The 223,002-nt window shown below is 50.0% G+C and overlaps 3 protein-coding genes, 2 long non-coding RNA genes and 2 pseudogenes across 6 annotated transcripts; 2 read left to right on the top strand and 5 right to left on the bottom strand.

Annotated features, from left to right (window-relative positions):
• The first annotated feature begins 21,325 nt into the window (after positions 1-21,325).
• On the top strand, positions 21,326-33,849 carry TBATA (thymus, brain and testes associated). Its single transcript, XM_047762361.1, has 9 exons — positions 21,326-21,512; positions 23,198-23,433; positions 25,372-25,527; positions 26,410-26,489; positions 27,593-27,766; positions 29,646-29,727; positions 30,487-30,631; positions 32,567-32,619; positions 33,612-33,849. Exons 1-9 carry the CDS (start codon positions 21,466-21,468, stop codon positions 33,695-33,697), a joined length of 1,059 nt encoding a protein of 352 aa, XP_047618317.1. The 5' UTR covers positions 21,326-21,465; the 3' UTR covers positions 33,698-33,849.
• LOC125116805 (uncharacterized) lies at positions 25,825-39,058 on the bottom strand. The gene is made up of 5 exons (XR_007132428.1): positions 39,030-39,058; positions 37,049-37,143; positions 31,217-31,359; positions 29,864-29,981; positions 25,825-26,100 (listed from the first exon to the last, which is right to left on the bottom strand). It is a non-coding gene; the product is annotated as an uncharacterized LOC125116805 (long non-coding RNA).
• An 87-nt stretch (positions 39,059-39,145) lies between these two features.
• On the bottom strand, positions 39,146-152,853 carry ADAMTS14 (ADAM metallopeptidase with thrombospondin type 1 motif 14). 2 transcript variants are annotated; one of them, XR_007132218.1, is made up of 24 exons: positions 152,498-152,842; positions 150,413-150,855; positions 123,600-123,756; positions 117,166-117,356; positions 95,306-95,389; positions 94,212-94,359; positions 91,943-92,048; positions 90,114-90,257; positions 89,339-89,471; positions 87,835-87,948; positions 84,902-85,050; positions 82,443-82,618; positions 78,920-79,053; positions 78,471-78,594; positions 76,928-77,008; positions 71,798-71,961; positions 70,192-70,360; positions 69,612-69,744; positions 67,013-67,220; positions 63,706-63,835; positions 63,475-63,585; positions 60,693-61,416; positions 48,823-48,939; positions 39,146-39,208 (listed from the first exon to the last, which is right to left on the bottom strand). XR_007132218.1 is itself a non-coding variant. In XM_047760819.1 (22 exons), the coding sequence occupies exons 1-22, from the start codon at positions 152,580-152,582 to the stop codon at positions 60,923-60,925; spliced, it is 3,678 nt and encodes a 1,225-aa protein (XP_047616775.1). In that variant the 5' UTR covers positions 152,583-152,853; the 3' UTR covers positions 59,498-60,922. The 2 variants fall into 2 exon arrangements, 1 of the variants encoding a protein (XP_047616775.1); XM_047760819.1 differs by lacking the exons at positions 39,146-39,208; positions 48,823-48,939 and having other exon boundaries at positions 59,498-61,416; positions 152,498-152,853.
• LOC125116968 (60 kDa heat shock protein, mitochondrial-like) lies at positions 54,826-55,829 on the bottom strand (annotated as a pseudogene).
• Positions 55,808-57,258, bottom strand: LOC125115983 (60 kDa heat shock protein, mitochondrial-like; annotated as a pseudogene).
• A 50,975-nt stretch (positions 152,854-203,828) lies between the features above and the next one.
• PRF1 (perforin 1) lies at positions 203,829-209,852 on the top strand. Its single transcript, XM_047761858.1, has 3 exons — positions 203,829-203,960; positions 205,360-205,902; positions 207,077-209,852. Exons 2-3 carry the CDS (start codon positions 205,364-205,366, stop codon positions 208,203-208,205), a joined length of 1,668 nt encoding a protein of 555 aa, XP_047617814.1. The 5' UTR covers positions 203,829-203,960; positions 205,360-205,363; the 3' UTR covers positions 208,206-209,852.
• A 1,505-nt stretch (positions 209,853-211,357) lies between these two features.
• Positions 211,358-222,496, bottom strand: LOC125116800 (uncharacterized). Its single transcript, XR_007132427.1, has 3 exons — positions 222,312-222,496; positions 221,884-222,036; positions 211,358-212,069 (listed from the first exon to the last, which is right to left on the bottom strand). It is a non-coding gene; the product is annotated as an uncharacterized LOC125116800 (long non-coding RNA).
• Positions 222,497-223,002: the final 506 nt, after the last annotated feature.

The following is a 223,002-nucleotide window of genomic DNA, read 5'->3' as shown; positions in this document are numbered from 1 at the left end:
GCAATGCCAGATCCGAGCCACGTCTGCAACCTACACCACAGCTCACAGCAACTCCAGATCCTTAACCTGGGATCGAACCCAAAACCTCATGGTTCCTAGTTGGATTCGTTTCCATGCGCCACGACAGGAACTCCTATAGTGTTCTAACTTTAAAAGTAAAAGCTAGGAGCTCCCATCGTGGCTCATTGGTTAATGAATCCGACTAGGAACCATGAGGTTGCAGGTTCGATCCCAGGTTAAGGATCTGGTGTTGCCATAAGCTGTGGTATATAGGTCGAAGACGCGGTTCGGATCCTGAGTTGCTGTGGCTCTGGCGTAGGCTGGTGGCTACAGCTGTGATTGGACCCCTGGCCTGGGAACCTCCATATGCTGTGTGTGCAGCCCTGGAAAAAGACCAAAAAAAAAAAAAAGTGAAAACCGTCGTAATAAAATAGTGCACAAAGTTAGCAGATGCATGAACTTACAGTGGATAAGCATCCATTTAAGACTATTTAACTAAATAGTAAATATTCAATTTTTTCCTTTTTCCTTTATATTTGCCATTTTGAAATAAAAGCTAAATTAGGATCTTTATCTAACTACATGCAGTTGTTGTGAACAGGAAAGCAACAAATGCAGACCAGTATAGAGGTGAGGCTATTACTTGATGAGCAGCATTGCCATGAGTGATGGGATTTTCCAAAATAATAGATTTAAGAGTTGATAAAGTTCCAAACAAAATGAAGGATAACTTATGTGCAACTTCCAACCTGATAGATGGAGGAGTGTATAACCATATTTCTATTTTTCTTTTTATGGCTGCACCCACAGCATATGGAGATTCCTGAGACAGAATCTGAGCCACAGCTGTGACATACACTACAGCTGCAGCAACACCGGATCCTTTAGCCCACTGTTCTAGGCTGGGGATCGAATCCATGCCTCCACAGTGACCCGAGCTGCTGCAGTCAGACTCTTAACCCACTGTGACACGTGGGGGAACTCCGAAGATGTTTTTAAAGAAATCCGCTTTTTCTTGTATGAAAATGAAATTCAGCTCTTCGCTCATGTGGCTATGAATTGGCTTTTCACCCACATGATTATCCTTGCAGCATGTTAAAAGATGTGTAGACTCAAGACAATTCTTTATTGTGAGGGGCTGCCTTTGCAGCATCTGCATTACAAGATATCTAGCATCCATCGCCATCACTCAAAGTCAGAACTACTCCCATCCTTGTAACAACCAAAACTTTCAAAATTTTTGGGATGTCCCCTAGGGAGCCAAACTGTCCCACTGAGACCTATTACTAAGGATTGATGAGAGGAATAGGCTCTAACAGAAGCCTCATTCTAATATCTACAGCTGAATACCTGTCAGGTTAAAAGGGACTCAAGCAGCATTCCAGCCCATCCATCCCACCTAACATTGCATGTCAGACTCTCCAAGGGGCCTCTCCAAGTCTCCATGTCAGAGCTTTCCTCCAGACCTGGTGAAGGATGGGGAGGGCCCAGACATCGGTATTTTGAACACCCCTCAGATAAAAGTTGCTAAATTCTATCCATTCTCATCCATTTCTATGCCTTGGTCCCACAGCTCATGGAAAGTGAACTTGAAATTCCTGACATTCCAGCTCTAGATGCCCAGGCCCAGAAAATGCAATGAAGCTTGGAGGACAGCACGCTGGCTTTGAGACTCACGTGCTGCATGGCTTGGGATGCACCATTCCCCACTACAAGTCTCAATTTTCTGAGCTCAAAATTGGATAGGGAGGAGAAGCTGCTTTCCAACACTGTCAGTCTAGAATGTTCTATGCCCACTTTGGGTTAAACTTTCCAGAAGCCTCTGTTTAAAAACTCCACGTTTCTGTGCTCAGGTTCCAGGAAGGGCCCTCGATCACACACTTCTTTGGTTGGAGAGAGTGTCCAACCTGGTCCTGAGCTGATGATGAGTGATATGGCCAGAATGCCCTGGGAAGCCAGCCCGCCCTCCCTCCCCCTCCCCCACAGTGTTGACACAGATGGCATTCAAAGCAGAGGCCCCCAGGGTTATAAAAGTCCTGTGTAAACAGAGGACCAAGGGGGTCAGTAGGAACCTTGGTCCATGGTCACTCCCTGCCTGGCCCTGCAAAACCTGTTTGCAGGGCTGAATCACCCAGAGGAGCGGGGCTTTTGACAGCTAGGTGGCAGCTGTAGCCTGAGCTCAGGGTCAAGACTGAAGGAGAGGGTGTCCAGCTCTGCACGCAGATGAAAAAGCTTTCAAGGCTTTAAAAATAGAATTGAAGAAATTTCCCCTAGTAGGTGTTTTGTTTTGTTTAATTAAGGGCAGTTATTCTAGATGCTCCATGATTGGGGGAATGGACCTTGGCAGAGTGACCAAGGACAGCACGAGCTGAGAGCACAGGGTGATCTGGAGTTAACCAGGCAGAGATGCAGGAAGAGTGTCCCAGCTGAGGGAACTATATATGCCAAGGCCAGGATGGCAAGAGTAAGGGGGAGGGGAAAGGGAGGCTGGTGTACAGATCAGTAGGGACAGATGTGTAGGGCAAATGCACATGCCTTCAGGGGCACAAGCAGGAAACGTGAGAGTTACCATTTGGGAATGTAGGTCTCAGGATTATTCATTTATCCATGTAACTATTTAATGTTGGTTGCAATAGCCTGGGTGGGGGATGTATCACTGAGTAAAACAAAGATCCCTGCCCTTATGCAATTTACAGTCTAGTGGAAGGAGAGAGACAAATAAACGGAATAAGTGAACTATATGGCAAGTTAGAAGGTGACAAGAGCTATAGAAAAAGAAGCAAAAACCTAGCATGGGAAATAGAAATTGTTGGGCATAGAGTTGGCAGTCATGGGTGCTGCTATTTTAAATAGAACAGGAGAGTAGGCTCAACATCCCAATTTTCCAAAGAAAGTCAGAAGTGCAGTCTCTTTGGTAAAAATGTCTCAATTTTAAAATCATGATGTCCTAGGAGCCTGCCGGAGTAGGGGGTCATTGTCATTCTCCTCGCTAGGACTACTTTAGTTCCTTATGTTGAACAGTGGGAACAGTTTCAGCACCCCAAGGGACCAGAGCCCAGGAGAAGGGTTTGTCATTGCCCTGTGGAAGCACCTTCAGATGTCACCAACCAAGCTTCCAGCCATGTGCAGAGAGCTCTTCCTTTCTTTTAGTTGCCCCAGCTCTTCAGATGTCCCATGTTCTTGGGGCAGACATGGAGCTGCCCACAGCCCCGCCCCTCTCCCCCCACCATTGCCCAAGCTCTGCTGGGAAGACCCGTGCTTTAGAGGGGAAAGATGACAGCCCTAGAGCAGAAAAATGCACAGTATGGACACCAATCATGTCTCCTGATCTCCTCTGGGCACTGGAGGCACATGCAACAGGCAATAGACTATTTATCCTTAGTTAGCAAGAGGAAAGAGCAAGCCAGCATAATTTCTGGACAAAAAGAGCTCAAAAAGAGTGTAGGACCATGATGTGTTCTTGGAATTTGCATAATATGTCTTGTGACCATGACATACTTGCTGAATCACCCCTATTTGTTTGGCTTTTTTTTTTTTTTAGGGTCACACCCTTGGCATGTGGAAGTTCCCAGGCTAGGGGTCAAATCAGAGCTACAGCTGCCAGCCTACACCACAGCCACAGCAATGCCAGATCCGAGCCACATCTGCAACCTACAGCACAGCTCACAGCAACGCCAGATCCCTGGCCCACTGAGCAAGACCAGGAATCATACCTGCATCCTCATCGATACTAATCAGACTTGTTTCCACTGCACCACAATGGGAACTCCCCCCCCCCAGTGTTTTGGGGTATTTTTGTCTTTTTGTCTTTTTAGGGCCATACCTCAACATATAGTTTTCCCAGGCTAGGGGTCCAATCAGGGCTACAGCTGCCGGACTACACCACAACCACAGCAACGCCAGATCTGAGCCACGTCTGCGACCTACACCACAGCTCACGGCAACACTGGATCCTTAACCCACTGAGCAAGGCCAGGGATCGAACCCACAACCTCGTGGTTCCTAGTCAGATTCGTTTCCACTGCGCCATGACGGGAACTCCATCCCACCTCCAATGTTAATTCCATTTTTCTCCTCCAAGGGAGAGAAAAAAATTGGAGATGCGTAGTGATTGTCAGGTGATCTAAAAGGTCATAAAGAAGATCATGACCAAGAGACTGTCAGAACTTTGGGCAACTTATTCAGTTTTTTGAAGTTTTGTTTTTTCATCAAAATATACTACATGTACTGACCAGTCCATGAATCAAGCAATAGAGCTTGATGAATATTCACAGAGTGAACATCAGTGCTCGGCACCCCTATTAAGAAATGGAATGTGGCCAATTCAATGGTTTTTAAATTAACGCACTAGAGGATGGGATACAGGTGGTATGTGTCCTGAGAACTCAGAGCGCTGTAGGATATGGTATTTTTAACTTCATCGAAAGAGCAGCAAGCAGCCGTTGAGGTTGTTTTAATCAAGGAGCTGACCGTATCACATTTGTATTGTGAAACAATTCCTCCACATAATATAAAGGCTGGGAACAAATCCAAGTGGGCAAACTGGTTACAAGGCTTTTGCATTCATCTCAGCAAAGAGTGAAGCTACTTGATCCTAGGCTAGAACAAGGCCATAAGCTCAGAAGATGGCAAAATGAGATAACAGAATAAAAAGAGCTTCCCAGAAGCACAGTCACACTGGAGCCCTGGCCAGCAGGCTCCCATGAGTGACTTCAGGCTAGTAGCCCCAAGGGAGAAGTCATATTCATTGCTCAAGACAAACTAACCCATATCTAGTGGGCTATACCTTGAACTTTTAGAGCCAGACTCGGGTATCTCCCCCTTAACACTAAGATTCTTTCTGGTCATTTTCCATGAAAAAAAAAAAAAAGAGTTGGTTGGAGTTCCCACTGCGGCACAACAGGATTGGCAGTGTCTCTGCAGCGCCAGGACACAGATTCACTTCCTGGTCCGGCACAGTGGGTTCAAGGATCCAGTGTAGCTACAGCTGCAGTGAGGTCACAACTGTGGCTCAGATCTGATCCCTGGCCGGGAAACTCCAAGTGCCGCAGGGCAGCCAAAAAAGAAAGAGGAAAAAACAAACCAAAACATTGGTTGCAACAATAACTAAAAGAATGATTACATTCACCCTGATGTTATTTCTATCCACCCTAGCGTTGCGTGTTCAACTGTCTCCCCCAACCACTCCTGTGTTTTAGCCCTAACTCTCAGTACTTCGGAATGTGACATTCATTGGAAGTGGGGTCATTGAGGGTGTGATTTGATAAGGTCACCCTGAAGTAGGGTAGGCCCCTAAAACCAATATAACTGGTGTCCTTATACAAAGGGGAAATTTGGACACAGACACGCACACAGAGAGAACGCCGTGCAGAGACGAGGGTGATGTTTTACAAGTCAACACCAAAGACTGCCGGCAAACTGCCAGGCTGGGGCAGAGGCACTGGCTGGATTCGTTCTCACAGCTCTCAGAAGGAACCGGCCCTGCCCACACCTGATTTCAGACTTTCAGTCTTCAGAACAGAGCGATGATAAACTTCTGCTGTTCAGACCCTGTTTATGGTCCTTGGTTACAGCAGTCCTAGCAAGCTAATACACCTAGAATCCCAAACTAGCCCCAAACGTCAGTGGGCTGACAAAGGAGGAATGGGAAGGGTAGGGTGACATGACCACTCCTAATAGACTCATGTCCCCTCTGAGTCTCGAAGTGTCTGAGTAGTGGTTGGGGTGAGGGAGCCTCTAGAAGCCCTGGGGTCCACTGACAGCTGGCTTCCAGTCTGGAACTGAAACTCATCCTTGTGGATCTGCTTGAGGGGACTGCTACGCTCAGTTTGGGGGTGCAGACTGACACCTGCCACTCAGGGGCAGATGTTTTAGAGGGCTCCGCAAAGGAAAGCACTCACTCAGACATTTTTCGAATACCCATTCTTTTTTTTTCTTTTTGCCTTTTTCTAGGGCTGCTCCCACGGCATATGGAAGTTCCCAGGCTAGGGGTCCAATCAGAGCTACAGCTGCCAGCCTATGCCACAGCCATGCCAGATCTGAGCCGTGTCTGTGACCTATACCATAGCTCATGGCAACCTCAGATCCTTAACCCACTGAGCTAGGCCAGGGATCAAACCTGTGTCCTTATGGATACTAGTCAGATTCATTTCCACTGAGCCACGATGGTAACTCCCAAACACACATTCTTATGAGTCACTTCTCATGTAATTCAAGTGTTCCACATGTTTAAACCATTTCCACCTGCTGCCCAGTCAAACATCTACCTCAATACTCTCTAGTTATTGCATCGTCTTAGATTCAATTAAAAAAAAAACCAAACCTCATTTCATTTTAATATTCTTACAAGTCTAATATACCTATCATTTCAGTCCTTTAAAGCAAGTTCTTTATAGCTATAGGCCTGCTTCTGACCCTGACTCTATCCCTTCAGGGAAACATTGAAAAATTTCCATTTGGGAACAGAAGACCCCAAGGGGATTGCCCAATATTGTCTCAGGAAACAACCTCACAACCATAAAAACAAGCTAAAACCAAGGCACACTGGCAAAGAATCAATTCTAGAACATGCATGAACAAGGTTTAGCAGAGATTGCCTGGGCCATGCACCAGGCTATCTGGAAAGCACTTACCTAATAAGTCTTCCATAAACGGTGAACCATAACAGCAATCCTCTCCCAGTAGATATACTGAGCTATTGGTGAATTAGATTATATCTAGACAGGATGAACTCCAAGGGAGAGTACCATAGGAAGCTCAATTAACTGAATATTCTTGAACTTGGCCACAAGTCCCCTTATGATCAGCCCCTCTCTCTCTTCACCTCCATCCCTCCCCCATTTCTTTTTCTTTTCTCTCCTTTTTTTTGGGCGGGTGGGAGGGGGTTCTGCACCCGCTGCATATGGAAATTCCCAGGCTAGGGGTCAAATTGGAGCTACAGCTGCCGGCCTACACCACAGCCACAGCAATGTAGGATCCGAGCCACATGTGCGACCTACACCACAGCTCTTGGCAATGCCAGATCCTTAACCCACTGAATGAGGCCAGAGATTGAGCCCGCATCCTCATGGATACTAGTCAGATTCATTTCTGCTGAGCCACAGTGGGAACTCTGATCTCTCCCATTTCTACCTCACCTGCAGATCTTGTAGCCCAGGCATAGTTACAGTGACCGTATAAGTAATCATCCAATCCAAGATACTTTTGAGACTGAGGACATATTAATAAGTTTTTGGGGACAACAAGCACAAATGGGACTGTGGTGTGCCGCCTGGGACTTCTGGTCTCCCTTGTCATTTGAAATTACTTAAAGTTGCCATAACATGCCACCAGCTCTTATGGCCCCAGTTTTTTTTTGTTTTGTTTTGTTTTTTGTTTTTTGTTTTTGGTCTTTTTTGCCATTTCTTGGGCCGCATATGGAGGTTCCCAGGCTAGGGGTCTAGTCGGAGCTGTAGCCGCCAGCCTACGTCACAGCCACAGCAACGCAGGATCCAAGCCACGTCTGCGACCTACACCACAGCTCACGGCAATGCTGGATCCTCAAGCCACTGAGCAAGGCCAGGGATTGAACCTACAACCTCATGGTTCCTAGTCGGATTCGCTAACCACTGAGCCACGACGGGAACTCCAGCCCCAGACTTTATATACGTGCTTATTTCTTCTTGGAACATCCTCTTCTTCCTGGTCCCCTGGGCACACATTCTATAGTCCACTCCTCTGTGGAACCTTCCCCAAGACTCAAAGATGGGCTTGGACTCTCCACTGTCTATATCACATTTTACCTTCATAAGGCTCCCCACAAGACCAGTAACCTCTTGAGAACAGGTATCATTTCTTTTCACCTTCATGCTCTCTAGCCTATACCACATTGTAGGTACTCAACCAATATGAGTCTAACCAATGATTTTGTGATTAGCTTGGAGAAGAGAGGGATGTGAAAACTAAGTTCAAATGTGTATAGGGTTGTTAACACAAAGAGAGCCTAGACATGATTTACGTGACCATAAGAATAAATCAAGAATACTGACTGAGGAGTTCCCTAGTGGCTCAGTGGGTTGGGGATCTGGTGTTTTCACTGCTGTGGCTCAGATCACTGCTGTGGTGCAGGTGTGATCCCTGACCCAGGAATTTCTGCATGCCACGGACACAGCCAAAAAAACTAAAAAAAAAAAAAAAAAAGTCTATTGACCAGAAGCTTCAAGGAGATATATTTCAGCTCAATATTAAGAACAACTTTATAGCCAACAAGATTATGTAGAAAATGAATAGGCAACCTTGGGCCATAGAGAATTTCCTGCCACTGGAGCTGTTTTATCGACAAATACCAGAATAGAGTGGATAGGAATATTGAGGCAAGGATTCAGGCATGTAGGGAGTGAACAGCCAGGATAACTACCTTAGACTCTGATTCACCTATTCATTCAATGAATATTTATTGGGCACCAGGCATTGCACCAGGAGTTTGATGAATGAGTACAAAACAAGCACACCCATATAAGCACCTTGTACAACAAGGTGTTATGCTAGATGATGAACAAGGCAGATGTGGTCTCTAACTTCTTGGTTACAAACTTGCAGGAGAGATATGTGTAACTGTATGAATTATTGGGTATTAAAAGATAATGTGAGGGGAGCACTTGGGGTGCAAGGCAGAGAAGGGACATATAAGATGAAAAGAGATGAAGCCTGGGATCTTGTTTGGTTCCATGATCTTAGATCTTTCTGGAGAGCTCAGGCTTATTCTGTCTTCTCTAAGGCTTGCTCCTTCAGCTGGGTAACCATGCTGAGAGCTGACTTAAAACTGTCTATACATGCCAACTCCAGAGCTGTGAGTCCTGCTCAGATGACAGGTTACCAGGTAACAGATCATCCAAGGGGAGACAGGTGGGGTGGATGAGCCATGTGGGGTCTTTAGTCACACCCCTTTCTTTCCTCCCCTCTTCTCTAAAGACCATCAGAAGGCTAGTCACACAGACTTCAGGACAATAGAGACACAGATGATCCCATGGTAGGTAAACCCCCAGAGACTGGCAGAGATTCAATTTTCAGAGCTGCCAACCCTCATCAAAGCACCCAATGATACTGGCCACAATCCAGAATTCCATATATGAAGAAGAAAAGACATGGCAGGTAAGATAAAGGGCATGTGATCACAGGATTTTTCTCCTAGACACTGATGGGAAAGAGCACCAAGGTAATACAGCAGCCATTCATGAAATGTTTGCTTGATTTTGGTAAACAATAAGAAAAAAATACCATGCATCAAGCCTTCCTTCACTATTGGCCAGGCACCGTGCTGGGTGATTAGGTGTGCACTATCTTATTTAGGGATCAAACAACTCCATAAAGATAGCAGAATTTTTTTTTCCCTTCTCGCTTATTTATTTGTTATTTCCCCAATACAATTTTTTTCCTACTGTACAGCATGGCGACCCAGTTACACAAACACGTACGCATTCTATTTTCTCACATTATCATGCTCCATCATAAGTGACTAGACATAGCTCCAGTGCTACGACAGCAGAATTTTTATCCTTATTTTACAAATGAGGAAACTGAGGCCTAAAAGGTGTCAAAACTTATCTAAGGCCACGTAGCTAGAGAATGGCAGGTTTGAATGTCATATGAGCCTGTGATTCTGGCCTCTGTTCTGAGGAATATTCGTGGGGATAAATGAAAGCCTAACAAAGCAGAAAGTGTTTCTGAACTCCACAAGCAGGTGAGTAAACCTCAGCAGAGTACCAATTTAGCAGGAGAGGAATCTAAAACCTGGAGTTCACAGCATAGGCAGGGTCAAAAGAAGATAAATGAAGTAGAAAAAAATGTTTTAATTACTCATATTGCAAAAGATAATCTAATATATAAATCCATATATCCATACAAGAAGGGCTAACAAAAAATAGAAAAATGGACAAAGCACATGAACAGAGATCACAGGAAACATGTACAAATAGTTCTTAAGCATGTAGAAAGATGCTCCACTCCCTTGATTGAAGAAGTGCAAATTAAAACTAAACTACAGTAGCATTTATCTCCTGTAAACTTGAAAAATTTGTGGGATGTAACTATCATGGCCTTAAATGTATAATTTACTTGAAAAGAAGGAAATTGAAAGCCAGCGACTTAAGTATCCATGTTAAGAAATTACAAAAACACAAATTAAACCCCAGGAAAGTGGAGGAAAGAAAATAAGAGAATCAAAAAAACTACAAGTTGGTTCTTTGCAAAGAAACTCATAAAACCCTATAGTACTGATCAAGGAGGGAAAGAGAGAGAGATGGAGGGAGAAAGGGAGAGGGAAAGAGAGAGAGAACAAATGCAGTGCAATATCAGAAATGAAAAAGAAGATATAACACTACAGTTCCTGGAGATAATACAAAGACATAACCTATGCTATAAACTTGAAAATGTAGACGCTTTGGAAAAATTCCTAGAAAACACAATAGATGCCAATAGCAAAATGACAGAGATCTTAGAATCATCAGATTTATAAACATGAAGATTTTACAGCAGATATAAAATGCCTCAAGGAGCACACTTGAAATAAGTTGGGGGGGGGGGGGGATAGAAAGGCTTAGCAAAGAAATGGAAGCTTTAAAGAACCAGACGGAAATTTTAGAACAGTAAAATACAATAACTGAACTAAATTCTCGGTGAATGGGCTCAACAGCATAATAGAAGTTAAAGAGGAAAGAATCAGTGAACTGGGAGATAGAAAAATAGAAATTACCAAGTCTGAAAAATAGAATCTAGGACACCCACCCACCCAAAAAAACTGAACAGGGCCTCAGGCATCTGTGGGACCATAACGAAGGATCTAACATTTGTGCCATCAAACACCCAGAAGAACAGGAGAAAGAAAGAGTGCAGAAAAAGAACTTTACACAACAGAGTACCCACTGTGGAGTAGTGGAAGTGAATCCAACTCACATCCATGAGGACGTAGGTTCAATCCCTACGTCAGTGGGCTAAGGATCCCACACTGCCATGAGCTGTGGTGTAGGTCGAAGATGCAGTTTGGATCTCATGTTGCTGTGGCTGTGGCATAGGCTGTAGTTCTGATTTGACTCCTAACCTGGGAATTTCCATATGCCATAGGTTCGACCCTAAAAAACAAAAAAGAAAGGAACTCAAAAAAATAATGGCTGAAAATAGGCCAAATGTGGCAAGACACATAAACCTAGAGATTCAAGAAGCTGAGTAAACTAAACAGAATAAAGGCAAAGAAATCCATATACAGGAGTTCCCGTTGTGGCACAGCAGAAACGATCTGACTAGGAACCATGAGGTGGCTGGTTTGATCCCTGGCCTCACTTAGTGGGTTAAGGATTCGGCATTGCTGTGAGCTGTGGTGTAGGTTGCAGATGTGGCTCAGATCCCGTGTTGCTGTGGCATAGGCCAGCGACTACAGCTCTGATTAGACCCCTAGCCTGGGAACTTCCATATGCTGCAGGTTCGGCCCTGAAAAGCCAAAAAAAAAAAAAAAAAAGAAAAAAGAAAAAAAAAGAAATCCACATAGAGACACATTATTATTAAACTTCTGAAAACTAAAGCCAAAAAAAAAAAAAAAAAAACTTGATAGCAGCCAGAGAAAAACATCTTATTTATAAGGGAAAAACAAACAAATTGACAGCAGGTTTCTCATCAGAAAATCATGGAGATCAGAATAAAGTGGCACATTTTCAAGTGAGGGAAAAAAAAAAGAACTGTCAACCGAACTGTCAACCCAGAAATCTATACCTAAGTAAAAATATCCTGCAGAAATCCAGTGGAAATCAAGACACATTCTCACGAGTTGTTGCTGTGGCTCGGCGGAAACGAATCAGATTTGTACCCATGAGGACGCAGGTTCCATCCCTGGCCTCACTCAGTGGGTTGGGGATCCGACATTGCTGTGAGCTATGGTGTAGGTCGAAGCTGTGGCCTGGATCCTGCATTGCTGTAGCTGTGGCATAGGCTGGCAGCTGCAGCTCCAATTCAACCCCTAGTCTGGGAATTTCCACATGCCGCACATGCAGCCCTAAAAAGCCAAAAAAAAAAAAAAAAAGACACATTCTCAGAAGAAGGAAAACTAAGATGTTCTGTCACCAGCAGACACGCCCTAAAATGGCTAAAGGATGTTCCTTAAAACAGAAAGGCAACAATAAGGAACACTGAGAAGGAAGAAAGATCACCGTAAAAAAAAAAAAATGTGAGTAAATAAACTTTCCTTCTCATGAGTTTTCTCAATAATGTTTGACAGTTGAAGGAAAAATTGTAACACTGCCTTATATGCTTCTAAATATATGTAGAGGAAATATTTAAGACAGTTATGTACAGATTGGGGAATACAGCCAATAACTATATGTTTGTACAGGGACATACCATCACTAGACTTACCGTGGTAATGATTCTGAAGTGTATAGAAATAGTTGTGTAACAGGCACTAACCCAGTATTATGGGTCAAGTACACTTCAAAAACAAACACGGTGAAAAATAGATCAGACTTGTGCTTGGGTGTGGGGGCAGGATGGGGGAAAGAAAGCAGTCAAAAGGTACAAACTTCCAATTAGAAGACACAGAAGTACTATGGATACAACATACAACATGATAAATATAATTAACACTGCTGTATGTTATCTACGAAAATTGTTAAGAGTGTAAATCTTAAGTGTTTTCATTCCAAGGAGAACATTTTTGTCTATTTCTTTAACTTTGTATCTATACGGCGATGATAGATATTATTGTGATAATCATTTCCGAAGTCCAATCATTGTGCTGTACACCTTAAATTTATATAATGCTGTATGTCAATTACACCTCAATGAAACTGGAAGGGAAACAAATCAGTTAAAAAAGGACTAAAATGCCAACCAAGTTTTTGTAGATATAGATAAGATTACTCTAAAATTTATGTGGAAAGGCAAAGGAACTAGAAAAGCGAAGACTATCTTAAAAGATAAAGCTGAAAATCTACTATCTTGTGGTTTATAATAAGAAATATACATGTAGTCTTCACCCTCAATCCTAGCTTCTGAAACTCGTGGACTTTCTAAGTGCTAAGAGAGATAAAAGTGTCTTTTGATGTTCATAACTGAGCCTTTCAATCACACACCTGAGTTTATGTTAATAATATAACTTTTGGGAGTTCCTGACATGGCTCAGGGGAAACAAGTCTGACGAGCATGTATGAGGACTCAGGTTGGATCCCTGGTCTCACTCAGTGGGTTAAGGATCCGGCATTGCCATGAGCTGTGGTGTAAGTTGCAGATGCACCTTGGATCCTGCGTGGCTGTGGTTGTGGTGTAGGCTGGCAGCTACGGCTCCAGTTCGACCCTTAGCCTAGGAACCTCCATGTGCAGCGGGTTCGGTCCTAAAAAAGACCAAAAAAAAAAAAAAAAAGGAACTTTTGTTTGCTGGGGAATCATTCAATACTACCTGATGACCTGGGACTGTGGTTGGACTCAATCACAAAAGGCCAAAGATTTAATCAATTGTGTCTACCTAATGAGGTCTCCGTTAAAACCCAAAAGGATGGGGTTGGGAGAGCTTCCAGGATGTTGAGCATGTCCACCTGTTGGACACACCCCAGTTCCACAGGGACAGACTCTCCTGCACTTGGAGGATCTTGCTCTAGGTACCACTCTGGCTGTTCCTCTGTATCCTTTATAAAATCCTTTATAATAAAGTGGCAAACATAGGTACTTACCTGAGCTTTGTAAGCCATTCTAGCAAACTTTCAAACCCAAGGAGTGGATCACGAGAGCCCCAAGTTAACACTGGTCAATCAGAAATACAGAGGACTACCTGGACATGTGATGGGTGTTGCTATGAGCCGGGGTTTGGGTGCCCTTGGCCACAGAAAGCCAAATTCTGACAGTGGGTGCTTGCATCACCGTAAAGGTTTTATTGCATCACACCCGGCAAAGGCAGGAGAGACACGTCTCAGATCACTCCCTTTGGTGTGTGAGTTAGGGACGTTCCCCCAGGAAGAACAAAGAGGCTGGGATTAATCATCCTCATATGACATTTCTGTGACTGTACGTTGGCAAATCAGGATGTCTCTGCTTTAGGATTCTCTGGCCAAGGGCTTCACGGCTTGGGGGCCCGTGAGCTCATCTTGCCCTGGAGAAACAACCCGAGTCTGTAGTTAACAATTTCCACAGGGGTAATTTTAGTACATTAACAATGTTATCTACAGTTAACAGTCACTTTAGTCATCTAATCCTGCCTGATTAGTGTTCATTTAGCACAGAATTGAGGTCAGAGGGGATAAGAAAGGGAATAAAGGTTTTTTGTGGGGTTTTTTTGTGTTTTTTTTTTTTTTTAGGGTCATGTCCTCGGCATATGGAGATTCCCAGGCTAGGGGTCAAATCAGAGCTATAGCCGCTGGCCTACATCACAGCCACAGCAATGTGGATCTGTGCCACGTCTGTGATCTACACCACAGCTCACGGCAACGCCAGATCCTTAATCCACTGAGTGAGGCCAGGGATGGAATCCATATCCACATGGATACTAGTGAGATTCGTTACCACTGAGCCACGACAGGAATTCCTGGGAATAAAGTTTTGAATAGAGAGATGAACCATCAACTTGGTATAGGACCTCGGTTTTAGGGGGACTCAGGTTCGTGTTGGAACCAGAGGGCAACCTTGTGGGGTCTGAGGCTATCTCCAGGGTAGTGTCAGAATTAAGTTACACTTGCAGGACACCCAGTTGGTGCCTGCTGAACTGGAGAAATGCTTGGTGTGGGAAAACCTCCCATACATCTGCTGTCAGAAGTATTGAGAGTGGATGAGAAAAATAGATGTAAGAATCCAAGTTGTCTCCAAAGAGGTAAAACTCAAAAAAAGCCTCCTGCCAAGAGAAGAACTGCCAGACCCTGGAGTTCCCATCGTGGCGCAGTGGTTAATGAATCCAACTAGGAACCATGAGGTTGTGGGTTCGATCCCTGGCCTTGCTCAGTGGGTTAAGGACCCGGTGTTGCCGTGAGCTGTGGTGTAGGTTGCAGACACGGCTCAGATCCTGCACTGCTGTGGCTCTGGCGTAGGCCAGTGGCTCCAGCTCCAATTAGACTCCTAGCCTGGGAACCTCCATATGCCATGGGAGCGGCCCTAGAAATGGCAAAAAGACAAAAAAAAAAAAATTTGCCAGACCCTTATCATCCCACCTGTCTCATTGTAATAATTACAATGTTCCTCAGGACCTCCCCATCCCAGAAACTTGGCCTACTCCTTCCCACCCCCACTAGAAAAGGTATGTAGCCCACTCCTTACCCCAGCCCTATAAGGACAACATACGCCCCCAGCCAACCAGCAAGGGTATCCAAAGACCCCATCCTTCACCAACCAACCAGCAAGTGTATCAGAAGGACCCCATCCTTCTCCAAACAATCAGCAGGTCAAGAGGGAGCACAGGGCTGGCAGGACCACTCCTCATACTCCTTTGTCTCTGGGCTATAAAACCAGACACCACCAGGTACCCAGAATCGGCTCTCCCTGATTATCAGGAAGTCAGCCCACTGTGTTAACAGTGTCTCTTGTCTCAATAAACTTGTCTTTTCTACACCTTGCTTTAAATCCAGAAAATTTTTTTCCTACCAGCATGCAGAGACCGCAACAATAGAGTTTTCCCCAAAGAAGTTTTATGCCACTAGATACCAAGATGTATCTGAAACTGCAGTTACGAAAAGAATGTAGGGTCGATGGAATGGTAGACCAGTAGAGCACTGGAGAAGAACAGAGACAGACCCACATGTATACAAACATTTGAATTTCTTTTTCTTAAGTTCATGGCTATACCCACAGCATATGGAAGTTCCTGGGCCAGGGATGGAATATGAGCCACAGCTGTGGCAATGCCAGATCCTTTAATCCATTGTGCCAGGCCAGGAATTGAACCAGCATGTCCGCAGTGATCCAAGTTGCTGCAGTCTGGTTCTTAATCCACTGCACCACAGTAGGAACTCCTGAACACTTGAGTTTTGATAAAGCTGACAGCACAGAGAAACAGGAAAAGGATAGAGTCTTTTTAAATTGTACTGGTTAGGAGTTCCCATTGTGGCGCAGCAAAAACGAATCCGACTAGGAACCATGAGGTTGCAGGTTCAACCCCTGGCCTCGCTCAGTGGGTTAAGGATCCAGTGTTGCTGTGAGCCGTGGTGTAGGTCAGAGACGCAGCTCAGATCCCGTGTTGCTATGGCTCTGGTGTGGGCTGGCAGCTGTAGCTCTGATTGGACTGCTAGCCTGGGAAACTCCATATGCCACAGGTGTGGCCCTAAAAATAAATAAATAAATAAATAAAATGGTACTGGTTAAATAGCTATTTGTATGGGGAAAAATATGGCTCTTGGCCCCCATTTTATACAATATACACAAAAACCAGTTCGAGATTGATCTCAATGTGAAAGGTAAAATAGTAAACCTTCTAGAAAATAACATGGGAAAATATCATCCTAACCTTAAGTAAAGCTCTCTTAAATAGGACATGAACACTGTTCATCATTAGGACAAAATTAATCAATTGGGCTACATTAAATTAGGAATTTCTCTCCATCAATATTGCACTTGGAAGAGTTCCCACTGTTGCATAGTGGGTTAAGAACCCAATGGCAGCAGCATGAGTCACTGAGGAAACTCAGGTTTGATCCCTGGCCTGACTCAGTGGGTTAAAGGATCTGGCATTACCACAGCTGTGGCGTAGGTAGCAGCTCCCTGGCTCAGGAACTTCCATATGCTGTGGGTGTGGCCATAAAAATAAATGTTTTAAATTAAAAAAAAAAGACTGCATTTGGAGACAAGCAAGCCATGAGGGGAAAAAAAATTTTTTTTGCCTTTTTGGGGCTGCACCTGTGGCACATGGAGGTTCCCAGGCTAGGGGTCTAATCAGAGCTACAGATGTCGGCCTCCAACACAGCCACAGCAAGGCCAGATCTGAGCCGAGTCTATGACCTACACCACAGCTCATGGCAACACCAGATCTTTAACCCACTGAGCAAGGTCAGGGATCGAACCCACAACCTATTGGTTACTAATTGGTTTCTGCTGCGCCACAACGGGAACTCCAGGGGGAAATAAATTTAAACACATGTAAGAAAGGCTTTCTCTGATTATCAATTTCCTCATCTATAGCGTTAAAAGAGATACTATGCTTAAAAGGGTGAGCACAGTGCCTGGCACATGAGAAGCATTCCATGGAATTTTACATTGCTTCTTTCATAACTGAGGCATCCAGCCCAGCAGGAGGACCATACTTCAAACCATTTCCCAGCAAACAGAATTACTCTCCGATTTGACACTATATAAAGCACAGCAGAAGGGTTTCCTCTCGATTTTCTCATAAACCTAAAGTTTCGCCTTCAGTTCCAAAGCTGCAATCCACACACAGACCTGCTGTTCAGTTCTCAACAATACAGAGGAAGGGGTAAGAGGTGCGATGTGGGAGGATGAGAGCGGGTTTTATTCTCAGCTGTCTTACATCCTGTTGAGGGAAATCCCCAAGGGAGCTGAAAGTGACAGGGAGGGGATGGTCAGAAGGAAAGACAAGCCCTCTCTTCTTTCAAATACAGTATTCTTTGGCACAGTAGCCCCCAGAATGCCCAGAAGCATGCAGGAGGGGGCTTTCAGAATGGTTTCAGAGGGTCACCTCATTCCTGCAAAGACAAGCCCAGCTGAAGCCAGAGCTTAAAGGGGGAATATTCTGACCTGTGTGGATGGAGAAGCACTGGGGGCAAAGCCAAATGCAGAGGTCACCCCCCCCCCCGCCCCCCACAAAGGGGCACCACAATGGTTTGAGGCCCCACCCCTCAGCAGGGGAGGGACAGAACTTTTGAAGGTCTTAGATTTGCCTCTAGCAATCCTCCTCCCTTCCCTTCCTCCCCAGAAGACATGGAGTCTAGAAGCCCCAGGTCACCGATAAGAAGTCAAGGATGCTGAGAAGGAAGACCCTCAAGGAGGCCCACCCCCATCAGTTTTGAGGACCAGCAGCCTCATTCCTAGAACAGCATCAAGAACAACCTGCAGGAGTTCCTGTCATGGCACAGTGGTTAACGAATCTGACTAGGAACCATGAGGTTGTGGGTTCGATCCCTGGCCTTGCTCAGTGGGTTAAGGATCCAGTGTTGCCGTGAGCTGTGGTGTAGGTTGCAGACAGCAGCGCTCGGATCCCTTGTTGCTGCGGCTCTGGTGTAGGCCGGTGCCTACAGCTCTGATTAGACCCCTAGCCTGGGAACCTCCAGTTGCTGCAGGAGAGGCCCCAGAAAAGGCAAAAAGACAAAAAAAAAAAAAAACAAAAAACACCTGCAAACCCTTCCATCATTTATGCAGCCTGCTTACACCCCTTGCGGCCCCGTGGGCGAAGGATTATCTTGACCCTTTTCACAGCTGTCCAAGTTGAGCCTCAGAGAAACAAAGTGAATTACCTATGATAGTTTTCATGCTCAGACCTCATCCCATCCACCTCCTCCCTCAATGCCAATAACAGCAATTATTATTATTACCTTTTTTTTTTTTTTTTTTTTTTTGCTTCACCCATAGAACTTCCAGGCCAGGGGCTGAACCCACACCACAGCAGCAACCTGAGCCACAGCAGTGACGACCTGGATCTTCAACCCACTCAGCCACCAGGGAACTCCTACTATTACCATTTATAGCATCTCTCATGCACCAGGCATTCAACTAGGTACTTTACTTCTATTAGCTCATTTGTCCTTCAGAACAACCCGAGAAGCAGGTTAAGGGTACCCCATTTTACAGGCTCAGAGAAGGTAATGACATGAGTGATCGCACTTGATGGCAGGTACTATACTACACACTTTCGAGTGCATTAAGTCACTCATATCTCAAAAAGCCTGCGAGAATAAGTGCAGGCATCATTTCCACTTCAGAGACACAGGAACGGAGTCTCAGAGACAAATAAATTGCCTGAGGCCGCATAGCTAGGAAGGAAAGCTGTGATTGGAACCTAGCCTCCTTACCACTGTTCCACATCTCTGGCAGTACAGGCGACTTACCCAAGGTGACACATCTAGAGAGTGTCAGAATTCTGTTGGAACCCCTGCCCAACTGAAAGTTCAGGGTCCTCCCACCCAGCTCTCCTGCCTAGAGAAGGGCTGCAAGAATGCTTTGGATCCTGTGAGCAGCCTCCTCCTCTCCATCCAAGAGCGCTCTGCAAATCAACCCTCAGAAATAGGATGCTCCCTCCATGGTGGCATCCAGCCTGGTGAGGCTGACAAAGCTGGGACACAGCCCAGCCAGACTTTTTTTTTTTTTTTTTTTTTGCCAGTCTTTCTTTGCCTGCTGCTTGCTGGCTGAAACCAGTCCCTGATTCTCATTCTCTCCCTTGGTCCCCATTGAACGCGCTGAATGAGAGGTAGAGAAAGAGTGTGGAGGAAGAGCCAGAGGGTCTTAGTGAGCCCTGTCTGCCCCTCCAGGAAGGGTAAGAGAAGCTGGGTAGGGGCAGGGAGAGGGGTGCTGGGGAATGGTTCTGGAGTTGTGGGCCAGGGGTAACCTAGCAACCACTGGCTCGCGCTGTCACAAAGCAACAGGCTTACCCCACAGAAGTGACAAGGCTTCCCGTTGACATGTCCTTTTGCTTGAAACTGCTCAGACAGCAAGGACGACTCACCCACATGCTATAGCGGCCACGTTCCTCGGTGAGTCCCAGGATCACCACAGGGGAGGAAACGGACATTCGAGCCAGGCCAGGGCCTTAGGGCAAAGCCCAGGGAGGCCGAGATGGAGGAAGGAAAGCTCTGTCTCTGAATTGGTGTGAGCCTTCAGGCCGCCTGTGCCTGGCCAGCTGGAGGCCCCAAGGGCGAGGGAAGGGAGGCCAGGCGCAGACTCAGTGGGGCGGCCTGGCCCATTCAAGCCCCCAGTGACCCCTTCACAGCAGCTGAGGGATATGACCCATTCGTGGCTAATAAAATCAATTTAATGGTTTGCACCTAACGCTGACAAAATGAAAACAAAAAGTAGGATGAAACTATTAGCCTTTCAAGGGTAAGTATTGCTTCAGTTTCACATATACACGTGTGTGGGTGTGTGTGTGAGAATTGGGTTATGATATAAAATGAGTTTCTTACTGTGGTCACAGTCAAAAGTATTTAAATTCTCTGTTCTAAAGAGTCCTTTTCCTGCAGGCAGGTGCTTCCAAATGCCGAGCCCTCAACCCTGCAGCATCTAAGTGCTCTAGAGCCTAGGCCTCCACTATCAAGGGCACCTGAAGCTTCCTGCCAAGAAAGTCCTGCCAACTGGTTTTCCCTTTAGAGGAAAGACCAGGAGACTTTGAGTCAGGATGCCTGGTTCCTTGCTCTTTGATCTTAAAGCCGCTCCTTTTCCCCGACCTCAGACAGTGCTACCCACTCCCCTCCACCCCGACCTGATGGAAGGCTGGCCCTGGGGGATGTCTTGCAGATTCTGTGACTCAGAGGGTTATTTCTCAGAATGCATTGATTTCCTGCCTCAACCCCATCCTTGGCAATTGCAATATATATATTCAGATCCATAGATTTAGATCCACAATTCTTGGCTTTAACATCTATTTTCCTTCACTCCTGTCATTTAGTTTGTTTAGTAATATAACGAATACCAGTAAACACACCTCCTAAACCAAGAACTAGAAAATCAGAGTTCCCGTTGTGATGCAGTGGTTAACGAATCCGACTAGGAACCATGAGGTTGCGGGTTTGATCCCTGGCCTTGCTCAGTGGGTTAAGGATCTGGCATGGCTGTGGCTGTGGTGTAGGCGGTGGCTACAGCTCTGATTAGACCCTAGCCTGAGAACCTCCATATGCCGTGCGTGCGGCCCTAGAAAACACACACACACACACACACACATACACACACACACAAACAAAACAAGCAAACAAAAAAAACTAGAAAATCACCAACACATCACATGTACGCCTTTTCCTCCCCTTTCCCCTCCCCACATGCCCTCAGAAATAGCCAGTATCTGAATTTTGTGTTTAGCAGTTCCTTGCTTTATCACATTCAAGATAATTTTGCTAGCTTTTGAACTTTATTTTTAAAAAGGATCTCAGGCTGGAAGATCTCCTGCAACTGACTTTCCTTGACTTAGCACTACATTGGCAAGTTTCATTTTGTTGTCACATGTCATGGTGTCACATGAATGTGGTTCATTCATTTTCATTGCAATATGTTCAATTGTCTGAATGGACCACAACGTATTTGTCCTTTTTGTGCCTCTGGACATTTGGATTGTCACCAGGTTTTTTGAAATGTGGATTTGAATAATCCTACACTTTCGCACATCTGCAAGAGTTTCTCTTGGGTATATTTCTGGGAGAGAAATTGCTGGGAGATAGGGCATGCAAATGTTCACTTTTATACAATATTGCCAATTTTTCCGCCTCAAGTATCTGTTCTGGTTTACACTCCCACCACCAGTAGATAAGAGCTCCTGTTACCATCTTCAATGCTCACACTAAGTACACCAGTCTTTACTCCAATAGAGGCCCTACGATGGCTACGGAAGTGAGAACCCAAGTGGCGGAACATCCTCTGATGAGGTAAGTCCCAGATGTCTCCCCTGCTGACCCATGAGGTGGAGGGGTGGGTGGAGGACCGAGGAACTCAACAGACGGAGGGGCCAAGTGGAGGTCACCTTCTACTGCCGTCAGCTAGGCCCCTAGTGGGTTCCCGGACCCAGGCCCATAGTGGGTTCCCGGACCTGAGTTGGCACAGGTGACAGGCTGGGCCTCTCCTGGGGAGGGAGAGGGTGTGGTGGCAGGGGGCGGGAGCACAGAAATTCCAGGGGTTTTTTGGGGGTGACTTCCTCTGTTAGTTGGGGGTAGGGAAGGCCAGCTAACAGCAGCTTTCAGAGAAGGTTTGTTTTCTGTCTTTAAGTCCCAGATCCCTTAGAGGCGAATTGAGGATGGAACAGGAAACTCAGGGGCCTGGTCAGCGAAATCCTCAGAAGGTCCCAGGGCAAAACACCTTGCTTAGCATATCCAGAGTCCATCTGTCCTCCTCCAGAGGGACTCCCTTCAGCCAGGGCCATGGGAAAAGAAAGCAGACAGCAAGCAGGCAGGTGGTCCCACCAGGCCCCTGGCGGAGAGCAGCCCACCTCTTCTGCTGGACCAACTCCACCTCTGCCTCCAGGGGCAGAGGCACAGGAAAGGGAAGCAGTGTGGGTGGAGGATGGAGAACCTGAGAAGGCTTGTCTCCAGCGAAGCGGAGCGAGCTTGAAGCGTCCCCTGCAGAGACGCGGCCAGTAGCCGCCCATCCACTCTGCATCTCCCAGGGGGGCCCCAAGGGAGAAGGACTTGCTGGTCTTGTCTGGCCTTGGCGCCAGATTGGGCCCCTGGATGCTGAGTCTGGGCCAAAACTGCCTCCGGGGTATGGGGGAAGGGTGACAGCCTATAGCTGGCTTCTCCTGGGCTGCCAGCAGTTTGGCTTCAGCAGAGGCCCTGGCTGGGGTCAGCCTTTGGGCCCTGGAGCTGTATATAACGCGCCTTTGCTCCAACCAGGTATTTGGATGGGAAGGTGGGTGCTCCAACCAGGTATTTGGATGGGAAGGTGGGTGCTCCAACCAGGTATTTGGATGGGAAAGTGGGTGCTCCAACCAGGTATTTGGATGGGAAGGTGGGTCTATAGCTTCTCTTTCTGGCCTTTTTTTTTTTTTTTCCTCCTCTTTTTGCCATTTCTTGGGCCGCTCCCACGGCACATGGAGGTTCCCAGGCTAGGGGTTGAATCGGAACCATAGCTGCCGGCCTACCCCACAGCCACGGCAATGCAGGATCTGAGCTGTGTCTGCCACCTACACCACAGCTCATGGCAACGCTGGGTCCTTAACCCACTGAGCAAGGCCAGGGATCGAACCCACAACCTCATGGTTTCTAGTCAGATTCGTTAACCACTGCGCCATGATGGGAACTCCTCTTTCTGGCTTTAGAAATGGTTTCTGAGAGGAAACTGGGGTCCTGGGAGAGTCCTCCTGAGTTCTCTCAGATGTATCCTAGCTCCCTGGTAAGGCATTTTAGGGGGACAGAAGGGGGTTCCCTGGGGCCAGACTGCACTAGCTGCAAAGGGACCCTGGGGGAGGCCCCGTTTTGGGTGCCATGGGGGTGGTGGTGAAGTCTTGGAAACCAGATTTCAGAGGATCTCTCAGGAATGGACTCTGTGTGAGGCACCAAGTTGGGTGGGCACTGCTGCCCGGTGGCTCCATTTGCTTCCCCTCGACCCTCTCCTTCAGTCCAGGCGCTGAGCTGAAACCTGAGAAGAAGTCAGGGTGCAGGCCAAGGAGCCACGGGGACAGCGGTCCACGGAAAGAACTGCTGATCCCAGGGATCGCGGATATCGAGCTGATCCGAGAGGCACTGAGGACCCCCAAGGCGCAAACCCCTGGTGCCTACCGCTTCGGCCGGCTCAGCCACCACTCCTTCTTCTCCCGACACCACCCCCACCCCCAGCACGTGACCCACATCCAAGGTAGGGGGGAGGGTAGGCCAGGGCCTGGCCAGTGGTGGGGGAGGGTGCATGGTCTTCAAAACTGGAAAGGAGGGGACCCAGCCCCTGTTTCCAGGCTGAGCCCCAGGGAGGATGGGCACTTGGCCAGGATTCCAGGGCTACATGGCTACTTGCAAGCTCTTGGCCAAGACACGACTCAAGCTGGGGCGGAGGTGGGGCAGTTTCAAGGGCCGCCTGCATAGCCCTGCAGGATTTACATCATCCCTGATTCTCCCCTCTTACAGATCAGAGAAAGGGAAGAATGGTGTGCTCCAGAGCTGTGTTCTCTTCTCTAACTCAAGCCATTCCATCCACTTAGCCATTCATCCATCAAATATCTATTGAGTATGAACTAGGGGTCAAGCACTTTTTTAGGCCCCAGGGTGTGACAGTGAACAAATCAAGAGTCCCTGCCCTCACAGAGCCAGCTCTCTGGTGGGAAAGGATAGAAAATAGATAACAGAAAATAGAAAATAGATAGAAAATAATAAGTGTCAAGACTATCAAGGGGAAGACTTAACCAATAGCATGATCTTGGAGCAAAGAACTAAAGGAAGGGGGGCATAAACAATGTGGATATCAGGGAAGGGTGTCCCAGGCAGAGGGAACAGCAAGTCCAGAGGCCCTGAGGCAAAAGCATCCTGGCTTTGTTGGAGGGAAAGGAAGTCGGTGTGGCTGGAGCACAGTAAGGAGAGGGAGAAAGGAGATGCTGGAGTGAGGCAGTGGGAGCCCAGATGGGGTGGGCCCTGGAGCTCCCCGTGGTTGCCATTAAGACTTCTTACTGAGTCACTGGAAGGTTGAGAACAGAAAAGTGATCTACTGGCTTCTGAATGGATGGTGGCTTGGACCAGGGAGGTAGCAATGGAAGTTAGTGACTCTGCTCTAGAAGTACCCAGAAGCTAAGGCCAGTGGGCTCTGCCAGCCTGTCTCCCAGGGGTTTGGTCTGTGAAAACTAGGGCTGCATTGACTGAGACAGAAGAGCCCACAGAAGGGGCCAGGGGAAGGTGACGAGGGTCAGGGGTTTGGTCCAGGACACTGGTGATGCGCCATGTGAGATGCCTCTTAGATGTCCAAGAGGCAGGGCCGAGTAAGAAGCTGAGTGGATTGGGGCAGAGCTGCAGATGTGAGAGCCACTCAAGTGGGGGTGGTGTCTGAAGGGGTGTGCTGGGCGGGGTCATCAGGGGGGAGGAGCGCCTGGCCTGAGCCCGGGGCCCCAGGGCTCCTAAGGGGTTGAGGAGATGCAGAAGAGGCAGCAGAGGACCGGCCAGTGAGCTGGGAGGACCCTGGAGAGTGAGGGGTCCTGGCAGCAAAGGAGCGTTTGGGGAAGGAGAGAGGGGGCAACCACAGTAAGTCCTAATCAGGCTCTTCCCGAAGCTTAACTGTCTAATGATGCTATAATATCACACAGACCTTATGCCGGAGGGTCCTCACGTGTAAACAGTCTCTTACCACCTCCAGGCTCCCGGGCACTCAGCCCCGCCAGGCTGACGGACAGATGGCAGGGAGTTTTATCCAGAGGGTCGCACTCCCTGTGATTTGAGCCCTGGCCCCTCTGGTCACAGACTGTGGCTTAATGTCCCCACCCCCACGTCCTCTTCTTTCGGCTGCCTGCCTCTGTGTGTTCACACCTGCGGTTCACTGCTCTGTCATGGAGAACCAAAAGGACCCCAGGACTAGGGTCCCAGGAAGCCCAGGTTCTTGTCTCCCCATGACCGACTCACTACAGGACCCTGAGCACATCCCTTCGCCACTTTCTCTGTGTCCCCAGGGGTGAGGCCTCAGTGACTGCAGGGGCCCTCCCAGTTCTAGCAACCTCTGGGCTTGTGGTGACTGGAAGAAGTGGGACCACGAGCCCACCAGCCTCCCAGAGTTCTTGGGGTCCACTCAGGCCCCCGTCCCACAGCCTCTAACCCTTCACAGATCTCACCGGGAAGCCGGTCTGCATCGTCCGGGACGGGTTCCCTCTGGGTGCCTCACCTCAAGCCACACCCTTATCCCGCTATCTGATGGGGATGCCCACCATCTCTGTCCCCATTGGAGACCCGCAGTCCAATCGGGATCCCCGGCTTTCTTCTGGTGGGTATTTGGGCCACAGCACCCACCCCCCAACCTTGGGGTTATCCCTGTTCCCGAGGGCAGCCTGGCTTGGGCGGGTGCCTGAGAAGAAAAGGGCCTTTGCTAGCATGTCAGCAGGGTCTGGTGGGTACCCCATTCTTTTCCTCATTTTCTCAGGCAGCTACCTTTGCATGATTCCCCCTCCCCAGGTCCTCGGAAATGCACCCCTGTTGGGCTCTGAGGTATCTGAGGTGTCATCCGCACAGAGGACAAGCAGAGAAGGGCAATAGTCATGTGACTCACAACTCCAGACAGGAACAATATGGGAAAGATTGTATTTCATAACCTGTATGCTCTGCCACCAGCCAATCAGAACCTCGGCCATAGGTAGCTGCTGGGGCAGCATTTCAGAGGCCTCAGCCTTCCCAAGCCTCATGCTTTCCCTTAAGGGCAGGGGGAGGATCCGGGGGAAGAGGCAGAAGGGTTTGGAAGGCCTGCCTGCCGCAGAGCTCTTTACCAACCTCGCCAGGAGTCACTCAATATTTTAGTAGCTGGCACTGCGTATCACTGAATCCCAGTGCTGGCTTCCAGTTCCTAAAAGAGGCAACGCTCAGTTAAATCACAGACCCTTTGGCGCATGCAGCCAAACATTCTCCAGCATTTCTCAGAAAAGCCACAGGCTAGGACAGCAACATCAGCAGCAACCACACCCACCCACCCACCAATGGTGCAGTTCCTACTCCTTCCCTCGTAGGAAGCCACCCTTCCCCGTGAGATGCGGGGCGGAAAGTGGGGAGGAGAGGAGGCTCTTCCACCACAGCCCTCCCCACACCCAGTGCTGTGGGGGCGGTGGGGGGGAAGGGGGCAGGTATCAGTTGGCCCGATGGTGTCCCCTCCTCCCAGAGACCTGGAAGAAGGAGTTGAAAGACCTGGCTTCCCGTGTGGCTATCTTCACCAAGGAGAATGAGCTGAAGAGCAAGGAGGTGGGTGCAGCACAAAGGCGCGGTCCGGAAAGGGATGAAATGCATCCGCCCCTTTGTAACGAAATCCCACCCACGCTCAGGTTCAACCTCAACAGCAGTGGCACAAAAGCAAGAGTGCTGCTATAGGCACAGGGAAGGAGCCCACAAATGCAACCAAAGGGAGGGGATACAGAACAGACCTTGATGGAGAAATCCACCAAGGGTTCAGAGTTTAGAAGTGGAAGAGGGGAGGCATTCCTAGTGGAGGCACATGTCACGAACACTCAGAAGCTGGAGAATGCAGGGCATCTTTAGAGACCAGAGGGCTACAGTCCAGGATATAAGTGGGCAGCAGTCAGGGAGAAGGCAGGAGGGGGTCGCCTTGGATGTGGGCAAGATCAGCTTGTTGCTCATTTCTGAACTTAGTTCCTAATCTGAGAAGGGGGTGGCGGGTCACTGATGGTTTTCAGACAACATGGGGGCGGCCTCCTATGTGCTATTTGCTGATAAACCAGTAAAGACAAGTGGGAGGCTGCTTGAAGGTAGTTGGAACTGGTCCTAGGACAGGCCCAGCCCTGGTTCTCATCCCTGTTTGCAGCTAACTCAGCTAAGCTGTTTGGGTCTCAGTTTTCTGATCTTTAAAATGGGGACAAGGATACTACCAGTCTTAACTGGAGTTGCCCGGGCAGGAGGTCCTAAGCCTTGTGCCCACAGACCTGGCTCAGGAAAGTGTCCCAGGGCAGAGAAAGGGTGCCAAATGTGGGGGACCGACCTGGGGACAAGTGAGCTAAGAGTTAAGGTGGGTAGTGGGGGCCTTGGTGCAGGAGACTGTTTTCAAATCTTAGATGGGCTGGGTGGAGGGGTCTGAGCGAGGGCTTGCCCAGGAGGAGGTACAAGGACCACCCAAGGACCATGGGGGGTAGCCAGCATTCAGTGAAGTTCCAGGAGGAAGAGCAATGGCTACAATGGAAGGGCACCCCCTGCTGGCGAGGGGAGTCTAGGACAGGGTGGGCATGTCCCTGGTGGACATACAAATCCTGATCAGCTTCTCCCCTCTGCTTTCTCCTCTTTCTCCCCCTCTCTCTCTTGCTGCTTGGAGTCTCTGGCTGCTTTTTTCCCAGCAGAAGGAGGAGCCTCAGCGGGAGCAGGGGGCAAAGTACTCAGCAGAGACCGGTAGGCTCATTCCTGCTTCCACCCGGGCCATGACCCGCCGCCACTCCCGCCAGGGCCTGCGAAGCCAGCCCAAGAGCAGAGATGGAGGAATCCAGGCCTTCATCCTACAGGATCAGGAGTTGCTGGTGAGGCCCTGGGAAGGCTGGAGGCTGTGGACCCTACAGAGGCACTAGTCTGAGGGCAGAGAACACAGCAGGACCTGCCCCCAGTCTCAGAGCAATCCCTCTAGGACCCTTACAAACTGCTTCAAGTGTGACTCCTCCCAGGCAGCCTTGCACCTGAGACTAAAAGACTATAAAATCCCAAACCTGGGAGTCAGGAGCCTGGATTCTGATTCCCTGCTGCCTCCAGGGTTTGGCATGAGCCAGCTTTTCCCTCTCTAAGTCCTTTCCCCCCTAGGGACCTGAGTTCCACAATTTAGCCAAACTGGGAGCACCACACATTGTCACGAGGGCTGGTCCAGCAGTGGCACTTGATGAGTTGAGGAAGGGAACAGTGAGGTGGGGTCCTGCCTGGCGCATCCTCATCACGCCTGGCCTACCGCACCCACAGCCTGCAGGGCTGGTGCCAGCCACCTCCCCACACTCTAGAGGGGTCTGGTCTGTGCTGCGGCAAAGCATAGAGTCCCGTTCTCTGTGTTTGATTCCTCATTGAGGCCTAAGAGGTGTGCAGAACTTGTGCTGGTAGGCGAGGCGGTAAGCATTCCTGCCCTCAGGCCCACATGTTCTCTGAGAGAGGCCAGACTGTGAGAGCATCTTGACACCTGCTCTGCGGTCAGTGCTTTAAAGCACACAGTCCCCTTGGACAGCTCAGGAAATGGATAGAGCAGAGGGGGTCAGGATCCCCATCCCACAGATGGGGACACTGAGGCCCTTCCAGGTGACAGCCCATGGCTCAGGTCCCCAAAGGGGGGTGGGCAGCATAGCAGGGGCTAGAACACAGTACTTTCTCCACCATAGGGCGGCCTCACCTTGCCTGGAAGTAGGTTCTCGGGTCCTGTGGGGAGGGGGCACAGGGCAGGTAAGTGGGATGCGGAGAATGGAGGAGGGCCCTGGGCAGATGGAGGTACGGGGGTCCCCTCAGTGAGCGGGTATCTGGGGGTGAGGGTGGGCAGCTCAGCAGGCACAGGCCTGGGGAGAGACCCGGTCCAGTTCCCACTCTGCCCAGGGAGAGGCAGACCTGCTGGGCACTGACAGCCCCTGGGGGTCCTGGGGAGACTGATCACCCCACTTTCCTAGGACTCCGGAGGCTCCAACTCCCACTGCGAGCCCCAACTCCACATAGCCACAGCCAGCATCAGCATCTCGGCCTAGGGATCCCCCATAGCCCTTCCAAGACAGAGCCGGATCTTGTGGCCTTGATCCTTGACTGGAGGATGCAGTGGGGAAAGGGCCCTGAAGTGACAAAGATGCTGGAGGCTGAGAAGGATGAGGAGGCAGCTGGGAGCGAGGAGAGCGTGGTGCTGGGTGGGGAGGAGCCCCCAGCTGAGCAGAGCGCAGAACCAGCCAGCCCCCACCCTCAGGCTGCCCACAGGGATCACCCCACCTCTTTGCTAACCTCTCAAGACTCGGAACTTGGGAACTTCAGGGAGGGTAGGCCCTTGGGATCCCTGAAATCCCCATACCAAGGACCCAGGCGCATCTTTGAGGAGCTGATGGGTCAGCTCTGACCTCGCCTTCTCAGTGAAGGACCTTGGGTACCACCGGCCCAAGGACGGCTCAGGGACGAGGGGCCCATGTCTGACCCTGGGGCCTCCTTATGCTACCTCTCTGCGAGCTGTCCTCCTCTCTTGAGACCTGATTCCTTATCTGTCCAGTGAGGAGGTTAAGAACCTTCTTCTAGGGCTGTTGGGGCAGGAAGCTTTCTACAGAGTGTGAAGTCCCATGCGGAGGGCTGGGACTATGGTGCGGACGGGTCTAGGCAAGCACGTGGCTCTGGGACACCACTTCCAGGCTGAACTTGCCATCCAGCCACACTGACCCAGGCCTGTCCTCCTGCTCACAGATCCTGGAGCTCCTCTCTCAAATCCTGCAGACAGACTCCCTGCATGCTATCCAGTTTTGGCTCCTCTACGCTCCCCCCAAAGGTGAAGACACAGTCCCGGGCCCAGGACTTCGTCTGAGTGGAGGCTGCTGAGGGCCACGTGCTCCGGTTCTGCAGGACTCAGCTCCAACCCCAGGGCCTCACACTGGGACCCCTCCTTTCCAGAGCCCCAAACTCACCTTTTCAACTTAGACAAAAGTCCACTGCTCCCTCCGCCTCCTCGTTCCTCAGCAGGATTTCCACGACTTTGTTCCTTAGAAGGGACACCTCCTCCATGCTGACTGCAGGCCTTGGGCCCTGCAAGGGTGACATTCAAAGACCATATTTGGCAGACACAGCCCCTAACACACATGCACAAGCACATGAGAACACATGTGTGTGTGTATGAACACAGGAATGGACACACACACAGGGATGGTGGGTGGAGGGTGCATCTAAGTGGGCGGGTGAGGAGTGATGAGAGCCAGAGAGCTGACTAGATGGCAGAGGGGAGGAGGAGGGGAGGAGAGCAGGTCTCTGACAGGTTTCCAGGAGGGCCAGGGGGTGTGGTGGCGGATGGACCAAGAATAAAGTATAAGACAAGAGAGGGGTGACAGGCTGAGGCGCATTGCATACACAGGGCCAGGGAGAAGGGCGGACCTCCCCATGGGGCCCTGCAGACAGAACGTTAGATAGTTAGAGGCAGCCTCCTGGCCTGTTGGGCAGAAGAGCTGGGGGCCCTGCCTCCCACCTGTCCCCTCTAGGTCCAGGATAGGGGCCAGGGCCTTGCCCCTGAGGATTCTACCCCTGACTGTGCTTACAGAGAAAGACATGGCGCTGGTGCTCCTGCAGACAGCGGTGGCTCAGCTCCTACCCCAGCCTCTGGTCTCCATCCCAGCAGAAAAACTCCTGAACCAGCTCCAGAAAATTCAAGAACCATCTCAAGAGAGGCAACAGCTACCTTACAGGTGGGCTTCACACCCCTCACCTGCCCCTCTGTGCCCAGAACTGATCTCTCATAGTCAGCCAGTGTCCTGCCAGTGGAGACTATAAGAGGGAGCCAGGTGCTGGCCAGGGCCTGGGCTGCCTGAGCCTATCCTGGAAGAAGAGGCCCAGGCTCTCCCCAGGGGCCCCCAGTCCTATCTGTGCAACTTGAAGCCTCACTCTACCTGAACAGATTCTGGGGACCGGCTGTGGGGGATGCCAAGGGGGTGACCTGTGTCAGGTGCAGCAAGGCAGGGTGGGGAAGCCACAAGCATCTAGCTCTCTTGAAGCTCTTGGCCTTTGGGAAGACACAAGGAGAGAGGGAATGGTAACACTAGGCAGGCAGAATTCCCTTTAGGCAGGTATTATTAAGTCCTCCGCATGGCTGCAGAGAAGGCCTAGTTCCAAGCTGGGGAAAGGGCAGATGAGGGAATGCCACTCACAGCAGGTGAGTGGGGCCTGAATATCAGCCGCTGAACCAGCAATCTTGAGTGCCCACTGTGTTCGCCTGACCACTGGGTGTTTAGCCCATTTCTAGTCCATACAGCCACCCACAGAGGCAGTGGTACCTCCATATCACAGATGACAAAACTGAGGCTCAGGAACAGTTGAATAGCAGCCAACGTCACCAGGCTGGGCAGCAGAAGAGCTGGGATTCAGACTCAGGCTATGTGACTTCTAGTCCCAGCTTTGCTCAGCTTCACTGAGGATCCTGTTGAAAAAGCAGATGCCTAGAGATTGTCACAAAGTAGGGCGATGGTGAACACAGAAGAAGTGTTTTTTTGTTTGTTTGTTTATTTGTTTGTTTTGCGGGGGGGGGGGCTTGCCCACAGCATGCATCCCTGGGCCAGGGATAGAACCTATGCTACAGCAGTGACCATGTCAGAACTTTAATGAGCTGGGCCACCAGGGAACTCCAGAAGATGTGGTTTCTTGTTTGTTTGTTTTGGTCTTTTTAGGGCTGCGCCTGCAGCATATGGAGGTTCCCAGGTTAGGAGTCAAATCAGAGCAGTAGCCGCTGGCCTACACCACAGCCACAGCAACGCAGGATCCGAGCTGTGTCTGTAAGCTACACCACGGCTCACAGCAACGCCGGATCCTTAACCCACTGAGCGAGGCCAGGGATCGAACCTGTGTCCTCATGGATACTAGTCAGATTCATTTCCACTGAGCCACAACGGGAACTCCCAGAAGATGTGTATTTTTAACAGTCACCTGAGTATTTCTGCTGGCACTTGAGGGACACTGCAGGGGTGGATAGGAGTCGAACAAGGCCGAGAGGGTGGAGGAGATCAGGTGTGAAGTCAGGAACATGCAGCATTAGGGAATGTTAAGGTTGAGAGTGGCTGGAAGTCGGTGAGGAGGGGCAGGTGCTGGGCTGGCGTGGGGATGTTAAAGGGGCAGGTGCTCGCTCTGGCCCTGGACTTGGGTTTCTTTTCCACTTTGAGACCAGGGAAGGCACGGTAGTAACGCAGCTTCACTGTGAACTTGGGCAAGCCACCTCCCTTCTAGGAGCCTCCGTTTCACCTCAAAAGCCCTTCTCCCTGAATCACAGGGAAGAAAAATCACATTGGGTACATAAAAAGGCTCGCTCAAGTGCAAAGCCAGTATAAGATCTGGGTGTTATCCATGGTCACCGGTGATTCCTTAGGGGTCCTGTCTTCTCCACTTACACAGGAAGGCTTCCTGTCTGCAGGGAAGCAGCAGGCCAAGGAGAGCCAGGACAGGGACAGGGGCCTCCTCTACTTCCTTTACCCTGTGGCTGCAGCGGGTGATGGAGTCAAAGTTGTTGGGTCTGGCTTGGGGTGGGGCCAGCCCTGGACAGATGCCTGCTGGCTCTTGCCTCTCCTGGGGGCACTTTCCTTACCTTCCCACCAGCCCTGCCTGACCTACCCACCCTCTCCTCCTGTTGGTTTTAGCCAATCCCCGAAGAAGACGAAGACACCACCTCTAACAAAAAGCGAAAAACCAGGTAAGAGTCTGCACAGCAGGACTCTCTGGGGGCTCGCTGAGGCCCACCGTGGGGGACTCAAGGATGCCTGGAGTTGGATCCCTGCCCAAAGAAGTTGCTCACTTCATTCATATGTTCATCCTTCATCCATCCATCCATCCATCATTCATTCCTCCATTCATTCACCAGATCCTTAATGAATGCCTAGGTGCCAGCCTCTGGGGGTCACTGGAGAATTTGGGGACAAGTTTCTGCTGCCGTGGGACTTATAGCCTAGGGAGAGGGGTGCAGACCACAAAGACATCTGAGGAAGTAACAGAGCGATGTGAGTCAGGAAGACTGGCAGGGTTGGGGGAGAGCTCCTTGAGCCGAAAGACTGGAGGACCCAGCCCTCTGTGGGTCAAGGGAGAACCTGCAAGCAAGCAGTGCTTCCACCTGCCAGGTGTGTTGGTGAAAGGACAGACAGGCCAGGGTGGCCGGGGCCTTGTGGGTTGGGGACAGCGGTAAGAAATGAGACAGGCCAGGCATCAGGCTTCATGCAGAGGGCATGGGGCTCATGGGAGGGTTATAAGCAGGGCGTGATGGGACCCCTCTGGCTGCTGTGTGGAGAATGGATTGTGGGGGTCTAGGGGGTGGTGATGGAGACCAGGGGGAAGCGTGAGCCTTAGGCCAGGGCAGTAGGGAAGGGGAGGAAGGTTGGAGGGGAGAGGACAGATATTCTCAATGTACAGTTTTCCCCACTAGACTGCAAAGGGTGCTATGTGCTGGGCGCAGTGTCTGATAGAGAGTAGGTACTGCATAGACGTTTGCTACCTGGATGTAGAAGAGGGCTGGGGTGAGGCTCAGGGAAGGAAGTCGACCCCACCCAGGCAGCAGGAGAGCCCAGTGCACAAGCCAGGCTTGACCCAGGTGCTCACTCACACATCCGCATCCCCTCCCCGCCCCCCCCGGGCAGCTCCCAGGCAGGGCCCAGCCCCTCACACTCTCCTCTCTGCTGTGTCTTCCCCTCCCAGAGAACATTGGGAAAGCACAAGTTCTTCGCCTGCACTCGAGCCCGAACCCAGCAGAGAAGGGGTCAAAGGCAAAGGCAGAGGGCTGAGGAGTTCGCGCCACTTTGCCCACCTTTCTCAGGAGAAGCCCCTGAGTTCGAAGAGTCAGCCCCCACCTCCTCAACAGCCCTATCGGTTTTCCTACCACGTGGAGCCTATTAAAAGACTGTCTTCCCCTTAAGAGGACAGTTCTGCTCTCCTAGCAGTGGGAGCTCTGCGTTTGCGTAGTTTGTTCCTGGAAAAAGGATGCGCTATACCAAACCACCCCAGGTCCCTCAGAGAAAGCACCCCCCCACACACACCACCACCGCACCGACATGGGGCTTCCTGGCTCTTTTAGGTTCCAGAAAACTGAAAGGCAGAGGTCAGGAACACACAGGTCACTTTGGAACACTCATCCACACCAACCACTGAGTTCCTAGCAGACCCTGAGCCAGGACGGGGGTACTAGCTATTGAAGAGCACTGAGTGAGCAGTTATACATACTTTATATGTGGTTCCGTATTTGATGCTCCCCAAAGCTTTATGAGATACAGAATCCTTCCCATTTTATAGGTGAATCTACTGAGTGAGGCCCAGAAAGGTGAACTAGCTTGTCCAAGGCCCCACAATAAGTGAGAACCAGGATCTAAACCCCAGCTGAGTTCTAGAATCTTTGCTCTTATCTGCTGTATGCAGCGGCCTTACAGATGGCAACCTTCACCAAAAGTCGTGATTACATTCCTGAAGGGCACAGGGGTAGCAAAGTGGTGGCTGGCAAGTCCAAGAAGGAAAAGGACTTTATATAAATGTGACCCAGATGCAGCTGGGGCATCCCTGTCCTTTAAGATGTAGAGAAGATGGTCTTGACCCTCTGGGAAGTCCAATGTCAATTTCTGCAAATTGCTTGGGTAGGGGGCTGGCACTGAGGCTTTACATTGTCATGGTCACTTGTGACTCTGAGCTCCTACTTCTACGAACTTAGTTCAGTCCATGGATGGTGGCTCCATACTTAGGGCACTGTCTCCCTACATTAATCCAGATGACCCCATTCATACAGAACTTTCCTGTGCAGCAGGCTTCAGTCAAGACCAGGGGCTAGGAATTCCCATTGTGGCTCAGGGGGTTAAGAACCTGACAGAGCATCCGTGAGGATGCAGGTTCCATCCCTGGCCTCACTCAGTGGGCTAAAGATCTGGAATCGCCAGGGTAGGTTGTGGATGCGGCTCAGATCCAGTGTTGCTGTGGCTGTGTCATAGGCCTCAGCTGCAGCTCTGATTGACTCCTAGCCCGGGAACTTCCATATGCTGCAGGCATGGACATGTTAAAAAAGAAAAAAAAAAAAAGAAAGAAAAAAGATCATGGGCTAGATGGAGATTTGCTGTGAATCCAGCAAAAGCTTCATGATCAACATTAAATCACTACTAAATCGCCTTGTTTTAAATGTTGTGGCCACTCGCCCACTTTTCTGTTCCTCTGGTGACAGCATCTTGTATAACAACTAAGCCCCTTGCCACCTTGCTGACTCCCCTTTGCAGGAGATGTGGATCCTGCCTTGGATCTGATATAGGATCTTGCAGGATCTGTTATAGGATCTCGTGGGAGTTGTGGATCCTGTCCTGACTCGGGGTCTCTTATAGGAGCAGGTGCCCGTTCTTGCAGGATTTTGTGGATCCCAAGCTGGCTCTGGGTCTCCTGTAGGAGCAGGTTTAGTTGCTTCTTATAGTTGTGGTCTGCTCTCAACCCTAACGACCAGCTTGCCCTGAAAATGCCCTATTTTTTAATTTTTCCAACTTTTTGCTTGTACAATATGCCTAACACAAAATGAACTAACCACCTTCAAGTGTACAGTTCAGTGTCATCAAGAACATTCACAGTGTTGGGCAACCATCACCAGCGTCCATCTCCAGGACTCTCTTCATTTTGCAAAACAGAAATTCTGAAACCCATTAATAACTCCCCACTCCCCGTCTTTCCAGTCCCTGGCAATCACCCACTGCCCTTCTGTCTCTCTGAATCTGATCACTGCAGATACACCTTCTTAGTGGAATCATATAATCTTACCCATTTGTCCTTCTGTGTCTGGCTTAACATCACTGAGTGTGATGTCCTCAAGGCTCATCTATGCTGCAGCATGTGTCAGAATTCCACCCCCCAACATGTCTGAGTTTAATCAATGCAGCCGTTCAGCTCCTTCAGCCTCTGTTCCCAAACCCTCCAGCCCCACCTTGGCCTGTCCAACCTCATCTTGGGGTTGGGCTGAACAGGAGAACTGCATGGAATAGGGTCCTTGCCCCTTAGCAAGTTGTGGTCACACAAATACATCCCTCCTCTGTTACGGACAACTTAAAAATTCACACAGTGAGAGTTCCTGTTGTGGCACAGTGGTTAACGAATCCAACTAGGAACCATGAGGTTGCGGGTTCGATCCCTGCCCTTGCTCAGTGGGTTAAAGATCCAGTGTTGCCGTGAGCTGTGGTGTAGGTCACAGACACAGCTCAGATCTGGTGTTGCTGTGGCTGTGGTATAGGCCAGCAGCTGTAGCTCCAATTAGATCCTTAGCCTGGGAACCTCCATATGCCGCGGGTTCGGCCCATAAATAAATAAATAAACAAAATCCACACAGTGAAAAATTCACAAAATGATCTGCTTCCAAAATAAATCCTACTTGTTGACACAAAAGCCCTGGGTCTTAAAGTAATCCTTCTACCTCACCTTTAATTTTTCAGGAAATATTGCTATGACATTAATATTTGCCCCCACAGATTCTCATACTTTTCTCATTCCCTAGCATGTACCTCTTAAGTTTCTTAGCACCTCCTTCAAATCTATTTATTTTGCTTTCTCCAGTTCAAGCTTGCTTTTGCATCTCCCTGCAAAATGCTCATGTCACTGCCTAGGCTTCTGCACCCACTGTCACTGCATTTAAAGATAAGATGTTCTGGGCCTGGCTTCTTTTTTTTTTTTTTTTCGTCTTTTTGCCTTTTCTAGGGCCGCACCCTCGGCATATGGAGGTTTCCAGGCTAGGGGTCCAATCAGAGCTACAGCCGCCGGCCTACGCCAGAGCCAGAGCCACAGCAACGTGGGATCCGAGCTGTGTCTGCAACCTACACCACAGCTCACGGCAACGCCAGATCCTTAACCCACTGAGCAACGTCAGGGACCGAACCTGCAACCTCATGGTTCCTAGTTGGATTCGTTAACCACTGCGCCACAGCGGGAACTCCTGGGCCTGGTTTCTTACCCATGTCTTTTGAGGGTAGATTGTGAAACAGAAGCAATCCATCTCAGCTGCTCTGTAATCTTTTAAGAGAAATATAAGGGGATTGAGCTGAACCATGTACACGTTAAAAACACTGTGGAAATAAACATGTGATAAGCAAATGGGAAATTGCTATATGGCAAAAACAGAGATGGCTGACCTGTGGTTTCTCAGGATGACTTGACTTCATTTAATGCACACAGCAACCCCTAAGGCAGGCATGACTATCCACGTTCACAGGTGGAAAATCCAAGGCTTGGAGGAAAAGAAACGTTAACATTCACACAGTCAATAAGCAGTGGGTTCAAACTCAGGGCTCCTCAGTCAGTGCCCTGTACTCTCTGCCAGCTGCCAGCTCAGGCTCACCCCCAAGGCCCACTCATCTCCAGACAGAGAAGCAGTCCCTTCTCTCACTTCCAGCCACTTCCCCCTCTCTTCCTCCTAGTTCCTCTTCCCCTGTCTCTTAGATATGGAGCTAGACAGGGTTTTTTGTGACTCCCCGACCCTCTTTAAAGTCTGACAACAGGGAGTTTCCATCGTGGCTCAGCGGAAATGCATCTGATTAGCATCCATGAGGACACAGGTTTGATCCCTAGCCTTGCTCAGTGGGTTAAGGATCCGGCATTGCCATGAGCTGTGGTGTAGGTTGCAGACGCAGCTCGGATCTGACATTGCTGTGGCTGTGGTGTAGGCCAGGGGCTACAGCTCTGAGTTGACCCCTAGCCTTAATAAATAAATGAATAAACTAAGTCTCCCCACAGGCCTGCATCCTCTCTCCGTGTTTTAAGTGAGAGGGGGGCAGGCACTGGAGGAACTGGAAGCCTCCAGACATCTCACGAAGTACCTGTCAGAATCATTGCTGGCCTTCGTGGAAATGGAAGTGGTGACAGGCTTGCCTCCCTCGTCACCTACATGGAGCCACCTTGACCTCAGATCCTGTGCAGGTGGGGGGCCAGGCTGCTTGGGGGGCTGTGGCTCATAAGGTTTGCTTGGTTGTGGCCTCTGTATTCTGCTTAGCAGGGCTCCCTGTCTGTAGCGGCTTAGCCCCCATTTGGGCATCAGGGTAACATCTTCTGGGTATCAGGACACCATGGCCACCCGGGGTCTCTCCTAAGTTTCCCCTTGGCATCAGGCCCTGGAATCTCTCCTCTCCCTAGCCTCTGCTTCTCTGCTAGAAGCATGAAGACAGATTTTCCTTTCTAATTGTCTCTCCTACGGCTCCCTGTCTTCCTTGGGATCCAGTCTTCTTAGCCCTGTGGAAGTCACTGCTGGGTCTGCCCAGATGTTCCCTACCCCCTTCCAGATGGGCCTGAAACTTCGCTCCATCCAACCAGAATGCCCTGGGCATAGTGACTGGTTCAAGGTTTGGGTAAGCATGTGACCCAGTTGAGCTAATCACAGTCTTCCCTTGGGATTTTTCTTTTGCAAGGCAAAGCAATGTTGTTGGTGGTGGTGGTGGATTTTTTTTGCTTTTCGCTTTTTAGGGCCATACCATATGGAAGTTCGCAGGCTAGGGGGTCCAATCAGAGCTGCAGCTGCCGGCCTACACCACAGCCACAGCAGCAATGCCAGATCCAAGCCACATCTGTGACCCACACTGCAGCTTGCAGCAATGCTGGATCCTTAACCCACTGAGTGGGGCCAGGGATCGAACCCACATCCTCATGGACACTTGAGGTTCTTAACTTGCTGAGTCACACAGAAACTCCCACAATGTTGGCTTTTGAGTTGATGCCATCATTGGTCATCACTGCTCCAAAGCCACGGATTCAGTCACACCTGATGCCCCCAAGTCTCCCCATCCTTCCCCCATTACATGAGACAGTAAAGTTACTTCTTAATCAAATTGTTGATTTTATGCACCTTTAACATAAAACTTACCATTTTAACCATTGTTAAGTGTACAGTTCAGTAGTATTAAATATATGCTTATTTGGGGGCTACCATCACCACCATCTGTTCCCAGAACCTTTTTCATCTTGCAAAACTGTAACTCTATACTCTATGCAATATCTCCCCATTCCCTCTTCCCCCAGCCCCTGGCGCCCACCCTTCTACTTTCTGCCTCTATGGATTTGACTCTTCTAGGTATCTCATATAAGCAGAATCATACAATATTTGTCACTTCGTGACTAGCTTACCTCACTTACCAATGTCCACAAGTTTCATCTATGGTGCAGCAAAAAAAAAAAAAAGAATTTCCTTCTTTTTTTAGTCCGAATAATATTCCATTGTATGGATACACTTCACTTTGTTTATCCATTCATCCATCCATCTGGGTTGTTTTTCTTTTTGACTGTTGTGGGTATTGTGGAAAATGCTGTAAGAACATAAGTGTAGAAAAGCAGTTGATTTTTTTTTTTTTTGGCCATGCTTGCAGCATATGGAAGTTCCTGAGCCAGGGATCGAACCTGTGCCACAGCAGCAACAATACTGGATCAAAAACCCACTGTGCCACGATGGAGCTCTGAAAAGTAATTGATTTTTATATCACATGTGATCCAAGGGATCTTGGATAATCTAAGATCCTATGGTTAGTAAGTAGAGCCTCTGGAATTAGAATCCAGCTCATCAGACTCCAGATTCATGATAAGAGCCCTAGGTTTCCACACTTGAAGCATTTTAATATCCCCATCAGGAATTTGCTACAACTGTTTTTTTGTTGTTGTTGTTTTGTTTTTTGTCTTTTTGCCATTTCTAGAGCCACACACATGGCATATGGAGGTTCCCAGGCTAGGGGTCTAATCAGAGCTGTAGCTGCCACGGGCCTTCACCAGAGCCACAGCTACATGGGATCCAAGCCACGTCTTCTATCTACACCACAGCTCATGGCAATGCTGGATCCTTAACCCACTGAGCAAGGCCAGGGATCGAACCAGCAACCTCATGGTTCCTAGTCAGATTTGTTAACCACTGAGCCACGACGGGAACTCTTTGATGTGTTCCTTATAAAAGTTTCTCATACACAAGAAAATACATGGAAATGTTTAAAATGATAATGTTCCTTCAAGTGCCACCTAAGTTCATCTTGTACTGCCAGAGTACATTTACCATACTTGGGTAAACACTGACTGGAACAGACTGCAGTTTGAAGATGAAAGAAGCACACTTGGGACTCTTGGCTTAAGGATACACGTGGGGGCCAGTTTCTCCCTGCCCAGTTTTCTGGTTCAACAATTGGCCCCCTGACCCCACTCCACTTAATCAGATGAGAATAGGCTGGAGATCCATTTTCAGCAAAGGCAGGGGAAAGCTGTGCCCTCCTGGCTAGAACCTTAGGATCCCACTGTTGGAATGTCCCTCAGAAGCTCTGCAGCACCCTTACCAGTGCATGGGAGACTGCCACTGGAGCACCCATGGCATGATGTCCAACTTCAGCTTGGACAAATGACAGCAACAGAAATCTCATCACGTTTCCTGCTCAAACATCAGTCAGCTCTGTCCCTAGAGCCACAAAGATCAAGTCTTTCCCTCTTCCTCTGGCCATCTAATGCTGCCCTTGTCAGAACCCTTTTACGACTCAAACCACACTTCCTTTCATGTATTTATAACCTTTAAAAAAATTTTGGATCTGATTGCATTATCTAGTACTCCCAGAGAATAATGCTAATTAATAATGATGATAGAGAGCATTTTAATTATTTAATGGGAATGCCTTTCACTTTAAGCATAGCATGAGTTGAAATATTCACATATTCATAAAGTTAGGTCAAGAAGTATTTTTTCCAGAGTTCCCGTCGTGGCTCAGCGGTTAACGAAACTGACTAGGAACCAGGGGGTTGCCGGTTTGATCCCCGGCCTTGCTCAGTCGGTTAAGGACCTGGTGTTGCCGTGAGCTGTGGTGGGTAGGTCACAGACACGGCTCAGATCATGTGTTGCTACGACTGTGGTGTAGGCCAGTGGCTACAGCTCTGATTAGACCCCTAGCCTGGGAACCTCCATATGCTGTGGGAGTGGCCCTAGCAAAGGCAAAAAAAAAAAAAAAAAGTATCCTTTCCTGCTATATAGCACAGGGAACTATATCCAACCACTTGTGATAGAAAAAATAATATGAGAAAAAGAATGTATATATTTGCATGACTGGTACACATTGCTGTATAGCAGAAATTGACAGAACATTGCAAATCAACTATAATTCTTTTTATAAAAGGCAATATCCTTTAACTCTTAAGTGTGTAATCCTTACCTAAACTTTATGAGGTAGATACTATTGTTATGACAATAGATAAGGAGCTGAAAAAAAGAAGTAACATGTTCAAGGTCATATGAACAATTAACAGTCAGGATTCAAATCTGGCAGCTTGAATGCGCAGAGCCCATCCTCTTAACCCCATAGTAACTCGCCATAATAAATTCCACGTGGTAGATGTTATTAGCACAATTTTATAGATGATGAGAATTCAGAAGAGAGGTTAACTGATTTGTCCAAGGTCAAACAGCTCCCAAGTACATCCTTCTCATGGGTTGATAGGGTTTCTTAGCATTTACCTCCCCTGCACGCTGGGTTAATTTCTTCTGCATGCTGTGTGGTTTTTCTCAAATCTGTCTTCCATGTCACTGCCTTGGTTTTCTATCATGTCAGCTCTACCCTTGACATCCCTTTACTCATTAACTCTGCAGTGGTATTATTTTTGTCCTTGTTTCTTTTCTTAGTCTCCACTACCTCCTTTTCAATTTATTCTGTTGCTTTGTCTCAACTTCAGTCTCTTGTTTCAGAATTCAAGTTGTCTTTAATTTCTTAGGAATGCAAAACATTTCCTATTTCGTATTTTCTTCTGTTCCTGGCTGTGTTCTGCCAGATCGTACACGTCATTTTCCCTTTGCATTCTCTCCTCCTCTGTCTCCTTCCTTCTTTGATTCCTTCCTCCTTCCCTCCTTTCCCAGAGAATTTTTGCATAAGGTACCCTGTCAGTTTGTTTTTGATTAATCTGGATCCGGAGAGCCTCTAGCCAAGCCCCTCATTCACACAATAATGTGTTTTGTTGATTCTCCTCTTTGTTTAACTGGACCCTGTGTGCAGCCTCCTCTCTGAATATTAGCTTGAGGGTCCTAGTGTCACCAGTTTATATTCTCCCCATTTCCTTCTTCAGCTGCCTGGGACAGTAGGGTCGCAGAAGACTGGATCCTGGGAAGCCAGTAAATCAACTGTGTCTCCGTTCTCTTCATCCGTAATTTTTCTTTGTTCTTTTTCTTTCTTCCTTCCTTACTTCCTTTCTTTCTTTCTTTCTTTTTTTTTTTTTTGCTTTTTTGTGATTTTGTTTGAGACCCTTCTTTGTAACCCATTTCTTGCAATTCTTATTTCCTTTGGGCCATTTGAAGATGCAAAAGGAATTAAAAATAGCAACTGAGATGCTGTCCTGGTAATTGTGTTTCCATTTTTGCCGACTTGGCTGTGAGCGAATTAAAAACCTGGATAAGACTAAACATGTGGAAATCAACTGGGACTGAAAAAAACAAAAGCAGCCCTGCCATCATCAGGTTGGGGACAGACACGGACAAAGCCTGCTGCCAAGTAAACAGAAAATGCTGTCTTTCCCAAAGTCATGCCACAATTATAAAATGCCATAATCATCCCCTCTCTGTGGGACTGCTGTGTGTTCCTATACGAGCCCCTCCACAGCGCTGTTGCCATTGTGAGCTGAAGTTTGGACTTGCCATCAGCCTCTGCATGAAGTAGAGCATGAGTCACGGCAGCTGCCGACCCGCAGCCCCGCTGCGTGGAGCTCAGGGTGGAGACCAGGAGTGAGGCCCTCTGTGCTCTGGGAAAACTGGAAGAACAGGTCTCCAGGTAGATATTTTCAGGAGAAGATTTTTATGAGCCCCGTTCTCGCATCTCCTCGTATCTAGAAAAACACTAGAAGTCCTTCAATGATGACTGATGACTGACTAGTAGTAACTGTCAGGGGACCAGCAGCAACTTCTGTAAGATGAGTGCGTGACTGCCTGCAACTCCCCCTTCACCTTTATGACTTAATCTTAATATTCCCCCTTTGCTCTTGGGGGCAGTATTTCAGAGCGATATGAAACACTGCCTCCCGGGCTGCAGTTAGGTGGACAAAAGAAAAGGTGCCTGTGCGAACAGCCACTGCCGAGGGTGGGCCAGTGAGCCCTGAGGGAACACAGGAAAGCAGATCAAAGGAGTGATTCCAGTTAGCCCACGTCTTCCCATAGAAACGGTTTTCTGTACTTTCTCTGTAAATCTGGTTATCTGTAAATCTTTTGTTCCTACTATCTCCCCATTGTTGCAAAAACTCATTCTTGTTGTTGTTGTTGTTTTTTGTCTTTTCTAGGGCCACTCCCGCAGCATATGGAGGTTCCCAGGCTAGGGGTTTGATCAGAGCTGTAGCTGCCGGCCTACACCACAGTCACAGCTACGTGAGATCTGAGCCGTGTCTGTCACCTGCACCACAGCTCACGGCAACGCCGGATCCTTAACCCACTGAGCGAGGCCAGGGATCAAAGGAGTGATTCCAGTTAGCCCACCTCATGGTTCCTAGTCAGATTCGTTAACCACTGAGCCATGACAGGAACTCCCAAAAAGTCTTATATCCTTGCTTCCCCCTCTGAGCCATTTCTCAGGGCTCCCTGAGATGCTGTCTCCTGGGCTTAAGTCCTAATTTCATTCCCCAAAAAACTTAACTCTCAACTTTGGAGGTTGTATTTTTTTAGTCGACACTATCTTCCTTTATTCCTGGGCTGCCAGACTGCTAACCTGCCCTCACCCCAGGACAGCCCCCATCCCTGGTCAATCTCTACAAAAAGTCTCCTCCTACTGCCTGGGAAACAGTCACTAATCCCGATCTGACCCCTGCTTTCCTGCGGCCCTTCCCAAACCCATCAGGGGGAGCCCAGCCCTTAGAAAAGACACTCCCGCTTCCTTTCATCCTTGGCATCCACACTCCCTCACTGGCCGGAGTTAGTACATTTGATTTGGTCGGACCACAGGCTCATCCTCTGCATCTGGGGCTGTGAAGGGTGTGAGATGGGTGTAGCCCTGCTGTTCTTCCCATTCAGCTCAGCTTTGTTTTGCCATCAGAGGCACAGTGACTGCTTAGGTTCTTTCTTCCTGCCATTGGGAAAGGAGAAAAACAGTACCTACTAGAAGCTGTTCCAGGTCCGTCCCCCTCCTCTAGGATAGGGGGTGGGCCCTGAATCCCATTCTCCATGCAGGAAGGTGGACAATCGTCCAGCCCCAACCACAGACAGCACTTGGATGAAGGGCCCATGATCAGTGTGCCCATCCCAGGGTCTCTCCTGAAGCCAAGGAGCAGCCTTGGTGGCACTGATCCTGCCGCCCACAGGCTATCTGTCCCCAGGCAGTCCCTCCTCTCTTTGGGCCCCCTGGTCATCCCTCGGCTCACTCAGGCCTCTTCTTCCTGCTTGAATGTCTATGATTCTCAGTTCAAACAATAGAATTCAGTGGGATTCCCGGTAATAAACATCACCATCCCTGCCCTCAGTCACACAGCCCAAAGCCCGGTCCCCTGGCTCCCAGGCCTCTCTCTCGAACTGCTAGCAGCATCCACTCCAGACTGGTGTAGCCAGAGCAAAGGGCAGGGGTCTTGGGGGGGTTGGGGCTCTGCTTGCAGTGTCCTGGCCCTTCAAGGTCACCAGACCTGCAGCCGCACACCTTGCAGTTGGAGAACAAGGTAAAGGAGAGGAAGGCTCCAAGGCATGATGCTTACATGGTGGGCCGGGATGGTCCAGCCCACCTTGGCCCGGCTTAGCAGACCAGACTCAACCCTCAGGTTTTAGGGTTTCCCTTAAAACACTGGAAGCTGCGGAAACACTAGATCCTTGTTCCGCCATAGCACAAGCTCTCATTCCTGAGTCCACAGCCTCATGTACAAGATTTGCTTCACATCTGAGAGCCCTGCCCTAGCCCCGCAGGCTGTGCCTTTGTGGCTGCCTCGCTCACTTGCTCGCTCAGCTCCTGAGCTCCCCACCCCCTTATGATCTGCATCCACATAACAGTGGCCTCAGGGCCCTGAGACTAGGGCGCAAGCTCTTGGCTGGAACAGTTGCCCAAGGAGCATTTAGCGCAATCACGGAGCCCTAGAGAGAAGGTTTCGCCCACAGTCACGGATCAGGGAGCGTTTCTGAGTGAAGTATATGTTACCACATGCTAAATTACACACAATTCTCAGGGGGCGATCCAGTTCCACTCACTGCACTAGGTGTTGATTGGCCCCTTGGTTTTATGCAGTGGTCAGATTGTCACCTGACCATGTTCCAGCTCTGCAGTTACTTGGTGAAGTGGAAGGGTTAGCTTGGTGGCTTTAGAGCCAGCTTGAATTCTCATTGTGTGACCTTCTGTGGTTACCTCATTGCTCTGAGTCTTGGCTTCTACAATTGTGTGAGAACTTTAACTAGCTATAACATTTGATTAATTAGCAAGTGGACTTTAATCCTAGGAGCCTGAGTCGTTTTCTTTTTGCAAATATCGCTTACTGGATAACTGATGCTGTCCTGCATACGAATTCCAGATGTGTTTTGTTAATTGTGCCATCTCCCTTCGGCTGCCTACATAGAGATGGTTTCTACCCTTTGCTAGCTGTGTGACTTTAGGCCAGTGACTCAACCTCTCTGAGTCCCCATTTCTTCATCAGTGACATGGGAATAATAATAGCACCAGATTACAGCTGCATGTAAATCAATGAAGTTAGAACACACCCTCACACCATGCACAAAAATAAACCCAAAATGGCTTAAAGATAAATATAAGACATGACACCATAAAACTTCTAGAAGAGACTACAGGCAAAACATTCTCTGGCATCAACCATACCTGTGTTTTCCTGGGTCAGCCTCCCAAGGCAACAGAAATACAAATAAAAAAAAAATGGTACCTAATCAAACTCAAAAGCTTTTGTACAGCAAAGGAAACCAAAAACAAAACAAAAAGACAGCCTACAGAATGGGAGAAAATGTTTGCAAATGATGCGACCAACACAGGCTCAATTTCCATAACATACAAACAGTTCATACAACTCAACAGCAAAACAATAAACAGCCTAACTGAAAAATGGGAAGAAGACCTAAAGAGACATTTCTCCAAAGAAGACATCCAGATGGCCAACAGGCACATGGAAAGATGCTCACACCACGTGCATAGGTCACAGCTGCAGCTAAAAAAAAAAAAATCTTATGTTTCAATTATTTCTAGAATCCCAATATCAAGTATTTGTAGGATTCTATGATTCAGTAATTCTGAGATTTCATTATCCTAAGATTCTCTGGCTGCAGGAAGGGAGACCAAAGTCCCCCTTTCATTACCTTGTGAGTTGCCACCCGGGCAGAAGGGAGAGAGAACGGGTCAGTCCAGCCTCTGAGCACCCAAGAGCTGGGGTAGGCTGGGCAACCATCTCATCCACGCCCATACCAGCCCTCCAAGGACCACCCCCAACCCCTGCCAGCCTCTGCACCCTTCCTGCACTGAGACAGCCCCAGGGCAGGCTTTGGTGTTTGCTTCCCAGAAGGTGTTTGGGGGGTGCTGGCAGCCCTGGAGCCTTGGCCATGATGGCCTTGGTGGGCTCTGACTCATGAGGGGCTGGCCCAGGAGGCCCACACCCTCTCCCTCTCCCTCCACTTGCCTGTGGGGGCCAGAGACACCTCCAGGTGGGTGCTGCCCCACCATAATGTCACCCAAAGGTTCCAGGCCTAAAATAAGCTGGCGGGGGCAGGGGGCCTGAGGAGAATGGGAGGCCTCACCAAGGAACTTGGCATCTGGGCATCGCCGATGGTGGGGCCAGAGTGGAGGTGGTGGTGGAGGTGGCTCTGCAGGCTGAGACCCACCTCCCCATGGAAGGACTTCATCCTCTGCTCATGGCGGTATGATAGAGGTGGGGCTGGGGACTGTGGGTGTCCGATGGATGCCTTCTCTCTGCCCTTCTCCCTCCAGGCAATAGCCAGAGCTGGTTTCTTCCTCTCTGCCCAGCTCCCCCGGGCAGAGTCTGCAGGAAGCCCTGGCAGCAGCTGGGCAGTTCCCCCCACCCCACCCCTAGCCAGGCCCTGTGGCCTCCCCGATCCCCCAACCCTGTGTGTCTCTCCTGCCCCTGCCATTCCAGCCTCTCCCTCACTTTGGGCTTGCGACCCCTCTGACGAAAGGAGCCACCCAGCTCTGCCCTAAGCCTGCCATGTGTCCCTGAGAAGGTACATGCTTCCTCTCTGGGCTGGTGTCCCCATCTGTAAAGCTGAGGGTCCAGGAAATACTTAGGCTCCTTCCAACTCCACAAAGGCTCTGACTCTGGGAACAAGGTGGAGTGTCTTGCAGGTACCCCCGTTCAACTTCTCAACACAAACACTTGCCATGTCAACAAAGATGCTAAAGCGGAAGTGATTTCTCTGCTGAAACCCCCATATCAGGGTGGGGTTTCAATGGGCTAGGATCTCTGTGGAGAGTCTGGTGTCTTCCCCAGTGTTTCTGTGAATTCCTGGAGTGAGTGAGTGAGTGAGTGAGCGAGTGAGAGTGTGTGTGTGTGTGTGTGTGTGTTGTGGGGTGCTGCCTGCTCAGCTCCTTATTTTCTGCTCCCCCACCCCCACCCCTCCAGGGCTGTGCTCACTCTTATCTTCACCCATGCATCCTTTCGTTTTTCTCAATTTCCACCAACATAAACGAAAATCCTGACTTCTGCAAGCAAAGCCCTTAATTAGGGTGGGTGGAGGGGGGTGGACATTCCCAAAGGATTGCAGGGAAACCACTGCCAAAAAATTAATGAAGAATTGGTCACATCAGGCAAAGTGCCTCCGAAAAGCCCCCAGCCATTCTCCCCAGCTCCCGCTGCCATCTGTCTTTGCTGTTCCCCCCACCCCATCTCCACAACCATTTTCTCTCTGCATGAAGGGTGCTCTCTGTGGCTGCAAAGGGCCTCATCTTTTTTCAGTGCCCCCAGCAGAGCAGACCTGCTTAACTCAGTGATACAAATTCTGCCAATCGACTAGAAGGCAGAAGTATTTGCAGTCACTGTTTTTGGTTTCTTTTTTTCTTTCTTTTTTTTTTTTTTTTTTTTTTTTTTGGTCAATAGTGATAACTGATAGGTTCCCAGGAGGATGGAGACAGAGCCCCCACCACCACCACCCCCCTGAGGACATGGGTAGGGCCCAGCACAAGATCTACACCCTTTCCCGGAATGTGAAGCATAGATTAACCACCTACAAGGATTATCTGCTCTCTGTCCCAGGACTCGACCACCTACCCCTTCTCAGACCTCCCCTCCTCCTTCTTCGTCTTCCTGCCACACGTTTCCGCCAAGAACTCCAGGCACAGAGCCTTTATAATCTCAGCAGCTCCTCAGAGTCAGGGCTGGCTCCATCTTGAGCCCAGCCCGTGCCCCTCGGATGCCTTAATAAACCTCTTTTGCTTCACCAACTAGGCCTGGCGCGTTGCTCCCTCGGCAAACCTAACAATTACTTGATTAAAGCCTCCTGAGCTTTCTTTCGTGAGCTCCCCTAGTTCCATTTAGAACGGGATGAGATTTTCATACATTTGAATCCCAGAGATTTTTTTCTTTCATGCAGCACCACGCGGAAATAAAGCACAGCCCTGCAGTTTGGGCCCCAGGGAAGCGGGAGATTCATTAGCCCACGACTTGGTGGGAGTCTCGTGCCAGACTGGCAATATTCAGCGTGGGTGGAAAGGTCAAGGAGGGACTGCCCTTCCCCAGGCCAGCGGGTTGGGACCCACTCATCCTGGAGTCCCAGCCCTCAACACCCCCTCCCCTGCTTGCTGACTCCCGTACCCCCAGCAGAGGTCACCCTAGTGGCTCCTGGCTTTGGGTCCCCTGGGAGCTCCTGGGAAGATCTCTAAGTGCAGAGAAGGCTCCAGGTGGGGAGCTGGAGATGCTGCAGGTAGGAGGCTCCCCACTGCCGACCCAGCAAATATCCCTCGCCTGCCCCCACCTGGTCCAGGGGACTTGGCCAAGTCCCTTCACTCACCAGCCTCCTAGGCGTAGGGCCCAGATGCTCTGGGGCCAAACCCTCACTTGGGCTCACCTTCCAGCTCTGGATGCTTTCTTTGGGCAGTTTCCTTTCTCAGGGTGTCAGTGATCACGTCTGTAAAGTGGAAGAATAAACAGAGAATGAGGGAGTTCCCTGATGGCCTAGTGTGTTGGGGATCTGGTGTGGTCACTTCTCTGTCATGGGTTCGATCCCTGGCCTGGGGATTTCTGCATGCCGCAGATATGGGCAAAAAAAGAGAGAGAGAGAGAGAAAATGCGATTATTTAGTGAAAGCTCCTTGCAAACTGGCCCACTGCTGCTGTCAGACCTAAATAGAGTATCAGCAAAAAATATCATCCCAGGCTTCTGGGTCAGGGGTCCTGCCAGGATTTCCCTGTGGCTCTGATCCTCTGCTCCCCTGCCCATGGCATTCCAGGTAAGAAATCCATGAATCCTCCCAGTTCCCATAGTCTAAAGATTTCTGGGGCTCCTATAGACATAGAGACTTGGGGACCCACTGCCTCCAGCCTTAGGACCACCCCTCATATCAGCCCAGAGGCAGAATTTGGTTCCAGCACAGATCGCTAGGAGGAATCCAGTCCTAATGAGCGTTTGGGATTTCTGAAGATTTTGTAGTTGTGTGGGTCCCAGGGAGGGGCTCTGTTGTTAAACCTCCCGACTCCCTACCATCAGGCTCCCTGCCATCTCTCTCCTCCCATGGCTACCTCCTTTCAGCTCTCACAAAAGCCGCTGGTATTACCCTCACTCATAGCCACTCCCAGCCTCGGGCAGTCTTTGTCCTAGGGCACCCCTGCCTTAAAACAGCATCCCCCCAAGTGGCATGACCAAGGGTCCTAAGAGGTAGCTCTATTTGTCGGGGATGGACACCCCCCAGCATCCCCATGTAGCTGAAAGCCTCTTGCCTATGCCTTCCTTCTTCCCTCTCAGCCCCGACACTGTGACCTTGCCCAAGTCCACTGCCATGGCTTCTTGGTGGACACAGCCACCTCTGCTCAGAGTCTCCCTGGCCGTGTTCCTGGACTTCAGCAGCCCGGAGCAGGACAGCCTGCTAGAGATATTCTTGGCCATCCCCAGATCCGCTGCATCTGCTGCATGGGACCCCCATCAACACTCTCCTGGTGGGAGGCTGTGTGGGAAGGGCTGGGGGAGGGAGGAATGAGGATGGTAATGGCAGCTGACCATGTGCACACACTGTCCTAAGGGCTTTGCAGGTATCAAAAGTAGGTATGCGATACATGCAGAAATAAACCATTTATGCCTCACACTAACCCAGTGAAACGGGTTATTATTACCCTTCCCATTTTGTAGATGAAGCAACTGAGGCTCAGAGAGGTTAAATAACTTGCCAAAAAATCACACAGCGGGTGATGAGTCAGAGCTGGAACCCAGGCGGTCTGGTCTCTGCTCTTTTCCCCTCAAGGCTCCTGAGGCCACGCCCCCATCATCCCCCTCACCAGGGCCTACGCTCCTCCCACCTGCATGGATAACACCTGGAGCTTAGGTGGGACAGAGGGTGGGAAGCCACGGGCCTGAGAGGAGACCTGAGACCTGCCAGGAACTGCATAACCATCGGCAAATCTTGACTCCTGACCTGTCCCCTGCCACCACTGGTTTGGGCATAGTCATTTACTGTCTCTCTGGGCCTCAGTCTCTCCATTTGCATAAGGGGATCAGACATTTCTACACATTCTCCTGCTGCTCATCTTCTCTGCACTAAAGGCCTAAGTAGCTGAAGGCCTGTTATTGATCCTACAGTGACAGGCTCCTCCAAGGGGACACTGCTTCCAGCTGTAAGACCCAATGGGTCCCCGCCCTCTTCCCTGGCTTCTTGGTTACCAGGGCCCAGTCCCCACGGAGAATCTAGGGAGCCCTCTAGGACCTTGACAGGAGGCAGAGAACCCACCACCTCTGTGTATGCCTGTTTATCCTGCAAATGTTGCATTTTTTTTTAAACTTTTTCCTTTTTTTTTCTTTTTAGGGCCACACCTGCAGCATATGGAGGTTCCCAAGCTGGGGGTCGAATCGAAGCTGCAGCTGCTGGCCTACGCCACAGCCATGCCAGATCCGAGCCGCACCTGCAATCTATACCACAGCTCACAGCAACGCCAGGTCCCCGACCCACTGAATGCGGCCAGGGATCAAACCTGCATCCTCATGGATACTAGCTGGAATCGTTTCTGCTGCGCCACAACAGGAACACCAACTTTTTCTTTTTTTGGCCATGCACGTGGCATGCAGAAGTTCCCAAGCCCGGGATCAAACCCATCCCACAGCAGTGACCCAGGCCACAACAGAGACAATGCTGAGTCCTTAACTTCTAGGCCACCAGAGAATTCCAAATGCTGCATTTATGGAGAGCAAGTCCTACCTTCATGGAACTCATGGTTATGGGGGACAGACAGGCCTTATTCAGTCACCACTGAGATCAAGTCACAAGTGCACCAAGTTCTCTGAAGCAGAGGTTGGGGCATCCCCTGAGGATGACCAGCAGGGCCTTGGCAGCCACGGGAAGGGTTTTCGTCTTCTCCTTAAGTGCAATGGAAGCCCCCAAATGGCTTTTAGCAGGGCCCTGTGAGGCAGAACTGGACCAGCCCTCAGCCCCCAGCCCCCTTCCCCAACCCCCCTGTAGGTCTCTTTAATGTTATTCATCATTAGATTTTGAGAAACAGTAATAACCCCTCATTTGCTAAGCACTTTCACAGACACTGTCTCCTTTGCTCTGAGTCAATCTTGTGAGTTGTTCCATATTCTTCCCATTTTGCAAATGGGGAGCTGAGGCTGGGAGGGAGGTGGTAGCTGGGCAGGCTGCACATAGGGCCAGAGCTGGTGTGGGGCCCGGCCTCCCTCCTGCCTCCCTGAGCTTGTCCCAGGTCGCTGAGCATGGGCAGGCGCCCTCTTGCCCCCATTGCTCTGGGGAGGGCGAGGCACTGCCAGCCCTGGGTGGTCCCCCTGCCCAGGGAGCCCTGGCAGCGGGAACAGATCCTTGGCCTAGGAGAGGAGAGCTTGGCCTGGGTGCCTCTGGCTGTCCTTACAAGTTCCTTTCAGCATCATGCAGCCAGGACTCCCAGAGGCCTCTGGGAGGCAGGGGGTGAAGGCAAAAAGATACAAATATGGATCATGCCGCTGCTCCAGCGGCCTGCAGCTGAGGTATGTACACAGAGACACAGCTCTCAGCACCTCAGGGAGTGATCAGCAATTCTACAGATGAGAGTCCGAGGCTCAGAGATGTAAAATAACTTCCCCGATTCCACCCAGGTGGCAAATGGTGGTGCTGGGAATCAAAAGAATCCCTGTCCAAGTGGGGGAAGATGTTTTCCCCAGAAAAACAGTGCAGCATGTTGAGACACTGGGTGACAGAGGTCTCCCATTACCTTGGTTATGTGATTAAAATTATGTGTATATGGGGGTTCCTGTTGTGGCGCAGTGGTTAACGAATCCGACTGGGAACCATAACGTTGTGGGTTCGATCCCTGGCCTTGCTCAGTGGGTTAAGGATCTGGCATTGCCGTGAGCTGTGGTGTAGGTCACAGACACGGCTTGGATCCCGCATTGCTGTGCCTGTGGCGTAGGCCAGCGGCTACAGCTCCGATTTGACCCCTAGTCTGGGAACCTCCATATGCTGTGGGAGCAGCCCAAGAAATAGCAAAAAGACCAAAAAAAAAAAAAATTATGTGTATATGTATATATATGTGTGTGTGCGTGTACATATATATATATATATCCTGAGATATACTTTGCATATAAGAAAATTCACTTTAAAATGTATGTGACCAAAGTGTGTAACCACCACCACAATCAAGACACAGCACCTCCATCCCTCTACCAGTTCCCTCACAACCACTCCCAGCCAACCCCCGATCCCACCCCCGGCCCTGGCAACTATGATTTGTTTTCTGTCCTCACGTTTCCTCTTCTCCAAGATCTCCTACTAAGGGACTCGCCCGGTGTGTCGTCTTCTGGGCCCGGCTCTTTCACTTAGCAGAACAATATGCAGATCTGTGCGCGCTGATGCTGCCCATGAGCCTGAGCGTTTCATGCCTTTTCATTGCTAACATTCTGTCCGATGGATACACCACCGTGTATTTATCCATTCACCATTTGGCACGTTATTTGTGTTGTTTCCAGTTGAGGGCTCTTTTGAAGATAGTTCCTGTGGATATTTGCCTATAGGTTGTTTTGTGGATAAATGTTTTCATTTCCCTCATGTGAATACACAGGGCAGCCGCTGCTGATCTGTAGGTAAGTGTATGTTCAACTTTATAACAAACAGTTCAGATGCTTTCCTAAGTGGCTGTACCACTTTGCATTCCCACCCAAATGTATGAAGGCTCTAGTTGTCCAGCATCCTCCCGACCCTTGATGTAGTCAATCACATTAATTATAGCTGTTCTAGTGGGTGTGACGTAGGATCTCTTTGCAGGTTTAATTGGCCTTTCCCTAGTGACTATTGATATTGAGCATCTTTTCCTGTACCTATTTGTCATTGTATAGCTTCAATAAAGTGTACAACTCTCTTGCCCATTTTTTATTGACTTGTTTGAGAATACTTTATGTATTTTATTACAAGTCCAATATCTGATTATGATGTGAAAAGATCTCCCAGTTTGTGGTTTTTTTGTTTTTGTTTTTTTGGTTATCTTTTCATTTTCCTACCACTTTTTGGGGGGAGAGGTGCACCCGTGGCATGTGGGAGTTCCCGGGCCAGGGATCAAACCCACACCACAGCAGTGACAACATCAAGTCCCCAACTGTTAGGCCACTAGGAAACTCCTTACCACTGTCTTTGGAAGAGTGGAAGTTTTTAGTTTTGGCCAAGTCCAATTTGTCAATCTTTTCTTCTATGGCTTGAGCATTTAGTGCCATCTTTGCCTAACCCAAGGCCACAAGGATTTTTTTAGGTTTAATGGGTTTAGCACTTACCTTTAAGTTGATTATCCATTTTTTCTGAGTCAATTTTTGCCTATGATATGAGGTGGAAGTTGAGGTTTATTTTTTCCCCATATGGACCATAATTTTCCCAGCACCATTTTATTGAAAAGACTATCCTATGCTGATTGAATCACCTGGGTACCTTGTTGGGAACGGACCATGGTTGTGTGGGTCTATCTCTGGATGTTTGATTCTGTTCCATTGTTCTATGCATCTTTTCTTATCCCAATACCATACCGTCTGGACTACTGTAGCTTCGCAGTAAATCTAAAATCAACTGGTGTAAGTCATTCCATTTTGCTCTTTTTCATAATTGTTTTGGCTATTCTAAATCCTCTTTATTTGCACAAAAAGTTTATAATCAATTTGCCAAAGTCACTTTTTAAATTTTACATAATTTTTGTCACACAAAGGTTGTCACATAATGAGATATTTCTCTACTCCGTACAGTTATTTATTCTTCCTCTCCACAGAAAGGTGCTTTCTTAACTTCTCATCTGGTGATGGCAAGTATTGAAATCCTGGTTTTAACAGAAGAGTAGTAAAAAGGCCTCAGAGATTTAAGTTGAAAGCAGTACATTGGTACATGGCTCCTGTACTTATTTATCAGGAATGTGCAAATGTCTTTATTCAAAAATACCATAAACATTATCTACAGGCAGAGACGATGACAGCAGTAAATCATCTGATGTTGTCACCTGAAACTAGTAACTGATGGCTACAAGTGATTTTCTTTTTTTTTTTTTTTTTTGGTCTTTTTGCTATTTCTTGAGCCGCTCCTGCGGCATATGGAGGTTCCCGGGCTAGGGGTCGAATTGGAGCTGTAGCCACCGGCCTACGCCAGAGCCACAGCAACGCGGGATCTGAGCCGCGACTGCAACCTACACCATGGCTCATGGCAACGCCGGATCCTTAACCCACAGAGCAAGGCCAGGGACCGAACCCGCAACCTCATGGTTCCTAGTTTGGATTCGTTAACCACCGTGCCACGCGGGAACTCCTACAAGTGATTTTCTTAAACGTCAGCCAGACTTTTCTCCAGTCACCTCCTTCAGTGGACCTCTCTTGAAGTTATGGGTGAGGAATACAGCCTTGGCTTCCTCTCACGGTTCGTCAACGTCAACGGCGGTAGAGCACCGTTCTGGGAATTAGAACATGCCCCCCACCCCCCGCCACCACCTCCCATTACACCCATGCCACCCATTCCAGGATCCTTCTCTCCTTTGAGAATTTCTGTGACACTACCTCCACTGTAGTTAACAGAGAGGCCACTCCAGAAGCCTCCAGTAACACAGTTCTTACACCCTTAGTTGGATCAGTGATTCCTTTTTCCACCATATTCGCAGCACCTCCAAGCAGAGCATCATAACCCACTTCTGAAGGACTTTGCAAAAGGTCCTCAACTTTCAATGATCCTTCACTACCTGCACTCTTAGCAATGGTCGCTGCAGGAATTTTGAGTGCTTTTAAAAATAATTTCTATACCAACATTTTGATCTTCAGTGGCCTGAGTTATTGAATCCAAAGCTGGAATGTGCCAAAGCAGAGCATAGCCCCTCCCAGAACAATGCCTTCTTCAGCAGCATCTCGCATAAACTTCTTCTGCAATTCTTTCTTTTCATCTACTTCAATACCACCTGTCCCACGAACCTTCAGCAAAGCTATACACCATCTGAGAGTTTTACCAGAGGGTCGTTCAGTTTTTCCTTTCCGCATTCACTAGTTGGGATATCTAACTGCTCCATGATTTCTTGAATGTGCTTTTCAATTTGAGCCCTGTCACATTTTCCTTTTAAGAGCATAGCATCATCATTGGTCACAATGACCTCTCTGACTTTTCCTAAGTCATGAGGATTTAAAGCTTCAAGATTTAAGTCCTTCTCCAAATACTGTGCCACCAGTAGCAATAGCCAGGTCTTTAAGCTGGTTCCTCCTATTGTCGCCAAAACCTGAAGCTTCCCCAAGCCCATGGTATGGGGAATTCCCAAGACCAGGGATCAAACCTGGGCCACAGTTGCAGCCTGAGCCACAGCTATGACAATGCTGGATCCTTAACCTGCTGCACCATATGGGAACTTCTCAAAACCCGAAGCTTTGACTGCTAAGACCAACTTTCAGCCTATTCAAAACAAGTGTCCTTGGAGCTTTTCCATCCACATCTTTAGCAATTAGGACCAAGGGCTTACAGTGAACTTTGGTAACAATGGACCAGACACTAGCAATTTTCTTTTCCCACAATAGAACACAGGCATCTTGGAAATCACGTTTCTGGACTTTTGATATATTAATAAAATCTGAAGAAATATAACTTCTATCAAATTTCATGCCTTCGATAATTACTAATTCATCATTCAGTGTTTCTCCATCCTTTACTGTGATAACACCACCATTTTCACTGCTTCAGAAATGATGGCGCCAATTTCTTTGTCCCCATTTGCAGAAACTGTAGCAACCTGTGCGATTTCTTCAGGGGCTGTCACAGGTTTAGACTTCTTCAGTTCAGCAATTACAGCATCACCAGCTAATCCCGCACCTTTCCTGATTTCCACTGGATTGGCCCCTTTGCCAATCTTCCCAAAGCTTTCCTTGGCAATAGAACAGAATAGCAGTATGATGCCACTCCCATTTGTGTCACTGGTAACATCTTGAACAAGTTTAGCACCAGTATGTTTATATTTGTCTTTTTAAGTCAATAGATTTGGCAACAGTCACACCATCCTTTGTCTCTCTGGAACTCCCCCAGCTCTGTTCAATAATCACTGTCCTTCCCTTCAGCCCCATAGTAATGGCTACAGCCTGGGCTAAAAGGTCTATACCTTGAAGCATTAAGACTCAGGCATCTGCACCAAATTTCATATTTTTGGTGTAAGCCCGAGTGAGATGAGGAGCCAGTGCCTTGGATACTGGCCTAATCTGGTAAAGGACTGAGAATGGTCAAAACATTTCTGCGGGGCCAGTAGCACGGCGTGCAGGCAGCGAGACAGGCAGCAGTGGTGAGTGAGAAAGTTTGCCAATGCAAAAAAAAAAAAATAATAATAACCCTCTGCTGGAATTCTGAGTGGAATACATTAAATTTACAGGTCATTATGGGGAGAATTTGATTTCTTAATAGTATTGAGGCTTTTGATTCATAAACACAGTCCATCTTTAATTAGAAACTCTTACACTTCTCTCAGCAAGGCTTTCTAGTTTTCCATGTGCAAGTATTTTGTGCCAGATGCACTGTAAATAGGCCCTGCTTCCTTAATTTGCCCTCTCAAACTTGGTCAGAGCCCCAAGGGATGCTCTCAAGGGTCTGCTGTCCTGCCCCAGCTCTTTCCCATGTGTGTCCAGTGGAGGTCCATGGACGAGAGCTGGTGAGTAGGCGATGGCTGCCCTTGTGCATGGGGCTGCCCACAACTCCGAAGTCCCACACCAACCTTTAAAAATGTGCTACAATTTCAGGAGTTCTCCTGTGGTGCAGCAAGTTAAGGATCCAGCTTTGCCACTGCAGCGGCTTGGGTCACGGCTGCAGCACGGGTTTGATCCCTGGCTTGGGAAATTTTGTGTGTGGTGGGTGCAGCCAAAAAAAAAATAATAATAATTTTTACGATTTCAGTTGTATTTTCTGCCTCTCTGTATGACACCTTGTCCCATGCTCCACCAAAGGAGGGAGAACATGTGTGCCCTCTTTCTTCTTGGAGGGACCTGTCATCCTGTGCAATTTAGTTTGCTTGCTTTGCAACCTCAGTCCCCGATGGGCTAAAAGAAGTTTGACTCGGTAGATTATTGGCTTTTTCTTATTGTTACCATAGGACTGATATTCTCTTGTAGTTTCCTACATCCTAAGTGAGGTATTGGTAACTCAGGGCTGTGGCCTGGGCTTCCAAGGCCAACAGTCCCCACAGGGGTGGAAGGGCCACAGAGACAGTGGAAATAACTCAATGACCAATGTCACCGCTGGGAGATACTCTCATTTATCACCATTGTGCCTTGCGATTTCTGGCCACCCTGTTTTCACAGGTGGGCAAGGCGAATGCTTTCACCAACACTTTTCAGATGAGCAGAAGGGCTCAGGGGCCCTCAGACTCTTAAAGCCCAAAGGCTCCATAGCACTGTCTCGCCCCCGCACTGGACTCTGCAGAGGGCCCTAGAGCTCAGTGGAGGTTCCTTGGGTCTGGCTGCTTGGTCCCTCTGCCTCAACTGGAGCGCTGCAGTGCTGCTTTGAGATGTTAAGCTTCTGCCAATGTTGACTGAACAAAGGTTCCAATGGTGTACATTTTTTTTTTTTTTTGTCTTTTTGCTATTTCTAGGGCCACTCCCGCGCGGCATATGGAGGTTCCCAGGCTAGGGGTCAAATCAGAGCTGTAGCCGCCGGCCTACGCCAGAGCCACAGCAACGCGGGATCCGAGCCGCGTCTGCAACCTACACCACAGCTCACGGCAACGCCGGATCGTTAACCCACTGAGCAAGGGCAGGGACCGAACCCGCAACCTCATGGTTCCTAGTTGGATTCGTTAACCACTGCGCCACGACGGGAACTCCTGATGGTGTAGAATTTTTAATTCCTGATCCTAACACTGCTGCTCCTTGTCCTGATGATGGCAGCTGATCGAGGTCAGTTCCTGGAGTACTAGGTGAAGGACTCTCAGGGGGAGAATGCAGGGATGGATTGGCCATGTCTGCTGTGGGCAAGATTGGGGGAAGCCTTCACATGTTCCCATGAAATGTGCAAGGACTGCTATTAGAAACAGGGCGCTGGGGCTCTTAGAGGCCCCCACTCTGCCCATACGACCCACCACGGTAAGGACTACACTGCACTCGGAGGCCCATGATCCCCCTCTCCCCCCGGCCTTGTAGGCTACGCTCTGGGTACCCTGGCCCACAGAAGCCCCTGCCCAAACAGTCCAGAGTGCAATTCTAGGGCTTGTGCTAGCATCTCCCTAGGTCAGCCCCCCTAAGGTGTGACAAGTATGCACCCCTAGGCCCATGTGAGTAGAAAGGGTAGTTTCCAAGGGAAAGCTATTTGCATGGAGATGTATACGGAGCTTGGACTTGAAGGCTAGACACACGCAGGTACGTGGGGTCCTGGAGGGGGTCTCTGTGCCCTTGTCTTGGGTCCCAAAAATGTCACGGAGGGGCCTATGATACACTCATTGAAAGAGTATGGTAATGGATTAGGGATGTCTGACAATGGGCAAGGGGTGAGGCGTGGATTGGTGGTTTTAAGTCACCTGGCACCTTTCACGTCAGCCCTCCTGCGCAATAACATGCATCATATTCCCTCCGCCTCCTTTCCAGCATCTGTGTCCTCCATAGATTTGTCCAGGGAACAAGCACTCACTGCCTTCCAAGGAAGCCACACCCTGCATGTTTGAACAGCTCTGCTCATACTATAACACCCTTCCCTATGCAGACCCCCAAACTGCCTCCCAGGGGCTTCCACCCCTTAGACCAAATTCTGGATGGTGACTTGCCCAAGGCCACCCAGCACTTGTCAGAGGAGCCTAACTGAGCCCCCAGGCCCCCAGCCCCATTCTTGCCTCTCCGCCCTGAGCTGATGCTCAGAAGAGTGGGGCTGGTGTGGAAGTGGGGGAGGCTGAGAGCCAAGGCTTCTTGTGGCTCCAGGCCCTCCTGGTCCACCCCCAACCCCAATCATCTTACCAGCCCAGCACATAGAGCTCTGGCTTCGCTGTCCCTTTCCTCTAAAACAGAGAGAAAAAGAAAAATGCGGCACAACATTCTGGGGTCCAAAACAGAACACCAAGGACAATGTTAATAAATACATAAAAGTGTAAAGATCTGGATCGCAAAGGCACTTAACACAGGCCGGCCAGGTGGCACAGGAATGGTTCAGTGTGTGCCCGAACATCCTAGGGCGGGGGGCAGTAGGGGTGGAGAGGGCACCTGGGGAGCCCCCTGGGGCCCCCATTCTCCAGGGCATTGCAGGCCAAGGCCCACTGCTTCCATTCCTTTCGCCTGGCTCAGAATGGCCTGATGGATGAACTGGTAAGCACCTCTATGGCCTGCTAAGGCATCTGGGGACCCCCTGCAGGACTCGGAGTGAGGACCCCTGGGAGAGATCCCGGGAAACAGGCAGCTTCCTGAGAACCAGGGGGTCTAGGGAAGGTACCTGCCCTTGAAAGTCATGTGGGGGTGGCTAAAGCCACAGCACTGCTGGCCTGTGTCTCCTCCCCACCCCTGCATGGGGCAGAGGCTCAGGTCCTGCTCTGGAGCACTTGCCATGAGTGGACTCTGGTCCTCAGCCTTAAGAGACTGGTCACCCCTGAACCCCACCCCAGCACCCCAAGCCTCTGGCCCAGCTTGAGCCAGGTGGGAGGAGAAGACCCCCGACTCCAGCAGGGGTGGCCCTTGGTAGAGGGCCGTGATTGACGGGGCAGAGCCTGAGAATGCAAACCTCCTCTGTGCCCCACAGCTGCCTTCCAGGCTGCGCTCCTTTCATGCCCCAGAGTGATGACAAGAGTTGCCATTCCTGGTCCAGCCGGGGGTCTAGCACCAGTTGGGAAACCCCTGGATAATAAGGACACCTGCTCCAGAGTGTCCAGAGCCCCCTTCTTGGATGGGCAGGGGTGAGGTGGGAGGTCTGCCTGTAACCCGGAGGCAACAAAAGTAATAGGAAGTGCCATCGGCAGCAGCAGAGGTAGCCACCGACACTGCCCTCCAGCCTGCAAAGGCAGGCTGGGCTCTGCTTCTTGGCTTTGGCTGGAGGAGTTATCTGGAGCTCCCATGATGAAGGGCTGGGCCTGAGGGGAACTTGCCTCCCACCCACCGCAGCCCTGCAGCGGGAGCCTCAAGAGCACATGCACCCCCGGTGGCTGTGAGGGGCATGGTGTTACCTGGTCCCCAGTGCTGGCAGGAGAGACAGACAGGGGCACCATCCCTCCCCAGCCCCACCCCACCAAGGTCCGAGTCAGTCACCTGGGCTGCTTGCTGAGGTATTTCCGGTTAGGGATTCCCTGATCTTTTTCTTCCTCACACACCCACTTCATGGAGTGAAAAGGGTCACAGCCTCAACTAGAACAATAAGAAGACAAATAATTTAAAAGGCAGTCTGTGCTCGTCCCTGCCCCACTGTGCGTCCTCCAGCGGGGGGTCTCCGGGGGCAGCACAGAGTGTAAACTTGACTGGCGGGATGGGCGAGGCCGGGCTCATGTCACCGGGGCGGTGGCAGGCAGGCTGGTGCCTGGATGCTTGGGGTCTTCCCTGAGCTGCCCTTTGTTTTCGGAGGCTGGTGTAGGTGCCCCGGTCCAGCCCCAAGATGGTCCCTGGGGGGTGCTAGGGGAAGTGCCCCCGAATACTGTAGGACTCAGTTTCTGGAGAGCAAAGCTGCGCTGGGTCACCGGGGAGCTTGTGCTCAGAGGTCCTGGGAGCTGCGTGGGTCGGCCACGCTGATGTTCGTCTGATTCCGTTGGCCCCAGAGTGGGCTCCGCAGCATCTGGAGGGGCCTTGGGTCCTGGGAAGGGGCTCCCAGGAGCGGAGAAGGGTGGCGGTGAGACCAGGCCAGGGTGTGGGCTTGCGTCAGGGTCTGAGGCCGTCTTGGTACAGGACTCACAGCACAGCCGGGGGTGGCTGGGGACGGAGCAGTAGCGATGGAGCAGTTCCGGCTGGCAGAAGATGGACCTGTCCCCCACGCAGGGCTCCGCTGCACACACAGCACAAGGACCGGTGCATGAGGACACCCATCCACTGGGTGACATCTCCCGCTCAGCCCTCCACCCTGTCTGGACTTACTAGAGAGCTTTTTCCCAGAGGGGATCACAGGGCTGCCTGACGGGAGAGACTGGCCTGAGTAAGAGCCCTTATATATGGTAGAGGAACAAACATCTTCGGGGGTGTGGTTCTCTAAGTGGGGTCCCCACACATGCAGCATCAGCCTCACCTGGAAGCTTGCTGGAAATGCCAATTCTCAGCCCTCATCCAGACCTACTGAATCAGCAGCTCTGGGGGTGAGGCCTGGATCTGTGTTGTAACAAAACCTCCCAGGCGATTCCACACAGGGAACACTGAGGACCACAGCCCCACACCATTAGTCATCAGACTTGGCTGCAAACTGGAATCACCTGGGAGTTTTACCAATGGCAGCTGCCCACTTCCCACGCCCAGGGAGACTGGGCGGTCTGGGTGTGGCCGGGATGTTGGGTGATTCTCAAGGGCAGCGATGCTTGGGAACCCTGCTCTAAATGAAATGCGAATGCTTGCCTCCTCCCAGTCGACCCAAAGGAATCGTATCTATTCTGGCCAGGGCCAGGCAAATGCAGATTAAACATCCTGCCACCAGTCAGCACACATTTTGGAGCATTAAGCCCTCTGCCAACAAATTTGGGATCAAGCAGACGTAGGTACCAATCAAGGCTCTGAGAGGCCTTGGGTAAGTCACTTAAATTCTCCAACCCTCAGTGCCTTCTCCTGTAAAATGGGGATAATGCTGACATTTACCAGTGAATAACAATATTATAATTGTAGATAGCATTTGTAAAGTTCCTGGCATAGAGGAGGCGCTCACTGTACTGGTTCTGCTCGCTTTAGTTCAAATGTCATCTAAGAATGTTTTTGAATTTCTGTGATAACTTCAGGTAGGTCTCTCCAGACAATGTGAAGGCAGGAGCTTTGCTTTCTATTAATTTTTGCTAGGGAAAGAGAGCAGGAGGAGGAGAAGGAGAGGGAGTCGGTGGGGGAGAGGGAGAAAAAGAGAAAAGAAAAGCTGAGCAGGAGAGGAGAGGAGAGAAAATGGAAAGGCAGTGGCCTCCAGGTGGCGCCAGAATTCTAGGACCAGAGTCCGAGCTCCCCTCAGCTCCCAGGAGGAAAGGAAACTGATGCTTAAAGAGCAGGAGCCTCAGCACAGGGGCAGAGCAGCAAGAGTGGAGCCAGAAGACCCTCCAAGGACATCTAGTCAGACACTTTTATTTTACAGATGAGCTCTGGGAGGTTCAGGGATTTGTACAAGGTCACACAGCCAATGGGTCCTCTAACTAGGAATTAGGGTCTGCTACTCACCTACTCACCTGGTCAGACCTGGTCCTTGGGAAGGGAAAGAAAGAAGGAACATAGGGAGGAAGCACGGAACATAGAGCCTGGCACATAGCAGGTGCTCAGTTAATATTTACTAATGGATGGATGGATGGATGGGTGAATAGATGGAAAGATGAGGGGGTCAAGTGAGGCAGAGAAATCATTGCTACAATTTTGTTGTTGTTCGCTGACAACTAGGCAGGAGTGCATAAGTATTCTCATCTAACTGGTGGCCCTCTAAAGACAGCTCAGAACTACAATGGCGTATCCAAAAATCTTGGAACCAGATGAGATTAATAATTCAGAACTTTTGAAGTTAGATAGTCAGTGTCTGCATAGTGTGTAATGTCCCCAGTGTAGACTGGGAGGTCACCTTGTAACCAAATGGCAATGGTTCTGGAGCAAAAGAAAAACTCATCTCTTGTGAGTTCTGGGCAGATTTTGCTGCCCAACACGTTTGCACCAAATTTAGGGAAGCACTCGCAGCCTTCGATATTTTGGAACCATAGATAAGGTATCATGGACCAATACAAGCATCATCCCCACCTCACAGCTGAGGGATCCCAAGCTCCAGGAGGCCGAGGTCACATGGATGGGCTGGAAGCTGGGTCTGTTCCACCGCGTGGCCCATGCTGGTGATGCCACGAACGCTGAAGGTTGGGGACGGGGTGGGGTCCAGAGATACACTTACTTGATGATATCCTGTTAATGGGATCTAGGGGCTCAGATGGTGGCACCCATTGCTCCTCTGGGGTCACGAGTTCTGGGTCGTCAGCCCTCACTGTGGAGTTCTGGAGCTGTCCTGTGAGGGAGAGAAGCAGCTCTAGTATTTGGGATTTCTAGGGGGCCAGGAAGCAAGCCAGGCTGGGTCTCAGGTCTAAGCCAGAGGAGCTGGGCCGGATCCCCATCCTATTCTACTCACCTTCGCAGGCGGGCAGGCTGCAGACCTGGACGGTGTCTGGCTTGTCCCCCTCACACTGCCCCAGGCTGTTGGCGCTGGTCCGGCATACCACCTGCCGCTGCTGGATGCCCTCTCCGCAGGTGACAGAGCACTGCCGTGGGAAGGCCAGGGCCAGGCCAGGCACAGCGGCCAGCAAGGGGTAGGGGGAGAGACAGAGGAAGAGGCAGTGAGCTCAAAGCCCAGCTAGTGCCCTGGATGGAAAGGGCACAGAGGAGGGTGCCACGTCTCTGCCTGACCAGAGGGACATGCAAGGACTGCTCCAAACAGCCTCTCCAGGACAGCACAGCAATTGTCAAATTCCCTTGTGCCTGGTGGGGAATAGTCATTGCCCTCATCTTAGAACCCCTTGAACCTTCCCACCATCTGCAGAGAGCCTGTGGGACGAAATATTTTATGTATTTGCCGAGCTCCCTCTTACCATCCACCAGCCCGAGGGACCTGGAGCAGATCCATGACCTCGATGGTACCTTGTTAATGAGAGGTGGGCACCCAGATTGCGACACCTGCTAAACTGAGAGAGCAGGATGGCCAGGTCACCGTGCAACCCTTTAGCTTTGACATTCACTGACCTGGTGACGTTCGGCTTGCAGAGGCATGCTCAAAAGTGTCCTCTCCCCCACGAGGGACAGGTGTGGCTGCCACACCCTGGCCTTCCATACTCTGACAAACAGGGGTGGGCTTTGGGGAGAGCAAAGCTGCCTGCGTGCCCAGGTCACTGGGTTTTGTAGGCACTGACCATGGATGGGCAGAACGTGCCGAGGTCTACTGCTCATACTGGGGTGGGCGACAACCCAGGGAGATGCAAGGGCCACAGGCCACACAGAACCATGGGACAACGATGGCTCATCTTCCCAGGAGGAATAATTACCAACAAGAGCTCCTGAGTGCTTGGCCAGCTTTACGGGGACAACTCTCTTCCACTAGGTGTCACCTCTGTTTTATGGAAGGGGCCCTTTGTGGCCCAGCAATCTTTCCGTTGTATATTCAAACAGATAAAGCTATATATTTTGGAGAAGAAGCTAAAATGGGCATGGCTTGTGTGGGGATTTTTAGTTATTTAAGTCTGTGTTATGCAATACTTCAAGCCCACAGAAAAATATGACGAAGTTGGTCGTGAACACCTATTCAAATACCGGCACTGGCAATTTTAATAAGTCAGCATCCTGGCATATTTTCAAATATTGTGGCGTGCCTTTTAAAACTTAAGTAAATGGTAGTCCCCTTTGGAAATGATCTTTTTCTTCATACTTCAATGCTTTTTCTCACCTATTTTTCTGAGGTTTATCTATATTAAGTACAGTTCAAGCTTATTCATTTTTCTCGCTGTATAACGTTTCATTACATGAACAGACCATGGCGCGGGAGGTGGGGAGGTGTTTGTTGGTCCAATTTCCTACAGATGGATAATTATTTCCTGGTATTTTTCTATTCCAACAAGTATCATTGTGCTTATCTCCATGATGAAACGAAATTTTAAAAATTGTGATAGAAGTTCCCGTCGTGACACAGTGGTTAACAAATCCGACTAGGAACCATGAGGTTGCGGGTTCGGTCCCTGGCCTCGCTCAGTGGGTTAGGGATCCGGCATTGCCGTGAGCTGTGGTGTAGGTTGCAGACACGGCTCGGATCCCACGTTGTTGCTGTGGCTCTGGCGTCGGCCGGCGGCTACAGCTCCGATTCGACCCCTAGCCTGGGAACCTCCATATACCGCAGGTGCAGCCCTAGAAAAAGGCAAAAAGACAAAAAAAAATTGTGATAAAATACATAGATCATAAAATTGACCACTGGAACCATTTTTAAGTGTCCAGTTCAGTGGCATTAAACACAGTCCTATTATTGTGCAGCCATTGCTACCGTCCACCTCCAGAACTGTTTTTTCTCCCCAAACTGAAATTCTGTGCCCATTACTTTTTTATTTACTAATTTTTTTTATTTTTTGCCTTTTGTCTTTTTAGAGCCACATCCATGGCATATGGAAGTTCCCAGGCTAGAGGTCCAACCAGAGCTGTAGCGGCCGGCCTACACCACAGCCACAGCCACGTCAGGTCTGAGCCCCATCTGCGATCTACACCACAGATCACGGTAACGCCGATTCTTAACCCACTCAGTGAGGCCAAGGATGGAACCCACAACCTCATGGTTTCTAGTCAGATTCATTTCCGCTGCGCCACGACGAGAACAACTCTGTGCCCATTAAATACTAACCCTCCACCCCCTGGCAACCACCCTTCTACTTTCTGTCTCTATGAATTTGACTTTTCTAGGTTCCTCACATAAGTGGAAACATACAGTAGTTGTCATTTTGCATCTGGCTTATTTTACCTACATGATATCCTCACGGTTCAAATTCACTGAATTTTTAAAAGAAAACCCAAGACATGAAAAAACTTCCCTGTGGCCCCTGAGCTATTCCACAGCCTTTGCACTGTTTCCCCCTTTCTCCCCTGGCCTCCTAACAATGAACTTTCTGCAGAGCTGCCAGAGTGATCTTTAAAACTGAAACTTTTTTAAGCTTCCCACCGCTCTTAGAATAACTCTAACCTCTCAAAAAGCCCTGCAGGATTTGGCTTATGCCCGCCTCTCCAAAGGCAGCCAGTAGCCCCTGTACCTCTCATTAAGCTTGAGTCCCACTGTCTTTTCAGTTTCTGGAACATGGTAAGGTTGGCCCTGCCTCAGGCTCTTCCTATGGCTCACACCCTCGGGTCTCAGCACAAATGTCACCTCCTCAGAGAGGCCCTCCCTGATATGTTACCCTGTTTACTTCTGCTCAGCTCCAAGTGCAAGCTGGAAATGCTACTGTCATTTGTACTTGTCTCTTACGTTCCCCTCACGGGACTATAAGCACCCCGAGGATAAGAATCAGGTCAGTCTGGTTGGTGATGGGTTCCAGACATTCTTAGTACAGTGTGCCTGGAATGCAGCTGGCACTCAGTAAATATTTCTTGAATGCAAGAATGTACTTCAGTTTGCTCGTCTGTAACACGGGGCTGTTAGCCCATGTCTCCTAGCTCTGAGTGAAGGTCAAAGCAGAAAGTGAATGAATATAAAGGCTGAGCCCAGAGCCATGGCCAGCATACACAGGAGCTGCTGGACTTGGTTTTGAGAAAAATCAGATCAGATGTGGGGAGAGAAATTAAGCCAGAAATTCTCCACTTGCAAGGAGCACCAGATCTCTCCACAGCTCCCCGACCCAGACCCACCTCGTCCTTGACTTTCCAGAGGAGGTGACTGTTGGGCCAGTCCCTCCCATCCTCTGATGACAACTCACCTGGGACCAGGCTCCTGTCCGCCACTGGACTGGACAAGGCACACGGAAGCAGGGCCGACGGGCCTCAGGCCGGTCCCCAGGGCAGGCCTTGGCTGGCATGGCCTTGTGGGTACCGTTGGAGAGGGGCAGCAGGCACTGCACGCCCCGGGTCTGCACTCCCAGCTTCCCACAGCTCCGGCTGCAGGTGCCCCACTCCTCCGTCACCCACCTGGAGACAGATAGGGCAAAAGATGGGGCCAGGTGGGGGGACTATGGGGACACCTCTTCCCAGGGCCACTTCCACCCCCTGAGCCACCGAAGGCAGGAGCCGAGAGAGGGTTTGGGCTTCAGAATGCTTGCGGAGTGAGCCAACCATCCACCTGACTCTGCAGCTGTCAGGCTGTGTGACCTTAGGGAGGTCACTTATTCTCTCCTCCATTTCCTCATCTGAAAAATAGGTCTAATGCATATTTATTTATTTTTATTTTTTATTTTTATTTTTTGTCTTTTCTGCCTTTTTAGGGCCTCACTGGTGGCATATGGAGGTTCCCAGGCTAGGGGTCCAATCAGAGCTGTAGCCGCCGGCTTAGCCAGGGCCACAGCAACTCGGGATCTGAGCTGTGTCTATGACCTGAACCACAACTCACAGCAACGCTGGATCCTTAACCCACTGAGCGAGGCCAGGGATCGAACCCGGAACCTCATGGTTCCTAGTCGGATTTGTTTCTGCTGCACCACAACGGGAACTCCTCTAATGAATATTTAAATCCAGGCACCCTATACGTCCTTGGGTAAGCTATCAACCCCTCGAAGCTTCAGTTACCTCATCTTTACGGCAGGATTTTTCAATACTTCATAAATATTTGAGTGTCTACCATGTCCTAGGTACTGAGATTCAGCAGAGCACAAAACCTGAAAATCAGGGCTTGCAGAGTAGAAGCTACTCCGTGGGGCTCTTGGGACAGTTAAGGGACTTGTATATGTACCGCACATGGCAGAGTGCATGACATGCAGTAGGCATGTCATAAAAGCAGGCACCATTAGTATCACTGGTGCCTATGGAGCTTCATTGCTGATCAGCTAAGCTGCTGGTCTCCAAGCATCTTTTATTTTTTTGTCTTTCATCTTTTTTAGAGCCACACATGGGGCATATGGAGGTTCCCAGGCTAGGGGTCGAATCAGAGCTGTAGCTGCCAGTGTACACCACAGCCACAGGAACTCAGGATCTGAGCCGTGTCTGCGACCTACACCACAGCCTCACAGCAACACTAGATCCTTAACCCACTGAGCGAGGGCAGGGATTGAACCCACGTCTTCATGGATGCTAGTCAGGTTCGTTAACCACTGAGCCACAATGGGAATTCCTAAGCATCTTTTAACCATGAGCAACTTCCAGCTGCTCAAACCCACTGGATGAGTTGGACAAAAGCAAAACTGCTCTGGTGGGGAGGGGGGGAGGGGCAGCCCTCAACTCCCACTCCCATCTGTTTCCTGAGGCATCATTTAGTAAGCCAGGGCTTTCAGCCAAGCTCTTCCTTTAAAAAAATAAAACAAAAAGCCCCCAAACTTCATTTGGCATTTTACAGATGAGGAGACAAGTGGGGTGGGGTGATCTGCTGGGGGGCACGGCGGAGTTAGCCTCACAGGCTCTGTGACTACAGATGTTTGTGGGGAAAGTGGCCTGAATCAGTGCAAAGTGAGACGTAAAAGAGAAGCATGGAGGGCCAGGGGGCTGGGGATTGTGGCCTGAGCCAGGCACAGGGAGGCCACATCAGGCTCTGGCCCTGGTCACCAGCTCCCGCCCTGGCCTTGAGGTCCCCCCAGCCTGAGGGAGCAGAGCTGCTGTGGGTCAGCCAGGGAGAGTTGGAATCCGCCCTCGGAATCCACCTCTACCTCCACAATCCTGGGAGGACAGCTGGGGAGGCAGAAGGAGGGACTTGGCTCTCTGCGGTTTCTTATTGGCCAGCTACCCTCGGCCCTGCCTGGGGCCACTGGGGAAGCCTGCTGGGGCTGAGGAGGTGCTGGGTCAGCTCTGCCACAGGCTTAGAGTCCAGACCTCGATCCTCCACAAGCCACAGCTCTTTCCTCTCCCTGAAGCCCCATCCAGAGAACCCATGAACACGACCTTGTGCTCAGGAGAGCCTGTGTCCTCTGGCCAGGAAATCCCAATCATCAGGAGCTAGACCAGGTTGGGGGCTGGCAGGCCAGTCTGTGGCCCTGAGCTCAAGAAGTCTGGGCCGAGAGGAGCTGGTGGACAGTGTCCTGGTCTGGGGCCTGGAAGCACTGAAATTCCTGGCTCATTAAGGGAAATCTGTGTCCCCAAATTAGGCTTCAGTTTCCCCATCTGTAGAAGAATGCTGGGAGGTCAGCACAAAGGGAGCCTCTTCGTCCTTTTGGGAGTGGAAATGATTCCAGAAACCCCATAGGGGGTGGATGGGCAGGGAGGACAGGTGGGCTGCAGGGCAGAGTCAGGCAGGTGGGCTGCTCTCAGCTCAGGGTCCTACTGCAGGGGCCATGGGTCTCCAGCTCCAGTGCTGGAGGAACTGCAGCCCCATTCTGAGGTCAAGATTGAGGGAGGGTCTGTGGTCAGCCCCCCTGGTCCCTCCCGTGAAGTACTCACACAGGCTGGGCACACGGCTGCTGGTTGCAGCGCCGACGGATGGGCTTGGGCCTCTTCCTGTGATCGCAGAGGTGCCGCTGGACCATGTGGTGGTCTCGCCGGCGCCGGCAGCCATACTTGGTGAACTGGATGCCTGAAGGGAGGGCAGCCTGCTGTAGGGGCTCGGTCCCATCAGCCGCCCCCACCCTGCCCAGAGCCTCAAAGACACTGGTGAGCTCTGGGGAGCCCGGAGCCAATCCCACTCCTTCTGAGCCTCTGCACTTCCTCCGGCCCAAGTGACCTACTGAAGAAGCCTTTCTCAACCAGCCTGTCTCAAGGTCCCCGGTATATGGTGCTGCCTCTCTGCACAGCTGGGGAGCTTCCAGGGCAGAGGCCCTGCCCCATACGGCTCGCACCCCCCGCCCCTCCCCAAGGCCCTGCCCAGGCTGCCACACCCCCAGAGACCTTCGAGGAGAAACTGAGGCACAAGCTGGGGACGTGTCAAGAGGAGACAATGTCAGGCCCCTGACCCCTGCTGCTCCCTTTCCAAGAGGCCCTGGGCTGCCCCCACAAGGCGGCCACGTGGTCGGGCGGGCACTACCTCCTCCGCAGGCCTTGGTGCAGGGCGCCCAGCTCTTGAGCGCCCACTCGTAGGTGTCCGTCTCCTCCAGGAGCACGTTGTTGCTCCCGATAAGGGGCAGCAAGTCCTCATGGATGATGTATTTGTAGGCCAGGCTGCTGCGGGGGCCACCCTCGGCTGGGGGGAGCACCTGAGGGCAGACGGAGGAGGTGGCACAGGACGGGAGGGCAGAGAAGCAAAGCCAGCTAGGGGGATGGGGAGGAGGGGTCAAAGGGGAGGAGGTGGGGTCAGAAGCAGAACCAGTGAAAGCCAGGAGGGGGACAGCATGAGTGTGGCCCGGGGAGGCCATACAGCCCAGTAGCCACACGGCAAACTCAGGCTAAGCACCTCCTGTGTTCCAGGCCTGGGAACAGCCTGTGTGCTCATTGGTGATTCTCCCTTCCACAGACCTAAGCTCCAGCAAGGGCAGGACCCATGTCTGTTGGTCTGTCCTGCTCACCAGCGCATTCGCACTGCCTGACTCTAGAAGATGGTCTGCAATAGAGATTCTTATCACATATATGATTGCAAGTATTTTCTCCCATTCCATTCAGGTGATCTCACTTTCTTGAAAATCTTTTGATAGATAAGAGCTTTCAATTGCCATGAAGACCAATTTATCTCTCTCTCTCTTTTTTTTTTTCATTTGTTGCTCATGCTTTTGGTATCATATCTATGAATCCAAGGTCATGGTCATGAGCTGTATCCCTCTATTTTCCCCAAGAGTTCTAGGGTTTTAGCTCTTCTTGTTACTTGAGGCTTTGATCTATTTTTGAGCTGATTTTTGCATATGGTGTGAGGCAGGGGTTCAACTTCATTCTTTCACAGGTGGATATCCAGTTGCCCCAGCACCATTAGTTGAAGAGATTTTTTTTTCTTTTCTCATCAAATAGTCTTGGCACCCTGGTTGAAAATTAACTGGTATGGGTATATGGGTGGGCAATAAATACAAGGTGAACAGAAAGCACATGTTGACTTGAATTAATAGGCCAACAGCAACAGGCTTCACATGCTGCCCTCCAGGAGCTCCCTGACTAGTGAGGGTAGCACCACAACCTGTCCCAGGTCTCCCTGCCACCAGCCAAGGCCAACAGAGCCCCTGCTGGTCTGGGGTCCTGGGTTACCAACCCCTGTCTATGGTCTAAGAAGAAGGGGTGTGGGCATAGGTGGGCCCCGGCTAGGACAGTGGCCCCATCCCCCTCTCAGGCGGCTGTAGTGCCAAACAGCACCCCTGGGCCACAGGAAGCTGCTCCTGGACACACCTGCTGGTAATGCCATAATGCACATGGACACTGGATGATGGTAGAACCAGAGCGGTAAACAAGCCAGGTCCCTCCAGCTCCTCCTGGGCCCCATTTCTGACCTCGAATTAGGGAGAAGAGACTCCCTGTGTGTGGCGTCTCTGATGGGACAGTGAGACAACCATTTATTTTTCCCTCCTCACTTGTCATCCTGCCAGCCTTGAAGCATGGGGGCCAGAAGGATTTCCACCAGCCTGTGCTGGCTGGGCAGCAGAGACAGTAAGCTGTAGCACCGGGCTGGGGTAGCAGTGGCTGGGCAGGAGCCACCGTGCAGGGTCGGGACTCACCAGGACGGCAATGGCTTCGGGCAGGGGCCCGCTGGTCTTGAGACTCTCCTTGGCGTCCTCCACCGCGTACTCCCATTCCAGGCCCATTGCAGTGAAGGTCCGGCTCGTGGCTTCCTTGCCCTTGGGGTTGAGGATGAAGCTGCCTGTGACCTGGTTCTTCACCGCTGGCCATGGGAAGAGGGTCGCACAGATTTCTATTCCTCTCCACAGGAGCACGAGCCACACCTTGGGGGCTTCAAGGCCGTCCCAGTGGGCCCCTCGGGGCTCCCTGCCCACCTGTCGCTCCTTCCCACCTGAGCCTTTGCCCAGAAGGGTGGATCATCCCCCTCCTCCCTGCAGCCTGGCTCCATTCCTGGACCATTCCTCTCCCCATCTTCCTGCCTGACTCATCTCCAACCATATTTATGGCTCGGCACAATTCTCCCCTCCTCCAGGAAGCCTTCTTTGATTGTCCGGTCCTCAGGGATTGGTCTCCCTACAACTTTTATAGCAGAACATAGAGGCTAAGACTACAGTCTCTAGAGTCAGATTGGTCTGGCAAAGCTATTTAGCCTACCTGTGCTGCCTCAGTTTCACCATCTGTAAAATGGGAATGATAATTATACCTAGCTCATGGGGCTACTGCCCCATGAGGATAATCGCAGTACCCTATGCCCACCTACCCTGCCATGCGGCTCTTGGGAGAATTAAAGGGGTTCATATATGTAAGGAACCAGACAGTGCATGGCATGCAGGTGGCACTTTTACTGTCATCAAAACACTGCCTGCCTTTTAGCACTGTTGTGATTATAGACACCCTGTCTCTCCCACAGCCTGTCAGTGTAGCTCCTCCATCTCGGTGTCTTTGGCCCAGCACAAGGCCTGGCACAGAGTGGGAGTATAAGAAATATCTGTGAATTTTTAGCCCTTAAACCCTCCATCAGTGAGTAATTCATAGTGTCACTGAAAGGCGCCGGTTGCCAGTGGGCAGGAGTGTGTACCTGCAGACCCCCCAGCAAAGGCCTCAGAGTCACAGCCTTATTCGCCCTGGAAGCATCAGGGATCCGGGAGGGGCTGCTCCCTGGGGCCTGGGCCCCCAACCAGGGTGGGAGGGCAAAGTTCCAGAGCCCGGGCGTGTCCCCACCGGGTGTAACACAAGAGCTAAGGATGGAGGGCAAGAGCCACATGACCTACTGGTCACTCTGCTGACTGCCTTGGTGGGACCCTTACACGCATCCTGGGGTTGGTGATTATTAATCTAGATGGGGGATCAGAGGCTCCTCAGTTTCCTCAAAGGCAAAATGGGATAACAAGAGTCTCTGTGGGCTGCCGTGAGGCTTCAGCAAGATGGCAAATGAAGAGTGATGGCTCAAGGCCCTGCACACAGGGGATGTTAACAGCATGGCTTCTCTCCCCTTCACTTCCTTTCAGAGTCCATGTCCCCAAATTCCAGGATTGCCTAACATGTTTGGACAGGGCTTTGGCTTTCACTGCCAAGACCACCTCCTGTCCTGGACTTGTCCAGAGGGCACAGACCCTATGTCAGGCAGATACACACACACACACACACACACACAGTACATTTACACCAGGGCCGCTGTGGATCTTACATGCATGTCACCAGACACCCTGTGCCAACAATAGGTCTCAGTTCTGCTTCCCTCCCCACCCAAGATCCTGGAGAGCTCTAACACAGCGAGTGTGCCCGCCCTGAGCCTGTCGCCAGGGCCAGCAGCCTCTTCCCCAACCTCCATGGAGGCCCATCTGCAGCCTCCAAGGGGTGCTCCCCAGGAGCTAGTCTTCTGGAGATGGGGGACAGGAAGGCGCGGGCCCAGGCGGCCTTAGGGTGCAGCAGGAGGAGGGTCTGTAAGCACCACCCTCTTCCAGAGTAAATGACCTTCTCTCCTTGAGCCCCTGTCTCTCCCGGCCCCTGAGCTCAGTTCCCCAGAGCCAGTCAGGCAAAGTGGGCAGTGGGGTGCCAAGCTCACACTCCTGGTGCCGATGGGTGAGGCTGGCAGGGGCCTGAGGCCGGGAGATGGGAGATCCAGCCCCAGACCAGCTCAACCCAGGTGTGAATGAGGCTGCACACAGGGCCCGCCCACAACCCACGTGGGGCCTCAGTTTCCTCTTGTGCCTTGTGCCTATTGGGTTTGCACTCAGGTGCCCTCCAGAGAGTGCTGGGGATTTTTCTAGCTGTGCTAATGTAGGTGTACTTCCCAGAGAGTCCAAGTTCTCCAGTGTTTTGTATTGTTTTCATAATAATCTAATGCTTGTCAGCATTTCAGTAATATATGAACTTGCCCAGCGATGTTATATTTTGTGTTCATTTTTATGACAAGCCAGTGACAAGCAGTGTGACTTGGTAGGCATAGTAGGTAAGAGGGGCCTCTAGGACGTGCCAGTGACATCTCAGCCCACACGCCCTCTGTAAAGGATCTGAACACATACAAGTACCAGAGAACCGGCCACTGCCCAGCATGTGGGCGGCAGCCTTCTGCCCATCTGCTCACCAGGAGCTTGATCCAAGCCATGCCTGTGTGTTTTTAATTGACATATAATTCATATACCATACAGTGCCACCTTTCAAAGTGTGCAATTCAGTGATTATGCAATCATCACAATTATCTAACTTCAGAACACTTTCATCAGCCCCCAAAAGAAATCTGAGACCCATTTGCACTCACCATATCCCCTCCCACCAGCCCTCAACAACCATTAAGCTACTTTCTGTCTCCATGGATTTGCCTATTCCTTTTTTTTTTTTTTTTTTTGGCCTTTTCTAGGGCCGCACCCACGGCATATGGAGGTTCCCAGGTTAGGGGTCTAATCAGCTGTAGCCGCCAGCCTACACCACAGCCACAGCAATGCAGGATCCTAACCCACTGAGCAAGGCCAGGGATCGAACCCGCAAGCTCATGGTTCCTAGTCGGATTCATTAACCACTGCGCCACGATGGGACTCCATGGACATGTCCATTTTTTGACAGCCAATTTAGTTTCAGCAAAAGCAGTACAAAGCAAACAAACACACAAAAATCTCCATTACATTTATGTTCTTAATTTGAATTTTGTTAACTAACAGCAATTCAAATCACTGGGGAAAGGATGGGCTCTAATAAATAATATTACGAAAAATTAGTTATACATTTTGAAGGAACTATAAAAATACTGAGAACCTAGAGTTCCTGTGTGTGGCTCAGCAGGTTAAGTATTCTGCATTGTTGCTGCTGTGGCATGGGTTTGATACCTGGCCTGAGAACCTTATTCCTGCCATGCATGCACCCCAAAAGATTACTGAGAAATAATACAAGGAATCATTTTTAGGACATTGATTTGGGAGCATTTAACTTAGGCATGACATGCCAAAGTTCACAAAGGAAAAGGTTGATACAATTGTGGGTTTTTTTTGTTTTTTGTTTTTTGTTTTCAGCCTTTTTAGGGCCACACCCATGGCACATGGAGGTTCTCAGGCTAGGGGTCGAATCAGCTGTAGCTGCCAGCCTACACCACAGCTCATGGCAACGCCAGATCCTTAACCCACTGAGCAAGGCCAGGGATGGAACCTTCGTCCTCATGGATACTAGTCAGGTTCATTTCCACTGAGCCACAACAGGAACTTGACACAACGGTGTTATATACACACACACAGACCCACTTAGAAGAAAAATGACAGTTTGGAAGTAATATTTCCAACATACCAAAAAACCTTACTATTTAATTGTAGAAGTCAATAAAGGAAGCAAAACAACCTAGTAGAAACAGGGACAAAATATTTATATAAGAAAAAGATAAATATGAATATCTGAAGATATGCTCAATACCATACAAATTCAAATATCTCACTACATGTTAAAAAAGAATTTTGTTGATTGATTTGGGGGCTCTAATTTTTCACATCTTAGCTTTTTTTTTTTGGTCTTTTTTCCTTTTTCTAGGGCCGCTCCTGTGGCATATGGAGGTTCCCAGGCTAGGGGTCTAATCGGAACTGTAGCCGCCAGCCTATGCCAGAGCCACAGCAACGCGGGATCTGAGATGCATCTGCAACCTACACCACAGCTTACAGCAACGCCGGATCCTTAACCCACTGAGCAAGGCCAGGGATCGAACCCACAACCTCATGGTTCCTAGTCGGGTTCATTAACCACTGTGCCACGATGGGAACTCCACATCTTAGATTTCTAGCTGTACAACTGCTATGCTATAAAGGGTAGGAGGCTGGCTTAGAGATGCTACTAAGCATCATTATAAAAACAATGACTGGAGGGTCCATGTGGCCAACCACAAAAATGGCTGGGGTTTCCTCCTATTCCTGTGGGTTCACCTCTCTGTGCTGCAATCTACCACATTTCCCATCAAGACTCTGTTTTGAGGGAGTTCCCTCCATAGCGCAGTGGTTAATAAATCCAACTGGGAACCATGAGGATGCAGGCTCAATCCCTAGCCTCGCTCAGTGGGTTAAGGATGAAGCGTTACCATGAGCTGTAGTGTGGGTTGCTGATGCAGCTTGGATCGCCTGCTACTGTGGCTGTGGCTGTGGCATAGGCCAGCAGCTGAGCTCCAATTCGATCCCTGGGAACTTCCAGCTGGGGACAGGACCCTGTCATTCCCATGACCCCAGCTGACAGCCAGTACTAAGCAGGTCCCCAGAGATCCACGAGCTGACTGTATTTGCACGAGTGAGCCAGGCAGATGGGAACAAGAGGCACCTAGCTGAGCCCAGCCCAGACTGATGGCCCACAGAGCCGTGAACTAACAGACACTTGTTATGTGAAAAGGCTAAGTCTGGGGGTGGTATGTCAGACAGCAAACATGAACTAACGCATTATCTGAAAACAGTTTACCTTTAAAAGGTACCTAGGTGGACAAGATATTAACAGTGGTTGCCCCTGGGAAGGAAACTGCTCCTGGAGGCTGGAGGTGTGTGGGGGGGGTGGGGGGAGTGCTTCACTGGATCCCCTTTCATAGCTTCTGAAATTTGAACCATGAATCAGCTTGCCATTTCAACATAAGTAAAAATCAATCAGTAAAAAAGGGTTCTCTCCTATTAGTCAAATTTGTGAACTGTCTCCTGCATTCAAATCCGGTCTCTGCCTCCCAGGTCCCCCACACCTGAGGGCAGGCTGCCCCTCACTGAGCACCCTGGCACACTCACCAATGTGGTGGGGAACCTTCTCCAGCTCCTCGATCTGGATGTGCCTGGCACCTGCTGGGATCTGCACCAGCTTGAGAGCTCCTGCCACAGAGGAGAATCCAGAAAAACCATGAGCACCCTGAGCTGGTGGCCCCACTGCCCAGCATCCCCCATCACCACCCCTTCCCCACAGGTACCCAGGAACCTCAGTCTCTTTATCTGTAAAATAGGGATGGGCCCTTCTCTACAAAGTACTGAGAGGATCAGAGTTTGTACCGTTTAAAATGCTCTATAAATACCATAGGGCTCTGTGTGTGTGTTAGTTGCTATTATTTCCCACTTCCTTTTCTTTTTCTTTTTAAAACAAATTTTATGGCCACACCTGCAACATATGGAAGTTCCTGGGCCAGGGATTCAATCTGAGCTGCAGTGACCTACATCAGATCCTTTAATCCACTGCTCTGGGCCAGGGAGTGAACCTTCACCTTCACAGTGACCCAAGCCACTGCAGTTGGATTCTTAACCCACTGTGCCACAGCAAGAACTTCTATTTCCTGCTTTCTTTTCTTTTTTCTTTTTATGTCTTTTTGGGGCCACACCCACAGCATATGGAAGTTCCCAGGGTAGGGGTCAAATTAGAGCTGTAGCCGCCAGTCTACACCACAGCCATAGCAATGCCAGATCCGAGCCACATCTGTGACCTACACCACAGCTCACGGCAATGCCAGATCTTTAACCCACTGAGCGAGGCCAAGGATCGAACATGCAACCTCATGGATATTAGTTGGTTTCGTAACAGCAGGAACTCCCTATTTCCCACTTTCTTGACCTTCTTTTCTCCCGACTTTCCCTACCCACCCCCTTCCTCCTACACTTTAAGCCACTACAGGGATTTAAAAGAAATAGGCCATGAAGATCCAGCATGGGGGGTCCCATGGTCCTCTCAGTCTAAGGCCTAAAGACACCTTTCTCAGAGCTACGAACTTCCCCCCAACAAGAGGGAAAGGCGAGATGAGGCAAAACTGAAACATTCCCAAAAGGGAAATGAATCTAGTTCATACTAAAGTATAAAGGACTAAAATGTGGTCCTTTTCAACAGCAAGTGTGGCCAGTTTGGAGGTGAGGAAGGAAGTCAAGGAACTCAAAAGTACCAGGAATTCAAAGGAGGAAGCACCATAGTTTTTTAAAAAGTGAGAGAAGAGAGTGGAAAGGAAGACCAGTCCAGTTTGGGCCACATCTTCAGACCTCTCTGACTTCTCACTCCCACTAAGAGCCCCCGGGCAGAGAGACGGCTGAGCTCCTGTGACAACACAGTGCTGGGTAGGAAGGGCTTCTGAGTGCCTGGGCCCAAGCGCAGGTGCAGCATACCTGGAAGATGAGGGGACCACAGCCAGGGGCAGCCTGGGAAGGTCTGAGACAGGCTCCAGGGCCCCCCTCCCCACCCTGGACTGTAACTGGCTCAAGGAGGGAGGGCTCATCAAAGGGCTGGCTCAGGCTCTAGGGACCCTGGCTGGGCCAGAACCCCAGCGCCCCCTGCTTATTCCCCCAGCCCGAGTCTGCTCACCTGCCTGCTTGGAGGCCTTGCCCAGGGTCCCCTTCACAGTCCTGCAGTGGGAGTTGTCACCACCACAGACCCCACACTTGTCATCTGTCTTCATGGACCCCACCTCCTTGTCACAGCCGACGGGCTGAAGGCAGAGATGGGATCATTGGGAGGAGGCTTCCATGCCACCCCACCCCCCTGCCAGGCCAGCAGCCCCGGGCTCCCTCCCTGGTCCCCAGGCCCCAGATATGAGAGAACCCTAGCCCAAGAGGCATTCCTGGACAGGGCTGTTACAAATTCGCTGTGTGACATGGCAAGGTCTTAAACCCGGCCATGCCTCTCCCTCTGAATGGGCCTGGGCCATAACCCCTTTCCAGCAGCCCAGGGTCACACGGAGGGCCAAGGGGGGTCATGGTGGGGAAGGTGAGACGATGCTTATCTTCCTAGGGAGCAGACAAAGGGGCACCTACCACACACTCGCCACGGGCGCAGACACTGTACGGGTCCCGGTAGCTGCAGCGTGTCCCGTCGTGGACCACCTGGTTCATGAAGACCACCTCCCCTGTGTCCTCTGACTGGCAGATCAGCTCACACTTCTGAGCATCTGTGGAGAAAGGGACCAGCTGGGCTTGGAGAAAGTGGGCCGGCTTAGGGCGACATTAGCACATGGCCCAAGCAGGAAGCTCGGGGCGCCAGCCCTGGGAAACGGGGGGGAAGGGTGGTGGTGGTACCAGGTGTGGAGCTAGGCTCAAAATCCCTGCCAGGTCTCTTAGGAGCCATGAGACCCTTGGGCTCTGACCCCTCTGAGCTTCAGTTCCTTATTTATTACCCTTGATCCGGTGAAACACCAAGCTATGTTGTTAAGAAACATCAAATGATAAAACAATAATAACAACGGTAATAAGAAGCCAACACTTAAGGAACGTTTCCTATGCACCAGATACTTTCGAAACCTTATATACTCTTTTTTATTTTTTCTTAATTTTTGGCTGTGCATGCAGCAGGTTGGCACGGGATCTCAGTTTCTAGACTAGGGATTGAACCCGGGCTATGGCAGTGAACGCTCTGAGTCCTAACCACTAGACCACCCGAGAACTCCCCCTTTATACACTCTTTTTTAAAAAAAATATTCTAAAAAGACTTTATTTTTCTAATAAATGATTATTTTAAATGATATTTATACAATTATTTGTGGGTGACAGGTAATACAAGGAGGTATTTTAGAGTTAAACCATTAATAAGGTAAAATCAACAAGACCCTGATTTTATGCAATAATGAAGGGAAATTTTCTCAAGGATGTTACAAAAGAGAAGTGATGAAAATTATAACATCTTTGATCTTAGAATAAGACATAATACTTACTTTTGAATATTGAGTTCTCTCATAATCTTTCCCAAAAAGTAACTACCCTAATTATATCACAGGAAATATCTGAATAATCACCAATATATGCACAAAACAGAGATAATTAATTTCTCTCCCCTTTATATACTCTTGAGGTACAACTTTAAATGCTTCTTTTGTGACTTCACTAATTTAAACCTCTCAATATCCCCAAGGAAACAGATTCTAGCATTACAGAGGAAGAAACCAAGGACCAGAGAGGTCAAGGAATTTGCTCAAGGCCCCACAGCCACACAGCAAGTGGCAGAGCCAGGATTCTAACTCAGGCAGTCAGGCTTGAGTCCTGCCCTGACCGCTACATACACATCACCCATCACACGTGCACGGTGTATCTTCACACGTTTGCAAAGTTTACAAGACTGTGTGTAAGGAAGGCAGAGCAGTAATCTGTGTTTGGGTTTGCAAACGGAGCAGCAGTGAGGGAAGGAAGGAGGTCCTTTCTAGTTCTAACAATTAAATGTTCTCTATCTGGGCTACTGACGTCATGCAAAAATAGGTTCCGGAGAACATATAAACACTTGCTGTGTTTCTTGGAAAAAAGGAGGTTGGGGCTCAGTTAACTTCCTGGAATTTGTCTAAAAGTCCTGGGAAAACCCCAAGTCCAGATGCCCCATTGGCTTTGCAGCTCCTTTCCACCCCATGCTGCTGAAGCTGGTGTGGATTCTGGTGGGATCTGCCAGGCTTTGAAAGTAAAATTTCTTTTCTTTCTTTTTTTTTTTTTTCTTGTTTTTTTGCTCTTTAGGGCTGCACTCATGACATATGTAAGTTCCCAGGCTAGGGGTCGAATAGGAGCTACAGCTGCTGGCCTGCACCACAGCCACAGCAACGCAGGATCCAAGCCGTGTCTGCGACCTACACCACAGTTCACAGCAACGCTGGATCCTTCACCCATTGAGTGAGGCCAGGGATTGAACCCGCAACCTCATGGTTCCTAGTTGGATTCATTTCCCCTGCGCCACGACAGGAACTCCTGAAAGTAAAATTTCTAAGGAACCATCTGGCTCCCAGCTCCTCATCCCTGAGCTCCCAGGATACCTGGTGACGTTTCACCCCAGCCCTCAGGATTCAAGTTCAGAGCCACAGCATCTAATATCACTTTGGATTTCATGCACAGGGAGCTGGATTCCTGATGGACCTGGGCCAGGGGCTGAGGAGTGAGGGGCTGACACCCTTCAGAAAACAGACAGGACCCTGGCCAGTACACCCCACGCAGGTGGGTTTCTGGAAAGTCCTGGGAGCCAGCTGACAGTGGCAAGGGAGTGGTGAGCCCCCCAGACTGGGAGGAATCCAAGCAGGGGGACGACACCCCTACAAGCATGTTCCAGAAGGGTCTGTGTACTGGCAGGCAATACACAGGCCTCTGGCGTCCCCTCCAACTTGAAGACTGTCATTCTAAACGTGAGCTGAAGAACTGAGGGTCTTGCAACTGACACTTCGGAACCATGCTTACCAAGAAAGAAGTGGCCCTGGGCTCGGAAGAGGAAAGGTCATTGTAATCACACCATCTGAGGCCAAGGGCTGGATGGTGGGGAGGGGGAGCACCAGTCCATAGAGGGACCGTGGAGAGGCTGGCCCCGGGAGGTAGGCTCAGAGGGCTGGTAAGGGCCCTTCCAGTCCAAAGGCTCTCAGATGGTGTGACGCCTAGTCTGTACTGGCTTCTCCTTGCCCCTTCCAGAGCTATCACTAGACATGCTCCAAGACAGATCAGCACTGGTGTGGCCCCCAAATTTAGACCCTCTATGTGGGTCCCAAGGCCTGTGTCTCTCCCAGGATAGCCCAGAGGGGGTCAGTGGAAGACTCCACAGGCTCCCATGGGTCTGCCTTTCAAATCATTTTCATTAACTGCTAAAATGGAAGCCCAATCATTACAGCCTAAAGATGGGGTGAGTAAGAGGACCGAGCATCTCAGGACACTGGTTATGCAAAGCACAGGGCACCTATCCAGGCCTTTTCCACACAGGTAAGGACAGGTCTGAAAGGCACCAACCCCGACAGCCAGCACTGCGGCCAGCCTCAGGGGCACCTCTGGGCCAAGCAACCCATACTCAAGATATGTCCCTCCTTCTGCCAGGAAAGAGCAAGAGTACACAAATCAAGGATGCGGTTTTTGTTGTTGTTGTTGTTGTTGATTTTCCTTTTAGGGTCCTACCTGCAGCGTATGGAGGTTCCCAGGCTAGGGGTCGAATCGGAGCTGCAGCTGCCGGCCTACACCACAACCATAGTCACTGCAACACCAGATCTGAGCCTCATCTGCAACCCACAGCTCACAGCAATGATGGATCCTTAACCCACTGAGCAAAGGCCAGGGATTGAACCCCACATCCTCATGGATACTAGTTGGGTTCTTACAGCTGAGCCATGACAGAGACTCCCAAGGATGGTTTTGATAAGGACAGCAGCCCCAAGGTGCACAGTGCAGAGGCCTGCACCAAGGCCTGTGGCAAACCCACCACTGGAATGTCCCTTTTGGTGCCACCACTGTCCCTCCACCTCCACTGGGTGGAAGGCCCTGCTTGGGAAGACATGGACCCAGCAGATGCTGAAGGACATGGCAGGGGTTGGGAGGGTGGGGAGCAGGGCAGGCTCACCGTCGTCAGGCTCGAAGGGGACCCAGCTGTGCTTGGCGTTCTGGTGGACATAGTAGGAGTTGCGCTTGGCACACTGCTGGGCCCGGAAGTCTTCGTAGGGCCCCGGACACTCCTCGCTGTTGCAGACCTGATACTGGAATGTGGGCCCTGAGCACAGGCGGCCTCCGTAGGCTGGGCTGGGGGTGGACACAGAGAGACCGTGCTGGCTGGGGAGGGCCAGGCTTCCCACCTGGCCACCCCAGGGAGCCCGGCCTTTCACAGTAGCTTAAAAAGGGGCTCCACTAGCTAGAGAGGGACCCCCACTGTGAGGGCTGCTGTGCTCAGAGCCTTTTGGTCCCTTCAGGCATAAGCTACCTATTCCTCGGGGAGGGGGGAGGGTGTTTGTGTACGTGGTGTGTGTGTGTGTGTGTGTGTGTGTGTGTGTACACGGTGTGTGATGGGGGCAGGGAGGGAATGGGTAAAAGAAAAGGGGGAGGAGATGGGGGAGGGAGGGGGGCAGCCGGGAGGGTGTGACTAACCCGCTCCAACTGGGCTGGAAGAGAAATCAGCCTTATTCATCTTTGTATATTCTTTCAACCATTGCCCAGGGCCTGACATAGAGTAGCCCTCAACACATGAGTCAGCTCTTCCCATCAGCATCCACTTCCATTTAATAGCACAACAAACGGAGGGGTGGTAAGAGAGACTTGGATTTGGAATCAGGAGATCTGGCTAAATCTAAGCCCAAGTCCTGACTAAGCCACCTTGGGTAGGTCACTCAGTCTTGATGTGCCTTCACTTCCCCCTTTAAAGGAAGGACCATAACACCCCTCATTCCACCTACCTCCTGGTGTGTCTGCAGAGAATAAATAAGAAAAGGTATTTTAAAGCAATCTGTACTCTCTTCCCCATTAAATTAGGAGGATTCAGTGAAGATTATGGCTGCAGGAGTTCCCGTCCTGGCGCAGCAGAAATGAATCCGACAAGGAATCATGAGATTGCAGGTTTGATCCCTGGCTTTGCTCAATGGGTTAAGGATCCGGCGTTGCTGTGAGCTGTGGTATAGGTCACAGATGCGGCTTGGATTTGGCATTGCTGTGGCTGTGGTGTAGGCCAGCAGTTACAGCTCGGATTAGACCCCTAGCTTGGGAACCTCCATATGCCACAGGTATGGCCCTAAAAAGACAAAAGACAAAAAAAAAAAAAAGATTATGGCTGCAAAGGAGCCAAGTGCACGAGGTGATTGGATCTCTGCTCAGAGACACTGGGAGGATGACATGGGTTTATGCACAGAAATGCTCACTCCCTACCTGGCACAGAGAAGGTGCTCCATACACTGGAGTGATTATAGCAGCAGCTGTCCTTTATTAGCGCTTACACTGCTGTGCGCCTGGGGCTGAGAGTACATAGATTATTTCCTCTAAGCCTCATAAGATAAAAACAGTTATTATTACAGAGGAGGTCAATAAACAGGAGCTTTGATCAAGGTGTTGAGCATGACCGGAAGGTGGTTTTTTTCAGAGCGGACACCACTGGGTCTTCCTCTAACTCAGCTTTCAGACCCCCAACAGGTCAAAGTGACAAGGCAGTTCATTTCAGCTCATATTTGCAAAAGGTCAGTACATCCATCTGACACAGGAGCAGGCGGCTCTAGAAGGCAAACAGCCGACCAAGAAGGACCACTCCTCAGGATGCTGGGTGGACCACAACCACCACCGGGCCTCTGCGATCCTAGGACCCTGCCATTCCGCAGCCCCCATCACATCCCTCAGCGCTGCGAGGGGCGGGGCCAGGCCCTGCCCCAGGGGTTCAGAAGCCCTGGTTCCTGGAGCCCTGTGCCCCACACGGCCAGCCCCGGCCAGCTCCCATCTCTCAGGAAGCTGTTCTAAGCACGTTGCTTCAGCCCAGGAGATGGAGGCATGCAGAGCTGGTGTTCAGAGGTTCCAAAACCATGGGAGGGGATGCCCATTGAGGGGATAAAAAGGAGAAATAGACTGATCCCCTAGAATGCGGAAATATGGGTGAGGGGTGCTGAGAGGGGGAATTTGACATGAGAAAGAGGTAATTTAAGAAAAACTGAAGGGAGTTTTGCTTCATGAGGTAGGAAACAGACTAGGGAAGTTTATCCTCCCAAGACATGGCCAGTGAACATTTAGATCAGCGTTTTCTGAAAGTTTAGTTGGAGGGTGAGGGTCACAGGAGGGCTTGGTAAACTGGCCAAGACATGGGCCAAGCCAGACCCTCTGTGGAATCTTCTGCATACAGAAGAGAGTTTGAGAGTGCCTACTTTGGACCCAACGGGAGATGTCAGGCCCAGTGGGAAGTGATTTGCCTCCCCCCCAAAAAAAATCTGGGGTCCTCATCCATTGGGATACACAGCCACCTGCAGGAGACCTTCTTCCTTGTACCCTGTACCCCAGTGCCTTTCCCTCCAAGCCCCTTAGGCCCCTGCCCTGCCCACCTCAGACAAGTGCACTCACGGGGGATTGTCACAGCTCCGGCTACGGGATCGAACTCCACCTCCACATGACCGTGAACATGACCCGAAATGGGTCCAGGAGCTCCAGCCTCCATCTTGGCCATACATCTGCTCTGGCGACTTCCAGATGCAATGACCTTTGAAGCACCACTGGGAAAGAGCAGAGGGTGTGAGATTACCCTGGGGCCACTGCTGCCTAGCCTTCCACAGAGAGTGCCCAACAGAGCACACAGCACAGCCGGTGGGTACTGTGGGTGAGCCCAGAGAAGGGGCATTAAGAGCATAAGCCTTGGGAGTTCCCATTGTGGCACAGCGGGTTAAGAACCCAACTAGTGTCCATAAGGATGCAGGTTCGATCCTTGGCCTCTCTCAGTGGGTTAAGGATCTGGAAATGCCACAAACGGCAGCACAGGCCTCAGCAGCAGCTCCGATATGAACCCTAGCCTGGGAACTTCCATATGCCGCAGGTGTGGATGTTTAAAAAAAAAAAAAAAAAAGGCATAAACTTCAGGGTTACACAGAATCTCACCTCTACCCTGAGCTGAGTGACCTTCAGCAAAGGGCTCCCCTTTCTGAGCCTATTCCTCAACCGTACCATGTCGCTAACAGCATCTACCCACAGGGCTGCCATGAGCATTCAATGAGATAACGTCTGGCACACGCAGCCCTTCAGAAATGGCAGACAGTATTACTCATGATGCTAATCACTGTGCAGTTATCTGGTTTTCCACCCCAAGAGAACCAAAGGGCTGATAAGGGAGAGAAGACACAATCTTCCCACATTATCCAGAGTTGATCTTGGCTCAGTACCTCAAAATCACTATCTAGGGGGCCCCACACAGGTATGTACAAGGGAGGGAAGCCAGCTACATGGGAGGTCTGTCCATGCAGTGGAGGGAGTATATGCCTCGAGTCCCAGAGGCCTGGGTTTGAATCCCAGCTCTGCCATTACTAGCTGTTTGTGGCTTTGGCATAGTTTTACCCGGTGGAGCCTCAGTGTACTTGCCTGTTAAATGGGACTGTTCTAAGAACTGAAAGCAACAACACTGGGCACAGAGTCAGGCACAAGGGTGGGCTCAACCAAAGTTAACTCCCTTCCTTTTCCCATAGGGCCACAGATAAGAAGTATAGCGGAGACTCTCAGTGGTTCCCAGCCTTAGAGTTACTTGGGGAACTTTTAAAATTCCCAGTGCCTTGGCTTCACCCCAGACCAACTGAGTCAGACTCTCTAGGGGTAGGGACTTTTTAAAAAGTGGTATTTTTTTTTTTTTTTTAAAGCAGTATGAAGTTGACCACTGAACGACTCAGGGGTTAGGGGCGCAATCAAAAATCTTCATGTAACTTATAGTCAGCCCCCTGTATCTGAGGTTCCACATGTGCAGATTCAACCAAGTACAAGTTGGTAGTATGGTGGTATTTACTACTGAAAAAAAAAAAAAAAAAAAAGAATCGGCATATAAAAGTAGGCCCACTCAGCTTAAACCTGTGTTGTTCAAGGGTCAACTGAACTTTGTAGGCCATATCTCATTTCAAGTGTACAACTCATTGATTGTTCATAAATGTACAGCATTTGGCAACCACCACGATCCAGTTTCGGAACAATTCCATCACACGGAAGAGCTATCTTGTGCTCATTTGCTGTCACTTCCTGTTCCGGGCGGGGGAGGGACTTTGAAAGCTCCCCAGGTGGTTCTAATATGCAGACAAAACCCAGAGCCACTGATGGACTCTTATGTTTCATTGTGACAGGAGAGGGCCTGAGGCTCTGAAAACACTTGGAGCAGGTATACCCCCAGCTCCAGGATAACAGCCTGCCAGGTTTGGAGCCCACAGGGCCTGTATGAGGCCATAGGAAGCCCCATCCATCTGTGAAGGGCCAGATGTGAGTGGGAGGAATCTGGTGAAGTCAGAGCGGGAAGAGCAGAGACAGGCTGGTGGGGTAGGTCTGTGCCTGAGCTCCCAGCTGCTGCTCTTCTTTGCTTTTTTTTTTTTTTTTTTTGGATCTTTTTAGGGGTGCACCTGTGGCATATGGAAATTCCCAGACTAGGGGTCAAATTGGAGCTATAGCCCCTGGCCTACGCCACAGCCATAGCAACACAGGATGGGAGCTGTGGTGTGACCTACACCACAGCTCATGACAATGGCAGGATCCTTAACCCACTGAGTGAGGCCAGGGATTGAACCTGCGTCTTCATGGACACTGGTCAGATTCGTTTCCACTGAGCCTTGATGGGAACTCCTCTCCTTTGCTTTGACGTGACTCATAATTTCACAACAACCCAAGAAGCGGGAGGGACACTTGGTCAGGGGTCAGCTGGGGTTGATGAATGTCCCAAGGTCACTACACAGAGATGGGGGCAGGGCCAGCAATAGAGCAGAGGTGGGTTTAAGACCCCAGCTCAGGGGTCTCAGATCCTGCCACATGTCCCCCACCCGCCTACACAAGAGGGTGCAAACACACACCTGGAAGTACACGAGAGGGCGTGTTTAGGGCGAAGGGGCGAGAACACGTGTGTGGGAGAGATAGCAGGGTAGACAGTGTAGAAGGAGGAGGCGGGACACCCAGAGTCTTCCCTCCTTCCCTTGTCTGCTAATCACCCTCTGTCTGACCTCCACGAGTTCCTTAACCGGCCTGGGCCTCAATCTCCCCATCTGTAAGATGGGAGCAAACATTATCAATGATGGGCTATGAGACGAGGCCGAACTCTGCTCGCTGTAGAAGCTGAGGTGCAGGGTGGGAGAGAAGGTGTGGGTGTGAGTGTGAGTTGGCGTGAGGACTCCACGCGTAGCTGCCTGCACGGGAGGCTTCCTCCTGTCCTCTGGCACCGCCCCCCACCCCATGCATTCAAATCCACACTTGGCAGGGAGGTGAGGGCTCCCCAGGGTTTGTACCCCAAGAGGGCACTCCTGCTGCAGCTTGGGGCCCGCAGGTACCTTGCCTGGTGCACACTCAGTCCCGTCCAGCGGGGGCCCCTTCTTGGTCTTGCAGAAGTACGGGTTGTCAGGGTGGCTGCACCAGAGCTGCTTGCATGCCTCAAAGGTCCTGAGCTATGTAACAAGGGGAATGGGGTCACTGGGCTGGACTGGCTCTCTAGCTCTGACAAGTCATCCAGGAGACAAAGGGTGGTGCCAGAGAGAGGGAAGGGTGTAGGGGTGCTGGGGCCAGAACACTGCAAGGGAGGCAGGAGGGGCCCGTCCACCCAAAGCCCCACATGCCCATAAGCTCAAGCCCACCCAAGTGCCAGTGACCTCCAGCATCCCCTGACTCCCAACAGAGCACCACGAGGAAGGGACCAGCCACAGCCCGCATTCCTCTGTCTCCCTCCCCAGGCCTCCCTCCCTGCCTTGGCAAAGGCCACTCTGTCACTGGGCAGAGCCTAGGGTTTGGGTCCACTGATGCCCCCTGAGTCCTGTGCATATGGGAGGCTTTGAGGGCGGTGCCCAGTCTAGCCAAACCCTGCAGCCCCCAGACAAGGTCAGGATTCCCACCTCCCTCTGATGTCACCCAGCCATGCCAGAGGGTAGTTAACCTTGCTTCAGATTGTCCAGGAAAGTTCCATCCCCCTTTCTCTCCTAACAGCCCCTGCCCACCAGGCGAGTGTCCTACAAATGCAGCATTTGGGCACTGAAGGCCCAAACTCCAGCTGTTTCTCCATCCCCAAGGCAGCAACCAGACGTTCTGCTGTGGCTAGGCAGAGGGCAAGGTGGCCACACAGGGCTTTCTGGTCCTGCAGAGCTGAGTAGGGGGCTGCATTCCTGGATGGGGGTTTGAGATACTCAAGGCACCCAGGCCTGACCCCTCAGAGAGCCCCCCCTGCCCTGGGATGTCCCCTTCTCTGAGCCTTGGCCTGGGCACTGATTAGCCCCTGTTCAGTTCTCTCCTGGGTGGCTCTAGCCGATCACTGGGCTCCAGGCTCTCTCTTGCCCTGTCCTGCAGAGACTGGGCTCTGCTCCCTTGTATCTGTCTCTTCGGGAGGCGGGGTGAGGCATGCAGTCGGGCCCCCTGGAGAGAGGGCATTTAGGGCCCTGGAGAACTTCACCAGGGTGAGAAGTCTATTCCAAACATCCTGCTAAACACCCCAACAGCAGAGTGTGGCAGTTCTTTCTCCCCCAGGCTAGCACCTGATCTGACACAAGGACTGGCTGGCAGACAAGTTCCCCTGGTGACCAGCCCACCCAGGATCCCATCAGCAGCCCACCCTCTCTATTCTCCATTGCCATCTTTCCCAGGGCCCAAGCCTTCTGCGGCCACCACACACAGTGCCCCTGCAGGTGGGACTGGGTCGGGGAGGGGATGCTACCCCCTCCATGGTGGCTGACACAGAGCCTGCAGGCCCACGGTCAGGCTGCCTGGGTGAAGGTGCTCTATGAAGGACCAGTTTGGGTCCCAGGAGGACCTGGCCCGGTGTCCTGGCTGGCAGAGGCAGTGGGAACTCACCGCCGAGCAGGTGTGGTACCCAGTGCCAAAGTCGAAGCGGCACTGCTCATCCATGGAGTAGTCAATGCCGGGCAGCTCCGGGGGCTGGGGCCAGGCGGGTGCGAAGGGGTCGTCAAGGAGGCAGTCGTAGGAGCTGGTGGCAGAGGCGGGGAGGTGAGCCAGGCAGGGGCAGGAACCTCCCGCTCTCTCTTCCTTCCCAGGGCAGGGGTGGAGGGGTTACCAAGCAAGGTAGGCCTGTAGGAATCTGCCCCCACTGCCCTGTGCCAGGAGCTGCATTTCCCAGGGAGGATGGGCTGTCCCGAGCGCCACCCGGCTTTCACTCCACGTCTGAGAGCTCTAGAGCCATAGTGCCCAGGACTGGGGTTAGGCACTCAGCTTGTGGCTTTCTCACAGGCCCCAATGCTCATGTTAGATGGACACACCATGGTCTGGATTCAGGGTCAGCTCAACTGAGGGGAAGCAGACACGTCCGCTCACCATGCAGGACGTACGCTGGGCCTGGCCAGCTGCCGCGGGAGGTTAGTGACAGTATCTCTGCAGGCACCAGCCCCACCCAAACCCACGCTGTGCCCCTTCTCAGCCAGGAGCTACCAAGTCTAACACTCGTCCTGGGCCTCCACGTCCCTGGAGTCCCGGGAGCTGACCCACAGACCCGAAATCAAATCAAGCGTGTGTCAGGGGCGGAATGGTGTCGGGAAGGGAGAGGACTTGGGCGGAAAGGAGTGGCAGCCCGCACACGCTCCCCTGTCCGGCCCAGAGGGTGGAGGTGACCTACGGGAGGTAGCGGCTGAGCTCCAGCTTGCTGCAGCGGGACCAGTGGAAGCGGTGGAAGGCGGCCTGCACCAGGGGTGCCATGACGCTGCCCAGGCTGGTCTCGTCTGCACAGCCATTCCCCTGACCGTCGTGCTCCATGCCGAGCCTGGTGGGTGGGAGAAGAAGGACAGAGGGGAGCCCTGAGTCACACCTGGGAAGCCCTCCCACCTCCCCTCCCCAGGGATGATGGGCAGGTGGGCCAGAGACCCTGCCCTGACCAGGCTGCAGACTTCCAAACATCATGCTAAAACACCCCAACCAGCAGGGTGTGGCAGCTCTTTCTCTCCCAGCCTAGCATGCAGGGGAGAGGGCCACCCCTCTGGATGGAAGCTGAGGCCCCGCCCTGTCCCCCAGTGGGGCTGGGCTCATGCTGCCCTCCTGTCGCTCACAGCTTCTGAGGTCAGCTGCCGCCCCACTCCTGGCCCAGGGCACCCTTCCTGGCCACCCTGCCCATGGGCTGACATCCCACAGCAGGGGCTGCCTGTACCCCCTTAACAACTCTCACGCCATGCGCTGGCTTCCCTCCAGACCCAAGGAGGAGCGTCATTCTGTTCATTCTGACCTCGCTTACTGCGCCCCCCCCTTGGGCACCAGCCTCTTTAGCCTCTCCTAGACCCCACGGTACCGAGCACAGAGCTTTGCGTGTGGTACACACCTGCCGTGATGAGCGTTTAAATGTAAAAGTTGCTCTTTATAGTTAGTATTTAACAGCAAAGCCCAAATTCTTAAACACTTCCAGGTGGCTGCATCTGGCCTTGACCACTAGACAGACACATGGGCCTCTAGGCTTGACCTTGTCACTGCACAGGGAGGGCCTCTGTCAGGGAAGAGTGGACACCCCCTGCCCCCCCACAACACACATATAGGGAGAGACACTCCTGGCTCCAGAATATGTGAAACCATTGGCTTCCAGGGTGGGAAGGGATCTCAGCAGTTTCCCTGTGTCAGCCACCTCTGTGTTGAAGGCGGGGGATCCCCAAGAGGAGGCACTGCCCGCCAGTGAGGGGCAGGGTTGGGATGAAATCCATGGGGGGGCAGATGCAGAGAGGGGCAGACTGAGGGAGGGAGGCCCACTCCTCTCCCTTCCAGCTACAGAAAACAGCCCTCACTCTGCGTGAAGGCTGAGGATGGGGCGAGCTGGGAGGCATGTCCTTGCTCTGCCCTTATGGATGAGCAAAGCCAGGAAGTGGGACTGTGATATAGGCAGGTCACCATCGGAATCAGAAACTTTGGGTGGAGGCTTGTGTTCTCGCAGCACGTAGCATCTCACATGATTCTCTGTCCCGCTCTCTGCTGCAGCCCCATTTCTAGAGTAGGGCCTGGCACAGGGAAGATGCTCAAGAAAATACTGGTTGCATGAATGAATGAATATGCTCGAAGCCAAACCCAGGCCTGAGGATCATGCAAGCCAGCTGCCAGCCTGGCCCGAGGCCTGGGTCCAAGCGTGCCTGTTTATGATGGACAGAGGCCAGCGCTCCAGGGCACTGAGCACCAGTGAGGGCCCCGAGGTATTTCTGCTACAGAGGGATAGAGACCCCCCAGGGAGCAGGGCATTCCCTAGGAGGGGATGCTGCCACTAACCTGCCAAAGGCAGGGCCACATCTAGTCCCCCATGGCCCTGAGATTTGGGGGCTGGGCTCAAGGCAGGCCCAGAATTGCTTTCTGGGCCCTGGGGCCCCTTCCCCCTCAGGGCAGCTCCTCTGGCATCTCCTGGGAACTTGGGCAAAGCCTCCCACACCCACAGACCTCCTTGGAGCTCAAGGCAAAGCCCGCCTTCTCAGTGTCACTTACACGTGGCCGGTCTCGTGGGCCACCACGAAGGCCGAGGAGAAGCCGTCCTCGTGGTTGAGGGCACAGCTTCTCAAGGGGTGGCACATGCCAGTGACAGGTGCATACCCTGCCGGGGGGAGGGAAGAGAAGCCAGACAGAGGTCATGCACAGGTGAGGTAGGACTTGACCTGTCTGGACCCGGTCACTGCTGGGGGGTAGCATCCTTGTGATATAACCCCCACGGTATAGCACCCGGGCCATGCTGCCCCCACATCCTAAGGCTGAACCCCTTCCCGCTTGGCCTGTAGCTTCCCTGCACCTGTCAGTCCCTCCTCTAAACTGGGCAGTGGGCCCTCCGCCTGTACCCTCTGCCCCCAGCCAGTCAGCCAGCCAGTGGGTCAGTCAACAAACAAGCTCCAAACACAACTATGTGGGTAGCAGGTGGCATTGTGTGAGATACAGTGGGGACAACAGAGGCATCAGGAATAAGCCTACATGCCCATCCTGTCACACATCCACATGCTGGGGCAGGTGGCTTAGCAGGGAGACTAGGGGTTAAGGAGGTCAGCTGGGTGTGGGCCCACAGGGCCAGGGTTCAAGGAGCACAGAAGGGGGTGTGGGGGTGACGGGAAGGAAGGGGTTGAGGGGGACCAGGAATGACTTATACGGGCCTAGAGCTGGGCCTGGAGGACAGGTGAGCCACCCCAGGGGGCAGGGAGAAAACAGTAAGGTGCCAACGGCTGTGTTGGCCTCAGGCAGTGCAGGGTGCAGCACGTGGCAGCCACAGCAAAGTCAGTATTGACTATGCAGCTTCTAAGGGGGCTGCCTCCCAGCCTCCCCAGGGCCCAGTGATCGGCTGGGAGGGCAGCTGGGCTGGGGAAGACCTCCAAGGAAGTGGCGAGCGTAGAGAGTGCTCCCTGCCCCAGACTTGGGGCCGACCAGATAGCTAGTCCCTGTCCTCAGAACTGTGGAAATGCCCTCTAACTGGAGATGGTTTGGGAGGTTGTCCTGGAGGTCTGAGATGTGCTCCAGACAGCCATCAAGTACACACGTGTATGTGTGATGTGTGTGTTTGTGTGTACATGTGTTTTGTGTGCAGTGCCTCTGTGAGCATGTGTGTGTACATATATGTCTGTGCATGAGTATGCATATGTCTAGACATGTGTGTGTCTGTACCTGTGTGTGTGCAAATCTGCCCACACTTGGGATTCAGACAAGCAGCTCTTTTGGAACAGGTATAGCTGGCTGACTCACATCCAGCACCAAACCAGAAAATACTAGATGGAGTTCCCGTCGTGGCTCAGCAGTTAACAAACCCGATAAGTATCCATGAGGATACGGGTTTGATCCCTGGTCTCGCTCAGTGCGTTAAGGATCTGGTGTTGCCATGAGCTGTGGTGTAGGTTGCAGATGCGGCTCGGATCTTGCGTTGCTGCGGCTGTGGCTGTGGCTGTGGCCAGCAGCCGCAGCTCTGATTTGACCCCTAGCCTGGGAACTTCCATATGCCATGGGTGAGTTTGCAAAAAGACAAAAAAATGAAAAAGAAAAAAGAAAAGAAAGAAAAAGAGAAATACTAGAAAGCCCTCGACTTGGAGCCTGGAGACCCAGCCTGAGTTTCAGTTCTATCTCCTCTCCTCTGTGGGGTCTGGGCAAGCCTCTCCACTCTGGGCAATGGTTTCCCTAAACAGAAAACTGGGGTGGATCAAACTTCCGGTGTTTGCAGAGCACTTTTAGCATATTCCATCACAGACGCTGCATGCATCGCCCGGCCCTTTTAGCAGCCCGGGGATGGAGGAAGGCAAGTGCTATTTCCCTCCTTCCACAGCTGGGAGAATCCTGGGGATGAGCAAGCTTGGCTCACTGGGCTGGAGAGGTGAGGATCCTCTTGGCCTTTTCCAAGTTCATGCCAGCCCCGCCCTAGGTGGCCCATGGCCTGCGATGAGGACAGAAGGGTACCTACCATGTGGGCAGATGCATCCTAAAGATCACTGAGGTTTTTGAGCGGCCAGGCTCTGGGATGGGAGGCACAGGGCCCAGGGCCTGAGTCACAGGCTCAACTAAGGCAGCAGGGACCAGACTGGGGACCCCTTCACTTCCCCTGGTCCCTGAGAAATCATTCCAAAGCTTGTCCACCTGTCTGGCAACCGGTTCTGTCTCCAAAGCCCCATAGATCTCTTTGCTGACAGAAAACTGGCCCCTCAAATCCTCCTGCAGTAGCCACAGAGATAGCCTTGGCCTCTGCCCTGCAGCTACACACAGCTGGCCCCAGCAAATATAGCACCTTGCCTACCTGAGGGCCCAAAGTCCTGCCGGGTGAGGAAGATGACGTGGTCGTGGTGCTCCGCATGGCCAGGGTCCTGGCGCTGCTGAGAGTGCGCCCAGCGACACACCTGCTCCAGGCTGCGAGAGGGGTTCCCGCGCTCGATCAGGTTCAGGGACTGTGGGGCCAGAGGATGGAGTGGCTGGTCAGAGCACCCGGTGCTCCGCTCCTACTGACAGGGGACACCGAGGCCCTCGGGACGGCTGTGTCACCACTGTCGTGACCCCAGCTGCTGGTGGAACACAGCCTCATCCTGCTTTAGGGGAATGTTCCTGTGCCAAGCTCTGTGCTGGGACACCTGTCTGCTGAGAACGCAGCACACATCTCTAATCCCTCAACTAACCCATGAGGCAGGTACCGTTCTGAGCATCTCCTCTCTCTGTTTATTGTCACACTTCATCTTCATGGTAGCCCCCGAGGAAAGTCCTGTTTTTACTGCCTTTTACAGGAGAATGAGTAACAAAGCCCAGGACCCCAGGGCCAACCTAGAAGGACTTGTCTCAGTTGCTGCTGCCTTCAAAGCCCTACTTTCCTCATCAATTCAGGGAGAGGGACTTCCAACTATACGGATTGAAGATTGTCTGTTTATCTGACTGGGGGGGGATTCACGATCCCCACTTACCAACTCCAGATGCCTCTGACACTGAAGCCTCAATTCTTGTTTTTTTTTTTTTTGTCTTTTTAGGGCCGCATCTAGCATATGCAAGTTCCCAGGCTAGGGGTCCAATCAGAGCTGCAGTTGCAGGCCTACACCACGGACGTAGCAACGCCAGATCCAAGAGTCAGCAGTTGCCTACACCACAGCTCATGGCAACACCAGATCCATAACCCACAGAGCGAGGCCAGGGATCAAACTTGCATCCTCAGAGATACTAGTTGGGATTGTAACCCACTGAGCCACAAGAGGAAGTCCCAAAGTCTCAATTCTAATGGTCTCCTGATTCTGGTTCTGTAGATAAAATGTTTCCTAGACGCTGTCCCCTCCCCAACACTCTAACTGGTCTGAGGTGCTGGCCCCACACCCCTTCTCGCCCCAAACTCTGCCTGCTGACAAGGGGATTTACCTGTCGGTAGCCAACCATGATTAAGCGGACGAGAGCGATGTTGATGTGGACACCCAGGGACTCATCGTGGTAAATCTCATTCACCTGCAAGAAGAGAGACGTGTGCCGTGTCGGGAGAAGTGCCTGCCAGGCACCTGACCCGCAATCCTCCTTCATCCTTCCCGTGGCCTCATCTGGCAGGCATTCCTATCCTACCCACTTGACAGATGAAGAAACTGAGGCCGATGGAGGCAGGATGACCTGCCCAAGGACACTGAGCTGACATGCTGCAGAGCTGGGATGCAAGTCTTGGCTCGCAGAATTCCAACTCTGAGCTCTCACCACAAAGCCAAAGCGAGAGGGGGCCTGGTCTCAAACCCAGCAACTTGGACAGTGTCCTGTCTTTCCACATCTCTGAAGTGTCCTTCCAGAAATGTCACCCAGCTTGGGCCACTCGCCCTCACAGCCCTGTGTGCCTTTCCACTTGCCCCTGGAATCATTTGTCTGCCCTGTAGTGCTCCGGCACGCCCCCGGAGCAAGTCCGGGGGTGGGGTGGAGGGGGAAGTGCTCTAAGGCCTTGGACCAGCAGCATCAGCACCACTTAGAGCTCATGAAAAAATGCAGAGTCTTGGGCCCATCCCCTGAGTCAGGAGCCAAGTTTAAACAAGATCCCTGGTGATTCTCGGGCACGGTCAAGTTCGAGGAGAGGAGCACCGCATTGGATAGTTCCTTCTCCCACAGGCCCAGGGACCTGTGGACCAGCCCTGGCACAGTTCATCAAAGAATGCAGCCCCACCCACCCCCCTGTATAGGAAGTCCCGGAACAGTGTCCATGACAGATGGACACTGCCTTCTGCCTGTCCACCCCCAAGGACACCCCACTGGATTTCGACTTTTTTTTGTTTGTTTTAAATGTTTTTATTCCTGAATATAAAACAGTTTTACTATAACAGCTTTGAAAAGTCTTTTCTAAAAGTAAAAGAGAAAAATCAAGTCACCTATGATATATCTGCCATATATATAATAAACACATTTAATATGGCTTCCTACTGAGTGTGTGTATATGATTTTGCAAAATTGAAATCACACTGAATATACTGTTTGCAGTTTTCTTCATTCATAAAACGTCATTCTGTGGATTTAAGAGCATCACCTCTAATGTGTACTTGTGATGGGCTATCACTTAGGTAACTACCCACCTTGTTGGCTAAAACCCCAGGGAGAAGTGACTTGTCTGAAGGAGAAATGACATGCTCAGCGAGAGAGTGTCAGGACTCAGCAATGCAGCTGTCAGGAGCCAGAGTCCTATGTTCAAATCCCAGCGCTGCCCCTTAGGAGGACATCGGGTAACTCCTTCGAACCCCTTTTTCTATAGAAGGGAGATCCTAATGGCTGCGGTAGGGCCAACACGTGGAAGTTTCATGCCAACTCAACATCTGGGAACCATAAGAGAGGACCACGGGCACCATCAGTAATGGAGGCAGAAGGGGAACCCAGCCTCTGACTCCTGCCCACAGGGCTTCCCGGGAGCTGGGATGGAGACCTATGCGTGACCCTGTTCGCCCCACATCACCTCTCCACGCCCTTCCGCTCATAAGCCAAGGAACTAGCCTACAACCTGCAAAAGGACGGCTGTCAACCAGATGTGGAGGAACCGTGTAGCCAGCCCTATATAGGAGAGTCCCATGGGGAGGGGAAGGCCAGGAGGTGCTGATGGCCAGGACAGAGCCAGGTTGTGGGTGCAGAGCTACGACAATAGAAGCCACGTGAAGCATGGAGCCCCAGCCCATTCTCCCAGAACTGGCAGCTGTCCCCGACTCATGAGCGCGCAGGCTTTAGAGCAGCCACATCAGGCTTTCCCTGAGGGCCTGCCTGGCACCCATGTGTGGACCCAGTTGAGACCAGAGATCAGTGATTGCTGTGGGACAGCAAGGCCTCCATTCCCGACCGCGTGTAACAATGGAAAGTCCAATGAGTGGGGGCACCTCCCTTTTCCCTCCTCCATGGGAGCAAAGATGTGGGAACAACGTGCTCAAGTGCATAAAAAGACGATTTCCTTTTCCACCGGCCCTCCCCTGACTCGTCCTAGAAGAGCACACACAATTCGAACCAAAAGACTCTGTGCTGACCCACTGAAATGATGCTCAATCTGCAGTTGACTCAAACAACCCAACGTCTCAGCCCCTCCAACACGGGTACCTTCTGCACAAGGGTGCATCCAGTGTTTCAGAGCTCACTGCTGTGCCTTCTAAATGCAGACCAAGGAGGGGGGCCACAAGAGACGCATGCTCCACACAGCCTCGTCTGTGCACATGTAAACCCACCAGGGACCGCAGGGCAGGGGAAGGGGGCGGTCCCCGGGATACACAGGTGGGGCAAGGGCAGAGCCTCTGGGCATCTGGAGGACCCAGGGCCATCGCCTTCCTGCCCTCATCTCTCTCCGCAGTGGACCAGGCAGATTGCTGCCAGAATCCTGCCACATTGCTCATTTCTGTCCCACACTCAGCCGGCCAAACCCACTCATCAAGGCCTGTGGTGACACCTGCCCTGACATTACATCTCCAGTCTGGGACACTGGGAGGTCCTCACGGTGGGGTTGGGGAGGGGGCTGCTGCACTCTGAACAAGGGTCCTCTACAGGGAGGGGGTGGAGGGAGGCCTTCTGACACCAACTCCCAGGTAACCGGCCTGAATGCAAATACTGAGCAAGCAGAAAGGGGCAGGCCGTCTGGGGGACCACTCGGTGCTCTGAAAGAACCCAGAGACCAAAGGCTTCTGGTGACTAGTGTGCCAGGCTCTGCAGCACAGACCCTGCATGCCCCAGCAGAGGGGCTGGGGGCAAAGAGGATGGTGCGTGAGGGAAGGAGGGCTCAGGCAGGTCTCGCTGGAGGAGGCGGAATGACCCTTGACTGAGAAGCTTGCTGACACTTCAGAGGAAATGGGCAGAGGCGTGATGCGGAGGAAAGGAAGGCAGACGTCGTGTGGAGCCACCGAGAGAGCTCCAGGGTCACAGGCCATCAAGGGAACTGAGGCCACGCCCTCATGTAATAACGAGTTTCTCGCCAGCCTATGCCAGCACCCCTCCAGCACCAGGGTGCTCTCGGCTGCAAGAAAGTTCTCTGTGCCCTGAGCCCCATTCAGCCTTTCTGTCCACTGCCCCCTCACCCCCACTGGCCTCAAGTCTCCCTCTTGAAGCCTCATGGAGCACATCGGCTCCGTTTCTGGGGACAGAGGGTGACCACCATCTCCCAGGGACTTCTCTCCAGGCTCAGGTCAGTCAAAGACAAGGTGTTACAGGCAGCAGGAGAGAAGACAGAGCGCTCACCAAGGAAGGGCCGCTGGGCTGGGAGGAAGTCTTCAGTCATAATAAGGAGACACCGAAGTAACGGCAGCAAAGCACCAAGACAAAGAAACTCTCATCAACGGCGAATCCTGGGCTTGGCAAACCATCTTTTAAGAACCAGGATGAGGGAGATCCTGCTGTGGCCCAGCAGGTTAAGAACCCACCATAGGGTCCAGGAGGACTTGGGTTTAGTCCCTAGTCCTGCTGACCAGGTTAAGGGTCCGGCGTTGCTGTGAGCTGTGGTGTGGGTTGCAGACGAGGCTCGGATCCGGTGTTGCTGTGGCTGTGGCATAGGCTGGAGGCTACAGCTCCAATTTGACCCCTAGCCTGGGAACCTCCATGTGCCATGGGTGCAGCCCTAAAAAGAGAAAAAAAAAGAACCATGATGAAATGAAGACATTATCAAGTAAAAGAAACTGAGCTAGTCACACAGACCACATGAAAGGCTCTGCAGGAAAGGAAGATGAAAAATGATCCTCCAAAGACCGCCTAAGGGCAAAAATGAATGAATAGTTTTGAGGCTGTGATAGGAGCCAGGTTCAGTAACAAAAGAGTCTTGGTCTTATATTAAATAAGGATAATGAAAATAAAGTCGTTAAATTTTCTCCCTTATTCCTCTACCCTCCAAATTGGGGCTTGCCCTGCCATTCCAGGTTCCCTGGGCCCTGGTGTGTTCAGCTGCATACACCCCATGGTCCCTTGAGTAGGGACTTCAGCAGCTTTGGTGCAGCTGGAGCCCCCCTGATGCTCTGCACAGGCCGAGGAGGTGGCTGGACAGGGCTGCCATGTCCAGCAGGCTCTGAGGGCACATGGGTTGACCCACAACCCTGAGCTGGTGCTGGAACCCCAGCAAGGAGGTGCGACTGCCCGGGAGGCCCAGGACCGCAGCCCTCTGGAACACACACGGGTGGCTCCCTGATGGGCTCTGGCCGGGCTCTGTCAGCCTCTGCCCTCCACAGCTGCCTCCCAAAGGCCAGCGGTGAGGCCAGCGAGCCCGCTCAGGGGAGATCAGGAATTGCTTCCTGTGGTTGAGGGCACAAGTGGGACTGTTGCAAGACACACCTCTGAGTGGGCTTCCCAACCTCAGCCAAGTTCAAGGTCATCTGCCAAGACCCCAGGATAGGGTTCCACTTAACATACTGCCCTGGGATGGCCACTGGCTGTGGACCCACCAGAAAAACAGGTGAAGGTCAGGACTCTGGCCAAGGGGAGACACAACAGCAGAAGGGAGAGGATGGCTAGAGGGGCCTGGGGCTGGAGGGTGAGCAGCTAGTCCCTGAACACCTATGTGAGTCAGGCACTGTGCTCAGGGCTTGGATACAACCTCATGAAATCCTATGGAAAGAGGAATTATCCCTGCTTCATGTGTGAGAAACCCGAGGCTCAGAGAGGTTAAGTAACTTGCCCAAGGCCACCCAGCTAGAAAGTGGGCAAGCTTGAATTTGAACTCAGATCTCTGTGACTCTAAGGCACCGCACACAGCTACTCCCCAGAACCAGCTTCTGTGGCAGGCTGGCGGGGGTGGGCTTCCTCTGGCCCAGAAGAGAAGATGAGGGGAGTGGTCTTCCACATCCAGTAAACAGCAGCACGGGGAGTTCCCATCGTGGCTCAGCGGAAATGAATCTGACTAGTATCCATGAGGATGCAGGTTCAATCCCTGGCCTTGATCAGTGGGTAAGGATCTGGCGTTGCTGTGGCTGTGGTGTAGGCCAGTGGCTACAGCTCTGACCCGACCCCCAGCCTGGGAACCTCCATATGCCGTGGGTGTGGCCCTAAAAAGACAAAAACCAAACAAACAAAAAAAAACCCCAGCAGCATAGCCAGCTAAAGAATTGTGGAAAGGACTTTTTCCCTATTCTTCTGTAACCCTGCATGGCCAGGCCTCCCAGGGGCCTTGTGGTCAAGTCCAGGGGGCAGGAAGAATGAGGTGGGAGCTCTGAATCTGCTTGCCTGCCCAAAGGGAAGGTCAGACTCGGGGCACCTTTGGCAGAAATGCTCAGGCTTCTGGACAAGCTGGGATGGGCTTCTCCTTGGCAGGGCAGGGACAAGGTTGGGGGCAGCAGAGAGTGGTCTTCAGCCAACCCCAAGTTCCCTCACTGCTAGGGAGCTGTGCTTCCGAGGGACTGCATAGCAGAATGTCCACCCACTGCCTGGCAGCCAGGATCAGTAGGGCTCCAGGGGGAGCATCAGTGCTGAGAAAGCTAGACCCTGGGGTCTTAAGCCTACCCCATGCTCAAACAGGACAGGGCACTAACCACCACCGAAGATGGCATAGCCCTCACCTCCCAGCATCACCTCACCAAACCCTCCTAGTAACCTGCCTGAGAGGGAGTCATAGCCCTTCTTTCCTTTTCAATCAATATACTTTCTTTTTTTTTTTTGGTTTTTTGGACACCCCCATGGCAGATGGAAGTTCCCAGGCCAGGGATCGAATCCAAGCCACAGCTGCAACCTACGCCACAGCTGCGGCAACACTTGATCCTTAACCTGCTGTGCCAGGCTGGGGATCAAACCCACGCAACCACAGAGATAACAATGGATCTTAACCTGCTGCACCACAGTGGGAACTCCAATGTACTATTAATTTTAGAATAGCTTTAGATTTTCAGAAAAGCTGCAAGGATGGTACAGAGCTCCCTGATATTAGCAGCTCCCATTAGTGTTTGTCACAGCACATGAACCAATAGTGACACATTATTTACTTACAAAAGCCCACGTTTTTTCAGATTTCCCTAGTTTAGGGATAATATCCTTTTTTTGCTTCCAGGATCCCATCTGGGCCACATGTCACATTTTGTCATCTTATGTCCTTCCACTGCCCCAAGCTATATCTCCTCTCTGATGTCTCTCAGACTTTCCTGGTTTTTAATGACCTAAGTGGTTTCAAGGAAAATGGGTCAAGTATTCTGCAGATTGCCCTTCAATTTGGGTGTGCCTGATGTTTTTCCCATGGTTATAATGAGGTTATGGCTTTAGGGAGGAAGACACAGAGGTGAGCTCCCTTCTCAGCACATCGTGTCAAGGGGGCGTGCTACCAACATGACATCACGGGTGATGTTGACTTGATCCCCTGCAGAGAGGCCACCTTCCAGGTCTCTCCACGGTAAAGTTCTCCCCCTACCCCCTTCCATGCTCTGCCTTTTTTTTTTTTTTTTTTTTGTCTTTTCAGTGCCGCGCCTATGGAATATGGAGGTTCCCAGGCTAGGGGTCTAATCAGAGCTACAGCTGCCGACCTACACCAGAGCCACAGCAACGCAGGATCCAAGCCACGTCTGCAACCTACACCACAGCTCACAGAAATGCCGGATCGTTAACCCACTGAGCAAGGCCAGGGATCGAACCCGCAACCTCATGGTTCCCAGTCAGATTTGTTTCTGTTGCGCCATTATGGGAACTCCATGCTCTAATCTTTAGAAGGAAGTCACTATGCAAGCCACACTTCAGGAGTGGGAGTCAAAATCCACCTCCTTGAGGGCGGGGGATCCATACTGGTTATCTGAAAATCTTCTGCACTGATTGGTTTCTTCCCCATTTATTTATTTATTCAATCGTTCATTTATCAGTATGGACTTACGAATATTTATTTTATACTTTGGGTTAAAATTCAATACCTCATTATTTATTTTATTGCTCAAGTTGTCCCAGCTTTGGCCATTGGGAGCTTTGGGTTGGCTCCTGCATCCCTTTAACACACTCCCACATCATTTGGGGCTTGGGGTTTTTTTAAGGGGGCCGGAGGGAGCCCTTCCTTACTTTCTGGCACTACGAGACACTGCCCCAGCTCTAGACTCAGCCATCCCTCCAAGGGGCACAGTAACTTATCCCTCTTCTCATGGCCAGAAAAACAGGCTCAAAGTGATGCAGGCACTTGCCTGGGGATGGCAGCCACCATTGGAGCTCAAGTCCAGCCTCTCCTTGTGTGCCTCTCCCGGTCACTCAGTGCCTCGGAACCTGAACAGAAGGGGGACAGCACTGCTTGAAAGCAGGGGAATGGCTAATGATGTCTCCGCCTATCTCTCATTCCTGGGCCCTAGTGCCGGCCCTACTGTCCCCAAAGCCTTGACCCTCCTAGCAACAGGGTGTTCGATGACCCTGCCAACTGGGTGCTCCAATGTGCCCTGCATCTCATGAGACCAGGATGCTTTTCCTTCCCCCCAGCTATGGTCGCAGGCAGCCAGGTGGCCCTTCAGGTGTGCCGCCACTGCCTGTGCAGGCCAGAACCTTGTGTTATTGCTGGTGGCTGCAGAGGACACTGCGACCCCTTGACATTCCGGGCACTGAACTGTTTAGAGATTGAGGAAGGCATGTGAGGCGTGGTTGTCTGAAAACCTCCCTTGGCACCTTTCTGTAGGATCAAGAAGGCACCGCATGGAAGCCTGCAGAATGGGTGTCTGTGGCTTGGGTGACATCCCTGAGGAAGAGTGGAGCATTCCTGCATTGTCACCCATGGTCCTGGTGGCACAGGGGACAATCCTGTGTGGAAAAGCAGACTTTGATGGCTCTATGTGGAAACCAACTTGGATAAGGAACATTCTGAATGTGGGGAAGTTATAGAAATAACTCACTTCCCCATGCTGTCACATCTGTGTACACAAAAAGCAACATATGTTCAAAATCCAAGACCAAATAAGCTAAAGAGCTCTTCCAATAAATACAAAAACAAACGTCAAATGGTTAAAAAAAAAAAATCAGGAGTTCCCATCGTGGCTCAGCGGTTCACAAACCCAATTAGTATCCATGAGGATGCAAGTCTGATCCCTGGCCTTGCTCAGTGGGTTAAGGATCCAGGATTGCCATGAACTGCAGTGTAGGTCTCAGATGTGGCTCGGATTCCACGTTGCTGTGGCTCTGGCGTAAGTTGGTAGCTACAGCTCCGATTCAACCCCTAGCCTGGGAACCTCCGTATGCCTCAGGTGTGGCCCTAAAAAGACAAAACAAAAAAACAAAAAAAAACCCTCATATCAGAGTTTAACTGGTAACATTTTTTTTCTTTCCCAATTACATAAAATAATGCACCATCTAACATTTGATGGGGTCTTAGATTTCATGAAATATGCAAAGTATGAGATTACTCACATGTGTGAACTGATCTGTGTGTGTACGTGTGCAGGTATCCATGTGACACACATCGGGGACTAGATGCATGCCTATGGTCATGCTCATGTGTGGACACGTGTACTATGCACACGCATGTGGATGTATGTCAGAAATAAATGCTGCCTGCAGCCTGGGGTCCCTGCTCTCCCCTCCGCTGGGACACTGAGGCCTCACCAGGGCACCATGCTGACTCATACGCCACATTGGCAGGCCCTGCCTATGGGGTCACCAGTGAGTCTGAGGCCGAGGCTGCTCTCTGGGCAGTGGCAGGAGGGCACTGGATCTCCTGGTTTCTTCCTCAGTTGCCACAAGCTCAGATGCTCCATCTTGTCCCTGCAGGTTCATGATCATGGGCTATGCGGGCTCCAGGCTGGCACTTTAAGCTGCATTCTAACAGGTCACCTCTTCAGGTGTGGCTGTCTCCGGGGTGCCCAGAGCTTGCAGGCTGGACTGCACAGTCCTCCTGGGAACCCCTCATGCTCAGATGGTTTATGTAGGCTGGTTCCAAAATGCACGGGGCCAGACCTCCCAGCCCAACAGAGTCCTTTTCATGAGTCCACAATGCTCAGCATTTATCTCCCACAACATGTTTCCAAAATGCAGGAGCCATTATGGCCCAGGACGGCCTGCCTGTGTGTGAAGAGAGGCTGGGAGGAGGGCCAGAAACCTGAGCTCAGCACGTGCTCTTGCCTTGGGCCAGACTTCCTCTGAGCACGTGGAGCCTGAGGACAGAAGGGGAGGCTGATGCCCTGTTCCAGGGTCTGGAACTCAGCCTGGGCTCAATCAAGAGCATCTGTTAGTTTTGAACTGCCATTTCCCACTTTGGGGGCTGAGGAATGGCCTATCAGATCACCCCAGAAACTTGAGAAGTCTGACTTTCAGCATGTTCCATACCTGTGGAGTGAGAAGCTGGATGCAAGAGTCCTCTGTGAACCTGAAGGCTCTCTGGACACCTGTGGGAGGCTCCTCTTTCTCATGTCTCTCCTGCCAGGAGCCCTAGCCCTGGGCCTTTGTGGGAAGCGCTGTTCTCTACCCAGTGGGCTCACTTGCATGTGGCAACTGAGCTAACATCTTAGGGCGGAGCTCAAACCTGGCAGCGAGTGGTACCCTGACACTGCTGGTTCTCTCTTGTGGGGGCATCCCGTGCACTAGAGGATGTTTGGCAGCATCCCTGGCCTCCTCCCATTGGATGCCAGTAGCACCCCATCCCCTCCAGCTGTGACCACCAAAATACAATCTCCAACCCCTCCCCAAATGCCCCCTGGGGAGCAAAACTGCCCCCAGTTAAGAACCATGATCTTCAGTCTCCCCAAAACAAAAATAAACAAATGGGACCTAATCAAATTTAAAAGCTTTTGCACAGCAAAGGAAACCATAAGAAAAAACAAAAAGACAACCTACAGAATGGGAGAAAATATTGCAAATGATGCAACCAACAAGGGTTTAATCTCCAAAATACACAAACAACTCATATAACTAACAGCAAAAAAACAAATCACCCAATCAAAAAATGGGAGAAATAGACATTTCTCCAAAGAAGACATATGAATGGACAGTTGGCACACGACACATGCTCAACATCACTAATTATTAGAGAAATGCAAATCAAAATTACAATGAGGTACAACCTCACACCTGTCAGAATAGCCATCATTAATAAGTCCATACATAACAAATGCTGAAGAGGGTGTGGCGAAAAGGGAACTTTCCTACACTGTTGGTGGGAATGCAAAGTAGTACAAACACTATGGAAAACTAAAAATAGAATTGATCCAGCAATCCCACCCCTGGGCATATATCAGGATAAAACTACAATTCAAAGACACATGCACCCGTACGTTCACTGCAGCACTACTCACATAGCCAAGACATGGAAACAACCTAAATCTCCATCGAGTGACGAATGGATTAAGAAGATGTGGTACATATACACTCAGCCATAGGAAAAGAATGCAATAATGCCATTTGCAGCAACATGGATGCAACTAGAGATTCTCATGCTAAGTGAAGTCAGTCAGAAAGAGAAAGACAAACACCATATGATATCACTTAGATGTGGAATCTAAAATATGGCACAAATAAACCTAACTACAAAAGAGAAACACACTCACAGACAGAGAACAGACTTGTGGTTGCCAAGAGGGAGAGGATGGAGTGGGATGGACTGGGAGTTTGGGGTTAGTAGATGCAAACCATTAGCAATGAAGTCCTACTGTACAGCACAGGGAACTATATCTAATCTCTTGGGACAGCACATGATGGAAGATAAGATGAGAAAAAGAATGTATATGTATGTATGACGGGGTTACTTTGCTGTACCACAGAAACTGGCACAACACTGTAAATCAATTACACTTTCATTTTTTTTTTAATGAAAGCAAAAAAAAAAAAAGAACAATAACCTTACATTAGATGAATTTTTGCTTTTCCTTTCTGGAGGATTGGTGTCTCAGTGCTATAAAAGCAGTGGAAAGTTTCTGGATGGGGAGACAAAATAAGAGAAAGGACCAAAAAGAGCGGAGGGATGGGGCTTTGCATCTTTTTGGGGAGCCGGGAGATTGAGCTGCTCACTTACTCCCAGAAGGAAGAGATCTGTCAGAGCAACACGCTCTGTTAGCAGGAAAGCAGCTTTTGCAGTGTTCCAAACCTGCCATTAGGATCGATATCTAACATGTGTTTAGTGTCAACAGAATGTCACTGTCCCAGGCTGAGGCCACCAAGGTCCTGGTCTGAGAGCTGTCCACACCCAAACCTCCTATGTCAAGAAGGGGCACCAAGCAGGGCAAGCAGGGCATCTGAGTGGCCGTGGTGCTCAGAAAGGGGCCCTGAGGTGGGTCTGAGCTGGCAGGACCCTTGCAGAGACGCCAGCCAAGGTCTCCATGGCAACCATACCCAACACCTTTGTAGCATCAGCCAGGTGGGGCAGGCTAAGGGGCAGCATGACCAAGGGGCCTATTGCTCAGACAGGCAGGATGCCCAGAGGGGTCTGGCTGCAGACGGGCTTGGAGAGGACCTGTGCCAGGGCCCCTTCTGCTCTCCTCCACTCCCTCTGCTCTGGTGTCAAGCCCGAGAAGGATCCACGAACTCTCACATCCAAGGGAGTCTTCTCCCCAGAGAGGATTTGAGTGTCACCCTGGGCAAGGAGACGGCCCCTGACAGCACCATAGGCAGGACCCCCAACTGCCAGGAGCCAAGAGCAGGACACACACCCAGAGGAAACGCTTCAGGATCCTGACTGTGGAGGGAGCTACATCTCAGGAAGAGGCTCCTTCTGTGAAGGGGCAGAGTTTTTCCCAGCTGCCAGGCTGGGAGCTTGGGGACCTTCCTTCTCTAGCCTCAAGCTCTGCAACAGTAGCAGTGGAAGGAAAGCGGAAGCTTTGCAATCAGACAGATAGGAGTTCAAATCCCAGCTCTGCCACTTGTTAGTGATTAAGATTCTGAGCAAGTCACCTAGCTTCTCATAGCCGCAGAACATAGCCCACATAAGGCAGCAAAAAGGATTCAAGGAGCCTGTCGGTAAAGCGTTCGGGTCTGTGCCTGACACATGGTAAGTACAGGAACGACAATGTGATATTTGAGATACCCAAGAGGGCTTGGAGTCCCCCTGTCTTGGGTGTTTCTGCTGCCCCATCACGGCCTCAGCTGGCCTCTGGCATCCATCTTCTCCTGCCCTAAATCCACCTTGGTGCCACCATCAGGCACTGTTCTTCTTGCATTCTCTCTATTCCAGAGGCCACGCTACTTCAGGCTGGACCATCCTGCCACAGCTAAACTCCTGGGAGTTCTCTACAGGCCTCCATCACCCACCCCAACCCCTGCACACCCTGCTCTGCTGCCTCTCAGCCACCATGCTTGGTCTGCACCACGTCAGGCCCCTCCCTGCAACAAAAGTCTGTCTGTCATACTAGGTACACACTAGGGACTCACTCAGTGCAGAAAACTGCCTCGTATGTTCCAAATGGTCCCCCAGCCATGAGATCTAAAGGAGCCTTAAGGAAAGGGACCCAGTACAGATGGGAAAATGGAGGCACAAGGGAAAGCCAAGCCCCTCCAGGGCCGTGCAGCCTGTGAGTAAGGGGGGAGGGGAGGGGAGGGTTGCTGAGGGGCAGTCCTGGCCTGCCATCTGGAGCTGCATGAATATTTAGAGCATGTCCCTAGGTTCATGCAAAAGGAAAGGGAGAGGCACGAAGCCCCTGAGTCATTCTCACAGCTGCCTGACAGCTGCAGCAACGGCACCATCCACAGACATTCCGCCCCCTCCTCCTTGGGCGAGCACAATGCAACCATCCATCCTGGGAACCAGATCTCTCTCCAGATCTCTTTCTGATCCTGCCAGGTCAGCCCTGGCCCCGGAAATCAGGATAAGAAAGGGTGGCAGGCAGGGAGGCGCTGCAAGGGGAGAGCAAAGGGACACTCTTTTCACCGGCTTCGTGAAATCCCTAAGGGAATGAGTGCTTCAAGCATCCTTGCCAAATAAAAGCTCCCATACCACGGGCAGGATGAGCTGTTGGTCCCCTGGGAGGAAGAGGCTGTCTTCGGTCCATCCGCTCACCACCCCAGGTGGCACTCTGGCTGGTGTCCTCTGCACTCAGAACCCCGCAGCTCCCCTTCCCCCTGTGGCAGCTGCAGGCTTGCAAGGCAGCAGCTCCTTAGGCACGGCCCATCTCAGTGCCGTGAGCCCCTCTCCCCCCCCGAAGAAAGAGCCCCCATGGGAACCCTCATACACCCCCAGCCCCGCTGTCCTCACACCCACAAGAGTAAGGCCACGACGAGCAAGGAACCAGCCTCACACGGCCCTCTGGAACCTCTGAGAAGACAGTAATTCTCCTCCTCACCTCCCTGCTGATGGGTCGTCCAAAGGAAGATGAAACCAAGACAATGGAAATGAGCCTCCTAAGCAGGGCTCCCGGCCCACTCCTCAGAAGACAGACACTGAAGGAGTTCCCGTTGTGGCGCAGTGGTTAACAAATCTGACTAGGAACCATGAGGTGGTGGGTTCAATCCCTGGCCTTGATCAGTGGGTTAGGGATTCAGCGTTGCCATAAGCTGTGGTGTAGGTTGCAGACGCGGCTCGGATCCCGCGTTGCTGTGGCTCTGGCGTAGGCCGGCGGCTACAGCTCCAATTCGACCCCTAGCCTGGGAACCTCCATATGCCACAGGAGCGGCCCTAGAAAAAGACAAAAGACTGAAAAAAAAAAAAAGAAGAAGAAGAAGACAGACACTAAAGAGCTCCCTGGCCAAGGCCATGAGGTGTGGCTCAGAGGTCCAGAGAGCTGGAACACGTCACTGGTTTACCCTCCTCCTATAGTGAAGTACAGGGCCAGGAGCGGGGGCAGCTTCTGCACTGTGAACCGTAGAACTCAGTGGAACTTCCTTCCCCACCACCAGCCACAGTCCCTTACAGCTCCAGAGCTGAGGGATTGAATTACCTCCTCTGAGCTAGTCACCCTTCAGCCTGGGCAAGCCTGTGCAACACCAAGGTTCCAAGGTATATTTTGCTCGATGGAAAGAAATATCTCCTCATATGATCCATCCAAAGACCTCTTCCAGTTCCTAAGGGAAGCCCCCAAATCCTGTACGGGGATCGAATTCCTGTGGACTCTCCCCATCGCCATCCTAACTTCGCTGCTTCAAACCTACACCTCGCAAGTGGGTTTCACCTTCGCCATGGCCCCAAAGAGCCCCCTCAACCCTCCAGGTCACTCAAGCCGACCTTCTCAGAATCCTCTCTAGAGGAGCTCAGACTAGACCAGACTGTGGGTTTGGTGGGGGCCTTGCCAAGGACACTCAGCGGCCCAGAACCCACAACATGTGGGTTCCCACCCCAAAAGGAGACCTCAGGGACTGGCACAGGGTCGTTGTCCATCCAGGACACACACATATACAACCACTCACTTCCTGGGGTCACTCCTGAGTTCCCATTTCCGGACTGTGTGGGGACCCACTCAGAACTGCAGAGTTGGTGTAAATATTATTTTAAGCTGAAGACATTTGAGATTCAACAGATGCAGAAAGAAACTGTCTCAGAAATTTCCGCATCTGACAAAGTATCAACTTCTAGGAAATGAATAAATCCCCTCCCCAGGGCAATCTCATGGCCATCAAAAAAAAAAAGACAGAAAGTCCATTTGCACCTGCATAAACATATATTATCACAAACTTTCTAATTTCCCACTTATTCTCCTAAGACCCATTAACTTTCCTAAATAAACCTATTTGCCCTTCCCATAGAGCCCCTTCTCCCTGCTTTCCTTTATTAAGTTAGGTATATAGGCCCCAATTTCTTTTTTTTTCTTTTTTTCTTTTTGCTTTATAGGGTCACACTCGAGGCACATGGAGGTTCCCAGGCTAGGGGTCCAATCGGAGCCGTAGCTGCCAGCCTACGCCAGGGCCACAGCAATGTGGGATCCGAGCAGCGTCTGCGACCTACACCACAGCTCATGGCAACGCCAGATCCTTAAACCACTGAGCGAGGCCAGGGATCGAACCTACAACCTCATGGTTCCTAGTCAGATTCATTAACCACTGAGCCATGACAGGAACTCCTATAGGCCCCAATTTCTAACTACCCCTTTGAGTTACTCATCACTGAGCATTTGCACAAATAGGGACGTTGCACATGCAAATAAACTTCTTTTCTCTCTTGTTACTCTTTTTTGTCAGCTTAAACCTCACCTCCCGAGACACCCAACCCAAGAGGGTGGAGGAAAAGTGATTTTTCTTTCCTGACTCCTAACTCACCAGTCATGGACGGCACCACCTGGATGAAGCTACAGACCACGGGAGGCCGTGGGAAGAGGGTGGCTCTGAAGTCAACAGAGTAGCACTCGGATCTCAGCCTCATACCCGAGCAGATGGGAGACCAACGAGCACTCGGATCTCAGCCTCATACCCGAGCAGATGGGAGACCAACGAGTTGCAGCCGGCTCTCTGCAGCCCTGTCTCTGTGTGAGGACATCGGGGAGACTCAGACTTCTCACAGGGTGATGGGGAGACTTCAGCAAATGAGGTCTCATTTATTTATAAAGAGTCTGGCTTCTGGTAGTTGCTCAAAAATGATTCTAATGATTTAAAAAATGATGAAATTTGCAATCCTTTATGGACACACCACAGCATAAGTGCTCTGCAGGTAGGGACTGCATACATGTTCCACTCCTTCTGAGCCCTCCACCTTGGAAGCTAACCTTTCGTCTGCATGCGTCACCGCTTGACTTCTAGGAACAGATACCATCCCACCTGGCTGCACACGCAGCAGGGGAAGCCACCTGGGGGGCCCAAGCCAACTTGCCAGTCACAGCAATTAGCGCAGCATGACCATGTGGCTCAATCCAAGCCACTCCTCCCTAGGAGGGCAGAGAGGATCTCTTTGCCTTTGGGTCCTAGGAGCAGGAAGTGTGGGAATCTGGGGTTGCCAGTGGTCCTCCTTCCTGCCATGGAAAGAAAGAGAGAAAGTCTGGCTTCTGTTGGTGTATAGTACCAGGCAGACAAGCATGGAGGAGAAAGAGAGGAGAGAGAGCATCCCAACGGACATACAGCTCTAGTCCCTGTAGGTACCCTAGTCCACAGCCTCCTTCCAATAAATCCCTTCTTCGCCTCAGGCTAGCGTGAGTCAGGTCTCTGTTACTCGCCACCAGAAGAGCCCTAACTCACATCCTCCCCCATCCTGTCAAATGCCTAGCACAGGGGAGGGCCCGCTGAGGTGGTGTGGTACCTGGCATTGAACAAATGAATGAGAACTAAGACTAGGGGTGAGGCCAGCTGGGGAGTGGGGCTCCAGGAAGTCTGTTCCACCCTTCTAGAACCGGATGATACCTTACTCACATTTCAGTCCAACCAAGAGACATTTAAGGAGAAGCTGAGCAACACAAGCCTCAGTGAAGGTTCCCAGATGGGAGGCTTTCTCTGAAAGATCCGAGAAAGATGGAGCATATGGCCCAAGAAAGAGTTCCATGGTCTTCCTCAGACTACCCACGCTCAAGGACTCGCATCCCTAGGCCTTTTCTCCACATCCCACCCCCACCCCCTAAGCCAGAATCCAGAAGGAAAGAGGTGAGTGGCAGGTCAGCTCCTGGGAAGGGATGGGGGTGGGGGGCAGGGCAGGGAGGGTCCCCCGCCCTTTCGTTGCTTAGTCCTGTCACACAGTCAGAATCCAGGATGTGTCCTTGTGTCCCAGGTGAAGCTGTCACCCCTCTAGCTCCAGGAGCAAGGATGCAGTCTATAAGCCAGATGGGCCACCAGACTCCCTGCCACCCTTGGAAAGGGCTCTCTACCTGGGACCCAGCACAGGCCCCAAACTCAGGGAATAAAAATGTGTACTTCCACGGAAACGATGCATTGTCCACAGCGCACCTGTTGGCCTTATCTGAATCTGATGCTACGGAAGCTGCTTTACAATGGAGAGCATTGCTAGGTAACTGATAGCAATGCAAAGCTCTGTCTACAGATGATTCTGTTTCCCCTTCCATCTTGTGAAAAAGCCAATTTTGTCTCTATGTGCACATTCATTTCAATATTCCTGATCCTGGAGTTCGCGTCGTGGCGCAGTGGTTGGCGAATCCGACTAGGAACCATGAGGCTGCAGGTTCGGTTCCTGCCCTTGCTCAGTGGGTTAACGATCCGGCGTTGCCGTGAGCTGTGGTGTAGGTTGTGTACGGCTCCGATTGGACCACTAGCCTGGGAACCTCCATATGCTGCGGGAGCAGCCCAAGAAATGACAAAAAGACAAAAAAAAAAAAAATTCCTGATCTACGAACGTTTCTGTTCTTTGAGGGGTGCTCTCTTGAATGGGTTCTAACATCCGGCTGCTTCCCTCCCTGATTAATGAGTAGAATAAAATCTTTAACACAACGCCCATTTTTATTTCTGTATGAGAGTCATGGTTTTATCTTTTTCTAAAAATTACCTTTTAGCAAACTGAAGGATTCTGGGGATGTGACTAGAGCCTGGCTCACACGCCTGGGGTCTTCAGGATCCAGGACCCTCCAAAGGTCTCCCCTGCCCCCTGTTCCCTTCTAGATCCCCCTCCTGTTCTCCACCTGCTGGCTCTCCCACTAATGGGATTGGTACTCAGCTGTGTGGTCTTAGGTGGGGCTAGCACTTTACAGAGTCTGGGTGGGTGGTCAAGTGCTCCACTGAGGTGGGCGTGTTCATGTTCAAAGTCATCCTCCTTCCCCCCATCTCTTGCTCAGACAGCCTCTCTTGGTAGCCTTTGCTCTTTGAGTCACAAACCACAAGCTACCTCAGGGATAGAGGAATTAGTATCCAAACAAAGAGGTGGCAAAGGGCAGTCTTCCTGGCACCCCTCCCCTCCCTGGGGCTCCTATAATCGGAGGCAATTTCTACCCCTGCCCTTTTCTATTTTTTAATTTTTTTCTGTCTTTTTAGGGCTTCACGCAAGGCATATGGAAATGTCTAGGCTAGGGGTTGAATTAGAGCTACAGCTACCGGCCTACACCATAGCCACAGCAATACCAGATGCCAGCCCCGTCTGCGACCTACACCACAGCTCACAGCAACACTGGATCCTTCATCCACTGAACAAGGCCAGGAATCGAACTGGCATCCTCATGGATACTAGTCGGGTTTGTTACTGCTGAGCCATGAGGGGAACTGCCCCCTGCCCTTTTCTTTTCTTTCTTTTTTTTTTTTTTTGTCTTTTTGCCATTTCTTGGGCCACTCCCTCGGCATATGGAGGTTCCCAGGCTAGGGGTCAAATCAGAGCTGTAGCTGCCAGCCTGTGCCAGAGCCACAGCAACACGGGGTCTGAGCCACGTCTGCAACCTACACCACAGCTCATGGAAACGCCAGATCCTTAACCCACTGAGTAAGGCCAGGTATCGAACCTGCAACCTCATGGTTCCTAGTCGGATTTGTTAACCACTGAGCCACAACGGGAACTGCCTCCCCCCCCTTTCTTAATGCTGGCCTTGCAGACAGAAATCTGCATTCTTCCCCTTTTCCATGCTGCTCCCTTCTTCTCCCATTGACATCATTTGCTTCCACATTTAACAATCACCTATCAGGCACTGGACTAGATGCCGATGCTGTATGCTGTTGGGGTTCAAAAAAGTCTAAGACGAAGTCTTCCCTCTCAAGGAGACTTGGATAAAGAACCACTTAAACACACATACAAAGACACTATAGCTCTAAGATGGCGGAACACACTGCTTGAGAATTCCCTATGTGCCAGACATGTGCTAAATACTTTACACATATTCAGTCTTCACAACAAACCTAAGAATAGATACTATTATTAAAAACAATGGGAGTTCTCATCATGGCTCCACAAAACTAATCTGACTAGTATCCATGAGGATGTAGGTTTGACCCCTGGCCTCACTCAGTGGGTTAAGGATCTGGCATTGCTGTGAGCTGTGGTGTAGGTCAAAGATGCAGCTCAGATCTGGCATTGCTGTGGCTGTGGTGTAGGCAAGCAGCCACAGCTCCAATTAGACCTCTAGCCTGGGAACCTCCCAATGCTGCAGGTGTGGCCCTAAAAAGACAAAAGAAAAAAAAATGGAGGCTTTTGGGGATTAAATGTTATAATAGACACAAACTGGGGTGTCTGGTGAGCTCGGGACAACTTCTCCAATGGTCATGCCTGCATCAAGTCCCTCTCCTCCTTTGGGAAACCCTAATAGTGATTGCCTAAAGGGTGACCATGTGACCCAAACTTAGACCAATCAGAGTCCTGCCCTGGGACTTTTTGCCTCAGAACTGGAAGGGAGACTTCTTTTGTCTTTGGCCATGGAGCTACAGGGATAAGAGTCAGTTTCATGATGCTAATGGCCAGAATCTATTTTGTAGAGAAGTTGCCTAGAGAGAATTAGGATGTCACACAGAAAGAAGGGAGACCAAACATGGAGTCCCTGTAAGCCTATAATACCAGTGACACTTACAACCAGCTCCATATTGTCCTTCTCACAGTCTGGCACAGCTTTCTAGCCCTTTTTTAAAATTAATCTAGTTTGAGTTGGATTTCCATCATTTGCAAGCTGCAGAGTCCAAAGAATGCTGGTCCCCTGCCTGAGGTCACACAGCCAACAAGGAGCTGGCTGCATGCCCTCTTAGCAGCCACCTCACCTCCCATGTGGCTGGATCATGGACCCCAGAAAGCACAGGCAGCATCATGCTATTTTATTTTCCTACAAATGTTTCCAGGGGGATCACCATGACTATGAAGTTGACACTTCGGCTCATCAACTGTTTAGTTTCCAGAAATGTGTTAGCGCTGCACTCATGAAAGTCATATTATCATCAACTACCACTTATTGAGGGCTTATGTTATGCAAGGTAACCTGTTATGTGCTGAATGCCTTATTTAATCTCCTGGAATCCTTGCATGGTAAGTATTAGTAATGCTGGGGTTTTTTGTTGTTGTTGTTGTTGTTTTGTTTTGGTCTTTTCTATGACTGCACCTGTGGCATATGGAGGTTCCCAGGCTAGGAGTCTAATCGGAGCTGTAGCCACAGGCCTATGCCAGAGCCACAACAACTTGGGATCCGAGCCGTGTCTGCGACCCACACCGTAGCTCACGGCAATGCAGAATCCCTAACCCACTGAGCGATGCCAGGGGACAAACCCACAACCTCATGGTTCCTAGTCGGATTTGTTAACCACTGCACCACCAAGGGAACTCCAGTAATGCTGTTTTAAGAGTGGAGAAAGGGACATCCAAGAAAGTTAGTAGCTTGTCTTGTTAGTAAAAGACAGGAAGGGGGGCAGAGCCAGATTGTGTGATTTCAAAGCCCATGCACTTGGCCAATCCACTAACATTTCTCTCCATGCAGTACTGTGATCACTGTGATTGGTTGCATGTCCAATACAGCCTCCAAGAAGCTTCTATGTTAGACTGAGTGTAAGCTGATCCTATCCCAGTCTGGCCCACCTGCAGTCATCTTTTGGTCTTCAAGAGAATGCAGCCAGACAACCTTATTACAGGCCTCAGGTCAGAGGGCCCTAAGCTTAAGGCCAGGCCCGTACAGGGCTGGAAACCTTGGCTTTCTAAAGTGGCCCTGTCGGGCATATGTGTGTGTGAGTGTGTGCGTTTTCCTTCTCAGTTCTGATGTTCCGGATGAATGTTTATGATGAGCTGTTGAGCTGGATCACCTGCAGACTCAAAGGTGAAGGCCCTGCCCTGTTATGATGTGGCATTTGCTGACCCATTTTGTGGCTTGCCTCCTCTTGCCTGGACCCCAAAGCACCTCGGTATGCTGAGCTGGAGCCTGGCCCCCATGTCCCACCTCTACCCGGCTTAGTAGAGGAGCCCCTGGGGTCCTGCCCCATTTCCCCAGCATTCAGGCGTGGCCCAAGCAAATTCCACCATGTGCCCCACTTGCACCCAGATGGGTCCCTACCCCCCCAGAGCCACAGCCACAGACACCTCTGACAAAGTCCTCTTGACAGAAGAGAAACAGGGCAGAGCCTTACCTCTGATGCTTTTACCCTCCTCTCTTTTCTCCCTCGTTTCTGCCCCTTTAGCTCAGAGGTGCCCATCTGTAGCTCAGAGACCAGTGTGGTGTGTACATAGGTTTTATTCAGCATCACACTTAGGGAGGTGGGGGGTTGTTTCTTTTGGCCGTGCCTTCAACATGCAGTTCTCGGGCCAGGGATGGGACCCGCACCACAGCTGTACCCAGAGCCACAGCAGTGACAATGCTGGATCCTTAACCTGCTGAGCCACGAATGAATCTCCACAGTGTTTTGTTTTGTTGTTTTCTGGGTTTTTTTTTTTTTTTAGCATTTTTAAAAATTGGGAGTTTTACTTAGATACATCCATTTAAATTTATCACATAGAAGTTTTTTTTTTTTAAATAAAAACATCAGCATTTCTGACTTTTCTTGAAAAACTTGCATCTCTGCACTAGACCCTCCAGTAGCAGCTGAGTAGCAGCCACCCACTTTGGATAGGTCACGGCCTCTATGCTTCACCAGTCTCTAAATTTGCCCGTGACTCTCATTTTTCCCTGCCTGTCTGATTCCTGTGAATACCCAAGGCCCACCCTGAGGGCCTCTGATCTCCTCCTAGCAGACTGCCAGCTCACAGGCCAGTCTCCCCATGCTGGGATTGGGCATTTTCCCCAGGTGACGAATCTGAGAGTAGTCCCTTCAACTTTAAGGCAAGTGAGACCCCGGCCATGCCTAATCCAGGCTCTGAATGTGTCCAAACCCAGAACTCACTGTCTGTGGGCCCCAGTTTGCCTGTAGGCACCTGAGCACAGGCAGGCCCAGCAGAGACAAGGCGAGGCCAGGGACCAATGTCAGGTCAGCTCAGGCCCATCTCACAATGAAACCCACTGTCCAGCTGGACCAGGGGCAAGCAGTGGCTTCCCTGAGTCCCCCAGGAACGCACCAGGCCCAGGAGAAATCTTCCATCGGCCCAGTGCTGGTGGCCCCACCCTAGCCCCAGCCCCACCCCCAGCCCAGGCCTTGGGGACACTCACGATGTTCATGAGCGTGAGGACGTAGTTCTGCACATGCTCCCTGCCGTGGAAGCGGACCACCGAGTCATCCACCACCAGCAGCACCTCGATGCTGTAGCTGCCCGGCTTGGCGTGTCGCCGCTTCCGCTCGGCTTCTCCCAGCCGATCCCCCACCAGGCCCAGCAGGTTGGAAAGGTCGCCCAGGCCAAAGGCTGGAACCAGGAAGGGAAGAGACCAACGTCAAAGCCACATAAGGGACGGCGGCCCTGACACTGCCACCGACTCACTTGCCCCATCACGTGTGCCCCTCTCCCTGCAGCATGAGGGTGGGGACCAGACCAGGCAATGCGTGGGCACGAGCCCCTTCCCTGGTGTGAGGCCGTGGCTGAGTCTCAGAGGCAGTGAGGAGCAGAGAGGCGCAACATGGCCCTGGTTCCAGGTCCCACCTGGTCCTGTCTCCCCGGGGTTCCCAGCCCAAGCCCCTCTGCTGCTCCAGGCTCTGCTCCCCTCCTGTGACGAAGGGAGGAATACCCCTTGATCTCCTGCCCCACAAGAGCGCCATAAAAATCAAAGGCGGCAGTGGGTGGGAAGATCTTTTTTTTTTTTTTTTTTTTTGCTATTTCTTTGGGCCGCTTCTGTGGCATATGGAGGTTCCCAGGCTAGGGGTCGAATTGGAGCTGTAGCCACCGGCCTACGCCAGAGCCACAGCAACGCGGGATCTGAGCCGCGACTGCAACCTACACCACAGCTCACGGCAACGCCGGATCGTTAACCCACTGAGCAAGGGCAGGGACCAAACCCGCAACCTCATGGTTCCTAGTCGGATTCGTTAACCACTGCGCCACGACGGGAACTCCGGGAAGATCTTAACAAAGGAAACAAACAGTGGTGTTGCCGTGGCCCAGGCAGAGCCTTTTAGGGGCCCCTGGAGTATGCCTCACGTCCCCACAGCCCTCCCGATCACTGCCAGCAACTCCAAATTTCACCATCACAGATTCGGCCTTTTGGCTGAAAGCAAAATATTTATTTAACCAGCATTTATTAGCTTGTATGATGTAATCTAGGAGTTGTCAAACTTTTCTGTAAAGAACAAGATAATAACTAGTTTAAGGCTTGTGGGTCATCTGGTCTCTGTCTGAGCTCTTCAATTCAAGCGCTGGAGCCTAAAAGCAGCTACAGACAGTACATGAACCAGTGGGTTTGTCTGGGTCCCAATAAAGCTTTATTTACAAAAACAAGAGGTAGCCCATATTTGGTCCCTGGACCTTAGTTTGCTGACCCCTAATCTAATCCAATCCAGTCTAATCCACTCCTTACAACAACTCTATCAGGTTATTGTCCCAAGGTACAGGCAGACAAACTAAGATTCAAAGTAATGAGTCCATGGAGTTCCCATCATGACTCAGCGGAAACAAATCTGACTGGTAACCGTGAGGACACAGGTTCAATTCCTGGCCTCACTCATGGGTTAAGGATATCTGGTGTTGCCATGAGCTGTGGTGTAGGTTGAAGGTGCAGCTCGGATCTGGCTCTGCTGTGGCATAGGCTGGGAGCTGTAGCTTGGATTGGACCCCTAGTCTGGGAACATCCATACACTGCAGGTACGGCCCTAAAAAGCCCAAAAAAAAGAAAGTAGTGTGTCCAGATCTATCTGAATCAAAAAGCCATGCTTTGAAACATGACAGTCTAAACTGCTCAGGTGTTACCTTTCTGAGTAACAGTAATCAGTCATTTACACCATAGCCTGAATAAGGATGGGGGCAAGTTTTTAGGGCAGTGAATGAGGGTGCGGGAGAACACTATAGGGGGAGCTAAGAAAGCAGGATAGTAGGCTGGGATCTCTCAAGAAAGCTTCAAATATCACTCAATGGCTTTTCTGCCCATCCCACCCTGAAGCTCTGATACTGCACTGATTTCTAAGAATTCACTTATCCATAGTTATCCAGAACCACCATCACCACCCACAGAGAGCGGGCTGGGGTTGAGGTTCTAAAGACGCCACCACTACAGTCCCAGCATGTATCCAGAGGTGCGGCTGTAGGAAGGGCCCCACATTTACTAGAAGGGTGGATAGTGGGCAGGTGATGAAGGCAGGGCCCCATCCTTGAACCCCTCCTCCCTTGTGCATTAAGAAACCAGATGGTAACACCAGACTAATGTCAAGGGCTACAGTAGGGCTGACTTGGGCAGGCTTCCATGCCGAGACCCAAACCAGGACTAGGGGAGGCTCCTGGAGGAGGGGACATCTGAGCTGCCTGAAGGGAGATCGGAACACAGCTCCTGGAGCATGGGGTCAGAGCATAGCGAGCTCCCCCTGCAGAATCCATTGTGAGTGAAGGTGAGGCAACACCATCCACAATGTGGGGGGCCCTGGGGATGAATCCACAGGCACCCAAGTTCTGCCTCTAAGGCTCCATGCACGTGGGTACTTTGGGGCGTGAAGTCTGAGCACCAGGCCACACAGAACCACCGGGCTCAAGTGCTACTGTTTCTATCTTCCTTTTGTGCTATAAAGAAAGCAAAGGAAGGAAAGTGGTAGGTATAAGGGCTGGGAAATGTGTGGCCACTGGTCTATTGGAGAAACCAGTAATGGGCAGCCAGGCCTCTGAGCAATGCATAGCCCAGTGAGCAGGGCTCAGGCCGGTGTCCACCTCACCACCCCTGGGGCCGGTGCCTCCTCCATCTCCACAGGTGACACTGCGCCAGAGCTCCTGGTGACTCTGCTGTCAACAGGGGGTTTAGCAGCCCAGTGACAGTGTCCTGGGAGAGGAGTTCCCATTGTGGCTCAGCAGTAGCAGACCCGACTAGTATCCATGAGGATGCGAGGTCAATCCCTGGCCCCACTCAGAGCGTTAACCATCTGGCATTGGCATGAGCTGCAGTGTAGGTTGCAGACGCGGCTCAGATCTGGTGTTGCTGTGGTTGTGGTGTAGTCTAGCAGCTGCAGCTCTGATTTGACCTGGGAACTTTCATATGCCGTGGGTATGGCCCTAAAAAGCAAAAAAAAAAAAAAAAAAAAAATTCCTGGGAGAGACAGGAGAAGACTCCCAGGAAGGGGGAGGGGGGAGGGACTCTCTCCATGGAGTGAGTAGAATGACAACAGCCATTTCTCACAATAGAGCAGTGCTCAGAGGTGTCAGCACTGCAGCAGTGCTCAGAGGTGTCAGCACTGCAAGTGAAACAAGGAGCTTGACCCCTCGCAGCGCTCCCTGCCAGGCCTGTCAAAGGGAGGCTCAGAGAGGTTACCCGACTCATCTCAGGTTGCATAGCAAGTCCATGGCCAAAGGCCAGCATGCAAAGCCAGGTCTGCCCCTCCCCGTTATCAAACCCTAACAGGGCCCACCCAGATTTCTCTCTCAACAAAAACAGTGAGGGGCTCTGGGGAGGGCCTGCTGACATCAGCCATAGACTTTGGAGACGTTCCCCATCCTTCGGGCCAGACAGAGGGGATCCTCCAAGCGGGGAGGGTGGGGGCAGTAGGCCACCAGGAGGCTTTCAATGAGCCCACCCAAGAGGCCCCAAGAGAATATAAGATGGTGCAGCTGCTTCGAAAAACACAGTGTTACCATAGGATCCAGCAATTCCACTCCTAGGTATGCATGGGAAAGAATCAAAAACACATGTTCACACAAAAACTTGTGCGTGGATGTTCACAGCAGCATTATCACAACAGCCAAAGAATGGAAACAACCCCAGTGTTCATCAACAGATGAGTAAACAAAATGTGGTGGAATGGAACAGAATATCACCCTGCCACAGAAAGGAGGGAACTGGAGTTCCCGTCATGTGTAGCAGAAACGAATCTGACTAGGAACCCTGAGGTTGTGGGTTCAATCCCTGGCCTTGCTCAGTGAGTTAAGGATCCAGTGTTGCCGTGAGCTGTGGTGTAGGTTGCAGATGCGGCTCAGACCTGGTATCGCTGTGGCTGTGGCATAGGCCCCTAGCCTGGGAACCTCCATATGCTGTGGGTGTGGCCCTAAAAAAAAAAAAAAAAAAAGACAGAAAGGAGGGAACTACTGATACAGGCTTGGCATGGATGTGTCACATGGGCTAAGTGGAAGTAAGCCAGTCACAAGAGCCCAGAGACATGATTCCACCTACAGGGGATGTCCAGAAGAGACAACGCTCTAGAGAGAGGAGGAATGTTAGTGATTGCAAGGGGCTGAGGAAGGGAAATGGGAGTGACAGCTAAGTAATGGGTACGAGGTCTTTTATGGGAATGACAAAAATGTTCCCAAATTAGATAACTGGGAGTTCCCGTTGTGGCCCAGCGGAAACAAGTCCGACTAGTATCTATGAGGATACGGGTTCAATCCCTGACCTCGCTCAGTGGGTCAGGGATCCAGCATTGCTGTGAGCCGTGGTGTAGGTTGCAGATGCGGCTTGGATCCCGCGTGGCTGTGGCTGTGGCTGTGGCCAGCTGTGGTAGCTCTAATTCGACCCCTAGCCTGGGAAACTCCATATGCCGTGGGTGAGGCCCTAAAAGGCAAAAAAAAAAAAGAATTAGCTAACTGTTGATGGCCACATGAAATTGTAAAAATAGTAAAACAAAAAACTGAATTGTAATTGTACATGCTAAAATGGTAGATTTTCTCTCAATTAAAAAAAAATACCCAAAAAAATCAGTTCCCACTGGGACTCAACAGGACCAGATCGTCTCTGCAGCACCAGGATGCAGGTTCAATCCCCAGCCTGGTGCAGTGGGTTAAAGGAGCCAATGTGGCTGCAGTTGCAGCAGCCTGAAGCCCCCGCCTGGCCAGCTGCCCCGGAGGAATGAGCTGCCCTGGTATCTGGCAGCCCCAGCCCCTAGCTGAGGAGCCAGAATGCTGGCCATGGGCACACATGGCCCATTGATATCCAGGTCCTGGGTAGTGGGAAAGGGGCTACAGAGCAGGACCATGGGTTGAAGAAGGACAGGACAGCACTAGGAGTTTGGGAGCATTCAGGGCGCAGCCTCCAAGGCCAAGGTCCGTGAGGTATAACTTTTCATCTCAACCAAGAACGGTAAAGGGAGTCAGACACACCCAGAAATACTCCACAGACTGGGCTCAGACCCACTTCCAGCCTTAAAGTAACACAGCAAGTGAGTTGCAGGTTTTCACCTTCATCTTCCTGTTGAGGGGGAGTCATAGCAGCGTCCAGGCCTGAGCTCCACCCGAGCTCAGGGCTCTCTGCCTCCCTTGCCCCCCAAAGTCAGGCCAGTAGACTCTGAGGTTGGTCCCAGACTCACAGGCCCAGCGTGCGCCTTCCTCAAGGTCTGTCCCCAAAAGGGGGGATTTATGGTCTTTTGATTCATGATTGGCTTCAGATAAAATGGAGCCCAAGGGAGGCTTGTTGTTCTTTACAGGCATGGTGGAGGGATGGGTGCGGGGCCTCACCCTGCTCCCCAAAGCCTCCCCAGCCGGCAAGGCCCTGCCTGGCCCCTCACCACCCCCCTCACCACAGGCCATCGGAGCTCTCCACCATCATAACACAAGTGCAGCCTCACTTATGCGCAACCAGGGAAGAGCAGCTGGGGCTTTAAAGGCGGCATTTCAGTGTGGGGACAACTGGTTTCCAGGCATTCCTTCACGCTAGGCTCTACCCCGCCAAGGCCCTGGCATGAGGGTGGGATCACTCACAGCCAGATTCCACCCAGGACTGTCTCACGTCCTCCTGGCCAAAGGGGCTTTGGGACAAAGCTCAGTCGGACTATGAAGTTGGCACAGGCTCAGGAGAGCACGTGTCCTCCACCGCTTCCTTTGCTCAACCAGGGGTCCTAAGTACTGCTGGGGTACAGGAATGCCCCCCACAAGGGCTCTCCCCCGAACGTGGCAGTAGTCACCTTAATAAGACCATAATAAGAGCATCTATTCATCAAACACCTACTACGTGCCCAGCCCCATGCTGGATTGCTCGATACACTATAACTAATACACACAGCCTCAAAGGTAACAATCATTACCCCTACTTTACAACTACAAAATAAGGCTCAGAGATGTTAAGTAACTTGCTTAGGGACACACAGTAGACAGAGTTAGAGGTACGATTTTAAAATGGTCTGTTGGACACAGAGCTGACCCTGGCGCCCCGATCCCAGGCAGCTCCCCTACAAGTGCCCTAAGAACCTTCTTCCTGTGGTTCCCAGGGGTTAAAATGATTTTATAGGGGGAAAAGCTAACTGCAGCCATTCCACCATCTGCCTTGATGGAGAAATAGCCTTGCACAGCAATGTTGAGCCCCACAGAGATTCGGGAGTCCTAAGGACCACAGCTCAGGGGGCTCAAGTTGCTCCTCTGGCCCCCAACTCCAGCCTGCAACAATAGGCCCTAAAACCCAGCGGGCTTTCTCTGCTGGAACATGGGCTACACAGCCCAGGCCCATTATACAGATGGGAAGACCGAGGCCAGGAGTTACCTAAAAACACCCTGGAGGTGTGGATGGAGGTAGAGCTGGAGGCCCCGCCCTCAGCCTACCTTCATTGTGAAGGTCCCCGAGGGGCTCTGTCCATGCTGGCTGGATGACGTCCCGGCGGTACACCACATGTGTCCTCCCGCTGGCCTCCATCTCCTGCTGCCCCCATTCCAGGGGCTCAATGAAGTAGTCGGTGCTGTCTGTGCGGATGAGGCCCGCCTGTACCGCAGACACGGCGAGCGGGAGCAAAGAGGGGAGAGAGAAGAGGCGTGAACACACGGCAGTGCGGGTGAGAGTGACCCCGTGAGCACAGGCTCTTCCTGGAGGGGCCCGGAGAGCCCTGGGGTGCCAGCAGGGGAAGGGGTATCCGAAGAGGGAGGTTCATGTAACATTTCATTTAAACAAAGGCTCCCAGTGCTTACAGGGGGCGGGGGCGGTCACTGCCATAATGACTATGCACACACATCACAGCACCACCTCCCACCCCAAAGCCAGACCGCTGTCCCGTAGACTTGCCTTTCCCTACATGCAGACGGGAGGGGAAAATCCTATCAGTAAAGGTTAATTACCCCTAAGCTGGGCACCGGTCCCCCAGCTCAGTACAAAGCGCTATTATGTCAGATTCAAAGCACATGTGTACACACGCCAGGAAGGGCAGCCCTCATTTGCTGACAATAAATGAGCCAGGACAGTGCCCCAGGAGTATATGCTCTGTTTTTAATCAAAGAATTTACCTGCATCAAAATGGTCCCTTAAAAAAAAAAAATCAAATGTTGGCCTTGGGGAAAAAAAAACATATAACCTTGGCCAAACCCAGCCAATGTGTCATTAGGCCCCGATGAAGGCAATAGTCACCAGGACCAATGAAACACACAAGGAGATGTGTGTGAATATCCCCGTCGCTGCTCGGGCCCCCACCCCACCAGGGCCCCACGCTCACGTCAGCTCTATAAGCCATAAGGGACACCCACCACGGGCCTGGAAAATAGTAGGCAATGCTTCATAAATATATACTTGTTGAATTCCTTCACTCATTTGGCAAAGACTGATGGAGTGCCTGCTACCTACCACTGCTGGGCCAGACACTGGGAATATAGCCGTGAACACAAAGCAGGGGATGCAGGAACAACTTTGATAAACCTAGTGGACCTTCCTACTTGAATAGGAGCTACCTCTTTTGAAAGCAGCCACTACTCTGCACAGCTAAATTCCTCCGGTTTTCCCACCCCAGCCTGTTTTGCGATTGCTCCTTAGGGAACCCCTCCAAGGCTTCCTCAGCACACGCCACCCAGCCTCCCAGCGGGGGGCCCCCCTTCTTCCCGTCCCTTCCAGCTATGTCTGTTCATCAAACTGCAAACACCATTTTGGATCAACACTGAGACAGCCAACATCTGCGCCCATCAGGAGGCCAAAAAAAAAAAGTGTCCTGGGGGACATAGAGGCATTACCAGAATAAGTTTGGGGCTTCCCAAGGTAACCATTTTATCATGATATCTAATTGCCTGCGAAAGCTCTAGACTGCCTATGAAATGTCAACGTCAAACTCTATTAGCACAGATTCTTTCATTTAAAGCACGTTCCCTTTTGCACCTGCCATGCTCCCAATGCAGGGAGAGACAGATAAATAAGACCCAGCCTTTGGCTGCAAGCAGCTCAGTCTCTAGAGGGAGAGGCCCATGGAGAAGCAGAGGGTGGCCAAATTGCTGTCCTTGGCAGGTGTACTTGACGGACAGGTTCCCATCAGGCTCTTGGTTGCAAAGGGCAGAAATTCAACTTGAACCCTCTGGGACCCAAGGAGAGTATGTTGGCCTTCTGATAAGACATGGCAGGTGCAGGCACTGGCAGTGAGGGGCCTCATGCCCTGTCTGCCTCAGCTTCATTCTCCAGACAAGGCTATGTTCTTGCAGGCACATCTCTGCCCTGACGCCAGAGACAAAGGAGACTTTCCTCCCACAGGTCCGTGGGGAACAGCCCAAGGGAGACAGCGGTCAGTCCATTCTGAGTCACACGTCACCCTGAGGCTGGCAGTGCCCACTAGACCCCATGGCCAGTGGAAGGGTTATCCCTGCATCAGAAGGAAGGAGAAACAGTTGGGGTGGCAAAAGACACTCACCTGAGCTGGAAAGGGCACACGGGGCAGGGGACCTGGGCACAGGTGTGGAAGCGGGAGGGCAGCGTGGGGCTGGGGAGGCGTTCAGGCTCATAGGCAGAGGCTAAGCCAAACCTGCGTGAGTGATGCCAACTCAAGGCCCCTCCCCAGGTAGGCTTCCAGGTATACAGGGCTCACAGATGGGAGCACCCAGGGCATCTCCCGCAAAGCTACTGCAGCTCGGCTGCCACAGGGGCTCATGAGGAGATTCTCAGCCAAGCCCCACACCCATCCATCCCACCCCACCTTTGGTACCCCCGTCTGATACCCGAAGGTGTTCTTCCCACCCCGGTGCTTCTATGCTGGACCAAGCAAAGCAAGAGACCCTCATGGCGCAAATCAGACAACCCGTGCTTCATCCAGACTGAACTCATGCCACCCGGGCTCACTGAGGGCTGTGGCCACACTGTCTCTGCCCATCACACCTCTGGAAGCAGCCCGTCAGAGGAGACTTCTCCAGGCCAGCCAGTGGGAAGCTGGGGAGGGTGCTCCATTCAACTACACCCACACACTAGGTCACTTCACCACGGCCTCCCCATTCTGGAACAAGGAGGATTCCTCAAAATCTGGCATTCTCTGCCTCATCGCCCACTGAGGCACTGTAGCTGCCAGACCTCAGAGCCTCAGATGAGGGATGCAGATTCCAGAAGGATGCACACAGCACAGACTGGGCAGCACTGCCTTCCAGCTTGCCCCTCCCTTTCAAGATTGTTATGCTGCCCCCGTCTGAGGCTTCAATTCTCTGATAACATCCCCAGCTAGGGGCCCTCTGATATTTGATTGAATGCCTCTAGTGACAGAGAGCTCCCTATTCTGTGTAGGGCCACTGCTAATGCTTTACTGAGCTGAAACACACTTCCCTACACACTGCCCTCTAGGAAGAGTCTTACTATCACTGATATTAATAACAGTATCTGCAGAGTTCCCATCATGGCACAGCGGAAACGAATCCAACTAGTATCCATGAGGATGCGGGTTCGATCCCTGGCCTCACTCAACGGGTTAAGGATCTGGTGTTGTTGCAAGCTATGGTGTAGGTCACAGATGTGGCTCAGATCCGGGATTGCTGTGACTCTGGCATAGGCTGGCAGCTGTAACTTCAATCAGACCCCTAGCCTAGGAATCTCCATATTCTATGGGCGCAGCCCTAAAAAGCAAAATAATCATAACAGTATCTGCCACTTACATTTACTTATCTTACTTTATCTTTACAACCCTATGAGGTAGACACTGATGTTAGACCCATCTTAGAGAGGCGCAAACAGAGGTTCAGAATGGTTAAGTAACCTGTCCAAAGTCACCCAGCAAGTAAGCCACAGCACTAGAATAAGATTCCAGTTCTGTGTTCGGGTTAAACCACCAGGCTATATCACCTCAGGCCCTCCGTGGGCCCTGCTCCTGGCCTAGGGGCCCATGTGGAGCAAGGAAACGCTCTCACAGTCCCTGCTGCAAATCCTTGGGCCTCTGGTCTGGTCTGACTTTGAAGAGCAAGCAGAATGTTCACTTCCCACCTCTGGGCAAGACGCTTCCATGGAAGCCAGGCCACCAGCCATCTCTGCTGTGAGGATGGGGAGAAACTTCAGCACGAGACCCTAAGAGGAGCAGACCCCTCCCACTGCCCAGGTGACCCCACCCCCAGCCTGAAAGAATTCCTACACCATCCTTGTCACACCCTCAGCTTTCCTGGGCCAGACTGGAAGCCTAAGGCATCTCCCCAGGGAAGAGTTAAAAGAACCCCTACTTCCCCATCCCAGTTAACTGTTTAGGGCAAAGAGCCGAGCCCCATCCATAGCAACCTGAGAAACAAATGTCAAATGTCTTTGGACGGATCTCACCATCCCCCCATCCCTGGCCCCGGGATCAGGGCAGAACCCGCCCCCCTGCCAAGTGATCATCTTCATCCACTTTGGGCATCATGCCAGGGCCTTGACAGGCAGTTGTGGTCCAGGTCTGGGCTCCCTCGTGGCCTCTGAGGCCCTCCTCAGAGGTGGGAAGGCAGGCCCAGGCACCAGATCAGGATGCAGCCCTCGGTTTCCCTGTCTGCACCAGGAGAGGTCTGGCCCATGCTCCCATCCAGCGCTGCCCTGGCCAGGAAACGAGGCACCGCTCAGGGCAGACAGACTGGCTCTCCGCCTCCTCGCCAAATTACACTCGTCTCTCAATTTACGAGATGTTTATGTTTCTAAAAAGTGGTGGCTAATTTTAAAGCACTAAAAATCAAATTTCTGTAAGAAATCAAGAAAGTGGGAGAAACGAAGTTCTGCTAGAATGGAAAATATATGTCAGCCATATCTGTTTTCGCCCAAACTTAATCTTCTGGAAACAGTAAATAAGTAGAAAATATACACTAGAAAGATTGGTCATGCGATAAAAACAACAAACAATCCTGATTATATCCAGTTGAGCCGTATACTATACAGGGTCTCACGCAAGCCTGGCCCCCTTGGCCCTGCTCTAGACTCTTTAATTCCGCTGCTTCTAAAGACCCTTTCCTGGAAGGTGTGTGGCTGATGGGGGTGGGGGGCTGTTTGAATTTTCCAATATGGCTGTGACATTGTTTTGGTTGCAAAAGTGACATCTTCTGCTGCATCTTCCTCCAGAGGCCTCCAGGCCATGCTAACTGTTTTCCAGTCCAGCTTCCCCTCAGGAGAAACTTCCAAGTCCAGAGTGTAATTCCAGGGCACCTGAAGGAGACCAGGTGATGACCGGCTAGGTGGGTACTGGCGTAGAAGTCACCTGTATCCTGCCATGGGTCAGAGCTGAGGAGTTCAGTTGGTCACTAGCAGCTGTCTATCATCAAGATGAAGTTCCACATATTTAGCAGGTAATTGAAGCCATATTATTTTGAAATTAGTATGTATGTGTGCATGTGTACGTATAAACACATTTATTCTAAAACTGCAGGTACTTGCATGTAAACTGGGAGGCAGCGAGGGCCTAATGAGCCAACAAACAGATCTGCAGGCTTGGCATGGGAAGAGACCCCCAAGGACTGGAACATGTCCTTGGATGGCACAGAAGTCCAGACTTGGGCAAGGGCAGTGGTCCATCTGTGCTGAGTCAGGTACAGAGACAATACACAAGGACCCAGCCGGGGTCCAGGCAGGGCAGGTGGCTTAGCTCTGAGAGGACAGCTGCAGGCCCTCTGGGAAAGGGGCATTCTGAGCCCCCTTGCTGAGCCCTCAGATTGGCCGACCTTTGTCAAATGCCCAGAAGGAGCACCCATCTCAAGAGGAAGGCTCCAGTGGAGCCAGCTGAGGTGTAGACCAGGTCTCTCCTTCCTTCTTCATCCAAGGCGGGCCAAGGTGGGACCACCCCAGACAGAAAAGTAGAGCAGACCATCCATCCATCCCACCACCTCCCAAGGAGAGTGCATTCTGGGGCCGGAACTTGTTCTAGAAATTCCATTATGAGGGTTTTTACTGCCTTTTTTGCTGTCTCAGGTTCTAGGCTTCCAGCAAATTCAGCTTGAAACTGTTCCACTGGAGGAAACAAAAGAAAACCCAGCAAGTGGAGGCTGGGCCAATGGCATAGGCCTGGGAGTGGCATGAGCATCAGAAACAGCTTCCACCAGGTGCACCCCGACCCCACCACCTGCTTCCGTCCCCAGCCACTCCCAGCCACGCCCCCTCCCAAGACCGAATCCCTGCTACAAGTACCTCAGAAAACCTCGACTGCAGGCATCTCTCTCTCTCCTATCACCATCTGCTCACCTGACTCGAGCACACTAGCTCCAGCTGCTACTAAACATCATCCAGTCCTCCAACATGTGACCCCACCATTCTATCATGGTCAATCTCTCCTCCAAGGCCTCACCTCCCTTCTCACCACCTTGGACTTCTTTATCCAGATGCACAATAATCCTTTAACTCTCTCCTGCCTTTTCCTCCATCCCACTGTCCCTGAGAAGCTTCTGCACTGGTTCAACCCCAGCAGCCTCCCACTCCATGTCTGCCACCGATGGAGAAAACACACACGGTGCCCACTGGTCTCACGTGAGGTCCATGGTCACAGCTCTCACGACACTGGCGGGGGATTCTGCAGCACTGCCCTGTTACATCTGTGACCCGGTTTTCCCAGGGGCTTAGATGTCTAACACGGCCCCCACCCCTACCCTCTCCTGTTTTCAAGGAGAAAACAGACACCAACAGGCAGGCTCTCCCCGCCACCATATGAACTCCCACAGCTGTACCCTGTGCTCAAGACCACCTTCCTCTCCCCTCCTCCAGACTTAACTCCTGCAACGAGCATCCCTCTTTCCACTGGCACCAGCACCACCCCGGTCCTGGACCATTCTCATAGTGCATCTGAGGATCCCCCATCTGTGAAAGGCCCTCCAGGCCCTGGCCAGCTAATCCCTCCACAATGGAAAGAGCTGTCCACACTCACTGCCTGCACCTCCATGGCTTGTGTCTCTCCTCTATCCACCCCACAGGGGCTTCTAGAACCACTTCTTGGAAACTGCTCTCATCACGGTCACCCGCGATCTCATGTGGCCAGAGCCAGGAGGCACTTCTTTGTCCTGATCTCATTCAGCTCCTCCAGCCACACACATGCTCCCTGGGGACTGCCCCTGATCTCATGGCTTTAAAAACCATGTATTGCAGATAACTCTCCTCATCTCAGCCAATGACACGATTTTTTCCCAGTTGCTTAAGCCAAAAATCGAGTAGAGCAGTGGGCCGACAGATTAGGTTTTTCCAAGCTCTCCCATCTCCCCAAGTCAGTTCAACTGAAAGATGCACCCAGCATAACCTCCAGCCCCTCCAAGGGATCATCCCGAGCCACTGTCTCTGATTCACAAATGTGAGGGGGGCCAGCCCCACTCCACACACTCCCTATACCTCGGGACCATCTTTTCCTCCCTCAATATGTCCTTATGTCTTTATGAACCATCTCGTATATGCCCAGCTTGATGGTGGGGCTGGGGATGTAAAAAAGATGTGAGGAGTTCCCTTCGCAGTGCAGTGGCTAACGAATCTGACTAGGAACCATGAGGTTGCGGGTTCGATCCCTGGCCTTGCTCAATGGGTTAACGATCCGGCATTGCCCTGAGCTGTGGTGTAGGTTGCAGACGCGGCTCGGATCCCACATTGCTGTGGCTCTGGTGTAGGCTGGTGGCTACAGCTCCGATTAGACCCCTGGCCTGGGAACCTCCATATGCTTCAGGAGCAGCCCTAGAAAAGGCAAAAAGATGAGAAAAAAAAAATATATATATATGACCAGCCTCTGCTCTCCTGATGGGTGACTTGTATCCGGTATATATAAAGAACTCTTACTGCTCAACCACAAAAAAAGACAACCCAACTTAAAAACAGGGAAAGGATCTGAGTAAACATTTCTCCAAGGAAGATATACAAATGGCCAATACACACATGAAAGGATGCCCAACATCATTAGTCATTAGGTAAATGCAAATCAAAACCACAATGTGATACCCCTCGCACCCACGAGGATGGCTAGAGTCAAAAAGTCAGATACTAACAAGTGTTGACAAGGATGTGGAGAAACTAGAACCCTCATGCACGGCTGGTGGGAATGTAAAACGATCCAGCCACTTTGGAAAACCATCCGGCAGTTCCACAAAATATGAAACAGTTTCCCTGTGACCCGGCAATTCCATTTGCTGGTATATACTCAAGAGAAAGGAAAACAAATGTCAACACAAAAACCTTTACACAAATGTTCACTGCAGTCCGACTCCCAGTACCCACGTGGAGACAACCCAAACACCCATCAGCAGATGAACAGATAAACAAAACATGTAGTATCCGTATAATGGGATGTTATTAAGCCATTAAAAAAAGAATGAAACTCTGAAAAAAACTGACAACATAGATGTATCTTGAAAACATTATGCTAAGTAAAGACAGTCACAAAAGCCCACATGTTACACGATTCTAGTCATATGAAAGTCTAGAATAGGGGAATCTCTAGAGACAGAAAATAGATTAGTGGTTGCCAGGGGCTGGGGTCATGGATGGGGGAATGGACACAATAGCTAAAGGACACAGAGCTGCTGCTTTGTTTGTTTGTTTTTACTTTTTTGACTGTATATGGCAGTTCCCGGGTCAGGAGCAACACAGGTGGAGCAACACAGGATCCTTAGCCTACTGTGCCAGGCCAGGGAGAGAACCCCCGCTACTGCAGAGACAACGCCAGATCCTTAACCTGCTGTGCCACAGCAAGAACTCCTTTTTGAGATAGTGAAAATGTTATAAAATTGAACATGGCGATAATCACACAACTCTGCAGATAATAAAAATCCATTGAACTGGATACTCTTTTTTTTTGTTTTTTGTTTTTTAGGGCCACACCTGCAACATATGGAAGTTCCCAGGCTAGGGGTCAAATTAGAGCTGCAGCTGCCGGCCTATAGCACAGCCACAGCAATGCCAGATCCTTAACCCCTAAGCGAGCCCAGGGATCGAACCTGTATCCTCATGGATACTAGTTGGGTTCTTAACCCCATGAGCCACAACAGGAACTCCTAATAGTACACTTTAAATGGGTGACTTGCACGGTATATGAATTATCTCTCAATAAAGCTCTTAAAAAGATGACACACATACAGGGAGGTAAGAAACAGGCACAGAGGTGACACATGCACGGAAACAAGAGACACACAGGCACCCAGATAACACACAAAGGGCTGACCCACACACAGAGCCTCACGCACACAGGCAGAAACACACATGCCCGAGGCGCACAGGCTGCCGGCTACCACAGAAGCGTGAGTCAGCACGGCCAGGATGAAAGCCTGTGGACGCCGAGATTCCACTTAATTCAAACCTGATGTGGAAGCCACAAGCCACAGGAGCTCTGCTGGAGGCGGGGCTGCCAGGGCCTGGGCCCAAGCCAAGGCGAGTCTGAAAGCTGATTCATGCCCAGCTGCATCTTTGGGGACAGGCGGGAGGAAGGAGCCTCGGAAGATGGAGCTGAGAACGGCCAGGCTTGTCCTCAAAGGGTAACACACACACACACACATCCCCCCCCACACAGGGAGCATCACAACTCCCAGAACAGCCTGAGGCTCGGGGGGGGGAAAAAAAGACCAGGGAGTAGAGAGCCTCTGCCAGCTGGAGGCAGTTATCTGATGACCCACTCCCTCACTCGGCCTACTTCCCAGGGTCGTGACCTCTGCAGGCCCCACACCCTGGGAGGTGCTGGGTGAAAGGTTACTGAGATCTTGCTGGGCCCAGTTCATCTGCAGCAAGGGCTCCCCTCAGGAGAGAAGCAACGCGGCGGGGGTGCTGGGTAAATGCACAGACCCTAGAGGCAGAATCCCTGAGTCCTGCCACTCTCAAACCATGTCATCTTGGGCGAGTTACCTAACATGCCTGTGCTTCTGCATTTTAAGAGTACTGACCTGATGGGTTGCGCTGAGAAACATACACAGAGTTCCTAGAGTCTGAGCTGTTAGCATGGACCATCTGTGTTCGTCTTTGCTGCCATGATTACCACAACCATCATTCAAAGTGTCCTGGGGGTCCCAGTGGCTCATGAAAGGAATCCACAGGTTCAGGGCCGGAAGCAACATGCTGAAACCATGGGATGGTTCGTCCCTAACTCGTGGCTCCACTGCAGCCTGGTTTGGATGTGCTCAGATCCCCTATCGTTACACAGGAAGAAATCTCTGAGAAAAAAAATACCAGTGGTTGAGCATCCTTAAAGGGAACCTACCAAGAAGAAGAGTCTGGTTCTCAGTAATTGTAATGGTGAGAAGGAAGACGGACAGATAAAAGGTTGGTGGAAATGCACCACCTGGGTGCAAAAGTATAGGCAATTTCCTTCTCTTTAGTGTTTTTTAACTTTTATCTTTTTTTTTAGGCCCGCACCTGTGGCATATGGAAGTTCTCAGGCTAGGGGATCAAATTGGAGCTGCAGCCACTGGCCTACACCACAGCAATGCCAGATCCAAGCCGTGTCTGCAACCTACACCACAGCTCACAGCAATGCGGAATCCTGGACCCACTGAGCAAGGCCAGGGATCGAACCCGTAGCCTTAGAGATACTAGTTGGATTCATTTCCGCTGTGCCACAATGGGGACGCCCTAACTTTTGTGATTCCCCTATCTGAAAGGGAAAGTGGATTCTGCAGCCAATGTCTGCCTGCTACAATGAGCAAGTAAAAACTATGTAACAATTATTTAAAAACAAAGTTTAGGAGTTCCCACTGTGGTGCAGCTGGTTAAGGACCCAGCATTGCCCTAGCTGTGGCATAGGTCACAGATGCAGTTTGGATTCAATCTCTGGCCCAGGAACTTCCATATGCCAACGGTGCAGCCAATACATACACACATACATACCTAGTTTAAGAAAAGAAAACAAACCCCACAGAACTCTCCAGTTGTCCAACCTCCCTGCAAAGTGATGCAGAGGCTACACCTGGGAGTGAAACACCAGCCAAGCCCTAGGCCCTCCCAGCGGGGGGACGCTCTCCAAGCCTTCATTTCCACGTCTGAAACCAAAGGGTTACTGGAGGAATGAATGACGCCCCAAAGGGGAAATGCCCCCTCCTGAGGCCCAGGCCATAACAGGCAGGTGGCCTTTTCCTTTCCTTCCTTCTACTTGGCTCTCCTGGTCCCCTCACTTTCCCATCAAACACAAAGTGGACCTCTCCAGGAGGCTAGTCATGGGTCTTACCCCAGATGCCCATTAGAATCACATGGGGAATTTGTACAAAGACTGCCCCCCCCCACACACACACCCTAAGCTAATGAATAACATCGGGGGTGGAGGCACTTGGAGAGGAGGGCAGGGTGAGCATCAGCAGGGTCTTGAAGTTGCCCAGGTGATTCTAATGTGCAGCCAGGGCTGGGAAATCCCTGGTCTCAACTCTGGAATCTTCCAGATGGTGGCAGGGTACTAAATAAGATGTTTAAGTGATCACCTATGCTTCCCATAGAGAGAGGGAGCCGCATGGGGTGTGCCCCAGGGTTAGTTCATCCAAATGCAGGAAATGGGCAAGAAATTCACAGAGGGGGTGGGAGGACAAGGAGTGCCCACCCTGACTGAGGGGGGACGGGGAAAGGGAGTCCAGACAGCCAGGTAACTGCACATTTCTCACACCGTGAGCATCCCTCGGGGGCTCAGCATGACCAAGGATCACCTGGACCAAGTGCGGTTTGTGCCTTAGGTGCTGTCTTAGAACCTAACCAACACCGCCCCTCCCCACCTCAAGGTGCCAGTGCGTGAACAGTAATTCCCCAAAATTCCCCTGAGCTGGGTGGGTCCAGGAGGAGGGGAGGGAGGCTGTGATCTACTGGGCAGCCAGTCAGTGATGTCCCAGCCCCTCCCAGTGGGGAGCCCACAATGCCAAGTGAGGACAATTAGTAACGGTACCTCTGTGATGATGTGACAGTGATGAAGGTGGTGACTGATTCTGTCCTCTGGCCCAGTGGAGAACAGAGTTGCTTAGATCTTCTTGCAATTCTTCTTCCAGCTTGGCAGATGTTCTTAAAGGAAGGTCGCTTGCTTTCAGTGACACCCCTTCCCCCTCCCCCAGGGGCAGGGGTCCTGGCCCAGGGGCGGGGCAGGCAGGGCAGGGCCTCACATTGCAGGTGCTCAGAGACTCCCTCACTGCTGCAAACCCCCACCCCAGAGCCCAGCCAGAGTCAAGGGCAGACCTTGCCAGGCTGACAGCCATCACCATTTTCCATTCCCCCTGCCCAGGAGCTACGTGGCTCTAAGGCTTCCCCCTCTATCACCACCACAGCCCACCAAGCTTGGGCCAGGAGTTCAGCCTGGCCCCCTGCTTGGCCCACAGTCCTGGCAGCAGTGGAAGCTTCAAGACAAGGAGACAGGAAGCAGCCCTCAAAAGCCAGGAGGCAGTGTGGCTGCCAGGCCTTGAGCTGGGGAGCAGATCCCATCAAGGGCCTGCAGGTCAGAAGCAAGGGGGGAGGGGTTAGCTCCAGGCAAAAGGGGCAGCCAGTCTTACCTACAGCTGAGGGCTGGCCCCCAGCAGGTCACTTGTCCCAGCCAGGCCTCCTGTCTGATCCACCTTTACATCAGCCTGCCCCAGAGGGCCCCACAGAAGGCAGTTCAGGGAGTTCCTGTTGTGGCTTCAGTGGGTTAAGAACCCAGCTAGTATCCATGAGGACATGGGTCGATCCCCGGCCTCACTCAGTGGGTTAAGGATCTGGCGTTGAGGCAAACCGCGGCATAGGTTGCATGTGCAGCTCAAATCTGGCATTGCTGTGGCTGTGGCTGTGGCATAGGCCGGCAGCTGGAGTCCAATTTGACTCCTAGCCTGGGAACTTCCATATCTTGCAGGTGTGGCCCTAAAAAGCAAAAAAAAAAAAAAAAGAAGAAGAAGAAGAAGACGGCAGGTCAGCACAGGAGAATGGAAAGACGAGTGGACCTAGATGCCTAAACTCCTGTGCCAGCCCATGTCTAACCCCAGGGGCTCCTGACAACACTGACCCCTCCAGGCATCACGGCCTTCCTCTGCCTAATGGGGACAAATGGACAAGACCATGTTATCTGGAAAGCACCATCAAATGAGGCACATTACTGTCCTTGATCCTGTCTGAGGCCCAGCTCCATTAGCATGTTTTCAGGATTTATTAGAACTGACGTTTCACCGACACTTGTCTTGCTAACCCCTGTCCGTTACTAGTGGCTCAAATGCCCACATCCCAGCCACTCACCAGGCTCCCCACTCACTCTACATGTCCACATCCATCCCTGCGATTGACCTGTCCTAAACCTCAGTCTGTATACTACTCAGCAGTTCATTCATTCATCAGATAATTACTGAGCAGACCCTGGTCTGGGTGCAGGGGATGCAGCCAGAAATCCCTCCTCATCTGGAGCCAACCTCCCCCCGAGGAGTAAGACAGGTGATCCGTACAGAAGACTATGGCATACCAGATGGAGAAAAATGAAGCAAGGCGAGAACTAGAGGTCAAAGTTTTAGCTAAGGAGTCAGGGAAGGTGTCAACAAGAAGGTGACACTGGTGCACAAGCCTGAGAGAGATGAGGGGCAGGCCTGTACAGCGTCTGGGGTGGAGGACAGGCAGAAGGGATGGGGGGGGCTGTGGAGGGAGGACAGGGGAGTCACGGTGGCCCCCGAGGAGGAAGATGACTGCCCAGGGTCTGCTTGGCTTCCCCGGAGGATGATCACAGGAAGCCTTGGCTCGAGCAAGGCTGCTCTGGCCGCTGTTGGTGAAGAGAGGCAGGAAGGAGGGAAGCAGAGAGGTAAGGAGGGAGGCCACTACCACCACCCCCTGACCACCTGCCACCTGTTATTCTTGTCAAGCCCTGTGTGTCTCCCTTTCAGGATTATTAGCAACAAAAATCCCTCCACCACAGCTACATGGGGACTGTTCTGTACCTGGAGCCACACCTGTCCATGGGGGTCTCCGTGCCTTTCTGTCTCTGCAGGATGCCCTCTGGCCTAGCTCGAATGTCACCCTATTGTCACCCCTTCTCCACATGCCCAGTGGCTCCCTGTGGCACTCTATCCCCACCCGATCTGTCTCTCTTCCAGACATGAGCTGCAGGTGGACGAGGACTGATCCACAACATAGGACAGATTCCAGAACAAAACCACCCTCAGCAAACATCCTTGGGGCCAAGTCTCCAAAATGCACTCCCTCGGGCCCGCCACCCTCAACGAGAGCCCTTGCCCACAAGATACGGCAGTGGCTCAGGGGACAGCCTCAGGCCTGTGAATTACGAGGTGACAAAATAGCAAGCATCCGGTGCACCCAGGCCAGCAGCCTGCGGAGCGCAAGACCTCTTTGGGCGGCAGGAGCTAATTCAGAGCGGGGCTCCTGCCAGCTTCAAGGGGAGGAAAGGAACCTCTGCTGGGGGGTGGGAGTGGCCTGGTGGGGGGACAGGTGTTTTCCGGACAGATCAAAGGGATAAATGATTGGCGGGCTTAGCAGCAAAAAACCGACAAAGGGCTTCAAGTAACCTCTTGGGAACTGGCTTTATATTCAGACCAGCGATGTCCTGGCAAAGGCTCCCATCTTCAGGCATTTCTCTCAGAGGACCTGTTCTGTTGCCACCCCCCTCTGCCCCTCTGCCCCTTAGCCGACTCAGGGAACGCAGAAGAAGAGGAGGCTGCAGGGTTTTAATGTCCCATGACAAACAGGGTGTGCATAACAGCAGCCCCGCGGCCCTCCCAAATTTTGAAAATGGATAAAACAGTGGCGATGGTGACTTAGAGCTGAGCCACACCAGAAGGTTCCATTTGGGCCTCCAATCCCACTAACTGGGAGGTTGGCATTTGTTTGGTTCTTCACTGGCTTCCCAGTCTCAGCACAACAACATGCAGAAGTCGAGCCGCCTACCCTCACAGTGGGAGCCTTGGAAACACCTCCACGTGGGCCCCAAGCCCAAGGCCGCCCAGGACGCCACTCCCAGGGCAGCCGTTGGACCAATCAATCCCTTCAGCATTTGTGCTCTGAAGCCATTGCCATGGCCACGGAGGCCCTGGCTGTTATATGCTTTATGACCTCGAGGAACGATTCCTGTTTACCAACTCAGGAGAGGCTGCACGGGATCACAGGGGGAGCACTGGGCTGGGAGTCGGGGGGCCTGGACTCCCTTGGCCCTGACAGTCACCTACTGTGTGACCCTGGGCGAGTCTCTTCCTTTCCCTGAGCCTCAGCTCCCTTGTCTAGAAAGAAAGGAGGGGACTGAGAAGTCCCCAAAGCCGCTTCCAGTGACAGCTGCCCATACTCAGACCATTGCCAGAGGCGTTCAAGCCATGAAGGGTATTTTGCTGGCCGGCAGCTCCCGGAGCTGCCAGAGGATGAAGGAGCCTGCAAATATTGCTGCTGTTGTTCTTGTTCTTATTGTTGTTCGTGTGATTTCTAAGGCTGTGAAGGCAGGGCAAGGGCTGCAGGCTGAAAACAGAAGGCCAGGCCTGGCAAGATGGTTTGGGAACTTTCCACTGCAGGGTCCAGGGACGGCGGAAAGTCCCCAGGTCCTCAGCAAAAGCCCACCCCTGGGCCTGGACCACAGTGAGGCTGGGAGGCAGATGGAAGGCAAGCACAGCCCCCACCACACTCACCAGCCCACAGAGTGGCCCAGAGGCCACCCTCTCTCCAGCCAGCCTGAAGATGCCAGGGGAGAAAAATAAAACCAGCCCCCAGACCAGCCCCCACTGGAAAGGGAGGCCAGCTCTGCTCGGAAGGAGCAGCAGTGAGGTGATGTCTGGCTTCTATTCCATATCATAAATAAGTTATTAACCCAGGGCAGACAGTAAGGCACAGCCATGAGGAAACTAGGGAGGTGAGACTGCAAGATCAGACTGCCTTGAGGACTGGAAAACCAGCCAGGGCCTTGACCCTGGGCCACTCAGACAGAGGCCCCAATGGGATGGGGCCTTTCGGAAGCAAGAGCACTAGAATGGGTGTCCAGGGGTCTGGAAACGAACCCACTGTGGATCTTGCCTGAGTTTCTATATTTATGCCAAAAGATAAATAATAATAATAACAGCAAATGCTACCATTTACTGTTCTGGGCACCATAGCAGCACTTTTAAATGCTTGATTTCTAATTAACAAACTGTGGTAAGGGGGTTCCTGCTGTGGCTCAGCAGGTTAAGAACCTGACATAGTGTCCATGAGAATGCAGTTCCCATCCCTGGCCTCCCTCAGTAGGCTAAGGATCCAGTGTTGCCACAAGCTGTGACAGAGATCACAGATGCCGCTCAGATCCAGTATTGCTGTGGCTGTGGCATAGGCTGGCAGCCTGGGAACTTCCATTTGCCATGGGTGCAGCCTTTAAAAAAAAAAAAAAAAGAACTACAGTAGGGATGCCTACTTCACAGACACAGGAAAAAAATAACCCAATTGCAAATGGGCAGAAGATCTAAACAGACATTTCTCCAAAGATGACATACAGATGACAAGTAGGCACATAAAAAAGATACTCAATATCACTAATTATTAGAGAAAGGAAAATAAAAACTACAATGAGGTACCACCTCACACTGGGCAGGATGGCCATCATTAATAAGTCTACAAATAACAAACGCTGAAGAGGTTGTGGAGAAAAGGGAACCCTCCTACATGGTTAGTGGGAATGTAATTTGATACAACATTATGGAAAATAGTATGGCGGTTCTTCAGAAAACTAGATATAGAATTACTATATGATCCAGCAATGCCACTCCTAAGCATATATTGTGACAAAACCATAATTCAAAGAAATACACGCACTCCTATGTCCACAGCAACACTATTCACAATAACCAAGACATGGAAACAACCTAAATATCCATTGACAGATGAATGGATACAGAAGATGTAGTACACATACACAATGGAATACTATTCAGCCATAAAAAAGAACAATGTCATTCGCAGCAACATGGATGCAACTAGAGACACTCGTACTAAGTGAAGTAGGTCAGTAAGAGAAAGACAAATATCATATGATACCACTTATATGTGGAATCTAAAATATGACACAAATAAACCTATCTACAAAACAGAAACAGACTCTGTTTTGTAGATAGAGTCTAGAGAACAGACTTGTAGTTGCCAAGGGGGAGAGGGGAAGAAGAGGGATGGACTGGGAGTATGGGGTTAGTAGATGTAAATTATTTCATTTAGAATGGATAAACAACAAGGTCCTACTTAGCACAGGGAACTATATCCAATCTCCTGGGATGGACAATGATAGGAAAGAATATAAAAAAGAATGTATATCTGTATATCTACATCTATCTACATATGTGCATGTATGTATAACTGAGTACTTTGCTGTATAGCAGAAATTGGCACAACACGGTAAATCAATTATACTTTTTAAAAAAGTAAAGTATGCTGATTAAGGCAGAGTTGATAAATATTTGAAACGACTAAAACAAATCAGAGACTGATCATTAATTAAAAAAGAAAAAAAAAGAAGCAGCTGAGTCTCAGAGAGGTCAAGCCACTTGCCCAGGGTCAGTACGAGAGAATGACTGCAAAGATGGCTAAAATAATTCCTCCCGTCCCTGCCCACATGACTCTTTGAAGTAAGACTTTGTCACCCTTCTCGAGAGTCCATTTCCCCACTCTTGGAACACCCAGTCTGGCCTGCAGCTCCCTCCGACCAAGAGAATGCATAGAAGCAACATCATGCAACGTCCAAGACTAAACTTGTAGAGGTCTTGCAGCTTTGGTCTTCACCCTCTTGGTATGCTACGGCAGTGAAAGAAGCTGGTCTTGCCTCCTGGAGGAGGTGAGGCCAGAGAGAGGAGAACTGAGGCCACCCAACCCATAGCCAGCACCAACACTGGACATGTGAATGAGGCCAGCCTGGACCTTCCAGTCTCCAGGGAGCAACCAGCAGAGGAAGCCCCCAGACAACCTACAGACCTGGAGAAAGAAAATGTTATTTTAAGCTCAGCAGTTTTAGGCTGGTCTGTTTCACAGCTGTGGATAACTGATCAGTCACTCACTTTCCCCCCACTGCCTATCTCCCCAGGAAAACCTGGGCTGCCTGCCACCCAGGATTTGGCTGGGGTGAAGGTGCCTCATGCTGACCGCTGCCCCTGCCTGCAGTCCCCACACCACAGCCCCGCAAGAAGGAAGTGGCCACGGGGGACACATGCTACGAAGAACAAGGAGGGCTGCAGGCCACTTTATACCTGAAGACCCACAGTCACCCTGGTGGGGCAGGTCACCCGTTCCCTTTTCTCTCCCAAGAGACAATTTCTTGTTTTCACTGTACAAATATAAACTCTAAAAAGCAGACTGAGAGCTTCTCAGGGAACCAGGTTACCTGACAGCAAACGAGATGAACCAGGTTGCACCTCGCAGAGGACATGAGCTCTGGACGCAGAAGTCACCAGTAAAGGACACCCTGAGGGTCTCACCTTGCTGGCCTGCTCGGGCCCACATGGCATGGCTGCCGGGAGCACACGCTGGGACACACACGCCGGGACACACACACTGGGGCAGTGTGCACAGCTGACCTACAGCGCCTGCCGGGCGGGCAGGAGACCAAATGGTGCTACAAGTGCCACATGTGTCATCGTCAGTCTAGGAGCAGATGGATAGTCGGCCACAGAGAGAAGGACAGGTGCGCTGCCCCTCCCCATCTAACAGGGGTGAGAGGATGCCAACGTGAGCTCTATGCCCCCTCTGAAAGCGAGCCCCTGTGTCCCCTCCCTCTGCAGGCTCACCTCGCATCCGCTGAGGGCCTGCCCTGTGACAGGTACCGGGGTAATAGGGATGCACAGGTGACTAAGCTCAGACTGCCCTTTGGGAGACCAGTGGGAATGTTCCAGGGAAGAATGCCAACTGGGCCAAGAAGCAAGATGCAACCTGAGAAAAAAAACATACAGGCCTAGGTGGAGTTGGGACCAATGGGTTCTGCCTGCCCAGCTCAAGGGCCGGAGACCGCTCTGGGGGTGTCAAGCAGAAAAATGGGGTGCTCCTGACTTCCTCTCCGCTTCTCTCCTGCACCCATGCCTCAGACCCAGCAGACTCAACCAATCTATCCACACCATTTAACAGCAACGGCTGAAGCCTAGCAGGTACTGTGCTAATAAAGCCCTTTGCACACATGACAACTCTTATGCAGTGACAAATATTATCCCCACTTTACAGATGAGGCAAGGGAGGCACAGAGAGATGCAGTCATCACTCAAAGACACACAGCATGTAAAAAACAAGGCTGGGATGTCAACTCAGGCGGTCTGGTTGCAGGGGCCACGCTATCATCCTCTGCACATACTGCTCACTGGCGATCTGAGGTCTCTGGCTCACAGCCCTGCTGCATTGGCTCCACACGCTGTCCTCAAAAATAGAACACTTTGGGAGTTCCCATTGTGGCCCAGGGAGTTAGGGATCCAACTGCAGCACCTTGGGTCCCTGCAGAGGCAAGGGTTCAACACCCGGCCCAGTGCAGTGGGTAGAGGATCTGGTGTTGGCTGCAGACGAGGCAGTGGGTGCAGCTATGGCTTATAGTCTATCCTGGCCTGGGAATTTCCATGTGGCGTGGGTGCCGCTGGAAAAGGGAAAAAAAAAATTGAACACTTGGCTTAAAGATTCTTATTTCTGGAGTTCCCGCTGTGGCGCAGCTGAAACAAACCCGGCTAGAAACCATGAGGTCGTGGGTTCGATCCCTGGCCTTGTTCAGTGGGTTAAGGATCCAGCGTTGCCATGAGCTGTGGTGTAGGTGGCAGACGGGGCTCGGATCTGGGGTTGCTGTGGCCGTGGCTGGCCTCCGATTCGACCCCTAGCCTAGAAACCTCCATATGCCCCGAGTGTGGCCCTAAAAAGCAAAAAAAAAACTTATTTCTGATTTTTCCTTAAAATATTCAAATATGATACCAGGTTGGCACCTCCTTTACATAGGTCATGTCCCCTCCAGAGTGCCACAGTCCCACCTCTCCCATAGCACCTGGCCCTCTTCTCTCTCTTGTGTTACTCCCTGCTCCTGGAGGCAGCTGATGTCACAACCTCCTCTGCCCCATAAGCCCAGCCCTGTGCTCCACTCACAGAGAAATGCCAAACTTTAAGACAGCTTCTGATTTCTGGGAACCAGGTCGCCAAGATGGGGGGATGCCTCAAGCAGAGGGAAGGGGAAGGTACTGTGGGAGGTGTGAATAGCACGAGCAAAGGCAGGGGGCTGCAAAGTGAGGTATGAACACACCAGCCAGGCTGGGGAGGTGGGGAGGGGCCGCAGAACAGGAGCCACCATAGAGGCTGGAGAGGCAGGCAGAGCAAGGAAGCAGGCTCTGCACCAACTCGGCGCCGGATATCCCCAGCCCCTCTCGGGGTGTGAGGGCTGCCAGGCCAAGATGCATGGGGACAGGCCTGCTGGTTGGTTGCGTGAGGGCATCTCTGAAACTCCAGGCCTCCCATTCTATATCCCAGGGCAGGCACAGACGGCAAGGCAAGAGCCGGGAATTCTCGAGGAGCTTCAGGGAAAGCCCACTCACTCCCCAGCCCACAAAGAGCAACCCCAGGGCAAGGACAGACACTGGCACAAAGACATCAGTGAGCCACAGGCAAATCTGCTACAACAGCACTGAGCCAGCATACAACCGGAAAGATTAGCATCTTCCCCCAATACTAATGTGATTCCTGCTTACACACCTCCCATGGCTCCCTATGGCCACAGAGGCAAGTCTAAGCTCCACGGTGAGGCAGAGCTTCTCCAAACATTTTCCTTGCTCCCCTCTCCCATGGAGAGCTGGGAAGACTTGCCATTTCCTGAATCCTGCAAAGACACAGGATTTCTTTCCCTGCAGGTGCCCGTAATTCCTACCTCTTGACTTTAAAAGCTCCTATTGATGCTTTAAAACCCAGTCTAAATGTCCCCTCCCCTGGGAAGCCTTTCCTGAGCACCTCTCCTTCTCAGTACCCACCTCCAGGCCACCTACCAAACACTGGGGTTTAGTGTGGTCTGTCTTGTTCCACGCTGTCTACTGTGCGTGTCAGCCTTCTCTTAACCCGTGGGTTCTGGAGCACAGGGAGAGAGGGAGAGTTTCACCCCTGCATCCCCAGGACCTGGTCAAGGGCCTGATCAGGGAAGGGGCCCACAGATTGTTAATAGAATGCTCCCCTTGGTACCTCTCAGTATGTCCGTCCCCTGGAAGGCATCTAGGGCTACTACGGGCCAGTCGTACGTAATACAGTCCCAGGCACTGAGCAAGCAGGACTTGGCCCATTCTACAGAGAAAGCAGCCCTACAGAGGGGAACCAGAGGCGGCCCAGGTTCACATCAGAGAGCACTGATAAGCTACCTACTATTGCAGTACAAGGGATTCCAACCACATTTATGGTATTTCTCACATTTATGGTATTTAATAATAACTGTTATTACTATAAAAAAGTAATAAATATTACTTTTAATAATCCCTATTTTTAAGGACACACCATAGCTCAGAACCTTCACTTTTTTACATTATTTTTTTTAATCCTCTGAACAACCATATAGACCATTGCTCTCCTTCCCTCCTCACAGATGAGGACTCCTAAGCGCAGAGAGGCTTAGACACTCATTCAAGGTCACTGGTCTGCACCAGAGTGAAGAGACCCCACAATTTCTGCCCCCCTAGACTATCTCCTCCTAACGAGGACTAACAATGCCAGTCACAGGGTTTTCTGTGGGCCTGGAACATTTGTAGCACAAAGGGTAATTCATGTGCAATTCACCCATTTCAAGTGAAGAATTTGGAGTTCCCATCATGGCTCAACGGAAACAAATCTAACTAGTATCCATGAGGACATGGGTTCGATCCCTGGCCTCGCTCAGTGGGTTAAGGAGATGGTGTTGCCGTGAGCTGTGGTCATGGACACAGCTCGGATCCTGCATGGCTGTGGCTGTGGTGTAGACCGGCAGCGACAGCCCCGATTCGACCCCTAGCCTGGGAACCTCCATGTGTTGCAGGTGCGGCCCTAAAAAGACAAAAAATACAAATAAAAAAATGAAGTGAAGAATTTATCGTTTTTAGTATCTGCACAGAGTTGTGCAACCACTACCACAATCAATTTAGGACGTTTCATCAGCCCATAAAGAAAGCCTGGCATATGTAAACTGTCAATCCCCAATACTCTCCCTCCCCAACTTGGCAGGCATTAAAATCCCATTTTAAAGACAAAAGGACTGAGCCTCAGGAAGCTTCTGGGACTTGCATGACAGGCAGGGTGTAGGAAGCAGGGCTGGGACTCTGCCTCCCCTGCCCTCTCCCCTTATCGCCTGCCAGGGGTCTACTCTGTAACCAGTTAAAAATGCACGTTCTGCAGAGGGTGGAAAACAGAACCAGATGGTGACAAATCTTACACGTGCAGCAGCTTCCGTGCCAGGCTCATGACTCACAGAGGCACTGAAGGCAAAGCGGGGAACGCGAGGCAGCCCAGCCCCCATCACCCCAGTGGAGGGGCAGCGACAGCAGTGGGGCAAGTGGCCTCCAGGAGGCTGGCAGTCTGGGTTCCAGATGGTATGGGGGCCTCACGTTGCTGACCCATTCCTGCACCCACAACCCCGCCAGGACCCACAAAGTACTGGCCCTCACCCCACGTCTCCATGTGCCTCCCGGGTATTCAGAGCCACAATTGCAAGCAGAGGATCTGTTCTGCACCTGGCCTCCAGCTGGGGGTCCTGAGATGACCCAGGCCTGCATGCCCTGAGGTTGGGGGGGTGGTCACAGGAGCACTGGGGGGAACTCTGCATGGACTGGCCAAGCTCCCTAAGAGAGCAGACTGCCCCCCACTGCCTGGGCACATTCCCAAGTTGGGACCCCAGCATCTGAAAGCTGCCCCCAACCCCAGAGGGAACACTCTGCAGGTATAGCTAGGCCTCCCCACACCCTGTATTTTCCTCCCTAACACTCTCAGGCCTGCCCTGGCTCAGTAGTTCTCTCTGCTGGCCAAGGGCCCGGCACTTTCTTTCATGTTTATTATGTCTGAAGTTTTGAGCCAACACCACCTCCTCCAGGAGCTTTCCCTGATGCCCTAACCAAATAACCGGGTCCTCCCGCTGCTGCCTCACATAGGACTGGAACTGTCTGCTTTGATGTCTGGGACCCCATTACCTTCCAGGCTCATCCAGGGCAGGTGTCCCAGCTTCATTCCTGGGTCCCTTCCCCAACCCCCTCTCCCCGCTATGATACACCAGGCCCTCCAACAGCGCAGGTGGGAAGTGAGTTAAGGGCCCCTTCCTCAGTTTCAGGCATGATTTAATCTTAGCACAAAGACCCTGCCCAGCGTCTATCCCAGGGGCTGTGACTACGGGATGGCAGGAGAAGTGGAAGGGGTCACGGTCATTGACTCCTGCTGCAAGTTCCAGCTGGAAATGAGGATCATTGAGTCACCCGTTGAGACATAGTGCTTCTCACCAGAGCAGCTGAAGTCCAAACGGCTGGAAGTCTGTCCACACAGAGGAAGGTTTGTTCACACCATCTTACAACTGGAAGGTCTGCTTGGCCTGAGGGCCGAGCTCAGGATTGGCATCTTTCCTCGCTGCACCTGCAGCCCCACCAGCCTGGCATGGAGCAGATCCCAGGCACGGCCAGGGAGGGAGGTGTCAACGATTTACAGCAGCCTGGTTTCAAATCCTCCAGCGAGGCCTGCCCCATGTCACAAAGCAGCAAGGCCAGAACAAAAGGGGCTCTGAGCTCATCCATTCCCAGCTCCATAATACACCCAGGAGGCAAGTGAGGCCTAGAGAAGGACGGCAGCTTGCTCAAGGACACACAGTCGTGTCTCCCAACTCCCGGCTCAGACTCTCCTCAGGTAACAGGCTGATGCATCCCCACCATGGGCCTGCTCTCCTAGCCTGCCCTTCCTTCAAGGTCAGAAGACCCACCTGCCCAGTGTGTCTTCTAGGATCCCCTTCCTGGCCCCTCTCCAGCATGGTGCTATCTCACTGGCAAGCTCTTTCCTCTGCCCAGAATGCCCTCCCGACACTCTGGCCCCAGAAAACTTCTCTTCATCCCTCAAAGCCCAATTCAAACATTACCTTCTGTAAGACAAAGATAATAATCACTCCCATTTACCAAATACCCACCCCCACTGTGTTATGGGAAACCAAAAAAAAAAACTGTTTTTTTTTGTCTTTTTGTCTTTTCTAGGGCCACTCCTGCGGCATATGGAGGTACCCAGGCTAGGGGTCAATTTGGAGCTGTAGCCACCGGCCTACACCACAGCCACAGCAATGTGGGATCCAAGCCACATCTGCAACCTACACCACAGCTCATGGCAAATCCTCAACCCACTGAGTGAGGCCAGGGATCGAACCCGCAACCTCATGGTTCCTAGTCGGATTCGTTAACCATGGAGCCATGACAGGAACTCCGAAAACCAAAATTTAATGTTAAAACAACTTGGGGGGTGCTTCTAGCTTAGTGCCCAAGTCGTTGAGGGTAGGGAACTGACTCCCTGCAAAGCAGGGTAACAGCAATAACTGTGGACACACCTTACACAACTGAAATGCTTTACAAACTATAAAGTCCTGTGCCAACAGAAGCTTTCTCTATTACCTTCACATTTCCTCCCCATGACTCAGCTTCCCCATCTACACCTTGGATGAAGCTAAAGGATACACATTAACGGTATGTGTGCTGTACCCAGGCTATGGCAAAGCGTCATGATTGTCAGTGTAATAAATAACAAATTTATGTCACTTTCGTTTTCTTACATTTCCCCGTGGACCATGCTAAGTCCTTTTTTTTTTTTTTTTTTTTTTTAGAACAAATGACTTCAGCATTGGAGATGTGGAAGGAGATGGGGTTAAGATCCAGAGACCATGTAAAGATACAGAGTTAAATCTCATCAGAAAGGCAGCACTGTGGCCTTTGAGTCCAAAGGGGCTCAGTTGGGTCACTCCGAATAGCCCTTGCTCTCACGGGACACAAGGCAGTTTTCCGGAGTGGGCTGGAAGTGAGGAACTCCCTGCCTTGGGCCAGGGGGACCCTGTGCTGGGCTGGGGTCCCTGTCAGGGACCTAGCTGGGGAGACCCCTGGGAGCTAGATTTAGGGAGCAGCCTCTGGAGACAGCCGAGGGCACAAGCAGGGGCCCAGCCTGAGGCTCAGCTCGTGAGGTCCACCCTGGCCTCTCAACAAAAGCTAGGGGACCAGGTGAGCCACTCCCTGAGCCTCAGTTCCACTACAGAACAGGCTTCCAGAAGCCACAACCATGGACAGCCTCCAAGGCCCAACCCAGCTTCTGCAAAGGTCACACAGAGCCAAGGGGCAGTGAGCACTGCCCCTCTTTGGACGAATGAGAAGAGTAAAGCCCAGAGAGGGGGAGTGACAGGCGCAGATCACACAGCCGATGAGGCCACCAAAAGTCAGCCACGTTGGCTGAGCACCCAGCACGCAGTGACCACGTGTCAAGGGCTGCTGAGCTGGTTCAATGACAAGAAAGTTTCAAGGGTGCAAAAGGGATGGGCAGTTCCTTAGTAATGATGATAGTCATCCACTCATGCTTTTAGGTTCCCATGGACGTTTCTGGAGATAGTCAAGGAAACAGCAGAGCAGCTCTGTCACTGAACAGCTTACAGCGCCCACGGCTGATGACTGCAGGAGGTCAGCCTGTCATTCAGCCAAGCCACCAGCGAGCACTGGCGCTTGCCGTCTCTCCACCTGCACGGACCCCGCACCTCTGGGTGATTGCTCACATCACTCGGGATTGTCAACCAGAACTTGTGGCCGCAGCACAGCGCTAGCCACAGGCTGACCAAGGGCTCTTGCTGAGGAGCGTCCTGGGTCTGCTGAGCCAGGGCGGGCTGGCAGCCAAGGCTCACCCTGGCATCAGGACAAGGTCTCAGCCTTCTCCAGCTGTCCTTACAACCTGCGTTCCTCCACAGAACCCTTGCATTCCAAGTGATTTCAGAGCAAACCCAGGTCTGAAAACCAACCACTGCCTAGACCATGTTTCTCCATGGGGGGAGGAGGGGCTCTAGTGCCCCCAATGGGGCAAAAATTCATTCTTCAGAAGGCAAAAAAATTACTCCTTTCCAAATACAAAGCACAGCTATACACAGAATTCATAAACAAATATCCAGTATATCTGTGGTATTAAAATTTCATTGAAGAGTGATTAGGAAAAAAATGTCTAAAAAGGTTTCTCGTGGAAAGGATGATGAAAAAAAAGAGGGAGAAACCCTGGTCCAGACCAAGGTAGCCGGGGCATTCAGCGGGAAGACACCTCTTAAAGTTGGGAAAACTGTACAAAGGGCTCCCAGCCCTGCCCCTCAGGAAAGACCCCCACCCCCACCTCCTTACCACCCCCTCCTGGCTCCTCCCCTTTCAAGCGGAAAGGCAGAGGGGCAAGCAGGTCCTTTCCAGGACATCGGCTCGTCCCTGGCAAAGTAGAGACCAGGGAAACAGCAGCCATCAAGGCTCTGGGGCTGCCGCACAGGCTCACGAGGGCCTGACACATCAAGGATGGAGCTGCAAGGAATGGGATCCAGCCTGAGTTGAGTGTGAGAAGGAGAGCTGTTTGGTTTACAGCATGGAGCCAACTAGCAGGGGCTTCCCTGTGCCTGGGAGGAGGAAGCAGATCCTGAGAAAAGGAACTCAGAGCAGAGAGTCACAGACGAGCAGGCTGGCTTCAGGACTAGAGATGGTGGGGCATGAGGAAGAATAGAGAAGTAAAAACAATAATAGCAGCTGATGCCGACACTCTTGACCATGTGCCAAGCAGGTGCCAACCACCGGCCGCGCTGCCTGGCAAGGGAGGTCATATTTTCATCACCAGCATGTCAGCTCCAGGAGGCCAGGGGCTGTGTCTATCTCAGGCACAGCACCCGGACAGTGCTGGGCACGTGGAGCACACACAGGAAGTATGCGCCGAATGAATAATCCCCGCTTCACACAGAAGGGAAAAGACCATGGGAAGGCAAGTGACTTATCAAAATCTCTTGGCTTGTGAGTGACACAGACAGGATTCAACCCCAGCAGAGCCCGCCCTCCGCAGGTCTGCAGGTGTCTACACTCAGAGACCCCTCACAGGTAAGCGTTGGTCCCGGTGGGTCAGCACACAGTAAGGGGATGAACAGGATAAGGTGCCATCCAATCTCAGCCACTTCACAGCTGGTAGGGTGTGAACCTGGAGTCAGGGGGGGGCATGGGGCATGCAGGGTTCTCTCTGGAAGGCAGCGCGGTCCCCAGCTTGGCCCAGACTGCAGGCCGTGCCCACAGGAATCCCAAACACATGGGAGCCAAGGAGGAAACCATAATGATCTGGTTTGGGAGGGGGATGGAGTGGGGCAGGAGGATGAGGGATGGGGGTGCAGCTTGATGAAAGGCTTGTCCCTTACCAATCCGTCGCAGTTGCTGATGGCGACAGCCGCCCCTGGCATGCCCGTGACACCCCCGGTGTAGACACACTCCCTCCGCAAGGGCTGTCGGAACAGCTCCCGGAAATCCTCATGCCACTCCACCGAGGCTCCAGGTACCACCAGCCGCCGGTTGGGCCGCAGGTGTAAGTGCAGTTCCTCCCCAAAAACAGTGACATTGAAGTAGAGGGAGGAGCGGCCCACCCTGCCCGGCTGCAAGGTCACTCCTTTGGGGCGCAGTGGGCTTCGAGCCACCCGCAGGTGACCAGAGTGTGACAGAGGTGCAGGTGGCCGGTCCGCCTCTGTACTCCCTGCAGAGGCTGCTGCTGGCCCAGATACCACGTGGGAGAGGAAACGTCCCCGAAAATCTGTGCTGCAGGGCACTGTCACACCATAGTCACTGAGCTTTCTTGAGAGGCGCAGCTCTGTTGGACACAAAGAAAGAGTTATTTCAGTGCCATCTGTGCAGAGAGAGGGAGGGAGGTGTAAATCCCATGGGGGCAGATCGGCAACCTTGAGCATCACCTTGGAGAGACCCCTTAGCCCAAGAGCATCCATTTCTCATCTAGTACTTCCTGAGCGTCTGGATCTCTGCACATGGATGACCGGTGTTCAAGTTCATAAATTGCTGGATGTAAATTGCTCTCTATAGTTCCCAGGTCCTTGTTACACTTAGCAGAGGAAAACAATCGATGCCAAACAGAGTCCTGTCACTCTAGCAACAAGCCTTCCAACCTTGGGCACTACGGAGGAAATTCCCCGAGAGCCCCTCGGGCAGAGAGGGATGGCTGAGTGTTGCCAAACTCCCCCGCCCCCCATGCATTGAAGTCACCAGCCCAGTCTGGGGTAGGGCCCTCCTCGCCTGGAACACAGCTGGCAAAACAAACACACCTAGAAACCCAGGGGATCCTGGGCACGTGTCAAGGAGAGAGGAGGAGCCAGAGAGGGAAGGGATGGAATACAGGTTCTACATTTTTCCAAGTTTAGAAAGAAAACTTTTTTAAGCAGCACAGTGGCTGCGGAGATTTCTACATGGCCCAGCCCCAAGCCGGGTAAATATAGATCTTCAAAAATAAAAGGAGACTTGCAGGGGTGACCTGCCCACTCGGACTGAATTAAGTGTGAGGTCATGGCCCCATGCTCCAGGCTGCATGCCAGCGGCCCGTCCTCACACAGCTCTAGCTGAGCCCAGCCAGGCCGGGCAGGAATGACAGCTCCCTGGCTTCCAGGCCTAGTGATTCATGGAAAGGAGTTTAGGAGGAATTTTCATTTCCACACACGGCTCTATCTCTTGTCTCCCCAGCCAGCCCTTCACCGCACAGATAAAACCTAGAAAATGATGTGTCCTGAAAATCCCTTATGGCCAAGGCTGTTATTGGTGGGGGAGGATTAACTCTCTTCTGGTTTGACCCATCATGGCAGAAGACCCCCAAGACGTCAGCAAGAGGGATCTGGCTGAGTACATGAACAGAGCTCAAAGACAAGGAGGCACTCTGCCTGGAAATGACCAGAGGGCCCCCCGCCCCCCCGGCCCCTGCCCATGCTCAGAGCCATCAGGAGGGCACCCCACACTGCAAGGTGAGGGTGGAGTGTGTGTGAGAGGGAGTCTGCATAGCACAGTGTGAGAATGCTGGGGAGGAGGGAGGTACGTGTGTTTCTGTGCAGGAATACGGGTGCCCGTGTTCGCTGGCGTGTGGGGCAACCACCTGCTAGCCTGATTCTGTGTGAGGGACAAACACACGCACATACGTGTACACATGCGTACAAACTGGAGATAGAGAACACACTGAAAGAGAAAAACACACAGGAGAGAGGGCGAGGGAAACAGAGAAATTAACAGAGAGACAAAGAGACAGACACACGGCCCTTAAGAAAAAACTATCTCCAAATCCTCTCCTGGGCTCTCTCGTGCCAGAAAGGGACAGAAATCACCGGACAGCGTCGGTGGCACCGGGGTAAGGAAAAAAAGAGCTCAGCCCCGGTGTGCGCACCGCCTCCCATCCTGGCACTCTGAGGCCGCCCTGACCCTCGCGCACCCTGGACCCCGCGCGCCCTACCCGCACGCACCTGGGGTCCGGCTACCCGCGGCAGCGGCGCAGAGCGCACAGTGCAAGAGCAGCAAGCAGGACAGCAGCGCGCAGAGAGGAGCCATGTGGCCGCTTGGGCGCGCCAGCCGGGCAGGCGCCGAGCCCCGGGCTCCGGGCTGCGGGCGAAATGGGGCGCACTCAGGGCTCGGGCTGGCCTCCGCCTCCTCTGCCGCCGCCTCCTGCCTCGCAGCCTCTCGCCGCCCGCTCCTGGCCCCCTGTGCGGCGCCGCAGCCTAGACCGCTGGCTCCGGGCGCCCGAGGCTGCCGGCGGGAGAGCGGAGCGGTCGACGCGCCAGCGCCCCCAGTGCCAACTGCCGGCGGGTCTGTCCGCCAGCGCCTTGACGCTCCAGTACGCTGCAGGAGCCCGGCTAGGGGACTACGGGGCGGGCCGGGGGTGGGCACACTGGAGGGGCGGGGCCGGGCGCGGGTTGGAGCTGGGGGCGCAGCGCGCCCGGGGGCGGGGCGCGGGCCTGGGGAGCGCGGCCCCAAGGATCGGAAGTGTCGCGCGGAGCCAGAGCTGGGGCTCGGGGAGCCCTGGGCGAGTGTCCCCCTCAGCCACATGGGCTCCCGCGGGACGAGGGGCCTTACTTGCTTTCCCAGGCTCCTCTGTCCCCCTTGCTTGACTGCGGGGGGACCCCTCTCCAGAGCCACTGGGCTGATGGGATGTCCCACTCCTTTTGGATGGGGAGACAGTGAACGCCCCCACTCCCAGACCCCCACCCTCCGCTCCAAAAGAGCATCTCCTTTCTCTCTTAGTGGTCTTGATGCCCCCAGCCACCTTCCACACCTTGGGTCTACTCAGTTTGCAGACTACAGCTTCCTGGGCCCCCAAGTGCAGTGACTGGCCTGTATTCCAGTCAAGAGCAGGGCGAGACGAAGTGAGAAGAGAGTCCTGGCTTTACAGTCAAACAGCTCAGATTGAAATCCTAACTCTGAGCCTCGGTTTCTTCAGTCTGTGACATGTGTGTTAATGATAACACATAGTATGTGTTCAATAAATAATAACTGTCTTCCAATTCCACCCCTGGCACCGCTGCACCACACACACAGCCTAAGGTGGGAAAAACTGAGTCTGAGAGATGACAGTGGGTGCTGGTTTTGCAATGTTGCTGAGACCCATTTAACAGTCAGGGCAAACAGCCCAACTCCCGCTTTACTCTATAAATGGGTTCCTAACAATCTGTAAATGCACTGTAAATCTAGAAGTGGGAATTGGAGAAAGGAGTTTTGTATTTTGTTTTTGAGACCAGTGGAATAAAAGAATCTTTCTGTAAAGTGTAAGAAGACCCTTAATCTTTCAGCTTCTGAGTTCAGAGATTTTGTTGCAGGACCTTCATAAAGGGAGGCCAACTTACAGATGCAAATTCTCTGACCAGACTTCTCTTGGGAGCCTGAAAGAACTTCTGGGTCCCCTGAAAGAAGACTTGGGTTCTTGCCCTCTTTTCCCCACATGAGGTCTCCCAGTCTGTACCCTCCCTGGGCTCTGGATGGGTTCCCACTTTGTGGGCAGGAAGCTGGAATCTTCATTCTCATGGCCCCTGGACCTGACTCAGGGCCTCTGGAGAGGCAGCACTCGTGGAATGAGTGAAATGATGTCAGGGTTTGGGAGGGCCAGTACACTTAGGAAGAGGGTTCAGAGAGCAGAAGTGACGTGTCCCAGGTCACACAGCTCATTCGCAGCAGAGCTGGCATCAGAACCCAGCATCTAGTGCCAAACAGGAGGAGAAGACCAGAAGAGGGGCCAGGCAACTATTCTAAGCTAGACTCTGCCAAGTACGGCCTAAGTGACCAAGGATAAGTCATTTCCCTCCATGGGGTATCAGAGCTCATCTGTCAAAGTGGAAATGCTGAGGATCACGGGAGTCACAGATGGAAACTTTCAAGTCCCTTGGAAAGGCAGAGTGAGTCCCATCCCAAGCAACATCAGAGCATCCAGTGATTTGAAATGGCAACTCCAAACTATATATTAAGTTGGGGAAGAATAGAGTTCTGGTTCTTTAAGATCCGTGAAGTCAAGGGCCAGACTGTGGGTTTGTTTGGGTTTTTGTTGTTGTTATTGATTTTTTTTGGGGGGTTGGGTTTTTTTGTTTGTTTTGGGGGGTTTTGTTTTGTTTTGTTGGTTTTTAGGGCCACACCTGCAGCATATAGAGGTTCCCAGGCTAGAGATCGAATCAGAGCTGCCTGCCACAGCCACAGCCACAGCCACAGCCACAGCCGCAGCAACATGGGATCCAAGCTGCATCTGTGACCTACACCACAGCTCATGGCAATGCCAGATCCTTAACCTTCTGAGTGAGGCCAAGGATCGAACCCACATCCCCATGGATACTAGCCAGATTCGTTTCTGCTGAGCCACGATGGGAACTTCCCAGATTGTGGTTTTGTGTGTGAGAGCTGATGAAGCAAGGATGTGAGGGGTACACACATGTGTGTCAGTGGGAACTTGCATGAGAGGCTGTGAACCGTCGCCACGCTGGCCCTCCACAAACCCATTAAATGAACTCAGAAAAAAACGGCCTGCCTGCCTTCTCAGGGGCTCAGTTTTCCCAGCTGCAGAGTGGGGGCCCTGGGCAGCAGATGGGAAAAGCCATGGCATGTAATTGCTAATTTTCTCTCTCTGCAGGGCCAACCCAGAGAAGCTTGCCTAGAAAATTCAGGGGCCTGAGCCCCCTCCCTGGACTCCACCCCATACTTCCTGCCTTAGACTCAGTAAGTCAAGAGGGAGCGACTACAGCTGGGACCCCAGAGCTTGACTCACAAACTGTGGGCCGGGGCCTTCCCCGGAGCCAGTCTTGGCAAGCAGTGAGCAAAACCTCACGCTGGCTCTCCATCCCCACCCCCTTCCCTGGGGCTACAATGGTTGCTTTTGTTGGCAAATGTTGTGTGTCCAGGCTCTTTTCTACTGAGGAAGCCTTTGTTAGGAAGAGGGGACATGGGAGCATAGCTCAGAGCCGGGGCCAGAAGATGGGGGAGATGGCTGGGTGGCCGGCCCCATTTCTGGAGATGGTCAGAACCAAAGCAAAGCAATCTATGGGCATCTGCTGAGACCCTCGGGAGGAAGGCAAGTTCTGGGTTCCCAGTCTCTCACCTGAGATTCTGCACAGGGGAAAATGGCTTGGATGTGTCTCTTGCTTACAGCCCTCTGACATTTGTCCAACATCCCACCCATCAGAGGCCCTGGCAGGGGAGGGGAGTCGCAAATAGCTTGCACTGTACCTAGTCAGCAACAAATTGGAAGATGTGACAGGTGCATGAGGAAGCCTGCCAAGCACAGGAGACAAGTGTGCTCTGGATGAAGGAGCAGGGTCAACCACGAGCACCCCCTGAGGAGGAAGGCAGCCCCGGCCACTGGCCCAATCTCCTTTGAGCATAGACAAAACCCCCGAGACGTGAGCGGGAGGTGCCCTGGGACAGGTTCCAAGGCAGAGCCCCACCCCTAACTTGACAGGTTGCCCTGGAGAGGGAAGGGACTTGCCTCTGGTCACACAGCTGGTTTAGAGTAGGACCAGCTTCCCCAGCTTCAGACCCCAGGCACCTGCCCTCTCATCTGCAGGGGCACAGCCTCTCCCCAGACACCAGCTCTTCCCCTGCCTTGGTTTACCTTCCAAGAGGAGGTGGTTTGAGGTTTTGACCACAAAATCCGCCCTCCTCAGGGGCATTCAGAGCCACGCCCCCAAGGGTCTTTTTGTAGGAAAGGCCAGCAATCCCCTGGGGGATGGCAAGGGCGAGGCGTAGTGGTAGCACAGGCTCGTCACAGCTCAGGGGCCCTGGCAGGTGGCTGTCATCTATTGAATGTCAGCTACTGTGCTTTACATGGTACCCTGAAACACACACAGAGTGTCCCTTTCTTACAACTCCTGCTGTGACCAGAGACCCCCGGGCTCTGACATACTCAGGCGAGGAGAAAGGAGATTCTGCGCTAGCTCAGTGAGAGCTACCACCGTCCACCCAGTTTGGTAGCCAGACAGCCAGGGCCACCAAAGTCACCAGCGCATCCCCAAACCCTGTGGGGTCTGCTGCAAAGCTACTTCCACCTCAAACGTGCCCCCACTCCCTCCCCACCAGGTCACCAGCATCCCTTCATTAGACACTGACATTAAGTCTGTCTTAACAGATCCTCCCACTAACTCTGGCCCCTGGACTTCTCCAGCAGGATCCGAGGACATACTTAAAACACACCTTAGGAAGTTCCCATTGTGGCTCAGCGGGTTAAGAGCCTGACTAGTATCCATGAGGATGCCAGTTCGATCCCTGGCCTTACTCGACGGGTTAAGGATCAGGCCATGAACTGTGGTGTGGGTCATAGACACGGCTCAGATCCCAAGTTGCTGTGGCTGTGGTGTAGGCCCTCAGGTGCAGCTCTGATTCAGCCCCCCACCTGGGAACTTCTATAAGCTGCAGTTGCAGCCCTAAAAAGCAAAACATAAAAATATAAATTAATAAAATACACCTTAGATCATATAGTTGCTTCTGCTGTAAAACCTCCAAAGGCTCTGTTACTCTTTGGATAAATACCAGACTCCCTAACTCAGAGTAGGAGGCTCCACGCAGGGTGGTCCCACTGACCCACTTGCCTCCATATCCCCTCACTCCCAGCCCTCCAGGTAAGTTCCTTGTATGCCCCAGGCTCATCTTGCCTCAGGGCCTTTGCACAGGCTGTCCCCTCCCCTCTGCCCTCAATGGTCTATCCTGCCTCTTTGCCCAGTCAATCCCTGCTCATCGTTTGTATACCTGTCTAATTGTCACTGCCTAAAGCCTGTCCTGCCGTCCCAGCTAGGCCACATCCCCCTGTTGTGGCACCCTCTCCATCTCCTTTACAGCACTTCTCACTACTGAATTCCACCTGATTCTCTGTGATCCACGGATTAACATCTGCTTCCCCGCTAGATCATGAGTTCCACAGGGAGCAGGGCCCTTGTCTGGATTTTCTTCCAAATTATATCCTCAGTTCCTGTCCTGTATGTGGCATTTAATGGGCCCTCAATAAATATGCGTTAAATTAGTAATCAAATGAATGGGAGCTGGAGAAGGAGCATGGACAATTTGGGGAGTTAACCAATTACAAAAACTGTCTAGGGAGTTCCCATTGTGGCTTAGCAGGTTACAAATCTGACTGGTATCCATGAGGATGCAGGTTCGATCCCTGGCCTTGTTCAGTGGGTTAAGGATCTGGCGTTGCTGTGAGCTGTGGTGTAGGTCGCAGACCCAGCTTGGATCCTGCATTGCTGTGACTGTGGTGTAGACCAGCAGCTGTAGCTCCAATTCGACCCCTAGCCTGAGAACTTCCATATGCCAAAGGCGCAGTCCTAAAAAGCAAAAAACAAAAACTGTCTAAAATAGGTAAATCTATGGAGATACTGAGTAGGTTACCAGCTGCCAGGGGTTGGGGAAGAAAGGATTGGGACTGACTGTTAACGGATATGGGGCTTCCATCTAAATTCATACAGTAGTGATGGCTGCACAATTCTGTGAATATACTAAAAACACTGCGTTCTTCACTTTGGAAGAATGAATTTTACCTTATGTGGACATTTATCTCAATTAAGCTGTTGAATGAAAAGAAAAGAAAATTGGGGGAGTTAAGCATTTTCCAGAATAACCAATCCAGGGGAAAACCTGAGATATACACTTGCAAGGTCTGATTCTACCATCAACGGGAAGGTCATGAGACTCCATGGCCGTGCAGGGGTGGGAGAGAAGAGTCGGCTTTCTGTTCCCCCGGCCAGCCTTGAAAAGATATTCAAGATAGCAAAGCAATCATCACAGCTGCCCCTCGCTGACCAGGTGCTTTGCATGGTCTCCTCAGACCTCACAACAGCCCTGTGAGTGGTATCATCACAGGTATCCTTCCAGGCAGGATGCCCCGGTCAGTACCGGCAGCTACTTAATTGCAGTCTTTTTTTTCTCTTCTTTGGCTGCCTGCAGCATATGGAAGTTCCAGGACCAGGGATCAGATCTAAGCTGAAGTTGCAATCCACACTGCAGCTGCAGCACCACCAGATCCTTAACCCACTGTGCCGGAGCCTAGGATCGAACCTGCATCCATCCCAGTGCTTCAGAGATGCAGCTGATCCCCTTACACCAGAGCAGAAACTCCGGTATCAGTCATATTTATTCCCAAGTTGGAGTCCAACCCACAGGCTTCTGAGTGCACCATGGTGCCTCATGAAATCCGCCCACCCTCCTCCCCTTGGAGGTTGCCTAGTCCATTTTGTCTTTTTTCTTTTTAAGAAACTTTTTGTTGTGAAAACAACATTCAGAAAAGTGCCATCTGCTCACTTTACAGAGGGCTGAACTGAGGCCCAGAGAGCAGAGGTGAGTTTTTCAGGCAACACGGTGAGATGGCTCAGAGACAAAAGAACACCCCAGACTCCTAGTTCCTGGTCACATGATCTCTTGCTTCTGACCCAGGACCACAATCCTTCTGGCTATTCACCATTGATTCCCACCTCAGCCCAAAGGGAAGATGAAAAAAAGTCTGGATGTCTTCTTCCTGACACCCGAGAGCCGCCGTCCTGCCAAGAAGTTCTAGGCCTGTGGTTCTCAAATCGGGGTTCCCTGGAGCAGCAGAGTCAGCATCACTTCAGCATTTGTCATAAACGCAGATTCTCAGGCCCCACCCCAGACCTGCTCAATCAGAAACGCAGGGGGTAGAGCCTGGCAATTTGGGTTTTAACAGGCCCTCCAGGGGATTCTGCTGAATATTCCTATTCGAGAATCGCTGTTATAAGCAAAGACTTGAAAATCGGGGCCAAATTAGGACCGGAACAAACTCACTGAGGACCTGTGACCTTCTCCTTATTGAAGGCTGCCACCCTCACCTCCCATTCTGTCTCCAGAGTCTGGGCTGGAGTTTACCTGAGCCCCAAGTCCTGGGCAGCGCTCCGGGGCATCGGAGGACGCAGAGACCCTACCTAGTGGCCCCTCTTCGTGTCACCCTTCTCCTTCTCTTCTCCCTGCATTCCCTCTGCACATTTTTTGGCAAATGTCTGAGGACCGTATCTAGGAGACCCGGATGGGCTAAGTTAACCACAGTGATTTGTCATGCATTACAGAACAGCTGATACCCCCGAGACCGGCTGAACCATGAGATCAGTTAGAAACAATGCTGTTTGTGCCCTGTGTGTAGATGCTGTGGGCTTGTGGTTGCTGTGTGCTGAGGAGTTCAGGGAGAAGAGGTCTCCTTGTCCCCGTGAGGAGGGCTGCCAGAAAGGCCAGCTGTCCTTTGGGAGCGCTGCTCCTGCCATTTCCTCTCCTGAAAGGGTAGGTCTATGACTGCACCATCAGCATCTCTCTAGCCAAAGTCCAGTGCAGTCCCTGACATTGGCCCTTTGGAGGTCGAGAGAGTGGGCAGAAAGCAGAGACCAGTCCCAATTCTTGGGGCCCCTTGGGTGTGAGAGAAGGACACAGAGGGATTTGGCAAGGATCCATTACAAGCATGTCTTTCAATCCTGGTGTCCCCTGAGATGCCATGGGTGGCATCCTGCAGAAGAAGGCATCCGACTTCCATTCTGTCCTTTCTCTAGATCAGCTGAATTACATGTAATAACAACAACAACAAAATGGTATATGGCTTAATGTATTACCCATATAATAGGGAACATGGAAGCAGGCCCACTCCGGTCTGGTTAACTGGGTGACCCAACAGAATCCTCCAGCACCCCCATTCCTTCCTTCCTCTTTCCACTCTGCCATGTTTGGCGGTTAGTCTCATCCTCAGGCTTGTCCCCTTTTAGTCGCTAGATGGCTACATTAGCGCCAGGCAACATATGTTCACCAGATGCCGTGATCACCAGAGGCAAAGGGAGAGGACGTTCTTTCTCGTCCCTGCTTTTGAAAAATTTTACGACGCAAATTTTCAAACACACACAAAAGAAGACGGACTAATACAAAGACATCCCCCCACCCATATTTACCCAGAATGCAGCTTCAGTCCTTATCAGCACATGGCCAGCCTCGTCTGTCTTCTTTACTCCCTCCCCTCCACACCTTCGGATATTTTAAAGCTAGTTTCAGGCATCATCTCCCATTTGGTATCAGGAGCTAATAGATAAAAGACTCTCTTCTTTTGTTGTTGTTGTTGTTTTTGTTTGTTTGTTTGTTTGAGGTTCCCAGGCGAGGGCTCCAATTGGAGCTACAGCTGCCAGCCTACACCGCAGCCACAGCAGTGTGGGATCTGAGCCGCGTCTGCGACCTACACCACGGCTCATGGCACTGAAGGATCCTTAACCCAGTGAAGGAGGCCAGGGATCAAACCTGCAACCTCATGGTTCCTAGTTGTATTTGTTTCCACTGCGCCATGACATGGGAACTCCAAAGACTCTCTTCTATAAAAATAAGAAACAATAGAAGAGCAACAACAAAAACCATAGCGTCTTTGTCACACCTAATGAAATTAACCATAATTCCTTAAAATCATAATATATCCATTCATTGCTAAAATCTCCCCAACTGTCATGCAAATTTTTTGTTTACTTTTGTCTTCAAGACTTGGTTTGTTCAAATCAGGGTCTAAACAAAATCCACACATTGCATTTGGCTGATGTGTCACAGAAGAGTCTTTTAATCTAAACCATGGGCGGGCAAATACACCTAAGGGCCAAATCCAGCCACCGCCTGTTTTGTAAATACTCCCAGCCACCTCCATTTGTTTACATGTTCTTTGGTTCATTTCATGCTACAAAAGCAGAGTGGAGTAGTTTTTCCAGAGCCAGCATGGCCCACAAAAACTGAAATATTTATTATTTGGTCTTTACAGAGGTTTGCCAACCCCTAATCTAAGCAATTTCCTCCTCTTTTTTTTTTTTCATCTACCTTTTTTTGGACTGAAGAAGCCAGGACATTTGTCCCACAGAATTGTGCATTTTCTTGGGCCCCTTTTCTAAGGACCCCTTTGCAGCAATTTGCCTTCAGGGTCCAGAATTACCCCCAGCCCTTTCTTTTGCCAATCCCCTGACACGAGTAGAGGGGCAGGGGCCCTCCTCCACACCACGGCTGCTCTCAAGTTCCTATGAGAAAGGAGGGAGGAGAGTGAAACCGAGGATGACTCCAACCTTCCAAAATGGGCCAGCTCAGCAAAATGCCAGAGCTGGTCTCATCTTTAAACCTCAGGGCGCCCCCTCCTCACTCCCAGGACATGGATCCTCCCCACTCCAGCTTCCAACTCATGGTCAACATCTAACAAACTCCTGGCATGCCCCCCTCCCAGCTCTACGCTGGATACGAGGGTCCCAGAGGTGTCCGTAGCAGACCAATCTGTGTGTTCTATGCTCACTGCCTGCCAAGAGTCACAGACAAGGGCTCGGGTCTTCCAGGTGGGAGTGACCTGGTGGGAGGAGGGGGGAGGCACAGGCACTTGAGGGCAGAGAGCAGGGACCCCAAACCCTTGTGTGAGTCACTGGAAGACGCTTCCTGGAGGAAGTGCCCAGTGGCTGGTGCAGAGAGGTGGGCAGGGGTCAGCCTTCAAGGGGAGCCTGAAAGGCTGTGTCTTGGGGTCCAGCCCATCCAGAGGGCTCTCAGCAGCCACTGGAAGCTTCTTTGAGGTGCAGAAGCTGTGTTAGGGTTTAGAAAGCTAGTGAGATGTAAAACCTGCTCTGAAATGCCTCACTCACACTGTGGCACCATGTACTTGAGGGTTTAGAACCCAAAGGGTTGAAAGCATTAAGATGTGTGGGAGGGGGTGCTTATCATTGCCATTCTCTATCTTTCTGAAATATAGCAAATATATATATATTAAGATGTAGATCTTTGCCAGACAAAACTATAATTCAAAAAGGTACATGCACCCCTATGTTCACAGCAGTACAATTCACAATAGCCAAGACATGGATATAATCTAAATATCTATCAACAAAACCCACAACTAACATTCTTTTTTTTTTTTTGTCTTTTTGCTATTTCTTGGGCCGCTCCCGCGGCATATGGAGGTTCCCAGGCTAGGGGTCGAATCGGAGCTGTAGCCACCAGCCTACGCCAGACCCACAGCAACGAGGGATCCAAGCCGCGTCTGCAACCTACACCACAGCTCACGGCAATGCCGGACCCTTAACCCACTGAGCAAGGGCAGGGACCGAACCCGCAACCTCATGGTTCCTAGTCGGATTCGTTAACCACTGCGCCACGACGGGAACTCCAACATCATTCTCAATGGTGAAAAACTGAAAGCATTTCGGCTAAGATCAGGAACAAGACAAGGACGTCCACTTTCACCAATGTTATTCAACATAGTTTTGGAAGTCCTAGCCATAGCAATCAGAGAAGAAAAAGAAATAAAGGGAATCTAAATTGGAAAAGAAGAAATAAAACTATCACTGTTTGCAGATGATGTGATTCTAAACCTAGAAAATCCTAGACACTATCAGAAAACTGTTAGAGCTCATCAATGACTCTGGTAAAGTTGCAGGATACAAAATTAATACACAGAAACTGACTGCATTTCTATATACTAAAAATGAAAGGTGAGAAAGAGAAATTAGGGAAACCATCCCATACCAAAGAATCAAATATCTAGGAATACACCTACCTAAAGAGACAAAAGACCTGTGCTCTGAAAACTATAAGATGCTGATGAAAGAAATCAAAGACACAAATAGATGGAAAGATATACCATGCTCTTGGATTGAAAGATCAATATAGTCAAAACTACGATACTACCTAAGGCAATCGACAGATTCAATGCAATCCATATCAAATTACCAAGGACATTCTTTATAGAAATAGAGCAGGAGTTCCCGTCGTGGCGCAGTGGTTAACGAATCCGACTAGGAACCATGAGGTTGTGGGTTCGGTCCCTGCCCTTGCTCAGTGGATTAACGATCCAGCGTTGCCGTGAGCTGTGGTGTAGGTCACAGACGCGGCTTGGATCCCTCGTTGCTGTGGGTCTGGCGTAGGCCGGCGGCTACAGCTCCGATTAGACCCCTAGCCTGGGAACCTCCATATGCTGTGGAAGCGGCCCAAAGAAATAGCAAAAAGACAAAAAAAGAAAAAAAGAAATAGAACAAAATATTTTAAAATTTGTATGGAAACACAAAAGAGCTCCAATAGCCAAAGCAATATTGAAAAGAAAAAATGGAAAAGGAGGAATCAGGCTCCCTGACTTCAGACTATACTACAAAGCTACAGTATGGCACTGGATCAAAAACAGAAATATAGATCAGTGGGACAGGATAGAAAGCCCAGAAATAAACCATTAGTTGATCCTATGATCAACTAATCCATGACAAAAGAGGCAAGAACATACAGTGAAGGATGATAGTCTCTTCAACAAGTGGTGCTGGGAAAAGTGGACATGTAAAAGAATGAAATTAGAATACTTCGTAACACCATACACAAAAATAAACTCAAAATGATTAAAGACCTAAATGTAAGGCCAGATACTATAAAACTCCTGGAGGAAAACATAGGCAGAACACTCTTTGACATAAATCACAGCAATATCTTGTTTGATTAACCTCCTAGAATAATGGCAATAAAGACAAAAATAAACCAATGGGACCTAGTTAAACTCAAAAGCTTTTTGCACAGCAAAGGAAACCACTGAAAAAGTGAAAAGACAACCCATAGAATGAGAGAAAATCTTTACAAATGATGCAACCAACAAAGGCTTAATCTCCAAAATATATAAACAACTCATACAACTTAACGACAAAAAAAAAAAAAAAAATTGAGGCATTCCGGTTGTGGCTCAGTGGTTAGCAAATCTAACTAGGAACCATAAGGTTGTGGGTTCAACCCCTGGCCTTGCTCAGTGCATTAAGGACCCGGCATTGCTGTGAGCTGTGGTGTAGGCCACAGACACAGCTCGGATCCTGAGTTCCTGTGGCTCTGGCATAGGCCGGTGGTGGCAGCTCTGATTAGACCCCTAGCCTGGGAACCTCCATATGCCTCGGGTACAGCCCTAGACAAGACCAAAAAAAAAAAAAAAGAAAAGAAAAATGGCAGAAGACCTAAATAGACATTTCTCCAAAGAAGACATACAAATGGCCAACAGGCACATGGAAAAATGCTCAACATCACTAATTATCAGAGAAATGCAAATCAAAACTACAGTGAGGTACCACCTCACATCCATCAGAATGGCCATCATTAACAAGTCAATAAACAATAAATGCTGGAGAGGATGTAGAGAAAAGGGAATCCTCCTTCACAGTTGGTGGGAATGTAATTTGGTGCAACTACTAAGGAAAACAGTATGGCGGTTCCTCAAAAAACTAAATATAGACCTACCATATGATCCAGCAATCCCTCTCCTGGACATATAACCAGACAAAACTTTCACTGGAAAAGATACATGCATTCCTACATTCATTGCAGCACTATTAATGATAGCTAAGACATGGAAGCAACCTAAATGTCCTTCAACAGATGAATGGATTAAGATGTGGTGTGTATATGCAATGGAATACTATTTAGCCATTAAAAAGGATAAAACAGCAACATGGATGGAACTAGAGATTCTCATACTAAGTGAAGTAAGTCAGAGAAAGACAAACACCATATGATATCACTTATATGTGGAGTTTAAAATATGGCACAAATGATCTATCTACAAAGCAGAAATAGATCATGGACATGGAGGGTAGACTTGTGTTTGTTGGGAAGAAGGGGGAAAGAGGGGGATATGTGGGGAGTTTGGGGTTGGTAGATGCAGACTGTTACATTTAGAACGGATGGGTGATGGGGTCCTGCTGTTTAGCACATGGAACTGTGTTCAGTCTCTTGGGTTAGAACATCATGGAAAATGAAAAGAAAAAAGAAAAAAAAGAAAGAAAGAAATGTCCATCAAGAGATGAATGGGGAGTTCCCATCATGGCGCAGTGGTTAACATATCCGACTAGGAACCATAAGGTTGTGGGTTCGGTCCCTGCCCTTGCTCAGTGGGTTAACGATCCGGCGTTGCCGTGAGCTGTGGTGTGGGTTGCAGACACGGCTCAAATCCCACGTTGCTGTGGCTCTGGCGTAGGCCAGTGGCTACAATTTGACCCCTAGCCTGGGAACCTCCATATGCCGTGGCAGTGGCCCAAGAAATAGCAAAAAAGACCAAAAAAAAAAAGAGATGAATGGACATAGAAGATGTGGTACATATATACAGTGAATATTACTCAGCCATAAAAATGAACAAAATAATGCCATTCACAGCCACATGGATGCAACTAGAGATTATTATACTAAGTAAAACAAGTCAGAAAAAGACAGACAAATACCACATGATATCACTTATATGTGGAATCTAAAATATGACACAAATGAGCCTAGCTGTAAAACAGAAACAGACTCACACACATGGGGAACAAACTTATGGTTGCCAACGGGGAGGAGTTTGGGGAGAAATGGAGTAGAAGGTGGGGGTTAGAAGATGGAAGCTATTATACCTGGAGGGTAGGATGATTAATAAGATCCTACTGTATAGCATAGAGAACTGCATTCAATGTCCTATGATAAACCATAATGGAAAAAACATATATATAATTGAATCACTTTTCAGCAGAAATTAACACAAAATTAAGTCAACAACACTTCAGTGTGTGTACAAGTATAACTAAATCACTTCATTGCACAGCAGAAATTATTACACTGTAAACCAACTATACATCAGTAAAACTTAAAAAAAAAAAAGAATACTTCAATTTAAAAAAAAGATGTAGGAATTCCCATCACAGCTCAGTGGTTAACAAATCCGACTAGGAACCATGAGGTTGTGGGTTCAAGCCCTGGTCTTACTCAGTGGGTTAAGGATCCGGCGTTGCCGTGAGCTGTGGTGTAGGTTGCAGATGCAGCTCAGATCTGGTGTTGCTGTGGCGTAGGCCGATGTTTGCAGCTCCAATTAGATCCCTAGCCTGGGAACCTCCATATGCCATGGATGCAGCCCTAGAAAAAGACAAAAGGAACAAAAAAAAAAAGATGTAGATCTGTGTTATAGTATATGTAGTTTTTTTTTTCTTTTTTTGTCTTTTTAGGGTCATACCCATGGCATGTGGAAGTTCCCAGCATAGGGGTTGAATCAGAGCTGCAGCTGCTGGCCTACACCACAGACACGGCAATGCCCTATCCGAGCTGTGCCTATGACCTACACTGCGGCTCACAGCAACACTGGATCTTTTAACCCACTGAGTGAGGCCAGGAATCGAACCTGAGCCTCATGGATACTAGTTGGGTTCATAAACCATTATAAGCCACAATGGGAACTCCATATAGTTTATATTTAAACATATAATTTATATAATATATACTATAAAATATATATTATAAATATTATATAAAATTAGACAAGTAAATGTATGTTTTATGGCATGTAAAATGTATAACTTCTGAATATTTAATATGTAATATAATATATAACTTTATATGTTAATCATGTATAAGTAAAGTTATATATCAATATACACTATAATATAAACATATATACCTTTACATATATATATATATGAGATATACCTGAGAAAGAGAATACTGACAAGAGAATTGTCAACACGGTGGAGCAGCAGTCTGGCGGTGGAACTGAATCTCTGAAATGCAATTCAGGAGGGGTGATTTCTCTCTCTTCACCCAAGGACCATTTGGCTCCAATAGGTTACCCTGAGCTATAGCCCCTCTCAGAGCCTCAGTTTTCTAAATCTGGACAAGGAGGACAAAGATTTATCTCCCATCGAGAACGGACACATGCCACACCAGCCATGCCTGAAAGCTCTTTAAGAACCAGGACAGAGAAAGCATAATAGTATTGGCTCTTCTGCTTCCTTCTTAGCCCTAAACCTGAAAGCCCTGAGTGACTGATAAGGCCTCTCTCTCTGCACCACTCAAAGCGCAGACTGGTTGGAGGTAAATCTAACATTTGCTCATTTCCACGAGGACCTGCCCAACTTCAAATGGAGGGGCCCCAGGTGCTCACACCTTGCCTGTGAAATTCTTGCCTTCTAGTGCCCTGAGCTTTCACAAGCCCTAGCTTCAAGTCTGCATGGGTTGAAAGCGCTCATCCATGCATCCTGCAAAAGAAAGAGAGGCCATCATCCACCATCCAGCCACGGAGAAGGCTGCAGACATTTAATGAGCATCATTTCTGTACCTGGCACCGTGATGAGCACTGCACAGACCCCTTTAAACATCAGCCTCTCTAGCTGTGCTCTCCATTTACAGACTTTGAACTAAATTCAGATGACCTGAATGTACTTGTGATTTAAGTGAGGAAGATAATGTTTTGTATGATATCTAGCATTTGTCCAGCAAGAAAAAAATCTTATCATTGTACAACTACAAATGTAATAAATTCAATTAAAAAAAGAAAGAAAGAAAAAAATCTTGGCTGGGAAGTTGAGAGGCTGGAATTCCAGTTAGAACTCTGCTGCTGACTGACTGGGTAGCCCCAGGCAGCCCCTGCTGCCCTCTGCATTAGCAGTGGGTAGATGAGATCATTTTCGTGGTGCCTCTGAGCCCCAGCCGTCCATGACTCAGAGCCCAGGCCGTTTCCTCCACCCAGGTGCCTTTGCCTCATGCCTCCATCGGGCAGACCAAGACTCTGCTTTCACATCCTTTGTCAGTGGTCACCTCCTCTATGAAACACTCCCAGACAGACCTATTCCCACTCTCCCACCAGCCAATCATCTGCTCACTTCCTCTTCTGCACCATGTCTGTATCTTGGACAAGTCCGTGGGACTCCCTGTGCCGAGATCATGCATCGGTTTAATAACTGTGAACTAAAGGTCTCATGCTACTTTTACTTACTGCCTGCCATATAATCTGGAACATAGTAAATGCTTTGTAAATGTTTAATGAATCAATGAATGAATGCATCAGTTAGTCATTTGTGGTTTCTTAGGCTTGCTGCAGTGTTAGGAGCTTCCTATCATGGTCTGGGAAAAGGCACATGCTACTTATTGAAGCACTTCTTACAAACGTCTTAAGAATAGGGGCCATTCTTGGCTCAGGTTTTGTCTCACCCAAGTTCGATGGATGCTTGTTTCATGGCCCAGCATCAAGGTGCCCTCCCCTCAGCCCTTCACACCCAGGTGAGCCACTCTCTCCAGAGGGCTCAAAGTTTCCTCTAAGAGTCTGAACTCATTACCATGTAGAACATGTGGATTAGGGATCAGACTAGAATAGGAAATATCTATCCTGGCACCAAAGTGGGGAGCTACAGGCCAGGCTCCCATTGGCACGGTGATGCTTGCAAAGAACAGCCCGCTGGTTCCTACGGCTTGCCCAAGAGGGCCATCACCGCCATGGTCTATGCACCTGGGTTTAACTAAAAAGCCACCCTAGGAGAGAACTCCTATCTCCCGTTACTATAATAACAGTGATCGTGCTATGTTTGTAGAGCAAAGTGAGGGGACTGCAGGCTACTGTTAAGCCCTGGGCTTGATCCACTCAGCCTTCAGCTACTGGGCTGCATATTGTAAGTTGACCCAGCCAAGGATAATGTCTCCTTCCCTTAGGACCCAATGTTGGGTTAAAATTGATTTTACTCTCTTGCCTTGGGGCAACCAAAAATGAAAAAACAAAAAAAACTGATCTTACTCTCTTGATTCATGTAACTCCTGTGCGGCTAGGTCTTATCCCCACTTACAGATGAGATTTAAACAGAGGTCCAGAGAAGTTCATAAACAGCCCAAGGTCACACAGCCAGGAAGCAGAAGGGTTAGGATTGGAGTTGGCCCATCAGACTCCATAATCCATGCTCTCCATGCTCCTGCAGGGTCTGCATCACATCATCTCTCACCAAATTGTTAGCTTCTTCATGATGGGTCCTCAGGGTGCACGCCTCCCCACGATGCCTAGAACTGGGCTGGACCTACAGCCAGCTCTCTGGAGCCTGCAGGCCACTGATTAAGTTCTGTGCTCTGATCAAGCTCAGGTCCCTGCAGCCCTGCCCAGAAGTTGAGAAAGGCTACCAGCCTCTAGGGATACTCAGGCCTTGGGAACCGAGTGAGGCAGGATACACATCATCTCACCCAACAGCTGATGGCAACACCCCCACTGGTCACCATTAGTCACCCAGCGCTACCAGCACTTATGTTCTTTTAATAACTCCAAGCAGCTGAGGCCAGCCAAGCCCCACAGCCGGCTGCGCACATTTAGGCTCCACAGGCCTCCAGGATATGCTTTTTGGCAAGACCTCCAGATCAATTAGCCAAGTCAGCCTGGGAAACTGGGAGGCTTGTGGGGGTGGAAACCGGGTCAGGAATCCCTCCCAGGGCCCCTGACTCGGTCACCGAATGGTCACTTGGGGGTCAGCGGAGCTGAGCCTCGGGCGGAGGGGTACAGAGAGCCGCAGAAGGCGAGGTCAGGAAGACAGCAATGTGCAGGGAAAACTGAAGTACAGAGTGAAGACCCAAATCCGGAACAAGCTCAAAAAAGGATTCGCGATTACACAGTACAATCTGCAAAACCCGGGCTCCCGAGCCGCGCGTGCTTTCCCCAGTCCACTCCAGCTGGCCCGGAGGAAGCTCCCTCCCACTCGGAAGTGGCGGACCTTCTCTGAGTGTTCAAAATAGGTCCACGTTCCCCTGCAGCCCCACGGGCCGGAGAGCTGCTGAGAGAGGAGCCCTTTCTGGAGGTGGCCACGCCCGGTGACCTAACTGCCTTACAGAGCGGAGAGCCCTCCCTCCGTCCCCTGGGAGCGGCTTTTGGAAGACGCATCGCTGTCAAAGCGCAAAAGTTCCTGAAAGCAGGTGGCTTTAGCTGTCACCGGAAGAAATGCCCGCAGCTGTGGTCTACCCTGTGCTTTGGGTTTCCATCAAAACTGCAGCAGCCTGGGCTCAGATGGGATCCACCCAGAGATGTCTGATTTGAGGACTCCTTGCCCTTCCTTCTCCTGGCTGCCGGATGTGAAACACAGCCAAAGTGACAGGCGGTCTGCACGCTTCCCTCTTCTGCTGACCCCAGGGCCTCACTAACAGGAAGAACAGCGAGGGACATTGACTCCCTCACCATCTGCTGCCACTTGAGGGAGAGTCTTTGCTACCGATTCTTTGGGGTACCTCCCCATGGGCTCTTACCCTCTCCTCTTCCAGAAGGACCTGTCTCCATCAGCACCCATCCTTGTCACCAAACCTGTGTAGAGCTATGAAGGGGCTGAGAGTCACTCTACCTGTAGGCTAGTCCCCAGTTTCCAGGCAGAAGACACTAAACTCTCATGTCGGAAGGGCCTTATTGCTCACGGCACTCTTGGCAGCATGAACTTCACCTTCCCTTGTCCCCAAGTCCCATGGGGCTGAGTTGGAGGCGGGTCTGAGTGAATGCCATGGCCACAGTGGGTTTGTGTCACAGCTGAGGAACCCAGAGTTTAGGAAATTATAATCTTATAAGGGGCTACTAGCAAACCTGCCCAATCATTGCCCTGGAGAAACAGCAAACAAATCTGCCCTCTGCCCTGGGGAGAGATAAGATCATCTTGCAGGGCCATTTGCGATGAAAAATTTTCAAGAAGATGATTCTATACAGACACCCATAGGAACTGTCTCCCAACAATTATTGCAGGGGTGATGCAAGCCCACGAGCTGAGTGCCTCCCTAAGTACCAGGGAAAGTAATGAGCCACATTCTTCCCTTCCCTCAGCTGAGCTCCCCCTTGGACTAGAGCACCTGGAAGCACACTCCAAGACAAGCCAGGGGAGGGCTGATGGTGGAGCCACATAACTGGAGTCCAGGAGAGGGAAGAAAGCTGGGGATAGGGTGGGCACTTCCAGGGCCACATCAAACTGATGCCTCTGATTTAGATGTGACTTAGATGTGACTGCCACTGAGGACCCCTAGCCTTGGGATGGCCTTCCTGCTTGATCTGCATGACGTCTCTGACCCTAGCAAAAGAGAAGGCCCCAGAGGAACCCAATCTCATCCAGCTGTAAGGACCTAAGGGCGCCACGAATTTAGCCCAGAGGTTAAAGCTTTGGGCTCTGGAATCAGACTGGTCTAGGTTCAAGCCCAGGACGCCCCTAACCAACTACCTTGAATGTCTTGGTACAAGTCACTTCACCTCCCAAGTGTCTCGCTTTCCTTCTCTGTAAAATGGAAAGAAACAAAGTATCCACTCAGGAGGGATCTTGTAAGAATGAATCTGATAACCCACGGGAAATGCTAAGGTATCACAAAGCAGCTGTGCTGTGAATAATGACCAACAATTTCTCTGATGGGAAAACTGAAGGCAGAAAGTGCAGGTGAGTTGGCCAAAGTCACACCAAAGGGGAACATAAGCTCTGAGAGTCCAACCCCAGGCTCCCCAATATCCTGTTTAGGGCACCCACACCAACCGAGGGCATCCTGTCCACCAACTCCACCTCCTTCTTTCCATCTTCTGTCCAAACTCAGCAGCCTGGCACCCTTGACTCAGGCAGAAGTGGGGAGTCCATGTGCTGCTCCTGGTTTGTCCCTGTCAGATGCGAGATCCAGAAAGGCTCACGGAAAATAAGCAATGCTGGCTCATCACTTACCAGCTCTGTAACTTTAGGAAATGTTTCTTAAACACCCCCGAAGTCTGAGTTTCCCCATCTGTAAAAATGGGAAAATCACAGAGCTGGTTTCCTGGGCTGTTAACTGTATGCCAAGTACTTAGCAAAGTGCCTGGCACATTGTAAGGACTCAACAAATGTCAGCTATTGTTCTGACTCCATTTAGTATTCTTTTTTTTTTTTTTTTTTCGGCCACCCACATGGCATGTGGAAGTTCCCAGACCAGGGATGAAACCTGCGCCATAGCAGCCAACCGAGCTGCTGCAGTGAAAATGCCAGATCTTTAACCCACTATGCCATGAGGGAAATCCTGTATTTAGTATTCTTGCTCTAAATGAGGATGACAAAAAAGACATGCAGGTCTCGAGGTTTTGGTACAATCTGTGCTTTGTAAATGAGAAATAAGATCGTGCATGGATATGAAAGAACTTCTAAACTGTACTAAACTGTGCAGGTGAGGGAGACAGTGATTAAATGGACACGCTTCTATCAGAAAAGCCTGCAATCAAAGCAAGTAAATAGAGCAGGGTAAGGTCATGGTGACCGCAGGCTGGTCTCAGTTTTCTAAACTCCCCTCACTGGAATGAGAGCAGGGTGAAGAGGACCAAATATCAGCAGCCACCTATCAAAAGTCCTCAACAGGTCTTTTCATATCCCCAACCATCCAATATGATTTGTTGGGCATGTGGGTATCAATACTCCTCTTCATTGATAAACGGAGTAAATGGAGGTCCTGGCCCATGGTCACAGAGCCAGAACTGGAACCCATGCAGCAAAGCACCCAAGGTCCCAAAAATACAGGAACCACAGTAGGGCCAGAGTCAAGTGGGTCTGCAGCATCGAGAGGGCCTCTGTCCTATTTCTCACAGATCAGGTTAAGTATTAGATGAGTGCAGGACAAGTGTGACCAACTCTTCCTGGTTTGGCCAGGACTTTTCCTGTTCTAGCATTCAAAAATCCCTATTGGGTAAACTGGCAGGGCCTTTCTGGGACAGACTTCCCATGTCCCCCACTTCTTATTTATAGGAAAACTTTAGCCTCCAAGACATTCCCAGAGTTCCAAAGAGCACATTCAATCAGTTAATAATTAGAGAAAAATTAAGGAAAGCAGTTAAACAAAACAAAATAATAATAGCTTAGCCATAAAACAAAGTCAAGGATACCTCGTTCCTTCTCAAGGGCTATAAATCATATCCTGACACATATCCTTGAGTTGTTTTGCAGAAACTAAGCCCTCCCCATCTCCCATCCCCGCAACCCCCATACCATGTAGAAGACATTAACTGGACGATGATCACTAGAACAAGTGGACTCCAGACAGGCTGGAACCAGAAAATTGATGATTGAGATTCATGAAATACCGCCCTGTTACTTTTCCACCAGCCAATCAGAAGAATGTCCATGAGCTGATCACATGCCCTGCAACCATCACCCCTAATGTGTCTTTAGAAACCCCTGTCTGAAAGCCATCAGGTAGTTCAGGTCTTTTGAGCATTAGCTGCCTGCTCTTCTTGCTTGGTATCATGCAATAAATGCTGTACTTTCCTTCACCACAACCAGGTGTCAGTAGATTGACTTTGCTGCATATTGAGCAAGCAGACCAAAGTTCCATTCACCAGCAGTGCCCGAGACCCGCTGGCTTCAGAATGGGGCCTATTCCCTTCCACAGGGTCCCTGAGTACCCTCAGCAGAGCTCTTCTCAGCTCCTGTTTTGCACTTTACACTCACTCTACTGTTGCCAAGGAGACCTGCCCAGGCTGGAGGTGGAGGTGCTAAAAAGAGGTGTGGCTGAGTCAGCAGTGTATGGAGAGCCTGAGGAGGGAAGGAGGTGAGAAGCTACAGAGAATTGCCCTTACACTTCCCTCTCAGGCTCACCTCTATGTGAGCCAGTGCCCCCATCTCTCAGACCTTCCCAGGCATCCTCCTCCTGCTGTTGCTCTTATGGCCTGCTCGTGGCTGCTAGTTTGTGCCAGTTTATGCCCTGCTTATGGCTGGCAGGGAGCCCATGCATGTACCAGCCTCTGGCACTTGGGCCCCTTCCTAGAGAACACATAGCACCTCCTGTGGCCCAATAGCATTTGCACCCTCTGCTGCAATGCCCTACAGCAGGGCACCCTCCAGCACCTGCCCTTGGCCCCCACCAACTGGCCTACCCAGGGCTCCAGCTTCCAGCATAACCTGACCAGGGCCAAATCCATCTTCCCACTCTCCCAAGGAAGTGACCCAGGATTTGGCTGATGTTCCAGGACTAGGAGAGTTCCAGCACAAATGTGGCAGAGTGTTGCTAATTGCAGGGGTGAGGCCTGCTGGGTGGGGGAAAGGGCAAGGAGAATGCAATGCTGGGAAGGAAAAAGCTGTGGTAATGTTCTTTTTTTGTTTGTTTGTTTGTTTTGTTTTTTTGTTTGTTTTTTATTTGTTTGTTTGTTTTGCTTTTGCTTTTTAGAGCCACAGGTATAGCATATGGAAGTTCCCAGGCTAGGGGTCAAGTCAGAGTTACAGCTGCCAGCCTGTGCCACAGCCACAGCAATGCAGGATCCATGCTGCATCTATGACCCACATCACAGCCCATGGCAATGCCAGATCCTTAACCCACTGAGCGAGGCCAGGGATCAAAGCCACAGCCTCACGGACACTAGTCAGGTTTGTTACTGCTGAGCCGCAATGGGAACTCCCAGCAATGATCTATTTGCAATGAGCAGCACAAGGATGGAGATAGGCAGAGGCCACTTGGGATGCCCTGCAGGAGGCTTCCTGGGATAGGATTGGTCCAGCAGTTTACTAAGAGGGGGTCAATGATGTTGGTGGTGATACTGATGGAGAATTCTGCCAGGAGAGCATTTGCTGTGTTGTTAAATTGATTTTTCTATACTTTCCAAACTTTCAGAGTGAGTAAGTATTGCTTTCATAACCAGTAGGAAACATTAAACAAAATCAAAGCTATAGGCTCATCCATATCCATCTTCTAAGTTGCTTCTTCCACAGTTTTTTCTGGCTCCAGGAGGGACAGCAGAAAAGCACCCCCCACCCCTGCCTCAAGCTGTGCCAGTGTGTGTGCCATGGCTCAGCAGCCACCAGCCAGGACTGCTTGTCCCCAGCAGAGAGGTCTGGCCGGGCTGGAGGTCATGAACTTCCTGGCAATGGGTCTGTGGGGAGACTGGACCACTGGCGCAGACACCTATCTGAAGGTCTGCTTGGGTGGCTAGGAGCTGCGGGACCAGCACCTTGTGGAACAATGACCAGCTCCGGTGGATGACACGTCTGGGACGTGCTCCTGGCCATGGGGTGGGAGGGAGCGGCACCTGAGAGTGTAGACTCTGGCCGGGATGGTGACTGTCTTCGCTCCTGTGACCCCAAACTCACTGTCCAGAAGTCAAGGTCAAAGACACCTGTTACATAGGAGCCCCCTGGTGGCTCAGCAGGTTAAGGATCCAGTGTGGTCACTGCTGTGGCTTGGGTTCCATCCCTGGCTGGGGAATTTCCACATACTGCGGGTGGGACAAAAATAAAACAATTTAGAAAAAGAAAAAAAAAAAAAAGCCAAAGACACCTGTTCTGTCAGTGAAGGGAATCTGAAGTTCATGCACAAGGTAACTGGCGCCCACGCCTGAGGGGAGCTGAGTGCTTGTCCTACAGCCACAGGAAGTCTGGGGAGCTCCCAGGAAACACAGAGGGGCTTGTGCTGAGGGTTCGTCCCACTGGCCCAAAGGCTGGACCTGCTGCCTACACCATAAGCAGCCCAGGCCTCCTGGGTTCCCAGATGCTTAAATGCAAAGGACAAAACTCCTCTGAGGCCCTTCATCCCGGGAAAGAGAAGGATAGGAGGTGGCTGACAGGGCAGATGAAGCCACGGGGAGGAGGTAGGATGGGGATGGGACCTCCCCAGCTTTTTATTTCACCAGCTGCTCTGCAAAGTGCTTTCCTGAGACACCCTGGCCATGCAATTGTTCGTGAATGGTTCATGAATGCAACTTCTAACTGGACCCTGCAAATGCTGGGCCAGGTGCTAACATCCAAGGGGCTCATTCCCAGAGCTGCTGGGCTCTGAGAATGGGGACAGCCTGTTGCTAACCATGCAGACCCTGTTATGTGGGCTTTGGGCAGCTCTCAGGCCCTGACCATCGTGCTCAGAGTCCCTCATTGCCCAGGAAGGGAAGAGGCTGCAACGAACTTGACTTTACTCTAATCCCAAATCGCCTTAGACCATTAATCTTTCTCCCCCTGATTAGGAACCAAACAGGGGCATCCTAGCCTCTCAGTACCTCCCCCCCACTCCCCACCCCAGTTCTGATAACCCTCTCCAGGTGGGTCTATTCATAGAAAACATTTAAGTCCCTCTGAAGTGAGTAGGGGTTCCAAGAACAACAGACATGGAAGTCTTTCCTAGGAAAAGAAAGAGGTGTACAAGCCTTCCTGCAACATAGACAGTTCTAGAGCCCTGTTGTTAGAGGCACAGAATCCCTGTGTCCTCCAGATGGTTGTAACTCTCCCAACCCAGAAGAGCCCTCTCCCCTCTAAGAACCACTAGCATTCATCGCAGCCATCACTGAATGGACCAAAGGAAACCCAGCCTTCATTTGGGGCCCCCCTCGCCTCCCAGATAAATTCTGCCAGCCCCTGAGAAGAGGTGACCTCAGCTCCACAAATCTGTCCCGGGGCTCCCTGACCCCCAGCCGATGCTCCACGGTAGACAGTGTCTGCCCCTCTCCACTCCCCCGTGGGCCCTGACCGGAGGGTGCCTGGCTCAGCCACTGGATGGAAACACTCAACAGAACATTCTGAAAGTCCTCAAGAGGCCCTCAGGCCACACAAAGGACACTTTCAACAGGCCCCTGGATTTAAAACCCATGGAATCGGAGTTCCCGTCATGGCACTGTGGTTAACGAATCCGACTGGGAACCATGAGGTTGCGGGTTCGATCCCTGGCCTTGTTGCTCAGTGGGTTAACCATCCGGTGTTGCAGTGAGCTGTGGTGTAGGTTGCAGATGCGGCTCGGATCCCGCGTTGCTGTGGCTCTGACCTAGCCTGGTAGGCCAGTGGCTACGGCTCTGATTAGACCCCTAGCCTGGGAATCCCCATATGCCGCAGAAGCGGCCCTAGAAAAGGCAAAAAAAAAAAAAAAAGAAAAGAAAAGAAAAGAAAAAAAAACCCATGGAATCAACTGGCTTGCCCCCTCTACAGAGGCTCCCGACTTGCCCTCCCCAGATGTCCTCTGCTTGCTGCTATGTCACATGTTACCTGCCCTGAGTGGGACAAGAGATAATCACACTCTCCACCCCTCCTCCAGAGGCCAGGCCCTGAAGCCTTTGCCCGGCACTGCCCACCTCAGACCCGCAGCCTTGTCCCCAAGGCCCCTTGGAATCTGGTCTTTTCTCTTCCTCTTCTCCAAAGGCCCATTTTATTTTATTTTTTGGCTGCACCTGTAGCAGGTGGAAGTTCCCTGGCCAGGGATCAAACCTGCACATGGCAGCGACCCAAGCCACTGCAGTGATAATGCTGGATCCTTAACCTGCCGCACCAAGAGAACTCCGAGAGGCCCATTTTAAAGTGGTTTTTGTTTTTAACCAATGTTCCATCTTTAACCCAAAGATAAATTCTATCTTTCGGCTCTTCCCCAAACCAAATGAAAACAAACAAACAAATTTGCTGGTAGACACTGGTCAGAATGGCCATGCTCAATGAATAACCCTAACCCTAACCCTAACCCTATTGTATAGCATAGGGAACTATATTCAATACCCAGTGATAAACTGTAATGCAAAAGAACATTAAAAAGAATATATGTATAACTGAGTCACTTTGCTACACAGCAGAAATTAACACAACATTGTAAATCAACTACACTTTGATAAAACTTAAAAAAAAAAAAGAATGGTCATTAGCAAAAAGTCTGGAAATAATTAATGTTGGAGAGGATATGGAGAAAAAGGAACCCTCCCACACTGTTGGTAGGAATGTAAATTAGTGCAGCCACTATGGAGAACAGTACGGAGGTTCCTTAAAAGCTAAATATAGAACTACCATATGATCCAGCAATGCCACTCCTGGGCATATATCTGGAAAACATGAAAACTCTAATTCAAAAAGTTACACACACCCTAATGTTCACAGCAGCACTATTTATAATAATCAAGATATAGAAACAATCTAAATGTCCATCAATAGAGGAATGGATAAAGATGGAACACACACACATACATACAATGGAATATTACTCAGCCATAAAAAAGAATGAAATAATGCCATTTGTAGCAACATGGACAGACCTAGAGATTATCATACTAAGTGAAATAGATCAAAGACAAATATCATAAAATATCACCTAATGTGGGACATAAAAAATGATACAAATGAATTTATTTATGAAACAGAAATAGACCCACAGACATAGAAAACAAACTTATGGTTCTCAAAGGGGAAAAGGAGGGAGAAATAAATTAGGAATTTGGGATTAAGAGATACACACCACTATATATCAAAGAGATAAACAACAAGGACCTACTGTATAGCACAGGGAACTATATTCAATATCTTACAAAGAACTATAATGTAAACGAATCTGAAAACGAATCTGTATATATTTGTGTACATGTATAACTGAATCACTAAAACACTGCAAATCACCTGTACTTCAATTAAAAAAACACCTGCTGGTAAACCTAAAACAGCATTTTCCTCACTTCTTGACAACAAACTTTCAAACCTAGTGGGGTCCACTCACTGAACTCTCTCTGCATTTAGAAGCAGAGCTTCCCAAAGCTAGAATCTCACCATGAACTGGTCTGGGAACTGAGATGACTCATCTCCAGTCTCCCCCAGGGCACACCCTCTAGCAGCTGCTTGCCCCTCCCCAGCGGTGGGACGCTCACTACTTCTGGAGGATGCTCATTTCATAACAGGATGATTCTAACTTGTTCAGACAATTGTTTCTCACCCGAAGCTCATGACTGCCCTCCCTATCCAATGATCTAGTCTTTTCTCCGGGCACCCAGAGCACCCTTCTCCCTCAGCATCGCTGGACAGTGGTAAGGACCCCTGGCATTTTTGCACCGGCCTTTGTTCAAACAAAGTGTGCTTCTGGTCCCTGGAGCACTTGACTGGCTCCAGCTCCTTGGGCCTCGTGACAGCCCTGGCAGTGGGCAGGGCTAGTCTGGGGACAGATGGAGAGGTAGACGCACAGGACATTTTCCCATCGCCTCCAGTTCATGCATAAATGAGCACACTGAGTGGGAGGGTGGAGAAGATGTAAGCTATTATCCATGCAGGAGATAAACAACAAAGTCCTACTGTATAGCAAAGAACTATATTCATTGTTCTATGATGAACCATAATGGAAAAGAACTTTTTTTTTTAGGGCCGTACCCACGGCATATGGAAGTTCCCAGGCTAGGGGTCAATTTGGAGCTACAGCTGCCAGCTTACACCACAGCCACAGCAATGCCAGATCCGAGCCACATCTGCAACCTATGCCACAGCTCACAGCAACACGGGATCCTTAACCCACTGAGCGAGGCCAGGGATCAAATCCTCATCCATTTGGATATTAGTTGGGTTCGTTTCCGCTGCACCACAATGGGAACTCCGAAAAGAATATTTTTTTAAAAAGAGTGTATGTATATGTATAACTGAATCACTTTTCTGCACAGCAGAAATCAACACATCATAAATCAACCCAGCTTCAATTTTAAAAAATAATGATAAATAAATAAAGGAGCATACTCGTCTGGAAGCTGGGTCTCTCCATTCCTTGGTCAGTGCTACATTCATCATATAGGATCCCATGCCCGGAAAGCTCTGAGGTTGGATGGCCTATGCCAGTCCAAGCTCTGCTTGCTGCTGGCTGAGGGACCTCTCAACCTCATCCTCCTCATCTGCAAAATGAGAAGAAGGACAAGAAAATGTGGGGTCAAACACGAGAGACTGTTCAGGCAAGGACCGCTCTTCTTGGCACTTCACCCCAACAGCTATGGTGCAGGACTGGCTACCAGCAACATGGCAAGGAAGTCATCTGGTGGCTAAGGGCAAGAGTTCTGGACTGAGCTGACCTGGGTTTGAATCCTAGCTCTGCCACTTACAATGTGACCTTCTGTAGGGTCCTTATAAGGATTAAATGAGATAATGCACATGAAGTGCTTAGCACAGTGGGAATCATCCCATGAAATGGGAAAGAGAAGGTCAAAAGGGAAAGGGGGAAAAAAAAAAAACAAAAAAAAGGAGTTCCCGTTGTGGCACAGTGGTTAAAGAATCCGACTAGGAACCATGAGGTTGCGGGTTCGATCCCTGGCCTTCCTCAGTGGGTTGGAGATCCGGTGTTACCCTGAGCTGTGGTGTAGGTTGCAGACATGGCTCAGATCCTGTGTTGCTGTGGCCCTGGCATAGGCCAGTGGCTACAGCTCTGATTCAACCCCTAGCCTGGGAAGCTCCATATGCTGTGGGAGCGGCCCAAGAAATGGCAAAAAAAAAAGACGAAAAAAAAAAAAAAAAAGGGAAAGGGAAGGGAATTCTCTGATGGCCTAGAGGGTTAAGGATCCAGCACTGCTGCAATTCGGGTTCAAACCCTGGCCAGGAAATTCCCCATACCGTGGGAGCAAGCAAAAAAAAAAAAAAACAGAGAGAGAGAGGGAGAGAAAAGAAAAGGAAGCGTTCACTGGGACAAGGGTTTGAGGTTTCTGGAACTCAGTCAAGGGAACCCATCCCAGCTCCCAGGACTGGAGAGAAATCTGAGAATCATCAGCCTCCGGGTGGCAATAGAAGCCACAGGAGAGGGTAAGCTGTGTCCAAGGTGAGCACATTCAGTCAGAAGAGAGGCTTGATGGTGGAATTGCAACAAAACTGACTCCTCGTGACTGGAGGTCTTGCCATTTAAGAATGACCTTTGTAATGTCCTTATGTGTGAGATAAGGAGAGACACATATCAATGAAGTAGACTTGAGAATCCAGAAATAAACTTAGAGTCAACTGATTTTCAAAAAATGTGCCAAGACCACTCAGTGGGAAAAAATTAGTCTTTTCAACAAATGATCTGGAACAACTACCTGTACATACAGGGAAAAAGTGAAGTTGGATCTTTACCTCACATCACACATACCTTTACCTCACCCAAGGAGTTCCCGGGTGGCTCAGCAGTTAGCGAACCTGACTAGCATCCATGAGGATGTGGATTCCATCCCTGGCCTCACTCAGTGGGTTAAGGATCCAGCATTGCTGCGAGCTGTGGTGTAGGTCACAGACGTGGCTCAGATCCCAAGTGGCTGTGGCTGTGGTGTAGGCCAGCAACTACGGCTCCTATTGGACCCCTAGCCTGGGAACCTCCATATGCTGCGAGTGCAGCCCTAAAAAGATAAAAAGACCAATAGATAACTAAATAAATAAATTTAATTACATAAACTCAAATGGATCAAATGATTTAACTAAACTTAATGTGGTAGTCATTTCACAGCATTAGATAAGTCAAGTCGTTATGCTGGACACACACTTTGAACTTAGTACTGTATGTCAATTACATCTCAATAGAATTGAAAGGAAAAAAATAAGATTAAGCAGGAATTCTATTTATTCCACCACTATAATCTCACTCGGACTGTACTCTGCATGCTTTAGGACTAGATTTCCCGTATCCATACTGGTCTCTTTCCATGTAATGCTTAGCATTGATAGCAGTCACATTTTTTCTTTCCATTATTAGAGATTTTCTTAAGATATTTAACAAAACTGATTTACCACCTGGAAAAAAAAAAAAAAGGATCAAAGACCTAAAGGTAAAATCCAACACTATAAAACACTTAGAAGAAAATATAGGTATAAATCCTCATGGCCTTGTATGGATTGTTTCTTAGATATGACACTAAAAATATAAGCAACAAAAGGAAAAAAATGATAATTTGAACTTTATCAAAATTAAAAACTTTTGAGCTTCAAAGAACACTATCAAAAAAGTGAAAAAGACGGCCCACAGAGTGAAATTTTTGTGAATCATATATCTGAAAAGGGTCTATCAGAATATATAAAAGAACTTTGCAACTCAACAATCAGACAAATAACTCAATTTTAAAATGGGTGAAGTATTTGAAGACATTACTCCACAGAAGATATATAAAATGACCAAAAAACACATGAAAAGTGTTGAACATCATTAGTCCTTAGGAAAATGCAAGTCAAAACCACAATGAGGAGTTCCCATTATGGCTCAGCGGAAACAAATCCAACTAGGAACCATGAGGTTGCAGGTTCGATCCCTGGCCATGTTCAGTGGCTTAAGGATCTAGCGTTGCTGTGAGCTGTGGTGTGGGTGGCAGATGCAGCTTGGATTTGGTGGTGTTGTGGCTATGGCATAGGCCAGCAGCTGAAGCTCCTACTGGACCCCTAGCCCAGGAATCTCCATATGCTGAGGGTGTGGCCCTAAAAAGACAAAAAAAACGAAAAAACAAAAAAAAAAACACAATGAGATGCCACTTCACAAGCTCTAGAATGGCTATAATCAAAATGATAGGAATTCCCATTGTGGCTCAGTGGTAACGAGCCTAACTAGTATCCATGAGGATGCGGGTTCGATCCCTGGCCTTCCTCAGTATGTTAAGGATCCATTGTTGCCATGAGCTATTGTGTAGATCTCAGACATGGCTCAGATCCAGTGTTGTGGCTGTGGTGTAGGCCAGCAGCTGCAGCTCTGATCTGACCACAGCCTGGAAACTTCCATATCCTGTACCTGTGGCCCTAAAAAACAACAACAACAACAAAAACAAACAAACAAACAAAAAAGATAAATAGCAAGTCTTGCTTGGGTTGCAGAGGAACTGGAACCCTAATGCATTGTTAGTGAGAATGTAGAATGGTGCAACTGCTTTGGAAAACAGGTGGGCAGTATCTCAAAAAGTTAAACCTGGAATCACCATATGACCCAGCAATTCCACTCCTAGGTATATACCCAAGAGAAATGAAAATATCGGTCCACAAAAACTTGTACACGAATGCTCATAGCTCCATTGTTCATAATAGTCAAAAAGTAGAAATAATCCATCAACTGATAATTGGGTAAACAAAATGTGGTATGACTATACAATGGAACATTATTCAGACATGGAAAGAATACTTCTAAAAGCTACAAATGGATAAATTTTGAAAGCCTTATGCTAAGTTACGGCATCCAGACACACGACGCCACACATACATACACATGATTCCATTTATATGAAATGTCCAGAGTAGGGAAATCCATAGAGAGAGAAAGTGGATAAGCTGTTTCAGCGACTGGCATGAGGAGGGGAGGAGAGACTGGGGAGTGATTACTGATGAATATAAACTTCAGGGATAATGAAAATGTTCTGAAACTGGTAGTGGTAATGGCTGCACGACATTGTGCATGTACTTAATGCCACTAAATTTTACACTTTGAGAAAGTGACTCGGAGTTCCCGTTGTGGCACAGTGGAAACAAATCTGACTAGGAACCATGAGGTTGCAGGTTCGATCCCTGGCCTTGCTCAGTGGGTTAAGGATCCGGCGTTGCCGTGAGCTGTAGTATAGGTCGCAGATACAGCTCAGATCTGGTGTTGCTGTGGCTCTGGCGTAGGTTGGCAGCAACAGCTCTGATTAGACCCCTAGCCTGGGAACCTCCATATGCTGCGGTGCTGCCCTGAAAAAAAGACAAAAAAAGAAAAAGGGACTCTAATGGTGCTCAAATCTTAATTTTATAAAAGAAAATGCTTATTTTCCACGTACGGGCTTATTCAGATTTTTTTCTTTCTTTCCACGTTACTTTTTGGTAAGCTCTGGTTTTAAGAAAATGTATCAATTTTATCCAAATTGTCAAATTTATTGGCATGAAATCCTTCATAACATATTATGATCCCTTTAACGTTTATTGGCTCTGTAGTGATAGTGCCTTTTTCCTTCTAGATATTGTCAACCTGCACTTACTCTTTTTCTATATGTCTCGCTAAAGGTGAATAAATTGTATTTGTCATTTTAAGGAACAACTATGGCTTCTGATTTTCTTTACTGTATATCTGCTTTCTGTTCCTGATATTTCTTCTCTATTATTTCCTTTGTACACTGTTTGGTTTTTTTAAATTAATTTTATTAGAGTATAGTTGATATGCAATATGTTAGTTTCAGGTGTACAGCAAAGTGAATCAGTCATACATATAAATATATCCATTCTTTTTTACCATATAAGTTATCACAAACTATTGAGAAGAGTTTTCTGTGCAACAGTTGGTTCTCACTGATCATCTATTTTACACAGTAGCGTGCATCAGCTATTCCCACCCTCCCAGTTCTTTCCTCCCCTCAACGGTTTCACCTATGGTAACCAAAAGACAGGTTTTGAAATCTGTGAGTTTGTTTCTGTTTTGTAGATAAGTTCATTTGTGTCATTTTTATTAGATTCCACACATGTAAGTGATATCATATGATGTCTGTCTTTGTCTGACTTACTGCACTCAGTATAATCATCTCTAGGTTCATTCGTGTTGCTGCAAATGGCATTATTTCATTCTTTTTTATGACTGGATAATAGTCCATAGTATGTATGTACCACACATTCTTTATCCATTCCTCTGTTGATGGACATTTAGGCTGCTTCCATGTCTTGGCTACTGTAAATAATGCTGCAATGAATACTGGGGTGCATGTTATCTTTCTGAACCATGGTTTTCTCCAGATAGATGCCCCAGAGTGGGATTGTTGGAACATACGGTAGTTCTGTATTTAGTTTTTTAAGGAACCGCCATACTCTCCTCCATAGTGGTTGCACAAATTTGCATTCCCACCAACAGTGTAGGAGGTACTGTTTGGATTTAATCTGTCATACTTTTTAACATTTTGAGGTAGATACTTTGATTACTGATAGCACATCTTTCTTCTTTTCTAATATATGCATTTGTGACTATCCACTTCCTTTTAAGCATGACTCTCATCATTTCCCACATACTTTAGCATGCTATATTTTTATTACTGTTCAGTTCAAAATCTTGTCCAATTTATTTTTTGACTTTAGGGTTCTTTTGAAGGATACTGGTTTATTTCCAAATCTCTTGGGATTTTCTTTTGTTTTTTGTTATTGTTTTTGACTTCTAGCTAAGTCCATTAGATAAGAGAACATTATCTGTAAAATTTCAATCCATTGAAACATTCCATTTTTGAGACTTATTTTTTGGCCCACTACATAGATAAGTTAGAAAAACATTCAATGTGCACTTGAAAAGAACATGTATTTCTTCAGCACATGGATACAGTGTTCTGTGTGTGTTAATTGGGTCAAGTTTACCAATTGTGTTATTCACATTTTTTACACTGATTTTATTGCTGTCTGCTTGTTTAACCGGTTACAGAGAGAGGGAAGTTAAAGCTTTTCATGATGATTGTATATTTACTCAGTTCCATTGCTTGAGTTTTCTTCCTTAGGTTCTCTTTTATACACAGGTTGGATCTTCTCTATCTTCCAAGGCTATCATTTTCTCCATATCCTTTTCCCTCCCATTTTTCAGTTTATTTTTATTTCTTTTAAATTTTCCTTCTTTCCATCTTCTATTTCTCTTATGATATTATTTGTGTTATTTATTCACTCTAGTTTAGTTTTCATTTCTGACTGGTCTTTGCTTAAGTTTTAAATTTTATTATTTTTTTAAAAATTTTTGGCCATATCCACAGCATATGGAAGTTCCTGGGCCAGGGACTGAACCCAAGCCATGGCAGTGACATCACCAGTCCTTAACTCCTAGGCCACCAAGGAACTTCGGTTTTGCTTTTTAGAATAGAAAAAGAGGTTTTAATTACTGAATTTTACAGTCTTTCTTTTGTCCAATCATCTGACTTATGAATTTTTATAATCCTGTGTTATGCTTTAACTTCAAAACTTCAGTCATTTTTTTAAAACCCTTTTTGCTTGTTTTGAAAGAGTAAAATAAAAATTTCATTTGTTTTGTAGGCATTTCTTTCTAGAGAACTTCATTGTCTGATGACCTATTATTATGCCCGCTAGTCCCTTTTCATATAAGAACCCTGAGTGGGGCTGGGTTCCTTCCCTCAGGTCTGTTGCCCATGTTTAAGTGAGGTAGGTTTCCCTGTGTTCCTGAATGGGAAGAATGGGCAAGGATTTCTTGGCCAAGATTCATGACTCTAGGGCTCCCCCTTCTGTTCTACTGGAAACTGTCTTTTAAACATGGCTTCACAGGACTTTGAGAACGGCTTCCTGTTAACAGTCCCCCACTTCTATCTAGATCTTCTTTTTACTTGGCTTCTCTCTGTCCTGTTCAGCTTAGGTTCCACCCATAGTCATTTCACCTCAGTGTAGGGCTTTGTCCTAAAAGGAATATTTGCCTGGCACATTTCAACAATTCATAGGGAGATTTCATGTGCTCTTGCAAGGATTAACTTACATCGTAATTTTAAAGCACTTCCCAAGGTGCCTGGCAGAAGGTGAGTGTTAAATACGGGATGTTTACAATAAGGATAGTTATGAACACCTACCCATTTCTTTTCCCTACATACTAGTGCCACCCATAGAAACAACCTATTTCCTTGATGTGAGTCTCTCTTTTCTTGCCTCGATGCCATTGCTCCTGGTATTCCACGCCCTGAAAACTTCTGCACAATGTCTCCTGCTGCCAGTCCTCCAGAGCATCTGCTTCTGATGACATTAGTGGATTGACTGAATCCAAAACTACCACTCTGGACTCATTTCCTCATTTCTAAGCCACACACCCCAAAGCTCCCTTAAGATTGTATGCCAATGACCTATGTTTTCTTTAGATCTCTTACTCCGTCCCAAGCCCTTTACATATATTACCTTTTAATCTCCGTAGCCATCCTCTGAGTTATAGGCATAATTGGGTAGGTAAAACTATTGGCTTTATTTTACATACGAGGACACTGAGGCTTGAAGAAATTAGATCCAAGGTTGATTGTTAGTTGTGACAAAGCAGTGATTTTGACCAGGCAATCTGGCTCCCAAGACTATAAATTCAATCATGGTGCTAAAACTTCTCTGTACTGTGGTCTCCATTAAAGACAGAATCCTGTCTTGCATGGCTCTATAATCAGTAGCACCTAGCAGCACCTAGCATATACTAGGCATTCAGTAAAGGCTCCATCAATGAGTTACAACAGATGTATGTACACAGTACACCGTGCTGATCAAAAGCATAGGGCTGCAGGGGTTTAAGATGAAACTTTTCTAGCTGAAAGGCAGATGGAAAAGTCTCAGACACTGCTCCATTTCTTCCAAAGAGCCATTAGTCAGACTCTTACTCAGAACTTTTTTTTTTTTCCATTCAGGTTTAAGCTCAGTGAGATGTTTATATTTTCACAAGCCCTTGGCCACTAGTAACCCACTGCAAAGCTCCCAGACATGGCCAAGCAGGGCCTTCAAGACATTCACAAAACCTACACCAATTTTCTAAACTCTATAATCTGAGTTTAGAAAAGACATCCCAGACCTACTGTTCTTTAATAGAAATATCAGAAAACAGGAGCTCACTGATGAGTTAGAAATCCAGTTTTTCCAGATGTTGGAATTTCACTTGGATATGGACTTACTAGGCAGCTGTATACGAGCTGGACTCCTGAGAGAGCCCCAGCCTTGCGCCAGAAACCCTGGGTTTGGTCCCTGCTCTGCCACTTGTTGGCCGTGTAATGCTGGGCAAGTACTACTTACTGGGTCTCAGTTTTTTCGTTAAGTAAAATAACTAGGAATAACAATATTCTTCTTATGTCACAACACGGTTAGGTGTAGATTAAATAATGTATCTGAAGGTCTTTGTAAACTGTAAAGTCCATGCTATCCAAAAGCAAAAGAGTGAGCCATGGAAGCCAACTGGGAAGGCTGGGCTGCCATTGTGGGAGCAGATGAGTGAGCCAAGAAGTGAAAGTGAAGAATGGAGCAGAGAAAGAAGAGATGAGAGACTTCAGAGTCTGAAGAGAAATCCAGAAAGCACAGGAGAGAGGGAGGAGCCTGGTATCTTCGCAGTTTCAGCATTCTGAGAGTCCTATAGTAATATATCCTTATAGCAACACTCATTATCTCCTTTGTTTTGTTTTTTTAAAGCAGGAGATTCTACTCATTTCCATGATATGCACATTGGCAATCTAGAGTCCTGTTCTACTAATCCATGGAGATCAATGTGGTGGGGTGAACTTCGAATCAAAGGTGTTACAAATGCCCTTGCAGTGCTATCTAAGCTGGGTTGATTTCATATGAAAATGTCATCACATGCCATGCTTAGATCTCTTTGTTGAAACAGGAAAATTTTTCGTTTATCTAATGGCCTGTGAATTAGCCGGTGAGTGCTATACTTATCAGAGTCTTTTGAATATCTCGGAATGAAATAGAAAGCATACAATAAAATAGTCTAGTACATAGTAGGTGCTGCCTTATTTGAATAATATGAATAAAAGATTTATTGCATGAGTCATATTTGTGAGATCAAATATTATAGATCAATAATTTCTGTAGCAAAACACTTAGAAAGGCCAGATTAAATACAGTAACATGTAGGAGAAAACCTAGATGAAACTGAAAATAAGTAAAAGAAATCCCAAGAAGTAAGATCTATGGAGCGAAGCAGGCAGACCAGCAGTGGAGATCCTGAGGGTGTGTACCTATCCAGGAAAACCAGGGCCCAAGTGAAAGGCAAACATGTCTTCGGCTGGGGGATGGGGGTGGGGAAACTGAAGCTGAGATCATCCCACTTAAAACCTAAATAAATGCTCCAAGTGCTAATAATGCCAATGAAAGGGGAGACTAGAAAAAGGATCTATTTACTAGGAAAGTCAAGAAAGACACTTGTTTGTCTCACTCTCGAGTCTGAGTGGAAGGACAAAGATCTCCCCTAAAACATCAAAACCACAGACTTACCCTCCCTTCATCTGAGGTTTAAACTGACCCCACATGTATGGGTCAGAATATGCCAAGCCAAAAAGTAAATATAAATAGATGGGTTGGGGAAACTGGGAGGTGCTTCACACAACCAAATGCAAAACCTACTTTGGAGGAATTTCTGAACCCAGGCTTTGGGGGATTCTCACAGATAAAGACACTCAATATAGACCTTTTTTTTTTTTTTGTCTTTTTGGGGCCATACCCATGGCATATGGAGGTTCCCAGGCTCGGGGTCAATTTGGAGCTGTAGCCACCGGCCACAGCCACAGCCACAGCAATGTGGGATCCAAGCCGCATCTGCGACCTACACCACAGCTCACGGCAACACCGGATCCTTAACCCACTGAGCGAGGCCAGGGATCAAACCTGTGTTCTCATGGATGCTAGTCAGATTCGTTTCTGCTGAGCCGTGATGGGAACTCCTCACAATATAAACTTATGAGCAAAACACTCAAGGATACAAGCCACTAAGATACCTGTCTGATAAGGTGTAAGGTATAAAATAAGCTGATGTGACAAGACAGAGAATTAGATGCACCAAGGGCTACAGGATGTAAAGGGCATAACTAGATGTAAAATTCTAATTGAGTACATTTTTGAATGTTTTTTACATTTTTTTAAAGGAATAGAAAGCATAATCACAAAAGTTGGAACAGAATGAAAGAGAGTTTATAAGCAGAAAATAAATAACTGAAAGTAGAAATGAACGTAACAAAAATCTAGAAGTTTGACCACATACTCTGTAAGTAAAACTCAGGAAACAGGTCCATTCATGCATTGCTGTAAGAATGAAAGCTGATGCCAACCCTATGGAGAGTACGCATATGTGTTTATATGTAATATGTATGTATATATACATGCTATGTGTATACATGTAATATTTGTATATATGTATGTGTGTGTGTGCATATGTGCATACATACATATAATTTATAACAAAATTGTACATATACAAGGTTCTGACCCAGCAGTTCAACCTCTAGAAATTTATACACAGATAACATCTTCACGTACCCACAATGAGGTATATACAGGTTTTTCACTGTAGCATTGTTTGTAAGAGCAAAAGACTGTTAAAAAAAAAAATGTCCATTAATAGGAGGCTAGTCAGGAGTTCCTGCTGTGGCACAGATCCAAATAGTATCTATGAGGATGTGGATTTGATCCCTGGCCTTGCTCAGTGGGTTGGGGATTCGGATTGCTATGAGTTATTGTGTAGGCCGCAGATGTGGCTCATATCTGGCCTGGCTGTGGCTGGCAGCTATAGCTCTGATTTGAATCCTAGCCTGGGAATTTCCATATGCCAAGGGAGTGGCCTGAAAAAGCAAAAAAAAAAAAAAAAAAGAGGCTAGTCAAATAAATTATGGTTCATCCATATAATGAAACATTATCCAAGTGTTTAAAAATAAAAGAACAAGGGAGAGAGGACAAGATGGCGGAGGAGTAGGGGGACACGCGCACCCTCTCCCACAAACACAACAAAAAAAGCACATCTACAGAATAAATGACTCGCACAGAACAGCAACCAATCGCTGGCAGAGGAACCTAAACTCCAATAACGGCAAGAAGTTCGTGACATTACGGGGCAGAACGGGAGAAAAGAGGAGAGTGAGAGAAGGTGAATCTGAGCAGGACGGGTGCTCCTGAGAGGGAACTGCGGAGGAGAAAGGGATCCCGCACCCTGGAAAGTCACCTACACGGGGGAAAGATCAAACGAACCGGAGGAATCTCCAGATGCAGAGAAGAGTGTAGCAGTAAGTTGGAGTACGGAAAAGCCGATCAAGAACCCAACGGACCATATGAACTACGGGCACAGTCACCAAAAACTGAGACGCCTGGGTGGGGGCTGGGCACCGAGACCTCGCCTCCAAAGCCCCCAGGGGGTGCTGCACTCCTGAGGAACAGCTGCCCAACACCGCCAACCCCCTGCAAGAACCCCACAGCCTAAAAACACCAGAGCAGGCTCTGCATGACCAAGTGAAATCTGCTACCATCGTGGTGTGGACCTCCCAGTCCTGTCTGCCCTCAGGAAGCCCTCCTTTGCTTCAATGAAACACTGTTAGCCCCATCAACACTCCAGAAAAGCCACACTGCCTCAAAAAAGATTGACCCACAACGCCAGCCCTCAGGAAATATTCCACGCAGTGACAAGGCAAACACTGCCCGATAACGGAGAGTACAACTCCCTCAGGAGAAAGAAAACAACAAGCAAGATGAAGAAGCTGAGAAACCACCCCCAGCCAAACCAACAGGAGAACTCACCTAAAATAGTCAACAATGAAACAGATCTCTGCAGTCTGACAGACCTGGAGTTCAAAAGAGAAATAGTGAAAATACTGAAGGAATTAAGAGAAGATATGAACAGTAATGCAGATACCCTCAGAAAGGAACTAGAAAATATAAGGAGGAGCCAAGAAAAACTAGAACATTCATTTGCAGAGATGCAAACTGAACTAGGGACAGTAAAAACCAGAATGAATAATGCAGAAGAAAGAATCAGTGATATGGAAGATAGAATAATGGAATTCACTCAATCCGGTCAACAGACAAAAAACCGAATCAAAAAACTGGAAAGCAATATAAGAGACCTATGGGATAATATAAAGTGGGCCAATCTACGCATAATAGGAATTCCAGAAGGAGTAGAAAAAGATAAGGGGATGGAAAATATATTTGAAGAAATTATCGCTGGAAACTTCCCAAATCTAAAGGATACTGGGTTCAAGATACAAGAAGCACAGAGGGCCCCAAACAAACTGAACCCAAACAGACCCACAGCAAGACACATCATAATAAAAATGGCAAAAGTTAGTGATAAAGAGAGGATCCGAAAGGCAGCAAGAGAAAAACAGAATGTTACCTACAAGGGAACCCCCATAAGAATATCAGCTGATTTCTCTACAGAAACACTACAGGCCAGGAGGGAATGGCAAGAGATATTTAAAGTGCTAAAAGGAAAAAATATGCAACCTAGAATACTCTATCCAGCAAGAATATCATCTAAAATAGAAGGGGAAATAAAAATTTTTTCCAACAAACAAAAACTTAAAGAATACAGCAACACAAAACCCAGGTTAAAGGAAATATTGAAAGGGCTTCTCTAAACCAAAAAGAAAGGAAGGAAAGGGAAGAAAAAAGAAAAGAAAAAAAAGAAGAAGAAGAGGAAGAACTAGGACTGAGGAAACCGTAATCAGAGAGCAGTCACTCAAATAAGCCAGCATACAGATTTAATCATGAACATGCTTCAAACAAAATAAAATTAAAAAGAAAAAAATAAAAAAGAGTCATCAAAACCATAAAATGTGGGCAAGGGATGTTAGGAAGTAAATAACCCTTTTTGTTTGTTTGTATGTTTCTCTTCTTAATTTTAATATAGTAATGAAGTGTTTGAACTTACAGGACCATCAGGCTAAAACACACAATTATGGGAAGGGGTTAGCATACTTAAAAAACAGGGCAACCACAAGCCAAAACCAAATATGGCATTTGCAAAAAATGAAAAAAAAAATACACTCAAGCAGATAATAACAGGAGACCATCCAACCAAAAAAAAAAAAAAAAGAAAGGAAGAATGGAGAACCATAGAATCAACTGGAACACGAGGTTCAAATGGCAATAAATAATCATCTATCAATTATCACCTTAAATGTCAATGGACTGAACGCCCCAATCAAAAGACACAGAGTGGCTGAGTGGATAAAAAGGCAAAAACCTTCAATGTGCTGCCTACAAGAAACTCACCTTAGGACAAAAGATACATATAGATTGAAAGTGAAAGGGTGGGGAAAAATATTTCACGCCAATAGACATGACAGAAAAGCAGGAGTCGCAACACTCATATCAGACAAAATAGACTTTAAAACAAAAGACAAAGAAGGACACTACTTAATGATTAAGGGATCCATCCAAGGAGAGGATGTTACTATCATCAACATATACGCCCCAAATACAGGAGCACCCAGATACATACAACAAATATTAACAGACAGAAAGGGAGATATGGATGAGAATACAATCATAGTAGGAGACCTTAATACCCCCCTCACATCAATGGACAGATCCTCTAGACAGAAAACCAATAAAGCAACAGAGATCCTAAAGGAAACAATAGAAAAGTTAGACTTCATTGATATCTTCAGGACACTACATCCAAAAAAATCAGAATACACATTCTTCTCAAATGCTCATGGAACATTCTCAAGAATCAACCACATATTGGGACACAAAGCGAATCTCAATAAATTTAGGAGCATAGAAATTATCTCAAGTATCTTCTCTGACCACAATGCCATGAAATTAGAAATCAACCATGGGAAAAGGAAAGAGAAAAAACCTACTACATAGAGACTAAACAACATGCTACTAAAAAACCAATGGGTCAATGAGGAAATCAAGAAGGAAATTAAAAAATACCTTGAAACAAATGATAATGAAGACACAACCTCTCATAATCTATGGGATGCTGCGAAAGCAGTGCTCAGAGGGAAATTTATAGCAATACAGGCCTTTCTCAAAAAAGAAGAAAGATCCCAAATTGACAACTTAACCCTCCACCTAAATGAATTAGAAAAAGAAGAACAAAAAAGACCTAAAGTCAGCAGAAGGAAGGAAATTATAAAGATCAAAGAAGAAATCAATAAAATAGAGACTCAAAAAACAATAGAGAAAATTAATAAAACCAAGAGCTGGTTCTTTGAAAAGGTGAACAAAATTGACAAACCCTTGGCCAGACTCACTAAAAAGAGGAGAGAAAGAACCCAAATAACCAAAATTATAAATGAAAAAGGAGAAATCACAACGGATACAGCAGAAATACAAAAAACCATAAGAGAATACTATGAACAACTATACGGCAACAAGTTTGATAATCTGGAAGAAATGGACAATTTTCTAGAATCTTACAGCCTGCCAAAACTGAATCAAGTAGAAACAGACCAGCTGAACAGACTGATCACTAGAAATGAAATTGAAGAGGTCATAAAATCACTCCCTACAAATAAAAGTCCAGGACCAGATGGCTTCACAGGTGAATTCTATCAAACATATAAAGAAGAACTGGTGCCCATCCTCCTTAAACTCTTTCAAAAGGTTGAAGAAGAAGGAATACTCCCAAAGACATTCTATGATGCCACCATCACCCTCATTCCAAAACCAGACAGAGATACCACCAAAAAAGAAAACTATCGCCCAATATCATTGATGAATATAGATGCAAAAATTCTCAACAAAATCTTAGCCAACCGAATCCAACAACATACCAAAAAAATTATACACCATGACCAGGTTGGGTTCATCCCAGGTTCACAAGGATGGTTCAACATACGCAAATCAATCAGCATCATACACCACATTAACAAAAGAAAAGTAAAAAATCATATGATCATCTCAATAGACACAGAAAAAGCATTGACAAAGTCCAACATCCATTCATGATCAAGACCCTCGCCAAACTGGGTATAGAGGGAACATTCCTGAACATAATCAAAGCCATTTATGATAAACCCACAGCAAATATAATCCTCAATGGGGAAAAACTGAAAGCCTTCTCACTCAAATCTGGAACAAGACAGGGATGCCCACTCTCACCACTGCTCTTCAACATAGTTTTGGAAGTCCTAGCCACAGCAATTAGACAAACAAAAGAAATAAAAGGCATCCATATAGGAAGAGAAGAGATCAAACTGTCACTGTATGCAGATGACATGATACTATACATAGAAAACCCTAAGGACTCAACCCCAAAACTACTTGAACTGATTAATAAATTCAGCAAAATAGCAGGATATAAGATTAACATTCAGAAGTCAGTTGCATTTCTCTATACCAGCAATGAAACATTAGAAAAGGAATACAAAGATATAATACCTTTTAAAATTGCACCTCACAAAATCAAATACCTCGGAATACACCTGACCAAGGAGGTAAAGGACCTATATGCCAAGAACTATAAAACTTTCATCAAAGAAATCAAAGAAGATGTAAAGAAATGGAAAGATATTCCATGTTCCTGGATTGGGAAAATCAATATTGTAAAAATGGCCATACTACCCAAAGCAATCTACAGATTCAATGCAATCCCTATCAAATTACCCATGACATTTTTCACAGAACTAGAACAAACAATCCAAACATTTATATGGAACCACAAAAGACCCAGAATCGCCAAAACAATCCTGAGAAACAAAAACCAAGCAGGAGGCATAACCCTCCCAGAATTCAAGAAATACTACAAAGCCACAGTCATCAAAACAGTGTGGTACTGGTACCAAAACAGACAGACAGACCAATGGAACAGAATAGAGAATCCGGAAATAAACCCTGACACCTATGGTCAATTCATCTTTGACAAGGGAGGCAAGAACATCAAATGGGAAAAAGAAAGTCTATTCAGCAAGCATTGCTGGGAAACCTGGACAGCTGCATGCAAAGCAATGAAACTAGAACACACCCTCACACTATGCACAAAAATAAACTCCAAATGGATGAAAGACTTAAATATACGACAGGACACCATCAAACTCCTAGAAGAGAACATAGGCAAAACACTCTCTGACATCAACATCATGAATATTTTCTCAGGTCAGTCTCCCAAAGCAATAGAAATTAGAGCAAAAATAAACCCATGGGACCTCATCAAACTGAAAAGCTTTTGCACAGCAAAGGAAACCAAAAAGAAAACAAAAAGACAACTTACAGAATGGGAGAAAATAGTTTCAAATGATGCAACTGACAAGGGCCTAATCTCTAGAATATATAAACAACTTATACAACCCAACAGCAAAAAAACCAACCAATCAATGGAAAAATGGGCAAAAGACCTGAATAGACATTTCTCCAAAGAAGATATACAGATGGCCAACAAACACATGAAAAAATGCTCAACATCGCTGGTTATAAGAGAAATGCAAATCAAAACTACCATGAGATACCACCTCACACCAGTCAGAATGGCCATCATTAATAAATCCACAAATAACAAGTGCTGGAGGGGCTGTGGAGAAAAGAGAACCCTCCTGCACTGTTGGTGGGAATGTCAACTGGTACAGCCACTATGGAGAACAGTTTGGAGATACCTTAGAAATCTATCCATAGAACTTCCATATGACCCCGCAATCCCACTCTTGGGCATCTATCCAGACAAAACTCTACTTAAAAGAGACACGTGCACCCGCATGTTCATTGCAGCACTATTCACAATAGCCAGGACATGGAAACAACCCAAATGTCCATCGACAGATGATTGGATTCGGAAGAGGTGGTATATATACACAATGGAATACTACTCAGCCATAAAAAAGAATGACATAATGCCATTTGCAGCAACATGGATGGAACTAGAGAATCTCATACTGAGTGAAATGAGCCAGAAAGACAAAGACAAATACCATATGATATCACTTATAACTGGAATCTAATATCCAGCACAAATGAACATCTCCTCAGAAAAGAAAATCATGGACTTGGAGAAGAGACTTGTGGCTGCCTGATGGGAGGGGGAGGGGGAGGGAGTGGGAGGGATCGGGAGCTTGGGCTTATCAGACACAACTTAGAATAGATTTATAAGGAGATCCTGCTGAATAGCATTGAGAACTATGTCTAGATACTCATGTTGCAACAGAAGAAAGGGTGGGGGAAAAAATGTAATTGTAATGTATACATGTAAGGATAACCTGACCCCCTTGCTGTACAGTGGGAAAATTAAAAAATATATATTAAAAAAATAAAATAAATAAATAAATAAAAATTTTTAAAAAATGAAATAAAAGAACAAGAAAACTCTCTATGTGCTGATATGCAAACACCTCCAAATTATACTATCCAATAACAAAATCAAAGTACAAAGCAAGATGTATAACATGCCTTCATCTGTGTGAAAAAGGGAGAAAATAAGAAAACATTTCTACTAGTATTTGCTTATATTAGTGTGAAAAAATTCTGAGAAGACACAAAGAAACTAAAAAAGGGGGGGTGAAGTGGCATCTGTGGAGCTAAGTTGGTAGGGAGCAGATGGGAAAGGAGCAGGAGGGAGATTATTCACTATATATCTTTTTATAATATTGTGATGTTTGCATCTTGGTAAATATATTACCTAATTTTATTTTTATTTATTTATTTATTATTTATTTATTTATTTATTTTGTATTTTCTAGGGCCGCACCTGTGGCATATGGAGGTTCCCAGGCTAGGGGTCTAATTGGAGCTGTAGTTGCCAGCCTACACCAGAGCCACAGCAACGTGGGATCCAAGCTGCATCTGCAACCTATACCACAGCTCACGGCAATGCCAGATCCTTAACCCACTGTGCGAGGCCAGGGATCGAACCCACAACCTCATGGTTCCTAGTCAGATTCGTTAACCACTGAGCCATGACGGGAACTCCTATATTACCTAATTTTAAAAGTCAATGTTTAAATAGCAGATTAGACAAAGCTAAAGCCAGAATTAGTGAACTGAAATAAAGAACTGGAAAAAAATAATGAGAACAAAGTTCAGAAAGACAAAAAAGTAGGCAATAAAAAAGAGTATAACAGACTGGGAAGACAGAGTGAAAAGTCCTATTATACGGCTAATTGGCATATGCCACCAGGCAAAAATAGACAGAATGAGGGAGACGGACTATATGAAAGGATAATGCTTAGGATGTTTTTCAGGTTGATGAATGATGGGAATCTTCAGCTTCAGGAGGAATAAATCCCAAGCAAGATAAATTAGAGGACATTCATATCTAGATAACATATTTTGTCATCTAAGTTCAAAAAATCAAAAATGAACAGATCTTGAAAACAGTCCCTCCCCCCTCAAAAAAAGACAAATTCTCTACAAAGGAATGACAATGAAACAGAAGCAACAACAGAAACCAGAAACAGTGAAATAACCGCAAAGTGCTAAGAGATGTCAACCAGTAATAACATCAAAGTATCAGTCTCCTGAAATTATGATTTAATATCAAGGGCGAAACAAAAACTGAAAGCCTGTGCTGCCACAAATGCTTAATGAAAGCACTTTTAATGGGTGCACGTTCAGAAAAAGGAAAACTGGAGTTCCCATTGTGGCTCATCAGATTAAGGTCGCTGTGAGGTGCAGGTTCTGAGGATCCGGCATTGCCACAAGATGCAGCTTGGATCCAGTGTTGCTCTGGCTGTGGTGTGAGCCACAGCTACAGCTCCAATTCAGCCCCCGGCCCAGGAATGTCCATATGCTGTGGGTGCAGCCATAAAGAGAAAAAAAAAGAAAAGAAAAAGGAAAAGGAAAATTATTTCTAAAGGAAGCTCAGAGATGAAAGAATAATGAACAAAGACATTGGTAAATGCGGAGGTAAACATAAGCAAACTTTGGCTGAATCAAGTAATAGTACCAATGACTAATTTAGTAGAGGAAAAGTAAACAGAACTAGAAAAAATAACCCTCAGAATAAGCAAGGGTGACTTTTAGATAACAGTATACCAAAGAGAACAATAGTAAACCCAGGGAGATGTTAACCTCCAGATGGTGACCTAGTCCATCATACCTATTGCATATTTGTAAGTTGTTAAGAGATCTTTAAAATTCCATCACAAGTAAAGGAAGACTCTGTAACTAAGTATGGTGACAGATGTTAACTAGACTTACTGTAGTGATCATTTCACAATACACAAAAATAGCCAATCATTATGCTGTACACCTGAACCTAATAATAAAGTTCTATGTCAATTATACATCCATTTTTTAAAAAAGATTGAAAATTAATGAACTAAGGATTCACCTCAAGAAGTTAGAAAAAGATCCATTTACAGCAACATAGGTGGACCTAGAGATTACCATACTGAGTAAGTCAGAAAGAGAAACAAATATCATATGATATCACATATTAAGGAATCTAAATTATGACACAAATGAACTTACCTACAAAACAGAGAACAGACTTGCGGTTGCCAAGGGGGAGAGGGGAGGGAGAGGGATGGATTGGGAGTTGGGATTAGTAGATGCAAACTATTATAAACCAAGTGGATAAACAATAATGTCCTGCTGTAGAGCACAGGGAACTATATCTAATATCCTGTAATACACCATAATGGGAAAAATATGAAAAAGAATATATATGTATGTATACCTGAATCACTTTGCTGTGCAACAGAAATGAACACAACATTGTAAATCAACTATATTTCAATAAAGCAAATTTTTTTAAAGATAAAGAAGTTAGAAAAAGAACAATAGGAGAAGCCCAAAGAATACAGGGAAAAGGAAGGAAATGAAAAATATCAGAATGAAATTAACAACTTAGAAAATAATGATACAACAGAGAGGATCAATAAAGCCAAGAACATATATTTTGAGGACAGTAATAAAATACATAAAAATCTCTAATAAGACTGATACAGAAAAAAGAGAAAAACCATAAGAAAAATTGTAATCAAAAAGGGGTCATCACTACTGATGCAGAAGGATTTTTTTAAGAGACAGACTGTTGTAAATAACATCATGCCCACAAGTGTGAAATTTTAGACAAACAAGAAGGTTTCCTAGAAAAATGTAACTTGCCAAAACCGATACCAGAAAAAAAGCCAGAAAACCTGAATAAAGCTATAACTATTGAAGGTATGGACCTTGTAGTTACAAATCTACTCATCGACAAAAACTGAGTGCCAAGAAATTGGCACAACATTGTAAATCGACTCTATTTTAACAATTAAAAAAAAAAAAGACTTTGCTACACAGCAGAAATTGGCACAACACTGAGAATCAACTCTATTTAAAAGAAGAAAATTTAAAAACAACTGAGTGGCAGCCTTCCACAAACTCTGCCACAGCATGGAGAAAAATGGAAAAACTCTTCAACTCCTTTCATGAGACTAAGTTATCACCATAACTCAAGCATAACTGTGGGTAACTCATTTGAGGGGTAAGTAAAACCGCCAAAGTGTCACAAATCTGTATCGAAAAGGGAACAAGGAAGGTTCGATCACAGGATGAAGGGAACAAAGCCTGAGACTGCACTCTGGATCTCTAAAATATGCCCAATAAGTGCACTCTAACCATGTGATTTGTTAAAGGACTTCTGCTTTTATTACAGTTTGTGAATGCAGTAGGTATAGCTCATGTAAGTAGATGGCATCAGAATCAATACCTTCCTCACACGTTCTGTGCCGAGTATCCATGGAGCTTTTTGGCAAGAGGAAATATCTTGTAACCTTAAAAATATATATATTAAAACCTTATCCTTGCCGCAGGTGTGGCCATTAAAAAAAAGAGAAAGAAAAAAAAAGCATATCCACATGCAAAACAATGAAGTCAGAGTTTATATATATATAGATAGATAGATAGAGAGATAGATAGATAGATAGATATATTTTTGTTTTCTTTTTACAGCCACATGTACAGCATAAGGAAGTTCCTGGGCCAGGGGTTGAATCAGAGCTGCAGCTGCCAGCCTGCACCACAACCATGGCAACACTGGATCTGAGCCACATCTGTGACCCACACCGCAGCTTGCAGCAATGCCAAACCCTTAACCCATTGGGAAGGCCAGGGATCAAACCCATATCCTTACAGAAACAATGTCAAGTCCTTAACCCACTGAGCCACAACAAGTACTCCCTGAGTTTATATTGTTACCCAGACCTAAAGGTAAAGCTAACTATAAGACTCTCAGAAGAAAATATAGGAGTAAATCTTCATGACCTTCAGCAGAGACTTTTAGATACAACATTAAAAACATAAAAGAAAAAATAAATTGGACTTCATCAAAATTAAAAACATTCATGTTTCAAAAGACACCATCAAGTGAGTAAAAAGACAATTCACGGAAGGAAATATTTGCAAGTCATATACCTGATAAGCATCTAGAATCTAAAATATATAAAGACTTTGTTTTGGAAAATAGAATTATTTTCCAATATGCTAAATAAAATAAAATAACATATATAAGAACTATTATAAGTCAACATAAAAAGACAAAACCCGAGTATAGCACAGGGAATCCTGCCCAATATTATGTGTGGTCTACATGGGAAAAGAATCTGAAAAAGAATGGATGTGTGTACATGTACAACTGAATCACTTTGCAGTACCGCAGAAATTATCACATTATAAATCAACTATACTTCAATCAAACTTTAAAAAATGAAAGAAAAAAAAAGACAAAACCCAATCCAAAAATGGTAAAGAACTCTAGTAGACATTTTTCCAAGGAAGATACCCAAGTGACCAGTAAGCAAATGAAAACATGCTCCACATCATTAGCTAATGGGGAAATCCAAATCAAAACCACAATGAGACAACACTTCATACGCACAAGAACGGCTGCAATCAAAAAGTAAGATAATAAGGAAATGGAGAAATGAGGACCCTTACATACTGCTGGTGGGAACGTAAAATGGTGCAACCACATAGGAAAACAGATCCTAGAGAGTTACCATAGACCCATCAACTCCACTCCTACATATACCTGAGAGAAAAACATACGTCGACACAAAAAACTTATACACAACTGTTCACAGCAGTTCATTCAAAATAACCAGTAAGTGAAAACAACCCAAATGGCCATCAACTAATAAGTGGTTAACCAAATGTGTTATGTCCATACTACCGAATATCATTCAGCCATGAGAAGGAATGCAGTATTGATACATACTACAGCTTGGATGACCCTTGAAAATATTCTGTTATGTGGAATAAGCCAGATACAAAAGCCTATAAGACTTAATTAACATGCAATGTCCAAAATAAGAAACTCCTTAGAGACAGAAAGTAGACTGGTATTGGGGAAAATGAGCAGGGACAGCTCATGGGTACAGCGTTTCTTTGGGGGAGCAATGAAAATGTTCTAAAATTGACCGTGGCGATGGTTGCACAACTCTGTAAGTTGTTCTAAAACTCACTGAATTGTACACTTTAAATGGGTGAATAGTATGGTATGTGAATTCTATTGTCGTTAATAATAAACCATATAGATGGTGTCTGGAAATTGCAACTTATATCTCTGAGGAAAAACTGTGCTTAAAACACAAGTTAGGAGTTCCCGTTGTGGCGCAGTGGTTAACGAGTCTGACTAGGAACCCTGAGGTTGCGGGTTCGGTCCCTGCCCTTGCTCAGTGGGTTAACGATCCGGTGTTGCCGTGAGCTGTGGTGTAGGTTGCAGACGCGGCTCGGATCCAGCGTTGCTGTGGCTCTGGTGTAGGCTGCCAGCTACAGCTCCGATTAGACCCCTAGCCTGGGAACCTCCATATGCCACGGGAGCAGCCCAAGAAATAGCAAAAAGACAAAAAAAAAAAAAAAAAGTCAAGTGCTAGATTGCAAGAGGAGAGGACAGCTGTCATCAGTTATTCAGGCCAAATCAGTTGTAAACTTGGATGTCATCACAGCTCTTTAACGGACCGCCACCTCCTCCCCACCCCACCAGCATCTCCCAAACATTAGCCACTTCATACACCAGGTGAAAACTGCTAAATGCATATTTCATCATTAGGAATCTAAGGATTCTTAGAAATGCCACTATGTCTAATCACTTATGATGGAGCAAGATAACAGGAGAAAAAAGAATGTATACATGTATGTGTAACTGGGTCACCATGCTGTACAGTAGAAAAAAAAATTGTATTGGGGAAATAAGAATAAAAAAAATTTTTTTTAAAGAAATCCCAAAGTCCTCCTTTTTATTTTATTTTTTATTTCATTTCATTTCATTTGCTTTTGAGGGCTGTACCCGCAGCATAAGGAAGTTCCCAAGCTAGAGGTTGAATATGAGCTGCAGCTGCCAGCCTACCCCACAGCCACGCCAGGTCTGAGCCACGTCGGCGATCTACACCACAGCTCTCGGCAACGCTGGATTCTTAACCCACTGAGCAATGCCAGGGATCGATCCCGCATCCTCACGGATACTAGTCTGGTTTGGTTCGTCGCTGCTGAGCCATGACAGGAACTCCCTCCCTTTGATTTTACAGATGAAGAAACCAACCTAGAAAGGAGTTAAAGCTCTACTGCCAAGAGTCACACAGCAAGTTTGCGTCAGAGCTGGGCTTAGAACCTGTCTCCCCTACCTTACGTTTCTCTTCCTACAGATTTTCCACAGGGTCCACACCCCTCAAAGTTGTCAAAACTCAAGTCCCCACAGCCTGGGGGCCCGAGTTAGGCCTCGGATGAGGCCGGAAGGCAGTCAGGAGGCTACAAATTCTGGAAGAGGGAGGAGGGACCCTTCAGGGAGGAGATGGGGCTGGGTTTTGAGAAGACAGCTTAAGGCTCAGTTCCTGTAAGAGCAGGGGTGCAGTGGTGGGCCTAAACTCAAGGGATGAGCCATCCCCTGGTGTCACACGTGGTCTGGGGCCTGTGGCTATTTTTTCCTGTCACTTACGCCATCAGAGGGTGAACTCATGAAAACAGCCCCCCCACCCCAGCCGTCTCCACCTCAGACCAGTAAGATTCGGACCCCCAGATGTTACCTGTGAGTCAGTCAACCCATGGAAACCTCAGCTAAGTCAGAGGGTGGAGAAGACCCTGTGCCCTGGTCCCACCCAACAGGGTCACAGGGCTGCCTCCCCCCCACCCCCCACTGTGGCTGCAATCACAGCCCAGGACTAGGGAGGGGGCTGGAGACGGCAGGGCCACTGGTTCTCCTCACAAAGTGGGGAGTGGGAAACCCTGTCCCAGGGTGTGTGTTTGGGGCCCAGAACCCGCCCTGGGCTGGGATGCAGGTGTGGGCAGGAAGTGGGCAAGGGGGGTTGAACAATGTTTATTTTCTCCCTGCTGCTCTGGGAGGAGGGAATGCGCAGGTGCTTGAACACCCAGGGAGGACCAGGCACCCTTCTGAGCACTGCCTGCATGATAACTCCCCTGATTGTCACACCCCATGGGGTCTAATACCTGCCTGGCAGATGAGCATCTGGCCATCACTGCTGGCTTCCTGAGAGGGCTGTCAGCGGGCCGGATGAGGAGGTGAGGACAAGGTGGGTGCTGGGGGAGGCAGGGGGAGGGAAGAGCAAAGGGGACTCGTGACCACAGTTGGGGGGCGGGGCAGGAAGCAGAAGTGAGGAGAACTGTGGCCTGGGTGATGAGCTATGTGGTGAGCCTTTCTAGGGGGCTGCACTACCATTTCAAGAGCCTCCTGCCAGGAGAGAGGGTGACTGCCTAGGAGCAGCTCAAAACAGGACTCCAGGTAAGGGGGAGGCAGGAGGACAGGGAGGCTGGGAGCCCCTGGGTAGGGACAGACAGAGGGCTACTCCATCTGGGGAAGAGCCTGATGGAGCAGGAAGTGCCGTGAACCAGAAGACGAGACACTTGGGTCCAGATCGCAGTCCGTCACTGATTGGGTGGGCAGCCTCATACTTACCCCGGGGCCTCAGTTTTCTCTTATACAACATGAGGTTCGAGGACACAGTCTTTACGGCCCCTTCAAGTGCTGACAGTTAAAGCTAAGAAAGCTGGAAAGAGGCCTTTGGGAGATAATATGATGAAAGTCAGGATGGAGATGGAGCCCTTTAGATCAAGGTTATAAACTGCGCTGGCCCCCTAAGTGGGCGAATCTGAGGGCCTTCAAAATCCTCTCCTTCTCCTAAAACTCCACCACTCAAGCCAGACCTCTGGGAAGGGCGCAGAAGGCTCCAGCTTGACTGCAGGGGGAGGTTCCTGCTCTCCATATGCCCCCGAGGCTCAGACAAGCTGCTGTCCCTGGCAGGTGTCACAGGGCAGAGGCCTCTGAGGAACTCAGTTTGAACAGAGGGTAGAGAGAGGGGATTCCAGATCATAAGCAGGCCAGGTACGTCTCCAGAGCCACCTCAAATTGAGGCAGAACCTTTGAGCTTTGTTGTCCGATGGTCAACAAGAGGCAGCTCACAGTCACTGCCAGAATCCCGCAGAGCGTGGCAGGGAATGCCAAGGAGGAGATGGGCATCAGGGGAGCAAACCAGACGGCCCCTCCCTATACAGGATCTAAGGGCATAGGTGCATGGGCAGCTTTTAGTCTAGAATTCAGGCTGATGTTCTTCCATGAACCCAGAGAGAGGACCCCCAAAGGGGAAATGGGGAGAGCAAGGGTGATGCACAACCTCCTTTCTTTCCCAATTCTGTTAAGGGCTCAATGGGAGGGAGGGAGGAGGGGGAATGAGAGAGGTGAGATGGGAAATGCATAGCTGCTTCTAGGGTCTGATGCTTCTCCAGAGTCCAGGCTTCCCTAGAGTCCCCAAATTCCTCTCCAAATCCTTCAATAGCTACTCCCGGTCCCCTCCTCGGCAAGCAGAGCCTCCTCCCCAACAGCAGTAGCCGTGGTCCTGGGGACAAAGCCATATATCTAGATTCCCATTTGGCCTTAAATAAGGACATTCTAGCAAGGGTCTCCTCCTGGTTGTGTGACCCTGGGCAAGTCCCTTCCCCGTTCTGGGTCCATCTGTACAATGTAGCGGGTGGACCAGGTTAGTAGGGGCCGTTCCAGCCTGACATCCAAAGACTCTTAGAGATATCTCATTCCATCCCCATTCCATACACCCTGAAAACCCATGAAGGAGCCAGCCATCCTCCATGGCCCAATTCACAAGACCAAACGCCCCCTGTCTCCGCAGCTCCATGGCCTCCCCAGTGCTCCTCATCAGCATCCTCCTCCTGCTGCTGCCCACGCCCGCCCCTGCCCCCTGCTACACGGCTGCGCGCTCTGAGTGCCGACGCAAACTCAAGTTCGTGCCAGGTGCCTGGCTGGCGGGGGAGGGCATGGATGTGACCAGCCTCCAGCGTTCACGCTCCTTTCCGGTGGACACACAGCACTACCTGAGGCCCGACGGCACCTGCACCCTCTGCCAAAATGCTCTGCAGGGGGGCACTCTCCAGCGCCTGCCCCTGGCGCTCACCAGCTGGCGCGCCCAGGGCACCAGCTGCAAGCGCAAGGTGCTCAGAGAAGAGGGCCGCTCCACCGAGGAGGTGGCTAAGGAGGCAGCCAGCAATATCCGCAACGACTGGCGGGTAGGGCTGGACGTGACTCCCAAGCCCAGCACCAATGTGCAGGTGACCGTGGCGGGCTCCCACTCCCAGGCAGCCAACTTCGCGGCCCAGAAGACTCACCAGGACCAGTACCGCTTCAGCCTGGACTCAGTGGAGTGTCGCTTCTACAGGTGAGCGCTGGGGGTGCAGGTGGAGGACTTGAAAAAGGCGTGGGAAACTCCAAGTGGTCTGGGAGCCCTGGAACAGTGGGTGGGCACCCAGAGGCTGCTTCCACCGGGAGGAAATGGCCATCCTGGTGCTCATATACCTTCTCCCCTGAGACCTGATCTGGAAGAGCCCAGGGAGAGAACAGGTGAAGGGAAGAAGCAAGGCTGTGCTTAGAGCCCCCAACCAGTGCCATTCAGGTCTACTGGGCACCCAAGCCCCTCTTTCCTGGGCTTTGCCAGCCTCCTGTGGACAGGAGACCAGGTAGGGTCCTTCCTGTCCCTGGACCTTTTTCATTCATTCAAGCATTCTTCATCTCTGCCTGGTCAGCCTCTGTGCTGGAAATTAGGGCTACAGGCCAAACAACAGCAGCCATGCCCCCAGCCCTCGAGGACCGAGGCGTTGTGAGAAATGCACTGTCTCCATGGGGCCCAGAGTCACCCACTCTGATTTCTCTCACGGGAGACCATACTTCCCACAGAGTGAGACAAGGTACCTCCTGCTTGCATGGTCAGAGCTGTCAGTAGGCCAAGGGACGGACAGACAAAACCACAGGACTAGCTTTCAAAGCCAGAGGGATACCATCAGTGCAGTGTCATCGCTTTTAAAATTAGAACATAAAAAGGAGGAGTTCCCATATGGCTCAGTGGGTTAAGGACCTGAGACTGTCTCTCTGAGGATTTAGGTTCCATCCCTGACCTCACTCAGTGGGTTAAGGATCCAGCGTTGCCATGAGCCATGGTGTAGGTCACAGATGCAGCTTGCATCTGGTGTTGCTGTGGCTGTGGCATAGGCCGGCAGCTGCAGCTCCAATTCACCTCCTAGCCTGGGACCCTCCATATGCCGCAGGTGCAGCCCTAAAAAGAAAAGAAAAAAGAAAGAAAAAAAAAATCTTTTTTTTTTTTTTTGGAAAAAGGCAAAAATACCTATACAGTCCCTAGGTCACCACAGAGCAGTGGGCAGGGTGGGTTTCCCTGATGCTCAGGGGTTCAGAGCTTGGGCTTTAGAGCCAGGCCACCTGGGTTCAAGTCGTAGTCCTGACACTTAATGTGACCTTGGGCAACTCTGAGGAAGCTACTGAATGGGGAAAAACAGTACCTACCCCTGGGCCCATCTGAGGTTTTTCTCTCCCCTGCACAGTTTTCACCTGGTGCACACGCCCCCGCTCCACCCCGAGTTCAAGAAGGCCCTCAGGACGCTGCCCCCCCACTTCAACACCTCCACCGAGCCCGACTACCTGAGGCTCATCTCCAGCTACGGCACCCACTTCATCCAGTCCATGGACCTGGGTGGCCGCATCACGGCCCTCACTGCCCTGCGCACCTGCGAGCTGGCCCTGGAAGGGCTCACATCCAAGGAGGTGGAGGACTGCTTGTCCGTCGAAGCTGAGGTCAGCATAAGTGGCCGAGCCAGCTCCTCGGCGGCGTACAAGGCATGTGAGGACAAGAAGAAGCAGCACAAGATGGGGTCCTCCTTCCACCAGGCCTACCGGGAACGCCATTCTGAAGTCCTTGGGGGCCGCCACACGTTCATGCACGACCTGCTGTTCGGGAACCAGGCTGGGCCCGAGCAGTTCTCGGCCTGGGTGGCCTCATTGCCGGCCAGCCCCGACCTGGTGGACTACACACTGGAGCCCCTGCACGTGCTGCTGGAGAGCCAGGATCCGCGGCGGGAGGCGCTCCGGCAGGCGGTGAGCAAGTATGTGACGGACAGGGCGCGCTGGAAGGACTGCAGCCGCCCGTGCCCCCCAGGGCAGCGGAAGAGCCCCCAGGACCCATGCCAGTGCGTGTGCCATGGCTCATCGGCCACCAATCAGGACTGCTGTCCCCGGCAGAGGGGCCTGGCCCGGCTGGTGGTCATGAACTTCGTGGCGACGGGTCTGTGGGGAGACTATTTCACTGCCACGGACGCCTATCTGAAGGTCTTCTTTGGCGGCCAGGAGCTGCGGACCAGCACCGTGTGGAACAATAACCATCCCCAGTGGATGATACATCTGGACTTCGGGGATGTGCTCCTGTCCACGGGGGGGCCCCTGAGGGTACAGGTCTGGGATGCGGACTATGGCTGGGACGATGACCTTCTTGGCACCTGCGACCAGACTCCACAGTCTGGCTCACACGAGGTGATGTGCGCCTTGAACCATGGCCACCTGAAATTCTCCTACCATGCCAAGTGCTTGCCTCACCTGACCGGGGGGAAGTGCCTGGAGTACGCCCCCCGGGGGCTTCTGGGGGAACCTCTGGGAAACCGGAGCGGGGCAGTGTGGTGAGGACAGCGGGCCCCCAGAGGACCAGTGTCCTGGACTGACAGGGTCTCACGCAGGGACCCAGGAACTATCTTCATATCCCATTAGATAGCTGGAAAACTGAGGTTGTTTTATTTTGTTTTGTTTTCAATGAGGTGGCTGATTTTACAGGGCAGCCCTGAGTCTCCCTGTATGAATTACCTTAGCTTTTCGATATTCCTGAGCCCCAGAAATGAACGGGGGCTGGGCCACGCCCTACAGCCACTGCTACACAGTCCCCGGCTCAGGTCAGGAGCTGGGCAGAAGGCCAAGAGGCGGCTCCCACTAGGCCGCCTGGTATCACTCACCCCATTCTCTCGCAGCCCTTTCCAGCGTGGTCAATTCTTCACCATATTTGATCTAACCTCTCTGGCTCCAGCTATGGTTTGCTCTATTCCCTTTGCCCAGCAATTTTGCCTCTCAAGACAAATCCAGGGCTGTCTTGACCTGTCTCATTGTGTACATAGCCCGACAAAGGATGAATAAATGTGATGTGATAGTGACCATGATGGTGGTAGTTGAGGCAGAGAGGATGAGGACCAAATACAGCCCTTGACATAAAGTTCTAGCAACCCTACCAAGCAGAACAGGTGGTTCACCCCTGGGGAAAGGCAGGTGGTGTAAATAAACCTTTTCCATTTTTGTTGGAAATGGTGGGGGCGGGGGAGACCAAAAATATTTTACTTTGCTCACAACTCTCTGGTTTGAGAAACAGAAGCATACACTCAGTGGTAAATGGCCTTGGACATGCAGCTCCCCACCGGGAGGCAATAAGGAATGGTGAGGACTATGGTGAACTGAAAGACACATGAATTATCCAGCGGGCACAGCGACAGCTCTGCACCAGCCAAACACAGGCACACATCCCAGGCAGGAATGTGAGCCCAGTGCTACCGGGTCTTCTAATTTATTAAAGTAACCAGAAATCCAGATTTGACTTCTCAGTGTTGACAATTCATTTCGCTTTGTAAAAATAAACCAATTTGGGCAAACACAGTACAAGCCAAAGAGAACACATATGCCAACCATGTTTGATCCAGAGCAATCTGTCTGAAAACTCTATAATTTCAACAAAATCCATCTGCAGGCTGAACAGCTCCCTCCTGACCCATAGTTCTAGGGGAGAAGGCAGTGATTCCAAGCAGGTGGTGTCTGAGGGCCTCCTGGCCTTGGCATGCAGGCAACTGCAGCACAGGTTATGACATACAATGAAATAGTCCTTGTTTCATGTGCCTGGGACACAGGCCTCAGAACACAGGGTTGGCGGCAAGATTCAGGGCAGCCTCCCAGACCCGGTAGGATTTGGTTGTGGAGGGCCACTGTCACAGGGGCTCAGAGTAGCTGGCATGGCCCTCCCGACTCTCTTTGAAACTCGCTACAAATTAAGCCCTTTGAGGCCCGTGTGGACCCAGATGCTCAAAAGCCCAGCAGTGACATTACACTGACCCTGAATCCCCCAGTGAGGTGAGGTGGGGAGGGGTGGCTGGCAAGTTCTAGAAGTCTGATCGAAACCACTATTCTTATACCTTTCCGTTCACAGCCCTACACACAAACAAGAAAAAGCACAAGAGAAATCACAAAGCGTCACCCTGGCTACTGCACTAATTGAAAATAAACATGGAGGAGTTCCCATTGTGGCTCAGTGGTAATGAACCTGACTATATCCATGAGGATGCAGGTTCCATCCCCGGCCTCACTCAGTGGGTTAAGGATCCGACATTGCCGTGATCTGTGATGTAGGTCGCAGATGCAGCTCAGACCCCACATTGCTGTGGCTGTGTAGGCCAGCAGCTGCAGCTCTGAATCAACCCCTGGCTTGGGAAATTCCGTCTGCCATGGGTGCAGCCCTAAAAAGATGAAAGAAAGAAAAAAAGGAAGGAAGGAAGGAAGGAAAATAAACATGGGTATGACCTTACACTCAGGGAAAGCAGGCCCAGGGCAGGCCTGGCTCTGGGAACAGCCCTTGCAAGAGATGTGAGTCTTAGTCTAGGTCCCACATGGTCAGTGACCTCCAGCAAGTCCCTCTGCTCTCTGCGCTTTGGTTTCCCTGAAGGACACTCTTTGTTTTATTCCCGGGGCTGTGTGGGAGGGGCCCATGAGCCTTTCTGGAAGGTCAGTGCTATAGAAGAGGTCGTGGAAGGTCATCTGGCTAACCCTCCTGGCTTTGCATTTAGGCAAACCGAGGCTCAGAAGAAGGGGTCTGACTGTGGTTGCAGAAGTGAGTGGCCCCGTGTGAATCGTGGGCACTTCACTCTGAGCACAGCTTTGGAGAGACCAGTGGGACGAGGCCAGGAGGGCCCTTGGGGAAGGTGTGGCATCACCAAGAAGGAACAGCCCGTGTAGTGGAGGGGCAGCTATGGAGCCCTTGGCCCTAACTTGACATATTCATTGACATTTCATTGTCACACTTGAGGTCCCTTGTTTGTTGGGGAATTTCCTTGCCTGATGTCTTCCATCAGCTCCCCAGGTCTCGTCCTCACCCTTCTCCACCCTGCTCTGGCCTAGACGCGGGCAGATCTGAGCCTGTGCGTTGGTGGGTGGGAGATTGGCAGGAGGGAGGCGGGGACAGCACAGGGAATAGGCTGTGGGCCTCTCTCAGGGTCTCTCAGTAACCCCCCCATCCCTCAGACTTAGGGACAGTAACCCCGCCACCACTACTAATTCTGAGTCACTGTACAGCTTGCTACATCTTTGTAAAAAGGCCCTTAAATTATCAAAATTTGAATATACTGTTGGCTTTGGCTGTGGTCTAAATGTTTGTGTCTCCCCACAATTCAGGTTCAAATAGTAATTCCCAAGACGATGGTATTGGGAGGTGGGGCCTTTGGGAATGATTAGGTCACAAGGGTGCAGCCCTCATAATGGAGATTAGTGCCCTTATTAAAAAGGCCCCAGAGAGAGCCCTGGCCCTTGCCCTATGGGAAGACACACTGAGAAGGTGTCTCCTGTGAACCAGAAAGCAAGCCCACTGAATCTGCTGGCACCTTGATCTTGGACTTCCAGCCTCTAGCACTGTGAGAAATACATTTCTGTTGTTTATAAGCCACTCTGTTTATGGTGTTTTGTTACAGCAGCGTGAACAGACTGAAACATCTTCCTACAGGGACCCTTACAGCACACTGCCCATTAGTCTTGGTGGGAAGCAGAACCACCTACCCACCCCCACCCCGCCCCCAGAAGCTGAAAAGCCCGATTCTTGCTTTTCCAACTTCCTTTCCAACTAAGAAAGGACGTGTGACTGGGTCTGCCTGTCGGAGGCAGCTGGCCCAGGTGTGGGGTCCCTTCAGAAGCAGATGCTGAAACCGGATGTGAGTACAGGTAATTGTGTGGGAGGCAATCCCAGGAAGCCCAGTAGGGAAGAGGGGAAGTAGGCCAGGGGAGTGAGAGTGGCCCACGAAAGGGGAATGACCTGGCAAGTCACGGCTGTGGGCACCCAGAGCCAATGAAGAGAGTCAGCCCGGCTGGGGTGGAGGGAGCTGAGTCCACACAGCTCCTCCCATCCATCACTGATGAAGGGCTATCTTCTTTTTCTACTTATTTCATCCAGACTCGGCTTCTGTTTCTGGCAGCTAGAAACCCCTGTGATGACTCCCTCCCCATCTTCTCCCTCACGGTTCCAACACTGCCATCCCCTTTCCCAACCATCCTCCCATCCCATGCTGGTGGGCTCGTGTCCTTAGAGCCACCACTCAGGTGTCCCCAGAGCCTCCCTCCCAAAGGCATGGAGCACAGAAGGGCAGGGACCACTCACGGATTCCATCATTCCCAGGTTACTGAGCACCTTCTTGTCAACCGGGTCCTGGGGCCAGTGAACAAGCTGCAGAGCATCTGTCCTCTTGTGGCTTGTGTCTGATGGGGAGATGGATGTGGGCACAGAGGGAGATTCAGGGATCAGGGTGGGAGCTGGGCTGGACTGCTTCCCGCCTCCCCCCCCCCGCCACCTCTCCCCACCCAAGTGATCTCTTCCGAGGCTTGGGGCTGGGTTGACAACAGCCCAGTTTTTGTTGTTGAAGCAGTTGCTACAGAGCCTTCCTCTCCCTTCAGACACACTTCGTGGTCTCTGAGGTGTGGCCCCCCCAGCTATTGTGGCGGCCGCGTCAGTGTCTCTGACGTATGTGAGCAGAGGAGTATCTGCTGGAGGACAGCAGCGTGGGGGTGGGGAGAGCAGGAGGGGAGGGGCAGGGCAGGCTGTGAACTCTCTCTACAGTCATCTGTGTTCCCCCACCTGTCACCAAGGCCATTCACCTCTGCCTCCTGACATTTGTCCCCTTCTGCCCGTGACCACAGCATCTCTAGCCCAGGCCACCACCTCTTGCTTGGACTAGTCTTCCTGTGGCCTCCTTGCCAATCTCCAGGTTCCTGTCTGCCCTTCATGGTCCCTCCACCCGACAGCCACAACGGTGCCAGCACGCTGCCCATCCCCCGCTCAGCCCCACCTCCAAGCTGGCCCTGCATCTCTGCCTGAGAGCCTGTGCTGGGGAACAGCCTTCAACTGATGGCTCATGGGAGGTGGCGTATTGATACCCCAGCTCCCTCCTCCTTATGGTCGGGGGCAGGGGCGGGGGTGGATTGCTCTGAGGGACACATAGGCACCGGTCCCCAGGGTTAAGCTCCAGCACTCACAACAGTGACTTGCTCGACTATACCTGCTCTTTGGGCCGGCCCCCTTCCCTGTCTCAATCCCCCACTGCCCTACTGGTATTTTCTGGAAGCAGCTCCCACATACACAACCTGTTTGCAAATCCCTGTCTCAAGACCCACCTCTGGGAAAACCAGCTAAGATGCCCCTCTGACCACGTTGTTGCCTTGCTTAAAACTCTTCATTGGTTCTGTGTGGTTCTTGGGATAAAGTTCGACCCCCCTGATGTGACCCACAGGCTGACTTCATGCTCAACTCTGCCCCCGCCAACGAAACCCCGCTTCACTGAGCTTGCTGATTCTTCTGTTGGTCACACTCTCTCTAGCCCTTTACACGTGCTGCCTCCTCTTTCAGGAACTTTTCTTTTCCTCCTCAGCCTTCAGGCTTCAGCTTCAAAGGCGGCTTCCTGCAGGAAGCCTTCCATGGTCCCCTGTACCCTGCACCCATAATCCTCATTTTTCCCCCATCACAGCAACATGAGACCAAGGGCTATTTCTATCAGGAATCTACTAGTCTGGCATCTGACATAAGTTTGATGCTTGAAAAATACTGAAGGGATGATTAGATGGATGGATGAATGAATGAATGAGTGAAACCTACCAAAGAATCTTCCAGCCTCTGCTTGAACTCTCCCAGAGACAGAGAGCTCATTACCTCCAAAGACAGTTGTTCTACATGCGAAGGTTTCAGCTATGAACTGTCGTGTGACCCAGAAACCTGCCTCCTTATAACGTCCAGCCCTGGTCGTGGATCAGGGATTCTAGCGTCTCAATCTCGAATCCCGTCTCTGACTTGGTTGGGTAGAAGGATCACTAAGCTGATTCCAGTGCAGGCAGCAGCTGGCCCTTACTCCTCCTCCTGCAACAGGGACACAGAAGCTCCACACAGTGCCCAGGTCAAGGCGGACGTGGACTGGGTCGGCCACCCTCCTCTCTGTTAACTGACAGTAGAAGCAAGGAATCCCTCGTGGAAGAATTAAGTCACCAACTAAGTCAGTTCCAAATGGGGCAGCTCTTTCTCTGGGCACAGCTGACACCCCCTTGGCCTAGGCAAGTTGTGACCCCAGAAGGGCCAGGGGTCCTGCTTATGGGGCTCCTCTCCCCCACTCCTGCCCACTTCCCGACATGGTCCTTTCCAGCCAAGCCCCACAACCTAAGTATCCCCACACACAGGCAGGGGCAGACCGGGCATCTGCCTGGCTTTTTACTGTTAGGGAGGGGGTGGGGGGAATGGGTGGGTGGGTCTGGTAGAGCTGAGACCGTGGTCACAGGTGAGATTCTCATGGGTGGCTAGACTAGTGTCGCACAGAAAAAGACAAACCTCTGTCACAGACAGGACCCTTGAGAGCAGCCAAAGACTGACAGCTAACCCAGGCCATAGATGAGAGGATCACGGCCACAAGTTTACCCCAAACTAGCTGTAGCGACTTAACCATATGAAGCTTGAATTTGATCCAGCCAGTTCTCATTAGTGTATCACACTCACATAAAACTACCTCCAGCCTGCCAGTCCCCAGCTGTCAACAAGGAGCTGCTAGAAGAATGATTTCTGCATGGCTTTCCAGCTGGGAGGGGCTGGGCCCTGACACTCAGTGGGCATGGCCCAAGGTCACGACAGCCCGGTTGCCCCAAATCTGTTGGGTGGGCATACCTCACAAGCACTGCCTTCCCAGTACCTGGAAGAAGTCCTGATCCACTGGCCCTTCTCTTTCCAAAGACCAGATAAGCAACCCCAGCCTGTCAGAACCAGGACAGCTGCTGCTGTTTTTCAGGCCATAATGGCAATCTGTTTACCACGCAGCTCTGACTGCACATCTGGGCTTATAGTTCATCTCCATAACAGCTAATTCTCTGTTTCTCCTTAAAAGGACCATGACATCAGCGTGCTGGCAGGATGCTGACTTTTCCCCTGGGAGACCCAACCCCCCCACGAGATCAACCACCATAAAAGGAGGCTGGCCCCCAGGAATACATCTGTGTCTCCCTTTCCTCTGATTTTTTTTTTTTTTTGCCTCACCCATGCCATATGGAAGTTCCCCGGCCAGGGACTGAATCCAAGCCACAGCTGCAGCAATGCTGGATCTTTAACCCACTGCACTGTGCTGGGGATCGAACACACGTCTCCACAGCAACCCGAACCTCTGCAGTCAAATTCTTCACACGCCGTGCCACAGCAGGAACTCCTCTCTTTTTGCTTTATTCACAGGGGACCCTCACCCTGCCTCTGGTGGGAGGCAGTCACTGAGGACACCACTGCCACCTCCACCTCCACCCGCCCCTCTCCCGCAGAAACGTGGGGCTTCTTTGGAAGGCATTTTTCCAAGTTGCAGTAATTGAGAGACAGCACTGTCTCTTCACGCTTCTAAACTTCCCTTTTATTTTTCTCACTAACAGCACAAGTGAAATACGAATAAATCACATTTCTTGAGGGCTTGTCGTGTTTTAAGAGCTATATGCGTTATTAGCTCATTTCATGTTCCAACAGCCCCACGAGGCCGAGGTAGTCAACCCCGTTTTAGGGATGAGGCCTCCCAGGAAGCTGGGGAACGTGCCCTCACATTTGCCCCAAACCTTCTCCAGCCACCCCTCTGTAGGACTCCCGAGGTGTGGAGAGGGTCTTTGGCACTGTCTCCCTCATGTGGCACCTGCACAGACTTCCCAACCATCTTCAACACAAGGCCTTCAAGTGGCTGAAGAGGACCTGCTTTGTGGGGATGGTCTCAGGAAGAGCAATCTCCTCATGCCACTGCCACTCACTTTTTTTTGGCTTTTTTTTTTTTTGGTCTTTTTAGGGCCATACCCACCAATCGGAGCTGTAGCCGCCGGCCTAGGCCCCAGCCACAGCCCCGCAGGATCCGAGCCGCATCTACGATCTACACCACAGCTCACGGCAATGCTGGACCCTTAATCCACTGAGCGAGGTCAGGGATTGAACCCGTGTCCTCATGGATGCTGGTCCAGCTCATTAACTGCTGAGCCATGACCAGAACGCTTACCACTCGCTTTTTTTTTTAACTTGATAAACTATACGGAGCATAATATTTATCATTTTCACTCTCTGAAAGTACACAGTTCAGTGGCGTTAAACACAGTCACGATGTTGTCTGAGCATCACCCCTTATATACCTGGAATTTTTCATCATCTCCAAGAAAAACTCTGTACCTGTGAACAATAACCCCCACCCCCAGCCTCTGGTACTTATTCTGTTTTCTGTCTCCATGAAATTGCCTACTCCAGGTATCCCACAGAAGTGGAAGCAAACAGTATTTGCTTTCTGTGTCCAGCTTCTTTTACGCCACCTAATGTTTTCAAGGTCCACCCATGCTGGAGGCTGTGTCGGGAGCTCACTCCTTTCATGGCTGAATAATATTCCGCTGCACAGATATATCACTTTGTTTATCTGTCGATGGACACCTGAGTTGTTTCTACCTTCTGGCTATTGTGAATAATGCTGCTATGAACATTGGAGTACAAGTTTCTTTTTGAGTCCCTGCTCACACTTCTTTTCTATATACATCGAGGAGTAGGGCTGGCGGGTCATATGGTTCTATATTTAACTTTTGAGATACCACCAAACTGTTTCCTGCAGCCTGTCCCTGGCTCCTTGGCTGGCCTCTGCCTTGACCTGCTTGTGCCTCTATTCCCATCTGTCAAATCAAGGCTTGAACAAGATCCAACTCAGCTCCCCAGCATCAGGGAGCCCATCCTCACACCCACTGCAACGCCAAGCCTTCTTCCATGAAAGACCCGGCTCTGCCCACCATTCCACCCTCCCCTAGAGCTCCCTGCCAGAGCAGTGGCCCTGGGGTTGGGGAGGTAGGCGAAGGGAAGACAGCTGAATGGGTGGGCACTGTCACGAGGCTTCAAAATGCTCTTGCCTGGCACTGTTTCATTCTGTCTCAATCATCTCTGCCTCCCTGCCCCAAGTGGGCGTGGCACCTAGTGGGTGCTCAACAGATACTGTTGAATGAATGAGCGAATGCTGGCAGGACTATGAGCTGAGGGAGGTGAAGGGGAGATAATGAAACTGGCATGGGGGAGGGAGGGCGAACACTGGAGCCCTACTCCTGGGAAAGAGAGCTGAGAAGAGCTCTGGCGGTCCCTCCAGTCCAGCCTTGGCTCCTCCCTCCTCAACACCCCCTGCCCCTTCCCCACGCAGAAAGGCCAACTACACCCCAACTCTTCCTTCTTTTACCTAAAAACAATTTGAGACCCACTGTGTGGGGAGCCAATGTTTGGGAGGAAGGGACTTCCAACCAGAGCCGACCAAGGTGCCCCTGCCCTCACCCACAGGTGCATGAGCGCATGATAAATGCCAAGATGACGTGAGCCCTCAGGGTTTCTGGTGTGTTTTTACCTTCATCGACCATTTCTTAAGGGCCTACGGAGGGACCCGCCCTGTGTAAATACACATGATTTCATTAACTTGTCCAAAGAACCCCACTTTACAGATGAGGAAACGGAGGCTAAGAAAGGTTTGATGACTTGCCTGAAGTCTCCCAGTTGCTTAGTGCTGGGAAAGGTAAGATTCGAACCAGGGGTTCTGCTGCCAATGGCCCTGAGTATGTCCTGCTCCTGCTCCGAGGCCACACCCAGCCCAGCTACCACAGACCTGAAGCGGTGCCCAGGCACCTTCTGTCACCCCACCGCTCCTGGCCAGGGCACAGGGGTCTCATTAGGGTCCCTTCCCTCTGGCCCCTCAACCTCCACTCTGTACCATCTTGCATTAAAGGCTCCTGGCCCACCCCAGCTGCCCCCTCCATCCTCCACAGCATTTGGAAATGACTCTCCCAGCTGCCCATAGCTCTCCAGGGGCTAGAAGAAGGGGCGCGCTTGGTGTCCCTTTCGGGGACACTCACTGAGCCAGACTCCCAGCTCCCAGGCCCACCCTCTGGACCAGAAGAAGGTGGGGAAGGCTGGTGGGGAATCTCGGGGAAGCTGAAGGGAAGGTAGGGGACACACACTTACTGGGCATCCTTGTGTCAGGCACTGGGCTGCTCTGTCACTCTAACCCCCTCGGCTGCCAGGCAAGGACCCACAGGCAGGACAAGAGGGGGACGTGCTCAAAGCCATGCAGACTGGCTCAGAAGGCCCCACTCCTCATCAGCCACTCCCTTCCATTCCCAAGGGCTCTCTCCTCTCCCAGAAGGCCAGCTGCTAAGGGAGCAGCCAGATGCCAGAGGCAGCTCAGGGGAGGGACCTGGGGACAGGACTCCAGCTTGGCTAGACCACCCCCCCCCTCCCCTTAAAGAGCAAACTGGGCAGAGGAGAGACAGAATGACTGTGTTTAAGCTGGAGCCGCCAGTCTAAACATAAACATCTGTTTATGATTTCAAAAACAAAACAAAAATACGGTTCGCCGAACCAATTCACAGGGCAAATGACATGGTAGGAGATTCTATAACTTTGTTAAGAACGTAGACTGCTTTCAAGTCCTTTGGAAACCATTTAAAACCATGTAAATGTCTTATTAAGCAAACCGTGCAAATTAGCTTAGAAACCATGAGTAAATCCCTCAGGATTCTTATCCGGTACTTTAAGCAGGTGCTGCAGGGGCCCCAGCTGGGTCAGACGGTAGCTTAGCCTTGGTTTTCAGCTGTAGCATATCTGAAAATAACACTAAGGCTTTCCTTGAAAAGGCTGAATGATTTAGATGCTCTGGGCAGTTCCTCCCTAATTATGTTCCCCCAATGGTTTCCAAAAAGCATTTGGTTTGCTTATTGTTTTGTTGTATCAGCAAAATGGGCAAAAGGGCCTTTAGTGGTACCATCTGGAGTGAAGAGCGTTCCCACAGTCCACCCAGAACAGATAGGTACAGCAGGCCACACCCTTGCTCACTCCGTGGCCTCGAGCAAGTGGGTTCCCCTCCTGGTCCACATGCAGGTCCTCGCATCACCTGGACATGCTAACAGCTAGATCAGTTCGAGATCCCAAATGGGTCCTCCCTAGGAAAGGGCCGGATGTGGGAGCCCCCACAGACACGTGGGGCGCAGCAGCATCAGGAAGGGGTCCCAATGAGGGTTGAGGCCAGTCCTGCCGCAGATCCCACAGGCAGCTAAGGAATCTAGCCTGCAAGGCCAGAGGGGTCAGGAGCAGGAAAGCACCATCAATGCCTTTTAGAGACACAGAAACTGAGGCTGGGAAAGTTGAAGCAATCTTTCAGGCACGTGTTAGATAGTACCTGTCACTCAAACACTCATGGAGCCTACTGTGCGCAGAGCTGTGCAGGGACAAGAAGACACACCCTGCCCCTGCTCTGCCGCTCTCACCTCCCAGCTGAGACCTGCTCCTGCTGAGGTGGATGCTCCCCCTCAGCACACCTGCTCTGGAAAATCTGTTTATGAAGACACGATCCTGCCTGTCCTCAGCCAGGGAGCGTGGGGCTCGCTGGAGAGCATGCCAGCCACGGCCCTCATGGGGAATCTGAGGCAGGAGGGACCAGCGGTTGTCCAGAATGCATCAGCCTAGGACAGGAAGGAGGGAGACAGGGATCCAGGCAGCCTGAAGGGAGTGGGGTCATCTCACATGGCCACGCACCCCTCGTGCTTCCTTTCTAAGAGAGTTATAGACAGGAGGTTGCTCTGGCCACTCAGAGTCTGTATTTTTCAGATTCTCATCCAAACCCCTTGTGAGAAAACTTAAGCCACTGGACCATGACATAACCGCCCCATGTGACCTGAGTTCATTCCCATCTTGCACGCCCAGTCACCCTCAGTCATCCTGATGGAAATGCCATCAGGGATCCAACAGAACCCATGCCTGACCACCTCAGGGAGCGCCTTTCAGAACACTCTGCAGCCACCAGGACACAAGCTCTAAGTGGCTGCTTCTCTGTGAAGGAAAGGCTCCCAAAAGTTGATGCAAAATGATATTGCAGGGCACAGTGAGCAAAGTAACAGTTGTGTAGCATGTTAAAGCCACACCATCTAATTGAAAGGCCTGTCAATTTTATCCTCCAAAGAATTTGTCCTTCTTATTTGGAAGGGTTAAAATCATCCTTTTATGATATGGTAATGTTGTGAGCATGGTTCATTTCTTTCTTTTTTTTTTTTCTTGCTTTTTAGGGCCACACTCGAGGCATATGAAGTTCCCAAGCTAGGGGCTGAATCGGAGCTACAGCTGCCAGCCTACACCACTGCTACAGCAACACCAGATCCCTAAGCCACTGAGCAAGGCGAGGGATCAAACCCGCATCCTCATGGATACTAGCTGGATTTGTTTCCGCTGCGCCACAAAGGGAACTCCCGGTTCATTTCTTTTTAATGGACCAACTTTGCAAAAATTTGCATCCTACCATTCTTTTGAAAATTCTCTTTGTCTCTGCAGTCAAAAAGCTGAGGAACCACTGGAGAGAACACATAAAAGAACCCCCACCCACACTGGGGGCGGGGAATCACAGTTTTTATATTTGTTTTGAGAGCCTGATATAAACTCTGGATCTTTTCCTAGAAAAGTATTTAAACACAATTTCACATATAACTTCAAGACTGAAGCCCATGGAACCCTCAGTGAGAGAAAAGGAAGACAGGCACCATGAGCAAGTGCCTGGCCAGGCACTCACACAGCCATAGAGGCTCTCAGGAAATGAAGTTTCTGTCTGTCTCCAGGCTCTGGGTTAGTGGGTGGTACCAAACCAGATGCTTGCATGGATCCAGAGAGGAAGGGAAAAGAAAGAGCACTGGGCAGGGAGTCAGCACTCTGGCTCTGGCCCTGGCTCCCTACATGACCTTGGCTATCAATGCCCCTCCAGCCTCAGATCCCTCCTTTGCTAAGTGAAGAGGGGTACGAGCCCCCTTTAGGTATCATATCCCTGGAGTGAATGAATTTCCAGCAGTGACTGCCATATTCCAATAGTATGAAAACACTCACCAAATCTTCATTCATTCTTTCTTTTAAAAAACATTTACTGGAGGAGTTCCTGTCGTGGCGCAGTGGTTAACGAATCTGACTAGGAACCATGAGGTTGCGGGTTCGATCCCTGCCCTTGCTCAGTGGGTTAACGATCCGGCATTACTGTGAGCTGTGGTGTAGGTTGCAGATGCGGCTCAGATCCCATGTTGCTGTGGCTGTGGTATAGGCAAGTGGCTACAGCTCCGATTCAACCCCTAGCCTGGGAACCTCCATATGCCGCAGGAGCAGCCCAAGAAATAGCAAAAAGACAAAAAGACAAAAAAAAAAATTTACTGGAGTTCCCGTTGTGTTGCAGTGGAAACAAATCCGACTAGGAACCATGAGGTTGTGGATTGGATCCCTGGCCTCATTCAGTGGGTTAAGGATCCAGCGTGGCTGTGAGCTATGGTATAGGTAAAGAAGCAGCTCAGATCCTGTGTTGCTGTGGCTGTGGTGTAGGCCGGCAGCTGCAGCTCTGATTCAACCCCTAGCCTGGGAACTTCCATATGCCACGGGTGTGCCCCCCAAATAACAAAACCAAAAAAACAACTAATGCAATGCCCCAAAGCAATGTGTGAAACCCCCCTGCAGGCATTCAATAAATAGAACTCTCTTTCCCCTTCCCTGGGAAATGCCAATGTCTTGTGAATGATCAATTTATCAAACATTAACTGACCACATTCTGTGTGCCAGGCCATCACAGACCTTGAAATTCAAAGAATGGTCACTCCCAGCCCTTCCTTTAAGGAACTCAAGTTAGTGGAGGCACACACAGTCGACGGACAACTTTGTGAAAGTGCTTTTGAAAAGTGGGCACAGGGGTGCGGGGCTGTTCACACAATTCTTCCAACTTTCCTGTGGTTTTGAAATTTTTCACAATGAAACCTTGGAGGCAATGTGGGCACAGCATCTTGAGAAGTCAGAGCCCTTTCTCTGGGTATCTTGAGGGCACTTAGATCATGGTGGTCAGGAGATGTGACTCAAGCTGAACTCGAAGCAGAAGGAGCAGTGGGTGAGAGAAAGGGGGGAAGGCGCGCCAGGCAGAGGGAAGAGCAGAGGGAAATTCTGGAGGTGTCCCTGGATCAAGGTGCCTGGACTTCCTCCTTTGCCAAATGAGGACAGTAGCATGCCTACCTCCTCGGGCTGCCATTGAACTACTGGAGGTGACGACATCCTCGGAGCGCTTGAAGGAGGGCTGTGCTGGACATGGTCTGCTTGTCTCCCCCTCAACTCCCCATCTCTGGAAGCAGACCCACCCTGTGGAGTGGACCATGTCACTGGGACTCCCTGCAATCAAAGGAAGGCACTTATCAAAACCAGAGAACAAGAGAAGGGAGACGTCAGGACATCTGTGCCCCTCCACCAACCCCAGGCTCAGGGATGCTGCTCTGGCCCTGGCTGTCCCCTCCACAACTCAGTTTCTGAAGACACCCACAGAAGGCTCGGGTAACACTGTGCTGCTCCCTCGTCCCTTCGGGTCTAGGGGCAGATACCGCTTCCCCCCTGTAACCAGTTCCTGAGCACCTCTCATTCCAAGCTGGTTCCCTTAACCCTGCCCATACCTCTGCAAATGGTCCTTTAATTAAATCATCTTTGCAGTGGCGCTGAGGTTGCCATTGTGAGCTGAAGTTTGGACTTGCCATCACCTCTACCTGGAGTAGAACATGAGCCACGGCAGCTGCCAACCCGCAGGCACCCTGCGTGGAGCTCAGGGTGGAGACCAGGAGTGAGGCACTCTGTGCTCTGGGAAAACTGGAAAAAACAGGTGTTTAGATAGTCAGATATTTTCAGGAGAAGATTGTATGTGCCCAATTCTTGCATCTCCTCATATCTAGAAAAACACTAAAATCCTTCATGGTGATGTCTGCTCCTTGTGACTGGTAGTCACCTTCAGGAGATCAGCAACAAACTTTTGTAAGATGTGTGTGTGTGCTGCATGCACTTCCCCCTCACCTTGATCATCTCCTGATAGTCCCCCTTTTCCTCTTTGGGTGGTATTTCAGCCCAGTCTGTAGTTAAGGATTAAGAATGTCAAGGTCATCTGTAAATGCAGTCACCTCCAAGGGTGAGAGCAGGTGAGCCCTGCAGGCTGTGAAAACTTCGGATACTGGCCCAGAGAGTGGAGGCGCATATCAAAGGAATGATTTCAGTGAGCCCAGGTCTCTTTTGTTCCTGCTCTTGGCCCTTTGTTGCAAAGACTCCTATATATCCTAGTTCCTCCCTCACTGCCTGGGCACAAAGGTTTCTAAGGGC

The sequence above is a fragment of the Phacochoerus africanus genome, chromosome 15 (genome assembly GCF_016906955.1).
Source record: "Phacochoerus africanus isolate WHEZ1 chromosome 15, ROS_Pafr_v1, whole genome shotgun sequence".
Classification (NCBI taxonomy): domain Eukaryota; kingdom Metazoa; phylum Chordata; class Mammalia; order Artiodactyla; family Suidae; genus Phacochoerus; species Phacochoerus africanus.
This window is presented reverse-complemented; position numbering and strand designations above follow the sequence as displayed.

Coding starts and splice junctions, on each gene's coding strand:
- TBATA (XM_047762361.1), top strand. CDS start 21,466: ATGGCTACGGAAGTGAGAACCCAAGTGGCGGAACATCCTCTGATGAG. Junction 29,728..30,486: donor CCTCTACGCTCCCCCCAAAG/GTGAAGACACAG, acceptor CTGTGCTTACAG/AGAAAGACATGGCGCTGGTG. Junction 32,620..33,611: donor AACAAAAAGCGAAAAACCAG/GTAAGAGTCTGC, acceptor TTCCCCTCCCAG/AGAACATTGGGAAAGCACAA.
- ADAMTS14 (XM_047760819.1), bottom strand. CDS start 152,582: ATGGCTCCTCTCTGCGCGCTGCTGTCCTGCTTGCTGCTCTTGCACTGT. Junction 95,390..117,165: donor TCCTCACGCTCATGAACATC/GTGAGTGTCCCC, acceptor CTCTTCTTGCAG/GTGAATGAGATTTACCACGA. Junction 94,360..95,305: donor TCATGGTTGGCTACCGACAG/GTAAATCCCCTT, acceptor CTGGCCCCACAG/TCCCTGAACCTGATCGAGCG.
- PRF1 (XM_047761858.1), top strand. CDS start 205,364: ATGGCCTCCCCAGTGCTCCTCATCAGCATCCTCCTCCTGCTGCTGCCC. Junction 205,903..207,076: donor GTGGAGTGTCGCTTCTACAG/GTGAGCGCTGGG, acceptor TCCCCTGCACAG/TTTTCACCTGGTGCACACGC.